At 41.5% G+C, this 243,793-nt stretch overlaps 1 protein-coding gene, 1 long non-coding RNA gene and 1 pseudogene across 3 annotated transcripts; 2 read left to right on the top strand and 1 right to left on the bottom strand.

Annotated features, from left to right (window-relative positions):
• Nucleotides 1-3,427: 3,427 nt before the first annotated feature.
• Nucleotides 3,428-198,388, top strand: COLEC12 (collectin subfamily member 12). Of its 2 annotated transcripts, XM_058692556.1 has the most exons (10): nt 3,429-3,645; nt 21,924-21,974; nt 148,703-148,825; nt 155,673-155,771; nt 156,985-158,031; nt 170,927-171,415; nt 172,640-172,776; nt 174,032-174,141; nt 182,268-182,413; nt 196,926-198,388. In XM_058692556.1, exons 1-10 carry the CDS (start codon nt 3,639-3,641, stop codon nt 196,943-196,945), a joined length of 2,229 nt encoding a protein of 742 aa, XP_058548539.1. In that variant the 5' UTR covers nt 3,429-3,638; the 3' UTR covers nt 196,946-198,388. The 2 variants fall into 2 exon arrangements, with proteins under 2 accessions (XP_058548540.1, XP_058548539.1); XM_058692557.1 differs by lacking the exon at nt 155,673-155,771 and having other exon boundaries at nt 3,428-3,645.
• Nucleotides 70,451-73,136, top strand: LOC131490314 (RNA-binding protein PNO1-like; annotated as a pseudogene).
• Nucleotides 115,468-151,655, bottom strand: LOC131490315 (uncharacterized). The gene is made up of 3 exons (XR_009251036.1): nt 151,502-151,655; nt 128,057-128,781; nt 115,468-116,424 (listed from the first exon to the last, which is right to left on the bottom strand). It is a non-coding gene; the product is annotated as an uncharacterized LOC131490315 (long non-coding RNA).
• Nucleotides 198,389-243,793: the final 45,405 nt, after the last annotated feature.

The following is a 243,793-nucleotide window of genomic DNA, read 5'->3' as shown; positions in this document are numbered from 1 at the left end:
GGCTAGAGTGGAGAAGAAACAGTGGGTGTGGGGAGGCCACCTGCAAGGTCCTTGCAAAATTCCAGTTGGGCTCGAATGGTCTTTACATGGGAGATGGAAAGAGGTGGAGAAGTGTGAGATACGCGCTTTCATTAGTAAAAAGGAGATACCTAGCACAAGGTTGTGGGGAGGATTAACTGAGATAATGACTTCCCCAAGTTTATAAGTGTAGTGCGAATGCAGAACACAGGTGCTGCTGCTGGTGGTGAGGAGGCCTCCGTGTGACCTAGAGGCCCTGTAGCCCATTTCCACTGAGGAGTTCAAAGCATCTTCCCCAGTATGATTCCGTCCTTGCCAACTACCCTCTTCTTCTTTACCTTTCCCTTTTCTTCCTGAGCCCCAGCTGGGTCCTCAACTTCTCTCACAGATCTTGATCAGAGAAATCTTGGTCAGCTGATGATCTGCATGTGTCCACACCTTCAGCCCTTGAACCCTCCAGAGTGGGACTCAGAGGGGGTGGCAGGCAGAGGACCTGTGGGATGTACCTGGGGGGCTCCTGTGCTGAAAGAGTCAATCTTCCAGGGACCCTCCTTAAAACTGTCCTCTAAAAAATTGCCAGGGCATCTGGGTGACTCAGTCAGTTAAGCCTCTGACTCTTGATTTTGGCTCAGGTCATGATCTCACAGTTCATGAGTCTGAGCCCCATGTCAGGATCTGTGCTGACACCCCAGAGCCTGCTTGTGATTTTCTCTCTCTCTGCCCCTCCTCTGCTTGCATGTATGTGCTCTCTCTCAAAAATAAATAAACATTAAAAAAGAAGAAGAAGAAGAAGAATTGCCAAGCCTGCTTCTTCATCAGCAGGTCTGTGAGTCTGGCTCATTATAACTAACATCATAGGTTTGGGGTTTTATGGGATTTTCTTCAATCTCATTTTTTTTTTTTTTTTTTTGGTTAGAATTTTTTTGTGGTAAAGTACACATGAAATTTACCATCCTAACCACTTTTAAGTGTGCAGTTCAGTGGCATTAGGTATGTTATCACCCAACCATTACCACCATCCATCTCCTGAACTCTTCACCCTGCAAACCTGAAACTCTGTAACAATTAAACACCGTGTCCCCATTCTTTCCTCCCCTCAGCCCCTGGCAGCCACCATTCTACTTCCTGTCTTTTATGAATTTGACTATTCTGGGTGACTCATATAAGTGGAATCATACAGTATTTGTCCTTTTGTGACTGGCTTTTTTTCACTTAGCATAATGCCCTCATGTTCATCCGTGCTGTAGCAGGTGTCAGAATTTCCTTCCTTTTTAGGGCTGAGTAATATTCCATTGTTAATATATACCACATTTTATTTATCCATTCATCTATTGATGGCACTTTGATTGCTTCTACCTTTTGGCGATTATGAATAAGGCTGCTGTGAACATGGGTGTACAAATATCTATTCGAGTCCCTGTTTCCAATTCTTTGGGGGCATATATCCAGAAGTAGTACTGTTAGATAATATGATAATTCTGTTTCATTGTTTTGAACAAGCACCATGTTGTTTTCCACAGTGGTTGCATCATTTTACATTCTTACCAGCAATGCATAAGGTTCTAATTTCTTCACATCCTTGCCAACACTTGCTGTTTGCTGCTTTTTTAAAAGCATTTTTATTTTTTATAATAGTCATCCTAATGGATATGAAATGGTATCTCATTGTGGTGTTGATTTGCATTTCCCTAATGATTAAAGATGTTAAACATCTTTCCATATGTTTATTAGCCATTTGTAAATGTTTGGAGAATGTCAGTTTGAGTCCTTTGCCCACTTTTGAACTGGGTTGTTTTTGTTGCTGTTGAGTTGTAGGCATTGTTTATATATTCTGGATATTAGTCCCTTACAAAATATATGATTTACAAATATTTTCTCTCATTCCATGGGTGGCCTTTTCACACTGTGTCCTTTGATGCACAAGTTTTGAATTTTAATGAAATCCGATTTATCTATGTTTTCTTTTACTGTTTTTGGTGTCATAGCTATAATTTATGTTTTTAAAATAATTTTTTAACTGAAATATTGGAGCCAAAATCCTCTCCATTTTTCAGCTGGGGAAATTATTACACAAAGAAACTGATGGATTTCCTCTATTCCAACATTGGTTAGTAAGTTCTGGGCTGAGAATCCATAATCTGGGTTTCCTTTGGCCACCCTCACTTGCCCAGCAAGACAAGGCAGGTAACATTGGTGAGACCTGGAGCAAGTCCCCAGGGACCCTAATGTTTAATCAACTCCTGAAGTGAAATAAAAAGTGTTGTTGTTTTCTACCTTTTTCTTTGCTAGTCATGTACAAGTTTCCCCACTGGTGTTGACAAAAGAAGGACTCTGGAATGGAGAGTCTAAAATATTTTAGAATGTATTCATTTCTGGGCACTACCTTTTCTAGAGCAGAATTCCCTGTTTAGAATGAATCAGTGGGTTGTTTACACCGCGTTACCAAATCCTCAGGAGAGGAAATCTGAAAAGCTGTAACCACCGCCCAGGCAGAATTGTATTCCTTTTGCTGTGTTACTGAGTGCATGGTGATTTTTCATTCCATCCTTGTTGAAGAAGTCTCTCTGCACCTCCCTCCCCACAGATCCACTCACCACTGAAACTTTTAAAGCAATAAAGCAACGAATGGGTCTGCTTAGGAGGTTCTAAAAGGGGGTGGGGGGTGGAACCCCCATTGGGACAACATGATGGGCCACAATGGAGGGAACTTACTAATAAGCCACTCAGTAGCCCAGCATCCCTCAACCTTATCAATTCAGGGGAGGTGGGTAGAAGGGTGACTTTTCTAAACCAAGGGGAGCGTAGAGGATTTTTTGGTCTGTGTCTTTGTGTTCTTGAAGGTCCAAAGTTGTAATCCTGCTCGGAGTTCTGTAGGGAGAGCATCTAATTGTGACTTCGGATTTAGCGACAGCTCTCCCGGGGTGACAGCGCGGTCGCCTGTGCCCGTTCTTCCTTCGGGTGTCCACAAGCGCACCTGGAAACTTGGAACCCCGAAGACGTTCTCATCTCGGTTTGATCTAATCCTGGATGCCCCAGAGACTTTTGGGGAAGGGACATGCTTACTCCGCCACCCCGGTGACACTACTGCTCCCCAACTCTCTCACCCCACTCTCTAGGTACTTTGGGGGTCTAGAAACAAGCCCAGCAGCGGCACTTTTCGCGCACACCAAGGGTGAGCATTTTACCGACTGGAAGACGCCTTCTTCCGACATCGTTCTGCCGCTGGTGTGACGAGAAAAGGGAGACCCGGGGCGAGACACCGCGCGGGGGACAGGCCGGGTGAGAAAGCGACTGGGCAGGGGCGAGCACGGGCCGAAGGGCGGGGCGGGCGCGGGAGGGCGCGAGGGGGCGTGGGCGCGGCGGCCCGCGCGCCCCGGCGGGCCAGGGGGAGGGGCGCTGGCGGGAGCGGCGCCTCCCGCCCGGGGTGAGCGGCGCGCGCGGCAGCCCCGCGGCACAGAGCGCCGAGCGGGGAACGCGGGCGGGTGGCGGCGAGGAAGGGTTGGAGCGCAGACGGCCGACGCGCGGCGCGGCTGCCATGGACGCGCAGTGACCCGCTGTTTAGTGCGAACTTCCTCGGCTGCGCGGAGCTCCCTGGCTGGCGGTGCGTCTCCTCGGTCACCATGAAAGGTAGGGCGGCGGCGGGCTGCGCTGGGCTCCCGGCCCGCAGGGCGGGCTTCGGGACGCGCGGGAGGGGGCGGAGGTGCAAGCTGCGCGAACTTTCTCCGGGCGGAGGGCCGGAGGAGATGCGGCGCGGGGATCGTGCGTTCACGCGTGGGGCGCTCCTCCACCCCGCAGTTCCGCACGGCAGGAGACCCAGAGGTTCGGGTTTGGGGGCGTACAAGTATTCCTCTCCCCATCGTGTCTCTCTGCGAAGTAGTTTGAAGCCCTAAGTCGTTGTTTACAGATTCCAGTTCCCAACTTTTTAATTGAAAAAACATGCCGAGGAGAGTGGAGGCATCCTCATTCCTCCCAGTCCGTTTTCCGCTCTGAGGCGCTCCACACTGTGTTTGGGAGTCCTCTCCGCTCGGCTGGTGCAGTTTCCCCATCCGAGAAGTCGACGTGCTGCCAGCCGGGTGTTTCCTTCGGGACTCGGGGATGTTCTCGGTGCGCCCTCCCCACATCTGGCAATGATTAGGTGCCCGCGGAGTTCAGCTGGCTCGGAAAATGCGTTTGGCATCTTTCTCCATCAGACCCACCGATTGGAAAATAACTGCTCTCGGTTCCGCGTCCCTTCCATGTGCCCGCCTGTGCAGTTGGTGTGCCCACGTGTGCTCAGAGGTGACACAAATCATTCCGTTGATCGTCTCCTGGGCGGTGTCCTCTGCAGGCCGGTTTAGGGGAGTGTCAGATGTTACCGTACCTTTAAGCGGAATCACAAGGATGAGGGCTTTGCAGGGCAACTTTCTATTAGAAACAGTGAGATCCGTCAACAGAATTCTGATTTATATGTGGGATAAATAATTGCAACGGGCATCAAAAGGGAATCATTTCGGGATGGCCTGGCGTGGTGTTTACACAAGACTGGAGTTTCTAGTTTTGTGCTAGGATAACACGGGCCGGGCTTGAGTGAGGGGGCTGGGTGCGAAATGCCATGTGACCGCCGTGACCGAATTTCCAGCCACCAGAGACCACGCGATGCGATCGCTTTGACTTGCCAGGGCTGTGGTCCGAGGGAGGTGTCTGGGAAGCCCCACACGCTTGGAAAGTAACTTTTGCCTCTAGCGTTCTCTGGAAGGAAGTTCTCGCTAAAGTATCCGGAGCGATACCGTTCTACCAATTATCTGTCCTTCCAAGGTGTTAGTTTCCTAGTCAGGAGACTCGAGGAAGGGCAGGGACTGAACTCCAGGTGAAAAGTCACCCTCCCCAGAAGAGAAACGAAAGATATGATACAATTTTCTGGCTAGGGAATTTCAAAACGCAGTGGTGTGTGTTTCTTGTTTTTCCACTCAGTTTGTCTTCTCTCATTTACATTTTAGGAAACACACTTTCCTTGGCCAGCACTGATTAAAGGATCCTCCCAGAAAGGAAAGAGTTCACATGGCTAAATGTTACTCTGGTGCTCAGTTACCTTCATTTGAGCCAGAAGTTAATCTTATTGCTGGTCCCTGAGGCCAGTAGTTTTTGAACTCTTGGGAAGATCAGCTCCCATCTGGGCTCCTGAACCCTGAAAATTTTATGCTTTTCGACTGGGTAAATGACCATTACTGCAATTTGGGTATTTTTAAGTGTTAATTCAAATCTGCCAGGGAAGACACACCTGAAAGTCCTAAATGTACATTTGTGAAGTTTACGCTGCATTCTGGACCAGCTTGCAGACCCCCCTGGAGAAGTCTCATTGCCTACCCTCTGTGATCCAGGCACTGTCTGAAGGCCCCACTTACCTTGTGTCCCAGTGGGGGAGGGGGTATAAGGTACTGGTGAATCCCAGGGTAGACTACTTGCTTTGAAGGCTTCTTTTCAAAGGAAATATTCTGTAAGAGATTTGCTTACCAACTATTGCCATATAACTTACATTCATTTGTCTGGTTACTGAGATGGGGAAAGGAGAGGATGGTAATAATTTTTTAGTATGTACTAAGTGCCAACCCCTGTGCTACACCCTCTACAAGCCCTCTATCAATTAATCCTCAATGGTATGAGGTAGGTATTTTAACTCCTATTTTACAGATGTGGAAACTGAGTCTAGAACTTATAAGAACTGGAGTCCAGGAGTGTGGTAAGCACTAAAGACAAGCTCTGCCAGTTTCCCTGTGTTCCTTGGAAAGGCCTAGGACACCAGGTATGATAACTTCTGGTATAGACTAGAAGAGGGGTAAGTCTCAGACAACTAAGTAGCCGAGTAACCCACAGTAGGTGCAGCAGTCAGGAAGGGGGTGGATCCAGGAAATTGGACACAAGGCTTCTGAAGCCAAGCAGAGAGTGTATTTCTAGCCAAGGAGGAAGGCTGCCTTTACCGAGTGGAATTATTTTGACAATTTGCCATAGGTAACCAATCCAAAGTTTTCCTTGGGTTTGTGATTATGTCTCGTAGTTATTAACTCATTATGCTGAAGAAAGCCAATGTTTCATTAGACTTTAACTTCCCTAAATGATACAGGTCAATGACAAACCTTGCAAATGCTTAAAGTATTAACTTAAAACATTCTTTAGATAAATAGAAAATTAGTAGACTCCTTAGAAGTTACAGAACTTTTTTTTTGCTAAAGCAAAAATTTAGCTCCTGTACGAGTCCAATGCTTTTATAAGGTACCTATTTGACTTTCTAATTCTGATGTTTCAACCTGGGACAGGGTCTATGTGATAAACCTGGCTTTTGGAGTGTAATTCCACATCTGCCATGAGCCACAGCGCCACCTATCTGTTGCATTCGGCAAGTACTTTCTCTGTTTATTTCCTCGATCTCTGGAATCACAAGTACCAAAATAATGACATCATTATATCTTTTCCAGAAGAAAATTACTTGCCTTGTGCTGCAATACTCGAAGTCTTTCAAACTTATTAAAACATGAAGTTGTTTTAATTTATTTCCAGTTTCATTTTCATTTAGCTGTGCTACACCATAAATCTCATGGTTTTGGATAAATAGTCACATTCTTTTTGAAGGAATTTGACTCCTCCAGAGTTAGGTGTGTCATTATTAAATCACGTTTCTAGTTCTGAAAGTTGGGAATATTGGTAATTTTTAATGCAGCAGCACTTGTTGCCTAAGAGATGGCCCAAAACAGCCACTAGCAACTGGGACCACAGTGGTCCAAACCACTGTTCTGATTTAACACAGGAAGGAGGTTGGTGCCATCAAATCATAGTATTCAGCCGCTTATTTTTGTGCGCCTGTATATAAACATTTCTGAAATACTGTTGGCAAGAATACTTAAAAAATGCACTGGTAAGCAATATATGTCTATTGCCAGTTGTTTTTCTGGACTCATGGACTCCTTGCTTTACCACTGTCTCTCTAAGATTTCTTGTCCTTAACTGGGATAAGTAAACAAGCATGTAAGGGCCAGCTGCATTGAAAGCATCATGTTTTCTGAGGGGAAATGGAAACAAAATGAGGCCTTTTCCCCTTCACTGATTTGGAATTGGGGCTGACCTTCCTCTGGAAGGCAAATTTACAATCTAATTATACTTTTGACTTTTCATTAGTTTGGGGATGCTTAACATTCTTAATCTGAGGTTTAATTATTGCTAAGTATAGATCTTTTCTGTGGTTTCCCAAGATTGCTCCTATGTCCCCTCCCCCCTGCTTTTTACCATGAAGTTCATCTACTGATAAGGGTGTGACTGGGACAAGCTGGCAGATGATAGCTTGCAAGCTACAGCATAACCAGGTGTCTAATTTTCTGAATTAACACTTATTAAAATAGTATTTTAAAACAGTTGATGCAGCTGCTGCCAAAGTAAGTTTTCAGATGGGAAAATAGACATTTAAGTTTTGTGATAGAAAAAAAATATATTTTGCCTCAGGTAAACGCGGAATGTGAGTAATCTCTCAGGTGGCAAATCTGACACGTGTCTCCCCATGGTGGGAAGAAGGGGTGGGGTCCTGGGAAAGGAGGCCCAGAGTGGTGGTAGAGCACAGCCTTCTTGCTGGCCGTGTGTACCCATGGTGCTTTGGAGCTTCAGCTGGTGAGTCTGAGTGAAGAGAATCAGGCAGTCAGGGGGAGTGGGGGCTGGACAGCATTCTAGGTCTGGAAGGTAATCATCTGTGAAGAATCTAACCCCACCATGGGGTCAGCTCTACCAGGATGTTTCTGCCCTTTCTATCTTCTGCCATTCTGAAGGCACCAGCTCACTCCCACTCAGCTTCCAGAGTTCCTGTCAATGGCCTGGAGGAAGGAAACAGGGTCATATGTTGGAAGATAAATGGCAGGGACGAGGTTGATCTGTACCAAGGTTTATGCTTGCTAACAACTTCTTAGGTGTGGCTGATGGCCGCTTAATATGCCCACTTATTATTTTTCTCTCTAATAATAGCTGACACTTATTGAGCACCTGCCCAGCCGAGTGTCCTTATTTTCTCCATTTTGCAGATAGGAAAAGTTTGGCTCAAAGAGATAGGGTTACTTATCTAAGGGTACCTAGCTGGTCAGTGGGAAAACTGGTATTCAAACTCCGACAGTCTGACTCCAGAATGCACATGACACCTCTTGCTTAGACTCCTTCCTAGCCAAACTCTAATATTCCACTCAATCAACCCATCTTTGTTAAGTACCTACTGTGTGTCACATTCCACTAGATACTAAGTGAGCCACATAAAGTCCTACCATCTGGACTCAGACCTATAATAACCTGGCATCAAAGGTCTGAAGAAATTGATGTGCTCTACAGCCAGCCACTAGAAGAGCCTCGTTAGACAGAAGCTCTTATAAAAGATATATCATATTCCAGAGTCATTGCCATGTGTACAGTTTATCTTCTGGGAGGTTTTGCTTATGACTGATTGAATGAATGTGAGTGGCTCACTGAATCCAGCAACTCTGAAAACAGCCTCTGCACCACAGTTTTGCTGACAGATTTGCCATGAAACAATGGAACATTGTCAGAAGTGTCATATTCAGGAACAGACTGTAACCATCAGTAGATGATCAGTTATAAGAAAAATACATAAAAATAAAATAGTAGTAGTGGTAGTAAATAAACATTATGAGCAACGGATAGGGAAATAGGGACATTCTTCATAGAAAGTATTTCATTCTTTACTGCTGACACCGCTGTTTCTAACCATAGCAACAAAGCTTGAGGGAGGTAACTTTTCAATCAGTGATTTGATTTCTGTTTAAGTGAGTGCTATTTGAAGAGCCCAAACCAATACAGTGCCTTGAAAAGATCCTGCTGATTGCTTAAGGGTCCTTTGTAATTATATGGCAGTGAAAACCAGCGTAAACAGAAATAAGTGATATCAAATTAAGATGCCAAAGAGCTAATCCCTGAATTTATCATGAATATTCAGTTAATACTCTTTAGAATATAAAGGAAGTGTGTTTTTCAGCATGGGAGAAGTTTTAAAAATTAAGTAAATTTATTGGACTTTGATATATTAAATATGACTCTTTTACATTTCCTTGAATGAATGGTTTGGGACTATAACTCAGTATCACATGAGGTCATATTCACTAGACTGAGATTGGATATTTGACATTCTGCCTGACTTGTGCTTGGCTTTTGTGGAAGCAGTTGCACTTCTTTGGGCCTAAGTCACTTCCTTGTGACCTAGAAATGTTAAGAAACCGATATTTATGTTACAACATATTATTCACAGGCAAAATAGTTCAACTTTATACTTGATAACGCATACTTTAAAATATAACCATTTCATAAAATGTAATTATACATAGTGACCCCAGGAGTTGAGCCTGATAATTTTAGTGTGGTGGCAAGGGGTGTGGACTCTGAAACCAGAGGGACCTGGTAACCACATGAAAATTACCTAACCTCCCCTGGTTAGGAACACAGTCCCTGGTTTCCTTCTCTGTCAAGTGGGGGATAGTAATGGCATCTACCCAATGCCATTTTTATTTGTTCGTTGTGTGGAGGATTAAATAGGTTGGTATGGATTGTTTAGAATAGTGTCTAGCACTTAATGAAAACTCAAGACATTTTAGTTATTGTTATACTGTGTAATTGTTAACCTGCTGCCTCCTCCAGGCAGTAATAGAATTGCCAGTTATGAACCATTTAAGTTAATCAAGTGAAACAATGTATACCATGAAGAAAAAATTTCAGTTTTGAGAGAAAAGTAATTTTCAAATTACAGATGTGTTAAAGCTGACCTCAGAGACTGGAGGGAGCTGTGCTCTCTATAGGAACAGTGCTCACATTGGTCTATCTTTAGCTGTTGTCTCTAGTGTTATCGTCATCATTGTATTATATAAAAACCAGCCATACTGAAAATGCAGGGACCGTGTTTATAGTGAGTTTGTAAACTATAGTAAAATCATACAATTTTCTCATTTGTGGTAGTGGTAGAAAATTGATTAAATATTTGTAAATACATTTAATTTGCCTAAGAGCATGCAATTTCCATGCCTACTAATAATGCCTACTAATAATGACATACTGTTTTTAAAGATATGTATCTCAAATCCAGTGTCCAGATTTATCCAGTAAAAATATGACATCAAAGAATCAAAACATAAAACAAATTCGTCTCTAAGGAAGCATTAGGACAGAGGCACATATATATATATATATATGTATGTATATATATATACATATATATATATATATATATATATATATACTGTATGAGATCATGTCTATTTCACTGGTAGTGTTGATTTCCTACTGATTTGTCATATTTGTATTTTATTATTTATGATTGGGCCACCAAATCTTAACTAGCTTTCGCTTACTCTTTATTTAATATATTATTTAAATATGTTCAAATATTCTTTATATCAAATATATTCAAATATTCATTTAGTATATGATTGAGATCTATTCAAATATTTAGTACATTATATAGTATATTATTTACATTATTTAGTATATTATACAGCTCCTGTCCCCAAAGAGCTTGCAGTCTGGTGGGCAGAGCAAGGCTTATGCACAAACAATTGGCATCTAAGGAAAAGGTGAAATGGGGCCTATGTGAAGTTCAGATAAATGTTGTTGGAGGACAGGAGGAGAGGGCAACCTGGCTGAAAACAGGGATAATTTCATTTGGAGGGATGATGCAAGCTGATTCATTACCTTGAATTATATTTCGTATTTCAGATTGTATTATTCTAATTGTAATTGAAGAGGGAAATGGTACATCCAGGCACCGCAAAACCTTGAAGTGAGGCATTTCACTGTAGGAGGTGAGAGAAGATCACAGTTTTCTCAAACTTTGTCTCCTGAGCTCAATGTTGGTCCATTATTTGTAATTAATTATAGTATATCACTTTGGCATAATTGTCTGGATAACCTAAACAGAAAGTTAAGTGATTTCAAAACAAAACAGATGTATCAGTTGTTTATTTATTATTTGGGAGGGGGCTAGTTAACAAAGACCACTTATTTTTTGCATGCCTCCAGAGAATTGGACAGCATTAGTTTTCCTTGACAACTGACCCATGTATTTGAGGCCGTTTCAGAGCCCTTAGAAAATTTGAGGCAGTGATTCGTCTGCTCTGGACTTTCTTATTATTAACCTGACAATGTGATTGGATGAGGAGGTCCATCATAAAACAAAGAGAGGCATGTCCTCTGCCCTATAATTAGCCATGAATGGTAGATGTGGGGATCAAGGTTTTGAGTGTCATATTTGTTTCTTACTTTTTAAGTTGTTAAAGTTGGCTCCCAGGGGAAATCTGGTTTAGACTACACTCCCAATTTAGGGGTAAAAGTAACAAAAAAAAAATCACCTCAATTTTGTTGGAATATAAAGGAATGAAAAAGGTATGGTATCTCTCTTTACCCTAAAAGCAAGTATTTGCTGTTTTTATAAGAATCAGAACCATAAGTTGTACCACAAATTAGGGTCATTTTATGTCTGTAATATTGACTTAAAAAAAAAAACAAACTTATACTATTGAACCAAAAAGTGATCCTTTTGTTATAAAACATAAAATTGGGAAAGCAGCTGAATAATTGAAATAAATCTTCTGTAATATTTGGAGTAATCTACAAGTATTTAAATTGCTACAAATTCCTTTATCCATTTGGAGTATGGTAGTGAGGAGGCCTGGAAGGCAGATCTAATTACCCCATCAAAATTATGCTGAACCTCAGTATTATATTGCACTGCACTGAGCTCATTCACTTGCAGAATACATAACAACTATGGCCCAGAAATGCCAATGGGCAAACCAAACTATACAAGGGCCATGTTAGGTTTTATATTTATAAAGCTATGAAGCCAGGGCAGATAGTACTAGTACGGCTCTTAAGGTTAAATCAAGGTTAAAGAATGTCTGCCTTTGGGGCGCCTGGGTGGCTCAGTTGGTTAACCATCTGACTTCGGCTCAGGTCATTGATCTCACGGCTAGTGAGTTCAAGCCCTGAGTCAGGCTCTGTGCTGACAGCTCAGAGCCTGGAGCCTGCTTCAGATTCTGTGTCTCCCTCTCTCTGCCCCTCCCCTGCTCACACTCTGTCTCTCTCAAAAATAAAAAGAATGTCTGACTTCAGTTTTTACAGCCCAAATTTGTTAAGGTAAATCTTCTTCAATGTCAGATAGATACTTCAGTGCCAGTTAGCTAGGGTCCAAATTGAACCCACCCCACATAATACTCTTGCTAATCAAACTTCCCTGCTGTTGACCTCCCCCAAATGCTCACTTCAGACTGGAGCTTTGAGTCTTTTGAAACTTGAGCACTAAAGTAGTCCCTACCTGGGGCACCTGGGTGGCTCAGTTGGCTTAGCATCTGACTCTTGATTTTGGCTCAGGTTGAGCCCCAACATCAAGCCCCATGTTGGGCTTCTCACTGAGCCTGCTTGAGATCCTCTCCCTTTCTATTTCTCTTTCTCTCTCTCCCTTCCTCTACCCATCCCCCCTGCTCAGGTGTGTTCTCTCTCTCTCTCTCCCTCTCTCTCAAACATAAAAAATAAAAAAATAAGTGGTCCCTATCCAAACCTAAAGCTATCTTGTATTTCATGAACATTCAAGTTTTGTGATATTTATTTTTGTCCTTAAAGCAGAGTACCGCTGTTACCACCTCTGTCCTCTTACTTAGAAAGACCCCTCATGTTTATTAAGCATTAAGTATGTGTTGGGTGTTTCCCACATATCAATTCCTGTTTGCCTCCCAACAATAAGTGAGATAGGAATTATTGGTCCCATCTTATGGGAGAATGAGAGGCAGCCTTGAGTTTATGTTGCCAGACGAGGTGGAGCCAGTGTTCAAACCCAGGTCTTCTAATTCCAGAGACCAAGCTTTGGCTGGCTCAGCCTGGCTTTAGGAGCAAAGTCCCCCAGAACAGCACAGTGGTGTCCAAAGAGATGCCCAAAATATTTAGTAACCCAGGTGACATTCTGTGGAGGCCACAGTTCTGCAGTGCCATGAAGGTGCCTCCACGCAGTAGTGGCCAGTGGAGGGCCACTGTAGACTCAGGGGTCCAGATGACACTGGGTATTTGGCTCCAGGGATGCAGGGGCATTTTTTCCTCTCCTCACCACCCAGACCTGCTATGATAGGTAGTGGTGGTGGGAACCCACAGGAACAACTTGCAGGAATGCTCACGGCAGGCAGCGTATGTTCACCAGCTGGTTTGGAAGCATGGAAACATTCTAACAGCTGGTAGGACTGTGCTGTTCTGTTCTAACAGTGATGGCTGTACAAGAGCTGGGACTGCATCGAGGTAGAAACAGCATAGAGTAGCCGATGGATACGCACATGCGGACAGCATCACTGAGCCTAGCCTCTGTCCACGGTCCTTCAGCCTGGCTCCTAAGGAAGTCTGAACTTGCTCTGTTCAGTTTGGCATTTGTCAGAACATACTTTGTGCCAGGGATTTAAGGCTCTAAGTCCAAACTTCTTATTCTGTTGCTTCAGGTTGAACTCTTCACACTGGCTCTTTGGAACAGGGTGGACTTTGGACCTTTTTCTGGTCATCAGCACTTTCATTTTTGTCTACCTTTTATCTTGCACCCACATTCCTTTGTTTTGTTGGCTTTATTTTTTTTTTTAAATCAAAGTTAGAGATGTATAGAGTTTGAAGAGTCAAAAAACATTTATTATGAATGAGATTTATTATGAAAAACAGCAGTTTCCTGCCGGCCCACCTTCATATCATCATTTTCCAGTCCCCAGAGGGAATCTCTTGAGAACATTTTTAACATTTTCTTTTGGCATTTACTTTTCTTGCGGTTATCCTCTGATGCCTAACAAACCATCCCCAAACCCTGTAGCGTAAAACAACAGCTGTGTATTTGTTCAGGATTCTGTAGTTCGGCTCGGCTTCTGCTTCCTGGGGTGTTGACCATGCTGGTCAGCCGCACCCCCAGGGCCGGGCATCAGCAGGGTGGCTGGAATGGCTTCTTCCCCTTCGTCATCTCTTGCTCTCCCACAGATCTTCTCTCCCAGGGGGGCCTCCAGTCCAGCACGGTCGTGGGACATTTCACATGGCAGCTAGTTGCCAAAGGGTGAAAACAGAAGCTGAAAGGCATCTGGGGCCCAGTTCCTGAGGTCACCCACTGCCACTTCTGGCAAATTCCATCAGCCAAAGCAAGTCACAGGGCTCTCCCAGATTCAAGAGAGTGGAAATGGGCTTGCACGTGGAGGGATGGAAAGAATTGTTGGTAGTCCTTTATGCGGATGATCTGTCACAACCCCTTGTCTTTAAGTGAAATGCTTGTGGTCTTCTCCTCCTCCTTATTATTATTAGTACTACAGCAGTACTAGTTAGCAATTAGTACTCATTGCTAATTGGGATTTTGGCATATATATTGACTCCCCTTTATAGCAGATAAGGTTTAGTTCTTTCACCCTTCATTTCCACCTAACAACCCTCATGGATGCCGTCTGTTGCCCTCCATCATCCCAAAATAGTTACATCACAATCTTGATCAAATCAGCATTCAGTGTTCATATTACTGTACTTATATAAATGCTATTCACAGCTGACTCATATTTCCTTCATGCATAACTTCTCTCCTCTGGAGTTAACAATTCTCTTGTTTTATTTGCTTAGCTTCCTGTGTGTGTGTGTGTGTGTGTGTGTGTGTGTGTGTATGTGTATATCAGCATTCATCCCCAGAGTCTCTTCCACTTTTCTGAATCTCTACACATGTGTTCACCTATAGTAGATATTCTCTCATTTCCATATTTTTGAAGAAATCTCCCCTGGAGCTTTCTGACCTACTCAGGGTTAGGGTTAGATTAGGGTATATGCATGTGTGCGTGCACACGGATACACACACACACGTGTTTTTCTAGCTTTGTTATTTTAGTGGAATGCATTCTCTGATGTCTCGAAGAAAGTGTTCATGAGAAGTACATTTTTGGGGACTGTGTAGGTCTGAAGACATCTTTGTATTACCTACTCATTCACTGGAGAGATTTCTGTGTAGGAAATAATTTAGCCTTAGAATTTTTGAGGGCACTGATCTATTTTCTTTTAGTTTTGCTATTAAGAAGTGTGAGTGTGAGGTTTTCCTTTCCTTTCCTTTCCTTTCCTTTCCTTTCCTTTCCTTTCCTTTCCTTTCCTTTCCTTTCCTTTCCTCCCCCTCCTCCTCCCCTTCCCCTTCCCCTTCCCCTTCCCCTTCCCCTTCCCCTTCCCCTTCCTTTGTAAGCTTTTAAGTTTTCCTGTCTGGAAGTTTTTAGGATTTTCTTTTTGTCCTCAGTGTTCCGAAATTTTACAGTGATGTGCTTTGGAGTGGATCTCTTTTCTTTGTGCTGAGAGGAAACTGGCCCTTTTACTCTGGAGACTCATCCTTCACTGCTGAAAAATTTTGTTTAGTTCTTCCTCTGATAATTATCTACCCCTGTTCTTTTACCTAAAACACTTGCTATTTGAATTTAAATATTGGATCCACTGAATTGATTTTTTTTTTTTTTTTGGCTTTGCTCTTTTCTATTTATTTGTTTCCCTTCCTTCCCAACCTCTGGAATATTTCAGCTGTATTTTCCAACTCTTCTATTAAATTTTTGCTTTTGTGTGTGTTGTGTGACTTCTCTGAAAAATAAACTTAGGTCTTCTGCTGTAGTCAGGGAGGGACAGTCACTTCCCTTGGAAGGGGACTTGGGAAGTCCAGCTGCTCCCCATCCCCCCCCCCCTACTGCCCCACGTACCACACAAACCATTTAAAGTGTTCAAGTCAGTGGGTTTTTTTGGATTTTTTTTTTGTTTTATGTATTCACAGGTTTTGCAACCATCATTATAATCAATTTTAGAACACTTTTGTCACCCAAGAAAGAAACCCCATACCCATTAGCTGTCATTCCCCATTTTCCCCTAAAACTTCTAGCCATAGGCAACCTTTAATCTGCTTTCCAACTCTGAATTTGTTTAACGTAGACATTTCATTTCATATACATGGAGTTGTACAACATGCAGTCTTTCGTGACTGGTTTCTGTCACTTAGCATGATGTGTTCAGGGTCCGTTCATATTGTAACACATGCCAGCGCATCATTCCTTTTTAGGGCTGAATAATACTCTATTGTGTGGCTCTATCCTAATTTCTCCGTTCATCATTTTGTGCACATTCAGGGTGTTTCCACTTTTTCCTGTTATGACTAATACTGCTACAAACATTTGCGTACAAGTTTTTGTGTGGACATGTGTTGTCATTTCTCTTGGATGTACGCCTAGAAGTGAAATGGCCTAACCCTTAGAAGAAGTGCCAGACCATTTTCCAAAGTGGCTATACCATTTTACGTGTCCACTGGTAGCATATGAGAGTTCTGATTTCTGCACATCCTTGCCAACATTTGCCATTTGTCTTTTTGGTTATAGGCAACTGCTTCTTAAATATATGTTCATCCAGTCCTCCTATTTTAGCCTTACATTGGTTCTCCCTCAAGAGTGACCTGTGTCCCAAATTCCTCAGCCTTTTCAGCATTCTGTGGTATAAAGGACTGCACCTTAGCTTTTCTGCTGCTAGCACAGGGTTCAGTTTCTTGGGACTGTGGTGTCCCCATGGTGTGGAACTCGAGCCCCCTCCCCCCACTGCTGCCAGATTCTGGGTCTTAGTCTTGGTCTGACTCCTCACAAGCGGTGAGACCTGGGGTCAAGTTATGTAACTCCTCTGAGCCTTAGTTTTCTCATCTGTAAAACAGATGAACATAATGAGTAGGAAGTATCTGACATATGGAAGATATTAACTATTCTCTTATCTTCCCCAAATGTGGTGAATATTTAAAAAGAGGAAGATTTAATCTCTTTTCTTTAGGAATTCATCAACTGGTAGTAGAGATAGACACATATATAACTCTAATCTGCTGAGTTTCAACAACTATTCAGTACCTATAAGGTGCCATAAATGTGCTGGTTGCTGAGGGTACATACAATGCAACAAGTTTCCTGTTTTCAAATGGCTTTCTATCTGGTGGCGTGAAAACCAGCAACTGAAACGTGGGATAGACGGAGGAAAGTGCTGTCGCACTGACCTAAAGGGAGTGTAGGGAAAGGAGAGGTATATTCTAACTGTAGGGTGTCACACACTTGGTCCTTAAGTTGATTGGAACATCTTCACTTGAACCCATGGTACCCTGAAATAGCAAGACTCAAAGCTGTCAATCATCAACAGAATTCTCTTCAGTGTTCTCTATCATGAAACCTCTGGTGAGTGTGGCTCTGTGCCAGATATCAAGGAAAGTAAAGAAAACAAATAAAAATCACTTTTTGAAACAGGCAAACTGAAGACCGGGTAGCCCATAGGTATTAAAACAAAAATGCGGAAATACAGCTGTGGAAGCCTAAAAGCATGTGCCTATAGATATCAGTCTCACATTGTTTTAAACTTGTTTTGTTATTTTGTTATGTTAAGGTTATGTCCTCTCTGCAGACAAACTGCTGTTACAAGCAGGGATCAGGTTAGGGCCACTCCAGAACTTAGAGGCCTTTCATCTTAGCCAAATCCTTGCTTGCATAGGGGTGCAACAGATGTGTGGCTTAGGTGGTGTCAGAGACAGATTCTGTGACAGAGACAGAAAGTGGCAAGTTGCTGAGGTGACTGGATATTCTCTAGGGAGAATATCCTTATTTAAGAACACCACTTTTGGGGGCCCTTGGTACTGTAAAGATAGTCTACGATGTACTTCCCTTGGGTCTACAGAGCGTGAGGAAAAGTTTTGAGAATAGAATGCAACGTTGCACATCATGTCAGGCTTATTTATCTTCCTCAAACCTGTCTGTCTGCCACTGTGGGCTGAATTGTAGTCTTTTCCCCTCTAAAATCTTCAGGAATTGCTTTCTCTTTCTGTCTCTCAAAATAAATTAAAAAAAAAAAAAAAGAGGGGTGCCTGGGTGGCTCAGTGGATTAAGCATCTGACTCTTGATTTTGGCTCAGGTCATGGTCTCAAGGTTCGTGGGATAGAGCTCCTGTCAGGCTCTGTGCTGACAGCATGGAGCCTGCTTGGGATTCTTTCTCTCTCTCTCTCTCTCTCTCTCTCTCTCTCTCTCTCTCTCTCTCTCTCTCTCTCTCTCCCCCTCCCTCCCTCCCTCCCCGCCCCTCCTTCCCCCCCACTCTGCCCCTCCCCAGCTCATGCTCTCTCTCTCTTTTTCTCAAAATAAATAAACTTAAAAAATAAAGCATTTAGGCATTAAGAACACTTGACCTTGTCCTCTCTCTTGGGGCTCGTGTAGCCTGATGTGGGTTGCCCACGCAGCCACAGAGCCATCAGCCCTGGCCTTTTTCTCTTTTTCCCTTTTTCCATCCCCTAAATGCCTGGCTCTACCACTAGCTTAAATGGGCTGTTTGTTGGCTGCACAGCTGGGGAAACATGGCAGAGGGCTCTGGGGGCCAGCCAACTATGCAAATGAACAACAGATAAGTGTTACCTGACTGACTTCACCTGGCTTTTAAGGATACAAGAAGAGGATTCTAAGATCAATTGTTGAAAACCCGAGTAAAACAAAGTTAAGTTGTTTTTCCTCTTTCATAAGGGTTCAAAAACCCTTGTGAATCGCCAAGAAAGGAACATACTATACAGTGTTTCCAAAATTCTCTTTTTTCCTCCAAAGAAAAAACGTTGAGAAGACTCATTTAAGATGCCTCTCTATGAGACCTTCTCTGATCATCCACATGAGATGTGATCTATGGTACTTGACGTGTACCCCTTAGGGCTCATGATTTTCTGTCTAGTTGTAGAGTTGGACGAGATAGTTGTTTGTATTCTTTTAGTAGCCGCTGTAAGAAGTCCTGATCCTTTTGGAATGAGGCTTAAGACAAGAAGCAGGAGATCCTCCTTGAGCCCTATTAGGGGTCACCTGGAAGGCCTTTGTTTTCTCGAACTCCTAATAGGTTTGAGTATGTTAATTTGGAGACAGAGCTGAACTGTTTTAGTAACAAAAATATGAGACATTTGAAGTTCCCAGGGAAATTTCAGGAAGGAGACAAGAGTTAGTCAGACTAAATGCTGCATGGGAAAAAGATCAGAGAGGAAAAAGAAAACAAACAAACAAACTAATGGTAGGCTTGCTGAAAAGAAGCTTTGGGAGGAGAACAGAAATGTCTTAACGGGAAATTGTAAGCTGTTTGCTATCAGAGGTACAGCATAAACCGTTCTTTTGTTTCCACTGTGTGATCCTCAGTGATGCCTCCTTGCTTCACAAAGTCTGAGGAGTCTGTGAGTAGACTCCTCAGACGTGGCCTGGTGGAGGAGGGGCTGGAACTGGCAGGGGAAGCTGACATCTAGGTGACACCATTACCTGTCTTCATGCCTCATCAACCCCATTAGGCTATAAGCATATGTTTATTGAGTGAATAAATAAGTAAGTAAATGAATGAATGGATTTATTTATCTGCAGAAGCAGTAGATAAGGGTTTCTTTTTAACTGAGACTAGACCAAGCCTTTCAGCCGTTAATATGATAGGATTACTTAGTAAAGCTGGCCCAGAGGAGCTTAATAGGTATTTGTGAAACTAACCAGTCACCGAGTGACTGAGAAAGGTGCTGTTCTCTTGGTTGTAAGCATGTTCTTCCATGTAGAAAGAAATAAAGCTTTAATCTTTTTTTAAAACAAATTTTAATGTTTTTTTTTTTTTTAATTTTTTTTTCAACGTTTTTTATTTATTTTTGGGACAGAGAGAGACAGAGCATGAACGGGGGAGGGGCAGAGAGAGAGGGAGACACAGAATCGGAAACAGGCTCCAGGCTCCGAGCCATCGGCCCAGAGCCTGACGTGGGGCTCGAACTCACGGACCGCGAGATCGTGACCTGGCTGAAGTCGGACACTTAACCGACTGCGCCACCCAGGCGCCCCTTAATGTTTATTTTTGAGAGAGAGAAGGGGAGAGATTGTGAGCGGGGGAGGGGCAGAGAGAGAGGGAGACATAGAATCCAAAGCAGGCTCCAGGCTCCAAGCTGTCAGCACAGAGCCCAATGCAGGGCTCGAACCTGTGAACCATGAGATCTTGACCTGAGCCAAAGTTGGATGCTTAACCAACTGAGCCACGCAGGCACCCCTAAAGCTTCAATCTTTGACATAAGAAGACTGCTTTAATTATGAAGACCTGGCCTTCTGCATTCCAAGCAAGATTTCTTCCCTGTTCTCTGAATAAGGAAACAATGGTAAAATACAGATACACACTTCTCCATTCTCTGCTGGAAGTAATTACTCTCTCACTGGTGTTTTCATAGCACTTCACAACAAACTAGTGCTCTGAGGCCACCACATTGTATTACAGATACCATGCCTCTTGGGTTTTTCTATAACAGTTCAAGGTTCAAATACATCCAGGTCCTGCATTCCATTTGGGGCCTGAAAAAAATGATCTCAGAGGCTTTGTTTTCCCCCTCCTTGACTCTCTTTCTTGAAAACTTGTCAGCTTCTTCAGGGAAGGGACTATGTTTACTCATTTCTGAAGCCCCACTGCCTGGCAATCTCTGGTCCACAGTAAGTGCCAAATAAATGCTTTTGAACTGAACTGCATAATGGAGATTACTGAATGCTGGTGCAATAATGGTGACCAGCTCAAGAATAATTGGTTAGGGCTCCCTGGAAAGGCCTCATCTTGACACTTTACTTGTTGTCAGAAGTATCCTTTAAGTGCACAAGAAACTAGACCCACACCTGGCAGAACTGTAACGTAGGTTCTTTGTCAGTGTGATAAGGAATCACGTCACATCTGTCTTGGGGGTCTGGATTTAGATCTTTTGGTAGAAAGCTTGGCTGACCTATCTCTTTTGTTCCAGAGGGGCCCTACATTTAGGAATTCCCATAGCAAGTCTGTCTTTTGAAATGTATTTACTGGGAAACCATCTGTTGGTCCTGGTTATCCAATGGAAAGGGAGTGGGAAGGGTTTGTTTGTCACTGCAGGAGCCATGCTGGGCTCCTGAGATGTCACATTTAGTGAAACACAGGACCCCAGAGCCTGGCATCTGAGAGGAAGGGCTTAAGAATCAGTTATGTGATGATAACATAACCCTTTGGACAGCTGGTTATTCAGTCATCATTCAACAAAATTCATTTAGCCCCTGCTTTGTGGCATGCACCATTCTAGGCATAGGGGATTCGTTCGTGAAACAAAACAGAAAAAGTTTCTGCTCACAGGATGCAAGATGACACACACACACACACACACACATAAATGAGGAGGATATCAGAGAGTAATATTAAAGTAGGGTGGTGTGACAGGGAGTGTCTGGGTTGTGGTCTGGAAAGGCATCTCAAAGGTGTCACTCTTCAGCTGAGACCTGGATTAGAAGGAGTCTCATCAAGAGCAGAAGAAAGAGCATTCCAGCCAGAGGGAACAGCCAGTGCAGGAACCCCATAGCTTTTCTTAGAAAGTGTGGCATGTTTTCTGGGAGCAGAAGGACACATGTTGTGGGCAAAGGGGAGGGTGGAGCAGGTGGGGGAGGGTGGAGAGGTGGGGGAGGGTGGAGAGGTGGGGGAGGGTGGAGAGGTGGGGGAGGGTGGAGCTGGTGGGGGAGGGTGGAGCAGATAGCTTTTCTTAGAAAGTGTGGAATGTTTTCCGGGAGCAGAAGGACACGTGTTGTGGGCAAAGGGGAGGGTGGAGCAGGTAGGGGAGGGTGGAGCAGGTGGGGGAGGGTGGAGAAGATGGGGGAGGGTGGAGCTGGTGGGGGAGGTTGGAGAAGATGGGGGAGGGTGGAGCTGGTGGGGGAGGGTGGAGAGGTGGGGGAGGGTGGAGCTGGTGAGGGAGGGTGGAGAGGTGGGGGAAGGTGGAGCTGGTGGGGGAGGGTGGAGAGGTGGGGGAGGGTGGAGCTGGTGGGGTCCTAGCAGCTGCATTCCAGGTTGGCCCTGTGCATCTGGGCCTCGCCAGGGTTAACAGTGTGCCTTTGCTTTTCCTGCAGACGACTTTGCAGAGGAGGAGGAGGTGCAGTCCTTCGGTTACAAGCGGTTTGGTGAGTGCTGACCAAGCTCTTCTTCTCTGTGCTTGATACGAGATACGGTGATAGTGCCATTGCTGGACCTTTAACACACATGGATGTGTGTGGTTCCGAGGCCCAGGTTTGACTGGAAGTTGAGTTTCCCTGTAACAGGTGGACGATTTCTCCTAACATGGAGGGTAATGGTAATGGAGCAGAAGCCGTGCCCAGGCACGGGAAGTGATGGGATGCTCACAGGGTTCGCTGAATATAAACCAACCAGTCGGCTTAATAGGCAAAACTTGATGAGAAAGGTAAATCTGTGACAGGACAGGAGCAAAAATACACATGATTTCTCTATGTTGATATTGAGAAAACATCTCTGCCTCTTTTCCTCAGGGCTCCTTTTTCATAACGTAGTGTATAGTGAGAAGGCGGCTTTCTCCAGGCACCCAGCCAGACACAGGTGCCCTGTGGTGGCTGGATAGCAGCCCCCAGGGGTATCCACATCCTGATACCTGGAACTTGAATGTTACCTTGTCTGGCAAAAGTTGCTTTGCAGATGTGATTAAGTTAAAGATCTTGAGATGGGGAGATTATCCCAGGTTATCTAGGTGGGCTCTAAATGCAATCATTGTCCTTATGAGAAGGAGGGAGAGGGATATTTGACGACTGACAGGAGAAGGTGGTGTGCTCTGAAGGTGGAGGAAGGGGCCACGAGCCAAGGAATACAGGTGGTCACTAGGAGCTGAAAAAGGCAAGGAAATGGATTTTCTGGTCAGAGCCTCTGGAGGGAGCAGGGCTCTGCCAACATCTTGATTCCAGCCAACTGGAGTGGATTTCACACTTCTGGCCTCTCAAACTGTGAGAGAGGAGATTTGTGTTGTTTTAAGCCACCACGTTTGTGGAAATCTATTACAGCAGCCGTAGGGAACCAAAACACGCTCCTCTGCCTCCCAGACTGCCGCACACAGTGCTCGTCTCTCTTTGACCATGCTTCTCGTGCTCTGCAATTTGGTTTTGAACTGGCAGTGAACATTTAAAGTTCTGAAGACTGTTCAGAGGAGCTGGGGTTTTTCTGTCCAGGGTGTTTCTGTGCCTTGGCAAGAGGAAATGAAGAAGGATAGAGGAGAAAATAATGAGTGTGTGTGCATGTGTGTGTGCATGTGTGTGTGTGTGTTGGTGGGGCAGGGAGAATGGGAGAGAGAGAATGTGAAAGAGAATGAATCTACTTCCTGTTGACTAAAAAAAAAAAAAAAAAAAAAGTCTCCTGGCTGGATTTTGACTAAAGTTAACGGTCCCCAGCTGCTCTGGCTCCCTCATTGCTTTACATTTTTCCTTCTGGATATACACTTCTACATTTCTTTCTGTGAAAAAGTAGGGCTTTACGATGGGAATGCACTGGCATCAAGCCGATGGCCACTCCATTCGTACACTGGCAGGGATGCTCAGTACTTTCTCCCCTCCTCTACGCTGCTGTTCTTTGCACATTCCATGTTTCGGGATTGGTGCCCTGCGTTGTTCTGCACTGCCATGGTGGGTTCACTGAAGGTGGTAACAGGAGCAAAGATGAACCCAGGAATTATAAAGGAAAGAAAAACAAAACAAAAATGGAAAGGTAGAAATAAAGAGGAATATCAAACTTGTAAAAATAAGGCAAAATCAATGTTGACCTGCCTGTTTTGGAAATCAGTAGATTTCAGATCTTTCTTTGGACATTAGTAGAAATAAGAGCCATGAGAAAATGTTTGCTTTAGAAAGAGTGACCTTGAGAGAAATTTTTAAAAAATTTCATGACTATATAACTAGCTATGTAACTAGCTAGATGGATGGGGATTTGGTGAAAAACACGCAAAAATGATAAGTTGCTGAAATATTTAATTTGTGGTGGTTAAATTATGTGTGGAAATCATAGACTGATGACTCAGAGGAGGCATGGTAAAAACTTACCAATATTGGTGATTGTGAGCAGAGAGGCGTGGCAAGAGTGTTAGCAAGTGGTCAGAGTGGGGTAACATATAGGGTCTGTTGTGATTTATGCAAATCACAACTTGAATTTAGACCACACATGAACCAGGGATTTGTTATTCACAGGGCAAAGGGGCCACTCACTGTTCTAACAATTGTTATTTGGTGGCTTGTTTCCAAAGTTATTTGTATACAGTTATTCAGAAACATTTGCTACATGAAATAGTAGCAGTTTACATAATATTTTGCTTTTTTAAATTCAGTACAAAATTATAATAAAGTGCAAAATGGGTGATCTTTTCTGGTAATCTAGCGTGGCATGATATTAGGACAACCAGCCCTTGTCTATTTGGGGATTCATTATTGCATTTTGGTTTTAAGCAGGTCTTCTGTTTTTCTTCAGTCACTCTTTTTTTTTTCTAACGTTTTATTTATTTTTGAAAGAGAGAGAGAGAGAGAGAGAGAGAGAGAGAGAACGAGTGGGGGAGGGGCAGGCAGAGTCTGGGGACAGAAGATCTGATGCAGGCTCTACGCTGTGAGTAGTGAGCCTGATGCGGGGCTCAAACTCATGAATCAGGAGATGATGACCTCAGCCGAAGTCAGATGCTCAACCAACTGAGCCACCCAGGCGCCCCACTTTAGCCTCTTTTTATGTCACACTTGTTAGCCCCTTTCCCAAAGTTCTGGACAGGTGTCTGGGGAAGAGGCAGAGTTAAATCTCATAGGTTTGCCATGCATTTGCTTCTCTAACAGAGGCTTCAATGAGGGGAAACTTCGAAAGGTTAATGAAGTAAGCATATACAAGTTTTAATCAGGTTCTCAGGGTCAGCATTTCTTGGACTCAGTATGCAGAGCTAATTAATTTGGGATATAACTATAGTTACAGTTTGGCAGAGTTCACTCTCTGAAACATGAGGCACCTGTATGTTAAATTTTTACTTTCTAGAGATAGAGTATGATCTGTACTATAATGATATCTTTCTACATATTTCTCAGTTACTGTTTTCTTCAAAATATCACGTGGCACTAGTATCCTTTATTGTAGTTAGCAGAAAAGGAAGGAGAATTACTTCATATTATAAGGGATAAATATAAATTTATAAATTTTGGAACTTGTGATAAATTGATCCAAGAATGTCTCCTGAAACCTTCTGATTAGTCATATGATCAACATGAATGCATCCCAGGTTTTGTTTTCTTAAATTTTTCTTCATGAAAATGATGTGGAGTAGAAGGAATGAAGAATGTCTTTTCTTCATTGAATGAAGGGCTAAGTGTATCAGAATTCCATAGGAGAAGGGGAGAAGTGTGGGAAGAGGGGTGAATTCCAGAACATGTGTAGAAATGATCATAGCAAATCCAGCTCACATTTGTGTATCACATTTATCTTTCTAAAGGACTTACATATTTTTCCTTCACAACAAATCCATGAGGACAGCAGGCCAGGTGTCATCTTTCCTGTTTGATGGCTGCTTTCCATCTTTCCTGAGACATTGCGGGGGCAGTGGTTAGGTGTATGGGCACTGGAACCAGGTGTGTGAGTTTACTCACCAGCTGTGTGACCTCGGGTTCGTTAGTGTCCAAAATTGTGAAGTCTGTTTCCTCACTTATGAAGTTTGGATCATAATAGGCCAACTGCATGAAGTTGTGGAATTACATATGATGCTGGGTCAGCACAGTGCCTTGCACACTGTGAGCATCCCGTAAATGTTGACCCTTATTCTAATATTAGGTTCCTTCTTGGACCTTCTGGCCCTGTGGCTTAAACATAGTGCCTAGGATTTAGTAGACCTCTGGAACCTTCTGATTTCTAGCAACCTCATGAATTCTTGTTCTATCATATCTCTTGCTTTACTGCTAAAAACTAGGAAAGGTGAGAAGATCTGGGGACAGCAGTCCTGTTCCCCAGCACCCTGGTGGGTGGTGTGTGCATCTCATGGTGAACATCATACTGGATGTCGTGGGCCCTCCCTCTAGAGCCTGCTTTGCTCCTTTGTGTGCTGGGGCAGAAGGGAGCCTAGACCAACTTTGTTTCCTTGGCTGCTTTGGGTTCTCTTGAGTTATCTTTGGGATATGATCTGGTATAATAATAGGATGTCCAAAGCTGGAATGGTAGAGGAGCGAGAGATACGTGGTTCCGTCCGTGAAAATCATGGGTAGATTTAAGGGTTGCAAGTGACCAACTGGGAGTGGCTGGAAACATTCGTTGTTTGTATTTGACAAAGCTGTGACAAAATTGCTTCCTCGGGGCTCAGTTATGAGGAGCATTAATAGCTATGAAGAGAAGAAGATCTGAAAAATTGCAAACTGTGAAAGAGTAACAGAAAGTTAAAGAAGCATTCTCTGTGGAGTAGAATTCTAGTCGTTTGTAAAAACTAAGTGAGGAAGTTCTGAGAGAACTATTTAAGGGATACAGTCCCAGAAAGGGTATCAGATGCCTTTTCCTAAGTATGTTCCGGGAAGTGTGCCCTTGAATAGTTTTGTTCGCCTACAACTTCACAGGCCCCCCTGTATTTAAAGTTTCAAACATGCTGGGCTTTTTCTTTTTCCTTTCTTTTCTTGAATGATAATTTCAGTTTAGCAAGAATATTTTAGCAATTTAACCTTCAGGCACGTGGAAACAGCCTGAGAAATCTATGTAGAATAGAGCCCGGTCCTGCTCCAGAATGCCACCCACCCCCCACCGCTTACCTACACCATCCTCCAAAGACATAAAATTCAAATCAGTGACTTCAGTTAAATCACTGAGCTGTTTCTTGCCAAGAGTTTTAGAGGAACTGAATGTCTAAAGGTGTGGAAGACCACACAGGCTCCTGAAAAATAGTGACGTATATTTGCTTAGTCAGACAGCCAGAAAGAAGAGTTCTTTCTGAGATACATGGTGCATTTCTGCTTTCAATGCAGAGGATTGAAAAAGTTTACCAAGAGGACGCTGAACTGTGTTTGGGAAGCTGCTCAAGATAAACCCTTGGATGCCTCAACTTCTGGTTATTTGGGTTTGGGGTCCAGGCTGTCTGTCTCTTCTCTCCCATGACTGTGCTAGAAGCCTGTCTTCCGTGGTTGGGTTTGGTGAAGGCACTGCTTTGAAGTCATCCACCTCCAACAACAAAGCAGGGATCCCCACATCCCTTTCACCAAGGCCTGCAGGACTGACACCGGCAGAGCTCACCGGGGTCCCTGAGAAGAATGCCAGGAATGTCCATCATTTCCTGTCAGGAATGACTCAATAAGCTCAGCATGGGGCTGGCCTTTCAGCTGCACCTTTTCCAAGCATCTCTGAATGGAAATGATATAGGATCAATTGCAAAGGACTGACCCTGGGCAGAGACCAGGTTAGGGCAGGAAACAGGAATCTGATTTCTTGGAAATATTCAAGCCATTTGCATCACTTTGTGGGAGGGTTTTATTTATGTGGCTTTGTGAATCCTAATGAAGTTGATATTTCTGATTTTTTAAGAATTTGGTGTCACATGGCTTGTGGAGAAGTAGACACAAAAGAGATTCTCAGAGTCACCTTGAAGGAGATTCGTAGAATATCTCACCCTACTCTCTGCTTCCAGTCAGGCAGGCGGGGTTCCTGAGACCTAAGAACGGGAGTTCCGTGGCTGTCACTTTCTTTTAAATAACTTAAGCAGGTTTCCTAACTTTTATCATTAGAGATGATATACACACCATCTCTTGCACCAGTATTTGTCCAGGTTTCACTTCTGCTCCTATCAAGGTCCTCCCTGCCTAGTCCTTCTAGATCATCAGTAAAAAATTTGTTCCACATGGTGTTCCCATGTGATTATGATTTTGTTTAAACCATTTTCATGTGAAAGAAACCATTAAGCATCATTTCTCATTTCTCGGCTATCTATTATGTGTTAGGCAATTTCTCACTCATTAGTTCATTTAATTCTCTCAGAAATCCTTTGAAGTGGGAATTACCTGCAGTTTGCAGGTGAGGAGGACTGAAGCCCCTAGAGCTGAGTGGCATGGCCAACATTTGTATTCAACCTGACTTCAGTCCCCACAATCTCTCCACTCCATCCATGGCTAAGAAACACACAGATACATCCATTCTCAGAGCATCTCAAGATTTAAAAAAAAAAAAAAATGCTTATTTATTTTTGAGAGAGAGAGCATGTGGAGAAGGGGTGGAGAAAAGAGAATTTTTTTTTTAATTTTTTTAATGCTTATTTATTTTTGAGAGACAGAGCACAAGCAGGGGAGGGACAGAGAGAGAAGGAGACACAGATCTGAAGCAGGCTCCAGGCTCTGAGCTGTCAGCACAGAGCCCGATGTGGGGCTTGAACTCACCAACCACAAGATCATGACCTGAACTGAAGTCAATCACTCAACCAACTGAGCCACCCAGACTCCCCAAGAGGGAGAGAATTCTAAGCAGGCCCCACATTGTCAGCGTAGAGCCTGAGGTGGGGCTCTATCCCATGCTCTGTGAGATCATGACCTGAGCCAAAATCAAGAGGTGGATGCTCAGTCACCTGAGCAACCCACATGCCCTGCATCTCATGATTTTGATGGGAAAACAAACGATCACATATATATGTGGATTAAATCAACAGCTGTTTATACATGGTCTCATGTTTCATAATTCATAATATGTATCGATTGAATACTTGAGCCCTGAAGTTTTCAACCGTTTTAAGTAGAATTCCTCCCTGCCCTTTCCTGGTTTGCATTTGCTTACGAATCCTGGTAAGAGTGTGGGGAGGGAGAATAATTTGTTTGTCCTACAATTGGGTTGAAGCTGAATGTGGTTTGTTTTTATTTTTGGAAAAACTAAGGGGAAAAAAAAATCTCCTCAGCCATTTTTCTGCTCAGACAGCATGAAGGCATTAGGTTGTTTCCAGTGCTTGGTCGTTAGGGGTAGGGTGGGAAAGAGTGATTCCTTTTGGTAGCAACTCCAAGTAACTTAAAACAGATGAACTCTGAAATTTTCCTTGAAAGACTTGAGCTGTTCATTTGGAGGCCCCCCAGGGAAGGGAATGATGTCTGAGAGTCGTTGGTTTTGAGGGAAGACACAGTCCTCAGCAAAGTGGTGAGCTGGAGGGCTCCTCTCCTCCCTCACAGTCCCTGCTGGTGCCTTTGCTCTGCAGGATGCCAGCTCATCTTTAGATTCCGATAGTCTGGTTCACATGCTGGCTTTGCCCCTTGCCACCAAATCACCCACTCTTGAAGTACCACTTTGCTCATCTGGGAAATGGGAATAACAAGAAAACCTTCCTTGCAGGATGTGTGAGTTATAACACTTACAAGTAATACAGAAGAGGGGCCAAGTATATAGTCGGTCTGCACTGACCTGTGGCTGCCGGTAAGTTGCTGACAACTCTCAACCCTCTTGCTCCCTTCCCCTCCATTTTCCAGGCACCAGCCTCCTGTGTTTGCGTTACCTCGGCTCTCCCTTTGTGAAGCCTGGTAGGCCTCATGCCCTCTGACCCTTCCCGCCTTCTGTCCTCCCTCCATCAAAACCTCACTGCCATCACTCCTATGTACTCTTCCCTGTACCAGGGTCATACTTTGTTCAGGGAATATCGAAGGAGTCTATTGTCTTGCAGGCCTTTTTAAAAATAATTAAAGACCTAGTGGCCACTAGCAAAGAGGATATTTTAAAGGGAAGAAACACATGCTGGGGGCTAAGAGCAGCTTTCTTGGAGAGGTGACATAGCATCCTCATGGCTGAGAGAGCGTACCCTGGGTTGAATTTCCGGCTTTGCCACTTAGTGGCGAGACAGCCTTGGGTAAGTCAACCTCTCAGTGCCTCATTGTCCTCATCAAAAAATGGGGGTAATTCGAGTATCTACCTATAGGGAGGTGAGAACTGAATGAGTTAAAATACTTAGAACAGTATCTTGCATGTAAAGAGAACTGCATACAAGTCTGTGTTATGAAAAGTGACAGAAATGGTCACATGGTGGCTGCTGCAGCGGGTCCAGGTTGGTGAAAGAATCTGTGTTTCAGTGTCTTTTTGGAAGCAAGGAAACTATCCCAGAAAGCCTTCAGTAGACCCTCTGTCACAGGTCATTGGCCAACATTGAGCCTCAGTCTTTTCCTAAATCAGTATGGACGAAGGGAGTAGGGCTGGCTCTGGTTGGCTTGGGCTAATCATTTAGGTGTAGAATGTATAGTGAGGAATTAAGGACTTTGACCGCTCTTATTATGTAGAACTTAATAGCCATGGTATTTAACATAATATTATATATAGTATTGTCATTTATAATTTAATGTTAATTTAGACTGAGTAATTATTAATTATTAAATAACAATGTGATTTATTTATAATCTGATCCATTATTACCTATGCTTTGTTCCACTTACAAAATTGTCAGGTTTTATATAGCACATTGAAAAATTCAGTTTATTTACAAAATAATTGCAAGTTTACTTTTCAGTGCCTTATAATTTTGTTATAAATGGAGCTACAAAGGTGTTGAACTCTCAAGAATACAACTCTCATGTTGTATTCTTAGTGAACACAACTCTTGCCACAGGAAACATTGTGAAACTGGTCTCCTGAGTCATAACTATAAACACTTCGTGCTTCTTCCGATGTTTTTCATTTTTTAGCCTTTTTATAAATTTTTGAAAACTGACATTTGGCCCTGATTGAAACAAGCTTCTCTTTTCATATGCTACGATAGTTTTTTTTTTTTTTGATTGGTGTAAATATTTCCATACACAGATCAATTTTTTTCATACACTGAGAAGATGAAGAACTGTAGACTTGTCAGGAAAACAGGAGAATGGAACTAGCAGTCTGCAAAAGTTCTGGCAGAAACTTAGAATACATTCTTATTCTAAATGCCTAAAGATGCCTCTGTTCTCTAATATTTGAGATAGACTTTTTATTACATTCTTGTTCTGTGAAGCAGGAAAATGCGTAAAATTACTGTTGACGTTTTAGATGATAGAGTTTTCAATCCAAGCTCAGGCATTCAAAGCAGTGTAAGGGAGAGATAAGCATATTCTTCCCCTTTGGGTTTTATTTTGTTTGTACTTGGAAGAGGAAGTCTTCATGGTAGCTCATATTCAGTACTTTACTGGGGCCTTTTGATGAAGAATATGAAGATATAGTGATTGCTCTACCTCACATTTTACATAGAAATCTTACTGTTGAATTGCTTTTGAGATAATTGAGGAGAGATCGAAATACTTATCATTCATATGAGCTCTCACTGACTACCCATCATGTGCTGTGAATTGTGGTACAAAGATAAAGAAAACAAGGTCCCTTTCCTGACTATTATCATTGGCATTTATAATTCATTTTTTTCAATTTCTCAGAAAATAAGAGGTATAATAATCCTTATGAAAACAAAAAAACAATGCTTTAAAAAATCTCCATACTAGTGATAGCCTACTTGAGAATCCTCATCAAAGGGTTCCCCAAAGACTCAAAGTATAGGGAGTTTATAGAGAGCTGCCATTTTGTGATGGAAGTGTTATGAACCAGGGTGTCAGAGATTTGTGAATAAATTCTGCAAGTGGGAATGGAAACAGAGTTGGGGAACAGCTGGGGGTTGTGGGAGGAGATATCCCTTGGCCCAGAGAAAAGGCGAGTGAAGCATTAATAGGAGTTTGGGGAAGAGATTCAGGCAAGGAAGATGGGCCTTACACAGTGCTTTTTTCTTAGGAAATAGATGCAGTTTTTGAGATTTGCTGAGAAATTGAAGCAAGCAAGACTCATGGGAAAATGTCATTCTTAGTCAAGGCAATATGAAAATGATGTGACATTTATTAACTATCCATAATGTGTTGGGCATCATGCACAGTAAAGAAGGGAGATGTAAGCTTTGCCTTTGGGAATTTCCGATTTAATGAAAAGCAGACAGTTTTCCAACACTGGTACATTTGCATAAAAGAAAAATATCAGCCAGCCCTACAAATTGTTTCCCCACCCGCCAGCAGAATTTCAAAAGGCACAATAGAGGGCACCACATGCCAGATGGAATGTGAGCCGTCTCTCTCTGTCTCCAGTGTTGCTGTCAGTTCGCTATTGGCAAAACTTCAGTGGTTTCCGGGTAAGGTTGGGACTCTCCTTTGTACCCGCCCCTTCCCGTCTGTGCAAGTGAAGAGGGCATATGCAGAGTCTCTTTCCTTTGCTCCACAGAAAAGATTCAGGATGAAGTGTAAGAATCTGTTTGATATAAGTCCGTGAAAGAAGGTTGGAAGGTAATTTCCGTCTCCATATGGTGTACACACCAGCGACCACAGCTGTTTCTAAACTGCTGCCTTGTGAATCCACTCTGCTTTTTAACAGCAGCTATATTCGTTTAAAACACAGTTCAGAAAGTGTGCATAAAATAATTTGGTTTGGAAGCCTTCACTATTTGTTGCACTTTTGGTAGACCAAAATGTGCCTCCTCTAAACAGTAAAGCCTGTGAATGAGGAGGTCAGGGAGACCAAGTGACCTTAAACTTGTAAATTTATACCACCAAGCCTTCATTTGCTCTTTATGGAAAGAGAGATAACAAAACCACCTACGTCACAGGGCATTATGAGGATTATTTGATGTAAGTGAAACGCCTGGCACTTACAAGGTATTCCACAAATGCTCATTACTAATCAAGACAGAAAGACAAAGATAGAAAACTAGATTTTGTGAAAATAACTGAGTTCAGTACTTCATTTGAGCTCTGTCTCTCCCATGCTGTCTCTCCCTCCTTCTCTCTGTCTACACACGCACACCCCCCTACATGTGCATGCATGACTGGATATTTGAAGAATGGAGTTCAGAAGTAGTCTTTTTTTTTTTTTTTTTGCATATGTATTAACTAACTAGCTATGTGAATTTACAAGATGATCTAAACTCTCTGGGTCTCAAATAAGCCAGTCTGCAAAATGAAGGGAGTAGAGTAGGTGATTTTGAAACCTTCTTTAGGGCATGCACTGTTATGGGTGTGATCTGTAATGTCATCCAGAGCTCTATTCCACCCCTACGTTTTATTTTATTTTACTTTATTTTTTTTTTTTCAAGTTTACTTATTTTTGAGAAAGAGTGAAAGAACACAAGCAGGGGAGGAACAGAGAGGGAAAGAGAGAGAATCCCAAGTAGGCTCCACACTGTCAGTGCAGAGCCCAATGTGGGGCTCGAACTCAGGAACTGTGAGATCGTGACCTGAGCCAAAATCAAGAGTTGGATGCTTACCTGACTGACCCACCTAGGTGACCCTGATTTTACATACATAGTACTGGTTTTTACTTTTACTTACTTCAACACTTCAGAGTAAATATTTTGGTACCTTCCCTTTAGATATATTTTTCCAGTTCTCTGAAACAAAAGTTAGTTGGTAACAATTGACAGATGGAAAGCTCTCATCTCATTAGTTTTGCTCAAAATATTAGTGATCTCATGACTATTGGTTTTCCATTTGGTTCCCTTCATGTAACTTTAGAGGTACTGAAGTATTTTCTAGGCTTACGTGTTTTGAACTCACTTTATTCTAGATTTCTACACTCAATCATGGAAGATTCTGGTCCATCCCAGCTTCATAAAATCAGTGGGTAATTATTCAAATATACATGTCTACAAATTTAATAAAAAGCATAACGTTTCCATTAATAATCCCAAGAAAACTTGCAGTTTCTCTCAGTTCAGTGATCTGTTTATATTTGTCATATTATGAAATTTTTCTTTGTGCTTCTCATGTTAATGAAAGCCACATTGAATGAAAACATAAATCTTCTAGTTATCAACAAAGGAAAAAGAAATCACTTGAACCATGCTCTGTATTGAGATGGCTTGCTGGGAGCAGTGACGTTCTTACCTTCTCAGGCTAATGACCAAGTATTAGAATCCATCCACCAAAGAAAAAAAAAAGGTGCCAGGTGGTCTTCTCTGCTTTGGAGCTTTTTTCCTTCCTCTGAGATTGTGGTTATGTAAAGTGGGAACACTTATATTTTAAAAGCTCAGCTAGTCCTTCTCCCAGCTAGGATATTATTAAATTGATTCCTTCCCTCTCTGCCTCTTTGTATATAGTTAACCTCACTTTCAAAATTGTGAATAAGTCAGCATTTAGAATGAAGGGAAGAAGAAAAGAGTATTAACTTTTTTGTCCTATTTTAATTGCAAATACCTACAAAAGGTGGATTCTGATAAGTTCAGAGTCTTTTTTTTTTTTTTTTTTTCTCCCTGGCTGAGCACATGGGGGGGGGGTGGTTTTGGTATGTATACCTAGGCTGAACACGATGGGAGGGGATGGTATGTATACCCTGGATGAACATGTGGTGGGGGCGGGGGTAAGTATACCCACGGTTGGAGAGAGTGGAAGAATTTGGGGTTCCAGGGTGCTCAGGGAAGCACCAGGAAGGGAAGGACCCATGCGTGGGAAGATCTGGAGGGAGCAGAGTGTGCAGCAGGTTTCGACATTGGGGTATGAAGTGATCTTATTTAGTCCTCAAGGGCAGGGCTTATAGGCAGAAGGGAATGAACAAACCCTTGCATCCTTACAATTACTTTTTTTGTTTTTAAATATTTTTTCGTAGCCATGGTGTAAGTTTAATGGGGGCAGAGTGTCTTGTTCATTACTGTACCTGGGACGGTTCCTCAGCTCAATAAATATTTGAGAAAGGAAGAGTGATATGTTTTGTGTGCTTATGATGTGCATCGTACTTAGGGTATTTTCTTAAATCTTACTGAAGCCCATGATCTGGTAGGCCTCTCCCCAAAGGTGCCTGTGTATGGACAAAGAATATTTTCTAAAGTTGAATTCAGGGAAGGCAGAGGCTCAGACCCCACGTCAAATAGTCAGTTATAGCACAGACTCAGATCCAGGAAAAGTAAAAGATAGCAGTGGCTAGGTCTGAGAAGGGAGGAGACAAACTCGAGCCAACCTTGGGGAGGAGGAGGTCAGAGAGTGACTAGGGTCAAAGGCAGAAGACTGAGGAAAGCAAGGACCTGCTGAAGCACCTGGAAATCTCTAAGGTAGGACCAGGTGTCTCTTTGCTTCTTCAGAAAGATACTGGGACAGTCCTTTTGCTTCATTTGAATTTACTCTATTTCCGTTAAACTTAAGATTATAGACCTCTTGTGAAGTACAAATACACTAGGAAGTTTTAGAAAGAATGGTGGTTCTTAATGGTCACCTGCACTTCAGGCTGCACTGTTTAATCAGATTACTTTCTCCATAAAATCTCGCTGAGGTCCTCAAATCTGTTGTTAATAAAAGGTTCGTGTTTCCGAGATATGGGAGGTTCAAGGAGCTTTGGAATGAAGGCACCTAGGATTGGGGAAGACGAGTGTTGAGATGTAGAGCAGGAATTCAGAGAGGTGAGTGTGAAACACAAACTTTCCATAATGATCTTCTTTAGGTCTGTTCCTATCTCCCTTCTTTCCAGAAAGCAAGTGAGAAGAGGCCATCTTTAAGGAGGCTTGAGGGAGAGTACAGTCTGCAGTCTGAGACTTTTATTTTATTTTATTTTATTTTATTTTATTTTATTTTATTTTATTTTATTTTATTTTCAGTATATGAAGTTTATTGTCAAATTGGTTTCCATACAACACCCAGTGCTCATCCCAAAAAGTGCCCTCCTCAATACCCATCACCCACCCTCCCCTCCCTCCCACCCCCCATCAACCCTCAGTTTGTTCTCAGTTTTTAAGAGTCTCTTATGCTTTGGCTTTCTCCCACTCTAATTCTCTGTATGGCTTATTTCACTTAGCATAACACTCTCCAGTTCCATCCATGTTGCTACAAAGGGCCATATTTCATTCTTTCTCATTGCCATGTAGTATTCCATTGTGTATATAAACCAGAACTTCTTTATCCATTCATCAGTTGATGGACATTTAGGCTCTTTCCATAATTTGGCTATTGTTGAGAGTGCTGCTATAAACATTGGGGTACAAGTGCCCCTATGCATCAGTACTCCTGTATCCCTAGGGTAAATTCCTAACAGTGCTATTGCTGGGGGGAAGCTACCTTTAGATAGAGGTCCCCAGAGCAACAGTGGTGAGCCAAAGGGCACGCCGGCTTCCCTGGGCCCTGGGGCTGAGCCCATCTCTGCATGCTGGGAAGAAGGACTCCTCAACCACGTTCTGTGAAAAGAGTTAATTTTCACTAGGAAAAGGAAGTTTGCATGATTCCTGGGCCCTCCATGAGAGCTCCTGGAATAAAATCCTAGAGTATCTGTTATCTACCTATTATATCCTACCCCTGTGCTAGAGTGTGGGATTGTATTGCTGAGACATGGCATCAGTATTTACGGTCGTTGTGGCCTAACAGAGGAGGGGAAAAAAATCAACATAATCATACTATAGTTTGAAAGATGTTTGAAAGGAAATAGAGGATAGATAGAGGACCCAGATTCTAAGGTTACTAATTCTGTAGGGAGGAGAGCAATGTGTGATCAGAGAAAGGAATAGGAAAGGATGATTGTTTAAGGGAAGGGGCATTAAAATGAGGGAGTCCCTAGGCAGTCAGTGGGAGGGTCTCGAGGCAGAGACAGACTGAAGATACAGCAAGGGAATCAAGGAGCATTAAGTACCAGTCTTCTGTAATCCAGTATCCGGTGATAGTTGTTAATGCTGTGTGGCTTAGGCTCCCAATATGTGCTCGATGCCCTGGAAGATTCAGAATAGTAAATCTTGGTCCCTGCGGTCAGCATGTTACAAGCAAGTTAAGGAGACAAAAGTTACTGACAGGTAACAGTAGCAAACAATGCCAGTGAGTTCCAACAGTAGCTCTCTGTGGGGAAGGTGCGTCCAAAGGAAATCAAGAAAGGAAGAGGAAAACCATCGTAGTAGTCTGGAGCTCTGGGTGAGGAGAGCAGGAGTTAGCTTAGGGAGCATGTGGGGATGGGAGAAAAGGCCCCCAGAGAGGGAAACTGTTTTCCTGACTGGAGCTGGGGTTGTAGGGAGGGTGTGGTGGGGGGTGTGTAAGGAGCCAGGCTAGCGAGCTGAAAACCAGGACGAAAGAATTTAGACTTGATTCAGTTAAAATAGCCCGTCTCTGAAAGTGTTTTAACAGAGCAGTCTGTATAGCAAAAGGGGTATTAAGGGATATTGAGGGTGACTGATGTGATGTTGCCTCACAATGTTACACAGAAAGAGGAGAAAGGGGCAGTGAGGGGACAGGAGATGGAGCTGTAGCTATCACCAGCGAACAGGCTGATAACATACTTGTGACAGTAGGAATGAAGTGAAAGAGACACTGTAATCTGTGACTCCAGGATGTCTGCTGACTCTTCCTGTGGTCGCTGATAGCATCTGGCACTGAGGTTCAGAGGTCAGCACGCGAGGCCGCAGCTCGGCACAGACCCTGCTCCCACCACAGAGGAATCCAGGCACTTACGTTGCTTAGGACCCAGGCCGCCACCTTTCATTTCATTGAGACAATTAGGCAACTAATTATTTTTCTTTGTGGTTTGTTACTTTCTTGATTTGAATAGATCTTTTTGGTTTGGTTGGTTATCGGGAAGTGGCTGAAATGCAACCATGGATAGTCAGGTACAAATAATAAGCGCTTTTTACGAAGCAGCTGTTACTTCACCAATGTGCCAGTGTGGTCTTGGAAACGTTTTTGGTTTCGGGGAAATAAAAACAACGGCAAACCAAGCCTAGAACAAAACATTGTAAAAGAAGTATCAAACTATAAGGGAGGACAGTAGTCTGTGGGTAAGTAAATCGCTTTCTGGAAGCCCTGATGCTGAAGGCTGGGGCTAGGGTCCTAAAGTCTGAAGCTGATTTTGGAAGCCCATCTTGAAGAGGTAGTGAGTGGTGAGTGAGTGCTGAGCTGCCCAGGAGGATGGCGGGATTGCAGGAGGAAGCGGGACGTCACGGTATGAGCCTGTACTTCTGCAGACCTGTCACCCTGTCGTCAAACCCCCTCTCGCCAACCCTCCTATGGAAAGATTGGCTTTTTCCTTATTACCAGGGAGGTCTTCAGTCTGAGATTCTACACTTTGTTTCTCTTTATAGGCTCTGGCTAGGGAGAAATTAACCTGGAGCTTCTCTGCTTTGCCTTCTTTAAATAGAAGAGACATACTTCAGCATTTCACCCATTGTTTGTATTGGTAGAATGCCTCCGTATCCATATATCTGCGGTCACATGGGCAATCTCATATGAGCACTTGATAAAATGTGGTGTTCAGGGGCCTCATACATTAGGTGGAGTCGTCTTTTGTTACTTTTTTTTTTTTTTAATAACAGCGTTATTGAGACATAACTCACATATGATTCAACTCACCAATTTAAAGTGTACAATTAGATAGTTTTAGTGTATTCAGAATTATGCAGTAATCACCACAATCAATTTTAGAACATTTTCATCACCTCAGAAAGAAACCTTGTACCTATTAGCAGTCATTCCCCTCTTCTCCTCAACTCTTCCTACCCCTCTGTAACCCAAGCTACTTTTTGACTCTATGGATTTTCCTGTCCTTTTTGACTCTATGGATGTTTCATATAAATGGCACCATTTATATGAATGAGCCTGGATGGCTCAGTCAGTTAAGACTCCAACTTTGGCTTAGGTCACAATCTCAAGGTTCATGAGATCAAGCCCCCCTTTGGGCTCTGTGCTGACAGTGTGGAGCCTGCTTGGGATGTTCTCTCTCCCTTTTGCTCTGCCCCTCTACCACCCACGCTCACTTGCTCTCTCGGTCTCTCTCTCAAAAATAAAGAAACATTAAAGAAAAGTATAAAAAAATAAATGGAACCATACAATGGTCTTTTCTCTCTGGCTTATTTCACTTAGCATCATGTCTTCATGGTTCTCATGTGTTGTACCACGTGTCGGTATTTCTTTCCTCTTTATTGCCGAATAATATTCTTGTGTATATGCCACATTTATTCACTGATCATTTGATGGGCATTTGGCTTCTTTCCACGTTTTGGCTGTTATGAATAATGCTGTGGACATGGATGTGTAAGTTTTTGGTGTGGATGTATGTTTTCACTGCTCTTGGGGAAGTGTTTAACTTTGGGAGGAACAGCCAGCCTGTATTCCAAAGTGGCTGCACCACTCCTTCATTGTGTCCTTTACCCCCAAAGGGGAAAAAAACCCATCTTCAATTACTTTGCTATAGTACAGTGGTGATTTGTATTAACTAAAGAGGATAGAGCTGAAATGATCTGAGAGTGGTTTTAGGTATGGTGTCATTTATTTACATCTCCATATCTATACATTACAGTATACTTCAGTTTGCCACCATGTGAAAAAGAAAACCCGGTTAATATTTCTGTTCTCCTTTCCCTAAGTTGGTGAGGTGTGGGGCAGGGCTACATCTGAGCTTGCCAGTGTGGTAGCCAGGGGCTGCGTGTGGCTACCGAGCCCTCGAAAATGTGTCTAGTTCAAACTGAGATATGCTGTGAGTCTAAAATCCACCAGATCCGGAAGACTTAATATGACAAAAAGAATGTAAAATATAACGATTTTTATATTGATTACACATTGAAAGGATAATATTTGGGATCTGTTGGGTTAAATAAGATATACTGTTAAAAATAATTTCACCTGTGTCTTTGTACCTTTTTTATGTGGCTATTAGAAAATATTAGAGGGGCGCCTGGGTGGCGCAGTCGGTTAAGCGTCCGACTTCAGCCAGGTCACGATCTCACGGTCCGTGAGTTCGAGCCCCGCGTCAGGCTCTGGGCTGATGGCTCGGAGCCTGGAGCCTGTTTCCGATTCTGTGTCTCCCTCTCTCTCTGCCCCTCCCCCGTTCATGCTCTGTCTCTCTCTGTCCCAAAAATAAATAAAAAGCGTTGAAAAAAAAAAATTTAAAAAAAAAAAAAAAAGAAAATATTAGATTACATGTGTGGCTTATATTTCTATTCAGCAGTGCTATTATATACTATTTTCTAGGCTTTGTTTTTTGAATACTGGAAAAGAAAAAAATTTAACTCTCTTTTGGGTAGATTCAGATGGTTATTGGCAAGTTTTTTTTTTTTTTTAATCACTAAAGAAAGAGCAGAAATCCATTTGCCCTTGACTGAGAACAGTGAGTCAGCCTTCAACAGAAGGGTGCTGACTGACCGACTGACCAGCCTTCCTTCAAAATTAATTCATCACCTAACCAACAAAATAAGACAAAGCCTTCACAGAAAAAAGAAACGTGACCATAAAGACATTAAAACAAACTCCTGTGATAATCGAATATAACTCCTTCACTGACTCTCCCAGTAACATGCTGGCCTAGGACAGTGTCCCCTCTCTTTGTGTAGCTCAGGAGAGTGACTGGTGGACATTGCAGGCCAAGAAAGAAAAAAAGACAATATACATGTGGCAAGTTGTTGGGGAAATGTTGGGCGAGGCTGATCTTTCAACTAATATGTGTGGATACCACTTAATCGTAGAGTTGGCCCTGTGTTTCTCACCTGCCTTTTTTCGTTCAAGGTCAGTTTTCAGATTACCAGGAGAGCTATGTTGAAGGCGTAACATACTTGGCAGCCATCTTCTGTAAAGCACACGTTATGTACTGGTGTTTTTAATCTCAACTATTTGGACATAAGATTACCACTGGTGGTTTCATGATTCAGAAAAGAGAACAGACCTTTTTTTTGGCACCATCCCCAGGTAACATAATTTAGCTTGACTCCAGACCTTAAGACAGATAAATTCCTGAATTCTACTCCAGTGGGAAGAAAACTCCTTCCCCTTTGGCTGAGACTTTCGCTGATGTGTAAAATGAAACTTGGGGTGGTGTTGGGGGAATGGATTCAAAAGGTGAGACAAAGTCCATAAAACCTTAGGGCAAAGAGTAAATGAAGAATCCTGATCTCTCCCATGGCCCATCCCAAGTGACCATGGAAGAAGAAGGAGAAAAATAGGTGGGAGCCAGTCAGGATTTTGTTCTTGGATGACAGCAGAGGGATTCCACGTGTCTTTAAATGATGTCTCTTGTCAAAAACATTCTTAACTGTTTTACTGATGTTGTTTCTTTGAGCTCACTGCCAAATCAAAATAACTAAGTCTATTTTCTTCTTTCTCTTGATGAGTTCGTAAGTGAAGGATTTGGCAGGTTACTCAATCATCACTCATCACTTGTCCATTTTAAAGGAAGAACTTTAGGGAAGTCCCCCTGGGAAGTACTGAGAGGTCATTATGGTTTACTGAAAAACGGGGTAATTAAGAGAGAGAATGATCCAATAAACTAATTTCTGTGTTGAACACATGTGTTTTAAAATTAGATTTTCTGGTTGATTTTAGGGCCAACTTTACGAGCAATGATCCCCCTTTAAGAAGCTCCTCAGTATCCTTTTTCCCTCCTGTACTGTCCTACCTCCATAACTAAGAGGCATGGGAGAGTCAGGAAATTGTATCCTGGCCCTGGCTCTACTTCCATGAAACTTCTGGAAGGAAGATGGAGAAAAGAATAAGCAAAGGTATTCTAGTACATAGGCAATACTTGCTGCCCTAGGTGTGCAGAGGTAGCTGGTTTGGGGTCTCTTGACGTAGACTTGGCATTAGCAGAGTTTTAAGGTAGACAGAACTATCTCAGATGCTCCTCTTATCTACGCTCAGGTTTTACATACCTCGCTCTGGTCAGTCTCTTCCAGGCATCCTGCTCCTTCACTCTTTCAGGAACCTGAAGTGTGAGAAAAGCTGTCTGATTTAGGATTTAGCTTCTAAATACATTCTATACATATGTACCGGGCACTGTGCATGCTTACTTTTCCAGGTGGTCATTCACTCAAAAGGAGACCTTGATGTAAGAGCCCTGTGTAACTCCAAACAAGAACATGCAACAAATGACCTTCCAGACTTAGAGCTGATTGGCAGGGCAAAGTCTGTTTCATTGGTACCCTTCACATCTTAATACAAGATGAATTTCTCTGCCCACACCTAAGTCCCTAAGTCCCAAAGTCCCAAGTCCCTAATCCATCTAAGCTCCTCATTAGAATCTGGGTGATCCAACTCTATCCACCTGTTATTTAGATAGCAAGTAAGAACCAGGTGTGGTGGTAGAGCACAGAGGAAATTGGAGAAATAGCTCCACTTGGGAAAGAGAAGTCTTGGGGAGTGATCATCTGGGGAGAGAATCTGTGGTCATAAATTCTTCAGACAAGAACATAGATGGGAGAAGTCCAAAATAAGGAGGGGCTTATTTTAACAGGTGGAACTGTCCAACAGTGATCCAGGCCGCCCCATAAGTCTCTACTTCCATCCAGAACTGCTTCCCATTCACAGAAGTGAAGGCTTGCCTTCTGCAGAGAGGGCCAGCCCAGATAGCTCCAGCAGGCTTCCCCTCTCCCCGGCCCCACCACCCTCCCATCTTCTCAATTGTTTGGATAAGTCCGCAAACTCAGGTGGAGAAAGGAGAATTGCTCTAAATTGCCAGAAATGTGTGTCTGTTCAAACACGAAACTCAATTCAGTAGCAGTTAAAAAGATCATTGCTTTTTCAACATGAGAAAAATATGTCCTCAGCGGGATGTTTCAAGGGTATGTTAGGAAATGACTGATAGAATTTTTGGTCCTGACAGGGTCCTCTGAGAGCATTCTTAAAAATTACTCGTTTTATAGATAAGGAAATTTAGAAGAGTAAAATAACTGCAAATGGGACCAAAAACAAAAAAATCACAAGCAAGCTGAACATTCTTCTCTTTTTTCAACTCAGACTTGAGGTTTATCTCACATCCATAGTCCTCCTCTTGTCTGAACTCTTTCCTGGCAGGGTCCAGCAGGTCCCTTTGCCCCAAAGAAAATGCGGTACCTCTGGCAAACCACATCTTTATTCAGCCTTAGACATATTTATCTAACTCAGTCGGAAGAACTTAAAAAGATACATTTCCAATTCTGCAAATTTACTGTAACTTTTGAAAAACGACCTGTATCCTGCCTAAGATATGCCATCCCCTTAGTCATAAGCTCTAAATAGTCAAGGATCCCGTTTTTGTTGGCAGTGATGTTGAAAATGCTGAATGGAAAAGGCTTGTTTTCATTCTCCTCCACTTGGTATGGAGCAGTGAGAATAACAACAAGGGGGAAGCAGCTGAGAAACCCCACTACCATGGGGACGGCAGGATCTTCATGGAAGAGTCTAGTTGACTTCATTTACACCTCATTTCGTGTAAACACTGGGCTTTGTAGGCATCTATTTCCAGCCAGCTCAGCAAATCCACCGAAGGATTTTGCGGATTTTATCAGTTGCCCCACCTCAGTTTCAGAGATGAGGAGTTCGAATCAACAGAATTTTGGTCCCCTCTCTGAATATGTAAGCCTTGCTTGACTACTGTACTCAACTCCATCAGCTTGAGCATGTGACATGGACATTCTTCAAGGCAGAGTTAAAAACATCTGCAGGCTTGAAATCAGCCGAGTTCCCCAGGGAGGGTGTTAAATCCAGAGTGTGCTGATCTGTTTCCTGTCTCTGTTATGATTTCTTCACTGTAACTGAATATCCTTTGGCGCTCCAGTGACTGGGTACTCTGGTGCAGCTGTGTCAGCAGGCCAAGGACTGTTGGCTTAGGGGGCTCCATTTGCGTTTACACAGCTAGCTTCCATAATTCCAGTCAGGCCTATTAATTTACAGGGTAAGCCACTCCTTGTCTGCACATCAGCATGCCTCCCTGTGCAGTCCGTGCTGTTAAACATAATCTAATTAAGGCTCATTAAGGGAGAGCAGTCACCTAGCTGTACTGATCCCTGCCAAGAGAAAACTCCCAGGGACATGAGCAAACTACCTTCCCAACAAAATGCCCATGGAAACACTGCCAAAGAGCAGTGAAACATTTAAGAACTTGAAGGTGTTCCCAGGCTCATCTTCAGAGAAGGAGCTAGGGCTAACCACTTGACCAGAAGGAGGGGGCTGAAATCTCAGAGTTGTGTATTGTGTGGCCATATCTGCATAGCTCTTACCTACCCCCTGTATTTTATGTTTACTTTCTGCTTGGAAAGCTGATCTTGCCTTCCCAACAGACTTTCATCCTCACGTGGGATCTCTCCAGAATCAAAAAGGTGAGCAGCTCAGGGGTTACCACTGCCCACATCCCACAGTTCAGTCAGAATCTGCTCTTTGTTGGAAGGGAAACTGTGCCTTTTGGAAATCTTGAAGATTACATAGTTTATTCTCAAAACACTGCATCAGCCATCAGTGGGTTTCCAGTAAGCTGTGAGAGCATTTAACCCAAAGTGGGCTTGTGACCTTCTTGAGCTGAGGTGTGGGAAGGCTCCAGTGATGTGGAGAACAGATCATTGGTAACTTAGAAGTCGTCCTGCTGTTTCCGGCACTGAAGAGAGAATCCAGCCAATATAGAGTATTTCTCCAGAGGAGATTTTTGGGAAGCTTTTCTTTCTTTGTGCAAAGTGTTTCATCTGTGTGGGCCTGGCTTATGAGCACAAGTTGCTCACAGCACACTGTTGGTCCAAACTCCCCAGCAAGGGTCTGTGTTTTGTATGAAGGTTATAGAACTGAGCACTGTGTGAGAGAGAAAGAAATGTTATCTTTCATTAAGGTTTAAACACAATATAACATCAACATCGTAGTTCTGCACTGAGAATTTGAATGGAGCATGGCTACAGTGTGCCTGTTGGATTTTAATGCTACCATGCCCCACCTCTGTGAGACAGAGTAAATGTGGAAGTCAGATGGTTTCTCTCAATTCCGTAGCTAAGTTCAATTCAGAAAAGTAGTAAAATTCTTTATATAATGTAATGCAAGGCCCTCTTAAAGCAGTCAGCCTTCAGCCACGTGCTTTATAATTCCACCTGAGGGCTAACATATGGCCTGATTTCACACCCTGCCTGGGTATGCCTGATGCACTTAAGTATTGTGTCATTTAAAATAGGTTGCGCTTTCTTTTTAAAGATAACATTATAGCATCATGATGCCTTTCATTTCTGTTTATCTTCCAGTGTAGCTTTCCATTTAGGTACCACACAATCATGGAATGGAAAACTGATTTTTCATATTGTTTCTGTCTGGCTCACATGCACCATCTGAATGATGGTGTGTGGTCTGTGATTGTAAAAGGTGGCCCTGCTTGTGGGGGTAGTGGAGATTCTTGGACATCAGTAAGAGCAGGAACATTAGAGATCATCAGGTAATGATTCCAACCAACATGTATCCTTCGTCTCTTTGAAAATAAAACTAAAAATCCTGATTATAGGAAACCCTTTCTGGCCAATCTCAATGGCTCCACATTTATTTATTGAGATACTGTTGACTGTCTGTTATATGCCAGCCTCTGTTCTAGGCTCTGAGAATACAGTGGAGAACACATAGAAAGCACCTATCCTCAGACAGGTTGGTTGGGGGATAGGTAATAATCTAATGAGAAAATAATTCAAATAGTGACAAGGTGCTATGGAGAAATACCAAGACAGAGGACTAGGGAGATGAATGGTTGTTTTGGACAGGATGATTAAGAAAAACCTCTTGGAAGAGGTAACATTGGAACAAGGGCACACATGAAATGATGATGGATACTGTGATATTGGGGAAGCATTATAGGCTGAGGGTATAGTATGTAAAAAGACCCTGAGGTAGAAACAGCCTCCAGTGTTCTAGGAACAGTACTAAGCCAGATATTGCTAGAATAAAATGAAAGGGAAGCAGAGGATATGAGGTCAAGAAGTGGGAAGTGTTAAGACCTGGCATCCATGGAGAGGATTTTGGAGTCTTGGAAAGCCTTAGTAGGGTTCGAGTAGAAAAGTAATGTGGTCTGACTTGCATCTCGTAGTATAAGCCACTCTGACTTCTCTATGGAAAATTGATTATAAGGTATGAGGGATAAGGAGGCAAGTGTGGGAGCAGGGATAGCTAAGGAAGTGTGTTGGTAGACCAGATGGAAGATAATGGTGTGTTTGACCAGAATACCAAAAATAATGGTATATTTTAGAGACTGAGCTGACTGGGCTTGCTGATGTGGGTATAAGGGAAAGGGTGGGGTCAGGAATGTTCAGGTATTTGGTCTGTGCTCTTCATGTGTGTCGGGAAGAGCAGGGGAGTCGGGGCCTGATAACTTTCTTTTTCCTCTTTTCCTTCTATTTTCCCCTTTCTTTCCTTTCTTGATTAATTTCCAAATTCTGGAGCTCCCCAACCTGGCCGGGAGTTGATCCTGTGCTTACATCTCCTAGCACATTCCTGACCTTGTCGATCTCCAGAACACGCTCAGTAACGCTGATCATTGGACAGTGATTCAGAATTCTTCCTTGCTAAATTCACCACCATATTTAAGTAGGGGAAGTTGGACTGTTTAGGGAAGGTGGGGGAGTAAACCATCAAATCCTAGAGACCTCTCTTTATTGTTGAGGAGCTCACTGTGTACTAGAAGATGGACTTGACAGTGTGCCATAAAAAAAAAAAACCAAAAAAAAAACCAAAAAAAAAAACCAACAACACTAGTTTCCTGCTGCTTTTTAGGGTGATATGTTTTGTATATGTATTCCACATGCTTTCACTTTGTGGAATATTGGCTTCAAATTCCCATGGATTAGGATTTCTGACGGTGGGTGCCTGAGTGGCATTGTTTGGTGGGACAAAGGCCATGCCCTTACCCCTCTAAAGCAGCCCTGTGCTCCTGTTAGAAGTGTCTGGTCTTGGGGCGCCTGGATGGCTCAGTCAGTTAATCGTCCAACTTCAGCCCAGGTCATGATCTCGCAGTCCGTGAGTTCAAGCCCCACGTCAGGCTCTGTGCTGACAGCTCAGAGCCTGGAGCTTGCCTCGGATTCTGTGTCTCCCTCTCTCTCTCTGCCCCTCCCCTGCTCATGCTCTGTCTCTCTCTGTCTCAAAAATAAATAAAAACATTAAAAAAAAGTGTCTGGTCCCAAGGCCCTTAGGTACTTGTGTGGCAGGAGAAACAGATGTGAAGTTCAGTGGAAGAGAAATAAATACACAGCAAAAAACATATCGGCAGAACACAGTAATTTAAAAAATAAGCAAGCCTACAAGTGCTGGAGATCCAATCTTGGGATCCTGGCTTGCACTGGGAAAATTTTTGGTTTTGTCAGGGGTAATATCAGCTGGTCTTCTGTACTCCCACAGAATCCTGCCAGAGCCCAACACCTGGAAACGCGGGATTTCTTCCAAGATTCTTAAGAAATGTCCTTTGATGATGATGAGGAGGAGGAGGAGGACGCTACTGCCAAAGAGGAGATTTCTAGAAGCAGCAGTCAGAACCCTTAAAGGAATAAAAACTAATAGTGATGTTGATAATCACCATTCCATGAGTGTTTACATGTACCAGGCACTGTGTGACACTTTTACATGCCTTATCTGAGCTGATCCTTACTATAGTCCTATACAAGAGACACTAAAGAGAGGGATCCCATTTTATTGCTGAGGAAGCTGAGGCTTCAAGAGGCTGTATAAATCATCTAATGTTATATGCTAGTAGGTGGGAGAAATTTGAAACCAAGTCTGTCTGTTTTCAGAACCTAAGCTCTAATCTAAAACATATATATTGAAGACAGAAGTGCACAAAGTTGGTCTTCTTTTTCTAACACAATCTGTATGAGTGATGATTGATGCCAATATCTGTTCTGTTAACACTAGCCCATGCATTGTGGGGACATTCAAAAATATGCGACATTGTTTTTTTTTTTTTTTTTTCAAGCAGCTTAGGTGTCAGAGAAGACATAATAAAAAAAATAGAGACAAGTGTAAGGCAGTAGGTAACAAACTGCCTAATCAGAGCTATGGACAGATATTACAGATGCTCAAGGGAGAGCAAATGCTGTGACAAAGGTCAAGGTGATATCTTTCCTCTATGATGTAACTATCTTTTCAACTAATGGTGTATAAAACACCATCTTGACTGATACTTAGGATGTACCCTCTATCAAAAGGTTAGTAAAATCCCACTTTCAGAAATACTATCATAACTTTTGTTTCAATAGGAGAATTTATCTGTGAATCCCAAGGAAGACCTCAAATGGGATAGTTTTAGTGTTGTGTATATAATGCAGTTTCTTGAATGAGTTCACTGGTCATCATTTGCTAAGTGAGTGTCTTCTATGTGAGAAGTTCTGTGTGAGGCCAGTGGGATTCCAAGATGAAGGAGCTCAGAAGATAGGAGGGCAAATGTGAGAAGTGCAAGACTAGAGCATGGGGAATGAGCCCATGAGCCCAGATGATAAGCACATAAACTCTTAACTTAAAGGCTTTAGCTGGAGAGATTGAGAGATGCTGATGAAGTCAGTAAATACTTAGGCAGATAAAAAGTTCTTTTGCACAGCGAAGGACACAATCAGAAAAACAAAAAGACAAACTATTGAATGGGAGAAGATATTTGTGAATGATATATCTGATAAGTGGTTAATAGACAAAATATATAAAGAACTTATACAGCTCAACACCCAAAAAACAATAATCCAATTTAAATATGGGCAGAAGACATGAACAGACATTTCTCCAAAGAAGACATACGGATGGCCAATAGACACATGAAAAGATGCTCAGCATCACTCATCATCAGAGGAACTCAAATCAAAACCACAATAAGAGATTACCTCACACCTGTCAGAATGGCTAAAATAAAAAACACAAGAAACAACAGGTGTTGGTGAAGATGTGGATAAAAAGGAGCACTTGTCACAATTAGTGGGAATGCAAACCCATGCAGCCAGTGTGGAAAACAGTATGGAGGTTTCTCAAAAAGTTAAAAATAGAACTACCTTATGATCTAGCAATCATATTACTGGGAATTTACCCAAAGAATACAAAAACACGAATTAAGATGGATACATGCACCCCAGTGTTTATAGCAGAATTATTTACAATAGCCAAGATATGGAAGCAGCCCAAGTGTCTATCAGTAGCTGAATAGATAGAGAAGAAGTGGTGTGTGACACACACATATATACACACACACGTACAATGGAATATTATTTGGTCACAAAAAAAGAATGAAATCTTGCCATTTGCAATGACATGGATGGAGCTAGAGAGTATAATGCTAAGTGAGATAAGTAAGAGAAAGACAAATACTATATGATTTCTCTCATATGTGGAATTTAAAAAGCAAAACAAATTAGCAAAGAAAAAAGAAAAAGACTCTTCATAACTGTAGAGAACAAACTGATGGTTACCAGAGGGGAGGTGGGGGGTGGGGAATGGGTGAAATAGATCATGGGGATTAAGAGTACACTTCTTGTGATGAGCACTGAGTATAGAATTGTTGACTCACTATGTTGTACACCTGAAACTAGTATAACAGTGTATGTTAATTATACTGGAAATAAATAGGGGGAAAAAGAGCAGTCTCATCCAAAAAAACTGTTTTTATATTGAAATGATAATATTTTGGACACGTTGGGTTAAATAAAATATTATTGAAATATGGGGACCCTGGGTGGCTTAGTCAGTTAAGCAGTTGACTTTTGATTTCTGCTCAGGTCATGATCTCACAGTTACGAGATGGAGCCCTGCGTTGGGCTGTGTGCCAGGAGTAGAGTCTGCTTATGATTCTGTCTCTCCCTCTCCTTCTGCCCCTCCCCCACTCATGTGTGTGCCCCCCCTCAAAAAATAAATTCATGCATACATATATACATTCATACATGCATACATAATTAGGTGGTAAAATAAGCAGGATTGAGCATGGAGTTCAGGGGAAAGCAAGGCATCGGGAAGAACTCCAACACTTCTGAATGGATCAGTGGTGGTGGTGTTACTGTCTCACGAATGGAGTATAGGAAGAGCAACATGTTGTTTGGAAGGAGGATAAATTATGTTTTGCATAATGCTGAATTTGCGGTATTTATGGGTTGAGTTATGTTCCCCCAAAAGATGTTGAACTCCGAACTCCGAGTACCTGTGGATATGCCCTTATTTGGAAATGGGGTATTTACAGATAATCAGGCTAAGCTGTCATTAGGGTGGACCCTAATCCAACATGATGGGGGTCCTTATAAAAAGAGAGGAGATTTGGACACAGGACATGCACACAGGGAGAACGTCATGTGAAGATGAAGGCAGAGATCAGGATGATGAGCAGAAACCAAGGAATGCCAATGATGGTCAGAAAACCATTGGAAACTAGAACGGGTATGGAGGACACTCTCCATCACAGCTCTCAGAAGGAATCAGCTTTGCAGACACTGATTTTGGACTTGCAGCCTCCAGGACTTGGAGAGAATACAGTTCTGTTGCTTAAGCCGCCCAGTTTTTGGTACTTTGTTACAGCATCAGCCTTAGGAAACGAATACACATTTGGTGCTGTGGTAACAAATCCCTAAAAATGTGTAAGTGGCTTTGGGGTTGGGTAATGGGTAGAGGCTGGAGGAGTTTTGTAGTGCTTGCTAGAGAAAGCTCAGATTGCCTTAAAGAGATTTTGGTACAAATGTGGATGTTATAGGTGGTTCTGGTGAGGACTCAGAAAGAACAGGAGGGCTCTCTACAAGAGAGCTGTAGAGAGAGCTTCTATATTCTTGGAGAATACATAAATCATCATGACAAGATTGTTGCTAGAAGTATGAATGCTTAAGGTGCTTCTTGTGAGTTCTCAGATGGAAATAAGGAATGTGTTATTTGAAACTGGAGGAAAGGCAATCCTTGTAATGAAGTAGGAGAGAATTTGATTGCGTTCTGTCGGATGGAAAGTGGAACTTATAAGTGATAAACATGGATATTTAGCTGTGGAGATTTCTAAGAAAAGTGTTGAAAGCATGGTGTAGTATCTCCTTGCTGCTTTTGGGAAACTGTGGGAGAACAGAGATTATTTGAAGAAGGAATTGTTAAGCATAAAAGAAACAGGACCTGAAGATTGGAAAATTCTTGGCTCAGTCGGTTAAACGTCCGACTTTAGCTCAGGTCACGATCTTGCGGTCCGTGAGTTCGAGCCCCGCGTCGGGCTCTATGCTGACAGCTCAGAGCCTGGAGCCTGCTTCCGATTCTGTGTCTCCCTCTCTCTCTGCCCCTCCCCCGTTCATGCTCTGTCTCTCTCTGTCTCAAAAATAAATAAACGTTAAAAAAAAAATTAAAAAAACCAAACAAACAAGAAAGTCTACCATACAGAGAGCATCAAGGGTGTCAACCATCTCAGCAGAAATACTTCCAGTGTGGACTAAAGGGGCCAGAGATGGGATAAAATGAGGGAAGGATGTTATCAGACTTCTAGGAGTCTATAGGGAGGAGATGGGTCGATGGAGCTGTTTGGCCAAGAATATGTATTATCCTTCAGGAAAAGGGAAGAATGAGCCTGAAAGCAGTTCATAGGTCACCAGGGCTGCTGTCATCACCATGGTCCTCTAGGACACAGGCCTGGGGTCAGGGCCTCCTCCTTGATTCCAGAGGGCTGGGTCTGGGGCCACCATGCTGGTGGGCCTAGAGGGCAGAACATGAAGCCAAAGAGGATTATTCCCAAGCCTTAAAATCTAATGGAATTTTCCCTGCTACTTTTCTTTCTTGCTTGGGACAACATAGACCCTTTTTTCTCCTTCCAGTTACTCCCTTTTGGAATAGGAATGTGTATCCCTGTATCCTATGCCTGTTCCACAGTTGTATTTTGGAAGGAGATAACCAGTTGTCCAGTTTCACAGCTGGAGAATAATTTTGCTACAGGATGATTCTTACCCCAAGTCTTACCCATTACTGATTTGCATGATGTAGATGATGAGATTTGGGACTTTGAGTTGATGGTGGAATGATTAAGACTTGGGGAGATATAAGTGATGAGGTCAGTGTGTTTTCCACGTGGGAAGGACATGAATTTGGGGCAGCAAGAGAATAGACAAGTTATGGGTTGAATTATGTCCCCCAAAAGATGCTGAAGTCCTAACTCCCCAGTACCTGTGGATATGAGCTTGTTTGGAAACAGGGTCTTTGCAGATTAAGTTAAGATGAAGTCATTAGGATGGGCCCTAATCCAGTATGACTGATGTCCTTATAAAGAGGGGCAGTCTGGACACAGAGGACATCCACTCAGAGAGAACACTGTGTAAAGATGAAGGCAGACATCAGGGTGATGTATCAGAAGCCAAGGAACACCAGCAGTTTCCAGCAAACCACCAGAAGCTAGGAGAGGCAGGGAGGAGATTCTCCATCACAGCCCTCAGAAGGCATCAACCCTGCTGATCCCTGGACTTTGGACTTCTAGCCTCCAGAACTATGAGAAAACAAGTCTCTGCTGTTTATGTCCTGTGTTGTGGTACTTTGTTACAGTAGTTGTAGAAAATTAATACAGTACTCCATCAGTTTCTTGTGGTTGCCAAAATAAATTATCATGATCTTTGTTGATTAAAACAGCAGAAATTTCTTCTCTTATAGTTTGGGAGGCCAGAAGTCCAAAATCAGTTTTCACTGGGCCAAAATCAAGATGTCAGCAGGTGGGTTCCTTCTACAGGCTCTAGGAGGGAATCTGCTCCTTGCCTCTTCCAGCTTCTGGTGGCTGCTGATATTCCTTGGCTTTTGGCCCCATCCTTTCTATCTGCCTTAGCAGTCACTTTGCCTTCTTCTCTGTGCATTTGTTGAATTTCTCTCCGCCTCTCCCTTGTAAGAACATTTGTGATTTTATTCAGAGCCCACCCAGGTAATCCAGGACAATCTCATCTCAGAATCCTTACTGTCTCCAAAGACTGTTTTTCTAAATAAGGTAACATTTACAGGTTCTAGGAATTGGAGTTGATGATCTTTGGGGGCTGTTACCTGCTTACCACAGATCCTCTAGTACCAAGGTGGAGAGGTCCAGCGGTTAGTCAGATATGAGTCTGAAGTCCACAGGAGAGTAAATGACCACAACATATATGACAGTGAAAACCATCAGAAGTGGATATGACCACCTACAGGGAACCTGATGGGGCCAAGGACAGAACTCTGGAGAATGTCCATGTTAAAGAGGTGGATGGAAAAAGATGGATGATCCAGTAAAAATTTAGAGGTGGGAAGAGAATCAGGAAGGTATGGTGTCCCCGGAAGCTAAGTAAGGAATTAAAAAAAAAAAAAAAGGTCGTTCATGTACAACACGAGTGAACCTTGAGGACATGATGCTAAATGAAATAAGCTAGTCACAAGAGGACAAGTACTGCATGATGTCACTTAGAGTTACGTAGAGTAGTCAAAAATCATAGGGACAAATAGTTGAATGGTGGTTGCCAAGGGCTGGAGACAGGGCAGTGGGAAGTTGTTGTTTTATGGGTACAGAGTTTCAGTTTTGCAAGATGAAAGGAGTTCTGGAAATTGGTTGAACAACATCATGTCCTTAACACTACTGAACTGTATACCTAAAAATGGTTAAGATGGTAAATTCTATGTGTATTTTGCCACAGTGAATAAAGAGAAAGTTCTTGTATTTTATTAATACTTTGTTCGATGTCAACATTCTCCCTTTAAGTAGATGTTTCCTAATGCAAGTGAAGGCGATCTGTGCCTAATTGTTTCACTAAATATTTTACTAATAAATGATTTACCTAGCATACATATTTGACATGATAATAAAAGATAAAATGAAATTATATAAGTGAAAATTGTTTAAAATCATAAGAAATATCTCAATGAAAGTTTTTTAGTCATATTTTTATTACTGATAACAATATTATTTTTGAAATGTTATGTAATTTCTGGGGACACAATTGTTTTTAAAAAGAAGAATGTTTCCTGGCTATGTCTAAACCAGAGTTAGTATCGAGTTTCTAGGAACTGCTTTGCAATAGAGAGGGGAAGCCAGGTCTGAGCAGGAGAGCACAAGGTGTTTGGATGATGTGTCCCAGACATTCTGTTCTCATTTAAAGATCTGTGTGTATACTACAGGTATCCCAGGACTAGCTCAGCTCCCATTTTTCTCACAAGAATGTAGGTTGGAGCCTCAGGTGTCTACATTTATTTGAGTCCGCTGCAAGGCACATGCCAACACAGAATTAATTGGTGGAAATGTCTTGTGAAGGATAATGGAGTGAAGAAGCCAGAATAACCAGAGAGAGCCTTCAGACTGTACGGGTCTGACACCTTTGAAAAGAGAGGAGGAAGGAAGGAGGACTGGGTAGGAGAAGCCTCAGACTACAGTGCAGCCAGGGACGGGATCAGTTGGCCTGATGGGGAGCCCCAGAGCAGAGGCTGCCTGTTCAGAAGCATCCCATGTTGAGAACTGACCTAGATCTAGTGTTCCTGCTATGCCCAGTCATTGACTGGGAGCAGACCCAGGACAGTGTGGCCTCAGCAGGAACATTGTTGGAGATCCCAAAAGTATAGTAGCTGGCAGTCACAGCAAGTACTGTCTTGACGGCAGATCTGAGAGGCACACCTCCATGCGTGCATAGTGGTTTTTACCACATTCTAGAAAAGCATCTCAATATGGGAGCCCCTGTGTGAGTTTGCTGAGGAAGCTTCATTATGGTAGCTCATAAGGCAGCTAGTTAACAGCATTTCAGAGACTCCATGGCATTGCAGGTGGCCTTCAAGACAAGCTCTGATATTTGTATATTTCGACTGTAAACAACAGTGAGAAGAACATCCTTTTCTTCAACTCCGCCTCAGAGAAAATCTCTCACACTGGAGTTATTTTTTTAAGTGACAGGTTTTTTCTTATTAGTTTAGAAATGTGTATTTTAGAATGTAGAGGTCTGCTGTAACACTCCATCCCCAAAAGATAATCATTGTTTTTAAAAAGGTGTATGTTCTATTTTTTAAAAAAAACGTTAACGCAGTTGACCCTTGAAAAACCTGGGTTTAAACTGCATGGGTCCACTTACATGTGGATTTTTTATAGTACAGCAGTATAAATGTATTTTCTTTTCCTTGTGATTTTCTTAATAACATCTTCTTTTCTCTACCTTCCTTTATTGTGAGAATCCAGTATATAGTGCAGGTAACATACAAAATAGGTGTTAATTGACTGTTTATGTCATCGGTAAGGCTTCTGGTCACCAGGAGGCTATTAGGGGGCACCTGGATGGCTCACTTGGCTAAGTGTCCAACTCTTGATTTTGGCTCAGGTTATGATCCCAGGGTTGTGAGTTGGAGCCCCACATTGGACTCTGCACAGAGCTTGGAGCCTGCTTAGGATTTTCTTTCTCTCTCTCTCTCTCTCTCCCTCCCTCCCTCCCTCCCTCCCTCGTCTCTCCTTCTCTCCTTCTCTCCCTCTCTCCCTCTCTCCCTATCTCCCTCCCCTCCTCTAAACATTAAAATTTTTTTTTTCCTCTCCCTCTGCCCTTCCCCCCCCATTGAAAAAAGAGTAGGGTATCAGTAGTTAAGTTTTTGTGGAGTCAGAAATTATATATGGACTTTTTTTTTTTTTTTACTGTTGTGGGGTCAGTGTCTCTAAGTGCATTGTTCAAGTGTCAACTGTATATAGACTTCAGTATGATTTCAATGAAACACATGAATTCAAGTAAGGGCACCTGGGTGGCTCAGTTGGTTAAGTGTCTGACTTTGGCTCAGGTCATGATCTCGCGGTTCATGGGTTCGAGCCCCCACGGTGGGCTCTGTGCTGACAGCTCAGAACCTGGAGTCTGCTTCAGATTCTGTGTCTCCCTCCTTGTCTGCCGTTCCCTTGCTCATTCTCTGTCTCTGTCTCTCAGCAATAAATAAATGCTAAAAACAAACAAAAAAAGACATGAATTCAAGTAAACAATATTTATTCCCCTCCCCCCCCCACAGGTGTCATTTCTGTAGGAGCAGAAAAATGACCTTGTTTTGTGTACCTGGCCATTAATTCTTTTTTATTGTTTGTGAACATACTGAGTGTACATCAGTCCTTCAATGAAAATTACTTTTTAAAAGAAACCGTAGTATTTATTCCTTTGTATGCTACAACAGAAGGCACTGCTTTATTGGCATTAAATTTATGTATAATACAGTAGTTTTTTAAATGTTTTAAACTCATCAGAAAGGGTTTTGGTACTTGTGTAATGGAAACAGCATCAGTTAAAAAGATTTTTCCCCACAAATTTCTATTAGTCATTTTTGTTTAGTTAATTCTTCTAATTTATGCATATTTTTGGCCACTGACAACCATAATGGCCTGACACACATCTCATTTTATTCAAAGTCCCTCAGTAGTTAAAAACCATCTCCCTTTTGGATTCCATAGGAATTTGGACAATAACTGTGAAGTTTTTGGTACAGGAGTAGGGCTTGGGCTGCCCATATATTATGAAAAATAGAGAAGAGAAACATTACTTTTCAAGTAAATTTGGTTTTCCATAGAAGAGTCTGCGCTTAAGCATTCATTCACCACAGACCCATTGAGGGCTTTAGGAAGTCAGTCTGTTTACACTGTATCTTAAGTCAAGGGTCCTATTTTTATATAAGGTTTGCCAAACCGAGTTATACTACAGTAATGTTCTGCCAAGACAAAGATTACAGGATCAGGTCCTTTGTGAGAAATTGTTTGCCAAACAGTCAGTCATGTTTTATCTAGACAACCCCAGCCTCCCAGATTCATTTTGGAAACTCGATTGTGTTTATCCCACGATGATGACAGAGTGGTTAAAATAAAGATTACTACACAAAGTAATATTTTCAGGAGACACAAAAGGTATCGATGCAGACAGGCTTTAGAGAAAGACAGACTTTGTGGCCACAACTTGGGTATTTGAAAGCAGCAGAATTACTGTTTTTCATTTGCAGTTGGTGCTGCATTCCACATTGAGCTTTTTAGATACATATTTTCATACATACTGTTCCCCAAAGTCAGATTTCCATGCCCCTACACCCTCAAATTACCATTTACCTTGACTGTTGACAATTTTTGGAAAGAGTTCTAAAATATTTGATAATTATAAAAATGAAGGGTGGAGTTTTTCTCCCCATAAGATTATTTTATTGATGTATTCTGCTAGAGGAAAACAAAGTGATCAGTACATTTATACTTAATAAAATCAGGGATGACAGGATCTGCTTTTGCAGTTTTACTTGTATATTTACTACACATTAGTGAAAGATCCAAGCATTAGAAACGGCTTCTTCATAATGTTGTCAAGTATATGTGAAGGGGTGAATTCCACAAAAGGAGAAGCTGGGTTGTACCCTCCAACTTTCGACAGTGCCCATAAAGAGCAGTACACGAGTTTCTCAGCACACCGAGGTTACACTCTGCTGTTTTTCCTGGAGTGCTTCTATGGTGGATCTGTTTCACTTGGTCTGGTGAAGTCATCAAATTCTATTGAAGAAGACAGACTGGGTGGCCGCCATTCAGCATGCTAGGAAGAACTATGGTGAATTTCGAGAAGTGGTAGGCTACTCTGCTTTGCCTCAACCCCCATGAGAAATGGAGAACATTCATGCTGCCCAGGGCAGGTTGAGTGGAGATCTGATTGCCTTCTGATGAAGTCAGATCCTGCTCAGAGGAGCAAGGTATGTCTCCATATAGGAAGGTACCACTGACTGATCCAAGTATTTCTTAGATGGTACAACCATGGCTGACCCCAAATTACGAATAGAAAAAGTATTTACTAAAATATAACCATTTTTGTTGGTTAACAAAGGCCATAAGCCAAGGAGAAAGCCTGAATGCATGTGTTATCTATAGTGTGAAAAGTCTTTCATAAAGAGGGATTCAGCATGTTTTAATCTGACTTAATGGGCATGTAATTCTCAGCAGGAAGTCACTGTGTCCAATCACATGAGCTAGAAGAGCCCATCAATAGTCAGTATCTTGAACATGGGAAGATAAACCAATACTTATGATCAAGAATAACTATGAAGGTGGTCCTGAGCACTCAAAGCATACTGTCAAAGATAATCGCATACTTTTTTTGGAAGCCTATTAATGTGCATATGCACTCAAAGATCTTATATTCTAAAGAAAAATGGCTAAAATAATTCACAATGATTAGGGAGAAGTCAAATGGAAAATGCGAATTAAATTAAGGCTTTTGATTGCTTTTATGGTTGCTTAATACAAATAAATGGCTGACAGAATGTTGCAATATACATTAATATCAACCAAAATTGCTCTAATAAGACGATAATTTGCCAGTAACATAGTAAAAATTTTATGCAAATAGTTCTGAAATGTTGAAAGGTTTGGCAATTATTTTAGAAAAGGGGCAGAATATTCCTTTTTTTCTTTTTGCATTTCACGTTTGAATTTGTTTACAAAACTTGTTTACATCAACAAGAAGGTAAGTGTCTGGTAGTTTCTCAAAAGATTGGACATGGAGTTTTTATATGGCTCAGCCATTCAGCCCCTAGATATGAAATGAAAACATGTCCACCTAAAATTTGCACACAAATGCGTATAGTAGCGTTATTCATAATAGCCAAAAAGGAGAAACAACCCAAGTGTTATTAACTGATGAATAGATAAATAAAATGTAGTATAATCCATAGAATGGAATATTATTCAGTTATAAAAAGGAAGTACTGGTACATGCTTCAGCATAGATGAACCTTGATCATATGATGTTAACAAAAGAAATCATACACAAAATGATTCTTTTCATGTGAAGTGTCAGAACAGGAAAATCTATAGCAACAGAAAGTAGAGTGGTTGCTAGGGATGGGGTGGGGTGGGGCAGGAGCTGGAGGATGCTAATGGGTATTTGGTTTCTTTCTGGGGTGATGAAAATGTTCTCAAATTGCTTATTGTGATGGTTGCACAGCTATACTAAAAACCCTTGAATTGAACACTTGAAATGAGTGAATTATATGGTATGTGACTATATCTCAACAAAGCTCTTCTATTAAAAAAAAAAAGTTAAATGTCAGTCCATCCTTATTAGAACTTTCACAGATATGAATAATTGGCATTGAAATGAGTAAGAGCTGACATACAACATAGGCAACATCTACCACTTAAAAGGAGCAAGGCTGAGAAATGTAGCTTTAATTTAGGAGAGACTGATAAGGTTTTTCCCCAGGTGCTCTGAAATCCACACTAGCTGGAATATGCTGATGCGTACTTTGTGCCACATTGAAAGAACAAGTGCATGTTGCTGTATGATCTGGCACTTTTTCCCTGGCATTCTGTTCTCCATATGAAAATTGTTGTCCCGGTCAGGTTTGATTACTTTATTATATGTTCCCCTCAGAGTGCAAACATCACGTGGGAAAAACATTTCCAACTGGAAGAAACAAACTGTGAATGTCGTAAGAAGAGGGCAACAAGTCAGAGTTGACTTCTGTTTTAAAGTCATATGTAAAAAAAAAAAAAAAAAAAAAAAGTATCTTAATGAGTAAAAGTAGCTTAAATGGACAAAATAAAAACAAAACATAACAAATCAAGGAGTAAGTATTGCCTAGATCCAGAAAATGTTGTACATGTTCCCTTCTGTCAGATCTTGCAGACAGCTTGGAGAATTGCATTTATTGTGAGTATGAGACCTGGTGAGATGCTTTCAGGATATTGTTCCTGACAATGCTAAATTTCTTGCTTTAAGGCAATATGGAAATATCATATGTATATCTCATTTATATAGAGATACATAATTTTTAAAATAAAAGTTATTTCCAGGGGTGCCTGGTTGGCTTAGTCAGTTAAGCGTCCGACTTCAGCTCAGGTCATGATCTCATGGTTTGTGAGTTCGAGCCCCACATCAGGCTCTGTGCAGACAGCTCAGAGCCTAGAGCCTGCTTCAGATTCTGTGTCTCCCTCTCCCTCTGCCCTCCCCTGCTTGCGTCCTGCCTCTCTCTCTCAAAAGTAAATAAACATTAAAAAAATTTTTTAAGTTGTTTTCACATGGGAGAAAAATAGTTTTGTTTTTCATACCTGTACTTGTATTTTAACTTTATCTTTCCCTGTTCTATCCGATCTCCTGCTTCCCTTCTACCAAACAAAACAAAACAACACGAAGAAGCAAAACGTATATATATTGCTTCAGAAAGAGTTGAGAGTGTCAGGACTATAAGCCACTTCTGGGAATATCATGTCTCAAAAATAAATTAATTTCATATCAAGACTACTTCTGATGTTTTATGTTTGCACTGCAGTGTAAATATGGGCTCAGGGTTCTATCTGCATGGCTTTGTTATTATATTTTTTATATTTTCTATCTCTTTGCTGAAGTTCTCACTGATTTCTTTCACTCTCCTCTCCAGCCTGGTGAGCATCTTTTTTTATTATTATTAGTTTTTATATTAGAAAGAGAGAGAGAGCACATGAGTGGGGCAACAAGGGCAGAGGGAGGGAGAGAGAATCCTAAGCAGGCTCCACATTCAGCATAGAGCCTGATGCTGGGCTGAGCCACCTAAGTGCCTCAGCCTGCTAAGCATCTTTACAATCATTACTTTAAACTTTTTGTCAGGTGTATTGCTTATCTCTGTTTCATTTAGTCCTTTTTCTGAGGTTTTGTCTTACTCTTTATTTTGGAGTATATTCCTCTGTCTCCCTCTTTTACCTGACCTTCTGTGTTTGTTTCTATGATTTAGGCTGAACAGCTACTTCTAAACTTGAAGGAATGGTCTTGTGGATGGTTGTCCCTTATGTAGACCATGTGTACTTGGTGAATTTGGCTGGCTGGTTGGGGCTATGGCTGGTGTGGGCTGGGGGTCCTGGGGTACACTGTGCTGAGGCTGCCCTGGTGGGATGGCTGGAGGTGAAGTGGGTGTGGGCCAGGGCAGTCCTGAGGCTCTTTGCACAGAGGGTGTTCTGGCAGGACCGTTGAAGCTGAAGTGGGAGCATGGCTTTATTAGCTGTGCACATGGCATGTTGTTTCAATTATGTCAGCATTTTCACCCACTGTAGCCTTTGCACTGGACCAGCTCTTAGCTATGGAGTCTAGACTTTATACCAGTGATCTACAAAGTGCAGTATGAACATGGTTGATTTTTATTTGACAAAAGAAAAGGACATTTAAACTATAATACTATTTAATATGGACAAACATAGTTGGTGTGTATATATACGTATATATATGTGTGTGTGTGTGTATACCTATATACACGCCTATATACACACACACACACACATATAAAATAAATGTACTGAAGGACATTTTCTCATTACTTTGTTTCTGATAAGGATGTTTGAACAAAAGTTTGGAGCATGTTCCTTTCTTTGCTTTCTCTTTCCCATCATAATCTAACCCTTATTCTTATGCTCCAGCCTCCATGATTCATTTCCAGTGGTTCCCCTTCCCCTCACCCTGCACCATTAAGCACCATTAAGGGCACACAGGCACATATTGGGAACCAAGAGTACCTCAGGGTTCGCCAACAGATGCACATTCCCATGAAAACCTGAGGACAGCCACACTTCCAGAGCCAACTGTTCTTAACCACCATTTCAATAGAAGGCCCAAGAGGATATTTAAATAAAAGGAATGGTTTTATTTTACTAACTGAAAGACATGAAAGTGAGATACAAGCTAACTGAGTTTCTTCCAGGTTTGACCCGTGGTTTCTTTCAGCCATGAAAAATTAATGCATCCATTTTTCCAGATTTGGAGATTTTGACCAATAATTTAACTCCAATCTGAAGATACTTAAAAGTCAGTTCAGTACTCAAGTACATACGTTGTTTTAGGTGCTGTGGGAAATATTAGAGAAGTACTTGTTCTTGGAGAGTTCATGCGTTAGTTGGAAAGAGATATGCATGTACAGAATACATATTTTTCATACAATATATATATATATATATATTCCATGTTAACACACATATAGAAAATTAGTGAACACTATGGATTGTATATGAGACAGCCTCGGGTGATCAGTAAAAAGAGGTAACTCTCCAGCCAGCAAGTGACTGGACCAAATGAACTCTTGACAGTGACTTCTAGATTTCCAAGAGATGGCTCTAGGATTATGAAAAGAGATGGAAGTAAAGGTCCTGGGAGTTTGGAAAAAGCAGAAGTCATTCTGGGCCAGAGTACTTGAAGAAAGTTTCACAAGCAAGGTGATACTTGAACTCACTTTGGAGAGGCAGGATATGCAAAGAACAAAGGGCAGGAACATAGAAAACCTAGGAAGTAAGCCTTTCTTACTTCTGGGGCTGTACATTGGCATGGGATTTTTACTCAGTCCTAGCAGGCTCAGCTATTTGCCCAAGGTCATGGCAATCAAGTGCCAGAGGCAAGCTTCTGCCTCTGCTCCAATCCAGTATGTCGGTAACCTGCCATGAGTGAGAGTAGGAGGTCATTGCAGATCAGCTTAGAAAGTTTGGATGCTGTCACGTAGTGGAAGGCATACTACAAACCTCTGTTTTAGGAGCATTTGTATATGCTAGTGTATAAAATGGGTTAAAAGAAAGGAAAGATTGGAATCAGGAACACTTGTGATGTAATCTGTTGCTGTTACCTAATTTGAGGTAAACAACGTGAGGTCACGGTAAGATTTTTAAAGTAGAAGTATCCACAAAGAGGTGGATCCATCCACTGAGCTCAGGAGAGAAGTCATGGCTGCAGACAAATATTCAAATGCCCTCTGTGTAGATGTCACAATCGAAGACTTGAATTTTATAATCCATCTCTATAGGAAATATTGTGGTGATGGAAAATCAGAGAGCCACAGTATGAATATGAAGGAAGGGAAATGCCAGCCTACATTTCACACTTGGTAACCTCTTCTTCATTCTTTGCATCATTGTCTGACTGACTCCTTAGACATCCCCAGCATTGAGGAGAACAGCACTGGCTCACAGGCTCAGAATCCCTGTGTGTAACACTTCCCATTTCCTAATGATGGTCATCAGAAGCAATATTTTGTTATTAGATTCCAGAACTTCATTTTAAGAGAAAGAAATGGTAAAGGAAATCAGAATGATAATGCTGAGAGAGACTTTACATTCTTTTATTATGGCATTCACTGTATCACATGGTAGTTTTGATATGCTTGTCTGTTTTTTTTTAATGTTTTTTTTAATGTTTATTTATTTTTGAGAGAGAGCACAAGCAAGGGAGGGGCAGAGACAGACAGACAGACAGAATCCAAAGCAGGCTCCAGGCTGTGAGCTGTCAGCACAGAGCCAGATGTGGGGCTCGAACTTACGAACTGAGAGAGCATGACCTTAGCCGAAGTCGGGTGCTTAAGAAATGTTGGGAGAATCCAGTGCATTAACATATTGAAAATGCTTTTATGTAAAACTCTATTTAAATGTAAGGTATTAGCAGTATTTCCTAATTATTATTACTGCATGTGCTATTCTCCAAATAGATGGCATGTGAATTATATCTCGATACACATTGTTAGGTAGGTAGAGAGAGAGAGAGAGAGAGAAAGTTGGAAAAATGAAAAAACTTCATACTTCTGGAAACCATGAGGTTCAGAAAATTTGAATTGTTGGGGCTGTGAGGGTATTCTTTGTGTTCTAGGTTTTCTCTCCCTTGGCCAGCCTAATTACCTCTTTCCATTTGCTTGTTCATTCATTCATTCATTCATTCATTCATTTATGCAACAAATACTATTAAGCTCATCTTCAGATGAGCTACTGTTTTGGTTGGTATAGGCATACGGACAGTGCCTATGAAGGAAACAAAAAAAAAAATCTCTTTTTTAAGTTCATGGTTTTGAGGAAAAGGCAGACATGGAAACAAATAATTATAAAACAGTAAAGAATGTGCCATTGTGGAGGTATTTACAAAGAATGAGGAGATGCCCTTGATTTCTCAGAGCAAGGGCACTGTCAGAGGAAGGTAGAGAAGTTTGAGTTAATTCTGGAAAAAGTTTCCCAGATAGCTGAGGCATGTTAATAGGAACAGCCAGTTCCTATCCAAAATTATAAGTCCTGCTTCCTTTATTTATTATTCTTTCCTGCCAGCTGCTTCTTTAACTTCCCATAATTATGGCCTTGCCCCCAGACTTCTAGTCTGTTCTTTCTTCTGTTCTTTCTGTGACTATTCAGAGAGATTCAGTGAAAGTTTGTAGATGTGGGGTGCTTGGGATTTTGTGGAATGAGAGTTTTTGATCTTGCATTGTATCTCTCCTTTTTTTATAAAGTGCAGCTAAACTTGATGTGTAAATTTTTAAAGTATTGCAAATAAAATGACATATGTTCACTTAAGATTTTAATGTGTTTAAAAATAATAGTTGGCAGAAATACTGAGTATATTAAAATTTAGAATGAATTTTAGCTCCATGATATAGTACAATTTTATATTTGAGGCTAAGCTATCAACTTGGAAGAAAGGAGTTAGGAAAAGTAAGTTATTAATTTATTTGTCAGCCCGGGTTGTAAGAGAGTAAGGTTTATGCTGGCATTCTGAGTACAACATCTGAAATCACTCATGTCTACTTTTCTAGATCCAACAGTATCTCTATGGCCAAATTAATTTCTTTTTTACATTCATTTAAGAATATGGCTTTTACTTTGCAATCTAGCACATATGTCATCTTACCCCTTTTATCATTTTTTAAAAGTTAAACTCTAAATATATCCCAGAGTTCAAAGCTGAATTATACTCAACTATATACATGTACCATGTGTACGTAGACTATAAATTTCTAAAAATTATATTTCTTCAGAAATATGTGTGCTTTGGGATGACAGGTCAAAGCTTTAAATTCTACTTTCCTTAGTCTATTTTATTAGTTGCTAGAGAAATATTGGAGACTTGTTTTAAAACCCATTTTTGTAGCTCAAATAGTCCATTAAGTGAATTAATAGATGCAAAAGAGCTTAGGAGAAAGTGCCTGGCATCTGGTAAGGGCTCAGTAAATGCAAGCTCTTGTCATTCCTATTATTTCTCCAAAGACTTTTCTTTTCAGTCACATGCTGTGACATGAAGTATCACCATCTGGGTTGACTCAAACCACTTACCCAAATCAGAATAAAACTTTTAGCCCTGGAGTCATTTCCTGTCCTTTCTAATTGTACTTAGGAATATACTAAAGAAAGATAACTCAACCAGCTATCAACTGAGCAAATGATGCAAGTGCCTCATTCCATGTGTGTGCACATACACCACCAATGCAATGAAAACCAACTCGAGAGTATGAGAGAAAAGAGACTACGGAAATAGACTTTTAAAAAAATTCGGTTTAAGTGGAGAGTCATGGGACAGGTCAAAATGGGCAGGGGAAAGAATTTGAGAGAAATAAAAATGTGGTGCAGGTGGCCACCCTGAAGCTAATTTAACTTGGGTCATCTATGATCTCTTCCAGCTGTGAACATGTGCATGTGGCCCAGTGGCCCAGATGTTCTTCCTCGGTCTTTATGTTGCATAGCCCATAAAATTAAAACAGGATTGGAATTTAATTCTAGGGCTTTCAGAGTCCAATCATCAATATTTAATGGAGCTGTTCTCTGAAAATATAGAGTCCTGGTTAGAGAGTCCCTGGTTTGGGCCAAGACAGCCTACTGTAATTTTTGTAATTTCTCCTCAGTGACTGCTGACTCCCTTCCTCCACTGCCCCCCACCCCCTCTATCTTCAATTTTATTCTACTCAGGGAATGCTTTTCACCTCAGAAGCTGCTGGATCATATAAATATGTGGTTATTTCTAGTCATGAGTTAGAAATCTCTGAAAGACATAAGTAGTGTGCTACTTTCTATAGCAAAATCAATTAATTGAAGATATTTAATGAGCTTGTGGTATATATTTCAACACTGGCGACTCTGTCGGCCATGTGAGGAATACAAACAAAACATAAAACATGGAACCTGGCCTCAGGAAACATGTAGTCTGGTTGTGAAGGAAAGATGAACACATGTAAGATCATCAAAGAACAATATAAAACTCTTCTATGGCTCTTTAGAGGAAATCTACATGCTTCCTTGTGATGGCTACCTCTGGTTGTGACTTTTGATTCAGGTGACTCACAGATAAACTGGAAGTAAGGCCTGAAAATCCCAGTTGAACACAGAAGAGATCTATGAGATGTGTGTACCAAACTACATTTACACTGTAGAGTCCCACGTCTAAATTCCTGAAAGCCACCCTTTGTTTTTTCCTTTGTTACCTGTAAAATAAACAGATCTCTAGCTGAGAAAGACCCCTTTGTCTAGTTAGTCCTGTGGCAGAGCAGGGCCTATTTGAGCAGTATTTTAATCACTAAGTAGTGTTTTTTCATGCAGTCTAGTAACTTGACCAAGAAGCAACAAAGAGTTGATGGCTAGCTAGCTGGAGCTTATTTCGTAGCAATAGTCTGGCTGACATACTATGCATATTAGTCACGGATTCTGACTTAAATTCTCTCCAGAGACGACACAGACACATGGAAGACCAGAGGGGAAAGGTGAACAGTTATTAAGAATATCTGACTGCCAGAAACACAATCAGAGTCTTTTGTGGACAGTTGCTGTGAACAGAAGATGAAGAGTCTAGATTTCAGTCCAGATTTCTGTTGTGTGTTATCAGAAACAAGAGTGCAAAGTTCCAGGAAATTCTTTAGCCTAACCCATCAAAATAATAGTCATTATATTTGGACACTTGTTGTGTTTTGAGAACAAATAAGTGTCTTCAACTTATGTGTAGAAAGCTATTCAGTATAATGCAATATTCACATTTTAGATATCCAGAAGGATTCTTATCGAGCAGGCAAAATTCTGAATGCTTTGTCTACCTCAGAGCATTCAGGAAAAAGCTATGTATAAAAAGAGACTTCAGATATATGTCAGCCATATATTTCTATGAATTTAACTTCTCATCCTTTCTCTTTTATAAGTTAAGCCTAATTACATTTAGTGAATATTAATAGTGTTCATTATGTGCAAGAGAGTGTGCTGGGTGCTAAAATCTTTAACAAATTCAGAATCCAGCCAGGGAAGTGTAAGTGAAGAGAATTACAGTATCAGGAATAAGTACTAAATAACACCAGAAAGCTGCTAGTCAACCTAGGTTGAGCATTGGCCTGGAGCAGGGGCCATGTAGGACACTTCTGTGAATGGCAAGTGTTTTGGCTCAACTGGGGGATGTAGGGATGGCCAGGATGGGAGATGAAGCAGAAAAAGACAGTTTAGACCAGAACAGTGGGGTGCAATGGAGATGATGTTTGCACTAAAACCCATCCAAAGACTTCTGTAAGGAAAAGGTAGCCATTGTGTGATTGCAGAAGAGAAAGTAAGCTTCAAATATGAATTTTGGGAAGATAATTTTGATGGCTGTGTGAGTAGGGAAGTGATAAGAGAGGAGGTATCTCAGATAGGGGTTTGAGTTTGACAACCATTGCATCCCACTTGGCATGAGATGGTGGCAGCCTGAGCTTATCAGGACAGTGAGAAAGAGTGGCCGGGAGAGGCCTTGTGGAGGAAGAATAAGCTAGATGTGGCTGCTCAGACAATATAGAAACATAGGTGATAGAAACCTAGTGCAAGTTTGGTTGTGAAAGCAAGTCACCCCCAATTATGGAGATTTGTCATGGAAATACCATGTACCACATTTATCTCTCTGGGTCATTATCAACCATTATCAGTTTATGTATTTTTAAAACATCTTCAGTTTTAAGCACTGTGTATCTTCCCTTATTTCTTCCATTTTCAGATGATGCTTTGAACCACTTTTCAGTGGTTGGCATGTTCTTTCACAGTTTTCCATCATCAGTGGAAAGCATGTATTCTAATAATTCCTGTTCCTTTTTCCCAATCAGTAAGAATGGCTTAATGATATATGGATAATAGTTCAGTAGTGTTATATTATTAGTAGTAACAAGATGGCATCCTATGATTGTGTAATGACTCCCTCTTGGGATATGGGTTTGATTTTCATGGACAATCTTGCAGGGTACTTAACCTTCCTTCTTTTTAAAACAATTTTTTTAATGTTTATTTATTTTTGAGAGGGAGAGAGAGAGACAGCACAAGCGGGTGAGGAGCAGAGAGAGAGGGAGACGTAGAATCTGAAGCAGGTTCCAGGCTGTGTGCTGTCAGCACAGAGCCCAATGCGGGGCTCGAACCCACAAACTGTGAGATCATGACCTGAGCTGAAGTTGGACGCTCAACCGACTGAATCACCCAGGCACCCCTAAACTTCCTTCTTTCTTCTCTTTTTTCCCATGATTATATTCAGAAGATTACCACCTGCCACAGCAGATCTCTTCTCCAGCCTTTTAAGAAACAGAGCAGACCTAGATTTAGGAGGTGATGATCAGGACCAGCCTCTAAAACCTTGTGTTGTCTTCCACAAGTGGTGACTCCTAGAGCTGATCGGCTTCTGGGCTAAGCAATAACTTGACTTCAGCGCCTCCTCGGGATGCCAGAATCTTGTAAGAAGCCAGCTGTTCAGTTGCCATAGGAGTCTCAGAGAAGAAACTGGCAGCCACACGCCAGTAATCTTCTGACTATATTAAGTTTCTTGGGCCCATACCAGTCCTACCTTAAGTGAAGCCCCAAGCATCCTTGATTGTGTAGGAAACCAAGGGCCAGCCTTTCTAAAGTGCTGAATTTTCAAATGCAAGGAAGTAGGTGCTTTTCCTGAGGGAGTAGCAAAATGGACAGCAAATGTGTGGTCATTTAAATGGTATGACTTGGTCCTTTTTTCCCTTATAGGGGGGAAAAAGCAAGTTCATACTTAAATTCTTTTTATTTTCAGCCTCCTGTTGATGTGATTCCACATGTTAAGATTTGTTTAAAGGACTATCAAAGGTAAGCCTTCAATCTAGGAATGACATAGTGAAGTTTTGCAGAACTGAACGTTAAATTTGAGCACGATCCGAGTACAGTCAGTTCTGCTATCATGCAGCATATTGCCTTCCTAAAAACCACTGCACTATGCAAAATCATGTGATAAAAACCACAGGCTAATGGGAAACGTAGGGTAAGGGGCACAGGACACAACACTCAAAGACTTCACCAGTGACATATGTTTTTTAAAAAAGATAAGATTCTGTAAAAAGATTAGCACAGTTTTATACACATTAAAGAAACACGTTAAGAAGCATGTAAATACTATGGTAAATGTGGCACTTTATGTTGAAAAGTTTGTTTGAGGAGGTAGGTACTGAAAGGGTTGTTGCTTGTGAGTTTTGTGAAAGGGTGGAAGGAAGGTTATCTGATATCAGATAGAAAGTTCTAACACCAGATGTGGATGGGAATGGCTCACAACACACAGTGAACCGAGGTAGCTGGGTGGTGTTTAAAATGTGTGTGTGGGGGGGGGGGCGGGGGGAGGCACGCACACACACTGCGCATTTTGTGTATTCCCACATGGCTCAATTCAGCTGGATGACGTTTTCTGCATTCACTTAGTGTTTGTCACAGAAGAAATTTTGCATTAGCAACAAAGTGAAATTCATGTTATGCTCAAATTGTTTTCTCATATATCAAATGGTTCGGAAAGAATTTGTATCCTCACACTGGCAATACAGCAGAACTCCCCCTTAGCTTCTATATAAGGAGTCTGAGACCCAGCCAAGCTAAATGAGGTTTCCTAGTCAGATTAGCAGTAGCTGAGCTGAGTGTGAATTCTTGGACACCCAGGCTCCTTTTGTAGTAGGAATGTCTATGTCATCTGTTGCTTCTTTTACTGTTATATCCTTTATTTTTATTGTTAGTGATAACATTATTTTAGTACTTGTTTTAATGTAGGTGTAAGCACTTAACATAGTATGTGGAACTGAATAAATACTTGTCAGTAAGTGAATTAATAAATGAATGAGGTTAGTGAATGGTCATAATCAAGCCCAGGTTCATTGTGGAAACAATTCCAGACCTGCATGTAGAGGAACAAATAGAAAAGATATGTAGAGTTCAGGATGGCAGTACTCTCCTTATATACTCTTCAAGGTTTCTTGGGTTTGTTTGGATTTTTGTAAAATAATTAAGGTATAGGCTTGTGACAACAGACAAGCTATTTAACCTCCCTAGATAATACCAGAGCTACCTCATTGGGTTTCTCTCACAGTTAGATAAAATCATGTATATAAACTCTTAGCATAATGCCTGGTACATGGCAATGGTTCATTAAGTGTTAGCATGTATCATCATCATCACTACTACTACTGTTGCTGCTGTTTTTCTAGCATAACCCTCTGTATGTTGGAAGGAACCAAGAACCAATGAATGTGAGAGAAGGTGCTCTGGTACTTTTCCTGAGCTGTGGCCCAGTTTTTCCAATTACTTACTGGATACCCCAACCCAGAGATACAATAGCACTTCAAACTCAACACATCCAAAGTCAAACTCATTAGCTTGCTCCCAGTAGACTCCTCCTCATGAGTTCCCACTTTCCTCAATTTACCCAAGCTAGACACCTCAGTGGTCCTTTATTCTCTCCTTCCTCCTCCACATTCCATGGGTCACTCATTAAGTGTGACCTCAATTAAGTGTGACACTCAATTAAGATTTTATTGAACACCAAGTGTGTACGAGGCACTCTCCAAAGTGCCTCAAGAAATAAGCGTGAATAAGGCATGATTCTTGTCCTGAAGAATCTTCAGTATAAGACAAGATGCAGAGAACGAAGCGCTGAATGCAAATCCCACATAGTAAGCCAGTCAAGGTAAAATGTATTGACCAGCTGTAAGAGGCCACATGATGTGATCATGGTTCCTATATGTTGCCACTCAAATACAAAGTGGACAACCGTTTACATGGAAAGATGATGAAGGGTACCATTAGGGGATCATTCTGTATTTTAAAAATTTTGGTCCTTTTGGTTAGCAAAACACTTGTCAGGAAAACTAGTGTTTGTTTGGTTTGGTTTGGTTGGGTTGTTTTTTTTTTTTTTTTTTGAGAGAGAGGAAGACAGAGGGAGAGAGGACACAGGAGCAGGGGAGGAGGAGGGGCAGAGGAGAGAGAGAATCCCAAGCAGGCTCCATGCTCAGCACAGAGCCCATCTTGGGGCTTCTCTACCTCACAACCCTGAGATCATGACCTGAGCCAAAAGTAAGAGTCAGACCCTTAACCAACTGAGCCACCCAGGCACCCCTGGGAAAACTAGTTTTATTACTTGTTCTCCATTTTGGGTCCTAAAAATATTCTTTCACATGATGATGACTTTACAGTAAAAGTTTTCCCTTTTTAAGAATATTCAGTTCTTTTTTTAATGTTTATTATTATTATTAGTTTATTATTATTTTGAGAAAGAGAACACAAGGAGGGGAGGGGCAGAGAGAGAGAGACAGAGAATCTGAAGCAGGCTCCAGGCTCCGAGCTGTCAGCACAGAGCCCGATGCAAGGCTTGAACTCATGAACCATGAGATCATGACCTGAGCTGAAGTCGAATGTTTAACCAAATAAGCCACCCAGGTGCCCCTAGAATATTCAGATCTTCAGGTGGACTTGTGTCTGTACGGTAATTGTTTTTTGTGGTGATACGAAGGTAGGTTGAAAATAATTTAAAGTCGACTATTTAAAAATTTTTTTAAGTTAAAGAAGTTTTAAATTTAAAGAATTTAAATTTCTACTTTTTATATACTCAGTTGGATTAATAAATTGAGCTTAGCCCATTTATTCTCATATTCTTAGCAGTTTTGTTGTACAAATAAAACCTTAGAGATTTTTAATTCACTGTAAGCTTCAAATGTAACATGTAAGTGAAAGGGAACATTATCTTTCAAATGCACTATAAATAATTTATTCACTAGTAAGTAATTAGGCACTTAGGAAAGAGCTGTGGAAAAATAAAAGTTTTTAAAATAGGGGTAATTAATAAGCAAAGTTATCTAGGTACAGAGTCTGTAGTTCTCCTAAGGATTTATTTATTGATAACTTCCATGTGCCAGGTCCTGTTCCGGGAGCTGGGGATGCAGCAGTGAGCAAACCACAACCCAGCCCTGAGACAGTTTACATTCTACTGAGAGAGACAGGAAATAAACTAATAAACAATAAACCTGTGATGCCAGGCAGTGATAAGAGCTATGAATTAAAATAGGGGCAATAAGGGCAGCGCACACACATTCAAGCCAGAAGCACAGGTTGGGATTGGAAAAATTCTTCCAAGGATGGAGGCACAGAGCGCCAGGGCTGAGGACAGCTTCACCCAGGTCACCCGCCAGGATGGCCCAGGGGCCCAGGGAAACAGCAGCTGCATGGACAAGGCACGCAGAGGCCTGGCCGCAGGGAGGCCCGGTTTCCCACCGTGGATTCCTAGGTGGGAAAGAAGACACAAGGAAAATTCCAGTCCCAGCTAACAGATACATGCCATTAAAAGAGAACGGATGCAGAGATTTACTCCTATTGTAGAACATTTGCGACTTCAGATACGCTTTACCTTGAAATTCAGGAATGTGGAATCAGGACTTGTAAAGAAACCAAGGACGTTAGTATTTTGACAAAAGCAGCTGATTTTGTGAAAGCCTTTCTCTTGGGTTTCAGGTGGAGGACATACTTGCCCTCATTAGGTTGGGTAACCTTTTCCTAGAGTCTTTTGAAATTACAGATGTGATGACCCTAAAGGGAGACCACCTGTGTGGGGCAATAGGAAGAATCACTGGCAAAGGAGGAACCACCCAAATTCACCACAGAGAGTGTGGCATGGACAAGGATAATTTTGGCTGATGTGAAGGTTCACATCCTTGGCTCTTTACAAAATATCAAGATGGCAAGAACTGCCATTTGCAACCTCATACTGGGGAATCCTCTATCAGAGGTTTATGGCAATACTCAAGCCATGGTTAGCGGAGCAGCAGATCCATTCTGATTTCAAATCACTGACATTTTATCTTGTCTTTGGACTCTAGAGAAAAAGACTTTGCCCTCCACTCATGGTCACAAGAAACCGTGTGAAGGTTTTTTCCATTTCTTTAAGTCTCCATCACTTGTTTCATTCTCAGCCAGAAGCATAAATAGAAAGGAAAGGTTTGATTATTCACACCCAGCAGCTTTGAGGGTAATTTCCATATCTAAATTTAGTACCGTTATTATACTTATACATTATTTATAATTTATCACTTCATTTTAAAGAAAAGATATGCATAGTTAATAATTCTCTTATTGGAGGAAAACTTATTGTTTAAACAGTCCTTTATGAATTCATAAATTTATTTATAAATGTATAACTTTTATAAATTGATAAACATTTCTTGTCTATGGAGTATAATTAAAAGAATCATCTCACTAAAGAAAATAAGGGCAATAAGGATTAGCGAGTAAAGAGTGCTAGATGCAATAGATAAGGTGATGGGAAATCACTCATAGATTGTAGGGCTTCCTCCCTATTTGGTTGTTCACTAAGATTTCATTATTCACGTTGGCCTAAATCAGACATTCGAATTGACATCTACCATCACACAGTCCTACCTTCCGTTTCACTCTGGTGCATAGTCTCTGCTAGCTTGTGTTGGTAATGAATTGCATAAGAAAATAGCTTGCGTTGTTTATCAAATCTGCCATGTATAGAGGTTGTCTCATGTGGCACACATTATTCTAACAATAGTGTAAATACTTTGAAATCTGCATCCTTACTAGTGGGGAGACAAAATGCTTTCATTAAGAAAACACATACATGAAGCAGATGGCTAACTAACAGCATCTTGATGTGAGCAAATTTTAGTCTCAAATTCTATGGCTTCATAATCTCAGAGGGATTTTCCTTCTTACTGTTAAGGAAAACTTACTCCCCACTGCATTTTAAAGAATTAAAAGTCACATTTGTATGTTAAGAATATTCACTTTGGCCTATTAAAAAAATTATGATTGCCCCCCAAAAGGGGGCTTTTATGACCTTTTACATTTTTAAAGTAAAGCCTTCCATCTGGCTAAAAAATATCTAAAAAAATAATTCTTTTACTGTGTTTGTCTTTCCTAGTAAATGTTACATTCATTCCTTAGAAAATTTGCTCTAGGGCAAGTTCATTTTGGCCTGATGTAATTTAATCCAAAGGGAGAAAAACATTAAGTTAATGAAATCTTAATGGAAAGCCATTATATATAGTGTGGTGTCTTAATTATTATTCTCCCAAATTATATTGGCTTATAATTTTTAATTTAGGTCTAAAAAAAAAGATACGGTGTTTAGTTACCTAATTAAATGCAATGCTGATTCATTAGGGGAATAATACATTATTTAATTCCTTTTAAATGAGCTCCCACAGACATGTGTCTGTATGTATCAATTGGATATAATTTCTAATCAATCACTTTTTTAGCCATGATAATAGATTGCTGAGCAATCCGTGGCATCTGTTCTGACCACCTGGAGTTATTCAGTGGGTAACTTGAAGTAACCAATTATTTTTAATTATTTTTAACAAAAAGATCAGATTTCTGTATTCTCTGAAAATGGGAACTACCACAGAATCATATGAAAATCAACCTTCTTTGCCATCATTTAACTTGATCTGAAGAGATATAAAAAGTGTGAGTTTTTATTGCTTAGGTTATTTATTTTATTTTATTTTTGAAACTCAAGACAAGATTTCTAACAATTTTTTAAGGTTTCCTAGTATAAGTTTGCAAACCATACATCCAGTAAAGGACTAATATCCAAAATACACAAGGGACTCATCCAACTCAATAGCAAAACACCCAAATAACCCAATTAAAAATATTTTCTTTCATTCCATAGTTTCCTTTTTATTTTGTTGATGATTTCCTTTGCCTTGTAGAAGCTTTTTAGTTTGAAGTAGTCCTACGTATTCATTTTTGTTTTTCTGCCTTTGCTTTCAGTGTCAAATCCAGGAAATCATTGCTAAGACCAATGTCAAGGAGCTTATACCCTGTGTTTTCTTCTAGGGGTTTTATGGCTTCAGGTCTTCTGTTCAAGTCTTTAATCTAATTTGAGTTGACTTTGTATATGGTCTAAGATAGGGGTTCAGTTTCATTCTTTTGCATGTGACTGTCAGTTTTCCCAAGGCCATTTATTGAAGAGGCTATTCTTCTCCCATTGTATATTCTTGGCTCCTTTGTCATAAATTAATTGATCATATCATTGTGGGCCTATTTCTAGGCCCTCTAATCTATTCCACTGATCAGTGTGGGTGTTTTTATGCCAATACCATACATTTTGATCACCATGACTTCATGACATAGTTTGAAATCAGGGAGCCTGATGCCTCCAGCTTTGTTCTTTCTGATGATTGCTTTGACAAGCGGGCTTTTGTGGTTCCATACACATTTTAGTATTGTTTGCTTTGTTTCTGTGAAAATGCCATTGGAACTTTGATGGGAATTTGCAGGGACTCTGTAGATTGCTTTGGGTAGTATGGATATTTTAACAATATTCTTTCAATCCATGAACACAAAATATCTTTCCATTTATTTGTGTCATCTTCAGTTTTCCATAAATGTCTTACAGTTTTCAGTGTACAGGTCTTTCACCTCCTTGGTTAGATTTATTCCCAGGTTGTTTTATTCTTTTTGATGCAATTTTAAATGGGACTTTTTTCTTAATTTTTTTTCTGATAGTTCATTGTTAATATATAGAAATGCAACTGATTTTTGTATATTGATTTTGTATATTGATTTTGTATCCTGCAACTACTAAATTTGTTGACTAGCCAAACCATTTTTTGGTGTGGTCTTTAGGATTTTCCTTTTTAAAAAAATTTTTTTAAATGTTTATTTATTTTTGAGAGAGAGAGAGAGCACAAGCAGGGAAGGGGCAGAGAAAGAGAGGGAGACACAGAATCTGAAGCAGGCTCCAAGCTCTGAGCTGTCAGCACAGAGCCTGACGCAGGGCTCAAACTCGTAAACATGATGAGATCACGACCTGAGCTGAAGTCGGATGCTTAACTGACTGAGTCATCCAGGCACCCCAAGGGTTTTCTATGTATGGTATCATTTCATCTGCAAATAGAGACAATTTTACTTCTCTCTTTATAATTTGGATGACTTTTAAAAAGTTTTCTTTTAGCGTCATCTGTTTCCTCCCACCATTGTCTCACCTTAAAATGAACATAAACTCTGTGGGAGGAAAGACTTTCTCCATTTTAATCTAGCACACAGAACATGGCATAACCCATGGCAAACATTCAGTCAGCATTTGTTGGGAAAATGTCATTACTTTTTATTCTTTTAAGTTTTTAATTTGTTTTGAGAGAGAGAGAATATGTGCATGAGTGGGAAAGGGGTAGAGAGAGAAGAAGAGAGAAGCCCAAGCAGGCTCTGCACTGTCATTGCACGGAGACCCATGCAGGGCTCAAACTCATGAACCGTGAGATTATGACTTGAGCTGAAACCAAGAGTCGGATGCTTAACCAACTGAGCCACCCAGGTGACCCAGAAAAATGTCATTAAGTAGGCCCTCTATGAGGGCAGATAACAGTTCATGTAGAATTGTGCACTTTTAAAAGACAATAGTTTAACACCAAAGACAACTTTGAAAGGAGAAAATAATACCTCCCAAAGACAGCCAGAGAGGAGAGTGGAATCCAGGGAGCATGTTCCACATGAACGTGGTACAGTGGGCTTGGCATCTCCTTCATTTGGGATAATACCAAGCATGTGGTAGATGTCTAATAAATGTTCGTTGTATTAATTATTTAACTCGCTATGGGCTTATCTTCAGTTATATTCAGTGAACATTTGAGGATTAGTCAAATGGGCAGACACAAAGATGAATAAGAAAAGATCTTTTTCCTCTAGAGATTAGTAATTACATAGATAAGCCTCAGTCTTGTTAGTCCCAGCCATAGAGTTTCACTTTTCTTCCAAGAGGGCTGCATCCCTGAGTTACCCCCAGAGATCCACTGAAGAGGCTTCCAAAGGGCTCAGCCTTGTGGGGATCACCCAGGACAGTTCTGCCCATGGGGACAAGATACAGAACGCTTCCACCTATGTGTACTGGATGACCTGCAATTCTTGCTTCTTTACCAGTTTTTAAATGAGGATTTTCCCCTCCCTTGAGGCCCAGATTTAAGTACTGAAAGGGCAGGGACCCACGTACGTTACTCCATGCACGTTGTCTTTGTTAGCATTGTGGGCATAACTGAATTTGTCCTTCTCCTTGACCGTCTTGTCCATCTGCTCTTCATTACTTTAGACTAACCAGAAAAATTGTGTCTTGTCTAGGGTGACACTGCTTTTCAGTAGCTGAGCCAGGGCAGGAATGCACCTCTTCTTTTTTTTTTTTTAAATTTTTTTTCATGTTTATTTATTTATTTTTTTTTCTAGATACATGTAATATGGTAATACACACACAAAGACACACACACATATAAAAACCAGTATATCACTATCTGTGAATACAAATTAATTTAATGTTTATTTTTGAGAGAGACAGAGACAGAATGTGAGTGGGTTGGGACAGAGAGAGAGGGAGACACAGAATCTGAAACAGGCTCCAGGCTCTGAGCTGTCAGCACAGAGCCCAACGTGGGGCTCGAACTCACGAGCTGCGAGATCATGAGCTGAAGTTGGACGCTCAACCGACTGAGCCACCCAGGCGCCCCACGAATGTACCTCTTCTAACTATGGGGCCAGTGCTGTATCCAGGACACTACCTTCCCTCAACTCATGCTGCGTGAGAGACAGGTGACATCGAGTACACATTTCGTGTGGGAAAGTACTTTGGAAATTGTCTATCAGTAGGATGGTGATCAACAACCAGAATGAGAATGACTTTAACTTCATGGTGCATGAACTGCAGACCACCATGCACAATTGCTCCAGAGGAACTCACATGCCCACCCTTGTTGAGGACCCTTGCTGCCCTAATTATTTAGTTCCAGATACTGTAGACCCCAAGGAAAAATCAATAGCAGTGGCCTCAGAGAGAAGTGATTCCCTCTTTTACTGACTCTGGGACCTTGAGCAAGTTATCTAATCTTTCTAAACCTCTATCTTCTCATCTAGAAAATGGAGATTATGAGTGCCTGCCTTCTGATGGCTGTGAGAATTCAGTGTATGTAAAGCCCTTAGTAAGGGCTTCTAGTAAGTGCTTAAGAAGTGTTAGCCATTGTTAAAGGGTGATTATTTTAAAAGGGTAAATGATGACTCTCAGATATCAAATGAACACGTGTCAAGGATTTATTTAATTCGCTCATTAATGAGATAATCAGTAGGTTGTTACAATCAGGTACCTGGAAGGCTGCACCACACAATGCCTAGTTTTCTGCTGATAACACCCATTAATCATTCTGATCCATTTCAGAATTTTTCACAATTATTTTCTGCATTTTTTTTTTCTTATTGCTAGTTCCTTATTTGCATGCTAGGAATGTTTTGAGGACCAATAAGTTAATAGATATGAAAATTTGTCATATAAGCTGTGATATATTTTGCAAATAGTAGAGTACAAAAGAGACAGGTGAGGCCAACCTGCATTTCAGGCCAACCTCTGATACTTCCTGTGATACTGTGATCTTGAGCAAGTCACAGAACACCTCTTTGCCTATCTTTCCTTAGCTGTAAGTTAGTGTATTTAAGATTCACTGCACAAGGCTATGGTGAGAATTAGATGAAGTTACGTGTGGGAAAGTACTTTGGAAAATAAAAAAAAAATGCTATAGAAGGGATGTGATGTTGTTGCTCTCAGCTTAGATTTGGTCCATTTTTCTTTAAGAAGAGACTTTAGAATAAGAGATGGAGTGGTGAGTTCTTAAACTCACCAGGTCATTATTACTGCAAGTTGTAAATCACATGGAGGTCTTTAACTCAGTAACAATGATTTATGGCACTACTGTTGATCCAAAAGCACCTCTCCAATATTCACCCACATGTCCTGATGGCTCCAGAGAGAAGTTCATGGTGCCAGCAGTGGTAATGTCGATGCCCATGGGGCCATGTGTCTTTAATTAAACCTGTAAGAACGGCATTTTACTCTCCTCAACCTCTTCCCCCAGTGCTGTCATCCCAGAATCTCCCCTGGTTATCCTGTAAAAAGAGATTCATTTAACCAGCCTGTGGAGACTCTCAGGAATTTGCAGGAATTGGGAAGGAAAAGTCTTTGGCCCAGCACACTCCTTTCCTGGCCCAGTTCTGGGTTTTGTAATTGAGAAGGGATAAGGAGGGTTTGGAGTGAGTCCAGGACCCGACACTGAAAGCACTGAGAGGAGTTGAGCGAGCTCTGATGGGAGGGGCCAGGACTGCTTCACCTGGAAAGGAGCAGGCCACAGCGGGACTCTATGGGCAGATGCTTCCACAGAGGCAGTCTTTCCACCATGCCTGGTGCAGAAGAGAGTGACTTTACCTCAAGGGTTATAGTTATGGAGACTGAAGAACTGTCTGCCTAAGCTAGTGAATGCTGTGGACACATTTATGAAGGTTCTACCAAGTTCTTCTCTGGAGATTTTGAAGAACAAGATTGGGACTCTCTTAATCTGAAATATTACAGAACATGTCTCCCCCGCTGCCCCGCTGAGGCAGAGGCTTGATTCAGATATGAAGAAGGGAAAAGCTGAGACAAGGGAACCACACCTGATTGTCCTACCTTGTCTATTGTGACTAACAGAGCCAGGTGAAGGTGGGAGAGAGATTGAGTAACTGAGCTGACTTCCCTGTTTACCTTCCCTTCCCTGTGCCCTGTGAGGGGCAGCATTTGTGACAGCGTTTATCACACTTACTTCCTCTCCTTAGACTGAGCTCTTCAAAGGCAGAGCCTTGGTCTTCACCCCTGTGTCTCCAGCCCCTAGCATAATACCTGACACGTAGTAGGGTTCAGCAAATATTTGTTGAATGAGTGCACAGATATGAATAACTCCTTTGACAGGCTGAGGTCAAGTCAACAGAAACCTCAATGCTGGAGACACTGACAGAAACCCCATTTAAATGCCAGTTGACCAGCCCAACCTGTGAGTGCTATTGAACTGTTCACCATAAAATAGTAAGGGAAGCCTGAGTTCAAACTTCAGCATTCGTAGTGAGACTATTTTCAGCTTTCTCAGAGACAGCGTCTGTAAATAATCAGGCAGAAGCCTTTTATAAAACAACACAGAAAAACCTCAAAGACTATTCTAAGGCTGCAACATTTAAACAAGATTTTAACCCATGGGGACGCCAAGATCAACACGGAGCTTCCTGAACATAAAAGCCTGGAATGTCATAGCAGTGTGGGGGCAAAAGCTATGATCGCATTTCCCCTTTTCTAAATTATATACTGCTTAGTGTTAATGTGAGCGGAGGGCTGGGACAGAGACGGCCCTGTGGGTTACGTAAGTAAATCTCCTTGCACCCTCCATCTCAGCTGTAATGCAGCATCCATGGTGACAGTGGTTGGAGGGAGTCACCAGGCTGGCTGGACTGACAGAAGGCAAAAGGTCACTTGTAGGTCATGCCATGATTTAAGTACTTGATGTAATTTATAACTGGGCTTTTGCCCTATGTAGAAAAATGATCAGGGACATTTGTTGTGTAATTTCTTCTCTCACTAGAAGATGTTGTTCTTAAAACTGAGTTTAGTGGCAGCTATGAAAGACCATCTGTAGCACATTCCAAAATCACTTTCTTTTCCTTCCCAATTGGCAAGAGGGACAAGAAACCAAATGAACCCTTTAGCTCTCTCAACCTGCATGATTCTCGCCTGAGGAAGAGAGACAGGTCTCTAGGTCACATCTTTCCCTGTCCCTGTATTAGGGACCACATCAGCCAACCTCAATTATAAACAAGTGAAAACAGAGTGCTCCTAAACCAATCTTACTATCAACCTTACTATGTGTGTGGCCAGTATGATATAAAAATCTGCCCATTTCTCAAGTTACCTGCAATGTTACTTCTTAAGGCTCTTCCAGGGAGACCTGCACTAATAATGAGTCGTCATGTCTTGTTACCTGGGCAAGCTAATATTTGAACAACTATCATAACACCTGACAGTTGATACAACTAACTTTAATTCCTTACTTTAATTCCTTAAATCATTTTAATTCTTTAAATCCAAAAGGATTTTTGAGGTTATTTTCTTAAAAAATAAGAACGTTATTTGGAAAAATAGTACACATATTCATTTTAATTCGTGTGTTCTGGACTTGAGGATAAGGCTACATCTTCATTTTTGTACTCCTAGTTGGTGTAGTGTTTGGAAGATGGTCTAAGCCCAATAAATATTTTTTGAATCACTGAGTGAGAGGAATATTTACAGAGCAGAAGCCTCTGTGCTGGTTGGCTGTGAGTCCAGTGGTGTCTTCTTTCTGCAAACTCTGAAAATGTGTATAAACAAAAAGATCAGAGTGAGAATTTAAAAAGAACATTTATTATAATTTTCAATAATATGTACTTTTTAAGCTCATGAATACCGTATCTGAAATTGTGCATGGACACACATACACCCCCAACACTTCCCATAGGTACATGCTTAGACCGTCACGCATAGACTGTGTGTGAGTGCATGTATATATATATATCAATGTTTTTTTTAAAAGATATGGAAAATATAGTTAACAGTAGTTATCTCTAAAAAAGGAGTAAATTTGGGAAAGATAAAGAGTACTTTCACAATTTAGCTTATATGTTTCTCATTTTTGAATTCTTCCTATGAGTATGCATTTGTATATCTCAGTTCTTAACACATGGTCTGGCACTTAGCAAACGTTAAATCAATGTTAAACACACACATAAAGTGAATCAGTGAATGGAGTGACATGTAAATTATACTCAAAACATTTGACTTTGAGAGAGTTAGGAGTAGAATGGTGTTAAGGAAATTGAACTGAAGACTTAGGAAAGAGAGGGCATCGTCTGGGTCTATCAATGAAAGAAGCCATCAGAAATATAGGAATAGTTTTGGGTTGCTATTGATAAATATATTTTCCAATTAAAAAAAACCAAAATGGCCCCAAATTTACTGCCCACTATTAGCAAATAACATAGTATTATGTAGAGTAACATGGTATTACACATAATTGTAGGTGTTCCTCTGGTCTTATCTATTGCCTGAACAAAGGCCAATGGCCTGGCAAGAAGGCCACTAACTTTGGTGATCTGCTAACCTGATAGGGCTGGACAGGCATAGCTTTCTGAAAGGCCTTTGTACTCACAGTCCTCTTCAGGTAATGCTGGTTTGCCGCATCAAATAAAGAACTAATGAAACCATCTGGAGAAGGAGACAGCAATCCAGTGGTTCAAGCACCAGTCATTTGGCCCGTCCATGAGCTTGATGTCCAGAAACTGACATGATGCGTGAGAACGTTTAACCCCAATCCAGCTGGTACGACCCCAATGCAAGAAACCCTTTCTTGGCCCCTCATCTAGGAAATGAGTTGGCAGTATTTAAAAATGCTTGAATGGCAGCTTGGAATCTATTTGAAGAAGCTGGTAGAAAGATCCCAATGGCAGGAATGTCCAGATAAGATTACCACCAGTAGTCGGTTGCTGAAATCACTTAAGTATTTTGATCAGGTGGAAAAAGTGCCACTTAGCTTCAGTCTGGGTGGCAGAGAGTCCTTTTAAATGTAGCTGCAGCACAGACGTTCTGTGCATTACTCATGCTGTGAAGTACATGATTTAAGCCACTGACTTCCTAAATTAAAGACACAAAAAGGCAGACATGTAATTCTTTTAATTACACCTCCAAATTTCTCCTACATTCCTTTGAGTTTGTCTCCTGTTTGTCCGTGTTTGCCTGTTTGATCAACCTACCAGCAGAAGATGAGCAGCGGTGAAGGTAGAGGATCTGTAAGAGGATAAAAGACTTTACTTAATTTGTTTTCACTATAGGAAAATGAAGGCAGTGTTTTTGGAAGTTGAGAAGATAAGAAATCTGATTTCTGCTGATAGTAGAGCATTTCAAGGCAGAACTGAGACATAATGTTTGTATGTTTTTTTGCTATCTGCTGTCCACTAACATGGGTTATTAATAAAACATATTTGACTTCTATCACCAGGCAAGAAAGTTCAATTTTATCTTGTATTTCTAGTAAAGTACAGCCTTCTAACCTTAACATGTATTTTTCGTAACTCAGCAATAGAGACAGGCTGCACTTTCAGAAGGTTTGTAGTCATGAACAACTTAAAGCTGTGTGTACTTTTTAAAACTATGCAACCATTTAGATATTTATTTGTAGGAACTAATTGAAGTAGGTACTTAGCCATGTAAGTTTGTTTTCTGCTAGATGACATGAGAAACTGAATTTTGGAATTAAGCAGCTAAGTTTCTCTCCTCTTTCTCACCTGTTCCCCTTTGTAAGGAAGGGGACGTGATGACTTCTTTTACTGTCACAGTTTCTGGGTTGGTTTTCTGATTATAATGGGAGACGTGCTAACCCATCTGTACTCCCAGACTAGGCCTCACTGACATCAGTGCACCAGTCTGAAGGTTGTTAGGTCTCTGTGCCAAGAAAAGCCCCTCTGTAATCCCACGGTCATTAAACTAGTGTAACCTCACCCACCCCAGATTTCCCCCCCAGGTACACTTGACCTCAGCTAAGTCTTTAACATGTAACCCTTTGAGTGATGTTCTAAGAATGTCCATGTTGGATATGGCCTGGTAAGAGAAGGCTACAATCTTTATTGGGGTTTCTGAGGGAAAGGAAGGGCAGAGCAGGATAAATAGGATTGGCTAGTTTGAATAATTTCTGAGGGATTTTGGCAATGGGGATGGTCTCTAGTTGCCTGGTACCTGGCCCTGGGATGATTAAGGCAGAGGAATATTGTATCCAGGGTGAATGGAACAGAATGAGGAAGTCTGGCTCTGGATTGGTTAGTTTGCATATCAAAGGCATGCTCCCAGCTGGGCCCTTTGCTATCTCCAAGAATTGGCTATCCCCAGGGGAGGGGACAGTCTCTTTTCAGCTAGAAAGGGTTTTTTTAAGGTGTCAAAACATCATAATGTACAGAGAATAAAAAAAATACATACAATACAAATGAGTTTAACATATCTGTCTGAATCTTTCTTAGTTACCTTTTGTGGGTTTGCATGAGTATTTGCCAAATTATGTTATAAAGTGATTTGCCTTTAGTGGTCTACATGATTTCAAATGAATGGTACGGTATTTATACAGCCCTAAGTTACTGTCCAATACCAACTTTAACCTCGACTGTGGCAGGCAATCCAGAGCCCTCTTCCCCTCACCCAGAAACTTTTTGAGGGCTCTTATTAGCCTTTTAGACTTTTTTTTTTTCTTTTTCTTTTTTTTTTTCAGATTTCTGCAGAAGAGATTTTAGCCTACATAGATTTTGTTGCTTTACAAAACTTAATGAGGCTTTTCCCCTTTTCACCGTACTTGGAAATACTGAGGACTCATTCCAGTTACCCATAATTTCTCAGACATCCACTGGCAGCTAGCCATAGGAAAATGTTTTCCTGTTCTAGGACTGAGGCAACTGTAGGGCTGAAGTTTCATTTTGGTGACACACACACTCATAAATAACCATCAGATATTTTATCATTTCATGTTTGGATGATTTTCCAGTTATCTATTTTATCTTTTGCTGTGAAACAAACCACTCCAAAACCTAGTGGCATAAAGCAGTTTATTACTCTTATATCTCTGGTCTGTGGGTTCAGGATTCTGTGCAGCTCGCCTCTGCAGCACCACCCTGGGGTTTCAGCTGGGATCATAGGAATGGCTGGAACTGGAAAACATGGGGGCAGCAGGGCAGGTCTCTCTCCTCATATGGTCTCCAAGTGACTAAGTGCAAGCTTTCTCACAGAACAGCAGCCTCAGGGTAGCCTTCTGACATGGTTGCTCTGGGCTCCAAAAACAATTCTTCAGGAATCAGAAAGGGGAAGCTGCTGGTCTCTTAAGGCTGAGCCTGGAAATTGGCAGGCTACAGCATTCTTTCTGCCATATTGGTTAGGTTGGTTAAGTTTTCACAGAGACACCCACACCCCACCCTGCAGATTCCAGGGCAGAGGACAGACTTCACCTCTCAGTTGGAAGATTAGCAAAGAATCTGTGGTTATCTCTACCGCATGGCATTTAGCATATCGACAAAAAGAAGATTATTTTTATCTCACTCTGTACCTACCTTAGAAAAGTAGATATTCAGCTGTAACTCATTTCAGAGTTCTCTCTCTATGAAGATTGTTGACTGATGGAAAAATTTTGACTTCAAACTAAAATTATGACTTGGTAATCATCTAAACTATATACAGTGTATAGTAGGATATCCAAATGTATATCCTTGCACTTACTGGATATTTTCCAAAGAATTTTAAGATGTATTAAATGATTCTTACATCTGTGCTTGAGTATTACTGTCTTCATTTTGTTCATGAGGAAGTGGAGGCTCTGAGTGGTTAAGTGTCCCACATTACGTGGCTACTCATGGTGGCAGAGACAGGACCAGAATTAGGTTAGCTGTATACTTTTCACTGATGGCATCTTTGTATTCCTTAATATAGATAAAAGGAAGTCAACGACCATGATAAGAACTTTTAATAAATTTCATCATTTTGGGTGTTTATTTCCTGAAATGAAGAAAAGATCTTTGGTTTCAGGTACATGCTTAGTGTTTGACAGCTCTTAGAGACTTTGTCCCACATGCTGATCTCATGAGAGGTATTGTTAAAGCACCATTTTTCAGATGAGAAAACAGAAGTACAGAGAGGTTAAGTAAACTGCTTGTGGATTGGTCACATGGCTGACTGGTAGAGCTAGTGCCCATGCCCAGAACTTGAAACTCTGAATCTTGTCATGTCTACCTCTTGAATCCCCACTCCCCCACACCCATACACCCTGTTTCTTGGCCCTGGAAGTCTTAGGACAGCATACAAATGGCTCAGTTGTATAGACCGGGACCAGCCTTCTCAGGGACAAAAATGGAGGCCTCAGAGGACTGAAAGAGCAGTGAGAGAAAGGCACAAAGAACAGGGCAGCACTGGCATTATTAGAGGAAATGGGGAACACTCTAATTGCAGGCAGTTTCAACTTTGACTGTTTCCAGGAAAAGCTAATACTGTTATGATTTCTCCTGATGCATGTGAAATCAGTTGCTATAGCAATGACCAGTGTTTGTTGGAACTTGCTGACAGCAGCAGGCCTTAGGAGTAAAATCTCTCTGTTAATCATGCTTCTGATGCTGATAGTAATGAACTTGGATCCACCATCTCAGCTGCTCTACCATGTCCATTTCCCACCATGATCTCCTGGCCAGAAGGAAGGGCAAGACAAGTCTCTGCTCATGTCACTAGATAGACATGTTGACAATGGCCTTGGGAACATGGTTCAGCTGTGGCCATGTTCTAGGGAAGGGGAGCCAGGCTGATGATAGGGAAAATGAGGAGTTTGGAGCCCAAGTCTGAACCGATCTTGGTAAATGTTTGGGTAGATCCAATATCGTCCATACATCTGTAGATGTCACAAAGAGACTAGGAAATAAATTATTTTGTTATTTGTTCAAGCTGAAACAACATTAGCAAACATTTCCATTTTTCCATTGAGACGTAAGCAGATGTTGGCAGTAAGCTACAGGACACATTTCCCGGTTCCACATTCCTTCCCCACTGCCACAGCGGCCCTCTTTCACTCCTCAAGCTTCTACTTGCGTTGGGATCTCTGCAGTAGCTACTCCCTCTCCCCAGTGATCTTGTATGACTAGCTCCTTGTTATTCAGAGCTCCGCTTAATAACCACTTCCTGACTTAGTTTTAAATTATTGTTATTGATTTAGGGGTTTTTTAGGTATAATTGACATACGACATTATATTCATTACAGGTATACAACTTAATCATTTGATATCTGTATACATTGGGAAATGATCACCACAAATGAACTAGTTTACATCCATCACCTTATGTAGTGACATTTTTTTTTTCTTGTGATGAGAACTTTTCAGGTTTACTGTCTTAGCAACTTCCAAATATGCAATACAGTATTGTTAACTATAGTCATTGTGCTATACATTACATCCCCATAATGTATTTATTTTATAACTAGAATTTTGTACTCCCTGCCTCTGGAAATCACTGGTCTATTCTCTGATTCTATGAGCTTGATTTTTTGTTTGTTTGTTTTTTAGATTCCTTATAAGTAAGATCATATGGTATTTGACTTTCTTTCACTTATTATACTTAGCATAATGCCCTCAAGGTCCATCCAAGTCGTTGCAAATGGCAAGATTTCATTCTTTTTTCTGATTGAATAATAATATGTATGTATGTGTGTGTGTACACCAACACACACACACACACACACACACACACACACACACACACACAGAAGTAGAATTGCTGGATCATATGGTACTTCTATTTTTAATTTTTTGAGGAACCTCTATACTGTTTTCCATAGTGGCTGCACCAATTTATATTCCTACCACCAGTGCACAAGAGTCCTTTTTCTCTACATCTTTACCAACACTTGTTATTTCTTGTCTTTTTGAATATAGCCATTTTAACAGATGTGGGGTGTTTTATCTCATTGCAATTTTGATTTGTATTTCCTTGAGGATATCTGGTGGCCATCTTTATATCTTCTTTGGAAAAATATCTATTTAGATCCTCTGCCTATTCTTTAATCAGATTTTTTTGAGTTTTTGTTAATTTCTTTGTTTTGCTATGAGTTAAATGAGTTCTTTATATATTTTGGATATTAACCCCTTACCAGATATATGATTTGCAAATATTTTCTCCCATTTTATAGGTTGCCTTTTATTTTGTTGATGGTTTCCTTCACTGTGTAAAGGCTTTTAATTTGGTGTAGTCCTACTTGCTTATTTCTGCTTTTTTTTTTTAAACATTTATTTATTTTTGAGACAGATAGAGACAGATCATAAGCAGGGGAGGAATGGAGAGAGAGGGAGACACAGAATCCGAAGCAGGCTCCAGGCTCCGAGCTGTCAGCACAGAGCCCCACGTGGGGCTTGAACTCATGAACTGTGAGATCATGACCTGAGCCGAAATCGAGTTGGATGCTTAACCGACCGAGCCACCCAGGCGCCCCAGCTTATTTTTGCTTTTGTTGTCGGATTAAAAAAACACAACCTATGTCAAGGAGCTTATGGTTTCAGATCTTACATTCAAGTTTTTAGATCATTCTGAGTTAATTTTTGTGTATTGTGTAAGATACTTTCTAGTTCCATTCCTTTGCATATGGCTGTTCAGTTTGTCCAGTCATCCATCCATCCATCCATCCATCCATCCAATTATTTATTGAAGAGATTGCCCTTCCTCATTGTATATTCTTAGTTTCTTTGTCATAATTGACCATATATGTGCAGGTTTATTTCTGGTCACTCTGCTCTGGTCTTTTGATGTGTGTCAGTTTTATGTCAATACCATACTGTTTTGATTACTGTGGCTTCAAAATATAGTTTGAAATCAGGGAGCATGATGCTTCTAGGTTTCTTCTTCTTTTTAAATTTGCTTTGGATATTCGCATCTTTTGTGGTTCCACACAAATTTTAGTATTGTTTATTTCTGTGAAAAATGCCATTGGAACTTCAATGGGGATTGCATTGACTCTGTAGATTGCTTTGGGTAGTATGGGTTATTTTATTTTATTTTATTTTATTTTATTTTATTTTATTTTATATGGACATTATAACAACATTAACTCATTGAATCCATGAACACAGAGTATTTTTCTATTTATTTCCATTAATTTCTTTCATTAATGTCTTAAAGTTTTCAGTGTACAACTCTTTCACCTACTTGGTTAAATTTATTCTTAAGTATTTTGTTCTTTTTGATGCCATTGTAAATGGGATTGTTTTCTTAATCTTTTTCTGATAGTTTGTGATTACTGTATAGAAATGGAACAGATTTTTGTATCGTGCAATCTTACTGAATTCATCCATTAGTTCTAACACTTTTTTGGTGGAGTTTAGTGTTTTATATATATAATATCACATCATCTGCAAATGATGACAATTTTCTTCTTCCTTTCCAATTTGGATGTTTCCTATTTCCTCTTCTTGCCTAATTGCCCTGGCTTGGATTTCCAATATTATGTTGAATAAAAATACATCCTTATCTTATTCCTGATCTTAGAGGAAAAGCTTTCAGCATTTTACCATTGAGTATAATGTTAGCTGTAGGCTTGTCATATGTGGCCTTTATTATGTTGATATACTTTCCCTCTGTACATACTGTTGAGAGTTTTTTATTGTTGAATTTTCTCAAATGCTTTTCTGCATCTATTGAGATGATCATATGATTTTTATCCTTCATTTTATTATGTGATGTATCATAATGATTGATTTTTGTGGATGTTGAATCATTGTACATCCCTGGAATAAATCTTACTTGATTATGGTGTATGATCCTTTTGATACATTATTGAATTCAGTTTGCTAATATTTTATTGGAGATTTTTACATTTATGTTCATTAAGGATATTGATGTGTGATTTTTTTTTTTTTTTTTTTTTTTTTTTTTTGGTGCCATACATGTCTGGTTTTGGTATCAGGGTAATGCTGGCCTTATAAAATGAGTTTGAAAGAACTCTCTCTTCTTCTATTTTTTGGAAGAGTTTAAGAAAGATTGGTATTCTTTGGATGTTTGGTAGAATCACTAGTGAAGCCATCTGGTCCTGGACTTTTGTTTGTTGGGAGGTTTTTGATTACTGATTCAGTTCCTTACTAGTAACCAATCTTTTCAGATTTTCTGTTTCTTCATGATTCTGTCTTGGCAAGTTATATGTTTCTAGGAATTTATTCATTTCTTCTGGGTTGTCAGGTAGTAGTCTCTTATAGTCCTCTGTTATTACCGTGGTAGCAGTTGTAATGTCTTCTTCATTTCTGATTTATTTATTTGAGTTTTCTCTCTTTTTTCTTGGTGAGCCTAGCGAAAGGCTTGTCAATTTTATCTTTTCAGTGAACCAACTGTTAGTTTCATTGATCTTTTCTATTATCTTTTTAGTATCTATTTTATTCATTTTGGCTCTGATATTTATTTCTTTTCTTCTACCAACTTGTACTTTGTTTTTCTTTATTTCTTTGAGGTATAAAGTTAGGTTGTTTGAGATTTTTGCTTTTTTTTTTTTTTTTGAGATAGTATTCATTACTATGAATGTTTCTCTTAGAACTGCTTTTGCTGTATCTCATAAATTTTGGTTTGTTGTATTTCCATTTTTATTTGTCTCAAGGAATTTTTAAATTCCTTCTTCAACCCATCAGTAGCATGTTGTTTAATCTTCACATAGTTGTGAATTTTCCAGTTTTCTTGTAATTAATTTCTACTTCTACACCATTGTGGTCAGTAAAGATGCTTGGTATTATTTCAGTTCTTCTTAAATTTATTAACACTTGACCTAAGATATGATCTATCCTGAACATAGTGAGTGTTCCATGTGCCCTTGAGAAGAGTGTGTGTTCTATTGCTTTTGGAGAGAATGTTCTGTATATATAGGTTAGGTCCATCTGGTCTAACATGTTGTTAAGGCCGATGTTTCCTTGTTGACTTTTCTGCCTAGATGATCTGTTAGCCTCCTGATTTCTGAAGGACCCAATGTAAAGTAGCCACTTTGATTCTCAGTGTAATACTATTTGAAATGTTCATGTTATTTTATTTATTTTGCGTCTCTTCCCAACCCCCATACTCTGTCTCAGAGGCAGGTTCATGGAGAAGGGACCTTGTCTGTTGGTCACCAGTAGAACCCGGAGAACAATGCCTGGCCCAGGTCTCAACAAATATATGTAAAATTAATGAACTCTTCCTAGTTACTGCAGTTCTTTAAACCAGATATACTTTCTCACACATCAATACCTTTGCACATGCTGGACCCTCTACCTGGAGTGCCCTTTTCCTCCCTTCTTCTTTTTCTATAACCCCCCAATCTGTTTACCAAACTTTATCTTGTGCTGTCCAGAATGTGGGCAAGATGAATGTTCTAACTTCAATTTTATTATTGCTATTACTATTATTATTATTATTATTATTATTATTTACATACTTTAGGTGAAGAAATCTGTCACTCTGATTGTTAGAGCAAAAGATCTATCCTCTGATTAAGGACTTCAGTCTTCACTAGAGCTGGTACTTTCCCATGACACATTCAAGAGAAGCATGTGAACAGTGCCTGCACAGCAGGTCATGGAAGAGTCCCAAAGCCTCATTGTGTGGATGGAAATTTGAAGTTATCTCCCTGCTCTTAACAGGAGATATTCCCTACTAGAGAGGAGGCACAGAAGCCACTTTCAATGGCTTGTGAAGTTCTTGTAGGATATAATAACAAGATATTTAAATAAAATGGTTGGGAGAGCAGTTAGAGATGTATAACTCCTAGATATTGTGACAGTGTCTCTCAGTACATCCCTTTTCAACCTCTGACTTTATTCATCTTTCTTTTCTTTTTTTCCTCTACATCAGATAATCTCATGAAACTCAGTTCTGCTTAATGTTGGAATCATGTACAATAACCAGCATATGATAAGTACTTCACTAGATATTCCTGGCTGCTCTTTGTTAGCTTTTGCTTTTTCCTTAAACAGTTCTCAAACTGAATTTTTTGTGGGTCAGTACAGGTAACATGTTCATTTTGAAATTTGATCTGTTGGACCTTCTTGTTTCTTTAACAGCAAAAAAAAAAAAAAAAAAAAAAAAAGGAACTGGAGAATCTAGAAAGAGTTTTAAAAGTCATCTCTCCATCCTAAAAATATTTCACCCACATCTCCTAGCATGATGATAACTCAGTTGAGGGCAGTGAAAATCAGTAGCCTGACCAGGAACTAGTGCTGTTGATTGTCATTTCTTATTTATTTTTCTTCAGTCCAACTTATTTTAAGCCTAACGTATTCAACACCAGAGTATTGAGTAGTTGAAGAAAGACAGATGTGAATTACAACATAATTAGGTTCATATGTCAGGATGATAGGCAACTGAATAAACCTCCATGTTATTGCACATTTATCCAGAAAAGCTGTGCTAATTATTCTATTTTTCTGGGCCTCCATTTCTTATCTTCAGATTAACAGATCAAACTAGTTGATAATTAAAAGGTCTTCTACCTCTAAGGGTCAGCGTTTGCACGAGTGTTTATTTTTTGCTTGTTTTGTTTTGCTTTTGCTTACTTTCCTTACTAGTTTGCAAGTCACCTCTGAAGCATTAAATTTTAACTTAAATTTTGTTTTGAAATCATTGTAAATTCTTATGCAGTTGTAGGAAATAATATAGAGTAAGCTTGTGTATCCTTTACCCAGTTTCCCCCAGTGGTAACATCTTGCAGAACTATAGGACACTATCACAACCAGGATTTTGGCAATGGTAGAGTCAAGATACAGAAAATGTCCTTTGTCACAAGGTTCCCACACATTTCCCTTATATAGATAGCTTTACTAACTTCCTTCCCTTCCACCTTCTCGTAATCCCTGGCAATCACTAATCAGTAGTCCATTTCTATAATTCTGTCATTTCAAGAAATGTATAAATAGGATTGTACTATATGTAACCTTTCATGGTTGACTTCCCCCCACACACACACACTGAGCATTCTGTGTAGCCTCATTAAGATTGTTGTGTGTATCAGTACTTCCTTCCTTTTTTATTGTTGAGTAATATTCCATGGGATAGTCATTCATTCAGTGAAGGACATCTGATTTGTTTCCAGTTTGTGGCTGTTATGAATAAATCTGCTATAAACATTCATTTACAGATTTTTTTTGTGAACACAAGTCTTACTTTTTTTCTGGGATAAATGCCAAAGGAATGCAATTCCTGGATCATATAGTATTTGCATATTTAGTTGTTTAAGAAACTCCCAACTTTTTTTCAGAGTGACTGCACTATTTTACATTCCATTCACATTCTAGAGTGATCTAGTTTTTCCACACCCTCACTAGCATTTGGTGGTGTCACTATTTTTTATTTTAGCTATTTTGATAGATGTGTAGTGGTATATATTATTGTGGTTTTAGTTTACATTACCCTCATGGCTAGTGATGGTGGATATCTAATGGCTGATGATGTTGGATATCTTGTAATTTACATTACTCTAATGGCTGCTGATGTTGGTTTTAATTTACATCATTCTAATGGCAGATGATGTTGGATGTGCTTATTTGCCATCTGTCTGTCTTTTTGGCAAAATGTCTCTTCATGTTCCTTTGATGTCTCTTCATGTTTGCCTATGTTCCAATTGAAAAATTTTTGGGTTTTTTATTTTGTTCTTGAGTTTCTGAAAATGCCTTATACATTCTATATTAGTTCTTTGTTTGAATATATGGTTTGCAAATATTTTCTCCCTCTCTCTAGCTTGTCTTTTCAGCTTCTTAGATAACAGGACTTTTTTCCAAAGGCAAAGTTTTTAATTTTGGTGAAATTCAACTTACCAGTTTTTTTTAAAAAGTATTTTGCTTTTCGTGTAAAGTCTAAGAACTCTTTACCTAAATAAAGAGCCTAAAAATGTTCTTCTATTACTTTTTCTTTATAAGTCTTTTGTTTTATGTTTAAGTCTGTGATGCATTCAAGTTAAATTTTATATCAGGTGTGAGAATTGCTTGTCAATGTCCAATTGCTTCAGCATAGTTTGTTGGAAATGCTAAATTTCCTCTATTGAATGGCTTTTGTGCCTTTGTCAAAAATCAGGTGGGCATGTTTGGGGTCTGTTTCTGGGTTCTCTGTTCTGAATCACGTATGCAGTACAATCTTGATTACTGTAGTTATATAAAGTTTTGAAATAGGGTAAATTGATTCCTCTGATTTGATGATTCCTTTTCAGAATTGTTTTAGCTATTTTAATTCCTCCACTCCTTTTTGGGAGTTTTTAAATTATGAATTCATGGGGTGCCTAGGTGGCTCAGTTGGTTGAGTGGGCGACTTTGGCTCAGGTCATGATCTCACGGTTTGTGAGTTCAAGCCCTGTGTTGGGCTCTGTGCTGACAGTGCAGAGCCTGCTTTGGATTCTCTGTTTCCCTCTCTCTCTGTCCCTCCTCTGCTTGCACTCACTCTCTCTCTCAAAAGTGAACAAACATTTAAAAAATAAATAAATTAGGGGCTCCTGGGTGGCTCAGTCAGTTAAGTGTCCGACTTCAGCTCAGGTCATGACCTCAGCATTCGCGAGTTCGAGCCCGCGCCCCACATCAGTCTCAGTGCTGACAGCTTAAATCCTGGAGCCTGCTTCCAATTCTGTGTGTGTCTCTTTCTCTGCTCCTCCCCAGCTTGCACTCTGTGTCTCAGAAATAAGTAAACATAAAAATTTAAATAAATAAATAAACAAACAAATAAATAAATTATAAATTCATTTTCCTCAATACATATAGGAATACATATATTATTTCATATTAAGTGGGTTGTGGTAGTTTGGGTTTCTTTGAGGAATTTGTTCATTTCATAGAAGTTGTCAAATTTATTCATGTAGAATTGTTCTTAATATTTCTTTATTATCCTTTTGATGTCTGCTGGGTCTGTAGTGATATCCCATTTTTTTCCTGATACTGTTGGTAGTTTACATATATATTTTTTGTCGATCCTACTGAAGTGAATTTTTTGTCACTTTTATTATCTTGGCAAAGAACCAGCTCTTCAGTTTACTATTTTCTCTACTGTTTTTGCATTTTAATATTCATTGGTTTCTGCTCTTATCTTGATTATTTCCTTCCTTCCGCTTGCTTTGGGTTTATTTTGTTTCTTTGTAGGTCCTTGAGCGGGGAGCTTAGATTATTGATTTCAGACTTTTCTTCTTCTTTTTTAGTTTATTTGTCTATTTTGAGAGAGAGAGAGAGAGAGAGAGAGCGCATGAACTAGAAGAGGTAGAGAGAGAGGGAGAGAGAGAATCTCAAGCAGGCTCTGTGCTCTCAGCATGGAGCCTGACGCAGGGCTCAATCCCACAAACTGAGAGACCATGACCTAAGCTGATACCAAGAGTTAGATGCTCAACCAACTAAACCACTCAGATGACCTCCTCCTTTCTAATGTATATATTTAGTGCTGTATATTTTCCTCTCAGCACTGATTTAGTTGTGTCCCACAAATGTTGATATGTTGTATTTTCATTTTCATCAGTTCAATGTATTTATTTCACTGAAATTTCCTTTTGACACATGGATTACTTAGCAGATTGTTATTTAGTGTCAGTGTTTGGAAATTTTACTGTTATCTTTCTGTTACTGATTTCTAGTTTGATTCCATTGTGATCAGAGAACACACTTTGTATGATTTCAACTCTTTTAAATTGATGATGTTTGTATTATAACTCAGGATTTGGTCTATCTTGGTATACATGCTGTGGGCACTTGTAAAGAATGTATATCCTGCAGTTGTTGGGCAGAGTGTTCTAGAAATTATAATTAGATCCTGTTGGTTGTTGATGGTGATGAGTTCTTCTATGTCCTGCTGATTTGCTGTTGAAAATCATTTTCGAGGCGCCTGGGTAGCTTGGTGGGTTAAGTGTCTGACTTCAGCTCAGGTCATGATGTCATGGTCCGTGGGTTCGAGCCCTGCATTGGGCTCTGTGTTGACAGCTCAGATCCTGGAGCCTGCTTCGGATTCTGTGTGTCTCTCTCTCTGCCCCACCCCCACTCACTCTCTGTCTCTCAAAAAATAAATAAATAAACATTAAAAAAAAACTTAAAAAAAAGGAAAATCAATTTCAACCAATTGTTGAAAGAATGGTGTTAAATTTCTCAACCATAATTCTTAAGTTGTTTATTTCTCCTTTCAATTTTATCAGTTTTTGCTTCACATATGCTGCAGTTCTGGTGTTTGGTGCATATACACTTAGGATTTCCAAGTCTTGTTGGAGTGACCCTGTTATCATTATGTAGTATCCCTCTCTGTCTCTGGTCATTTTATTTTCTCTGAAGTCTACGTTATCGGATATTAATATAACCACTCCTGCTTTCCTTTGATAATATTTGTCTGATGTATCTTCTTCCATCCTCTTACTTGAATATACCTTCCTATATTGCTGTATTTGAAATGAGTTTCTTGTAGATAACATATTCTTAAGTAACACTTTTAAATATGCTCTGCCATTCACTATCTTTTAATTGGTTTATTTAGATTGTTTGCACTTAATGGATTTATTGATATGTTAGGGCTTACGTCAACTTTTATTTTTTTGTCATTATTCTCTGTTTTCTTTTGTTTTTTCTTTTTTTTTTTTTTTTTGCTTTTCAGTGGGTTATCTGAACATTTTTTAGAATTCCATTTTGACTTATTCATAGTGTTTTTGGGTGTATCTTTTTGTATAGCTTTCTTTTGGTGGTTGCTCTAAATACTATATTGTGTATCTACATAGTTTATCACAGCCTACTGCTATTTTCTTTTTACCAATTCAAATGAAGTGTAGAAACCTTACCTCCCTTTACCTTTCTCCATTTATAATATACTTGTCTTAAATAGTTCATCTACATACATTTGGAACCAAATCAAACAGTCCTGTTAATTTTGCTTCACCATCAAACATAATTTAGAAAACTCCAAAGGAAGATAAAAGTCTATTGCATTTATCTTTTTTTTGTTTGTTTACTGTCTCTTCCTTCTTGATGTTCCACAGTTTCTTTTCTGTTAGAGAACTTTCTTTAGCTGTTCTTTCAGAGTGGGTCTTTTAGCTACAGCTTTTCTTGGTTTTCCTTCTTCTGAGAGTGTCTTCATTTCTCCATTCCTTCCTAAAGTATGTTTTTTCAAGGTATAGGGTTCTGTATTCACAGTTGTTTTCTCTCGGCACTTGAAAAATCTTGTTCCCCCTTCCATATTCTCAGATGAGAAGACTACTGTTGTGTGAATTGCTTTTCCCCTGTAGGTAAAGTGTTGTTTCTCTCTTGCTGCTTTCAAAATATTTTCTTGTCTTTTGTTTTCAGAAGTTTAATGATGATGTGTGTTGGCATAGATTTCTTTGGCTTTATCCTGGTTGGGGTTCACTCAGCTTCTGAACTTGTAGGTTCTGTCTCTTGCCAAATTTGAGAAGTTTTCTCAGCCATTATTTCTTCAAGTACTTTTCTAGCTCCTCCTTCTTTCTCTTTTCCTTCAAGACTCTGCTGACATGAATGTTAGATTTTTCTAACAGGTTCCTGAGGTTCTCTTCATTTTCTTTTTAATCTATTTTCTCTCTATTCAGATGGGTAGCTTTTATTCTTCTGTCTTCCAGTTCACTGTTTCTTTCCTCTGTTCCATCCATTCTGCTGTGGAGCCCTTCCAATGAGCTTTTTATTGTAGTTATTACATTTTTGTTTGTTTGAAGTTTCAATTTCATTTTTCTTTAGGTCATCTGGTTTTACACTTAAACTTTCTTTTTCTTTCTAACTTTTTAACTTGTTTCATTTGAAATGTATTCATAATTGCAATACAAGAAGCAATTTATAGAAGCAGTTTATAATGGCTGCTATAAAATCTTTGTCAGGTAATCCTAAAATCTCTTGTCATCTCATTACTGGCAGCTGTTGATTGTTATTTTTTACTGAGTTTGAGATTTTTCTGCTTATTGGTATGACAAGTGATTTCAATTGAAACTCAGTTATTTTCATATTATTTTATGAGACTCTGGATTTTACTGAAACCCTGTTTTAAACTGGCTTTCTTGGGCCTTCAGCAGGAGAAAGCGTGAGCATTGCCTCATTACTGTTTAGGTGGAGGCAGACGTGCAGGTCCCCTACTCAGCCTGTGTTGACACTTGAGGGGTGTCATTCTTGCTCACTATTATCACTGCTCATTATTAAGCATTATTGCTGGACAGGGGTGGAGGTTCTCCTTTGACACCACAGGCAGGGTGGCCTCATTATCACTAGGCTATAATGAAAGTCCTGACACCACCACCACCCCACTGCGGGTATTTGGGCACCTTATTACAGCCTCACAAGGGTAGAAGTCTAGGCTCCCCACCTGGGAGGTTGGGTCACATTTTTTGTGTGTGCAAGGTTTAGCTGGAGCACAGTGTTTTGTTTTGTTTTGTTTTAATTTTTTTTTAATGTTTATTTATTTTTGAGACAGAGAGAGACACAGCATGAGCAGGGAAGGGGCAGAGAGAGAGAGGGAGACACAGAATGTGAAGCAGGCTCCAGGCTCTGAGCTGTCGGTACAGAGCCCGACGCAGGGCTCGAACTCACGAACCGTGAGATCATGACCTGAGCCGAAGTTGGACGCTTAACCGACTCAGCCACCCAGGCGCCGCTGGAGCACAGTGTTTATTACTTTAAAAGTTTACTACCTTGCAAGGCTGCCCCTTTCCAAAGCAGGCTTTTGTTGGGGGTATTTAACATACAAAGAAATAAGAACAACTCACCACTGTGTTGTTCCATGTGTCCTGAGGTCTCTAACTAGTCTGCCTTCTCCTTCCTCTCACAGTGTCACATTTGTTTAATATCTGACGTCCAGGGTTTCATTTTTACTTAGTAGGAAAAACGAGAGTAAGTGCATCCACTTCATCTCCCTGGAAGCTGGAAGTCCTGGAGCTTTAGTTTTAGTCAGCTTGGTTTTCAAGCTCAATATTGTACGAACACGCAGTACCACTTAACAAACCAGAAGGACACCAAACCACCTGCAGGAAACATTTGTTTCTTGGGTTTATGCAAGAGGAAAAGTGTCTACCACGTGCTTGGTACTTTATGCATAATTTCACTTAATCCTCAAAAATAATGCTACAGGGAGGGTATTATTAACCCTATTTTGCAGAGGTGAGAACTGAAGTTTAGAGAAATTAAGTAACTTGTTCCAGATCTCACAATTTAGTAATTTGCTGACATTTTTCTTCCACCACATGCCTCACTCAGCTTGTTAACTCAGCCAGGACAGAGATGATCTTTCCTGCTTCTTTTGCGTATGCATACCTAATAAATCCCATGCAACTCCACATCAGTTTTCAGTTAGGTGAACCGTATTCTTATAGGTGTGGTTTTTGTGTATAAATATAAATACACCTGCATAGTTAGAGAGGAGTCCTATACTAACAGTAGGAAACTAATAAATACCTATTGGATCAAATCAGTGAGAGAACCCACCATGTTAGTGTGTTCCAGTATTGCTATGTAAGTTGTGCCTGCAATGTAATAGACTGATTTCATAAGTAAATACATATGTAAAAAATCATAAGTAAAAGAAGTCATTGCCACTTTTCATAGGAATGCTCACATTTTGGGGAAAGGAGACATTTCTTTAAGAACTTAAAAACATTTGTCTGCTAGCAGAATATCCAAGTGATATTCTTTGGGTTTTGAAGAATTATTGCTCCATTTAAGGTTAATAAGCTGATAATAATTGTCGAACACGATCATTTCTGAGTTAGGCATTGCAAGCCTTATTTTAGTGTGAATTAATTGTGGCAAAATTATTTTTGAGGGGCTTTGGACACATTACTGATTTTAGACCTATTTCCTGTCTCTGAAATTTGACTTAAAGAAATCATCCTCATCTCTTTATTCCCTTTTATTTCCCCCCATTTTTTTCCCTCAATATTTGGCAATACTTGAATTCCTTGGAGAGTTTCAACTTTGAGACAGCTATGAATAATTCAAGTTTAATCCTGCATTCATACCTTTTCAAGTTCAAAATCTGACATCTTTTTTTTTTTTCTGTTTATGAACCACAGGAGTGTTTGGTACAAGATAGTGATTGAAAAGAAAGACTGCTAAAAGAGATGTGGTATGTGATGTATTATTTATGTGTTGAAAACATAGATGGGATTACATGTATGATAGTAACGTTTTCGGTTCTCAAGTTTTAATAATACTTGATCCCTGCTGAGTTTAGAGGAAGAGAATGGCCTTTGCTGGTATACTGTCAGGGTCGGGCATTGTGCTGACCTTCTAAGAGTGTCAACTCAGCCATCATTATCCCTAGTTTACCAGTTAGGAAATGGGGGTTGCGGGGGATTTGTGAGAGGCTAAATAACTCTGTGGTAGAGCTGGGATTGAACCTAAGTCTTTCAGACCCTGAAACTGATACACTTTCCAGGATACATTCCCCACGCCAAGCTGGAAAATCCTCTTATGCTGAAAACCAAAGAAATTGACTTAACCTCTTGCGTTCTGAAGAAGACCTACTAAAAATTCATCTCCTAGGCTAGTGCCAGCAACTGGATTCCATCTGTTCATCATTTCTCCAACCATTTATTGTATTCCTTTTAGCCCAGAGCTTTGCAGTTATGACCACATATCAGATCATTGGGCAGGTGTTTTTGTTTTTTGGGGTTTTTTAATTATGTCAGGCTCCATCTCACAGAGGTTCTGATTTTTGGCCCGAGATGGGGCCCAGACAGCTATTTCTAAAGTCCCCAGGTGACTCTGATATGCAGCCAGGATCGACACCTTGCAGTCTCCTTGCTTCCTGTAATCTGTAAGGTCACTTTCTGTGATGGTCAAATCTCATGTGTCTATTTGATTGGGCTGTGAGGTGCCCAGACATTTGGTCAAATATTTATTCTAGGTGTGTTTGTAAGGGTGTTTCGGAATGAGATTAACATTTGAATCAGTGGACTGAATAAAGCAGATTGCCCTCCCTGATATGAGTGGCCATCTACAATTAGTCAAAGACCTGAATAGAAGAAAAAGGCTGACCCTCTTGGGAATAACTGGGTCCTTCTGTCTGACTGCCTTGAGCTGGAACCTTGGTCTCTTCCTGCCTTTGACTGAACTGAAACACTGGTGTTTCTTGGGTCTCAACTGGCTTTCAGTCTAACATCATCAGCTCTCCTGGGTTATAGCTTGCCAAAGGCCAGTCTTGGGACTTCTCAGCCTCTATAATTACACAAGCCAATTCCTTATAATAAATCTCTCTATACACATATGCATATCATATTTTAACTAAGACTTCTTGACACCTTTTCCGTCTCTGAGATTTTTCATACTTTATGTCCTTCTAGATATCATAAGGAAAGCTTTTTTGAAAAGGGGTTGGATGGACATTTCTTTAACATTCTTTAACGTTCCACCTCAATATTGATGCTGGGGATGCAGTTCAGCCACAGGAAACTCACATTCCTGCCCCTGTGCTTCCCTCAACCAGCTTCATCTGATTCTTGGCCTCTACACTTATGTTCTTCCAGCAGAAGCAGCTGTGAAATCAAGGAACACAATACCTTGCTATCAAAACACAGCCTAGATAAAGTGGCCTCAACACAGGAAGAGCAGCCTGGGGGTTAAAGGCACCTTATGGTACCTATTGTGTTTTTTTTTTTTTTTTTTGTCATTTGTTTGTTTATTAAATGTAATTTATTGTCAAATTGGTTTCCATGCAACACCCAGTGCTCATCCCAACAGGTGTCCTCCTCAATGCCCATCACCCACTTTCCCCTCTCCCCCAACCCCCATCAACCCTCAGTTATGGTACCCGTTGTTAACGCACACTAGTTGTCCCTTCTGGTGGTCTGGATCAGTCTGCTCAGAGTGTTGGCCAGATGCTCAAAGCTGAACTTGGCATCTAGAGTCCAACACTGAGTGGGGAGGTGACTACCCAGAGATACAAGAGCAAAATGAACCAAAGAGGGGTACAGGCCAATCCTAGAGAGCACTGAGGGCCAGGCTAGTGTCCCATGCCAGTCCAAGGGGCAAGCAGGGAGCCAGAGAGGGAAGGAAAGTCGAAGGTCAGAGCCCAGTAGATGTAGCCAGAGGAGAATAGGATGGGGTGGGGTGAGAGGCAGATGGGAAGGTAAACCAGATGTTCCCATCATTGCATATCTGATTCATTCATATTGACTGCCAGCCATATGGCCATGAATAAATCAGTTTGGTTGAAAGTCCTGTGTTGGAATGGCTATTTTTTTTAAGTTTTTATTTATTTTGGAAGAGAGAGAGAGAGAGAGTGAGTGAGTGCAGAGTAGAGGAGGGGCAGAGAGAGAGGGAGAGAGAGAATCCCAAGCTCACTCCTTCAGCGCGGAGCCTGATGTGGAGCTTGATCTCATGAACCATGAGATCATGACCTGAGCGAAAACCAAGAGTCAGACGCTTAACCAACTGATGCTCAGGCACTCCTGAGTGGCTACTTTTTCATTCAATTTTTACAACCCGTCCTTAGTTCCACTTTATATTAAGATGTGGCTCCATCTGTCTTTTGAATATTTCATTTTATTCAGTAACACAAGTTCATGACTTGGTAAAAAAAAAAAAAAAAAGCCTTGGTTTATAACACCATAAGCCAGTGCCTCATAAATTTCTATCACACTGATCATATCTTTAAATATATGAAAGGCACTTTGGGATTCCTTATTGTTAGAGTAAATTTTAATTTATTTTAGTATCTTGTAAATCTCTAGCAGAGGAGTGATATTCTTGTTTTATCATTTGCTTCTCTCCTCCCCCCTTTTTCCAAACTTTGAAAAACAATTGCTAATAAACAGAGCCATAGGAATTATTCTGGTTCAAGGGGATAAACGGATTTTGAGAGATCAGAAGTCACAGAAGTTTATCTAGGGTTGCATTCATGACTATATCCTACCAGCACATCAGGGCTGCCATGTATGAAGATAAAAGCATCAGAGTTTCCATTTCGTGCTTAATTTTCAGATGGTTTTGCTATTCTCATTTACCTAAAGTAAATTTAAAAACCCAACTAGGAATACATTTGGGGAAAAAAAGGAAGATGCCCTGGGTTGGATCTTGGAGTCCTTCCAATTCTATAGCAGCAAAAGAAAACCCCTTCCAACCCCTCCCCCCCCCCCCTTTTTTAGAACCATAGGTATGTGAGAACAAAATGTAACCATCCCTTTTTCATGTTTGCTTGACTTCAGGGGAATGAGAAGGCTGCCCAGGGACCTGGCAAAATTGGGACCATAGAGAGTATGGACATTTTAGATTTGAAAAGATAACTTGTCTTTTAGTTTTGTCCAAGCGGGATACTTTTGTCAGCTCCCCACTTTGGTTAGCTAATGGAAATACAACTTTTTAATCTTTTTGTCTCCGTTTATCTTTTGGATTGAAATTTCCAGCAGAAATTAGGTTGATAGGTTTTCATTCCAAGCTGTTTTTTCAGAAATTTGGATAGTAAAGAGTCACTGAAGGCAAAAGAAAATACTCTTTGCTTCATATTCTGTTGTTTTATGCATTTTTATAAGTGTTATTAGCACACGCAGTGCTGTATTGGAAGGTTTGGCAAATGGGTGCTGTTAGTCTGGATTTTCCCACTCTGGGCATCAGAATCTTGTCTTTTGTAGGCACCTGTGTCTACCCAGGTCATATGTTTATTTACAACAACCTCTGAAAGGTTGTTTTTTTTTTTTAAACTCAGGGTCTGTACGAAGACAACAAAGGAATTTCTTGGGAGTGATTAAAAACACACCCTCTGATAAGTAAGGACCTTATACAACTTGCGTAGATACCACAAACCATAAAGAAGAGAATGAGTTTTGCTATCAGTTGCTGGTTCCATATCCCTGAGGATTTGGTCACCCTTAGTGGGGCTCTGCTCCCGTCTGAGTCGTTTCTATCATGATCTTGTCTCACTTGGTCTGGTTTGCACTTCTTACCTCAAGGTCTTTCATAAGCTGGTTACACATAGCTGTTAGTCTTTGTTTCTTAAAGTTTAGCTCTTAAGAAGCAAGTATTTAAAAGTCCTTCAAGGATTAGCATTCTTCTGAATGCTAAGGCTACAGATGGGGAGTTGAAAAGTCCTTTTGAAGGGCAGAGTAACTTAACCCTTAAAGAAGTGAACATGGACTGCTCATCGTCAGAAGCACCAACACTATATAACACTATAGACTCTCCCCCAAATTGGCAACTCAGGCCATAGCTGTTTAATCACTTTGTGCCCAGTACACGTTTCCTGCTTTTGTGCACACCTAATCCACCAAGTTCTCCCACGCACACACCCGAAAGCAAGGAACAAACGTTCACTGCTGCCCATGATGGGGGATGGGGGTGGCAGTGGAATTGTGTCAGCCATGGAAATAGCCCTCATTCAACTACTGCTAAGACGGCAACTACTTTATTATGTGAAAGTAGAAGTTCTGGATCTTTTAGATTACAGGAGACGAGACATGGGCATCTTCTGTACCTCACTTCTGGTTCATCTTTGTGTCATCTGGCCAGGCTGTCATAAGTTCCCTCTTTCATACAGTTACATTGCAGCTTTGCTCCACCACAGTCTGCTAGGACATGATTCTGACTAGAATGGAATTACAGAATCACGCAACAAACCTGAAGGTGTCCTGAAGGTTGTTGAATATCCAACTCTCATTGTACAGGTGAGGAAACCATGAAGTGTGGTAAAGCAGCAGTTGGACTCAGAATGTATTAACTGCGCTTTCCAGTGTATAGTTCTTTCTGCTGGTGTAACATAGAGGAGGACTTTGTCAGAGCTAAGTGTTGAGTCTTTCAAGAAGCCACCCATCCCTTTCAGGCCACCTCGGGTCCTCTGAGTTCCAGACCATCATGTAACACAGCTAGTTTTCAGCCTTCCTGTCCCTGGACCCTGAAGAAAGAAGGTTTGAAGCCTGCTGTGAAGTCTTATGCAATATGATGTGGCCAGTGCCATGCCTCCAGGAATTATACAGAAGCAAGTATTTGAGTGTATTCCTTTGAGGTACTTTGTGGAGTATCTGTAAAGGATAAGATGGCCCAGCTTCATAAACAAGAACATTGAGATGCCTAGAGGATGCACAGTGGAGCTAAGCCAAGTGCTAGCATTGGCCCCACCCACGACACCTGGAGACTTTTGATCTGAGATCACAAAACACTGAGGACAAGTCCTTGGTGACAATTAGAAAGTATCTTTTCTGTCGATAATAATTGTACTTTCATGAGCAGCTAAGGCGCCAAGGACCATTTGGCTTTTTGAAAACCTGGTCTGTTTCCCTTGGAATAGGGGTTGAATCCCTGTAAGGAAGCCAAAGGTAACTGCATTGCTTTGAGTGGCGGAGTTACTGGAGATTTTACAGAGGAGTTATTTAAAAGGCCAGCTGGTGTGAGCTGGTTACAGATCTGAAGAACTATAATGCAAATACAAATATTTTATTTCACTCATGAATAACTAATTTTAGATACCTAAATACTAAGAAGGTTGAAGCAAGCCTGAGTGCAGATAGTATTGAAAAAAAGCACATGTTTGTGGCTCCTAGGTAAGAATTGTTGTTTCATGATTAGAAGACATTCATGTGCAAGATAGTCTACATTCCATTAGCCCCTGCCTCCAGAGGCTCTAATGAGATTGATGTTCCCATGTAGATAAATTCCAAGGAAATAAAATTCCATTAACTAATCTAGTCTTGGTTTCACTAGGAATAAAGAATTCATCTTAACAAAATAAGAAAGGAAAGTTTATTTTTCAGGAAGCTGAAACCATATGTTCCCAGATGCTGCCTTGCTACAAAACTTGGGGAAAGAAGGTTGAGGCTATTTCTTTGCGGGGGGGGGGGGGGGGGGAACATTCAAATTGTTATTTCTTAAAACAGAACAACAAGCCCTCAAAAATAGTAAATGTTACCAGAACAATAATAAATAATGGCACAAATGCCCATCTTAAGAAACATGGTCAGTCACGTCTTCCATTGCGCAACAGACAGCCATGTGCTCAGGCATTTCTGTGATGATTGAAGACACATTCCGACAGTTATAAACATCCATCACAGATTCAAGTATGCAGCTCAGGATTCCAGAACCACAGTCTGCCAGTTGTTGACCATTAGTGACATACCAAATATTACTGAGATCTCTGCAAGATATCTGGGTTTGCACGAAACAGCTGAAATACTACTCAGAATAAGAAAGTACCTGGGGTGAAATAACCCTTCAGGAAGCCTAATAAAAGAAGAAAGGAAATGTGCCATTTAAAGCTAAAATTGCTTTCCTGAAGCATGGTCAAATCATACATGAAACACAATGGCCTTTCCATGCCAGAGGAGTAATAGCTCATTTCCCCTGCACGCCCTGGACTCTCTTTTCCCTTAAGTTTTATTACATGCTTAACTATACATTATTGGTTATTCCAAGTGCACGAACTTATGACAGATCAGAAGGATCTATTCATTCTAGAAACTGTTGAACACTCAGTTGGTGTGATTTAAACTGAAAGTTGCTCCACTCTTAGAGCACACCAGTGCTTCATTATCCAGTACCCAGAGATTATCCAGATTAGACTTTATGTGTGCCCTTTCTAGCTTCTAGATATCCACTTGCCACTGTCTTTTTGCAGTTTTACTCCTCCCAAGCACTACCTCAGTCTGCACTGAGGACGCAAATGGAGATGAAAAGGGTTAACCACTTAAACAAAGAGAGAGCTGAAAGTCTAGCTGAAACTGTGTCTTGGGACTTTCTATAGACTCTGAATAAATATAGCCTCTCCAGTCATTGCCCCCCCCCATGTCCACCCTTTAACAAGGGTTGTCTGAGGACTGAGCCAAGAACCGGGGTCTGTTATAGGTTGGGCTAGTCCCAAGCAAACTGTGAAACAGATGAAAATTAATTTCCCAAGTGCTCTACCATGGTTCCCACCACACATCTGCCCCAGTGCTTCCTTCCAGGTACTCACTGTCAGTCTGAATTTCAAAACCCTGCTTAACTGGCAACAGCCAAGTCTAGTTCTGCCCCCACAGTGTCTACATGTTAACCAGGATTAAAACTCAAGCAAACAGCCTGCCAGAGAGACTTAGAGAAAGCTCCAAAAGAAGGTAGAGGCCATGTGTGTTCTATTCATGTGTATATCCCCAGGGCTTGACCCTTAGGAGGAATTCAATAAATATTTGCTAAATGGACAAATAAATTAGTAAATGACATGACATGGATAGCAGAGCATGGCCTGCCATTGGGGAGAGTTTGACAGAAAGGACTCCCAACTAGTAGGAACAGCTATAGGGGCACAGAGCTGCCCACCTGGGACTGAGAAGTACCTTTACTTCCTCCCTTCCTTCCTTCCTTCTTCCTTCCTTCCTTCCTTCCTTCCTTCCTTCCTTCCTTCCTTCCTCCTTCCTTCCTTCCTTCCTTCCTTCCTTCCTTCCTTCCTTCCTTCCTTCCTTCCTTTCTTTCTTCCTTCCTTTCTTTCTTTCTTTCCTTCTTTATGTTTATTTTTAAGAGAGAGAGAGAGAGAGAGTGAGAGCATGAGTGGGGGAGTGGCAGAGAGAGAGGGAGGCACAGAATCTGAAGGAGTCTCCAGGCTCTGAGCTGTCCACACAGAGCCAGACGCAGGGCCCCAACTCACGGACCACGAGATCATGACCTGAGCTGAAGTCAGATGCTTAACTGCCTGAGCCACCCGGGTCCCCCGAGAAGTATCTTTTCAACTAAGTTGCTCTCCTGGCTCATTTCCCTGTCACACACCCCAGGTCTCTAGTGCTGGTGGTCCCCACCCCAGTCATCTGAAATTCAGTCCTGAGACAGGGTGGAAAATGTCCTCAACCTCAGACTCCATTGTGCATTTTCTGGGATGGCATTTTGGGTTTGTTTTTGTGTGTTGTCTTTTGTTGGTTTATTTGGTTGGTTTTGCTTTTTTATAAATAGTGCCTCGAACTGCTGATAAAGTAGCCTGGTATACATGGGTGGCCCTCAACTGCTTGGCATTATTTGGACCTGCTTTGTTTACTTACATTGATCTTAACAAGATCAGAAGAATTTGGATATGTTTGGGTTAGGATTTAGGTCTGGATACTACATATAGGCCAGCTTTTAATTCCTTCTTTTCTTCTTGTATTAAGTCCATGGGCACTTAGAATCACCTAGTGCAAAAAGAGGCAGCACGTAGAACTTGAGGTCAAAGCTGTCAGCTTACATGTTCCCCCCATTCCAGAAAAGACTAGAGATTCTGGATGTCTCAATCCACAGCCTCAGTTGGCTTCAGTGCTGGTTTTCTTCTTGTTCTTTATAATAACTGACTTCTTTGAACTTCATTACAGATGCCAGTGAATCAGAGAGTTCATTGGAGAAGCTAACTTAGAGTTAACTTATGGTTAACTAACTCCTCTAACTCTTGCACAGTTTGAATCTGCTTTTCCCATCGATAGAATTTTCCTGTGACTGACCCTGCTAAGTTGCTAAGTCAGCTTCCCCACCCTTCCCCCAGACTCCCTCTCTTGTATCAGGCCCACTAAATGCACAGAGATGCTTCTGCCGTCAGAGAGAGAGGCCTGTGCACGGAGGGGAGACCTGGCTCAGAAGGGCATTGGAGAAAAGTCTTCACTGGCAACATTGGAGAAATGCGCTGATCTTGTGCTTTTACCGTAGAAGTGGGTGGAAAGGGGAATTTGTGGCTAGTTCCTTTCATCTTGTTGGTGGTTGCTTTTCTTGGATAAAGTAGCAACATTCCTCAAAAACTAGAAATCACGACCCTTCGGATTGAAAATGTATATAGCAGCTCTAATTTTTCAAACCTAGAATGGGGTGACAAAATCAATTTACGGAAGGTGTTAAGACCGTAGGTGTTATTATTGCGGAAGGTAAGGCAATGTGGGCTAATGGAAGGAGGAACAGCATGCCTTTTGCTGCTATCTTGTAGCTCCCATGCTTTTTTTGAAGTGCCCATGGAGGAAAGATGAGTGAAGACAGACCCTGTTTTTTTGTTTTGTTTTGTTTTGTTTTGTTTTGTTTTGTTTTGTTTGTTTTAAGCCTAGAAAGTTAGGTCGTATACTTTACCTGCTTCCCTTTGGAGGCATTTAAGACTTTTGGACATACATGGTATCTGTAACTTCCTTTCTCTTGCTAGGAAGTGCTCTGAACCAGAAATGATGTAGATGTGGAGTCAGCTGTGAAATTCTCATGTTTCTGGTGGCTATAAAACCCACTGCATTTTTTCCTGGCTGGGTGACATGGTATTAACCCTAAGTGAAAGAGTGGGCCAATCTTTAGACTTTTGTCTCCAAGTCCTCAAAGGCAGAGAGTACTCCATGCTTGGTTACTGGTACCTAGTTGAATGGATTTGACAGTTGTATTGTCTAGTTTTAACCTCCATTAAATGAACATATGACTTTAAAAGACCCCTGTAGGGGCATCTGGGTGGCTCAGTCAGTTAAGTGTCTGACTTCGACTCAGGTCATGATATCACAGTTCGTGGGTTTGGGGCCCACATCAGGCTCTATGCTGACAGGTTATGTGGAGCCTGCTTTGGATTCTGTGTCTCCCTCTCTCTCTGCTCCTCCCCTGCCCACATGCTTGCACATGGTCTCGCTCTCGCTCTCTCTCAAAAATAAACATTAAAAAAATAAATAAAAATAAAAGACTCCTATAAAGGAACCATGGATTAAAGATAGCATTCTATCAGCACATCCCTGAGAGAACCAAATAGACAAAAATTGAACACAGGAAACACTTCTCCTATGCCTCCCAAAAATGGTTTGCCAATCACATTATAAGGTGACAGTGTTACAGGGTAGACACAGTGACAGTCTCTTGTGATTTGCCAAGCATTAGCCAGAAAACCATCAAAATTATTAAAATGTCACTGGGGGATATGGATGAAAATTTACATGTGTAATTGTTACGATAGCTTTCACTCTAAGTGTATTTTGAACTATTAAGTAATTATGTGATAGCCTGCATCGATAATTTATCAGTTAACAAAGAATAAATAAAGTAATGAAGTTGGGGGTTCTGTGTTCGAATGCTTGGAACCCATTGAACTAGGAAATAGCACCTACTAAAGTTGGTGGTCAGAGTTTCGTGGTCTGTTCAAAGATAAGAGTGGCCACAGAGGACAGGCCTGCCTGCAAAATCTGAGGGGTGATAGAGGCCACTGACAAGAAGTGGGAAGGCATATACAAACTAGGAGGACAGGAAATCTCCCTGTCATTCCAGAGGTATGCAGAACTAAGGACACAGCTTAAGAAAGTGGACACAAACTCACCAAAGCAACAAGTTCTGTCTGGCAGCTGGTTCTTGGGCAAACTGAGGATTATCAGCTCATCTGGCCAGATGGAGGCCCATCGGGTATGGCTAACTCATGCCAGCCTTGTCATCCAGCCCTCTATGGGACTCAGCATTCAGCAAACACAAAAGTATATGGTAGGGTTTTGTGTTTTTTTTTTTTTTTAATGCTTATTTTTGAGAGACAGAGCGTGTGAGCAGGGGAGGGGCAGAGAGAGAGAAAATCCCAAGCAAACTCCATACTGTTAGCACAGAGCCCGATTCAGGGCTGAAACCCATGAACCGTGAGATCATGACCTGAGCCAAAGGTGGTCGCTTAACTGAGCCATCCAGATGCCCCATGGTAGGTTTTGATTAGAACCTTTGACCTCTTGCATTTAATCATCCTAGTGTGGCTTTTCCAGTTAAAGCAAATAAACTTTAGAGTTTCTGTCACTTTTTAAGGTCTCTGGAAAGAAAAGGCTTAGGAAAAGCTCTTGCCAGGGCTGCTGCATTCACTTGTGCAGGTTTGGCTCTGCAGAAGGGTTTCCAGAAGGGCTGATCTGCCTGGAGGGGCACCTTTTCCTAAGTCATGCAAAGACACTTATGTTGTCCTGCCATGGCTTTGCAGTCAATTTTGGCAGAATAGAGCCAAAAATCAGAAAAAAAGATCCAACAGGCAAAACACTAAGTCTAACGAATTTTCATCCTTCATCCCAGAGTGTGGCTTTATGTAGGCCCAGGTAACGTAGGTTCACATTGCCATCATCTTCAGTGTTGTTAGAGAAGCCACTTGAAATCAGATTAGGTGGTGCACAGAAGCCCAGTGTGAGAATTGTATTGCAGTCACCAGGAGCCACCCCAAAGACAGGGATAAAAAAAAAAAAAAAAGAGCACGTAGATTTCGTTTTGTGACCAAGACTTTTTGAGTTGCTGCACAAATGCCATTAGTTTCCAACAATTAACAAGCTGTGTGTTTCTCATTCTCATTAACTGCCGCCACTCTTTCCCAGACACACTTGCTTTAAGGTCTTCACCCACTGTGTGACTAAGAAGGGGAGTTAGTTGTGACCCAGACTAGAAGTGAAAGAGAGCTCACTGTAGGATGGGAAGGTGTTCTCTCCACATACAAAGCTGGGAGCCATGTAATCAAACCAGGCAGCACTGAGAGCCCAGCCCGCCTCCCTGGCAGCTCTTTTCATCACAGTGTGCTCTGGGTTACAGAAGACCTGTAAAACTGCATAGTAATGGCTGATTCCTCAGCAGGAATAAACATGTGCTTTGAGTTTTCCAAATGAGTCAGACGCACGCTGTGAGATAAACACTGATAGCAAGCAGATGTGACGTGTGCTTTTCAAGAGGGACAGAGAGGGATCATGTGTTGGCATCTCCCACACTTTCTGAGATGATGGACTGACACTTAATGGGGTCTGGTCCCTTAACAAGAAACATTGGGTGATTTTCCCCCCTCATTCTTTCTTTCTGTAAGAGGAATCTACGTTTTAAGCCTTAAATGTAAACGTGTCCTGGCTCCAATTTGTCGGCTGACTCTAATCGCCTCGGAACTTATATAAACTCTAGGTGAGTAATTTCCCCAAGTACAGTGCCCCCTTGGAATGTGTGTGCTGTGAACTCAGATTAAACTTTTAACCTCACATTTTTCTGGGAAGGATTATGATCCATGTTTTTATTGTTTAAAAAGGGCAATCAGAAACTCAAAAAAGTCTAGTGCCCTTCCCGTGGTTGAGTCGGTACATCCTAACATGAGGCTTTGCCTTGTGCTGTGCGTGCCCAGGGATTGTGGACACATGTGGCCCCCTAAAATTGGGATATTGTGCCAGAATTGAAACCAGAAGGCACCAGCACTCTTGTGTTCCTTATGGCACTTCCAACTGAATTGTGAACTGTTTGTAGAGCCCTGTGCCCTCCCAACTCAACTGCAGAAACCCTGAGTGTCTTTTTGCTGATGCACGCCATGTCCCAGTTGCCAAGTGACATACATAACACATTCGTCAGCAGAGTAGGATATCTGAGACCAAGATTTCTGCTGCATTCTTGCACACCCTGCTTTCATTCACCTCCTCTCCTTCTTCCAACACTTGGGTCAGCAGATGCTAGGCTCTCCCCAAGTGTTTACAGAATTAGTCCCAGATGCCAAGCTCGAAGACAGAACATTTCTTTGCAACCTTGTCCCTGTCCCTGTACATATTAATCACGTGTTCAGATGTTTAACTGAGTCTGTTAGCCCTTTAATAGAGGGCTTTTTTTTTCTTTTAACTGAGTTGGCATTAATGTAGAAACAAGTGGGTTGGTTTATTCTCCCAGGAGTTTCTGGTTATTTGTACTTAATTTTTGTCTGAGGACTACCAGGAGGCAGCTGGCATGAGATCCTGGGAGCAACAATGGTCTGAGTATCAACCATTGGTTCTGCTGCCAGTTCATTGTGTAGCATTGGACAACTCAGTGTATCTGACAGGGGCTCGGCTTGCCCACTTGTAAAATGGAGGTGTTGGACTCCGTGGTCTTCCTGTTGAAACTGTAGTAGTCCTATTAGTTTTATTGTGAGGTTTCCAGGAAGGCAAACACCAAGCAAAAGGCAAAAATGGGAAAGCTCCAAGGCAGAAAGTTACTGCTTACTATATTAAAATTGCTCTGCAGTGCCCTTTGAATGTGTTTTGGTGCAAGACTCTTCTGTAAACAGTGTGATGCTATTTTCATGTTCTGTTTCATCATCCAGTGGATATTTTGGATTCTTGAACAAATGAGAAGTTATGCTGGCACTCAAAGGACAGGGGAGGCTGTGGTAGCATCATTTCCATCCCAGTGTTTGGAAAATTGATTGAATCATTGGTTGCTGGTGTTAGCTTTCCTCAACATTCATATGCATGTGTGCACCCTTGAGGCCCCCAGTATACCAGACTGCTTCCTACCTGCTCCCTTTACCTGGGCCCCTCTTCTCTGTCCCGTGGAATCAAAAAGCAGAATCAGGTGTAGCTTTTTTTTATATTTTGGGTTTGATGTTGTGGTGTTAGCATCACCAATACCAAACAGCTGGAATTTGACCAGGTAGCAAATGCCATAGGCAAGAGTCGTGGGGGGGAAAAAGCATCCCTGTATTCCTGTCTCCAGAAGAAATTTGGAGGATTGGGGTTTGCTCTGAGGAAAGACTGATGTAGCCAGTTATCTCAAACTCTGGAAGATACCAGCATGTGTACCTGTGCCTCCAGCAGCCACCACTGTGAAGCCCATGTGAATACTGAAATGCAGCTTGTTATCAAACTTCGTTACGAGTCTCCCAGGGGTCCCAGTTCTGGTTCTGGAGTATTCATTGACTTGTTACTTTTACAAACATTTGTTGAGCAGTTATTATTTATTTATATATATATATATAGAGAGAGAGAGATAGATAGATATAGATATATATAGCTGTGGTGAGGTGCTGGAGATACAAAGATAAATGCAAATTGCCTTCAAGGAGCTTATGATCTAGCAAAGGACCCAGGTGTATACCTAGTGTACTGGAGATAATATAAATGCTATCCTGGTGGCATGGATGAAAAGCCATACAGGAACAAAGACAGAAACTATGAGTTCTGCCAGGATCTCACTTGACTAAGAAACAGGCAAAGGGTCTTCCAGGCAGAGGAATCTCCATAGACAGATGGAGAACAACACAGAAGGGCACAGCATAGTCGAGGCATGATGCAGGTCAGTGTGACTGGGTCACAGAGTCATGGTAGAAAATGGCAAAAGACAAGGCTGGAAAGGCAGATGTGATCTGGCAGAGCCTTTCGGGGCCCACAAGTTAAATGCACATTTGTTCTTCAAAAATTTAGGAGAGTTTACAGAAATACACATAATAAACACATTAAGAAGAAATTAAACAGTAGAAAGTATGAGGGATGAGGATGGAAAAGACCATGAAAGTTAGTTGTTCATATACAGTTTATGTACAGTTAGTTGTTAGAGGTAGCACAAAAATTTGACTCTGCGCTTCCTAAAACCACAGCAAAAAGGGAAATAGGCACTTTCCTGTGCCCATATCAAGAAAGCCAGAGAAACAGGTTTGTGCTGGAACTAAGACCCAAGGGACATTTCTCCACTGATTCTCATCAAATGCTCAATGTGGAGATACAGTGGAAATATCTTCAACAACATTCTTACACTAGCAGTTTTTATAGAACTGTTTCTTATAATGTCCCTCACTGCAAGCCAATGGCATACTGCCAAAGTGTAATTCAGTAAAAGCAGCTCTACACCGGGCCAGAGCGGTTCAGCCTAAGCCTGCTGCTTTTTTGATCGTTTGGCTTGGTGTGCGGATACAATTTTGGGTATATAAAGGGATAGAAGTTCTTCGTATCTTTTAGGCAATCATCCATGAATATTATTTCTTACAACAGGACTCTTAAAAAGTATTGGACAGCAGACAGTGAACTTAAGCTTCTATTCATTGTCAACTCAAGAACAAAAGTTTGAACCTTGGGTTATGTAACACAGAAATCCTTTCCAAAGATGTTTAATCATAGAAGGAAAGTAACTGTCATCCTGGACTAATAGTGTAATCCATGGCTCAGCTCCAGCTGACCTGGAATTAGGACTGGGTTGCTAAAGTGAGTTCCCTGACCTGACAGCACGTGTCTTGCTGTGAACTCTAGGTTGAAGGTAGATGTATAAAGAGCCCTTACATTATACAAGTCAAGCTGTGAGCTGAGCATCTTTTGACATTAGCCCTTTTCCTTAGCAGCTGAAGCAATTGTGTGAAGCATAAACATAGATCCAACAGGCTGGTGTGTGTGTGGCATTCACCAAATAGCATGTAAACTAAAAGAGTGTAAATTTTACCACATATAAAACACACTTTCCATATATTTATGCAACATTGTACAATTTATAAAATAGATTTCCATCATTCTGACCCAGCATCTAATTTGAATTGCATAAAACTTTGAGCAGGACTGGTATGATTATCCCATAATACAGATGAGAAAACTAAAGGCTTGACCAAGTTGACATGGACATGGGGGAGGAGAGCAAGGGTCATAACCTGGGTCTTTTATTTTTTTCTTTCTTCCAAGGTATCTGACTTATCCAAAAGAATAGTGAGTTGTAGGTTATGATAACTGTGCTCAGCAGCCACCAGGCTATATACTGCCAATTGGAAAAAATTCCATGCACTGTGGGGATGGAAGTCTCCCTGCAGTTTAACCCAGAAAAAAATATCCACTCCTTAGGCAGAAATGCTAAAGCCATGCACTTCCTATTTCCTGTGCTCCCTGGATGGTCCCAGGTACTCATGGACCAGAGACCATCCAACGATTTGTTCTTTCGGTCTTCTATTTACTAAACATACAAAGTTTATTGCCACACATGAGTGTGTGGATGTGCATGTTCTCAGTATAATGTAAGATTAGTTCCAAAAACATTGTATAAACTTTAAGTAATCTTATCTGTTGATATTAAATGACGAGATCTTCCCAAAGGTACTTACTCACTATAGATGTAAGGATGAACTTGAACTCTGTATATTGTAATAATTGGTTTTCTGAGTACTCTACTTAAGTAAAAATAAACTCTTGCTGCCTCCTACCTACTTTTTCATTGAACATCCAAAGAGCTAACTTGTATCTAGTTACTTTGGTGTGCAGCAGGGAATTTGTGGTTGTAGGCTGTTTTCTCTTGGTTCCCCCCAAAAATACAAATAGGAAATAAAATTCAGACATCGATGGCACAGTGCACTAATTATAAACTACTGTCCCAAAAGGCAGAATCTCCTCCCAATCAACAAGAGTTCTTACAACAAGAGAGCCACAGGCACTCAAAAAGGTGATCTCAAGATAGCACTAAATATCTCCAGTTTATTGCCCAAGAGGAGATGGCAGATCTTAATATGGCATACTGCCTGTTAACTTATAACATGTTGTGTATTTGCTGAAAAATGGAGACACTTTTGCTGCAGTTACTTGCCAAAGATACCTCAAAGTAACCCCTCCCCAAATCAATCAGGGTAAAACATTCCAGAACGTCTTTCCCTATTCTCTTCTCTGTTTGGGCACACACATTACCACACACCCCTTTCCAGTTGGCATCCAGTTGGTACATACTCTTCAAATGAGAGAATGTATCATCTCCTAAGTCTTTTTCAATGTTCAAAACATTGGGAGTCTACAAGATGAAAGTAGGTACATACCCAAAGAGCTTTCTTCTCTCCAACCTCCCAAGTTGTTAGAGATGGAGTTCATGTTAAGTCAGTGGAAACAAGACTCTGTGACATCCAAACCTGAGACTGGTTTGGAAAAAGCCATTAAATGGCTCTGCAGTAAAACTGGAAATTCACACGAGAAAGAAAGGAAGGAAGGAAGAGAGAAAGAGTAGAACCAGTTCCCCATCAACACACAGCTTCCCTCAGCCACCTGCATGGTTACTTCCTAACAGATCCCAGTTTGCTGCTGTGGGGATGATGTCTGACCCACCAGTGTAGCAGGCAAGGACTGTCCTTGTGTCTTTGTGACCTGCTGCTGTACTGTGGCCAGGGCATTAGGAAAACAGGGCCTTCTTAAGTCTTTAGGATTATAATTCATGCACTAAAGGAGCCTTTGCCTTTGTTATCTTTTTAACCTTTAAGTACAGTAAAGGGTGATTTGCTAAATGATCTTTTGTGCCTTGAAATAGTTAATGGAACATTTCTGAAAATATCTGGGTCCTGGAAAGTAGTTTCTGCTTTGAAAGATTCTAATTCAACTTACTCATCTTGCCTCTTTTTCAAAAATAGCTCACAGGACAACAGGCGTAGGCCTGTTCCGTAACAAACCACCATTTGTGCAGCAGGACTGGCTTCCCTTCCCAGATTTTGAGAGCATCTGAGGCCTGCTCTTGGGAAATGCAGATGTGATTTGGAGCACTCTAGCCCCTTGCTGGGCAAAGCACTTACGGGTCCTGGGATAGGCCTCGGGTTGACATGGCATCCTGTGAAATTAGAGTCTGACATTGTGTTTGCTGTTTGTTTTTATTTATTTGTGCGTTTTTTTAAGGTTTACTTACTTTAGAGAGGGGCAAGGGCAGAGGATCTGAAGCAGGCTGTGCACTGACAGCAGAGAGCCCCACATGGGGCTTGCACCCACGAACTGTGAGATCATGACCTGAGCCGAAGTTAGGCACTTAACTGACTGAGCCACCCAGGTGCCCCTTTGTGCTTTTAGTGTTAAGGAAAAATTCCATCAGGATCTTATTGTTGGCCTTTCAGTTAGAATGAAAGCCAGTCATCAGAAAGCTGTAGATGAGGTCTGTGGATACCATGGCAGAAAATGGATTTGCATCTGTGGCCTGATCTGTGAGTGTGATTTTGACCACAGATGAGATTTCCACATCCATTGGCCGGGGTCAGGGCTGAACAATTTTTCAGAGGTGCTGTGCCAGGTTTTCAGCTCTGTTCTTCAGGCTTGAGTCTGTGGGTGGCATTTTGAGTGAGCTTGATTCTCTCGGGGAGTAGGTGGAGCAGAGGGGATGATTATTCTGAAGTAGTGGGAGAAGACCAGTGATGACCTTATTTTTGACCTTGTGGTTGGATTAAAGAATCCCCAAAGGGGCTTGCTGTTACAGTACCTTGGAGAGTTTCCACTTAAGTATATATGGCACTATGTCATTTTTAAAAATTGCTGCATAGTATTGTACAGCATGGCTGTGTGTGTGTGAAATGGATATAGGTATCTTTTCAAACATCCTTTCCTCATTCTGCCTGAAACAGCTTCCTTTTCAAAGTTACACTGGTTGGAAGTCTATCAATTATAAATTCAATATTGTCAATAAGCTCATCCTTTCAATTGTTAATACCCTTGGGAGAGTTGTGGCTAGTTGTTCTATTTTCACAATAAATTGTGAATCATACAGACAAGTTGTTTCTTTCTAACACCTGGCTTACATACTCACCAGGAGAGGAAATGTTTGTTATAGAAGGAAGAGGTCATCAGAATCCAGGGGCATTGGAGAGGGCAGCAAGTGAGGAAATGCCACTAGCTGATAGGCACAGTGAGTTCACCGGGAGCTGGGGGACAGGTAGATGGCATTTGGGAGAAAGAAGAGCAATGCAGAGATGGGGACAGGAGGACTCCAAAGTGATGGGGACAGGAGGACTCCAAACTTCTCCCTATGTTGAAAGTGTAAAGCAGACCCTGGCTTGGGACGAAAGGTGTGTGATCTCCCAAGTGTTCCTTGGCCTGAAGGAAAGGGAGCAGTAATGGTGAGTGAGAATTTTCTAAGCACAGTCAGTTATTACAATTACTGATGTGCCTGCTCCTCTTCAAGTGTCCCTGGGACTCTGATTTTGTGACAAAAGCTGGCTTCAGGGTCACATTAATTAGTTGGTAGCCCATCATTGCCAGGAATACCTCCCATTGTTTCTCCAGTGTTATCTCTATTTAGTCCATCCCTGTGACATACTGGCTCTTGGACATTGGCTGGCCACAAGTAGTTAATCAGTTCAGTAAGTTAAAGTTGAGGTTTACCACCTTCACTGGATGTATGCTTGGCATCTGGGGAGACCCACATACATATGTTTGAGTGAATCTCTTCATAAAAAGGCGGGTGGGGGCGCCTGGGTGACTCAGTCGGTTAAGCATCTGACTTTGGTTCAGGTCATGACCTCTTGGTTCATGAGTTTGAGTATTGCATTGGGTGAGCTCAAGCCCCACTTCAGGTGAGCATGAGCCCCACTTTGGGTGATCCCCGCTTCTCTCTCTCTCCCTCCCCCTTTCCCTCCCTCCCTCCCCCTCTGCCTCTAGTGGGATTCTTTCTCTCTGCGTGTGTCTCTCTTTCCCTCCCTCTCTCTCTGTGTGGGATTCTCTCTAGTGGGATTCTCTCTCTCTGTGTGTCTCTCCCTCCCTCTCTTGCTCTGCACCCCCACACATGCACTCTCTCTCTCAAAAAAAAAAAAAAAAAGGTAGGTGGCTAGTGCTAGCTCCTACTTGGAAGGCATGTGAGTGTGTGCAGTATTGATGGCGCCATGCTAATTAAGACTAATGGCCAAAAGAGCCATTGCTGATGACCCAATTAGGCAGATTTAGTTAGAGATTATACAGATAACTCTGGTTAAGACATCAATCTAGTTCAATTTTACAAGGCTTCCATTTAAAATGAGGTGGTATTTGACTATAATAAAATAGTGTAATAAGTAGTTTACTGTGTCTTGCCATTGTGGAAGCTGAGTGCTACTAACAGCCTTAAAAATTACCATTTTAGCTTGATTTGTTTCATGTCCCAATTATGTAGATGGCTTATTACCAAGTTCTTTTTGCTCATTACCCTCCTGTTGTCCAGCTGAGATTGTTTTACAGTTCCCTAGCCCCTTGACAAGAAGCTAGACATGAAGAAGGTGAAGCTCACATCTATCTGCCTAGCAGCAAATCTAGTAAAAGATTTTGTGGGGAAGATACTGAAACTATTGGCTGAAAACAGACCTATGTGTTCCCGCATGGATTACATTTTCCTTTGATTCCCTTAGATCCCCAATGTTGGAAAGAGCTAACAATTGGCTGAACTGAATATTTCTTGGTAGGATAAAAAGTAAACTCAGCAGGATTCTGCTTTATATGGCATTAATTTTGTTACATGTAAGGAAAAACAGTGATAAATCCAACAGGATTTTGAAGATTTTCAAATTACACATGATTTGTACAGTGATTACACTCATCAAAACAGTTTTTGCCTAATTCTGTAAATACTGTCAACAAAGTTTCTGAATTTTCTTAGAGTACATTATTTTTAAGAGCTATAAAAATAGTCATTTATAGTTGTATCTGAATCAATGGTGCTGAGATTGATAGTTCTCAAATATTGCATAAGAAAATATCACCGAGGGATTGCCCTATGGCTTAGAAGCCTTCAAACATTTATGTTTTTTTTTTTTTTTTTAATTTTTTTTTTCAACGTTTTTTATTTTAGTTTTTGGGACAGAGAGAGACAGAGCATGAACGGGGGAGGGGCAGAGAGAGAGGGAGACGCAGAATCGGAAACAGGCTCCAGGCTCCGAGCCATCAGCCCAGAGCCCGACGCGGGGCTCGAACTCACGGACCGCGAGATCGTGACCTGGCTGAAGTCGGACGCTTAACCGACTGCGCCACCCAGGCGCCCCATGTTTTTGTTTTTTAATGTTTACTTTTGAGAGAGAGACAGAGCATGGGCAGGGAGGGACAGAGAGAGAGAGGGAGACACAGAATCCAAAGCAGGCTCCAGGCTCCGAGCCATCAGCACAGAGCCCAATGCAGGGCTGTGAGATCATGACCTGAGCTGAAGTCAGCGCTCAACTGACTGAGCCACCCAGGTGCCCCACTTCAAACATTTCTTAAATGGGGAGAAGGAAATCACAATATTATACCAGTAGAAATTTTATCATGAGGCTTAAACTGGATGCAGAAGTTTTTCTGCCTCTTGCCTTTAAGCACGAGTTTGGTGGGGAGGAGAAAGGGGGGGAGTGAGAGGATTGAGAAAAGGAAAAAGGCTAGTAGAAGAGTATTCCAGCTTCTGCTAGTTTATTGCTTTCTCTAACGCTCCTAGTTACTGCCATATGATAAATGCCTCAGTGCACCCTTCAGTTTCTTGCCCTGATGCAAGAAAACACCAGCTAAAGAAGGACATATGTTACCCCCCTTGGAAAAAGAAATAACAAATAATTAAGACCACAGCTCAGAGGGACCCACATTTATTGGCAATAAAAGGCAGCTGTGCTGACAACTCTACCAATTAATCTGCCAAAAGCGAGCTTGTCACTGTGTTAGAAAACAGCACTGGAAACATCCAGGGATCTATATAAAGCTTGGACAGCAGTCTTAAAGAACATGGGCAGCAGTGTGGCACCCCACCCTTCAGCAGATGAAGTAGAGTTCTCCATTCTTGCCCAACAAAACTCCTCACCACGTGGAGAGCCCCTGAAGCCTCAGTGAGGAGTGCAGCTGGCCCCTTTCAGAGGTTCTGTGCCCCTGGAAGGTACCAATAGGCACAATAACTTTTTGGAAGTTACATTTTTTGTGGACCTTGAGCTCTTTCAGGTGTTTCACTAAATCTTCACAATTATGCTACTAGGCAAGTATTAGCATCGTAGTGGCCACAGGTGAGGAAACTGAGGCACAGAGCTTCCAAATTCAGGTCTCCCTGGCTTCTATATTCATTATTTTCCCATAACAACATATGTTTCCAGATGAAGCAGCAAGAAATGTGTGTTCTGGGCCTGGCTTCCATGAATTTATGGTGTGACTTTGGGCAAGTCGTTTAACTTCTCTGGGCCTCGGCTCTGTAGCTAAGAAATGAAAGGTTATTCTTGTAAAACTAAACATACTCTTACCATACAATCCAGCGATCATACTCTTTGGCATTTACTCAAAGGAGATGAAAACTTATGTCTACACAAAAACCTGTGCACAGATGTTTATAGCAGCTTTATTCATAATTGCCAAAACTTGTAAGCCACCAAGATGTCCTTCAGTAGATGAATGGATAAACCATAATGCATCCAGATTATGGAATATAATTTAGCATTAGAAATAAAGAAGCTATCAGGCCATGAAAATGCATGGAGGAGACATAAATGCATATTACTAAGTGAAGGAAGCCAGTCTGAAAAGGCTACATACTGTATAATTCCAACTGTGTGACATTCTGAAAAAGGCAAAACTATGGAGACAGTAAAAATGTCAGTGATTGTCAGGCGTAATGGGGAGGGAGGGATGAATACATGGAGCACAGAATTTTTTAGGGCAATGAATCTACTGTGTGTGATGCTGTAATGGTGAATACACGTTATTATACATTTATCTAAACCCGCAAGATGTGCAACATCAGGAATGAACTCTAATGTGAACTGTGGACTTTGGGTGATCATGATGTGTCCATGTAGGTGTGTCACCTATAACAAATGTGCCACTCTGATGGGGGATGTGGATAATGGGGGAGACTGTGCAAGTGGGTAGGCAGGAAGTACATGGGAAATCTCTGTACCTTCCCCTCAATTTTGCTGCAAACCTAAAACTGCCTTAAAAATAGTCTTTTTTTTTTAATTTTTAAATGGGAGGATAGAAATTCTAAGGTCTCTTACCAAAGTGCTTCTCCAGCTTTAATGAGCCAAAGGAATCACTTAAGGATCTTGTTAAAATGTGGATTCTGATTCAGTAGGTCTGGGGGGACGCCTGACGTTCTGCTTCTGAGAAGCTTCCATCCAGGTGATGCTATTGCTGCTGGTGCACAGATAGCACTTTGAGTGTGGAGGTCTTTTATTTTTTAATTTTTTTTAACTTTTATTCATTTTTGAGAGAGAGAGACAGAGCATGAGCAGGGAAGGGGCAGAGAGAGGGAGACAGACACAGAATCCGAAGCAGGCTCCAGGCTCTGAGCTGTCAGCACAGAGCCTGACGCGGGGCTTGAACTCATGAACTGTGAGATCATGACCTGAGCCGAAGTCGGATGCTCAACCGACTGAGCCACCCAGGCGCCCCGAGTGTGGAGGTCTTAATAGCATTATCCTCCTGAGACTCGAAGATGGCAGCAGGCATGTCTTAGTCTTCCCATCATTGCTGTATGCTCACGTTTGGTTAGATGCCTTGCATGTAATAACGTTAGACATGTTGGATATAGTTAGTACAGAAAAGTGGCTCAAAGGGACATAGATGGATGGGAGTTTGTAACTTTAGCTGCTCAGTGATTCTGTAGTCCTCTAAAGGTTCCATTCCTCCAGAACCAAACCAAGACTGTCCTTATTCCCATCCCCACCCACAGCAGGTTTCCTATTAATCCTTTCTCCCAGGTGGGCATACCCACCCTAACTCTATCCTCAGTTCACTCTGACTGACTTGATCCAAAATGAGATGACCTTAAAGTACATCTTAATCGTAGATGACATTAGGAAACACCTACGCTTCCAGAGATTTTGTTTTGCATGTTAAATCACATCCTCCCCCACATGCATTGTTACATATAAAGTTTCTTCCTCCAGTCCAACACCGCTCTTTGCTCTGGTAATCAATACCTGCACTTTATTAGCTATCTATGGTAGTACCATGCATTTTTCCTTGTTCAGTGGAAGTGACTACTCTTAGGAATGGTTGCAGAAACCAGAAGTCAGCTTTTCATTATCTCTATGGAGAAACATATTCATAATCTCAGGACAACAGTATGGCATGAATTCAAAATTTCTTTTCTTTTTTAAAAAAATCCCATTATAAACTACTTGTTTAGAGTTAGGTTTAATTAGAGTACTTTACAAATAAGGGCTTACTGTGTTGAACCTATAAAGAAGTAGATGCTATTTTTTTAACCTGATCTTTTCTTATAATGCCCAGAAGGATAACACTATGTATTTTTGTATGACTATCAAGGGACAGAGGCAGCTCCAAACATTTGACCTAGATAAACAGATTACCATTCACTTCATCTGAAAATATAGGGATAATTAACTTGGACAGCCATATAAACAGCAGGGAGCTCCTCCAGAGTGTCTGCCTTCTCAAATCAGATAGCTCCTGGAGAGCTGCTGCAGAGAGGGCATTCAGCGTAGCTGCCTTTCACTGCTGTATTTTGAATTGTTCTAATGAACTGTATGGTATTGTGGAAAGAGCTCTGGGGCATTTTAGTCTTCTTGGGTTTGTTCCTACATCCCAGCCCACTCATGTTTACCCATTAGGTAAGGGTTATTAATGGATTTGTTTTCCTGAGTTAAACGAAATTTTTTTCTTCATCATGTAAAGTTGATAACTTAGTCCATTACTAGCATCAAGCCCCGGAAATCACAGAGCTGCACCAGACCTGAAAAGCTGTCCAGTCTGATCCCCCATCTGATGCCTGAGTTCCCATTATAGAATCTCTGGCCTCTGGGGCTTCACACCAGTCTGCGCTCATTCACATCCAGCTGTGGGTTGTGAGTTCCCTCAGGGCCTCTTCATCTTTGAAGAGTTCTCCTTCTAAGAAAGTTCTTCCTGAGGTTGAACTGAAATCATTTCCCTCTAGTTTCCATCCTTTGATAGTCATGCAGGGAGAACAAAACAATTTTTTTCCTACACTTGACAGGGATCCAGGTATTTTATTTTTATTTATTTTTTTTTCATTAAAAATTTTTTTTAATTTTTCCTGAAGTTTGAAATATACATTTATAACTGACCCATCTCTGTTTTCACATAACAAAAAAAGTTTTCACTTTTTATTTTATTTTATTTTAAATTTATATCCAAATTAGCATATAGTGCAACAATGATTTCAGAAGTAGATTCCTTAGTGCCCCTTCCCCATTTAGCCCATCCCCCCTCCCTCACCCCTTCCAGTAACCCTCTGTTTGTTCTCCATATTTATGAGTCTCTTATGTTTTGTTCCCCTCCCTGTTTTTATATTATTTTTGTTTCCCTTCCCTTATGTTCATCTGTTTTGTCTCTTAAAGTCCTCTATGAGTGAAGTCATATGATATTTGTCTTTCTCTGACTAATTTCACTTAGCAAAATACCCTCCAGTTCTATCCACATAGTTGCAAATGGCAAGATTTCATTCTTTTTGATTGCTGAGTAATACTCCATTATATATATATATATACACACATACATACATACACCACATCTTCTTTATCCATTCATCCATTGATGGACGTTTGGGGTCTTTCCATACTTTGGCTATTGTCGATAGTGCTGCTATAAACATTGGGGTGCATGTGTCCCTTCGAAACAGCACACCTGTATCCCTTGGAGTAATACCTAGTAGTGCAATTGCTGGGTCGTAGGGTAGTTCTATTTTTAGTTTTTTGAAGAGCCTCCATACCGTTTTCCAGAGTGGCTGCACCAGCTTGCATTCCCACAAGCAGTGCGAAAGAGATCCTCTTTCTCCACATCCTCGCCAACATCTGTTGTTGCCTGAGTTGTTAATGTTAGCCATTCTGACAGGTGTGAGGTGGTATCTCAGTTTGTATTTCCCTGATGAGGAGTGATGTGGAGCATTTTTTCATGTGTCGGTTGGCCATCTAGATGTCTTCTTTGGAGAAGACATATTCATGTCTTTTGCTCATTTCTTCACTGGATTATGTTTTTTGGGTGTTGAGTTTGATAAGTTCTTTATAGATTTTGGATCCTAACCCTTTATCTGATATGTCGTTTTGCAAATATCTTCTCCCATTCTGTCGGTTGCCTTTTAGTTTTGCTGATTGTTTCCTTTGCTGTGCAGAAGCTTTTTTATTTTGATGAGGTCCCAGTAGTTCATATTTGCTTTTGTTTACCTTGCCTCCTGAGACGTGTTGAGTAAGAAGCTGCTGCGGCTAAGATCAAAGAGGTTTTTGCCTGCTTTCTCCTCGAGGATTTTGATGGCTTCCTGTCTTACATTTAGGTCTTTCATCCATTTTGAGTTTATTTTTGTGTATGGTGTAAGAAGGTGGTCCAGGTTCGTTCTTCTGCATGTCGCTGCCCAGTTTTCCGAGCATTACTTGCTGAAGAGACTGTCTTTATTCCATGGATATTCTTTCCTGCTTTGTCAAAGATTAGTTAACCGTACGTTTGTGGGTCCATTTCTGGGTTCTCTATTCTGTTCCATTGATCTGAGTGTCTGTTCTTGTGCCAGTACCATACTGTCTTGATGATTACAGCTTTGTAGTATAGCTTGAAGTCCAGAATTATGATGCCTCCTGCTTTGGTTTTCTTTTTCAAGATTGCTTTGGCTATTTGGGATCTTTTCTGGTTCCCTACAAATTTTAGGATTATTTGTTCTAGTTCTGTGAATAATGCTGGTGTTATTTTGATAGGGATTGCACTGAATATGTAGATTGCTTTGGGTAGTATCGACTCCACATATGTTAAGTATCGATTATACACCCCCTGAGTATATTCTCCTCATCTCCATGTCCCTTGCCAGTTGTCCTTCTGTCACTATCCTGGTCATTCTCATTTGAACAGGCTCCCAACTCTCTCCAATCTTCTTCAAGTTTGTGGACCAGAACTGGTACCATCCTCTGGGTTCAAGTGGGACCAGCATTCTAGAGCAGTGGTTCTTGACCTTGACTGTGCATTGGAATCACCTGGACTTTACTGACCTGGGTTCAAGATTTGTACAGACTTCTGGGGTATATCATGCAACTGAGGCTGAGAACCACTACTGTAGAGTCTTTACTGATCAAAGGCATTCCTGGGTGCATGGGCTGAGTGTGGAGAAGGGATGGGGAGGGTGGTTAGGGTGGAGGAGAAGCTATAACCTGTTGTTGAATTGGTAGGTTTCTCCTTAAGATGGAACTAAGGTTACTTGGTTTTTAGGTTTTAATCTTGAATTATGTTGCATTAATACAAAATCAATATAATCATAACTTAAGTTTCACGGCTGAGCTAGGTAAGCTCATGTTTTCATGTTCCACATTTTATCATGTTTCTGGCAGGTATTTTGTTTTGCTATGGGATGTTATGACAAGGCATTTTGGGAGTTGGGATATGGGGACATACAGTCTCCCTCCTGAGGTATCACTCCCCTCTGTACCTCTATCACACTACATATTACACATTAGCTACACCAGATCCCTAACTTATATTGAATTTGCTACTCACCTAAACTTCTAGTCTTTTTTCCCTCATGCTACTACTAAGCCATTACCCCATCTTATATTTAGGCAGATGCTTTTTTTTATTAATTAAAAAATTCACCTTTAATACTGATAAAGGCTAGGTAGGAAGATGTGGCTTAGGTGTACCACAGCAATGAGCTTCCCAATCCTGGACTCTAGAATTAGCTGGACTTTCCCACAGGGAATACTAGAAAACCACAGACTTCTTATGTGGGGACTGTCTTGTAAAACGTACTGCGTGGAGGCACAGACCATAAAGTGTGTTCTCTGTCTTCAGGCAGACACCCCCAAAAGGGAATTACATTTTACAAGGAAAGAAGAGGTAACTATGATGCATTGGCCCAATATGTACCACATTTTCCATATTCATTGTAAATGCATGATTTCACTTAATCTGTACAATAATTTTGTGATGTGCATGTAATTATGCCCACATTACAGAGAAGAAAGCTAGTGCTCAGAGGGGCAGAGTGCTAATAAGTGGAGTGTCAGGAGGGAAATGTGTGTCATGCCCTTTCCACCCCACCATACTGCTAAGGTAAGGGAGGCACTTCATCTGTATTGAATTTCATTGTATTGGGTTCACTCCAGAATTCCAGGCTGTCAGTCTTTCTGGGTCCTATTTCTGCATGGCGTACATTTGCTAGGTTACAAAAACCTGCTCCACTGTGATGAAATGCAGAACACTTAGGAGATACTCTACCTTCCTTGGAGCACCTTGCTGTATAAAGTAGTAAGTCAGACTACACACTTGTGAAACTAATTGATCCTATATTCTTGACTCTGCATGAAAAGTAGAAGAGGGGATTTTTTTTTTTCATCAGTGTGTCTGAATGATTTATACAGCTAGTTCCTAACTTGGAACAGGCAAAGTAATTTGTAAGGCAGATGTTTGATCATTTAAAGATACATTTCTCTCTAGAAGTAATGTTTTACCTTCTGATCATCTGCAATGCCTGTTTAACCCACTGTGTACCTGGTATGTATAGTGAAAATACTATTCCAACTCCACCATGAATATATTATGGATTATTATAGCAGTGTATTCCTAATTCCTAGTAAAGCTCCTGTCTCCCCTGTGGTGGCAGTAGCAGTTTTTAGATCTCCAGAAGATCACAGACCTGGTATGCTTGTTTAACGTGCCCAAATAATGAGTTCTTGACATTTGTAAATCCAGCAGTTTCTTTCCTGATGAGAGGTGAGCACATCTACAAACTACCAACTACACCCAGTTTCAGAAGTGCAGAATATTCCAGATTTAGATACCCCTTTCTTCTCCTGTCAGTTTCATGCCAGACTTCTTGAAAATTGAGGTTTTGGAGCAGAATTATATCTCTGTTCAATGAATTATTTCAAAAATTCCTTTGTACATAAATACCCACTTCTGTACTTTTCTACACTTTTCTGCACATGCTTTGGAATGCAAGGGGTCCCTTCCTGCACTTACCTGACTTTCTCGGAGTCTGGCTCCACTGCCTTTGACATTTACAAAAGTCTCAAGTGCTTACCTCAGCATCTTTGACATTCTGTGGTTCTTGGGAAAAGGCTAGTTAAAATGGATGGAAATAATAAATGACTCTCTATATAGAGCCACTAGCCAGGGGCCATTTGCCCAGGAGGCTGGAAGCGGGGGACCAGGAGTGAGACTCTGCACAAGACCCTGTACCCCCTCTGTCTGCTCTCACTCACTTTGATTTACAACCTCCCTACCCCCCACGTGCAAACATTTATACTCTGAGTTGAAGGCTAAGGACTGTGGATAGGAAATACTTCTAAGCATTTGAGGCCATTCATTTCCAGGTTTCAAACTTGATTTCTGATAGACCACTCACTCTGTTCATCACATCACATCTGTCCCAACCTTGGGGCCCTGGTCAAAAACTTCTAACCAGTGTCCTAACTAGAACCCACAATCCTAGAGATGCCGGAGGTGATGACAGTGTGTGTGTGTGTGTGTGTGTGTGTGTGTGTAATTAAATATGTATACATGTAGAATTCAAACAAATGATATCTGAATATTCTGAATATGTTTGGGGCACTGCCTGTGTGCCCACTGGTTGCAAAAAGATGGAAAGATACAGCTCTAGTCTCTATTACGGTAAAAGATAATTAGTAGAATGGAAACACATTCAAGTTCTGTGGGCATCCAGGAGAGGGAACGCCTTAGAAGTCAGGATTCACAGAGGAGCTGGAGTTTTAGATGGGTTATAGCGGATGAGTAAAATTTGGGCAGGAAGGCAAGCAAGCAGGAGAAAGTGTTCAAAGCAGAGGGAAAATCATGAGACAGTGTAATGTGTTCTGGAAGGTGCAAGTCCTCTGAAGTCTGAGCTGAGAATGCGGGAAGAAGACAAGAAGTGTTAGGCAGAGGTCTCTTCGTGATGGCCTTTGGTGCCATGCGGTGGAGTTTACATTTTACGCTGTAGGCAGTGGGAAGCTACTGAAAAATTTCAGGCAGGGGAAGAGAGACATGGCCAGACGTGTTGGGCATCAAAGCTGAGGCATGTATGTTAAAAATAATTCAAATCAGAGGGAAGTAGAATTCTGTCTTCATCACTGGAAAAAAAAATAATAAAATAAAGCTCTTACCTCAGCTTTGGGTAGAAGTCTTTGCTTTTTCCTCCGGAAATACAGCTCCGTCTTCTCCTTTGTGGTTTCTGGGCTAGTGCTTTCTTAATCTGGTCTTGCAAGCAAAGCTACCAGATGGCTCCTGTCCCTTCTGCCGTCCTGGGCATGCCCGCCTGTCAGGGTTGATGGATGGACTCCTCCCTTGTATTTCTGACCTTTGCATTGCCACCTTTCCAACTGTGTGACTCCAGACTCTCTCGATCTAACCGTCATGCATGGAGATTCATGAGCCCCCTTGGGAGCAGACCACTTGTCTTAAATCACTTGTCAGAGGCACTGAGAGGCTGCTACTTAGTGGAACATTAAAAACAGTTTTAGTATTTTGAACCTTGACCTGTATCCAGTGTGATCACTCTGAAATTGAGTCTCTCTCTCCTGCTCTTTATTCCTTTTATTTCTTCCTTTTATCCTCCAATTTTCCTTTTTTGCTTTAACAGAATTTTTAGGCTGCATGGACCTGGGCTGGGAGTAAGTGACCTGTTCTAACTTTTTCTCCTAGTGAAGATCTAGTTTGTGATAAAAGAGTGAACAGTCCATCCAGCTCTGGCCTACCAGAAGGAATCCTGGGCTGGTGGGGGCATGTTGTTGGAAACCATCCTTCACATTTCTACCTTGCCCCACTCCATCCTCAGTCACAAGCACTCGGGGTTCTTTCTGGTGGTCCAGATGTAAGGTTCTTGAGGGCACTGTTGGAAAGAAAGAAATAGAGCTGCTAAGAATCAAAGAGACTGCCATGGAGAACTGGCTCTAGGGAAAGAAGGAAAAGAAAGGTGAGAATGGAGAAGGTAGCGATCTACTAGGAGTGAGAAGGAGAAGGGAAAATAGATTGGGAAGAAAAACACTGTGTCAGAAGAGTCCTGAAAGGACAAAACAGGGGCACCTGAGTCATCTGACTCTTAATTTTGGCTCAGGTCCTGATCATTATAGTTTGTGAGTTCGAGCCTCACATTGGGCTCTGTGCTGATAGTATGGGGCCTGCTTGGGATCTCTCTCCCTCCCTCCCTCTCTCTCTGCACCCCCCCTACTCTGTCTCTCAAAATAAATAAATAAATAAATAAATAAATAAATAAATAAATAAATAAGACAAAACAAACTGTGGTTCTGTATCTCCTTTAGCACTTACAGTCTTTCCCTGCTGAGTAGTGACAGACTGCTGCATGGAAGGAGCCTAGTTATCTACAACTATGACAGTAATTGCAAAGACTTCGATTGTAAGTTTCTGGAGGCTGGGCACTGGGTGCTGTTTGCTTCTTTCTTTCTCCCTCCCTAGCCATGCCCTTCGGGACTTGATGTGGGTCTGCCTGCTGAAGGACCTGTGGCAATCACATCTGAGTTTTTTCATTCACAAAGCAATACACTTGGGGTTTTTACGCAATTTGACAGGAATGGAAGAATTTTCTCCAAGCCCTGGCACCTGTCCTCACAGCTCCTTTCCCAAAACAGTGGAGCAACTTAAAATAGCCATTCATCGTCTACTTTTATAACAGTTCTTGTTTTTAATTCACAACTGGGGCACGCAGTCCATCTTCTGATATACCATTGAGCTCTGTGTGGCCAGGTGACCATGGAGCAGGGCGCCCTCCAGGCAAAGTTTCAGGCAGTGAGAGCTGCGTGTCAACAGTGGAAAGTGTGTTGGCTGCTCTGGGATATTCCACCCACAAGTAATTGCCGTGGTATTTTTAAAACATCTCTGTCAGGATATAGGTAGGGCTGATGCTCAGCAGGGGAGCACCATGGTATATTCCGTCTGATTGATCAGTGCCCATGCCAAAGCATTTATTAAATATTTGGACAATCACCCCTAGATATGGGGTTGGGGCTGACGTGCACAATCACATATTTTCCTTTTGGTTGAACTGGTATTTGGGATATGGGATGTTTTAATGTCTGAATTAAACCTCAGTCCTCTCAGTGGGGAAGGATGTAGCCCCCCCCCAACCCCACTTTTTGCCAGGCTAGAGCCCAAGAGTAGGGCTTAAAGGTGCCCAACGAGGGGTGCTCCTTGAATCTTCTTTCCGCGTGCTGCTCATTGGCTTCCCTATCTTTCTTTGAAAGGCAAATGCTCCAAGTTCAGGCTCTGAATAGACAGAGGATTAAAGGCTTTTGAAGTCAAAAATAGGTCTTCAAAGCTGCCAGCAGTGGCCAAGGATTCCCTCCACTGTAGCATGGGTCCAAAAACCCAGCCCAGCACACATCTCCCAAATGCTTTAGGAAGCTCATTTCCTTTGTGCAACAAGACCTGTGTTGTCTGTGAGCCTCAGACTTGGATGCTGGGGAGCAAGCATTGCTGGAGGAGGGAGGGAGGTGACTTCTGTGCTGACTGATCCAGTACTGGAATAGTACAGTCCAGCCAGGGGATCCAAGTTTGCTGGGGGTCCATTTCTAGTTCATATAGGTTCTTTATGAGTGTGGGCCACCAGCCCTGCTGATGGGCATCAGATCCCTTGGGCTCACTTGTGCTGAGTGCATCATGTGCTGGTTGTTCTCCCGCCATCTGGAAATCATTAGCATTGAAATGGTTTCAGCCGCTGTGTACTTGGTGTGTCACAGGAGGCGCAGCCCAGCACAGCCCCAGTTCTAGGAACCAGGAGCCTTTTGCTTCCTGTAGGATTTCCAGTTTAAAACCCAGTGAAGCCCTAGCCTCCAGGCCATCATCAGGTCCCCTTCTATCTCTTCCCTTTTCTCTCCTTTTGGAGCCCAAGAGTAACGACATTTGCAGGGAGATTCTGACATCTATCCTTCTGTCATTTCTTGCCTACCTTGTAGGTTTGAAGGGGTGGGGTGTGCAGGTAAGTCACTCTTTAAAAAGCCCCCAGGAGAGGATTTGCATTTTACATCCTCTGCTATGTGCGTTTTGCAAAGTGGAATGTCTCAAACGAACCCTCAGAGGAAATTGGGACTCAAGCCTCTAGCCACCTAAAAATCATCATAAAAACTATATTATAATAATAGTTGCTGGCGGTGCCTGGTAACATGCTAGGAGTGACATCTGCCTTCCTTACTCCTCACATAGCCCTGTGGACGAGGACCCTGAGTCTCAGAATGCTGCACAGCTAATAAAAGAAACAGTGGATTCTGACCATGATCTTTGTGAATCCAAAGCCTACGCTCTTTCTGCTCTACAAGCTCATGACCTGGTTAGGCCTGGGCAGGGTGGAAGCCCCAGGAGGACAGAGGAGCAAAGGAGGAACAAACATCTGCAATTCACACTAGATAGTCCAGTCATGGGTTTCTCTAAGGAAGCAAAATGATCTTTTGAAAGGAAACTCACGCAGTCCATCAGCTTCTTGCCAACATTAGGACGGTACAACCTGCCAAAAACAGCCAAACCTTGTTTTGGGTATGAAAGCAGCTGTTATAATAAACTCCTCTACTCTACCTCTTTTTCCTGTTATGGTAGAATGACTGTTTAAAGTAAATGTCTCCAATACATGGATTTTCTGGGGTCATGAAAACATTTTTTAATTGGCAGGCTCTTCTACATTTTTCGGTGAAGTTAGGAAGTAAACAGAATGCCACACGCCAGTTCAGATTCACGCGATACAAAGGTCTCTGGATTCGAGAAACTTTATTCCCTGCCCCCCACTCCCTTGGGCTGGAGCCTTCTCAGGCTTTGTGGGCTTGTTCCAGAATGAATGGATTGCTGCCTCTCTTCTGTGCTGGGAATTACAAAGCAGAGTGAGGGGAATGAGCGCATAGAACTTAGAGTCAGATCTGGGTTTGAATCCTGGTTCTGCCAATTGCTAATATGTCACCTAAAGTGAGTTACTCTGAGCTTCAGTCTTCTAATATGTAAAATGGCATAGTAGTAATTACTCATTAGGTTGTCATGAAGTTTAAAACAAAATTCAAAATGGGGCGCCTGGGTGGCTCAGTCAGTTGAGCGTCCAACTTTGACTGGGTCATGATCTCGTGGTTCGCGTGTTCGAGCCTGGAGCCTGCTTCGGATTCTGTGTCTCCCTTTCTCCCCCCCTCCCCTGCTCACACTCTCTCAAAAATAAACATTTTTTAAAAATAATAAAATAAAACAAAATTCAAATAATAGCCAACATTTACATAATTATTGTTATATGCTCTGTGCTGTTAGGTTTGACATGACCCATTTAATCTTCTCAACAACCCCGTGGGGTAGGCACCAGACTAGCCATATTCTAGCCCTTGGGGATATACTAGTGAGTTGCAAGTGACTGACAAAAATCTCTGCCTGCATGAAACCTACATTCTTTTTGAGGAAAGACAAAAGATAAGTAAAATAAGTAGCATGTTAAATGGTGCTTAGTGCTATGGAGAAAGATAAAACAGGAATGGGGAATGGTGAGGGATGGGTAGTGTTGTTATTTCTCAAAAGAATGATCAGGGAAAGCCTCTCTGACAAGATGATATTTGAGTACAGACTTTAAGGGAGAGACGGAGCCATGAGGATATCCCAGAGAGAGAGAGTCTGGGTAGAGGAAAAGACAAATGCAAAGGCCCTGTAGAAACATGTCTAGTGTATCCAAGGTGCAGCAAGGAGACCAGTGTGGCTGGAGTAGAAAGAGCAGATGAGGTCAGAGAGGTCAGGGTTGGGGCACGGACTGTGTAGGGCTTTGCGGGCCTTAGCTCTTTGTCTCTGTGAGATGAGAAGCTACCAGAAGAACTTGAGCAGAGGAGGGGCATGCTGAAGATGAAGCCAGATGTGTAGAAAGGACACTTCTGATTCATTCACTACAGCTGCTGCCCCTGCTGTTGGTTCCCACAAGGACAGTTGCCAACTTTTTGAGACTGTTTAAGTAGGAAATTTCTTAACAGGACATCTGGGCCTCCACTGTCAACATTGTACTTGTTGATTTTGACAGCAGATGAGCTTTCCCCAACTTCCCCTCTATCTGGGTCCAGCCTCCCTTCTGGATGATTCTGTCCTTTGCTGCCTCTCTGCACTGGATTGTCTCGATGATACTGCTAATGTGGTCTATACTTGTGATTCATAATGTGTTGCTGCATTTGCATTAGTTATTGGGACCGGGGACTCACAGATAAATACTGCTTTGGCTGGGCAACCAAGAGAACCAGTGGAGACCAAGGATGTGGAAAGACATGTTTGTCAGTGGACTTGCCCCCTGCAGTGTGGCAGACAGAGAACTCACTAGCACCTATAAATTCCTTTGGGAAAAGATTATGATATCCTTATATTCCTGTGAGGGGCCAGGCATCACAAACTCTGAGCCTTAGGTATGGCGAGCTTCTGGAGCCCAGAGATCTCCTGAAATAATGTCCAGTGTACATTCAGGTACATTTTTCTGGGGAGAGGTCATAACTTTCATGTTGCTTGTTCCTTGAATGTGGCAACATTTCAAAAAGGGGCTTAAAGGGATCTTTTAGTTTCCTAATATTAAGAATCTATAAAATTTCTATTTAACAAATATTACTTGTAGGATTTCTAAGATGGAAAGATAAATCATGGTCTCTAGGAAGGCATGGAATGTATTTTTGAGGACATCAAGGTGTGTTATCACACAAGGTCTGTTTTGCCTCCATGCTCAGTGACTAAACTGCTAGGAATTCACCCGCTGTATTAGATCACTTATTCTCATATGCTCCTCATTGCCTTTGAGACACCTCCAACTTTAGCAATGCTTTACAGACATGCACATGAGCCAAATGGTTTAAAACAACAACCTAGGCCTTAGGTATTTGGAAGCACCCGCATCCCCTTGGGTCCTTAGTGGAACAGAGCTCACACACAACATGAGGTCCAAGCTGCAAAGGGGAAAAGAGAGGAAAATTTAATAGGGAAGCATAGTGACTTCGCAGCAGTGCAGTGATAGAAATAGACGTTCCTAAAGTTGTGCTGGCACATCCTAACGTGTTCCTGTACTGGAGGCAGGCTATGCACCTGGCATATCTATTGGTTGCCGCTCATCTGCAGATGTACCCGAAGCACACCAGGCGGAATTTGGTGGGTTGCTGCTTCCCCTGGGCACATTAGTCCATGGGGCCCAGTGCAGAGAAGCCCTCAAGGGGTTCTTAGCTGGGACTTAGAGAAGTCAACAAAAGGATTTGTTGAGAATGACTGATCCCACGCCCTGGAATGCAAACCCTGCACAGTTTATGGTACATAATTATATACAATAAACTATAAAGGACATACAGTGGGTTTTGATATCAGGTTCCAGCTCCTCCTCACTAAAGGAACTGGTAAAAACCCTTCATCATTGTGGCTAAGGAAATAGTTCTGGTCCTGTCTGAATCTGCTTCCATAGGTCCACCCTGCTCTTCCCCCACTGTTTAGTCTCACTGACTAAAGAGATGTCTGCTTCTCACGTCAGGGTCAGGAACATCCATAAGCCTTCCTATTTTTTTCTGTGGAGGGGAAAAACTAGGACCATCAGAAACATGGTCAAATATGATTAAGCTTGTATTTGATAACTGGAGAAGATCCATGATACACATTATGAAACAGAAGCCTGTTTATTTTGTTCTTCAATTGCATAGAAATTTCACATTTTTTATTGAGATGAGAATTTTAAAAAGGAAAACTATGAAAACATTTGCTACCAGTTCAGTCTGTGTTTCTGTCCACCAACACGAGCAACATTTCAGTTTTGTCCTGGCCACAGGGAGCCCTAGTCTCTGTTCCTCTCTAACTTGAAAATACTGTCAGAAGATAAAGTGAGGCATGTTAAGAATTTTAAGAGTTTAAGCAAACATCTGTTCAAATTGGGGCAGCAAACCAAAAGTGGTTAGGAGCCAAGGGAAAGAGTTAAAGAGAAGGTGCGGAAGCAAGGAAAGGAAAATATTTGATTGACTAATGCTTAGGCCTAGTTGGCTGTTTGTGATTGGCTATTCTTGGGTTGGGATTTTGTAACCTTAAGGCATTTACAGACTTAGGCTTTGGTTGGCTTATGTAGGCTGCCAGGGCATGAGAGCCACCTCAGTCTAATGGCCTCCTGATTTAATTAATTTAACAATACCAGTCTCTCGAAAAGATTCATTATCTTTTGCTACAAAGCTGTAATCTCTGTTTCCTGGAAAGATGGGAGGAGGTTTAACCTCTTTGGCCGGAACCTTTTTTCTGCTGGAAGATCAGACCAAAAACTGGATCCCCTATTTGGGAGGTATCAGTACGCTTCCTGTGTCACGTTACATGTCCACTTGTCAGAAAGTGCTTTGCCAAAAGTGCTGTCCAGTGTCAGTAAATAACACTTACAGGTATATCCTACAAGACGATAGAGCTGGGAAATTATTTTGCTCCCACTTCTGCACCATCTTAAGGGTTGGACTAGTTTGCTCCCAGCTGTGGCTCAGAGACTTCAGAACTGTAGTACTTGACTTACTAGAAATGAGATAGTGCAGTAAAAATAGAGTCACTTTGGTCTCTTCAGTTGATTACCTGTTTCATGAGGGTGGGTAGAGGAAAAATAATTGAGGTTGAGGAAGAACTCTGAAATAGGTCTACTAAAAAAGAATGCTTTCATTGTCTAGACATAGCACCCCAAGTAGGGAGCACCCGACATGTGTGCTGAGCCACGGTGTTTGGGTCCCAGTGGGGGCCACACAAGAGCACCTGTCCATGATGTCCGTGGTGGGAGGGGTGGTGAGGGTTGAGTGGAAGCCAAAATCTCACCCTACTCTGAGGACCAGGTGTGCAGCTATAAAACCTTAGTATTGGCCATTTGGGAACTTAAGAATCACTGCATTTTAACAGCAGGAGCTCCATTGGTACTCATTTCTTTACCTAACAGACTTACTTGATTATGCCCTAGATGTCCAAGTAATTTTCTATGACTTGTGCAGATACTTGTATCATGCTCTAGTTTGTTTTCTCTTTACTTTCTAGAACCCACTCTTCATTACTAACAGAAATAATCTATATCATCTCTATGTTCCAGTGCATGGAGCACAGACATTCCACCTCAGGATTTCCCCGCTTGTTGGGACACAAATGACTCAGTGATATCAACCTTCCTTATAGTGTCTTTCAAGGCCTTTTGTTGCTTATTTTCATTTCTCTGTTGCTACAGCTCTCCCCTTTTTTCTGTTATTTCTAGATACTCACAAATCTTTGCTCTTCTTCTAAAAAACTTTTTTTTGGTTATTTCTGTCTCCTACTCTGAGATCCTTTCCTTCCTACCCTAAGCCTGTACAGCTGAAGCCCTTGAGAGGAGTGCTCCCTGAGCCCCTGACTCTCCCAGCCCTGCTTGAACAAACATTTCCATTAGGTGATTTGTGCCCACTTGTTTTGTGTGCCTGGGAAGTAAGCAAGAGTAGATGGAAACCGACAGATCTTCCCACCCAGCTCAAAGCCAAGAAGATTTACTTCTACACGCTAGTCCCATAGATACAATTGAGTAAATCTACAATCACATAGTCATTGGGGGCTCTGTATACCCTAGTAAATTAGTGCTTCTAATTTTATAAGGACTGTCATAACCACAGTTGTAAGTGGGATTTTTCCTTTTACTGTAGTATATGTTCCTGTGCTTTACTAGGTGTTGTTTATTAGGTGTTGTTTCCCCTAAGTGCTATATAAAGTGACAGATTGTTTCAAGGCAACCAGTAGACTGTATTTACAGGTGGTTGGTTGTCTTTACTAGCTTTACTGCTACAACACAACTGCTTTCTGGCAGGAGGGAACATCACATACTAGTGGAGTTATTAAGTCCAGACTTTATTCTATTCCTCATTTAGGAATGGATATTCTGTGAATCACTGAATCCTTGTTCAGTTCCTCTTCAGGGCCATCCGTGACGTGAAAGTAATGAAATAGCACTGTCTTTTGATTGTAGGATCACACTGCCGGACTGTTAGCAATAGGATGAGAGCTTTTCCAACACTTCCAAGACTTCATGGGGAAGTCTTGCCGCTCCAGGAAGGAAGATCCCTGCTTAGGCCCTGGTTTGTTGTTGTTTTTAAGTTTGTTTGTTTGTTTGTTTGTTTGTTTAGAGACAGGGGCAGGGGGGCAGTGGGCAAAGAATCCCCAAGCAGGCTCCACACTGTCAGCACAGAGCCCAGTGTGAAACTCAGACCCACAAACTGTGAGATCAGTACCTGAACCAAAAATCAAGAGTCGGGCATTTAACCAACTGAGCCACCCAGGTGCCCCAGGCCCTGTTCCAGAAGGGGTGTGTGTCCTTGGTCTGCTGAGCCAAGCCAGGCCTGTCCCTCGCATCCCACTGTGCAGTGACCACTCAAGACAAGTACTTCTTTACTGGAAGGGACCAGAGGATATTTTAAAGAATAATAAGCAATAAACTCACACTATATTCCAAACTGTATCTAGCTTACTAGGAATTAATGTAAATAAATATGTGCTACAAATTAGAAATGAAATACATGAATGACTCACTAGTGGGTGATTCTGATACAAATTTCAAATTCCACATTCACTGGCATAGTGGAGAAAACCCTGACTTAGGTGAGGGTTAGACAGCATTGTTAAGAACTTGTCCTAAACCTCTTCTTTCCATCTGTTTAACCAGTTTACTGATGTAATTAAAAGCTGTTTGGCCATTTGGGCAATAAAATACATTTTGTGGAGCATGGAGTAGAATTAAGTGATTTGACCCTAAGAAGTTCATATTGGTGAAATTGTGTGTATACTGTCTGCATCTCTGATCTCCATTGAATAATGAACCAGAGCTAAGGTTGCCCTGGCCAAATTTTGCAATTTTCTGCTACAAGAGGTCAAGTTCAAAAGGTATTCTGCCTCCACTATTTGCAGCTCAGCTGGTGTATTTCTGATGTTTTCCTGTTTCTGTCTGTCTCTGGGTCTGATGGATGCTGTCACAGATATTTGTGCATCTCATGAATGTATAGAGATCTTATGCTCCTTTGGACTCTTGGACATTTTTAATTTTTAAAATTTATTATTATTATTATTATTATTATTATTATTATTATTATTATTTGGCCTAGCAGATGGTGTTTTAATTCCTTCAGAATTTTAGGAGGCAAAGAGAATGTCTTCCAGCCTGAGGCTTGTCATTTGATGTGCCCTTCACAACTCTCTGTCCTTAGACTGATTCATCTATGCTCCACCTCTTAACTTTGATGCACTAACTTCATGTAGGTGACAGACTAGGCCAGCCCTTCTGTACATCATCTCCGAAGCGAGAGGAAAATTCACTTTCAGGCTGGTTGGTCAGAATTAAGTCAAACTTGTATCCATGGTAGGAAGTTAACAGACATGTGGGAATTGAATCCTAAACATTGTCAGTTTCACTAGGAATTGAAGATTATTGTACCCCATAGAGATTATGAATTTGAAATGTATTAAGTATCCCTGGAAATTTTGAATTCAAAACATCTCATGTGCACAAATATCACTAATAAGAATACCCATCTGATCTCTATAACCTGCAGGGGGGAGAGAAGAAACAAAGGTCCAGTGTTATCTTCACTCTGTCCAACGATCCCAAACTTCTCAAGTGATTACTCCAGATGGACAGAGCAGTTTGATTTGTTTAAATGTGAAAGGTCAGTTGAACCAGGCTGAGTAGTGTGCTGGCAGATGTTTAACAACCAGCTTTCCAGGGGACAAAAGCCCTGATTTGTAGCATTTGCTGATTTTTTTGGTGTAAATACTCCCAGTGTGACCAGTTCCAAGCTGCCAATGTAAAGTCACTGAATGTAGAGTTGTGAAGAGATACAAATACTTGGTTCTCACCAGTCAGTGTCAGCTGGCTCAGGCACACACCTGAGGAATCTATGGGAAATTGTGAATTTGGATTTTGACTTAGAGATCCATTTTTAAAACATTTCTACTGTCAAGAAAATCACTTTGTGTGCGTGTGCATATGTATACAAGTGTGTGCACTTATCCATTTTTTTTTATGTAGTTATTTCAGTTTTAGATAATTTCCTAAATTTAACTCTGCAAACTCTTTACAAAGTCATGGAAAATTTAATAAGCATACATCTTCCCATTTATTTTATGTTCAATTATAATTCATTGCATGCCTTCTGACTCTCTTGTGTAGTGGGTTTCCATTTTTATATTCTTTTGACCTCTACAACCATAGCTGCCTGCCCCGTGGAAACATTTCTTCCTCTCTCTGTCCTTTGTCCGCCCTTAATAACAAGTAAGAATAACAAGCTGGTGAATGGATGCTCTTCACCAAATCTGGGGACCTCATTCTTCTCACCGCTGGGCCATAGTCTGTAAAATAGATTCCCCCCCCCCCCCATTTCCCTCATTATTTATTTGCCAACTCTTCCTCATTTGGGTCATTTCAAGTTGATTGACTCCTTTCTCATCAAGGTTCAGAACTGGGGCTACATTCAATGCAGAGTAGATAATTACTTTAAAACACCAACAGTAAAATTTGTTGCTCTGTCTTGGCTCACTTTTCCCTTAATTTCAGTGTCCTCAACTACAGTGTTCACTTGAAGAAAGTAAAAAACACATATTCATAAAGGAATGAGGAATGTCTGTCAGGCTGATTGATATTTTCATTTACATCAAGGCCCCTTTTTTCCCATCAAAACACTAGTTCTGTTGGTTTGAAAAAATCAAGTAGGTATGTGAGAGAGAGTGGATTAGTCTCTTTTTTATGCCAGCACCTGCTCCACAGCATAATTTCCACATGTCCCAACACTGTTTCAGTGATAAACAGCAAATACACTATCATTAGCTGAGACTCACTCCCCCTTGGCTCAGCAGGGTTCCCATCATCATGATATTAGCTCCTCTGCTGCCCCCCAAATAACACTTTTTAAAGCAAAAGCACTCTGGGGCACCTGGGTGGCTCAGTTAAGGGTCCACCTCTTGATTTCAGCTCAGGTCATGATCTCACAGTTCCTGGGTTCAAGCCCCATGTCGGGCTCTGCACTCACATTGCGGAGCCTGCTTGGGATTCTGTCTCCCTCTCTCTCTCTGTTCCTCCCCCACTTGTGTGAGAACACTCTCTGTCTTAAAAATAAATAAACTTTTAAATAAATAAATCTTAAAAAAAAATCAAGCAACAACACTCAAGGCAGATGCTGGATTGCGGGTTCGCTTTTCTCATCTTTGCCCTACTGGATTTAGTTTTGTGAGTACTGAGGGACAAAAAACATAGAAATGCTGCTGCATGCCCCACATTAGATCTTGGGATTCATTTCAGGCTGGGCTGGGGTCTAAAGAATGCCTTGAGTTTCTTTGGTCAGTAAACCCCACTGCACTCCCCACCTCCCGTGGTGAAAAAGAAAACTCTTCCTTTCAGGCTGTGGGCTCCTGATTGTTCCAGGCAGTGTTGTTATGAATGTCTGCATTTTGACTGTCAGGCCTCTGAGCTGAATGCCTCTCCCAGGATGGCTGCATACATCCTGGCCCGCAAGTGAGATCAGCATGTCACTCATCAGGTAGAAGGCAAGATGGGAGAAAAGGTGGTGAAATCCCAGCACCTGAGAGCTGAGGGAAGTGGCCACTTCCGGTTTGTGTGAGACACCTTCACTGAGGGAGTGACAGAGACTGCTTTTCTCACTTTGTTAAACGGCTTGATGTGTAGGGTTCTAGAGAGAAATAACTGGTTTGTTTAGAGATATCCAAAAGCAATCATGCAGAGAAATAAAATTCCCACACCTACAAGAGGTGGTAGCCATACATATGAGTATAGATTCAAAAACTCAAATGAGTATAGATTTATACACTGTAAACCACACAGGTACTAAAGGGGTTCAGGCCCAGCTGGGCATGGGGTGGGGCTAATTTTACGAAAGGATTCACAAATGTGTGAGTAAAGTTTCAAAAGAAGTCGTTTGATGGAGAGGAAACGTTTTGCAGGGAGAAGGAGGACAGATCTCAAGACCTGGAGAAGGAATGAGCACGTGTTTGGGGAGTGCAGTGTGAGCTCCACACAGGTACCCTGGTGCTCTTTCCCATATTCCCCCAAGCTTTTGCTTCAGTGTTACTCTCTGAAGCCTTCTCTGACCACGCTATTTAAATTGCCATCCATCTCCTCTCCCACAAGCCCTTTGCCCATTCCTGGCTTGATTTTTCTCCGTAGTGTTTATCACCTTCCGACACCTTACTGTATCTTCCTACTGGTGTGTAAGTTCCATAAGAGCCAAGATTTGTTGTCTGTTTTGTTGACCATTATACCCAGTGCCTGGTACATAGTTGGTGCTCCATATTTATTTCTTGAATAAATGAATAAATGGGATGTAACAAGAAAGAAGCATAAGGAGGTGGGCAGGGTTTGGGGGTCTAGATTAGAATTTTGGCAGAGAATCGGGAAACCTGAATCCTAAAGACAGGGCTGGCCCGTGGAATGGGGCAAACAGTAGAGTTCACTGGGCTGTAGTTTCCTCACTGTAAGATGGATGTTGGCCTAGATGACAACTGATTCTCCTCCTGGCCCTGAGGTTCTTCAGACCTGTGTGGTTAGAGGAGGCTAGCTGGTGTGTGTCTTGGAATCTACTTTGAGCCACCTGGAACTTACTATGGCAGTGGAGAACACCATGGGTTTCTGAAGCATTGGGTCAAGCTGGTATTTGTGAAAAGGTTTTCCCAATATACTCAAGCAGATTTTTTGTTTGAGGGGGTGGTTAAGAGGCTACAGATAAATTATTTTTTTTATCACCATTTAATTAATCCTTCTTGCACCTCCTTCTTTCCACTAACTTATCTCACCCAACTTCTGCAGGTGTGAACCTCCTGTTAAATGGTCCATTGGAGACTGGCTTTTGTGGCCACTGTGTCATGTACTAGAAGTTCAGAAGAAAACTCCTTAGGAGCAACCAACTTGCTTTGGTTCCAAGCTTAAACTGTGCGAGCCCCCTGCACGTCTCATAGTTTGCCTTGAAATTATAAAGCTGCCTTCTCTTCCCGGCCCACCCCATTCCAAAAATTCCATCACCGTTGGTGGATGATTCCCCTGAAAGGCCAATAGACCTTACCAGCCAACCTTCAAGACAGTCCTGACCTCTCACAGAGATAATGAGCATTTATTTAGGGTGGAATTAACTTGCTTTTCAGTATGTCACCACAGAAGAGTCAGAGAGAAATTACAGTCAGTAGAAGACCCAGGCCTGTAATAGTTAACTTACTGGAGACTGAATTTTACTGCTCATTTCTGAGAAAGGCTTATCTATCAACGTTTGAAAAGATGTTTCTACACCGCTTTATTTTGACAGAGTGCTTCTAGGAGTCTAACCTGTCAGTTTTCTACAGTTTATCTTGTTAGGCATCCTTAATCTCACTTTGTTTTGCTTTCCACTTCTGGAAGTCAGTGAGCTTGGAGAAGCAGCATATGATAACTATGGGTTCAGCTCGCAGCTCAGCTGCTCACTGGCTTGGATAGTCAACCTCTTTGATGCCCACTTTCCCAAACTCTGTAACATTAGGGTCAGAATTCCTACCTTGCAGAATTGTGAAAGGGATCGTAAGTAACCAGGAGAGGGTGCCTGGCACATATCAGGGCCTCAGGAAGAGCAGCCGTCCTCAGCAGTGCCTCTTTGCCTTAGCAGCAACGGCAGACTCTCACCCACTAAACAAATGTTCAGTGGCCTTCCTCCAGATACCTGTGCAGTGTATGTGTCTGGCTCAGTTATACAACAGACTCTGATGGCCTGAGCTGGAGCTGCATTTTCATAAGTCCTTTTCATGAAAAGATTCAGTGCCTAATCACAGAAGGACATTGTTTGGTAGTGCCAGATAATGAAGTTGTCAGGGCTGCTGAAATGTATCAACAGGATTGTTGACAGCTCACTCTGTGTCCATAGGATAAAATGAACAGGACTGGAGCCAAGAGGAGGGGGGCCAGCGAGGAGGGACAAATGCAGGAGATGTGATGGTTGAGCTCCCTGATGAGCCCGGATTCCGTTCCTCAGAATCGAAAGCATTTGTGTACGGTTCATATAATAAAGGATTTCTTATTTTAAAAGCCACAAAGAGAAAATAATGGTGTTCTGTCGAGACAGTATATATTCTGGCAGACACTATATACTCTGAGTGGCTCATTACATCTGGCTTTTTCCTACAGCAGTTCTTTTTTAGTAGGCAGGGCACTAATGATAAATTTTAAACAAATAACACATACTCTTTTTTAAAACATTAAACCCAAACCAGAACTGACTGCCATATATATATAAATATATATATATAAACATATATATATTAAAACAATTATATATATAAACATATATATATATTAAAACAATTATATATATAAACATATATATATATATATATATATTGTTTTAATGAAAAAAACTATACCCTTGTTAAATGTGCAGAATATTAATATAAGCTCAGGAGTACTGAAGATTTCAAACTCCTAAAACTCTCCTCTAAATAATTTTCCTGGTTTGAATATACTTTTATGAATGCAGAAATGCTGTAAGGCTTCATTTATTTTGTGCGGAAAGTTATTTCATTCCCAAGTCTTGTCCTGCTTCCGTTTTCATGATTCTCCACACGGTTTAGGAAACTTGGCATAATAAGGTGTCCAGGGCTGGGATTTATATTTGGGGAACTAAATTACTCATTAATAAAAAAAAAATTTTTGCTAACTAAATCCATATTCCACCATTTAGTAAATGGCCTTTATAATAAGCAAAAAAACTAATTATTTGTGGTGTAAAGTGTTTCATGTATTTAACTTTTGTTCTAATGATATTGCATAATATCCAAATAACTAACCAGGATGTTAACTCTTACTGTTTTGTTGTTTTTGAGGGCATTTTAATTGTAGGAGTTTATTTGAATCATCAGTTTTACTGTTAGAGCCAAATCATTCTCATGGGCTTATGGGAATATATGCCACCAGGCGGTAGATTAATAACTATAAAAAAACCACATGAAAAGGTCACTGCAAATCTGGGATCAAAACCTGTGGTTTTCTGGATTTTGCAACCCACCAGCTTTTTGAAGCTCCTCTCTGGTAATATGATTTTTATGACAACACCACAGAGCTTTTATAGACACTTGTGATAATTAGGACAGACCAGGAGTACTCCACACTTGCCCACAGTGCCAGGCTTCTTCACCTGACAAGGAAGGACATTGATCAGCACAAGTCTGTTTCAAAAGACAAGCCATCCTTGTGATGTCAGAAAAGTATGATAGTAAATGAAGGAGGCCCTTTTGTTCTCCAAACAGATTGGGAAAACAGACTGGATTGGAGCCTGGACCGCAGCACTTGGGAGGGCTCTTTATGGAGAACCACAGCAGAAAGGAATTCTCTGCTGGAGAATTCTGGCCCTTTGCACTGTCATTCCTGCAGTGTTGCAGTTATTCTCTCCAACCAGCTAACCGCCAGCCCCCTGATCAGCAGCCCCACCCGCACCCCATCCTTCTTACTTTAAACATGTGTTATTGGAAACAGGGCAACACAAGGAACTTTGAGTTTGGGCCCTGGGGATCATATTGTCAGTCTATTCTGAACTTCCGTGCGATACCCAAGGACTTAACTGGGAGTGATTCTGACTTCACTGGGCCCCCAAACTTACTTTTGCATAAGAAAGACTAGGACCCTGGAAAACACATTTAAAACATGAGCCAAGAATCAAGTTCAGTGGGAGCTAGTTTAAGAGGGATAACCAACAGAAAAGCATGGATCCTTCAGGCACGTTCTGTCTGTGGCCTGCTGAATCACAAATGTGCTATTTGGGCCAGGTTTTTTGATCCGCTGAGTGTCCTGGTGGTACAGGGGCAAAACTGCTTCACTTCCTGAACTAGAATGCCTTATCTCCAGCGCTCTGCAGACTGATTCCCTTGCCCTTCCTTCCACCCCCAGCCCCTCCAACAGGAACAAAGTCCCCAGTCTCTGGAAAGTAATGCTGAGAAAACAAACAGTACAAAGGCTGGTAACAGGGGGATATCTCTCTCGAATGTTTTTTGTGACCATCTAGGTTCAAGGAGGAGGGGTCCCCCAGCTACGTGAGCCAGCAGGATCTCTTTGTAGTAGGCATCTGTATGTTTGGCCAGGTGTCCTCCCAGCAGAGGGCAGAGAGGGAAAGATAAAACAGAATTCTTATTAAAAATAAGTCTCTGGGGAGAGAAAAAACAAGACACAGAAAGTGTGTCAAGTGGAAAGGGAGGCCAGGCGGTGCCATCTGATATTGATTAAATGCTTGATTAGGCCAGCAGGGAGAAAGGCACATCACGAGGAAATGACCCTACTCTTCAGAATATGAACCAGTGACAGCGGTCTGGGAGCAGGTCTGCATGAATACCACATGCACAAGATGTCCGGTGGTAAACACAGTCCTAGCACACATGGCCAGAATGGGAGGGAAAGACCCTTTCCCTGAGAGTGAGGACGCGTGGCTCCTGATTTGCTTTACCTCGCTGGCCTCACTTTCCCCATCAATAACACAATGACACTTGACCAGATGACCCCTAAGCAACTTCCTCGCCCTAGATTCTGTTATCTATCCTAACCTCTCTGGTGACCAACTCTTCTGAGGCTCTGCTAATGGAATGCAAGAAATAGCCCTGGAGAGACATAAAGAGCTCACCCACAACAGTCCTAAAATCCAAAAGGAATGAACCCCCTCCCCCATCAGTCATAAAAATGTCATCCAGTCTTTCCAAGGGAGGTTGGTCCAGCATTGCTGTGTCTATCATCTTTCTGTGTTTACAGTTGCCACCAAAGCAAGTTTATGGTTTCTGAACATGAGATGTGGCATATTTGTGGGTCTATTTACACTTCCCCCCTCTCCCAATTCCAAAAATATTTTCATTCTGACTGATGTAAGGGCTCTTTGTTTTGTTTTAAGCTGCCAAATTGTAGAGAATCTAAGAGCTGATGGGTGTGTGTGTGTGTGTGTGTGTGTGTGTGTGTTCGTTCATCCTTTATTCAAGGATGAGCTAGTGAAGTGTTTTTGTTTTTTTCTCTTTGGCATTGTCATGAGGACAACAGCATCTGAGTACAGGGTGAGGCCGGATTCCAGTGGGAATGGAAGTAGAAGCTCCCACTGAGATGAAGGGCCAGTGAAATCGAGATGAAGGGATGACTAGAGAGAGTCACCATGGCAAAGTGAGATCATGGCATTTGAAGTTGGGCAGACCCAGGTTTGAATCCTGGCTGTGATGTCTATGGGATGTCATTTCAGCTCTCACTGCCATGCCTCCTTGAAGGGTGATTACAAATAAAGGTGCTGTGTGGAAAGTACCTAGCTCAGAACCTGGTACAGTGTAGGCAGTAAATGAACAGCAAGAAACTATAGATGAGATAATAGTGATAAAAATATCCCCAGGGAGGATTCACAGAGCCTGGCAACTGAGTGAATTAAAGAATAAGTACAAAAGAAGACTTGAGTGTGTCTTTGAGTGAGGGACTCAGATAGTGGTACTATTTAGGTTGGATGGAAGTACGGACATTGGTGGAAGTTAGAGATCTGGTTTGGTGAAGATCTGGTTTGGTGAAGATAGTTTTGGACAGGAGAGGTGGTGCGGAGACATACAGGTGGCAATTAAAGAAGGAGGATGAAAAGGAAACAGAGTGAAAGAAATAGGAAAACTGATAACAAAGAAGTTGATTTTCTCTAGGTCTGTTTGACCATTGAGTCTGACTTTACAGCTTCACCTTCAAGGGATTGGCTACCCAAAGGTTGATCCGGCATCATCATCTTCTCAGTAAACCTTAGCTCCTCATAATGTGTGTCTCCAACTAAGCATCTTCTAGACCTTGTTAGAAATGCAGAATCCTAGCTCCTACTTCAGACCTGCTAAATCAGAATCTGCATTTGACAGTGTGTTTTGTAAGCACTTTATAGTTTGAGAAGCACCGTTGTAAAGCAGGTGGCCAGACTAGCAGTGTCAGCATCCCCTGGGAACTTGTTAGAAATCCAAATTCTCAGGCACCTTCTCAGGCCTCCCGAATTAGAAAGGCTGTATTTTGACGACTCCGATGTACCCTAGAGCTTGAGAATCACCACTCTAAGTCATGGAACAGATGGATTGAACCCCCTCCTCTTGGGGCTGTAGCACAGAACACCAGAGGGATTGGTTAAACCCTGAAAGTTAAAATGGAGTCATTGTTCTATGCTGTTTCTCTCATCATTTTGCATTAAACACAGCTGAAGAACTCTTTTCACTGAAGAAGGGCACTATGCGTAAAATTGCAAACCAGAAGGGGGGAGCTTTGGCTGCAGCTTAATCCTCACGACTTACCCATCAAAAGTTATTGAGCACAATTATAGGAGATCAGTACTTTATGTGCTGTTGCTCCTGTGGGACACTATTAGTAAGACACACATAGGAAAACAAGGAATCTCCCGATATTTCTTACAATGTGATTTTCACATTTAAATGTCCACCGTTTTTGTCTTCTGTGATTCTAATCAATTTAATGGAAAGTTCCCTTTTTATAGGTTAGTTTCTGGAGTCACTTGCAGAAGTGATGGTGGTTTACCACTGAGACTAGAATGCTTTTCAAAAAGTTGAACTGTAAGCAGTAAAAATTTACCTCCTTTCATCAAAAACGTCTGGTTTTTCTAGTTTTCTAGTCGTTATTCAAGTCACTGTGATAACGTAAATAAGGGTATCTGTTTTCTGTATACATATAATGTACAACAATAGTTATATATTGAGCATTTTAATCATGAAGTTACCTATATTTTCTGCTGCAGGTTATAGTGCATTATAGCCAGTGGCATAGTAAACCAGTTCGGTGTCGGGAGGGTGGGGGGGATGAATGCCTGTCACAGTTTATGGTGGTTGCTAACTTCCATGGTGTAAACACTCCCTCCAGGGCCGACTTCAAGCTACCAACAGTTTAACAACCAGCTACCCAGATTCCCACACACTTAACAGCTGACTCTTGTAAAGCCAGTAGGAACTAGCTCGAGTATACCACAGAACAAACATTAAGGGACAGGCCACAGTTTTTTTGATTGGTGTGTTTGAATTGTGATAGGTCCAATAATAGCTGAAACAAGTAGATTTGGGTGTTTAAAATCTTCTGTCATGTAGAGATTTTTATTGAAATTATAATTATTTTTTGTCATGTAGAGATTTTTATTATAATTATGGAATTTGATCTGAAATTATTCTGAGACAAAGTTATATGCAAATGCCCAATCATCATTAAATACAACAACATTAAATTACAACATAATGGCATTATTCAAAGTCTTTGTGTTGCTAAAGTGGTATGTTTAATTTTAAAATACCATTCATTCTGGGGTGCCTGGGTGGCTCAGTCAGTTAAGCATCCAACTCTTGGTTTCGGCTCAGGTCATGAACTTTTACGATCATGCGGGTTATGAGTTCAAGCCCCATGTTGGGCTCTGCACTGCCAGTGCAGAGTGTGCTTGGGATTCTCTCTCTCTGCCCCTCCCCTGCGTGCGCGCGTTCTCTCTCTCTCTCTGTCTCTCTCTGTCTCTCTCTCTCTCTCTCAAAATAAATAAACTTAAAAAAAATACCACTCATCCTGTAGTAAGGCATGTGGAAAAATTACTTTTTTTTTTTTAAAGTAGGCTCCATACCCAGCATGGAGCCCAACCCAGGGCTTGAACTCAACTCAAGATCCTGAGATCAAGACCTAAGCTGAGATCACGAGTTGGATGCTTAACCAACTGAGCCAACCAGGCACCCTAGAAAAATTATTCCTGATCATAGTGTTTGAAGCAACATGCAGAAAGATAGTTTTCAAAATGAGATCTCTGGTTACTATTACTAAAATTTGACTTCTCTTACAGGTATCCAGGAAGGAACGCAGTGTACCAAATGTAAAAATAACTGGGCACTGAAGTTTTCTATCATATTATTATACATTTTGTGTGCCTTGCTAACAATCACAGTAGCCATTTTGGGATACAAAGGTAAGTACTCTTTCCTTTTTCCTTCCAAATGGCAGGTTTCTCTTTGTGACTTTAAACATGAAAAAAAAAAAAAAAAAGATACCCCTATTTGCAAGTATGAAGTATTTCATTAATTCAGCTCAAATGCACAAGTAAGCAACATGATAAACTTTGTGTCTTGATCCTTTTGTAGCTGTGGGATCAGAGTCCTTTTGACTCATTTTAACAATAAGAAAGGTCCTCTATGACTTATAAAAATTTTTCTCACTGTTGCATTTTCCTACCTGTTTCTAGTTCCACCCTCTTTTTTCATCTTCTCTCTAAGAGGTGCTATGGAAACCCTGAGTCAGCACACAGGAAAATTGTACCGACACAGGGTAAGCCAAACACAGTCTCCAGAGATACGACTTACTTTACTCAGGGACTGGGCAGCCAGTTCCCTTTTTTCCTCTTCAGCACATTTACTGTGACCACTGTTGTTTATATAGCTCCATAAAAATATTGCCCTGCAGAAGTTAAACACAGAGGGAGCACTGCCACCTCAACAATACTTTATAGGATGTTAGGTATTCTTTCAATGTGTCTGGTTTCAGGTCAGTGGAGAATTATTGCCTCAGACTTGCAAACAAAGCGGGTTCACCACCATCACCACCACACCCATTCTAGATACTGCAGGTAAAAGGTGTCATGATTCAGAATCACAAGCTACATAAACCTTTTTACAGAAAACTGCCATAGAAGCCTTTCCATCAAAGATATGTGAGACAGGCATGTCATCTGGTTTTAGCAAGAGGCAGATGTGGGGTCTGCTAATCTTCAAAACCTTCACTCAGCAGTCATCTCGGCTGCCTTCCCTCAGAACTGACAGATTAACAGTGGAGAATTCCCACGGGTTCTTGGTTCATAGATTTACTCCCCTTGGGGAGAGAAAGATTCAAAGTGAATTCCCCCCAACCTGTAACTTCTGTCTCCTCTCTCCCAGTGTCTAGAAGCTTCCTGAGGAAACCCAATGTGTTGAAATGAGAATGGGCTTTGGAGCCAGATGGTCAAGTTCATTCTTGATTCTGCTGTTTGTAATACAATTAATGTTTATTAAGTGCTTGTTGATATTCTAGGCATCATGCTAAGTCCTCTGCATGGTTGTGTAACCTGGGTATGAAGCATAACTTCTTTGAGTTTACTGTTTCTTAAAATGGCAATTAATAATGCCATTTTTCTTTTTCTTTTTTTTTTTTTTTAATTTTTTTTTCAACGCTTTTTTATTTATTTTTGGGACAGAGAGAGACAGAGCATGAACGGGGGAGGGGCAGAGAGAGAGGGAGACACAGAATCGGAAACAGGCTCCAGGCTCCGAGCCATCAGCCCAGAGCCCGACGCGGGGCTCGAACTCACGGACCGCGAGGTCGTGACCTGGCTGAAGTCGGACGCTTAACCGACTGCGCCACCCAGGCGCCCCAATAATGCCATTTTTCAAGGTGATTGAGATGAGCAAAGATGATGTCATTGAACCACCTGTCCATCTAGTCCTACTAGATAGTGGCCATATTTCTGTGTTTCCTCTTCATAACTGCATTTATACAGCTATAGCCATTAGAATGCCCAAAATGTTAAAAATACTCAATATAGGTGAGGCTTGGAAGTCTCATCTCTGAGGTCACACGCGGAGAAAATTATGTGTGTCCTATAGTGTGTTGACTGATGAATTTGAGCAGTGGAAATTTGGAAAATTACCATGTAATTTTATCCATTTGTGATTAGCTAATCCAACTTAGTATTAACAAAGTAAGTGTTAAGAAAGGTTATTAAACTGTGGTAAGGCAGGACAAGGAGTAGGCAGGGATCCTAGTGAGGAAAAGGAGGGTCTTTTATGTCCCAGGTAATTCAGACTGGCTCTCCTCCTTTACCAAGTTATTTAGGTCACTGCTCACTTCTCCTGGACTGTTTCCAACAAACTCAGATAAAGGAGAAACTTGGCAAATGGCCATTTAATAAGTACCTTTAGGGCTTAGTACTATGTGATATCATGAAAGCAAACATTTACTACTGAAAGAGAGATGACAAAGGTTTGAAGAGCATACCACCATATGGGATTTTGTAATTCTTACCACTGCAAAGAAGTAAGATCTGGATCTTGATGCCTTTACAATGATACAGAAAGATCCAAATTTAGAGGAGGGTTTTTTTTTCTTTGTTTTTAAAGTACAGATATTTCCTCCATTTTTATGACATTTGAAAGCCCTTCTCAGCTCTGGCATGTTTTGCGTGTGCTGGTCCATTTGCCTGGAACACCTTTTCTCTGCTCTCTACCTAAAATGACACCTTCTTTCCCTTCATGTTTCACTCAGACATACATCCTGCAAGAACCCCCTGAAGGCTGAGTTAGGTGCCCCCGTCATACTGTATCATTATGACAAGTGGGCTTGTCTGTCTTACCACCCAAACTATAAGTTCCATGAAGACAAGAGACTCCTATCTTTAGTTTGTTATATCTCCCATCTAGCGTCTAGCCTCATGGTACTTATTAGGCACCAAGTGAAGTTACTGAATAAATTAATGAGAGAATGGATGGATGGATGGATGGATGGATGGATGGATGGATTGTAGATCAGGGCTGACTTCTGTAAAGACAATCAGGTGGTGCCCAGGGACTCTAAAACCATTCTGCACTTAAGGCATTGCTACCACTCAGATCCCTACCTGTAAGCCTAAAATCCTGAAGATCAGCATGGCCTTCTCCGTGGGTGTCATCTGTCCAGGATGAAGTGGAGAGAGGTTGAGGGAACCAAGTACAAGTGGACACAAGATGATAGTCTTGCCCCTTTTTCCTCCTTCAGGGGCCCCCATCTCTCAGGCATCTACTTAGAAATATAAGATAATACAACATGCAGTTTTGGTTTCCAAACACAGTCTTCATAGACTAAAGTGTGGATATTTTCCAGGTGTGTTTTCTCTTGTACAGTGATTCTTCTTTCTTGCTAATAAGATTCTAGTAACCGCACATTGTAAGAAGCAGAAAGATAAGACCTAGTTCTCCCCTCCCATGTCTCCCTTTGAAGTCTAGAGAAACTCTGTCCATTGCAAAAAAGAAAGGAAGAAAAAGAAATATTCAGACAAAGAAGATGTTTCTCTGAAGGAGAAGTTAGAAAGGAAAGAAAATAGAAACTGCTTTATGTATCAGAGTTAGCAAAGGCAACTCCATACTGTTTTTCTCAAAATTGTGTTTTCACTTCTCCTTTTATGTCACTCAGACAGCTACAAGATGGGATATAACTTAGTTCCTTCTAGAGAATTTGCTGCACAAGTCAGGGAACTGCTGAGTCACCCACACAGGTCTGTACAGTGGCTGTGACCACAATACTCATGAGCTACTTTATAGAAAGCGTGTTCCTGGACAGTTTCAGCTTGGGTCATTCTCTGCTTGGGTTTTTTATCCTCAGTCATGGAGCTTCCGTGGCAGAAGCCATCTTTTAATTTCAATGAGTTGTGTTTCCTCCACAACATTCCCTGAACAGGGAAACTGTACTCAGTTGTCCTTCCCAGCAGTCATCCATCTTAAGGTAATTAGGATAAAGAAGAAAGACAGAAATCTGAATATTTCTCAAGAAGAATCTCCTATAACTCAACATTCCTAGTCACAGAAGGTCTACCCTGCTGCTAAGCTCTCCTAACCTAGCAGTTATGTCCATCAAATCACACTGAGTTGGTTACGTTAGAAGCCAGGGTAACACCATACAACCATATCTCCTATGTGTTTGTAATGAAACCTGAAATAGTTTTCAAGGTAGAAATGTCTTTATTGCATTCCAGGGGAGTGCAGCTGGTATTCCCAGAAGTCCCAGGTACCAATGCAGGGGTATCTCCCCTCACCCAATCCCCCATTCAGCCTGGGACAGACACTCATGAGCACCAAGCAGGAGCTCTGTGCCTTGCTGCTGTTCCTTTCCTCAGGGACTGGACCATGAGCTATGCCTCTTGTGGGAGGAAACCATATTTAGGAAAAAGAAATAGTAAATAGGAAGCATTGTGGAGTTATAGAGAAAGGATGAGGTTTGGAATTAGATCTCCTGGGCTGCCAGCCCCCTAGTCATTTACAAGCTGTGTAATTTTGGGCAAGCTGCTGAACATCTCTGAGCCTCAATTTCTTCATCTGTAAAATAGCAGTTTTAAGGATTAACTGCAGTGATGGCACAGTGCACCTCTCAAAGAGTAGGCCCTCAATAAAGAGAGGCTGTTATTGGTGTTATCATTGGTGTGGTGTGGAATCCGATCATCTGGGAAGTCTGAGCATAGTTGGGGTGGTCATCTTGGAGTGGACCCTGAAGGATGGGTGGCATTAAGAGAGAAGGAGGTTGATCGTCCAGGCCAAGGGATGGTACCAAAATGCTTTTGTAGAAAAGGGATTATTGTCAGATTATCCAAGGGAATTAGGCTTTGGGTACTTGAAGAGGGCTGACCCTTTAGGTATAATATCTGAAGCAGCAATATTCTAAAGAAAAATTCTCTGTTAAACAGTTTCTGGTAAAGCGGAGCCCATGAAAAAAACAGACTGCTAGGAACTCTTCTGTTTCATGTTCATTTTCCTCACAGGAGAGGGATCTACAGACAGAGGTCTGCATCGATAGACTGAGTTTCTAGTCTAAGAGAGGATGGCTCTGCCACTGTTTTCCTGGTTAACAACTTGTGCTGATAAGAGTAAAACTTGACGAAAATGCTGTGTGCTATTACAGCAAGTGTTGGTTCTGGATGTCCATCAGCTGGGTATTTTTATGTAATACCAAGCTGCCAGCTTTGCAGCCCTGAAGTTTGCAGCTTTATACCCAGATCCTATTTTTAAACACAGACGCACACACCCCAGTGCATGTAAGCAGTTCATTAGCATTTGTGGCCGGGGCAAATAGCTTCCTTGCTGAGCGGAAGAGAAACCTAACAGGTTTGTTATTTGTTTGTAACAAATGTATTCATTGCCTTTGCGCAAACCTGAATTATCTGTCCATGAAAGTTCTGTGTTTTTTTAAACTAAAATGGAAGAAAAATTAGAGAGGGTAGAAAAATGACTGCCTGTCAGCATATTTAGAGGTTTTTTCGGCTTCCGGGGGAAAAAAGGGCAGGACTTAAAATCCTGTGTGTGGTTTGAGGACAGACTGAGGCATGTGTTTTGATTTGAGGATCAAAACTGAATCTTAACTCATAAACCTTTTATACTTTATTTTTTAAAAGTTTAATTTTGCTTAAATGCAGATGAAACATTTTGTTCAGTTTCAGGGATTTATGAATGTGCATGCCTATCTAACAATCCTAAGGTACAGATTACTGTAACGGTACCTCTCTTGTCTATATAGTCACTTACCAAAGAAACAGTCACCATTCAACTGGATGTTGTACTCCTTGCCAGTGTTGAGGCTTCCCTGGGGCGTCTGGTTTGTATGTTTGTTTGCATGACCTCTATCTAGCTTAGCCAGTTTTTCACAGGCCTCAGTAGCCAGCAGGCAGACTGTCATTTATTTAAATAAATAGCATTATAAACAAATATGTGTTGAATGCCCACTAAGTGCCACACACTAAGAGGTACGGATAAAACTGCATACACATTTTCCTGCCTTAAAGGATCTAATAGTAAACAAGCCATGATAACACATTGAAGGAAGTCCTGCAGTAGGGAAAGGACTACTTGCCAAAAGAATTCTGCAAGATGCCCGGCAGCAAAGATTTCCCACAGGAAGTAATGAGCTGAGTCTTGAAGAGCAAGTAGGGCTTAGGGTGGTGAAGAGTCCAGGGAAGAACATTCTAGGTAGAAAGAACACATGGAAGGGCTTGGGTGAGAAAGTATTTGGTACAGTGACAGCATGGCAAGGTTCTCCAGGGAAGGTGCTAGGCACCACAGGGCTGGGTCAGTTTAGGTCATACAGACACATGGGAGCATACTTCTGCTTCCTGATAGGAGCCAGGGGAATCTTCTCACACGGTCTTGCATGGGTGGGACACTTGATAAATAAAAACAAACTGGCTCCATTACCTCACAATTAACATACAAAACATATTCATGCTTTAAAAAAATAAAGTCCGTATTTTCAGAAAGCCGTTGATACCAAGAAAGACTGCATCTCAAGCTGCTGGAGGCTGGATCTCACAGGAGTCACTTCTGGAGAAATACACTCTTAATAGATATTTTAGAAAGAAACCATATTCACAACCACAGAGAATGACTGCCTTCTGAGAACAAAGAGAACAGAAGCTTTTACTTAACATTGTATCACTAACTCTTTCCCTATCGGGTACAATCAAGAAAATGCTAAGAAAAAAAAAAAAGGAAAAGTCTTCGTAGATCATTGTTTGGAAACCTACTTAGGCATCTCCTTGGGAACTGATAAACTACAGATTCACTTGTCACTAAGGAGAACCAAATTTTTCAGGCCTCCTGAAAGAGAACGGCAAACACTTTCCCTTTCACGAAGACTGTTTATAGAATTAAGCTAGGTGTTCTTTGCTACCACCTTCCAGGAATAGTAGGGAGTCTGATGAATGATGAGATTTTGTACATGATCTACGGATGGAAGTTCCTGTAGAAAATAATACAGATCAAAAGCTTATATAATACATAAAAATTAAAAATTAGTTTCAAACAAGGTCTGGAACATCTGAGGCAATACAGAATCATAAGAACATACAGTTCTCAACCAAATAAAGTATTACTGGGTTTTGTGACAAGTTATTTTTCTACGAGAATGGCTTATTCCTCATATTTGATTTCATTTATACTCTTTTTGTGTCAATCTGTTTCCTGTATTCTGTAATGAAATGGTCTTTTGTTGAAACTGAAAAATAAATGATGAGCAGGTGTGTGTACTAATCTTTAGTTTCCAAATCTTAGTTGTAGAAAAAATGGACAATGTTACAGGTGGCATGGAGACATCTCGCCAAACCTATGATGACAAGCTCACAGCAGTGGAAAGCGACCTGAAAAAATTAGGTAATCTGCAACAAGAATGACCCATTAAACTAAATCCTCTAATTCTACATTAAAAGACCATAGCTCTTTAGAATGACATTGCTATAAACTCACATCCACCCAGAAGGACATTAATTTTTGTGTTGTGCGTTGAGTTTTTCCTCACAATTTAATTTAAAGGCGTCTACGTTTTAAAGTTAAAGAGCAATCTTAGAGTTGGATTCTCCCCACCCCCAAAAACTACTCCATATGCCAGTTAAAACCTGAAAGACCAGGCACGCCTGGGTGGCTCAGTCAGCTAAGCATCCAACATCAGCTCAGGTCATGATCTCACAGTTCATGAGTTCAGGGCCCACGTCAGGCTCTGTGCTGACAGCTAAGAGCCTGGAGTCTGCTTTGGATTTTGTTTCCCTCTCTCTCTGCTCCTCCCCTGCTTGTGCTCACTTGCGCACGCTCTCTCTCTCTCTCTCTCTCTCTCTCTCTCAAAAATAAATAAGCATTTGAAAATCTGAAGACTGGGGCGCCGGGGTGGCTCAGTCGGTTAAGTGTCCTACTTCAGCTCAGGTCATGACCTCACAGCTCGTGAGTTCAAGCCCCGCATCGGGCTCTGTGCCGACAGCTCAGAGCCTGGAGCCTGCTTCGGATTCTGTGTCCCTCTCTCGCTCTGCCCCTCCCCTGCTCATTCTCTGTCTGTCTCTCCCTCTCTCTCAAAAATAAATAAACATTAAAAAAAAATGCTTATAAAATTCTGAAGACCAATCCTGATCAAAAAGTACCACAAATACACTTTAATAAAAACTCTTTTATAAAATTTCCAGTCAATCCCTATTTGAAATATTCTAAACTGCATTGAAGAATTATGAAAATTAATTTCTTTTAAATGAAAGATTCCAGTTCTATCCTTGAATTTTTGTTTCCATTTTTTTTGGAAGGAATTAATGGTAAATTTAATAAACAGTTTATTGCCTTCTTGACACCCTGCCCAGTGCTCTAGAATCTGGTAGAATTCCCCTCCTTCTTTGAGAAAAGCACTTAACAAAGTTAGTACCCTTTCCACTTTTCCAGGACCCAGTTTTAATAGACACGTGGGTTTTACTAACGTAGACCATTCTGGATATATCACAGATTTTATATCTGAAATACGCAGTGCATACCAATTAAGTCTCTTTGGGATCTTTGACCTCACGTGAACATTTCTTCATATCACTAAGTAACAAAACATGTCTTATTCCAGGGGACCAAACTGGGAAGAAAGCTATAAGCACCAACTCAGAACTCTCTACCTTCAGATCAGACATACTGGATCTTCGTCAGCAGCTTCGTGAGATTACAGAGAAAACCAGCAAGAACAAAGACACGCTGGAGAAGTTACAGGCAAGTGGGGATGCGCTGGTGGACAGGCAGAGTCACCTGAAGGAAACTTTGGAGAATAACTCTTTCCTCATCACCACTGTAAACAAAACCCTCCAAGCGTATAATGGCTATGTCACCAATCTACAGCAAGACACCAGCGTGCTGCAGGGCAATCTGCAGAGCCAAATGTACTCTCATAACGTGGTTATTATGAACCTCAACAACCTGAACCTGACCCAGGTGCAGCAGAGGAACCTCATCACTAATCTGCAGCGGTCTGTGGATGACACGAGCCAGGCCATCCAGCGAATCAAGAACGACTTCCAAAATCTGCAGCAGGTTTTCCTTCAAGCCAAGAAGGACACTGATTGGCTGAAGGAGAAAGTACAGAGTTTACAGACGCTGGCTGCCAATAACTCTGCCTTGGCCAAAGCTAACAACGACACCCTGGAGGATATGAACAGCCAGCTCAGTTCATTCACAGGTCAGATGGACAACATCACCACAGCCTCACAAGCCAATGAGCAGAACCTGAAAGACCTGCAGGACGTACACAAGGATGCTGAGAACAGAACAGCCATCAAGTTCAGCCAGTTGGAGGAACGCTTCCAGCTCTTTGAGACGGATATTGTGAACATCATTAGCAACATCAGTTACACTGCCCACTACCTGCGGACGCTGACCAGCAATCTGAATGAAGTCAGGACGACTTGCACAGATACGCTGACCAAACACACAGATGACCTGACCTCCTTGAATAACACACTGGCCAACATCCGTTTGGATTCTGTTTCTCTCAGGATGCAACAAGACATGATGAGGTCAAGGTTAGATACTGAAGTAGCCAACTTATCAGTAATTATGGAAGAAATGAAGCTGGTTGACTCCAAGCATGGTCAGCTCATCAAGAATTTTACAATACTACAAGGTAAGTGAAAATTCCGAATTTATTTGTGTTAGTTATTGATTGCTATATAACAAACGACCCTAAAAGCTGGCAACTTAAAACAATAAACACTTGCTATCTCACCATTTCTGTAGGTTAGGAATTCAGGAGTGGCTTAGCTGGGTGATTCTCACTCAATATCTTTCATAAGGTTATGTCAAAATATTGGCAAGGGCTGCAGTCATCTCAAAACCTTAACTGGGGCTGAGAATCTGCTTTCAAGATGACTCACGTACATGGTTTTTGGCAGGAGGCCTCAGTTCCTCACAACGTGAAGTTGCTTGAGTATTCTCACAATATGGCAGCTGGCTGCCTCCAGAGCAGGTGATCCAAGAGAAAGCACAAAGAGAAGTCACATGCCTTTTATGACCTAGCCTCAGAAGTCACATACCATCACTTCCACCATAATCTGATAAATCACTAAGTCCAACCTGGGGAGATTAAGCTCCACATCTTGAAAAGAGTTTCAACTATGAACTTGTGGTCAGTGGTCAAAGACAGTCCATTAAACATTTGTTGAATTTGGACTTTGTCAGTGCCTAGCTCTTTCAAGTCTTTATAAATTGGGCTCCTTTGAAAGCAAGATTAATTTTTTTAGGTCACAGAGATTCCTAATTTTTTTAAGTTTATTTATTTTTAGAGAGAGAGAGAGTGTGTTTGTGTGTGCGTGCGCACAAACATGACAGGGGAGGGGCAGAGAATCCCAAGCGGGCCCTGTGCTATCATTGCACAGCTTGATGCGGGACTGTATCTCATGAACTATGAGATCATGACCTGACCCAAAATCAAGAGTCAAATGCTTAAATAACTGAGCCACCCAGGCACCTCAGAGATTCCTATTCCTAAGTGTCATGAGCAGATGGATGGATGGCCATCCCAGTAACCATAAGGCCACAGAGGAGAGAAAGAATGTGACTTGCATATAAAATCTGAGTTTTACTTTCATCCAGGTCATCCATGTAAGTTGAAAATATTTGGCTCAAATTAAGTCTCCTTCTGAGATTTGCAGCAACCATATAATAATAGTATTTTTTAGTCATAAACTATCTTCACAGGTTTTAAGTTGAAAGTACTATGTGAAAGATGCTGTGCTGAGCCCTCTGAGGTATGCAGAGAAGCCCAGGTGGTCTCTGCCCTCAGGTAGCTCAAATGAATAGAAGGTCAGGGGCGCCTGGGCGGCTGGTCGGTTAAGTATCCAACTTTGGCTCAAGTCACAGTCTCACGGTTCGAGACTTCAAGCCCCGCATCAGGCTTTCTGCTGACAGTGTGGAGTCCATTTCTGATCCTCTGTCTCACTCTGTCTCTGCCCCTCCCTCACTCGTGCTCGCTCTCTCAAAAATAAGTAAACCTTAAAAAAAAAAAAAAAAAAAATCAAGAGATTTAGAGTATCAGGAGACTACCTGTTAACTAAGCAAAATAATCCTGATTTTCAAAAAGAGGATATAGGTGGATTCTACACACTGTGTAGAATGGGAATTTGTCTTCAAGCCTGAGAAGAGGATAATTTGTGAACCTTCAGGAAAGCAGCAGTCATCATAAGGAGTTCATTAAGAAAGCAGGTGATGGGGCGCCTGGGTGGCTCGGTCGGTTGAGCGTCCGACTTCGGCTCAGGTCATGATCTCACAGTCTGTGAGTTCGAGCCCCACGTCGGGCTCTGTGCTGACAGCTCAGAGCCTGGAGCCTGTTTCAGATTCTCTGTCTCCCTCTCTCTCTGCCCCTCCCCTCTTCACGCTCTGTCTCTCTCTCTGTCTCAAAAATAAAAATAAATGTTAAAAAAAATTAAAAAAAAAAAAAAAGAAAGCAGGTGAACCTAAACTTATTTCTGCGTATTAACAGAGTTATTCGGTTGTTTAAACTAGGAGAATAAAAAATAGCATATCTGGATTTTACCAAGGCATTTGTCACTAATGTTGTTAAGAACAAGATGGTAAAAATAGCTACTGGATTATAGCACAGTTATATGGGTTTATGGGTTATGTTGGTTTTCTGTGCTATGTAACAAATTACAAACTCAGCAGCTTAAGACAACACCTGTTTCTTTCTTTTTTTTAGTTTATTTTTTATTTTGAGAGAGAGCAAGTAGGGCAGGGGCAGAGGGAGAGATAGAATCTGAAGCGGGCTCCATGCTGTCAGCAAAGAACCTGACAAGGGTTTGAACTCACAACTATGAGATCGTGAACTGAGCTGAAATCAAGAGTTGGATGCTTAACTGACTGAGCCACCCAGGTGACACCCATTTCTTATCTCACAATATCTGTGGGTTAGGAGTCTGGGCAAGGCTTGGGTCCTCTGCTTAGGGTCTCTCACCAGGGTGCAGTGTTACTGAGGGGCTGAGGTTTCATCAGAGGCTTGACTGGGGAAAGATCCATTTCCATGCTCCCTCAGGTGCTTGACAGAATTCATGTCCTTGCAAATGTGAGATTGAGGTTCCTGAGGGATTTCAGGGAAGTAAGGGGTACTGGCCTGGAGACCACCTACAGCTGGAACCTACAGTTCCTTGCCATGTGACCATCTGACAACACTGCAGCTTCTTCAGAGCTGGCAAGGGAGTCTCTAGCTCCAGTCTGCTGAGACTGTGTTATGTAACGTCATCTCATCTAATGTAAGTCAAGGGGGTGACATGCCATCATCTTTGCCATGTTCTGTCGGTTAGAAGCAAGTCACAGGTTCTACACTCAAGGGGAAGGGATTACATGAGGGTATGAGTCATTGGAGATGACCCTAGGGTGTGTCTACCACAGAATGGGTCCAAAGAATGGTAGTTAATGAGCCCCTGTGAGGCTGGCAGCAAGTCTGGATGGCAGATGGCAGGGGCCCATTCAACAGCTTTGTCCGTGACTAGCATGAGGATATGGATGACCTGGTAACCCAATACTTGTATGACATGAAACTATATATACTAGCCCATGGATGACAGAATCATAATCCAAAATGACCTGGAGAGGCTAGAATAATAAAAAGATACCAACAAATGAAAGAGATAGGGAATACATGTAAAATCCTGCTGGTAGGTGGAAAAAAACAAATAGAACAATGTTGATGGGAGAGCATGGCTTAAAGAAGTATGCATGAAAAGCATGGTGGTTTTAGTTGATTGTAAGCAAGTCACTGTGTCTGCCAGTGAATCTAATGTGATCTTTGACTGTATCAATAGAAATATGTCCAAAATGAAGGAGGTGATATCTTACTCCATTCAGTGTGGCAAGACTACCCCTGGAGGATAATGTGTACTTTGGAGGGGTCCCTTTCAAGAGGGACATTCACAGAGCAGCATGTTCAGAAAAATTTTCCCAGGATTATGCAGTCTAGATGTGCTCAAGGAAAGATTGAAGGACCTGGGAACTTTAACCTGTAGGAGAGACTGCTTAGTGGGAGACAAGGCTGCTATCTATAGCTATTTAAAGACTGTCACATGGAAGAGATTTTAAATGACATCTGAGGAGGGTGAAACAAAGACTAATGAGTATTCATTAATAGAAAACATTTTGGTTTTATATGATGTTGCTTATAAAAATTGGCATTGCCTGTAAATATAATGGCTTCCCTGAGAAATATGGATGTCCCAACTGGGGGATGGACAGTTGCAGGGACACTGTGGGTGTAAGTCATACTCTGAATAAGGGACAGGTTTTCAAATGATAGAAAAGGTATTAGGGGACTAGTTTTTCCCTGTTTTTTCTCAAATTCAGAATGAGGCCATATCTCAATAGATAATGCAACCACATGAAATAAGAGCTTGCTAAATTTCTCTGGGCATTGTAAAACCTTAGAAAATCCTATTATAGTTTTCTGGCCATTTTCCAGCTGTAAGTTTCATGGTTTTATTATTCCATTAGTCCAATTGCTAGCTTGTCTTCTACAAGTAAACTTTTGACATATTTAGTGTGTATAGACAGTGTGACTTGTCAGCTAGGGAAGTGTGTGAAAAGCTTATAGTTGAACATTCAGACCCTGGCTTTAAATTAATGTTTCCATTATTGTGATTATTTTTATTGGCTAATGTTGAATGTGAGTATACTGAGTGCTTTGCACAAACTCTGTAGGATAGGAACTTATAAGATCATAACCAGTTTACAGATGAGGAAACTAAGGTTTAGAGAGGTGTTTAAGGAAACTGCTCAAATTTACAGATGGTAAATAGCTAAATAGTATCAAGTCCAGGCTTCCTGGTGCCAGAGCCCATGCTGCCAACCCCGTCAGTAATCGCTGAAAGTGAGTGACCCTCCTCTACGGTCCCCAGCTGCCCCTGAAGTAGTCTGTGAGGGCAGGGAGCTGGGATTTCGTTCAAAGTACGACAGGGAGGTTAGTTTTAAGCAAGGTAGTGACATGGTCTGATTTATATTTTTAAAAGGTCATTCTGGGTGCAGGGTCAGGGGGTGAGGTGGGAGAAGAATAGATTACAGGGGAGCAAGCAGGGTGATGGGGGTCCAGTGAGGAGCTATGGGCCAGATATGAGTGACGTGGATATAAGAGAAATGGGTCTCATCATTGAGGAGGAGTCTTGTAGGCAGACTCAAGGGCAGCCTTACCCTTCCGTGGTCAACAGGGCCCTGCTGTAGAAGCCCTGACTGGCTTCCTCTGGCTGAACTCTGCCGAGGGGGAGGAGTCTACAGGTTCAAGGGGCTGCGAGTATTCAGAGCTCACATCAACCTGTTCTTGACCCCATTTGATGCCCAAGACCCTAGAATTTCCTACGCAAAGTGTCCGAAGCCCAGAGGAGCAGCCGTGAGGCATGGTGTGTTGTAGGGGTGGTGGTGGAGGGATGTGGACAGAAACTGAACACAGGGTCAGGGGCCAGTGTATGTGGCTAGATGAGGCTGATGGGTGGATTGGCTGTGAGGGTGAGGGAAAGAGAGGAGCAGGATGTCTCCTTAGTTTTTAGCTGAAGCAAGTAGGTAGATGGACAGACTGGGGAGGTTCAGGTTCAGAGGCCTGTTTAGACATATTAAGTGGAACATATCTGTTAGAATGAGGTTTCTGACTCCGTGCTTCTGAAACACCTGAGATCCTGGTTTCTGAATGATTTTTTCCTTTTCACATATGCCTTTCCTATATTACTTTTATCCTTGGTCTTTTTATTACCTGCACTTTCTGTGAGGTAAATGAAACTTCTCAGGCCAAACAAACTGCCCCCATTCTATTCCATCTGTTCAACTTCCTCCAGAACGGGAATGCTCACGAGGTGTTCCCACGGAAGAAGAGACTGGGGACAGAGCTCCATTTCCCCTTGCACTTCTCCAGTGCCTTTCCTCTGTCCCTCCCAGCAAATCTTGTTCCTGAGGATGAGGGAAAGATGAGATAAAGTAGGATGGAGCAGGATTGGATTAACTTTGGGTTATGTTGGGCTTGCCTCTGCAAGATTCAGAATACCCTGATGCTTCCTGGGAAATCCTTTGGACTCTCACTTAATGAGCCCTCACGCATATGGTGCATGCCGTTCAGTCACAGGAGACATTGGCCTCATTGCGAAGTAGAAGCTGAAGCTGCCTGCTTGCACTGAAGCTAGGTGATAACTGGAAATAGATTTTAAACCCCATGTTGAATCCCAGCAACAATTATCCCTTTATCCATAAACCAAAAATACTTTATTAGAAAAGCCTTGTTTTTGTTACAAATAATGTAAATATCTTTATGCTCATTGTGTATGTGGAGGACTTCACTCGTCATAACGTCACAGTGCACTCTCGGGTAGGAAGCAAAGAATGCAAGGTGCACCTTCCTAGCACAATCAGAGTGCTCCCTTCCTTTGTTCTTGTGAGAGAGGCAACAGATTTAGTGGGTAAGAACAAGAGCTCTGGAAATAGACCTGAACACAAATACCAAGTTCCTCATCCTCTCCCTGCCTCAGTTTCCTATTCTGCATCTACCTTTAGAGTTATGAGAACTTCATGAGATAATGTCAATAAAGCTCTTTGTACAGTGCCTAGCAGGCAGTTGGCTAATATTCATACTCAAATGTGAGTAAGTTCAGTGCCTACCCAGGATTTCTGCTGCAGCCCCAGCTGCTACGTCACAGTGCCAAACAACAGCTTCGTGTGCTCAAGGAATAAAATTGTACAGATGGGGTCAGTGTTGATTTGGTTCCAAAAGTACTTACTGCTGGCAGCCCAGTGCCTAGCCTTGGAGAGGACTCAGAGTCAGGTGCTGCTGACAGCTAGCTTTCACTCACTTTCCAGTCCATTGTCTGCAGTGTGCCAGTCATACTGCTAAGCACTTGGTTAATTTGTCTGTTTTCCTTGTTCCATCTCTTTAAGGTAGGAATTACCAGCATTCCGCATTTGCAGGGCTGGGAACCATGGCACAGAGCCTGAGTAACTTATCCAAGGTCAAGGAGCTAGTAATGTCAGAGAGTACTAACCCTGGATCTAATTCCCAAACGGATGCTTCCACATGAGCCCCTGCTGCTATGCAACGATGTAAGAGAAAAGATGGCATGTTTGGGAAGTTGAAATGTGGAAGTGTTTGTTTTCAGGAGAACAGTCGGTTGAGGTGTAAGAGATTGACATTTGAGCTGGACCTTGACAGATACGTAGGAAGGCTGAATGGATCAGGCAGGAGGCCTCAATTTCTCTCATTGCCAACTGCCATTCTTGTCATGCTTCCTCAAAGAAGACTGCTTGTCTGAGGACCTTTGAGAGCAGGCATTTGAGGGCATAGAAACAGAACTGTGGCCAGTTGGTGAGAAATGGTGGTTTAAATATACCCTGTGGACAAGGGTATATTTGTGGAGAGGGAGCTTCCGTGGCTTTCCAGAAGCCTGTCTTAAACATGAGGTTAAGAATCAAATTATTTTTCAAAATTATTGCCAAATAATATCTTTTAAATTTCCTCAAACAAGTACTTTTAAAGCACGTCAGTGAGAACAAACTGAGGGTTGATGGGGGGAGGGGGAAAATGGGTGATGGGCATTGAGGAGGGCACCTATTGGGATGAGCACTGGGTGTTGTATGGAAACCAACTGGAAAATAAATTTCATATTTAAAAAAAATGAGAAGAAAAAATGTCTCAGATTATACGACTAGTTTTCTCTATCTTCTAACCTTACCACTAGAGGTTCTAAAATGAAGTCTCCAAAATCTTGCAGGGCAGTAAGAATTGAAGTGGTTTCTCTACTTTCTGCTTTATTGGAAAACAAATTGGAAACTTCTCTCAGGGGTAGGACACAGGGCTGGTCCTCCTCAGGGCCTGCAGTTTGGTTTCCAAACCAGAAACAGCAAAGTGATGTAAATTTACTCTGTCCTCTTTAAACTGTTTTGGGGCGCCTGGGTGGCTCAGTTGGTTGAGCGGCCGACTTCGGCTCAGGTCATGATCTCGCGGTCTGTGAGTTCAATCCCCGCGTCGGGCTCTATGCTGACAGCTCAGAGCCTGGAACCTGTTTCAGAGTCTGTGTCTCCCTCTCTCTGACCCTCCCCCATTCATGCTCTGTCTCTCTCTGTCTCAAAAATGAATAAACATTAAAAAAAAAAAATTTAAACTGTTTAGAGGATTCAGGTGTTCAAGGCTCCCAATTCTGGAGGGTGGGGAACAGGGAGGATGTTTTGCTGGCAGTAAAACACAGGCTGCTCAAAGATCTGGTCTAGGTCATATTCAGGCATTTCTGGAGCTTGCAATGGCTTTACCAGCAACCTGGGTATTCTGGCATTTCAGAATCTTGAGCCAGGGAGCCACTCACTTGGTCTTGAAAGCAAATCTCAAATTTGCTTCTGAAGGGGGACATCACATCTGCCTCCACATGTAGCATTTACCACATTCTCGACTCTGAACACAAGTTGTTACTGCCCAAGCTCATAAATAATCCTGGGTTATTTATCTCACTGTTGCGGTTTTAAGGCACTAGGGGTGACTTGTCTTTTATTTCATCTTCTTTTCATTTCAGCAGCTGCCCAATTAAAGATTCAAGTAAGACCTAAAAGCTTGGGATCGTCCAGATATTAATATTTGATGCTAGTATCCCAGGTCCTAGAAGAAGATATACCCCTGGCATTAATAATCTATTTTTTACGGGTAGCCAGTATGGCTATTTTACAGGTAGCCAGTGGTTTTAGCTTTTTTTCCTCAGTAATTTTTAAAAAGAAACAAGTTGTAAATTTCTAGTTCTTAGTGAGCAAAGTACGGTCTTACTGAATACTTAAGTATATGAATGAATCCTCTTACATATGGGACACATAGAGTACATTTTTACTTAGCCCAGCATTGGAAGGTAGAGTGCCAGCTTCCTGCTCTAGTGTCATGATGGTTTTCTCCCAAGGCTGGGGCAGCCATGTATGAAGAAATTGATAACCCTGTGCTTGTCAGGAGTTTATCCACAGTCATTGATATTCAACCTTGTCTTATTAAGAGAGATGTAGCAATTCCTGTAAAAAATTCAGTTTTCATTCTAATCCAGCTGGGAAATGCATCACAAATAAGATTTTCAAGGTGCCTGGGTGGCTCAGTTAGTTAAGCATCCAACTCTTGATCTTGGCTCAGGTCATGTTCTCACAGTTTCATGAGGTCAAGCTCCACATCAGGCTCTGCGCTGACAGCATGGAGCCTGCTTGGGACTCTCTCTCCCTCTCTCTCTGCCCCTCCCCCACTCTCTCTCTCAAATAAATTAAAAATAAAATTAAAAAATTTGGAGGTGCCTGGGTGCTTCAGGTGGTTGAGCATCCGACTTTAGCTCAGGTCATGATCTCAAGGTTCATGGGTTCAAGCCCCATGTCAGACTCTTTGCTGACAGCTCGGAGCCTGGAGCCTGTTTCAGATTCTGTGGCTTCCTCTCTCTCTCTGCCCCTCCCCCATTCATGCTCTGTCTCTCTCAAAAATAAATATTTTTTAAAAAGAGATTTTCGACCTTTATATCAGAGGCAAAACCTTGCATATTGACATCTTTTCCCTTCCTTCCCAAGATCTGGAAGTTAGCACCTGCTGATATTTTGCACTGACTATGGGATCCATGTTTGATGCCATTCTTAAAATAAGCCACAACTTTTGTGTGGAGTGAGTGGGGACATTTGAGAAGCACTTCAGTTCAGAGGGAAATAGCTAAACACATAATAAACCCACCCAACCTCAGAGAGAAATAAGATTAATGAAAAGCTGTCATCCTAGGTAAGGAAGGTCTCGGATTCATACCCGGAGAGGAGTAGAGAGTTGTGTGTCTTCAGAGTTCTGTTAGAAACAAGAGGAAGGTGGGGCGCCTGGGTGGCGCAGTCGGTTAAGCGTCCAACTTCAGCCAGGTCACGATCTCGCGGTCCGTGAGTTCTAGCCCCGCGTCAGGCTCTGGGCTGATGGCTCGGAGCCTGGAGCCTGTTTCCGATTCTGTGTCTCCCTCTCTCTCTCTGCCCCTCCCCCGTTCATGCTCTGTCTCTCTCTGTCCCAAAAATAAATAAAAAACGTTGAAAAGAAAAATTAAAAAAAAAAAAAAAAAAAAAAAGAAACAAGAGGAAGGTGTTCTGGAAGAAATATAACTCCCTGTCATGTCAGGAAGACAAGTCCCAGAACAGTCACTATTCCATGGGCATGGGTAAACCCATTTCCCATAACCTGCAAGTATAGTACCAAACCCAGTTGTGAGTGATTGAGAAACACTGATTGTTGGCAAAACCCATAAGGAGAATAAGGAATAAAGAATAAAGAGTCTAAAGCACTTGAATTTCCCCCCCCCCCAAAAAAAACCTCTTCATTATTTGGATTTCTAAAGTCTAAACATAGACCATAAAAAGAAACAGGTGAGAAGAAAAGCTACTTTTATTTTTGCTATTATTCTAACTAAATTAGAATTTTGTTGTTGTTGTCTTGGCCTATTTGTCAGTATTGTTCCGCTAGAACCTTCCATAATACTACATCCATGATGGAGGAATGAATGCCCACACCACCATCCCCACTATTAATCTCTAGGGCACTATTTCTCAACCACACAAAGGAACTAAGATACTTTTCTACAGAAGATCGATTTGACAATGAAAATCCACTTTCTCTATCTTTACTAATACATTCCAAGAGCCTCCTCAGCTTAAAAAGAAAAAAAAAACAAACCTCAGATTGCAGATGAAGAGACTACTGGATCAATTCTTAAATGTGTGTAGAGTCAAGAAAGATCTCCCCAGGACCATTCCGTAGCAGCAGCCAGGAGCATCCTGATACATAGACTGAGTGGAGCTTTACTTCTTAGAAAGGTAAGGGGCACCAAGCAAATCGCTGCTCCCCCCCAAAATCTCTCCCTTCTGGTCTCTCCTGGGGCCCAAACTGTTGGCATCAGCATGCTAGGCATTTAGATCTGTGATGCACATTGGTTTGATAAACACTGTCTGAATAAGGACTATACACCAGACACTGCTAGCTGCTAGATGGAGAAGTGTTCTCAAAGAACAAACAAGTACTAAAAGATTAGAGAAAGAGGAAAAACTTCCACCAGGGAGGATTACGTGGTAGGTGGATGACAGTTCTCCAGATGGATATGAGCAGAGGCAATTTTAAGAGAAGAGATATGCAGAAGTGCAGAGGAGGATGGACTAAAGACATGTTAGACCAGGTCATGAAAACCCTGATTTAATACCACATGACCGGGTAGTGGGGACAAAATATTTTAGGGCAAGTGGAGATCAGAGCTGTGGGACAAATGTGGGCAAGATACAGAGTGGAATGAATGGAGAGGAATCAAAGGTAGGAAGAGCAGTTACTATAGAGGATACTATAAAAATCTGCTGAAAAGAGAACCCCCCACACTGGGTCATGATGAAGGACAGAGGGAAGAGGTGGTTGTGATGATGTAGGATGAGGGATGATGGAAGAAGGGCATAAACAATAAAGAGGTGATAAGGTCAGTTTTAGATATGTCAGGTTGGAGGTGCTGGCAGGACATCCCAGAGATAATGGACGGTCCAACTATGAGATGGAAATAAGGGCCAGGAGAGCTAGTGATGGAGAGCAGCCAATAGGAGCTGGTGGGCAAAAGTCAGTGAGTTGGGTTCGGAGAGAAAATTCTTCATTACAAAGTCTTCTCAAGCAGATGAGAAAGACCCCTAGAAAGGGTTCTCAAAAAAAACACACTGAAGCTAGTCCTAACCATTAGCATGAACTCTCTTAGAGCTTGGTAGTAGGTCTGCCAGTCAATCCAGGGCAACATCATGAGTACCTTAAATGAGGGAAGCTGAGTCCAGAGCCAAGGTTCTTGCTACGGGAGAACAGAGATGGGTGGGCTAGTTAGGGCCATGGATAATATGAGGGTACAGTGGACATCCATCAAGACCTAGAGAGGGGAGTGGGGCAGAGAGACGCCCCCTCCCCATTGAGGCGGGAAGGCCTGCTTCAGTGTTCTGTCCTGATGAGCTGGTGGGGGAGGAGTGGGGTAAGGGGATCAAGAAAAACATAGGGTGGGAGGCCTATCTACTCTCCCTCTCCCCAGCACTTCTGCCCATCCAGCCTGAAAGGCTTTCCACTTCTATGGAAAGAGCGAGTGTGGATCTCTTTTACTTATTCACATAAAGAACAATGAGATCTCAGACACTCAAAAGTTCCGGGGAGTAGAATATTTGAGAATAGTGTCCTCCTAGATACAGTCATTGCAACGAGAAGACAGGAATTACCATTCCAGCTCCACCACTAGACTGTAACTGTTCATGTCTCATTCTCCTGGATAGATCTGTCTTAAGGAGCTAGCATGGAATAAGAGCTTGGTGTCTCTGGCCCTACACGTCCTCAAATGTGCTCTGGGAATATAATCTCATAGATACAGTTCAGATGACATAACGTATGTGAAACTAGCTCAAAAACTGTCAAGTCACCATATAAATCCTGGTTGTGGTATGTTTGTGTGCAGTTCCCTGTCACCTCTAAGAATTTACAGAAAACAAAACAGTCCCAGGTTGTGTGAGCATCTCTAGGATGACAAGGGATGAGCAGGTATTTGCCTTCTTCCTTTGGGGGAAAAATGTTGTTGTTGTTTTTCCTCTCCCTTGCCCAATTAGATGGTTGCCTATTTTTTTCCGTAGCCCACAGCCCTATTTGCATTATTAGACTAACAAACTGGGGAAAATGACACTTAGCCCAGCTCGTAGAACACTTTCCCCCAGAGACCCTCTGAGCTGTTCCACAGGTGAGCAAGGCTCAGCCTCAAGGGCAGCAGCATCCCTGCAGCACTGGCAGAGGGGCCAGGAGGGAGTGAGTGAGGTGTCAGAGGAGAGGCTGCCACTTGGTGAGGATGAATTAGCAGAATGGTGCTTCTCAACATTGGATGGGATATTTCATTCAACTCTATGAAAAGAAGAGGAAATAGTAGGAGAGAATCCCCATCCCAACTTGCACTGCTTTTCTCCTGGTGATGGAACAGTCCCAGACGACTAAGGGAGCCCAGGTGAATGGTGTGAGTCACTGCTGTGGTTGTTGGCATGAAGCTGTCCCTCCCCCTAAAACATCAGTGGATACCGGAGGGTTGTGTGCCGTTAAGATATATTCTAAATGCAGGGCGCTTGGGTGGCTCAGTCGGTCGGGCATCCGACTTTAGCTCAGGTCATGATCTCATGGTTCATGGGTTTGAGCCCCGCGTCGGGCTCTGGGCTGACAGCATGGAGCTTGCTTGGGATTCTCTCTCTCTCCCTGTCTCTCTGCCCCTCCCCTGTGCACTTGCTTGCTCTCTCTCAAAAACAGGAGAAAAAAAAAAACATTAAAAAAAATATATTCTAAATGCTTGGAGCAGAAAGGGTGAGCTTAGTTAAGAAACCTTTTTGTTTGAAAAAAATACCATCGACAACAGTATAGTGAAACAAGAAGCAGTCCTTTAATGAATATATTTTATATGTCTAGATTTTTTTTAATTAGATATTTTATAAGATAAATTCTTCACTATCACTCACAATGGATTTTTGTTCATGCCATGTACATTTTTTTTATGTTTTAGGTCCTCCTGGCCCCAGGGGTCCAAAAGGCGACAGAGGACAGCAGGGACCCCCTGGTCCCACTGGCAACAAAGGACAAAAAGGAGAGAAGGGAGAGCCTGGTCCACCTGGCCCCGCTGGTGAGAGGGGCCCAATTGGGCCAGTTGGCCCCCCTGGAGAGCGTGGCGGCAAAGGCTCCAAAGGCTTGCAGGGCCCCAAAGGCTCCCGTGGATCCCCTGGGAAGCCTGGCCCTCAGGGCCCCAGTGGAGACCCAGGCCCCGCAGGCCCACCAGGCAAGGATGGACTCCCTGGCCCTCAGGGCCCTCCTGGCTTCCAGGGATTGCAGGGCACCGTGGGAGAGCCGGGGGTGCCTGGACCTCGGGGGCTGCCAGGCTTGCCTGGGGTGCCAGGCATGCCAGGCCCAAAGGGCCCCCCTGGCCCCCCAGGCCCATCAGGGGCAGCGATGCCCCTGGCCCTACAGAATGAGCCAACCTCTGCACCTGAGGCCAATGGTAAGTCTGAGCCCTCCCTCACAACCAGGGTCAAGGGCACTGTGTGGGGTTGTGCCCAGCCCCCAGCATGCAGCCCATATGCCACCCACACCCCACTTGTCTTGGCATTGAAGGCACCACGTGGGCAGGCATGGACCCCGTTGCTCTCACAGGCCTCTGCACCAGGCAGTGTCACTCAGGCACATGTGTTTCTCTCTAAACACCATCAGGTTCTCTAGCACTTGTTTGTGTAGCTAAGTCAAGCCCTCGGACAAATGCGTCCCCAGACATTTCCTTTGTGACAGTCTGAGGCTGGCTACCTCCCACCCATTTTGTTCTCATTTTATGCCCTTCAATCTGGGGGACAGACATCCCTCAGTAACTACGTAGATGGAATTTTGTTACTAAAACCAGATTTCATTGTTTCGAGAAGGTGTTATGGTGCTTCTAGTTTTTTTATAATTCTTAAATTTGCTTACTAAATTTTGATAACCTGGCAAAACCTTCAGTGTTTGGTTATCAACCAAGCCTGTTTTTCTCTCCTTTGAATCACACCCAGTTCCACCTGATTTCCTTAAGCACGACTCTGGTCATCCTTGTAGCTCCACAAGCCCAGCTTTGGTTCTGGGTGCTCCCATCTAGTTACTGATTAGTTCCATGTGACTCCAGACTGATGTGGAACATCTGCATCTGCATTGCCTTTTGTTGTTGTTTCTGTCACTGTAAATACTAATCCAGACACAGAGGAACTAAGACCCAGCAAAAATAATTTTCCAGGCTACGTAGTTTTGACTACTGTGTGCTCTGTGGCCTGCCCTCCTGGACCAGTCTTAGCTCCCAAGGTGTCTGTCAAGGGCAGTCACAGGCTTACACACAGACGCTGGAACTGCTCACTCCTGGTCTGTGAGGGAAGTGAGGCCAAAGCCGTGGCCTCTGACATATAACTGAAGAAAGGCATAGCGCTTCGTGTGTGTGTTTGTGTTTTCATTAATATTTTTTAAATTTTTTTTTAATGTTCATTCATTTTTTGAGAGACAGAGACAGAGCATGAGCCAGGGAGGGGCAGAGGGGGAGGGAGACACAGAATCCAAAGCAGGCTCCAGGCTCTGAGCTGTCAGCACAGAGCCCAAAGCGGGGCTTGAACTCACGACCTGCAAGGTCATGACCCAAGCTGAAGTCGGCCACTTAACTGACTGAGCCACCCAGGCGCCCCTAATTAATAATCTTAAACATTTGCATTCCTAGGCTGCCCACCTCACTGGAAGAACTTCACAGACAAATGCTACTATTTTTCGGTTGAGAAAGACATTTTCGAGGATGCAAAACTTTTCTGTGAAGACAAGTCTTCACATCTTGTTTTCATAAATACAAGAGAGGAACAGGTATGTTTGCAGCATACTTGGAGAAAAGTATAATTTAAGGATAGTTTACATCTGGAAATTGCATGCTTACTGGGGATTTGAAGATATCAAGAATCTATAGTCACATAAACACAGAAGGCCGCATTCTGGAGATTTGGGCTTTATCCAGTGACAAGAAGCATTCATGGCACAGGAATTCTGTCCTCTTGCTTCTTACCTGGAAGATACTGCGTTATTAAGCCGGAGATCTGTGGCTCCCCCCAAACCCCGCCTCTGGTGGCTGTCAAAAGAACCGTAATGTGGAAAAGAAGCCTGCAGGCTGGCATCAAACACCTGTGGAGAGAGAAACAAAGGGGCATGAACACTGTAGGGGCGGGTGCAAGGGACCAGATCTGTGGCTTCAGCAGGGTCAGGAAGAGCAGAGAAGACCACAGGGTAGAGCCCATACATAACGATGTTGACTACTCCCTAGGCCCCTACTGTGTGCCAGGCACGGTACAAGGCATTTCTCCTTTACACCTCACAACAACCTTAGAACCTAGGGGTATTATTATCCCCTTTTTACAGATAAGAAAACTGAGGCCCCACAAGGTTCAATGGCTTTATTTATGGGATTAAAAAGTAATGCAGAGCTGAGACTGAAACTGAGGTCCCTCTAGCAACCATGCCAATGGGCTTTGGTGCCACACTGTTCCAGTGGCCTCCTTCCTTTTCCCTAAGTATCTCCAGCAGACACAACCCTGAAAACAGATGTTTCCTGCAATAACTGACCAGGAATGAGCATCCAGTCAGGTGCCTGGGCTTTAGACTGTGTAGACTTGGGTCTAATCTCAGCCCAGCCACTTACTATCTTGGTTACATAGGTTGCTGTGAAGGCTTAAAGACATGTGGCATGTGACACACTGGACGTGGGACGTGGCCAAAGGAAGAGCTCAATAATGCCACAGTTGTTAGTAGTATTAGAACATGGGAGCGACGGCTGATGGAGAGGGATGGAGCCTGGTGGGATTCATTGAGTTGTCTGGGTGATTTACAAGAGGAAAAGCGTCCCATAAACGTTACTTACAAACTTATAAGAGGAGAAAGTGTCAAAGCCCCAAAACACTGCAAAACAAAACAGGTGCAGTAAAAAAGAGAGCAGAAGCATGTATGTGCTCTAACAAACATCCTCTTTTAAATGTCCTTTTTTCCCCCAAATGCTGCAGGGGACAGGGGAATTCCCCCAGGTATGTGTGACCCCAAAATAATAACACATTGTCACTGTTTTGTTTTTCAGCAATGGATAAAAAAGCAGATAGTAGGAAGAGACAGCCACTGGATCGGCCTCACAGATTCGGAGCACGAAAATGAATGGAAGTGGCTGGATGGGACGTCTCCGGAGTACAAGTGAGTGCTCAGAGCCTTCCAGATCCTTGGGAAGACTTGGGCTGCTCTTGTTTTTCACCTTTTGCCTGACCCCCTGCAGTTTCTTCTTTAACCACCGATGCCCTAGATGCCCCTCACACTGAGGCTTCTGGTACAAGTGTTGTGTATTTCCACGTGTGCTTGAGAATCACTGTGCTATAACATAAGGTTCCTTTTTCTTTTCATGGAGTGAATTTTTTTCATTTATATGGGGAAAAAAAAATCAGAGACTCATAAAAGCTCACAGTATGGTACTTGGACTGAGGTGTTCTCCTTAAATGGTGCTCTGAAGGATAAGGAAGCCCAGACTACTTCAGGCACGATCAGAACTTGCCCCAGCCCTGTTCCTGACAAGAGCTGGGAGTTCCCTTGAGGATAACACCATCACTGCCCCTGACCCCAGCGGGGCTTCTGGCCAGAGTATGATTATGAACTACAAGTTTATGACAGGTGCACCGTGAATGAAGGTGTGTGTTGTAAGTCCAGTGTGACCTGAGTTCTGTAAAGGCAACGACAAAGAATGGAAGCCCTTTATAAAACCTGCTCAGACTCCCAGGCTCATGGGGACTTCTGTGCCCCTAATTCAATCCCAGGCTGTCAGCTCCTTCCCTAATCCTGCCCAAGGGTCGTATCGTGGCTGAATTGTACCAATCTGAATTTCACTTCTTCCAACTCCTGTCTTGCCTCTAATGGATATGAAAATAGGCAACAAGCTGCACCACATGGAGCAGAATTTATGCAAACTCACCTCCAAATAACCAACCTTCCTGTGCTGGAGAAGAGAAGGCAGACCTGCAGAGGCTCAAGCAGGCATGGTTTGGAGACAGCAGTGACCACGGCACCCAGGAAGGAGACAGTGAGGTGTTTCAGGACTAAGATGTTGTCGGAGGTATTGAGGCCGAGCCTGTAGCTGTCAAGGAGGAGAAGCAGGGGCCAGAGGCGGTGGAGAAGCCAGTGAGAGTTTTTAAAATGTTTCTGTGTGCCTGTGCACAGGTAGACAGACAGGCAGCTTAGCTTTGTACTTTTAAATCTTCCATGGGACCAGGATTAGAGGATATAGGTAGAAACCTGAGTAAGGCCATTTCTTTACAAAACAGTGACCAAACATCAAGATGGAACATGAGAAGGTTTTAGGTCTGCTCCGAAGGCGAGCCTCACAGTGCCCACAGGGCAATTGGCTTTCTGCCTGCTGGCCTGACAGATATCCTGTCGGCTCCCTCTGCACCTGTCCTTGGGGGAGAGGAAGCTATACCACACCCTGGCGCTCAGGGAATTGGCTGACAGCCCACCCTGAGCACCCAGCGTGGCAGAGATGTACTCAGGAGACGCGAAACAGTTGGGAGGGTTGGCGGTGGAGATGGAAGGCATCTCCCTTTAGAGGATAAAGCATAAATCTTGTCTTTAACAGACAGGAGTGCCAGGATCTTTTGGTTTTTTTTAAGGGTGGGCAAAGTTAGGGGCGCCTGGGTGGCTCAGTCAGTTAAGCATCTGACCTCAGCTCAGGTCATGATCTTGGGGTTCGTGAGTTTGAGCCCCACATTGAGCTCTGTGCTGACAGCTTGGAGCCTGGAGCCTGGAGCCTGCTTCAGATTCTGTGTCTCCCTCTCTCTCTGTCCCTCCCCTGCTCACACTCTCTCTCTCTCAAAAATAAATAAACATTACAAAGGGTGGGGCAAGCTTTAAAAAAATCAGCCTTCTCCACTTTCCTCACAGCTATAAGTGCATAAAAGGTCTGGGTTAGACTCACTGAGAAATTCAATCTTAAGCCTTCCTCCAAGAAAAAAACTAGATTGGCCCATATGGGATGGATTGAGCTGAAGCATTATTGTCTGCGCCAACTCTCCCAAAGGAGAACTTTTCTCCTCTTCCCTGGGCTCCAGCAGGAATTTGGTGACGGGGAGGAGAGCACCAGTGTCAGTACCTGGGACCTGAGAGGGATTAGATGATCAGACACCTTGCTGGGAACTCCTCCCCAGCCACAGCCACCCTGGAGCCTCCTGAGAGCCTTGGCTTCTGACCCTAACCACAGCACACACTGCACTTCTCGTTTTCCACCCAGAGGAACACATATGTAGTATGTGAAAAGTCCCCAGGATCAAGTTTTAAAAGCAAGAATAAATTAGGCAGACATATTATGAGGCCTCAATAATGGAAGGCTAATTTAATTTGACATAGAATAATAAACACTGCTCAAACTAGAAAAAGAGCCAATGCAGTGAGGTCTGGGTTCCAGGGTTTGACGTGGCATTCGTAGCTGCCAGTTACTCCACCATGTGAAATCTCATGTCTTCACCTGGCAGTGAGTATTACAGAAGGACCTATGTTGGCATTGTGAAAATTAAATGAGATTATGTATATAAAGCGTTTAGTTCAGTACTTGGTTCATGGGAAGTGCTCAAGAAATGTCACCTACTAGTATCAGTATTATCACTATTATTGTCGTAATTCCAACTATCTTCATACCAGTCAGTAATTGCAGAATAACACTACCTATCATTTATGTATTTTACCGTATCCTTACTCAGATGCCACACATAGTTATCTCACTCAGATCCCACACCAGGGTTGTGAAGGCACAACCTTGTGCCTTGCCCAGGCTGCAGAAGAATCAATCATGTCTCCTAGATGTCCTCTTACCATTTTCCTCCAACAAACACAGCTTCACACCCACCCACACCCTCACTCTCACAGCCCTTTTGAAATTGTTTCAGGTGTTTGTGGTACTGTTGAAGTGGAAATAGACAAGAGATAAAAGGTTCTCCCTGCCTGTTGCCTACCCACCCCCCCCCACCTCCATTTTTATGCTGAGACCTAGTTGACAAAGACTGCTGGAAAAAAAAACAGACAAAAAGCAAGGGTAATAACATGGAATGGATGCTAGATGCCAAAGGGTTGGGTCATACACACACCTGCATTAAGATTTATTTCTAATAAAATATACGACCTGCCTCAATCTGTGGTGGCTCAGGATGCTGCCCAGGACAGTTTCCCAGATGCTTTGGGTCCACACTCATATATAATTCCAAGGGAAAGAATGGAGGGCTGAAATACGTTGCCAACATTTTATTTGCCACTTAAGGACATGTTTTTTAAAAATTGCATATCAACAAATCTTGGTATTAAAAAACCAAGTCTATAGTCCTTTCCAAGAAGACACTTGGCCATCTCTCTCTCTCTCTCTCTCTCTCTCTCTCTCTCTCACACACACACACACACACACACACACACACACACACACACACACACAGTTGTCCTTTTCATTTCACCACAGAACTGTGAAAACTTCTTTCCTGGCCAGCATCAAACCCTGACTGGAGATTGGAATCCAGGGGCCCATAGTCCTATGTCAACATTCAGTGAATTATCCTGGTGAGTCCACTGTGAGCCAGCCTCTGTGCTGGCCTAGAGGATCTTTTCCAGAGTACAGAGGCAACAGTGAGTGAGACATGCTGCTGCTCATGTAAAAAAAGTCTGATTTCCAGGACCATGTCCCAATCAAGAAAATAGACACACCAACCCTAAATGTGGACACAGCAAAGAGTGGGGCTTCAAAGGAGATTTCAACATTCTCCTTATAGTAATTGATAGAGCAAATAAGTAGAAAAATCAGTAGGGATACGATGGACACTGTTAACTAACTTGACTTAATTGATGTTTATGGACTGTTTCACCCAAGAGCTGTAAATGCACTCTTCTCAAGCACATTCGGTACATTCACCAAGATAAACTATATGCTGGGCCATCACACAAGTCTCAATAAATTTAAAAAGAACTGAAATTGTACAGAGTATATTCTCTGACCAAAATTAAATTAGAAATCACAACAAAAAAGATATCTGCAATATTGTCAAATATTTGTAAATTAAAGAACACACATCTTGGGGCGCCTGGGTGGCACAGTCGGTTAAGTGTCCGACTTCAGCCAGGTCATGATCTCGCGGTCTGTGAGTTCGAGCCCCGCGTCAGGCTCTGGGCTGATGGCTCGGAGCCTGGAGCCTGTTTCCGATTCTGTGTCTCCCTCTCTCTCTGCCCCTCCCCCGTTCATGCTCTCTCTCTGTCCCAAAAATAAATAAAAAACGTTGAAAAAAAAATTAAAAAAAAAAAAAAAAGAACACACATCTTAATAACCCATGGATCAAAGAAGAAATCAGAGAGGAAACTTGCAAATGTTTCAAAGAAAATGAAAATATAACATATCAAAATTTATACAGTTAAAACAGTGTTTAGACTCCTCTAAAGTACTTATGTTTTTTTAAAAAGTTTTTTATTTTTTTTAATGTTTATTTTTTAGAGAGAAGGAGCATGTGCGTGAGCTGTGTTGGAGCAGAGAGAGGGAGACAGGATCCAAAGCGGGGTCTGCTCTGAAAGCAGACAGCCTGATGTGGGGCTCAAACTCACCAACCGTGAGATCATGACCTGAGCTGAGCCAGGTCGTAATCAACTGAGCCACCCAGCAGCCCTTGAAAAAAGTTTTTAATTTGAAAATCCATGATCTAAGCTTCCACTTTATGTGGGTAGAAGAAAAGCAAGTCAATCCCAAAATAAGTAGAAGGAAGGAAACAATAATGACTGGAAAGCAGTGAAACAGAACACAGACACATGAAAGAAAGGATCAGTGAGCCTAGGAACACATCAAAGCTGATCTTTCTACTCTGGATGTAATACATGCAAGTACGTTGTTTGGCAGAGATCATCACTGTTTACAGAGGCTGCCTGGTACGAGTGCAGGAATCAGACACAAGTGGCATGTAGGCTCTGCCCACTGACTTGGCCCAGAGCACAACTGAAAGGGAGCCTTGTAAGGCCTTTTCCAGCCCACTCTGCTTGCTGTTGCTTACCTTACTTAGATTACCAAAGATGTGAGTATCTTCCTGAGGGTTTCCCAAAACACACTTGAAGTTCCTCTATTCCTCTTGTACACTTCTTAGTCCCCTGAGCAGAACCTCATTTGGTGGGAATATGCTGTTATGTGTAACACTCTCATCTCTGCATTGCAAAGATAAAACCTGGGTTGCCTCTGTCCATGTAGACTGTTCCGTTATAATATTACGTATTGTGTTTTTAGACTGTAGAGCCATAGAATGGTGGAGACCAGAAGGGAACCTTCAGAGTCATCTAATTCACTAAAAACTCACTCTGGTTGACGCTTCATGTTTCTGTCAGAGTGGCATTGGCTCAGGCCACCAGAGAGAAACCTATATAGACCCTGGTATCGGGAGAACATTCTACAGCAAAGTAATACTTCTCACTACTAAGATTTTCCTGTTTTGAGGCCAGGCTCTTACCAGCAGAAGTTTCTTGGCCATGAGGCCTCAGTCAGTCTTGTGGTTGATGAGAAAGTACTAAGTCGTGAGGTTGGAAGGGGCTATTCCCAAGATTGAGACTTTGTGCTCTGCCACCATTAGGAAAAACCAAAACCCTGGGTGAGGGAGTTCACACCCACTAGCTGATGTGCTTGTGTGTTTCCAGCTGACAAGAGCAGTGAGTCCAAGTGCTTCCAAGGTCCCTGGAGTACTTAGAGAATGCTGTCCAGGTACAAATGTGTATTGGGATATGTGTTATAATATGGGATTCAGGGATTTGGGGCCCATGCTTCAGCCATCTTCTTTCCAGAATCTACCTGTAAAGGAAGTTAAGGCGCGGTGTAACCTGAAATTCTTCTCTAAACTATATACACTCTCTTTATCTGACATGTTCTATTCTGTTTAATAACAAGTATGCAGGCTCGGGGGTTTTGCTACAAATCACTCCATGTGATTTTGGCTTTTCCAAAGATATGTTTTGAGACTGGGTGCAAGACAAATTGCCCCCTGGAGCCTGGCTTCAGGTTACCCCACCGCCCATCCACACTAGTATCACCTAAGTCACACACTCATACCCACAGAACTGCATCCTACTTCTAGTCCCAAAGGAAAAACTTGAGTACCATATGCAGAGAATTCCAATGACTTAAAAAATAATGGAGAATGGTGATAAAGGTTATCTCTTTTTTGTATTTTTTTTAAGTTTGTTTATTTTGAGAGAGAGTGTGAGCGAGCACACAAGCGGGGGAGGGGCAGAGAGGAGAGAGGGCATCCCAATCAGGCACCATCGGCACAGAGCCTGATGTGGGGCTTGAACTCAGGAACCAAACCATGAGATCATGACCTGAGCCAAGATCAAGAGTCAGCGGCTCAACCAACTGCGCCACCCAGGCACCCTGATAAAGGCTGTCTCTTATCTTTAACTTATCTTTTGGTCTAGTCTATAAATCCCTTTTATCTATTTAACTTGAAGTAAATGCAAGGGAAAAATACTAAGCAGGTCTTCTTTCAGAACTCCTATTTATACAACTTCCCAATTAACTGAGATAAAGAATATCAAATGTCCCATCATTATACATTCAGGAATTACCTCAAATTCTATAAACAAAATTGGAATAAAACCCCTTCGTGTTACTGACAGAAATTAACCAAATGTACACCAACAGGATCAAACTGCTCAGGCATTGTTGACATTGCTGAAGGGTCCTACAGGGTGGATGGAAATATACAAAAAAAGCAGACGTGAAAGTAAACTATTTTTCCTTCTAACTTCATCTGTCTTTGGCCCAATCACCGCGGCAGTCTGAGATTTTTAATTCACTTGTTTGTTGCCTATTACATAAGTTCTCTGAGGGAGGGAATTCTCCCTAACCCTAACCCAACCCTAACCCACATGCTGTGCTGCCATCATGTAGCATCATCCCTGGCACATAGTAGGTACTGTCTGGATATCTGTTGAGTGAATGTGTGAATGAATATTTCTAACACTCCCTCCTAAGTATCATCCCATTTTTATTCTTTTTAGTTGGTGGTTTTGTCTAAATTATCTGTTTATCACTAGATTTATTTAAGTGAGGTCACTTTACATTTTTAAAAAATCCATATATATATGTGTATATATATGGATCCATATATATGCCTGTGTACATATATATATTTTACATATATTTATATTATATATTATATACATTTACATATATATGAATTATATGGTGTGGGGAGTCAATTCTGCCTTGTTTCCCCACCTTTTAATTGTAAATTTCACCTGTCATTTCCCACTGCCCTCTAGTCTTACTGATCCTATTGTGAAAAGATGTAGAGCAATATGGGCTCTATCCTCAGATTACCCTAGGACACCCTATGGCTGATGGGGTAGTGAGTCATCATTTATGGGAAGAGCCTTCTGCTGCACATGTTTTTTTAGACCCTCCACGCAAGGCAAGCTTGTCTTCTCAGGCAGTAACCACAAATTTCTGTGCAAGAACCTGCTTCTTAGAGAAAATTGAGCTTTCAAGTTTTGAGTCCTGGAAGCACAACTAATTTATTGCACAGAAAGACAATCAAGAACAGTGAACTCTGACAAAGTGGTATTTTAAGCTGTGGCATCCAAGTTAACAAGCCCCCAGTGAACTCCTGAAGAAAATAGGTTTTTGAGAATTTCCCTCCCCAAAAAGGCAGTGAAATGTCTGAGTCATTTTCAGTAAGATTCAATTACTATTTCTTTCTAAAGCAGTCAACTATCTGCAGCTTAGCCAGACAACCCATAACCAAGGGTTTGTAATTGTAAGTTCTCGTAAATGTGTATATTGGCGGTCCCTCACTTTCTCTGTGTGATGCTTTGACTTGTCAGAGGCAAGGAATCAAGATGCACAAGGATCCCTCTGGGCTCCCATAAGAGTGAGAGAGACTGTGTATGTGTGTGTCATGTCCTCAGCGTGCATATATATTCACACACAGACATATTCACACACGCCCAGAAGTCAGCATTCCAGTACACACTGGAAAGTTACTCATCTAGCTTTGTTGCAGAAGGATTTACTCCCTCAGCATTGTGATGAAGCAGCTCAATGAGTTGATTTCATTCAAAGATAACAAGCCCACAGGGAGATGCTGCATCACACACCACTCTGCAAAACAGCTGCTTTTTATTCTAAGAGCAGGCACAGCTTTTTAAACAGTGTATTTTTATTCCAGGACAAATGACATGGCTTCAGTTACATTTTTTATATTTATATGCTTCTCTTGGGTAAAAAAAAAACTTCTGCATGACTTGCAAATAACACTCCATTTCTGTTTTGTTAAAAGAAATTGGAAAGCTGGACAGCCAGATAACTGGGGTCATGGCCATGGGCCAGGAGAAGACTGTGCTGGGCTGATTTATGCTGGGCAGTGGAATGACTTCCAGTGTGAAGACATCAATAACTTCATTTGCGAAAAAGACAGAGAGACAGGTAAGCAGGGGAGGGGACTGAAGAGCGAGCTGCACAGCTTATATTCTGTCAAAGGGTAAGATGTGAGGAGTAGAAGGGCTCTGAATGCGGACTCTGCAGTCAGGTTCTACAGCCTGTGGTTCTGCCTCTTACCGGTGGGGCAGCTTGTTAACCTTAGGGAAATAATAATAGTATCCTCTTCGTGGGGTTTTCATGAGAGTTTAAACAAGTTAATAAATGTGCCTAACTTCTAGGAAATAAATATCAGATTAACTGTTCTAGGTCACTATCTCGTAATATTGTCAGTTAATAAATATGGTACCAGTGTTATCATCGTTTTTATAGAGTTTCATATGTGGACAATTTAGGTGACTAAGCATTCAATTCCATGCGTATTTACTGAGCATCTACTATGAGCCAGATGCTATGCCTGATAATGGAGGGAGATCGGCTTAGAAGCTTTTCCGGGGTATAGACTAAGAGCCTTTTGTGTATACGTTTTTTTGTTTTTTTTTTTTTTTATTACAAAAGATACCTATCTAAAGTTTCATTTAATACATGACCCTTTTCAGAATGGGTGTCTTAGTTTTCTTCATCAGACATAGATTTAAACATTTATGGTGGGGGAAGGAGGGAAGGAGGAGTGAAATCCTCATGAGTATGGATTTCTTTTGGGGGTGATGATATGTTCTAAAATTAGATATTTCTAAATTCTACACATCTTTGAATATACTAAAAGCCACTGAATTGTATACTTTAGATGGGTGAAATTTATACGTGAATTATATCTCATAAAGCCTTTATAAAAACGGTGATGGTAAACAAAAACCTCAAATACATTTGCTCAAACCATTATTGACAGTAACCAGGACACAAGTTATCCATACATCCATTCAACATTTATTGAATACCAGGCACTAGTCTCCAGTGCCACAGGTCTTGAAACTCACAAAGAACTCCCAGCCTGGTCAGTTACAGGGGACAACTACAAATATCTAAACAAGAAATGGCCCCTTCCAATTCATGATGGCATGTCCCACAAACACACCAAGTCTACAGCTACATATGGAATAACTGCCTCCGAAAAAAACTTAAAGCCTGGCCGAGCAACTGCTACACATGAGGCAAACAAGAACAAAAACCACATCGAAGTGGGTAGGAGAGGCGGGGACACAATCTTGCCATAAATCCCACCCTCCTGCACAGTGACATCTCGGTCAGAGGGGAGCTCAAAACCCAGAGCTTCTTCCCGAGGAGAACCCCACATCCGGTACCCCAAGTTTTAAGACTTGCACCTGAGAGACAAGCCCCCAAAACCTCAAGCTTTGAAAACCAAAGGGGCTTGCATCCATGAGACCCACAAGGCTATAGCAAACTGAGAACTGGGGTCTTAAAGGGCCTGCACACTTGGACTCACCCACCCCACGGCCCAACTCACAGGCAGTCAACTGCACCCAGAATTTACATGAAAGAAGCTCATTTGCTTATATTAAAGCATAGGCCTGGGGGCAGGCATCTAACTTAACATATGTATCTAGGAGCCTGCTGGAATACTGTCTGAGACCTGACAGGCACCATCCTTACTCTCTCTCTCGGCCTTGCTCCACGGCACCAGTATCTCCTAGATAAATGTCTGGTGCCTTGGTTTTTGCCCATGGGACTGCCCTTGATCACCCAGCTCTGGAGGCCGGGGAGACTTGGGTTCCTGGGTTCTATGGGACTGTAGCAATCAGACCATTCTTGACAGACTACTGCCCCAGGACACTGCACAGACAGCAGGCTGCAAGACACCCTCAGTCATTCCGTGAAAGAAGCCTATTTGCTTGTCCAGGAGCCTAAGGGACAGGCCTCTGGTTTGGCACACATCTAGGAGCCTATACATATGTTCTTCAGGAACAGAGGCTGGTGGATTCAGTCTTTGCCCTCTCCCTCAGAGTCACTCAGATTCATCGGTGTCTCCCAAAGAGGAGCTTAGACCCTTGTCTGGTGCCCTAATTTTTGCAGCTGCCACCAGGGGACAGTTCTACATGATTTGGTATCAGTGGACATGGGTCCCACAGGACTATACCGACAGAGAAAGAGTTGTTAAACAGCGACCACCCCCAGGGCACAGCAACAGGTAACAGTCCCAGAAGCTCAGTCTATCTGTGAAAGATGCCTGTTAGCTTATCATCATGGCTGCAGCTGGAGGCACAGGCTTATAATTAAGCATGCATCTAAGGACTGATTGTAAGCATTTCCAGAGACCTCTCCTTAGAGGGCAGTCACTATCTCCATGCTCTCTGCTGTGCTCCAGAGCACCAGAATCTCCTGGTGGGCTAGGTACCCCGGACAGCTCTTACACATGTGTGGTGGGCTAGGGAACCTATCAGGTTTGGCACACATCTGAGGTGCTCCTAGGGAACAGAGGCTGGGGGATACTTTGTACTCTCCCTGTGCCTCATGAAAGCCCACTGGTATCTCCCAGAAAGGAGCTTGTATACTCATGTAGAGCCTTGATTTTTGCAACTGCCACTGAGGGTACACCTCCAGATCACCTGGCTCTGGTGGCCAGCAGATCTTATACTCATGGTCCCACAGGACTGTATATATTTGCATATTTTAAACACTATTGCCTGAATGTCTGACTTCCAATGTGTGTCTGCCTACACAAGGTAGAAAGCTTATGAAAGAAATTAAAGAAGACAAAAAGAAACGGAAAAACATTCCATGCTCATGGATTGGAAGAACAACTATTGTTAAAAGTCGATACTACTCAAAACAATCCACGCATTCAAAGCAATCCCTATCAAAATAACACCAGCATTTTTCACAGAGCTAGAAACAACAATCCTAAAATTTGTACGGAACCAGAAAAAATAATGTTGAAAAAGAAAAAGCTGGAGGGATCACAATTCCATACTTCAAGCTGTATTACAAAGCTATAATCACCAAGACAGTATGGTACTGGCACAAAAACAGACACATAGATCAACAGGACAGAGTAAAACCCAGAAATGAACCCACAAACATATGGCCAACTAATCTTTGACAAAGCAGGAAAGAATATCCAATGGAATCAAGACAGTCTTTTCAGCAAATGGTGTTGGGAAAACTGGACAGTGACATGTAGAAGAATGAACCTGGACCACTTTCTTACACCATACACAAAAATAAACTCAAAATTGGTGAAAGACTTAAATGTAAGACAGGAAGCCAACAAAATCCTAGAGGAGAAAACAGGCAACAACCTCTGACCTTGGGTGCAGCAACTTCTTACGAGACATGTTTCTGGAGGCAAGGGAAACAAAAGGAAAAATGAACTATTGGGACCTCATCAAGATAAAAAGTTTCTGCACAGTAAAGGAAACAATCAGCAAAACGAAGAGGCAACCGATGGAATGGAGAAGATATTTGCAAATGACATATCAGATAAAGGGTTAGTATCCAAAATCTATAAAGAACTTATCAAACTCAACACCCAAAAACACATAATCCAGTGAAGAAATGGGAAAAAGACATGAATAGACACTTCTCCAAAGAAGACATCCAGATGGCTAACAGATACATGAAAAGATGCTCCACATCACTCATTCTTAGGGAAATACGAATCAAAACCACAATGAGACACACCTCACACCTGTCAGAATAGCTAAAATTAACAATTCAGGAAACAACAGATGTTGGCAAGGATGCAGAGAAAAGGAAATTTTCTTTTTCTTTTTGCACTGCTGGTGGGAATACAAACTGTTGCAGTCACTCTGGAAAACAGTATGAATGTTCCCCCAAAAATTAAAAACATAACTACCCTATGACCCAGCCATTGCACTACTAGATATTTATCCAAAGGATACAAAAACGCTGATCGAAGGGGCACATGCACCCCAAGGTTTATAGTAGCACTATCACCAGTAGCCAAAGTATGGAAAGAACCCAATGTCCATCAACTGATGAATGGATAAAGATGTGCTACATATATATACATATACATACACACACACACACACACACACACACACACACACACACACAATGTAACATTACTCGGTGATCAAAAAAAGTGAAATCTTACCATTTGCAACAATGTAGATGGAACTAGAGTGTATTGTGCTAAGCGAAATAAGTCAGAGAAAGCAAATATCATATGATTTCACTCATATGTGGAATTTAAGAAAGCAGATGAATATAGGGGAAGGGAGGCAAAAACAAGATAAAAACAGAGGGAGACAAACTGTGAGAGACTCTTTAATACAGAGAACAAACAGGGTTGCTGGAGAGGAGTTCGGTGGGGGGATGAGCTAAACGGGTGATGGACATTAAGGAGGGCACTTGTTGTGATGAGCACTGTGTGCTCATGATGAATCACTAAATTCTGTTCCTGAAATCATGATTACACTATATGTGAACTAACTTGGATTTAAATTAAAAAAAAAAATTTTAATTAAAAAAAAAAAAAAGACTGGGAGAGGTGGTTGTTTCCTCTAATACATAGAAACCAACAGAGAGAGTCAAGCAAAATGAAGAAACAGAGGAAAATATTCCTAACAAAAGAACAAGATAAAACTTCAGGGGAAAGAAAACCTTCATAAAATGGAGATAAGTAATACACCTGGTAAAGTGCTCATAGTAATGGTCATAAAGATGCTAACTGGAACACCAGGGAAGATGGCAGAGTAGGAGGATCCTGAGTTCACCTTGTTGCAAGGACACACCAAGATAGCAGCTACCACCATGTGACTTAACTCTGAAAACAACCTGAAAAGTGGCAAAACAGACTTTTCATAACTAATCATAGGAGGCCACATCATAAAAGGTAGGAAGGACAGAGATGTAGTTGGAAACCAAACCCCGACTATGACTAACTGAAAATGGGAGGGACATCACATCAGTGGGGCTAAAACCCCAGGAAGCTGGAGGGCAATAGGAAACTGAATCCCCACCTTTAAAGAGCCAGAAAAGGAAACCATCAGTAAAACTAAAAGCCTAGTAAATGAGAGAAAATATTTGCAAATAATATATCTAAGGGGTTAATATACAAAAACTATAAAGAACTTATACAACTCAGCACCAAAAAAAATTTTTTTTTGACTAAGAAATGGATAGAGGACCTGAATAGACATTTTGCCAAAGAAGACATGCACATGGCCAGCAGACACATGAAAAGATGTTCAACATCACTGATCATCAGGGAAATGCAAATCAAAACCATCAGGAGATGTCACGTCACCCCAGTCAGAATAGCCAGGCTAGTATCAAAAAGACAAGAAATAGGGGCACCTGGGTGGCTCAGTTGGTTAAGCATCCACTGTCAGCACAGAGCCCACTTCAGATCCTCAAACCCCCTCTCTCTCTCTGCCCCTCCCTGCTCTCATTCTCTCTCAAAAATAAACATTAAAAAGATAAGAAATAACAAGTGTTGGTGAGAATGTGGAGAGAAGGGAACACTTGTGCACAGTGTTGGGAATGTAAATTGGTACAACCACTGTGGAAAGCAGTGTGGAGATTCCTCAAGAAATGATAAATAGAATTACCATATGATCCAGCAATTCCACTATATTTACCCAAAGAAAAAGAAAGCACTGACTTGAAAAAATATATGCACTCTCTATATGTTTACTGCAGCATTGTTTATAATAGATAAAATATGGAAGCAACTCAGTGTCCATTGATAGATGAACAGATAAAGATGTGTGTGTGTGCATGCATATATATATAGAGAGAGAGAGAGAGACACACACACATGCACACAGAGGAATACTACTCAGCCATAAAAAATGAATGAAATCTTGCTGTTTGCAACAACATGGATGGACTTAGAGGGCATTACGTTAAGTGAAATAATTCAGAGAAAGAACAATACCATATGATTTCATTTATATGGAATCTAAAAGACGAAGCAAATGAACAAAGAAAAACACTCTTAATTACAGAAAACAAATTGGTGGTTTGGAGGGATGGGCAAAATAGATAAAGAAGATTAAGAGGTACAAACTTACAATTATAATGTAAATAAGTCACCAAAATGAAAAGTACAGCATAGGGAATATAGCCAGTAACATTGTCAGAACATCATATGGTGACAGATGATTATACTTATCATAGAGAACATTAAATAATGTATAGAATTGCCAAATCAATATATTGTATACCTGAAACTAATATAACCTTGTATGTCAATTATACCTCAGTGATAATTATTTAAAAAGATGCTCACTGAACTTGGGAGAATGGATGAACACGATGAGAACTTCCAGATAGAAAATACCAAACAGAAGTCACAGAGCTGATGAATATAACAACAGAACTGAAAAAATATCTTAGAGGGGTTGAACAGCAGAATAGATGAAGCAGAAGAAAGGATCAGTGAATTCACAGGACAGTGGAACTCACCAAAGTAGAGTAACAAAAAAAGAGAATGGAAAAAAGTGAAGATACCTTAAGGGATTAATAGGACAACCTCAAGTATACTAACATCACATTTTAAGGGTTGTGGAAGGAGGAAAGGGGGTGGGCAGAAAACTTCCCTAACCTATGGAAGGAGATAGACATTCAGATTCAGGATGCCTTGAGAGTTCCAAAGAAGATGAACCCGAAGAGACCAACACCAAGACACCTTACAATTGAAATGTCAAAAGTTAAAGACAAGGAGACAATTTTAAAAGAAACAAGAGAAAAACTTGTTATGTACAAGGGAACCCCCATAGGACTATCAGATTTTTCAGCAGAAGCTTTGCAAGACAGAAGGGAGTGGCATTATATATTCAAAGAATATTTTTTTAAATGCTCCAAGAACAGAACTTCCAACCAAGAATACGCTACCTGGCAAAGTTATTCAGAATTGAAGGAGAGATAGAGTTTCTCAGATAATCAAAAGCTAACAGAGTTCATCACCACTAAACCAGCCTTACAAGAAATGTCAAAGGGACTTCTTTAAGCTGAAAAAGGGGTGCTAATTAGGAACAAGAGAACACACAAAAGTATAAACCTTAATGGTAAAGGTAAATAGTAAAGGTGGTGGATTAGTCATTAGACAAAAGTAATAAAAATAACTATACAATAATTAAGGATACACAAGATAAAAATATATGAAATGTGACCTCAAAAAAATAAAATGTGGGAAGTGGGAATAAAACTGTAGCGCTTTAGAAAGCAAACTTGTTACCAAGTTAAAATAGACTGCTATAAGTAGTTGTATGTAAGCCTCATGGTAACCACAAAACAAAAACCTATAGTTGATGGATAAAGAATCTGAGCACACCAGTAGGGGAGGTCATAAAATCACGAAGAGAAGAAAGGACTAGAAAGGAACTATAAAACAACTAAAAAGCTGGGGCGCCTGGGTGGCTCAGTCAGTTAAACATCCGACTTCGGCTCAGGTCATGATCTCGTGGTCCGTGAGTTCGAGCCCCACGTTGGGCTCTGGGCTGACAGCTCAGAGCCTGGAGCCTGTTTCGGATTCTGTGTCTCCCTCTCTCTCTGACCCTCCCCCGTTCATGCTCTGTCTCTCTCTATCTCAAAAATAAATAAACATTAAAAAAATTAAAAAAAAAAACAACTAAAAAGCAACTTTTTATTTTTTATTTTATTTTCAATATATGAAGTTTATTGTCAAATTGGTTTCCATACAACACCCAGTGCTCATCCCAAAAGGTGCCCTCCTCAATACCTATCACCCACCCTCCCCTCCCTCCCACCCCCCATCTACCCTCAGTTTGTTCTCAGTTTTTAAGAGTCTCTTATGCTTTGGCTCTCTCCCACTCTAACTTTTTTTTTTTTTTCCTTCCCCTCCCCCATGGGTTTCTGTTAAGTTTCTCAGGATCCACATAAGAGTGAAACCATATGGTATCTGTCTATCTCTCTATGGCTTATTTCACTTAGCATCACACTCTCCAGTTCCATCCACGTTGCTACAAAGGGCCATATTTTACTCTTTTTCATTGCCACGTAGTACTCCATTGTGTATATAAACCACAATTTCTTTATCCATTCATCAGTTGATGGACATTTAGGCCTTTCCATAATTTGGCTATTGTTGAAAGTGCTGCTGTAAACATTGGGGTACAAGTGACCCTATGCATCAGTACTCCTGTATTCCTTGGGTAAATTCCTAGCAGTGCTATTGCTGGGTCATAGGGTAGGTCTATTTTTAATTTTTTGAGGAACCTCCACTCTGTTTTGCAGAGTGGCTGCACCAGTTTGCATTCCCACCAACAGTGCAAGAGGGTTCCCGTTTCTCCACATCCTCGCCAGCATCTATAGTCTCCTGATTTGTTCATTTTGGCCACTCTGACTAGCGTGAGGTGATATCTGAGTGTGGTTTTGATTTGTATTTCCCTGATGAGGAGCAACGTTAGGCATCTTTTCATGTGCCTGTTGGCCATCTGGATGTCTTCTTTAGAGAAGTGTCTATTCATGTTTTCTGCCCATTTCTTCACTGGGTTATTTGTTTTTCGGGTGTGGAGTTTGGTGAGCTCTTTATAGATTTTGGATACTAGCCCTTTGTCCGATATGTCATTTACAAATATCTTTTCCCATTCCGTTGGTTGCCTTTTAGTTTTGTTGGTTGTTTCCTTTGCTGTGCAGAAGCTTTTTATCTTCATAAGGTCCCAGTAGTTCATTTTTGCTTTTAATTTCCTTTAAAAAGCAACTTTTTAAATGGCAGTAAGTACACACCTATCAACAATTGCTTTAAATGGATTAAATTCTCCAATCAAAAGACACAAAGTGGCTGAATGGATAAGAAAACAAGACCCATGTATATGCTGCCAAAAAGAGACTCACTTTAGACATAAAGATACACACAGACTGAAAGTGAAGGGATGGAAAACGATACACCATGAAAACAAGCCAAAAGAAAGATGGGGTTGCTGTATTTATATCAGACCAAACAGACTTTAAACAGAGACTGTACAAGAGACAAAGAAGGGCATTAGATAATAACAAAGGGGTCAATCCAACAAATGGATATAACATTTGTAAATATTTACGGACCCAGTATAGAAGCCCCTAAATATATGAAACACAGATTAACAAACCTAAAGGGAGAAATAGGCAGCAATACAATAATAGCAGGGGACTTTAATACCCCACTTACATAAATAGATGGATCAGCCAGACAATAAAATCAATGAGGAATCATCAGCCTTAAGATCAGAAGGACTTAACCAACATATACAGAACACTCCATCCTAAAGCAACAGAATACATGTTTTTCTCAACTGAACATGCAGCATTCTTCAGAATAGATCACATATTAGGCCACAAAACAGTAAATTTCAATAAATTTAAGGAGATTGCAATCCTACCAGACATCTTTTGTGACCATAAAGGTATGAAACTAGAAATCAGTTGTAAGAAGAAAACTGGGATATTCACCAATATGTGAAGATTAAACAACATGCTACTAAACTACCAATTACTCAAAGAAGAAATCAAAAGAAAGATCAAAAAATTCTTTGAGACAAATGAAAATGGAAATCGAACATACCAAAAGTTATAGGATGCAACAAAAGGAGTTCTAAGGGAAAAGTTCATAGCAATAAATGCCCACCTCCATAAACAAGAAAAAGTCAGATAACATAGTTTACACCTCAAGGAACTAGAAAATGAAGTCCAAAGTTAGTAGAAGGTAGGAAATAAAAAGCAAAACAGAAAGGAATAAAATACAGACTAAGAAGACAATATAAAAGCTCAGTGAAAATGAGAGTTCATTAAAAGATAAAATCAACAAAACTTTATCTAGTTTCAAGAAAAAAAGAGAGTGGACTCACTTAAGGAAAATCAGAAATTAGAGATATTACAACTGATACCACAGAAATACAAGGATCATAAGAGACTATTATGAACAATTACTGACAACAAATTTGACAACCTAGAAAAAAATGGATAAATTCTTAGAAACATAAACCTACCAAGACTGAATAACAAAGAAAACAGAATATGTGAACTGACAGATTAATAGTAAGATTGAATTAATAGTAAGGAGTATGGTATTGGCATAAGAACAGACACATAGATCAATGTAACAGAAAAGACAGCCCACAGATAAACCTGCACATATATCATTAATTGACAAAAAAGCCAACAATATACAACAGCAAAAGGACAGTCTCTTTAATAGTGTTAAACAGACTGGTCAGCCATGTGCAAAAGAATGAAATGTACACAATACACAAAAGTTAACTCAAAATGGATTAACAATTTAAGACCCGAAACCATAAAACCCCTAGAAGAAAACATAGTAATCTCCTTGGCATCAGTCTTGGTAATGACTTTTTTGAATCTAACACCAAAAGCAAAGGCAACAGAGGCAAAAATAAACAAGTGGGACTACAGCAAACTAAATAGCTTCTGCACAGCAAAGAAAACCATCAAAAAAATGAAAAGGCAGCCCAAGCGTCCATTGGTAGATGAATGGATAAAAAAGATGTGGTGTATATTTACGATTCAGCCATAAAAAAAAGAATGAAGCCTTGCCATTTGCAGTAACATGCATGGAGCAAGAAAATGTAATGCTTAGTGAAGTGAAGACAAATACCATATGATTATACTCATGTGGAATTTAAGAAACAAAACAAATGAACAAAGGGAAAAGAGAGAGACAAACCAAGGAACAGACTCTTTAATTATAGAGAACAAACTGATGGTTACCACAAGGGAGATGGGTTGGGGGATGGGTAAATAGAAGATGGGGATTACAGAGTATATTTATCATGATGAGCCCTGGGCAATGTATAGCATTATTGAATCACTATATTGTACACCTGAAACTAATATAACATTGTATGTTAACTATATGGGGATAAAAATAAATTTTTTAAAAAGATTTGAATAAAAACCATGAGGATAAAAAAAAGGCCACCTGTGGAATGGTAGAAGATATTTTCAAATCATATATCTGACAAGTTGTCAATACCCAATATACATAAGGGAATTCAAACAACTCATTAGCAAAAAGCCAAATAACCCAATTTAAATAAGGACCTGAATAAGATATTTTTCCAAAGAAGATCTACAAATGGCCAACAGGTACATGAAAAGGTGCTCAACATCACAATCATCAGGGAAATGCAAATCAAAACCACAATGAGATATCACTTCACACCTGTTAGAATGGCTGTGCTCAGAAAGAAATACGTGCTGGCAAGGATGTGGAAAACAGGAAATCCATGTACACTGTTGGTAGGAATATACCAGCCGCTATGGGAAACAGCATAGAGGTTCCTAAAAAATTAAAAATACAATTACCATATTATCCAATAATTCCACTTCTGGCCACTTATCTGAAAAAAATGAAAACACTACCTCAGAAATACATATGCACCTCTATGTTTATTGCAGCATTATTTACAACAGCAGCCCAAGTGTCCATTGATTAATGAATGGATAAATGTGCAGTATATATATAAATACAAAGGAATGTTATTCAGCCATTAAAAACACTGAAATATTGCCATTTGCAATGATATGGCTGGAGCTAGAGGATATAATGCTCAGTGAAATAAGTCAGAGAAGAATACCATATGATTGAACTCATATGTGAAATTTAAGAAACAAATGAACAAAGGGAAAGAGAGAGAGAGAGAAAGCAAGAAACAGATTCTGAACTATAGAGAACTGGTGGTTACCAGAGGGGAAGTTGGTGGTGGGAGGGTGAAATAGGTGATGGGGATTAAAGAGTGGACTTCTCATGATGGGCCCTGGGTGATGTACAGAATTGTTGAATCACTATACTATACACCTGCAACTAATGTAATACTATATGTTAACTGGAATTAAAATAAAAACTTAGGGGCACCTGAGTAGCTCGGTTGGTTAAGCATTGGACTCCTGATTTCGGCACAGGTCATGATCTCACGATACAGGAGTTTGAGCCCCATATTGGGCTCTGCACTGATAGTGCAAAGACTGCTTGGGATTCTCTCTTTCCCTCTTTCTCCCCCCCCCCCCCCCCCGGCTTGTGCTCACTCTCTCTCTCTCTCTCAAAATAAATAAACAAACATAAAAATAAAAATAAAGCCATCATAAAAAATTTTTTTCCCACCAAAAACCATAATATACCTAGGAATAAACCTAACCAAAGTGGTGAAAATCTATACATTGAAAACTATAGAAAGCTCATGAAAGAAATTGAAGAAGACAAAAAAATGCAAAAATTGTCCATGCTCATGGACTGGAAGAACAAATATTGTTAAATGTCGATACTACCCAAAGCAATGTACATATTCAATGCAATCCCTATCAAAATAACACTAGCATTCTTCACAGAGCTTAAAAAAAAAAAACAAAAAACTAAAATTTTTATGGAACCAGAAAAGACCCCAAATAGCCAAAGCAATCTTGAAAAACAAAAACCAAAGCAGGAGGCATCACAATACCAGACTTCAAGCTGTATTACAAAGCTGTAATCACCAAGACAGTATGGTACTGGCACAAAAACAGACACTCAGATCAATGGAACAGAATAGAGAACCCAGAAATGGACCCACAAACATATGGCCAACTAATCTTTGACAAAGCAGGAAAGACTATCCAATGGAATAAAGACAGTCTCTTCAGCAAATGGTGTTGGGAAAACTGGGCAGTGACATGCAGAAGAATGAACCTGGACCACTTTCTTACACGATACACAAAAATAAGCTCAAAATGGATGAAAGACCTAAATGTAAGACAAGAAGCCATCAAAATCCTCGAGGAGAAAGCAGGCAAAACCTCTTTGATCTTGGCGACAGCAACTTCTTACTCAACATGTCTCCGGAGGCAAGGGAAACAAAAGCAAAAATGAACTATTGGGACTTCATCAAGATAAAAAGCTTCTGCACAGCAAAACTGTTTAATTAGCAAAAAGATAAAACCACTAACAGAATGGGAGAAGATATTTGCAAACGACATATCAGATACAGGGTTAGGATCCAAAATCTATAAAGAACTTATCAAACTCAACACCCAAAAAAACAAATAATCTAGTGAAGAAATGAGCAAAAGACATGAATATGTCTTCTCCAAAGAAGACATCCAGATGGCCAACCGACACATGAAAAAATGCTCCACATCACTCCTCATCAGGGAAATACAAACTGAGATACCACCTCACACCTGTCAGAATGGCTAACATTAACAACTCAGGCAACAACAGATGTTGGCGAGGATGTGGAGAAAGAGCATCTCTTTTGCACTGCTGGTGGGAATGCAAGCTGGTGCAGCCAACTCTGAAAAATGGTATGGGGGTTCCTCAGCAAATGAAAAATAGAACTACCCTGGGCCGCCTGAGTGGCTCAGTCGGTAACTGTCCGACTTCAGCTCTGGTCATGATCTCACAGTTCGTGAGTTTGAGCCCTGCATCAAGCTCTGGGCTGACAGCTCAGAGCCTGGAGTCTGCTTTAGATTCTGTGTTTCCTTCTCTCTCTGCTCCTCCCCTACTCACACACTCTCTCTCTCTCTCTCTCAAAAATAAACATTAAAAAAATTTTTTTAGATTAAAAAACAATAGAACTATCCTATGACACAGCTATTGCACTACTAGGTATTTATCCAAAGGATACAGGTATGCTGTTTCAAAGGGACACATGCACCCCAATGTTTATAGCGGCACTATCAACAATAGCCCAAGTATGGAAAGAACCCAAATATCCATCAACAGATGAATGGATAAAGAAGATGTGGTATGTATGCATGTATGTGTGTATATATATATATATATATATATATATACACATATACATATATATGTGTGTGTGTGTATATATATATGTATATATATATATTACAAAATGGAGTATTAGCAGTCAAAAAGAATGAAATCTTGCCATTTGCAACAACATGAATGGAACTAGAGTATATTATGCAAAGTGAAATTAGAGAAAGATACTTATGACTTCACTCATACATGGAATTTAAGATACAAAACAGATGAACATAAGGGAAGAGAAGCAAAAATAATATAAAAACAGGGAGGGGCACAAAACGCAAGAGACTCTTAAATACAGAGAACAAACTGAGGGTTGCTGGAGGGGTTGTGGGCGGGGGGATGTGCTAAATGGGCAAGGGGCCTTAAGGAGAACACTCGTTGGGATGAATCACTGGATTCCACTCCTGAAATCATTATGGCACTATATGCTAACTAATTTGGATATAAATGAAAAGGTAATTTTTTTTTTCCTGTGTGTGATGACAAATGTTAACTAGACTTATTATGGTGATCATTTCACAATGTATACAAATATCAAATCATATTACACACCCGAAACTAATATTGTATGTCAGTTATATTCAATTAAAAAAAAAAAGAATTACAGTAGAGGGTGAGAAGTGACCCAGGTTTGTCATTTGTTTGCCTTGTTTGGCCACTTGAGATTTAAGTTGAGCCCAGAATGGACTCCTTAAAGGAGACATTTACCTTTTAGTTAATCTGGATATGAACTTATAGGCATTTCTTGAAAAACATAATTGATGTATTTTGGAATCTTTCCTATAAAAATATGTGCTCCTTTTTTTGAATTGTACATTGTTTATTCTTTAAGAAAAACTAACGCCCATTGTTTTTCCTCTTTTGTAGTACCACCATCTGCATTATAATGGACTGTGATGTAATAACAAGAGCAGATTTTCAGATGGTTCTCAAGGGCAAAGGATACTTCTTTCTGATTGCATCATCTTCTCACCAGATTGAAAAAAAAGCACTGAAAACAAATTACTGAAAAAATTGACAGCTAGTTATCTTTACCATCTTCCTTTACTCAAGGATTTCAGAACTAAAATGTTCCCCCCAGTATGATGTATAGATTTTCAGTATGCAAATGGACTGAATCACATAGATTTTTTTCAGCCAGTAACTGCACAGTTATGCAAATCACATCTTCCAAAGTATGGATTGCTCCAATCAGAAAAAAGGCTATCATTGGTTGTTGAGCTTTAGGGAGAACTATACTGTGTAAATGTACCGTACATTTCTAAAATCCCAAATGTAAGAAAAATATGCAGACACACAGATATATAGGCCAACTCTTAGTAATGATATGAAATATACTTAAAGAGCTTTTAAAACTTTGTATTTTTGTACAAAATATTTGCCTTTTTACAATTTTTTCCTTTTCTTCCTTTTTTTTTTTTTTTTTTTTTTTTTTTTGGTCATCTTACCAATATAATACATGGAGCCAAAGAAAACAATAATGGTACTAATAAAAAAAAACTCTTAGGGTTTCTTGTCAGACTTAATTCTACCCATTGGCAAACAATTTTTTTCAGTTGTGGTTTTAAAAAAAAATATGTGTGTATATATATATTTTTTTAATGTATCATTTCCTCAGAGGAGTCAATCACTTGAAATGTCTAAAAATATCCTTGCAGATTTTGCCAGGGTAGGTCAAGCCTGAGCATATACATGGCTCAGTCAAGTGGGCTGTGTTTTGAGCCCATCACCAGCCAACATTCTTACTATGTGCCTGGCCAGGCCCAGAGAAAGTGGTCAACTCAGGATGTGCTTCTACTTCATTTTGGTGGAGTTAGGGGTGGTGGAGAGGTATCTGTTGGGAAAGAATCTGGCTATCTAGAAAGCCCTATTTTATGGCTGAGTTATGAATGTGCTTCATATCAGACCAATAGCAGAGCCACTAGTGACTGTCAGCAAAGTATGGCATCTCATCAACCAAGGCAGAGATGCAAGCAAGATGGGGACAGCTATATGCTACCTGGAAAGTTTGTGTTTTCTTAAGGCAGGTTCCAAAAAACATAACTCCACGGTACACGTATGATGAAATGCAAGAGTAAACTTTTGGCCACTACATTGAACTGTTGCAAAGAACCTTTCCTCTGAGCCCATCTACCTTCTACAACTTGACTTGCCATCAAAAAGTCTAACATGAAATGTGCTGAAAATAGGCATTAGATATAATTGATGCTCAAAGGTAAGATTTCCAACCAACAGATTCCCTCTCCTCCCCTTCCAAGGAGCTCCCCAGGCAGTGCTGCTACCTATCCCAAATAAAATGGTAAAAGAATAAAGACAGAGTTTGACTTTCACACCTGCAGCCGTGTGGACTATGTTGTCTTAACCCCTGGTCACCATTCATGCCATCTCTGTAGCTGAAAACGACCATCTCCTCGCACCTTTATGCCCTGCTGTCCTGTTCACGTGGCCTGGTCAGGTTGGCAGCACTCACCGTCATCTGGGCCCTGTGACACAAGGCAAGCACTGGACTCCAGTATTTTCTCAGGTCAAGGCCTTCCACAGATTAAACCCAATCCCTTAAGACCTTTTATAGATTAAACCCAATCTGCTTTTTCATCCTCTTCCTGTTTTTTAAGTGTCAATTCATATTCATGCCCAGAAGCAACTTAAATGTGTGATGCCATCATCAGAAGGGAACAGTGCTAGCTCTCTCAGTTGAGATGGTTCTCTCCAGCCCTAATCATAACTTGCAGTGCTGTCATTTGTCAGGTACTGTGGGAAGTACTTCAGTCAGACCATCTCACGTCATCGTCCTAACAGCCCCATCGAGCAGGCCTTGCTACCCTCCCCATTGACAGAAAAGGGGAGGGTCTCAAGGAGGTGACACCACTTCCTAGGTCCCACCATCACTAAGGAGATAGGATTCTGACTTGAGCTCTGAAAATTTTGTTTTTGAGGAACAGGGGTCCTTCTTAATAACACACTGAATAAAATCAGATGAATATCACACATTATAAGATACCTTATGTACTTCTCTGTACATTTAGCTCTTTATACAACAGGTTTCTGTTCACCTACTCACAACTGATGCTCTTTTGGGAGGAGAATTTTAATGAGATATGATAAAGTCTGTTCAGGCACGTAACCTGATACACACTAGGAGAAGAAGGAGAATGATTTTCTTTCTTTTTTTAAGTGTATTTATTTTCAGAGAAAATGCACATGCAGCAGGGAAGAGCAGAGACAGCAGGAGAGAGAATCCCAAGCAGATTCCACACTGTCAGCACAGAGCTTGATGCGGGGCTCTAACTCAAGAACCAAGAGATCATGACCTGATCTGAAATCAAGAGTTGGACACTTAACCAACTGAGCCACCCAGGCACCCCACATTTTTCTTTCTAATGGTTCTTAAAAGAATGAATGCACAACCAGGAGGGGAAAAAACCCTTTCTTTTCTATTATCTTCTATTATAAATCTCCTCTCACCCTTCCAATTTGTAGGAGTTAAAATGTAAGCTAAAGTAGACTACAAATGGTAATAGCCACTCCCATTTTAAAAACCAGATATTTAAGGAAGTAGAGAGCTATATAAATCAGGTAACAATGCCAAGCATGTGTTTTTTGCCTCAGATGACAAAGCTGGTCTCTTCTTGAAAAAGTAAGCATATTAACTCATGACTCAGAGAAGTCACACAAGAATAATTGTTTAAATATTTAGCATTTTCACATACATTATCTCCTCTAATCTTCATGCAAAACTGAGGAGACAGGATGATTGGAAGACTTGTCCCTAGCCCACACTGCTGTCATAGTTGCCTTCAAAAATGCAAATCTGATCAGGTTCCTCATTCTTAATTTAAAATCCAACTCTATCCTACCCCATATCCCTAGCCTAAAATCTTCAAAAGGATCCCAGGTTCCCAAACACATGTCCAGCCTTCCCTCCAGCTGCAACCCTACCCTCCCTCATCCATGCACCAAAACAGCCTTCCAAGCCACCTGTACTTTCTCCCATGCGCTTTCTCACCCCCCATACTCTACCTGGATTCCTTCCCTGTATTTTATACCTGGAGAGTACCTTCTTTAAGATTCAGCCCAAGCATCACTTCTTGTCTGAATCCTTTCCCAAAAAATGTAGAGCAGATCCCTCTTTCCAGGCCAAATACTGTGCACAAGTGATCTGGATGAAACAGAAGAAAACTCCTTCAATGTGTTAAGATGATCTACAGATTAGATGAGAGACCTAAAAATTACTGAATTGAGAAGAGAGAAAGGTGAATGTGGCCAGTCAGTTATAAAATCTTAAAAGAACTGAAGAGTAGAAGAAGCCAAACAAGAGAAATGAAGGGATTCATGTTGCTAAAAGTTGGTTATTATACATCCAGTATATTGGATGTATGCTTATTATATTTGTCTCAGTCCATCAACGTGAATGGAAGATAGAGTGGAAAGAATCAGATGATAAAACAGATTCGTTCTATTACCGAAGTATGGCCCTGAGTCAGGGAAAAACTTTAGAAACCTTTTCTAAATGGTAGTGTGATGGAGTGTATCTTTTCTTACCATTATACTCAACAATTTTACAAGTACAGATAGACTTTTCAGTCTTTTTGAGGTGTTTCTCTGTACAACAGTTCCATTTTCCTGGGAAGAATCCCTTAATGGCATGGTGTCATATTTATTTTATAAGTCACATAGCAGATGTTGAAAAGATTTTGCTTCACCTGTTCATCCTTTTTCCTCTCCTCCAAGATATCCTTGTTCAAATAAGTATATAGCATGCCCAGTTGAGCAAAAGTCCAGAAAAAAGCAGGCTTAAGAAAACTAACATTAATTCCCCAGAGACAGGACTCCTGGTTTTCACATTTTTCAGTGAATGGTCTATGAATAAACTATCTCAGTCCACCCCAGCCTGCCATAGTCGGGATTGTGTCCCAGCCTCCAAACTCCGTCCAAGGACATTAGCCCTCAGTTTGCAAAGCAGGGTCACCTGTGCAACTTGAGCAGGAGGAAGCTGCCAGTGTAGAGACTTCTGCTAACAACTCATTCAGACAGGTCATAAAATGGGCATAACCAAGGGTCTCAATTTAGTCTTCTTGGCCAGGTATGGAGAATTGCCCTTTGACCAGTCTCCTAACCTTTGGCACCAGAGTTTTGTGTATTCTTTACATGTCACTAATTGCCAAGACCCACCAAATCATGGCTGGAAGCTGCAGGGAGTTACAAGCTTCTTAAAATTAATTCCTGTTGGGGCGCGTGGGTGGCGCAGTCGGTTGAGCGTCCGACTTCAGCCAGGTCACTATCTCGCGGTCCGTGAGTTCGAGCCCCGCGTCGGGCTCTGGGCTGATGGCCCGGAGCCTGGAGCCTGCTTCCGATTCTGTGTCTCCCTCTCTCTCTGCTCCTCCCCCGTTCATGCTCTGTCTCTCTCTCTGTCTCAAAAATAAATAAACGTTGAAAAAATTTAAAAAAAAAAAAAAAAAAATTAATTCCTGTGCCATGAAGCAGGAGCCAGGCCAGGCCTGACATAAACAAGCACAAAGTGCTGGCTCTATAGTAGCACCTACTATAGGTTAGGAACTTGACATATACTGTTTCCAACCCTTATGCAAGAAAACTAAAGATTGGACTGATTAAATAATCTTCCAAGAACTGGGATTTGAACTCATGGCTGCCTAGCTTCCACCCCTCCATACTGTCTTCTATACTCCCAACCAGGACCTTCCTGAGAGCCTAGGCTTTTCCCATTGTATTTTATTCTTTGCCACAAGAAATCTCAAACCACCAAGATTACCTCTCTCTAACAGGACCAGAGAGAGAATGTAGGAATCCTGATTTGCACAGTTTAGATAAAAGTACTAGACCATTGCCTTCAACGTCAATTAGCAAAGAGGCCCCCAATGCCATGGATGTCCAAAGAGGCTAGTTTGAAGAACCCACTCTAGATTCTAGAGTAGCTGGACCTCTCCCAGTTTTCTGATATAATTAGTGCCAAATGAAGAGAGATGGGCTTTGGAGCCAAATGGGCCCAAGTTGGAATCCTGCTCTCTACTTCCTGGTTATGACACATACTCAAGTGGCAAAGAGCTCTCTCCCCTCATTTCTCTCTTTGCCTGCCATGCCCTCCACTCACATATAGAACCAGCATTGTCCAGAACTGGTTCAGACCTGTCACTACCTGTCCCAATATCATTAGGGAAACTGCATTGGCAACTAGCTCACTGATAATGCATCCTTTCAAAATACTAGATAGGGATAACATGGTGAAAAACTAAAATTATGAGATCTCTTCTCCCTTATACCAGTAAGACTGAAAAAAACAAAAACAAAAACGAAACTTGTACCTCTTTCTGTGTTATCCCTTCCATTGGGTATCAGACGAATAAAGGTTTTTGTGAATTTGTATTAATTACAGATTTGGCTGATGAAATAAAGACCCAAAATAGCAGCAGCCTTAAAAAGTTGGAGGCTTCTTTCCCTTGCACCTGACTATAGGTACATAAGCAGCCCGGGGAGCCACCCTCCTGCAGTCTTCTTGCTCTGCCACCCTGAAGCAAGCGTGATCTAAGAGGGCTCAGCAATACATCCACATTCCAGGAAGCAGGCTTGGGGGAGAGGGTGGGAAAAGAAGTTAATTAATCCCTTTAAGGGCAGAAACAGTATATACCACTTCTACTCACATCTCTTCACCCAGAACTTAGTCAAATAGCCTTACTTACTTGCAAGGAATGCTAGGAAAAACTGTCTTCAGCTGTGAAATACAGTCACGTGTCAAGCTGAAAATTCTATTATGATAAAAGGAAGGGAGGATGGATATGGTGGGGGTGGGAGTACAAATAGAAGTTGTACCACCCAAAGCTGTTCACACTGATCCCCTCCTGCACAATCTATTTTCCACCTCATCCTCTTAAGGGAAATTTTGATAGGCTGAATTACTGGTTCCAATTCTTCACAGGCAACCTGGCAATTTCCCCATCTCTCTGAGAGGAGGGGACCTTCTTGCTCCTTGACTTGGGCTCAGCCACATGACTTGCTTTGGCCAATATTGGCAGATGTGACATGACCAACGGCTTGAGAAGTGTTAAAGTAACTGTCTGCCCTCTTGTACATCTGTCATCACCTTGAAGAGGGCCTCCCTGGCTTCCAATTGGTTTGGACAATGAGACGCACTGGGAGAAGAGAAAGAGCTAAGTGGGGTATTTATTTCCCTCGTCTCTTCCTTGAAGGTCACCAGGAATAGGTGGGACCTCTCTACCAAAGGCCACACCTCCTGTTAGGTGGTCCAGTTCTGTCCCTGGGTCCAGGAGTAGCAACTTCCTCTTACCCCTAGTAATGGCTTGCTGATACACTAGCTCCAAGATTCCACACTTTTATTGTTTTCCTTAAACCTGCTGCAGCTTTCTCAATCACCCCATCATTACACTCTCCTCAATACCCAGCCTGACTATGCCACCTTTTCCTTATTGGACCCTGACTGACACCCTTTCTGCCTCCAGCCCATCTCCCCCTCCAGGGCCTTTACTCATCCTATCTCTGTCCTTTACCTTGCCAAGAAGTGTGTCCCCCAACTCTCCTGGTTCAAACATGACTCCCTTTCAAGACATACCCATCTTCAAAACACTTCCTCCAAAGTCTCCAGCCCCAGTGAACTCTCCCTTCCCTTAATCCCCCACAAGATCCACCACCCAAACCACATCATCAATACTTTGCTTTATACCAAAGCATAGCAGTCTGTAAACTGTGCTCTGGGGAGCCAAGGGATCTTGTGAAGTTGTCACAGTAGTTGGGAGGTGGGTATTTACAGAGCAAATGGAACTCCAGATCACTTTTCAGATGGCTATGTATTTATCTCATATATGAGGTTTCTTTTGAGGTTCACTGTTTTTTTTAGTGTTTACTTATTTATTTTTGAGAAAGTGTGTGCACGTGAGTGGGGGAGGGGCAGAAAGAGAGAGAGGGAGACAGAGAATCCCAAGCAGGCTCCACTCTGTCAGCCCAGAACCTGATGTGGGGCTCAAACCCATGAACCATGAGATCATGACCTGAGCTGAAATCAAGGGTTGGATGCTCAACTGACTGAACCACCCAGGTGCCTCGAGATTCACTGTTTAAAAAAAAGTTTGAAAACTTTGATGCAGTACACTAGCCTTTAACTTTTTATTCAATTGAATTATATCTCCCCAAAAGGAACAAAATCAATTCAAATATCTCCAAAATCAAGGAATTTGTGTTCCCCCTTGGCTATAGGGGCAGATGGATGATGGAGAAATGGATGATGTACTGATAGAAGGTTGGAAGCATAGATGGATGCATGGATGGACAGATGCATAGATAAACAGCATGGATTGGGGCACCTGGGTGGCTCAGTCGGTTAAGCGGCCGACTTCGGCTCAGGTCACGATCTCGCGGTCCGTGAGTTTGAGCCCCGCATCGAGCTCTGTGCCGACAGCTCAGAGCCTGGAGCCTGTTTCAGATTCTGTGTCTCCCTCTCTCTCTGCTCCTCCCCTGTTCATGCTCGGTCTCTCTCTGTCTCAAAAATAAATAAACGTTAAAAAAAAAAATTAAAAAAAAGAAAAAAAAAAAAAAGATAAACAGCATGGATGAATGAGTGGATACATGGATGGATGAATGAGTGGATACATGGATGGATGAATGGATGCACGAATGCATGCATAGACAGATGATAGATAGATAGATAGATAGATAGATAGATAGATAAAGAAGGCTCTGGCCCCCAACATAAGCAGTTTCTTCACAGGCTTTACCCATTGCTCATAATCTATAGGAACATGTCTTTTTGCTCCTACGCAAGTCCCCCTGGAAGTATCTCTCCTGCAACTTCAAACGCCAAGAGGTCACAACTAAAGAGGAGCTTAAGGGATATGTGCAATGGGCAAGGCTGGCTGAACTCAGCTGCACTAAGCAGCTCCAGATTGCACTGACAGAGACCTGGGGGGAAAGTGATGCTAGAAGAATGGCATAGAAGCCTGAGGCTATGGGAACTCCTGCTCACACATATTAAAAGCAAGGACCCCCACAGGAGTACTGATGCATAGGGGCACTTGTACCCCAATGTTTATAGCAGCACTCTCAACAATAGCCAAATTATGGAAAGAGCCTAAATGTCCATCAACTGATGAATGGATAAAGAAATTGTGGTTTACATACACAATGGAGTACTACATGGCAATGAGAAAGAACGAAATATGGTCCTTTGTAGCAACGTGGATGGAACTGGAGAGTGTGATGCTAAGTGAAATAAGCCATAGAAAGAAAGACAGATACCATATGGTTTCACTCTTATGTGGATCCTGAGAAACTTAACAGAAACCCATGGGGGAGGGGAAGGAAAAAAAAAAAAAAGAGGTTAGAGTGGGAGAGAGCCAAAGCATAAGAGACTGTTAAAAACTGAGAACAAACTGAGGGTTGATGGGGGGTGGGAGGGAGGGGAGGGTGGGTGATAGGTATTGAGGAGGGCACCTTTTGGGATGAGCACTGGGTGTTGTATGGAAACCAATTTGACAATAAATCTCATATATTAAAAAAAAATAAAATAAAAAAATAAAAGCAAGTGCCCCCAGTAGACTGGCAAATCTACTCTATCATGATGCTCTTAAGTAGTAAAATGAATAAAGAAATCATTTTTCTTTTGCTTAATCAGCATATACAATGGTCATATGTGTTGTACCACTCATACTACCTTGTTTTTTTATGGTGACAATTACTTGTTTCTAAATAACTATTTGCTATGACTCCATTAGGACACCACCATGTGAAAAGAAACTGCTTCTTTTTTTTTTCTCCAAAGGTATAGTCTGAGGCCCATTTTACATAATAGTCTGGATTTCAGGTTCTATAAGATGCCACCTAATAGACACTCTGCAAAGCGATAATCATTTTATACTGTAACTTCACTTATTTCAACCTTATACCTACAGCTTCACAGGATGAAATGTACCAAAAGTCCTGAATCAACAGTCACAAGGAATAGTGACCAGCATCTTCATACAGATCCTGACATTTCTCAAAAAGGAGAAAAAAAAAAAACACACCTAGAATTAGATGATGGATGGATAGATAGGAAGATACATACATACATACATACGTACATACATACATAGAATGGAAGGGAGAGAGAAAGAGAGAGAGATTGGGGGTTGGCTAGAAAAAAGTGGTTAGTTTTTAACCCAGAGTCCATTTGAAAGAGTTCTTTCAGTGGAAAAAGCACAGCCCTCCAGTCCATTGCAGTCCGTCACCTGCTTCCATGCCTGAGTTTTAAATTATAATAGATAGGGGTGCCTGGGTGGCTTGGTCGGTTAAGCCTCTGACTTCGGCTCAGGTCATGATCTCACGGTCCGTGAGTTCGAGCCCCGCATCGGGCTCTGTGCTGACAGCTCAGAGCCTGGAGCCTGTTTCAGATTCTGTGTCTCCCTCTCTCTCTGCTCCTCCCCTGTTCATGCTCTGTCTCTGTCTCAAAAATAAATAAACGTTAAAAAAAAATTAAAAAAAAATAAATTATAATAGATAAGGAAAAGCTGGCTCTACTGCATATACCTTGCTGAAGGCATGAAAAAATCATGTGCCCCAAATCATTTTTGCTTACTTTTCAATACTCTATAGCTATAATATTTGGCAGTTATTTACAGACCTCCCCACCCCTCAGAAATTACCTTTCCCCGTTTTCATAACAGGCAACAAGACTACATGCATTGCATTCTCCAGTTTGCAGTAAGAATTGGTGCCTTGGTCAACTGGCCCTGGCATTTGGGATTGCTACATCCCTCCTCCTGCAAGGACAATTTACCTCCCTCTGTAATTCAGCTCACTTAGTTGTACTGTGGAACAACAGGCACATAGGGAGACCAAAGCAGGAGAAGCCAGGAACCCAGTGTGTTATCCAAATACAGGTAGAAAATGAACCTCCCCGGGAGCGGATGCACCAGGGGCAGACTGGTCCCAACAACCTAAAACCCTCGTGGGAAGGTGCCTGGCACCAATGAAAAGCAGGCAAGGTTGATCGTCTGCTGTCACCTCTACTGTGTAAACCTTTAAATGGACTCCAGAGTTTCATCCTTTCTGGTCCAGCCCCTTTGCTATTTCTGAGAAATAATCTTATACTTAGTACTAGAGATTATATAAGAAAGAAAATACCACTTCTCATAGGAAAATAAATCAATTCCCCAAGATTAGAAGGATAATGTCTCAGACCACACAGCCTAATGTGTCCCCAAACTTCACATTCCCCTCAGGCCCACACTAATCCCTACAGTCATCATAGCGGGGAGGGGAGTGTTGCCCCTTCACACCCAAAAATGGACCAAATCTCTTCCTTTCAAATTCCCAAGGTTGGAAGATCTGCAGAAGGCTTTGCAATAAAAGCTAGCACACAATAAGAAGCAAATAGTCACAAAGAACAACCAATTGTTAGACTACCAGAGTTCACAGTCCACAGAAGATTCCAGGGCAAAGAGGTCTCACCTAGACTCCTTCTGTCTTAGCTCCAGCTTGCCTCCAGGCGTCACCTTTAAAACCTTCCATCCAAGAGCACCTTGTAGGCATCCAGCCCCCTGAAGTGCTTTTCTCCTACTTGCACAGACCCATCCATCCACTAGTCTCAGACTGTTAACACAAAGGCAGACCTCAGCCTTCAGGCAAGATTTCAGCCTTTCTCTATAGCCATCTGCACCAGAATAAACAACCTCCCAATAAACCACTCAAACCATTAGTACAAGAAACAGAAGAAGGAGTAGGGAGGGAAAGGCAAACCTTGGTAAAAAGTCTAGGAAGGATGGCACAAAAACAGACATGCAGATCAATGGAACAGAATAGAGAACCCAGAAATGGACCCACAAATGTATGGCCAACTAATCTTTGACAAAGCAGGGAAGAATATCCAATGGAATAAAAACAGTCTCTTCAGCAAGTGGTGCTGGGAAAACTGGACAGCAACATGCAGAAGAATGAACCTGGACCACTTTCTTACACCATACACAAAAATAGACTCAAAATGAATGAAAGACCTAAATGTAAGACAGGAAGCCATCAAAATCCTTGAGGAGAAAGCAGGCAAAACCTCTTTGATCTTGGCGACAGCAACTTCTTACTCAACATGTCTCCAGAGGCAAGGGAAACAAAAGCAAAAATGAACTATTGGGACCTCATCAAGATAAAAAGCTTCTGCACAACAAAGGAAATAATCAGCAAAACAAAGAGGCAACCGACATTATGGGAGGAGATATTTGCAAATGACATATCAGATAAAGGGTTAGGATCCAAAATCTATAAAGAACTTATCAAACTCAACACCCAAAAAAACAAATAATCCAGTGAAGAAATGGGCAAAAGACATGAATAGATACTTCTCCAAAGAAGACATCCAGATGGCCAACCGACACATGAAAAAATGCTCCACATCACTCACCATCAGGGAAATACAAATCAAAACCACAATGAGATACCACCTCACATCTGTCAGAATGGCTAACATTAACTCAGGCAACAACAGATGTTGGCGAGGATGTGGAGAAAAAGGATCTCTTTTGCACTGCTGGTGGGAATGCAAACTGGTGCAGCCACTCTAGAAAACAGTATGGAGGTTCCTCAACAAATTAAAAATAGAACTACCTTATGACCCAGCAATTGCACTACTAGAGATTTATCCAAGGGATACAGGTGTGCTGTTTCGAAGGGGCACATGCACCCCAGTGTTTATAGCAGCACTATCAACATTAGCCAAAATATGGAAAGAGCCCAAATGTCCATCGATGGATGAATGAATAAAGAAGATGTGGTATATATATACGATGGGAGTATTACTCGGCAATCAAAAAGAATGCAATCCTGCCATTTGCAACTACGTGGGTGGAACTAGAGGGTATTATGCTAAGCGAAATTAGTCAGATAAAAATAAATATCATATGACATCACTTATATGAGGACTTTAAGACATAAAACAGATTAACATAAGGGAAGGGAAGCAAAAATAATATAAAAACAGGGAGGGGGACAAAACAGAAGAGACTCTTAAATATGGAGAACAAACAGAGGGTTACTGGAGGGGTTGTGGGAGGGGGATGGGCTAAATGGGTAAGAGGCATTAAGGAATCTACTCCTGAAATCATTGTTGCACTATATGCTAACTAATTTGAATGTAAATTAAAAAAAATAAAATTAGAAAAAAAAAAAAGTCTGGGAAGGGAGCACTTCACCCAAAGAATCATGTCTCCAAAGGTGGACTCAGTTATTGTGTAGAGGAATCTGGGAATAGGAAATAAAAACAGTGGGTGGGGGTAGAGGGTAGCAGCTGACATTTATACATGGACCTTGATTTTTTTTTCTTTATCTCTATAGGTATTACTTCTATGAGGCAGTTATAGACTTACAGAAAAATGGATCAGAACATACAGCAAGTACATATCCCCCCTTGCTCCCTGTTCTCACCATGCATTTTGTATTGGTGTGGCACCTTTGTTACAGATGATGAACCAATATGGATGCATTATTGTTAACTAAGTAGTTTACATTAAGTTTCATTTTTTGTGTTTTATAGTTGTCAAAATCCATAGAAAGTACAATGACAGGTGTGAGAAATGTGCCCACTGACCCAGTTAAAGGAGGGATGCAGAGACTCGGAGCACAGTGAAGAGAGGCTTTTAATCAACTTTCTTGCAAAAGCGGGTGTCTAATGGACAGGCACACTCAGGGCAGCTACAGCAGGCAATTTATCTCCTAGAGTGCAAGTCCCTCCCCTGATTCCTCATTGGCTGAGTACTACAGAGGTTACAGCCTTATTCGGAAGTTGCCTATGCCCATGGAAGAAAAAAGGTCTGATTAGAACAAATGCTCATTCCTGATGTGACGCAGAGACTTCAGTTCTTTGGCGCATGCTCATTGCAAAGCCCCTGAAAAATAAGCCTGCGAAATGAAGTGTCTACGGTTTGGGACTCCACTGAGGGGGTGTGTATATATTTCCAATAGGCTGTAAACCTATTGTTAACTAGACAGCACAGCTTTTATTTGGTATTTATGAAAACGAATCATCTCACTTACTTCTCACAACAGGTATCCATCATCACTGGATCATACAGAAGTTCCACTGCCCTAAAAATCCCCTGTGCTTTCCCTATAAGTGAACCATGTTTGATGAACAAAATATCAGAATAGGGTATCTGACAAAGCGTTTTGCTAAAATCTGTGAAGTGAATGTGCATTGGAAAAAAAAAAAAGCTTAAAAAGATCCCCCATTTCTCCTCCCCAAATATCACATTTGGTCATTTCAATTCCCTTTTTACTGGGGAGACTGACATCACACAAACCCTAAACTCTCAAGGAAAGTTCAGGCCTGCGTGGTAGCTCGAGAGCCCCTCCCTACACTTAAAGCCGGCCCTTGGAGGGTCCAGCTAGCATATCACTGTCTCAGGGGCGCTGGGCAGGGAAGAGAAGCCCCTGGGGGCAGAGAAGCAAAAGAAGCCACCAACTTTTTATTTCTCCCCCAAGATCAGACAACTCTGCAAAAGATCACCATGAAACAAGGAAGCAAAGATTTTTCACATTTTGTATCATCACATGGTGGTTTTCTTTAAGGATCTGCCCTTTACCACGGGAAGGCTGCATACCAAGCTGGTATAAATAGAACAGATTAGAAGGAGTGGTTGAGAGCTGAGGGGAGAGAAGAGCGCCCTCTTTTTTTTTTTGCCTTTGAGCTAGGATTCTGGGGCCCTGCTGTAATACTTTCCAAAGCTTTCAGATTAATCACATATCCTACATATTAACCACCAGACAAGTTCTCAAATCAGACATGTTCATATCACATCTTTGCAAAAGGAGGATGAGCGAACACTTGAAACACACTAGTGTGTTTATGAATGTGCACACACACTCATACACGAAACCCAGCTGAGGATTCCCATGCCTACCTACAGTGGCATCTGAACTCACCTGCACACCATCACCCCTCAGCATCTGGTCTTCACTCTCTATGATACTTCCTGCATTGACTGTTAGAAATTTCTCCTGCGTGTTTTAGCCTCCAGTTCCTCCCTGTGCTAGTCTGCTAGGGCAGCCATAACAAAGTACCACTGGGTGGCTTAAACAGCAGAAATGAATTTTCTCACAATTCTGGAGGCTGGATGTCTAAGATGGAGGTACTGACAGGTTTCACCTGAGGCCTCTCTCCTTGGCTTGGAGATGGTTGTGAGCTCCCATGATCTTCCCTCTGTGTGCCTGGGTCCTCTTCTTAGAACGGCACTTGTCATAGTAGGGTCCACCTTAATGACCTCATTTTACCTTAATCACTTCTTTAAGGACCCTATCTCCCATATAACCACCTTCTGAAATATTAGGGGGTTAGAAGTTCAACATAGGAATTCTGGGGGACACAATACAGCCCTGTAACACTCTCCATGCCTCCTTCACTCTTAGTAAATGGCTGTTTCTGCCTCTTTATTAAAATGTTGAGGCCAAAGTACACTCTTCTAGCTTCCTCATGCCCGTTTTTTTAAATTCCCTTTATAGATTTCACCCATCCCCCTGCCCACTACTTCTCTGGCAACCACAAGTTTGTTCTCTGTTAAAACAGTTAAAAGTCAGTGGGGTTTTTTGTCACTTTTTTGGTCTCATTTCTTAAATTCCACATGTGAGTGAAGCCATACTGTCTTTCTCCGACTTATTTCATTTCGGATTATACCCTCTATGTCTATCCATGTTGTTGCAAATGGCAAGATCTCATTCTTTTTCGTGGCTGAGTAATATTCCATTGTATGTGTGTGCACATGTATGCATATATATCATCTTCTTTATCCATCTGTCTATCAATGGCCACTTGAGTTGCTTCCATAATTTGGCTATTGCAAATAATGCTACAATAAGCATAGAGGTGCATATATCTTTTTGAATTAGTGTTTTCATTTTCTTTGGGTAAATACCCAGTAGTGGAATTACTGGATCATGTGGTAATTCTGTGCTTAATTTTTTGAGGAAGCTCCATACTGTTTTCCACAGTGGCTGTACCAATTTACATTCCAATCAACAGTGTATGAAGGTTACTTTTTCTCCACATTCTTACCAACACATTTGTATTTCTGGTGTCTTTGATTCTAGCCATTCTGACTGGTATAAGGTGATGTCTTATGGTTTTGATTTGCATTTCCCTGATGATTAGTGATGTTGAGTATCTTTTCATTCATCTGTTGGCCATCTGTCGGTCTTCTTTAGAAAAATGTCTATTCAGGTTCTCTGCCCATTTTTAACCGGATTATTTGCAGGATGTTTTTTTTTTGGTGTTGAGTTGTATAAATTCTTAACATATTTTAGATATTAACCCCTTATCAGATATATCATTTGCAAATATTAATTTCTCCCATTCAGTTGGTTGACTTTTCATTTTGTTGCTTGTTTCCTTTGCTGTGCAAACAATTTTTACTTTGATGTAGTCCCAATAGTTTATATTTGCTTTTGTTTCCCTTGCCTGAGGGGACATATCTAGAAAAATATTTCTAGAAACAATGTCAAAGAAATTATTGCCTATGTTTCTTTTAGAAATTTTATGGTTTAAGGTGTCATGTTTATGTCTTTAATTCCCTCCTGCCCATTTTAATATCTCTCTCTGCCTTCACCTTTTCATTCCCTTTGTTGAGGAGGAAGTCCCTCTCACCTGGGCCACAGCCCTCCTGTCTCCCTGTGCCCCTTGACTTCATCCACACCTATTTCCAGAACCAACTCACCACACCACTGGGAGGCACATCACATTGCCTACCCCAAGAATACATCACTCAAGAAACCCTTCTCTTGTATCTTCAGCCTACACGTCCCTTCCTCTCTTCTCTATCTCCTATCCCCCCCTCCCACACACACACCTAATTTTTTTTAATGAAATGAAAAATATCAAAAGTGACTTTCTTCCTCTTTCTTAAACTGCTTCCCTTTTTCCCTCACTTCCTGTTAAAGACATTGCTTAGAATGACTTAGACCTGCACACTCCACTTCCCTTCCATATTCTCACTCCTTTACCCCTTGCAGACCTGGCTCCCACTCCCACTGCCTTCTGGAAAAAAATGCTCTCCAAGGTCACTAGTGACTGCCTCAGTTTGGCGGGGGGGGGGGGGGGGGAAATAAAGTTAGAAAATACAGGTTAGGACTTTAGAGCCCAGAATCTGGCCCATGTGAGTGTTCCTGGTTGTTATTACTCATGCACCAACCTGCCCCAGTGTGCTTCCCTCCTGTCACACTAACCTCATTTTTGTGCCTCCACCTGTGGAGATACTCCCAGCGACAGGGCCACCTCTAATTGTACAAAGAACCCAACTGTCCAGGCCTGAGCTCCTCAGGATTCAATGTATGTGCCAAATGGCCCTTCACCTATGGGCCCACTGATGGATGAGATAGTTGTTAGGCCAAGAGGCAGAGGTACATAGCTACAGAGATATTTAATGTTTATTTATTTTTGAGAGAGAGTGAGACAAATTGCAAGCAGGGGAAGGGGAGAGAGAGAGGGAGACACAGAATCTGAAGCAGGCTCCAGGCTCTGAGCTGTCAGCACAGAACCCAACACAGGGCTTGAACCCATGAACCATGAAATCATGACCTGAGCCGAGGTTGGGCACTTAACGGATGGACAGAGCCACCCAGGCTCCCCAATTTTTAAATATTTTTTAAAGTTTATTTACTTATTTTGAAAGAGAGAGAGAGCACAGGTGGGGGAGGAACAGAGGGAAGAGAGAGAATCCCAAGCAGGCTCCATGCTATCAATGTGGAGCCTAACACAGGGCTTGATCCCACAAACTGTGAGATCATGACCTGAGCCAATACCAAGAGTTGGGTGCTTAACTGACTGAGGCACCCAGGCTCCCCTTGTCACCTCTTTCTTGTGAAGTTTGTTCTGCCCCCTCTCCTCTTCCCTTCCAAGACCTATTTTTTATCCTTTTTCTGAATATTAATTCCCATCTTTCCAGGAAAGCACTTTTGGTTTATTTCCATAATCAAGGTAGCTGGGAACTTTATACAATACTCAAGTCTCAGGCAGTCCTGGGAAAAAAGGCAGAGAAACAAACTGGGATCTGCTTTATATCAGGTGGCCTCAGGTCCACAGAGGAGCAAAAGCCCACAGTTTCTATATCCATGGCCAGCTTCCCTGGGTCGAATACTTTTTAGCCACACATCTATCCACCCAATGAACTCAGGCTCTCCTTACAAATTCTGCCTCAGATGCTATGTCCTCCATGAAGACCCCAACCAGAAATAATTTGTTTAACTCTCTCATGCCTCTTTCTTCCTCTCTTAAGGCACTGACTTTCTGCCAGTTACCTGAATATTTGTCTACCTTCCTACCCCATAGGTGACAGACACCTCTTGAGGCAGGAGCTGGGACTTCATTTCACCTTTCTACAGCCACCTGCCACAGTGCCTTGTACATAGGAGGCACTGGATACACCAGAGTCAAACTGAATTAAGATAGGAACATGGGAGGAGGGGAAGTGGGGAGTTACTAATCAATAGGCATAATGTTTCACTTAAGCCAGATAAGTAAGTTCTGGAGATCTGCTGGCCGACATCAAGCCAAAAGTCAACAATACTATGCTATGCACTTAAAAAAGGTTAAGAAGTGGTGATAGGTATTAAGTATACCATTATGGTAACCATTTTACAATATTAAATCATTATGTTGTCCACCTAAAATTAACACAATGCTATATGTCAATTATATCTCAATAAAAAAATGTTTAGTTGGTAGATCTCCTGTTAAGAGTTCTTCCCCACAATAAGATTGAAAAAGAAACGGTTTAAAAAAAAAAAAATGAAATGAACAGGATCCTAATTGAGCTCTATTTAATCTGAACTTCAGTTTTCCATAATGTTTGTTTCTAGAAGAAATGAAACAAGCAGCCAAGGGTTTGTCCTCACAGCAGAGGCCAGCCTTCCCCCACAGGCTGCCTCTTCCCGCCAGGCACACGCCATCCCCTCTCCCCCAGCCTGTCTCCACTCCTAATCTAGCACAAGACCACAAAGCCCATTGAAACTGCACAAGTGAAGCAAGGCACCTCGTTTGAGGTCCTGGAGGGGACAGATCTCTGTGAGGCCATTTGCCTTGGAAACTTGGCTATCACAAGGCACTTAGAAGGCAGGTTCAGAGAAGAAAAAAGAGAGAGAGAATTAAAATCTGTCCTCTAAGATTCAGGTAGCAGCCAACCCTCCTGAGGTAAGATGACAAAGACTCCACACGCTTAGCACACAGACAGTTGGGGGGGTGCGCAAACTGACATCATTTACTTAGAAGAGTTTGCAAAAAGTTTTTAAATACAGAGAACAAACTGAGGGTTGCTGGTCAGGAGGTAGGGGAGGAGATGGGCTAAATCGGTGATGGACATTAAGGAGGACACTTGTTGGGATGAGCACTCGGTGTTATATGTAAGAGATGAATCACTAAATTCTACTCCTGAAACCCACTACACTATATGTTAACTAATTTGATTTAAATTTAAAAAAAGAAGAAAAAAAGAAAGGAAAGACAATGCCAGCTCCAGGAAAAAAAAAAAATTCCATTGTGGATGGCAATTGTTAGCCTATCTTTGGAGGGGCAGCCCTTTGGCCTCTTCTCTTTTGTGGAAAATTTGGGGGCACCCTCATGTCCTCACTCAAACCCTTTTATCTACTCCCTTCAACACCTTTTTCTATGTTCTTCAAATCAGCACCTTCCTCTACCCACGTATCTTGTGTAATGGTCAAGTACCCTACATCCTTGCTGACATTCTAGTCTTTAGAACCTCCCCCTCCTGGACACCCAGAATAAAACATTTTAAGGACGCACACTCCTTGGGAGCTCCTCACAGTCAGCAATACCTCAGTGGAGCACCTGGCCTCAGGACCAAGACTTCTGAGTCTGCAGTCTTGTGTTGGGGAACAGAGTCTGGCATAGAGCAAACCTCTCAGTGGTTATCTGAACATCTATCTCATTTGAAAAATCTCAGTCTTCATTCTTACCTCTCTGGGCCTCTCTGCAGCATTTGGACCTGCTGAAACTGAAAACTCCTTCCTTTAATAACTCCCCCCCCCCACCCCCCCACTTTGGGTTCATTTTGGAATCAGGCAGGGCTGGCTGCTGACCTGGATTGGACCTCCACATCTTCCACTCTCTCTGGTGTGCCCTGGGCGAGTGGTCTAGCCTCTGGGGGCCTCCGTTTCCTCATGGGTGAGAATGCATGGATGATATTTTGAGATGCTACCCTAGGTTGCTCCTCCTCCTCCCTCCTTGTGCCCTTCCCTTGGCTTCCTCATTTAGACAAAGAAACAGAATCCTAAACTTATCTGTATTCAGTCGGTTCTTAAGCTTTTCATAATGTTTGTTTCCAGGAAAAAACAAACAAAATGAAAGCAGTTCTCTATGCATACTATTCTTAGGGGGAAGGCAAATGTGCTAAACTCAAAGAAATAATTGTTAACCTGTGAGTTCTGAATTAGACTCGTTAGAGCCTAGTGCAGAGATAGTATCTTGAAAATAAAGCTTTTTTGCTGCAGCAGGCAGGGGGTTTGAGAGTGAAAAATGTTTGTGACAGAAAATGTTGAACTAAGGAACTAGGATCCTTGAGGATTCTGCGTATTGTATACTATGAACTAAAGAACAGAAAAAATGTAGGGTGACATTAAAACATTTCTCTCTACTTGAAAAGACCAAAGATGGATTCAGTGACTGTGGGATAAAGAGTAAGTAGGGCAGGGGCGCCTGGGTGGCTTAGTCGGTTAAACGACTGACTTCGAAGAAAGAAAAAAAAAAAAAAAAAAAAAAATTAAACGACTGACTTCGGCTCAGATCATGATCTCATGGTTCATGAGTTTGAGCCCCATGTCAGGCTCTGTGCCAACAGCTCAGAGCTCACAGCTCAGAGCCTGGAGCCTGCTTCGGATTCTCTCTCTCTCTCTCTCTCTCTCTCTCTTTCTCTCTCTCTCTCTGCCCCTCCCTGCTCACACTCTGTCTCTCTCTCAAAAATAAAAAAAATAGGGGCGCCTGGGTGGCTCAGTCGGTTAAGCGGCCGACTTCGGCTCGGGTCATGATCTCGCGGTCTGTGAGTTCGAGCCCTGCGTCGGGCTCTGTGCCGAGGGCTCAGAGCCTGGAGCCTGTTTCAGATTCTGTGTCTCCCTCTCTCTGACCCTCCCCCGTTCATGCTCTGTCTCTGTCTCAAAAATAAATAAACGTTAAAAAATTTTAAAAATAAATAAATAAAAAATTAAAAAACATTAAAAAACATTAAAAAAAATTTCAAGAGTAAATAGGGCTATAGTCAATGTTTGGATCCCTAAGAAGCACCCTGGGGCACCTGGGTGGCTCAGTCAGTTAAACTCCCGACTTTGGTTCAGGTCATGATCTCACAGCTCAGGGGTTTGAGCCCCATGTCACTGTCAGTACACAGCCTGCTTCGGATTGTCTGTCTCCATCTCTCTGCACCTCAACTCCCCTCTCTCTCAAAAATAAATAAATAAACATAAAAAAAAAAAAATAGAAGTGCCCTGAACAATGGTCCCCTCCATGGACCCAAAACCTTGGACAGAAGGGGAGAGAGAAATCCCAGATAACCTTGAAGCATCTCCAGAGCCAAAGAAACCATTGTCTGGCTTCCCAGGAAGTAACTCGGAAGAATTCAGGTCTTGAGGAAAAGCCTCACATCCAAAATGGCCCCAGAGGGGTAGCCTGACAATGACTAAGGATATTTCCAGGTCAGATGAACTTCAGGGCAGCCTCATAGAACCATAAGCAAAAGTTTCCTGTGAGTTGCTGCACAAAAAGGAAAGTGACTGAGCACAAGCCACAGTCAAAAAGGAGCCAGGGTTTGGGGCAAGAAGAGGGAGGAGTGTGTGATCCTCACAGACATGATAAGAAACCATGAGGACCACATGGACTAGAAAAGACACACTTCTTAGGAGAATACAGGAGACAGAGGCTGGTAACCACCTCTCCCCACCAGGATGTTATATAAACCAACACCCCACAAACATAGCTCACCCCACCCCCAGACAAGGGGTGAAGGAGTGGAGGGGGGGAACCTGCACTAATTGAGTAAAAACTACACTAAACTGTAAAAACGAATTAACTACATTTAAATCTAGAAGTGACTGTGTTACCTTGAGTTGACAACATGAAATTTCCTGCTCTCTGGAAACTGAGATGTCATGACTTCAGAAGAAATGTTTATACATGGAAAACTGAATGAACTAACTATAAAATTTAAACTTGTCAAATGTGAAATAAGTGTGCCAATACCTACCCTCACAGAATTATTGCAAGCTTTAAGTGAGTTCAAGGACAAAAAGCTCCTAGCACAGTGTCTGGTTCATATGATACAGGCAAAGATCTTGGTCTTTTTCCTTCCTGCGGTACTCTTCTAGTCTCTGGTGCAGCTAAAGAAATAACAGGGTTTCAGTCATCCCAGACACTTAATAATATGGCCCAGCGAGTGGGTGAGCAGTTTTATGGATAGACAAGTGTGGCAGTTCCTCCCGTAGCAGGTCAAGCTCCACCCACAGAGAAGATGGGACCCCAGGTAGAAAGCAGGGAAGCAGTTGTGTTTTCTAAATAGTTAGGCTGACAAGTTAGGCTCAACCCACCTAGAGACTTTGTAGTCTGTGAGTTAAGACTTTCAGGAAATGCTTGGATGTCCTCCTCAGCACTATATTTGGAAGAGACTTCAGAAGGAAAGAGGCAGAGAGTGGTTTGTGTCTTTCCACACTTACTCTAGACAAGGGAGTCAGCATACTACAGCATACTACAGTGGGCCAAATACAGATCATTGTCTGTTTTTATAAATAAAATTTTATTGGAACACAGCTATGCTTATTGGTTTATTTGCTGTCTATGGCTGCTTTTGAACTGCACAGGGAGAGTTGAGTAGTTGCAACAGAAACCGTTTAGCCTGCAAAGTTGAAAATAGTTACTATCTGTTCCTTTACAGAAAAAGTTTGTCAACGCCTATGCTAGACAGTAATAACTTATCCTTTTATAGAGCTTAGAAAGTATTTCACACATATAATTTCATTTATTTTAAACAAACATCTCAGTGGATTAGGATATTTTCTCCATCAAAGTATCACCGTGTTGCCGTGATCTACAACATAGTATCATTGTGTTGCTGTATGTTTCCTACCTTACAAAAATGAGGAAGCTGAGGCTTAAGGTGTTAATGGACTTGGTGCTGAGTAACAGAGTGGTCCTCAGACCCAGTGCAGTTTCCATCCCATTCTATCACCATGCTCCTTACACTAATAATGTCCTTAATATGACCTGATGAAAGTCTTAAGGGCACACAGAATCATCTTAAGGAGCTTTAAGAGCAAAGTAGTACTTTCAACAGACTCTCTTGTATATAAACACATAGCACCACTCATCAGAAATGCTCCCCTTGGCTCACCCTTAGAAGTGCTCACCCATCCCAAGGCCACATCAAGGTCCATGCCTATGGAAATGAGGTGGGTGGCCAGTCTTGAGGTCCTACAGCATGTTCCCCAAGCCACAGAAGGAATATTTACATCATCCCAGAGGCATTTTATAAAAACAGCATGTCAGCATATGATTGCCAAGAGGGTAAAAACAATTCTCATGCAAATAATGAAGTGGGCACACGTTAATGAGGGAACTGGCAAGACAGAAAAACTCATTCAAAGGCATACACAAGAAGTGAATATATATATAGTCAGTGAAAAAAAAAAGGGTTGCTAGCAGAAATATAGCAGTTTTATTCATAATGCTAAAAACCGGAAGCAACCAAGATGTCCTTCAATAAGTGAACGGATAAACAAACTGGTACATTGTACAATGGAATATTAGTCAGTGACAAAAAGAGATGAGCTATCAAGCCACAAAAACAAAAACAAACAAACAAAAAAAACCATGAAGAGGGGCGCCTGGGTGGCGCAGTCGGTTAAGCGTCCGACTTCAGCCAGGTCACGATCTCGCGGTCCGTGAGTTCGAGCCCCGCGTCAGGCTCTGGGCTGATGGCTCGGAGCCTGGAGCCTGTTTCCGATTCTGTGTCTCCCTCTCTCTCTGCCCCTCCCCCGTTCATGCTCTGTCTCTCTCTGTCCCAAAAATAAAAAATTAAAAACGTTGAAAAAAAAAAAATTAAAAAAAAAAAAAAACCATGAAGAAAACTTAAATGCTCATTGCTAAGTAAGAGGCTACATACTGTATGATTCCAATTATTTGGCATTCTGGAGAAGGCAGAACTATGGAAATAGTAAAAGATCAGCAGTTGCCAGGAGGGAGGGGAGAGAGAAGAGAGAGATGGATAGGCAGAGCACAAAGGATTTTTTTAGGACAGTAAAACTGTATGATGCTTGACATTATACATTTATTAAAGCCCATAGAACTTTCCAGCATCCTAATGTGTGGGGGAAAGATTTTAAATCATTTAGAGCTTGAGGGATCCCAGGATGGAATGCTAACTGTGATATGAGAATCTGGCCGTATCACAAATGTATGAAACGACCTTACTGGAGAGGGAGGGGGTGGGTGCTGAGCTCAGTAACTCTGGAGATGAGTGGAGTCTACAGACTAAAGGCAGAAGGAGCTGGGCGTAAGCACTGTCCCCCAGCAGATAAAGTGGTTTCCCAGGGGGGCATAGATTAACAGTTATTACAGTGCTTTACATGAATCCTGGAATTGAACAATTAAGTGAATGGATGGTGGGTGGTAAAAATCAGCCTTCTTACTCCTGAAGTGAAAATTACAGGGAAGCCAGGGAAGGAGGCTAGAATGATGCATGTAGTTGGAGTTGCAGACATCAGTAAGAACTCATGTGTAGCTTACGATAGCTACAGACAGCTACATATAGAAATAGCCACAGACATGTGTGTACACACAGATTAATATACATACACAGATTTCCCTCCTGCAGCTGACAGGGCCCAGGAGGAACAACACCCCATCAGCAACAAGTATACCCAGTGCCCAGTAGCCAGGAGTACATATAAATATGATATAAGTACATGATTCAGTAAGTTAATAAGTGGGGGAGAAGAAACAAATATCCCATGAAGAAGAATTCCAAGCAATTTATGTAGATCTTCCACCCTCAAGGAGGTAGAGCAAAACTCTCCAATCTGTAGGAATGAACTGCATACAGTGGCTTCCTTCCAGAGAGAGGACAGAGTGGAATAGGGGAAGAAAAGAGTACATGCACAGTAGAGAAACGTGACAAACACTACCTCTGCCAGGTGCTCCGGGCCAACCTGAGTAGTCATATACCATATTGATATATGTTATATCATTGATATCACATATATATATATATATATATATATATATATATATATATATAGTATATACCTGTGATATGATGTAATGAAAATGGCACTTTATCTCCATGGTCTTTTTCCCAAAAGCCCATAAAAACAGTCTAATCATGAGAAAACACTGGACACATTCCCACAGAGGAACATCCTATAAAATATCTGAGCAGTACTCCTCAAAACTATTAAGGTCATCAAAAACAATCAAAAACGTAGAAACTGCCATAGCCAAGAAGAGCCCATGGAGACCTGACCACTACATGTAATGCGGTATCCTGGTGGGATCCTAGGACAGAAAAGGATATCAGGTCAAAACTAAGGGAATCTGAGTCAAGTATGGAGTCTAATAATAATGTATTGATACTGGTTCACTATGTAAAACACATGTACCACATTAATATAAGATGTTAAAAATAAGGAAAAGTGCAAAAGAGATCCTCTTTCTCCGCATCCTCGCCAATATCTGTTGTTGCCTGAGTTGTTAATGTTAGCCATTCTGACAGGTGTGAGGTGGTATCTCATTGTGGTTTTGATTTGTATTTCCCTGATGGTGAGTGATGTGGAGCATTTTTTCATGTTTCGGTTGGCCATCTGGATGTCTTCCTTGGAGAAGTGTCTATTCATGTCTTTCGCCCATTTCTTCACTGGATTATTTGCAGCCACTCTGGAAAACAGTATGGAGGTTCCTCAAAAAACTAAAAATAGAACTACCCTACCACCCAGCAATTGCACTACTAGGCATTTATCCACAGGACACAGGTGTGCTGTTTCGAAGGGACACATGCACCCTCATGTTTATAGCAGCACTATCAACAACAGCCAAAGTATGGAAAGAGCCCAAATGTCCCTTGATGGATGAATGGATAAAGAAGATGTGGTATCTATATACAATGGAGTATTACTCAGCAACCAAAAAATGAAATCTTGCCATTTACATCTATGTGGGTGGAACTGGAGGGTACTATGCTAAGTGAAATTAGTCAGAGAAAGACAAAAATCATATGACTTCATTCATATGAGGACTTTAAGAGACAAAACAGATGAATATAAAGAAAGGGAAACAAAAATAATATAAAAACAGGGAGGGGGACAAAACGGAAGAGACTCAAATATGGAGAACAAACTGAGGGTGGCTGGAGGGGTTGTGGGAGGGGGAGATGTGTTAAATTGGTAAGGGGCATTAAGGAATCTACTCCTGAAATCATTGTTGCACTATATGCTAACTAACTTGGATGTAAATTTTAAAAAATTAAAAATGAAATTAAAAAAAATAAGGAAAAGTGGGTGCAGGGCATAAGGAAACCAACCCTCTGTACTCTCTTCTCAATTTTCCTGTAAATCTAAAACTGTTCTAAAAATCATTGGGAGCTTATCAATTATCTTCATTAACATCTAGCTTTACAGGTCTGACCCATACTTGACATATTGTCCCAGTGTCATTCTCCTAGAGGTCTTGATGGCCCTTAGATGGGTTTGTTGGTCAATTTGACAGATGACATTTACATGTATATATACATTCATCCTTCTACTTTATTTCCGAGTTTTGGCTAATTTTCTCTTAACAAAAGTAACACAGACTGTTTTCTTCACAGAAATCACCACTACAAGCTAGATCCATGGTTCTAACTGGTAGGTCACATATAGGACTGTGGCATCTCACAAACCCATTGCTAACACACAGCCAAATATTTCACAAGGTATAAATTTTATTTGGGGCACAACTAGAGTACTTCCCGTTACAGAGCTATCCAAAAGATAAAACACAGAGGTGAGAAGGTTGTGAAAAGCAATGACCAGCAGTGTGAAACTTACAGTAAGGCAATAAAATGTAGATTTTTACCAATCCAGTACTAAAAGCAAATTTTACAATAACTTAAACATGTGAACAAAAGGCCAGGGCAGTGAAAAGGTCACCTCAAACAACAACATAGGCCTGAAAAACTGCCAGGTGAATGAAGTAATAATTGTGGATGCTTTGTAGACACCACAAGAAAGCATTATACCTAGCAGTGATCACATGGGAATTTATTGCTTGTTTACTGCTGAGCATTTCAATCTCTTCAAGTATGCCACCAAAATTCTCAAATAGGAGAATGGTCTAGAAACATTAAGAGTTGAGAGTCATGAACCAGATTCCAAAATGTCAAAGCGTAGAGAGAGCAAAAAAGTGGGGAAGAGGGTGAAAACCTGATAGATTTCTGACCTTATTCAAAGTCTTCCACAATTAGGCAAAACACTTCCAGGTCCACCCAGGCTTATGATTACATTTCAGAAGATGGCTCATATGTTGGAGAATTCATCTCCCACCAACCGATCCCAGGAGAGAGAAATGAAGGGGTGGAGGGAAAGCAATTTTTCATCCAGCTAAGCCTCAGACCACTGTCAACACTGTAATTATACTACGCTTGCTGTTTATTTTGGTAATTTATCAGGGTAAGGTACGTGGGGTAATTGAAAAACTAAATTCATTCAGTCACTTACAAAAACATTCAACTAGTTTATGTGTGGAGCAATAAAGTGGGAAAGTGACACAGCATCCAAATTGTAGCCATGTGTGACTTGGCTTTTTCACTTGGGGGAAAGAAAATGGTTAAGCCTGAAGGATTGTATTTCTCTCTGTCGCTCCGACTCTGAAGGAATAATGAGTTCCTGCTGGTGACACAGTGGCTTGGGGAGGCAAGCAGAGAGGTGGTTTGGTGCATTTCCAAAGCTGTGTGTGAGCCTTCACCATGAGACCCTGGTTCTGCGGGAGGGGCAGTTAGCGAACCTTGCTGAAACTGGCTGGGAGTGCCACGTGCCACAATAGACTTTGCCCCAAGATCCCTAAGCACATCTCAAACGTGAATTAACTTGAGGACCTTTACCATAGAGCACAAGGCAGTTGCACAATCATACATTCACCAAAGACGTTCATATGGTCAACCACACGGGGCCTCCCTGCTTTGTTCCAGATCCTGTGCCAGGTGCTAGGGATCTTTCTTCTTGAGTTCCCTGGGAAGTAGATCGTGGGACAAAGACTCTATTTCCCTCCTCTACCACCCATTCTAATTTCAGTCACCCTTGGCCAGTGCTCCAGACAGCCAAGGCTGCCTGCCCAATGGGCTGATCCAGGACCTCAGCCTTGAGTCTTGAACTGCCTTGCCGTCATCAAACCATAGCTCTTGAAGTTGCCCGTTTACTGTTATCCCTGGCATAGAAGCACCAAGAGACACCCAAGCAAGTTCTCTGGGTTCTAGTCTACTCCTCCATGCTTTTATTATGTAGAAGCAACCCATTCCTCGCAGTAATTGGGGTCAATTTTGCCCACCAATGCAGTGATTCTTTTCTTTGTCAGTTCTTCCACGGACATGAGGCGACTTAAATGACCTAGCAGTAGCGACAGCCTCAAGTCCAATTACTGCCTGGTGTTTCCCTTGTGGGAATCAGGACCTTTAATATGGCAGAGCCTGAAGTTGCAAGCTTGAGAAGCAGTGTTTATGAGAGGCTCCACACATACTCCTTCCCCTTGGTTCCTGTATCTGTGAATTCTAGGTATTGGGAACATAGCACTATAGCCACTGATTTAGTGCATATACTACACACTGAAGAACAGCAGCACCCTAACCCTATAAGTTATTGCCCCGAGGCTAGCACCCAAGCTGAGCCTTCAATACTCTTTCCACTGTCCCATTAGCCTAGCTACTCCTGGTTACTCAAATATCTGATAAGACCAGTAGATCTCATGGTCATGTACCCATTGCAACAGTGTTGTGCAGGATGCCATGTCAATAGATCAGGATGTCAACAGCACCCTTGGATGGTGGTGCTAACAGAGACACGGGGGCAATGTAGGTATCAACTCTGGTAAGGACAAGTTGAAATTGAAATCACTCTGCCCCCAGGTGGGTGGTCTGGTGTCCTCAAGGCTCATCACTAGTTGTCCACAGCCACAAAATAAGACCTCTTATCGACCTCATTGTTGACAGCTTGCTCTGCAGTGGAAGTTCTCTGGTGGGCATTAATGTAGGATATAAGAAACACACACTTTGGGCCCACAACCTCATCCCTCTCCCCCAGATTATCCTATCACAGACCTTCCAATCTGGTTCCTTCATGGCCCTGACCAAACAGCCAAGCCATTCACCCTTGTCCTCCAGTTCATAATAATTTGTATCTCAAGCCACTTCTCCCTCTTTATAAAGTGAGCCTCCAAGTATGTGGTTTGTATCTCTGCCCACTGGAACAATTGCTGTCACCACTTTCTGTTAAGGCCACCATGAGAGGACTTCTCACACGGCAGCAGTCCCTTCCCCAGTGAGCAGTGAGATACTGTGATCCTTCTCTTCCACTGTGTCTGTAAATGGATGGTAGGTGTCTGGTTAACTTTCCTGCTGTGGTAGGTTCCGGGCAGAGACGTGATATGAGTGAGGCTCGTTGACACTTAAGTCGGTACTTTTCCTTGGCGACCCACCCTGCCAACCCAGAGAGCAGCACTGGGCTGGGGAACAGACGGCTTCTCCCCTAAGTGTTTTGCCCAGTGGGTGGTCACTACTCCTCTAGCAACCAGCCAGAACATGATACCCTCTACAGAGCAGGTCAGAAAAATAACCGTGTGCCAAATCCCACTCTGTCCAGTTTTGGGGGGCACACTTGAGGCAGCAGCTGTTATTACCCATTTGAATGCCATTACTACAGAAGAATGAAAAACCACAGTTTGGTTTGGGCCAATCCTGGTCCTCAAATTGTGTTCTAGCCAGCTGAGAGGCTGGCATTCCTGAGAGAATAGAAAAGTTAAGAAATCTGTAAGAGGTCTGCGTTGTGTTGATTTTTCCAGGGATTTTGAAGTTGCTGGATGCTTCGAAGTATTGAGTGACTAATTTCCCTTCCTTTTTTTCTAAAACCTCACATGGTAAACATTTATTTCCTGAAAACCTGCCAAAAGAGTAATTTTTTTCAGAGTTGGAATATTATCTTAAAATGTAAAATGAAGTCCTGATAGCAAATATGATCAATGCAGGCTCTTGAATCTACATAGAGCAACTTAAGTATTGCCTTCTTTTGGTTTCAGGCTTTGGGAGTTTAAAAGAGAGAGAGAGAGAGAGAGAGAGAGAATTCCAAATGTTTCTGAAGTGCTTATTTTTCTCTAAGATTCAGGCTTACTTCTTGGACGAGAACGGTCAAACCAGGACAGTTGGCAACTACAGGTAAAAATGTGCCTACAGTTTGTTTTTAGTTGTGTTATTACACCTTTCAAGCCAAGGATGCAGACTGGCAGTGCCATGGAGAAGGGAGAGAACTGGACACCATCTACCCCTCCCCTCTGGGGAGGCCTCCAGACAGAGCCTGGAGCAGGGCCCCACTGGAATTGACCCAAAACAGGCCTCCCTGTGCTGCCCCAAATGAGGGCAGCTCGCTCAGAACCAATCTTCACTGGCTCCCACTCTGTACTGGCCAGACTAGCTGTATATCCAGATTTGCTTTAGCAAATCTGGGTGTTTGTTTGTGTCCTGAGAAGTATCTCTGTCAAATCCATAATTTAGGTTGGAGGATGGTGATAAAATACTATGGGAACCACTACCTGTTTTTGCCATTTAGTGAAGGTATAGATAGGCCTTTCATTGCAAATAGTGCTGATTGAAAATAAGGTACTTTGCCACCAGAGGTAGATATACAGCTAACTTGGAATTTTAAAATATTTTCAAAAAATAACAATACAACTTACTTAAATTAAACAATTTAAGTGCCCTGTGAGTTATGAAATTCCTTTGATTAGTAAGTCACATTATTTATGGACTGTTGGAAGACCAACCTTTCACTGTAAAAATTGCCAATTGATAATTTGGGAAAAGAACCAGAGGGTCAGGAAGAGCGCTTTATTACACTAATGCAGAAAGACACACAAAGCCTGACCCAGATATAAAAAGGGGCCAACACTTCTAGCAGATGCCATTCATGGTTGAGCTGAGGAGGCTGCTGCCTGGGAGAAAGACGAACAAACAAAATGATGGAAAAGAGGTGGGGCCAGGAGCGGGCGGGGGGGGGGGGGGGGGGGGGGGGGGGCGGCACTGCCCAGGGTGAGACACAATGGGGAGACCAGGAGGGTCAGGTTTCAGTAAAGAAAACAAGATGTGAAAAGATTTCCATTTTTCTACCTTCTTCCCCTCCCTCTCCCTTCTGAAAATCTGAATCCAACTACACAACATATGTGATGGCAGAAATCTACACTTTCCATGTGTTCCACCATGGTTATAGTTATGAAAAGAGTGTAGCACTAGCTGCTATAACAAACAGCCCCTCAAAAAAGGATACAATAGCTTAACGAACACAGCAGTTTATTTCTTACGCATAATTCAACGTAAGAGAGAGAGATCCCTAGTTGTTTGGCAGCTCTCTTCCATATGGCGACTCAGGAACCCAGGCTCCATCTGTTTTGCAGCTGTGTCATCTCCACAGTCTTGTCATTTTCTGCATCGAGACACTAAAGGGAACAAGTATGAAGAGGCACCCCTGCCTCTTAAAAACCCTGGCTCAAAAGTGACATGCAAAATGTCTACTCACAACCCATTGGCTGGAACTTAGTTGCATTCTATGCCTACCCACAAGGGTACAAGAGAGGTCTAGGTGCACACCCAAGAAAAAGAAGAATTGATTTTTTGGCTAATGGCTAGTCATCTGCCTGGAAGCAAGATAAATGCCTTATTCATTTTTGCAGGAATGCAATGCAACGCTGGGCATTGTAGGGTTAGTGGCAATGAAACATCAGTGAGACAAAGAATGTTTTAGTGATACTGAAATCCTTGTAATAATAATAATAAACATTTGTTGAAAGCTTTATTGTGTGCACCTAAGTCACTTACGCATAGGATCTTATTTAATCCTCAAAGTTTTGTGTACTTTTTACAGATGAGGAAACTGAGACACAGAGAGATTAAGCAACCTTCTAAAAGTCACATAGCCAGTAAGTGGCAAAGCCAGATTCTGAATCCAGATTCCTCATTCTTATCCACTATATTTTGCCTCCCAGAGTATAACTTTTAATCACAACTTTCATTCCGGTACACAGAAACCAGCTTTTTAGAATTTTATAACCCTAGGGAGCCTGGGTGGCTCAGTCTGTTGAGTGTCTAACGTCGGCTCAGGTCGCAATCTCACAGTTGGTGGGTTTGAGCCCCATGGTCAGGCTCTGTGCTGATGGCTCAGAGCCTGGAGCCTGCTTTGGATTCTGTGTCTCCCTCTCTCTCTGCCCCTCCCCCACTCATGCTCTCTCTCAAAAATAAACATTTAAAAATTAAAAAAAAAAGAACTTTATTACCTAAAGTTTAGCGTGACATAATGTCATGTACCTCAAAGTGCATTCTTAGATGGGGTCCCATTGAATTCACTATTGAATTCACAAATTTAAAATTTGAGTTTCTGTTGTAATGATAACCTTTTTAAAAAAATGTCATGGGGGGTGGGTATCAATCTCAGTGTATAAAATTATGTACGGACCCAGCTATAACTCCCCCTCCCAGCTCACCCAGTGCTGAGTCAGCTGACTTTTTAAAAAGTTTTTATTTTAATTCCACTTAGTTAATATACAGTGTTATATTAGTTTCAGGTGTACAATATAGTGATTCAATACTTCCATACAACACTGGTGCTCATCATGACAAGTGTACTCCTTCACCTATTTAACCCATCCCCCACACCCTCTCCCCTGGTAACCATCAGCTCTCTATAGTTAAGAGTCTGTTTCTTGCTTTGTCTCTCTCTTATTTTTTTTCCCTTTGCTTGTATTGTTTCTTAAATTCCACATGAGTGAAATCTCATGGTATTTGTCTTTCTGTGACTTATTTCGCTTAGCATTATACTCTCTAGCTCCATCCATGTCATTGAAGATGGCAAGATTTCATTCTTTTTAATGTCTAAGTAATATTCCATTATGTATATATGCCACACCTTTATCCATTCATCAATCAGTGGGCACTTCAGCTGCTTCCATATAGGTAATGCTGCCATAAATATGGGGGTGCATGTATCCCTTCGAATTAGTGTTCTTACATTCTCAGCTGCCTTTTAAAGTTCCAGGCTCCAAGACCCACTGGAATTCAGCCCCTCTGGTTTTCAAAGCCAGATGTTATGGGGATTCGTTTTCCCTGTATGGGCTTCCTGGCGCTTTCCCCTCTCTGCAACTGCAGCTTCCTCCCTCCTGCAGACAGCTCCTGACCACCATGATTGCCCTTGCTAACCTCTCCCATGCAGCTTCTTCTCTATGTTTAGTTCTGGAGTTTTTTCTGCCAGTATTCAAATTGCTCTCTGGCTTATTGATTCAGATGTGAATGATATCTAGGTGTAATCACGGGACGGGGTGGGCTCAGGATTCTCCTACTCCACCGTCTTACACTCCCTCCTACTTAATTCTCTGTAATTAGTTTCTCACTTAAGTCCACCATTCCACTAGGAAGCCAGACAATCTCAAGTCTCCTTGCTCCCCTCACCTCACATATCCAGGGTTTTATCACAACCCCACAACCTTTCACAGAACCCAAACACCAAAGTATGGGGGACTGTGTGGGAGGCAGGACATCTGTCCAAACAGCCACTGAGGTGTGCCCCTCCAATCTCAGGCCAGTGCCTCCAACTGACCAAACTGAAGAAGCCAAAAGACAAGAGGGTCCAGTTATGCAATTCATAAGGGTCAGCCTCCAACGCACAGATGAGGATGGAGGGAAATGGAGAGTGGATCTGGAGGTATGAAGACAAGCATCACATGGAGGAAGGGTATACTCAAAAATGGCTTTCATCTGGAGGCTTAAGGAACAAAAACCAAGAAAGCTTGTAGACAACCTCTGTTTCTCTGAGCCACTAGATCTCTCCAGTGAGGTCACAGGCATAGACTCCAAGTACCTGCCTGAGTGGCTGAAGGAAGAAGAAAGAAAAGGGCTGGAGAAAAACAACACAGAGAGAAATCAATAAGTAAAATCACTCAAAATATTATCTCAGTAATATAAGCACACTTGGAATCATCTGGATGACCATCTAACAATCTATTACTACCATGAGATTTCAGGCCCTGCATTTATATTTAATAAGGTATAAGCCCCATGTCATGCAACTCTTGTACACTGCTGGTGGGAATGCAAACTGGTGAGCCACTGTGGAAAACAGTATGAAGATTTCTCAAAAAATTAAAAATAGAACTACCCTATGATCCAGAAATTGCACTAGTATTTACCCCCCCCCCAAAAAATACAAAAACACTTATACAAAGGGATGCACCCCTATGTTTATTGCAGCATTATTTACAATAGCCAAACTATGGAGCAGCCCAAGCGTCTATCAATTTATGAATGGATAAAAAGGATGTGGTATGTATATGTGTGTACATATATAATAGAATATTATTCAGCCATAAAAAATAATGAAATCTTTCCATTTGCAACATGGAGAGAGCTAAAGAGTATAATGTTAAGTGAAATAAGTCAGAGAAAGACAAATAAATACCAGATAATCTCACTCATGTGTGCAATTTAAAAAACAAATGAGCAAAGGGGTCAAAAAGGAAAAGACACACAAAGCACAAAACAGACCCTTAACTATACAGAACTGATGGTTACCAGAGAGGAGGACGGTGGGAGGAAGGGGGAAACTAGAGGATAGGGATTAAAGGGAAAAAAAAGAGGTCTAATGAGCTTAAATCATTTCTGAAGCTCAAGATACGATTAAAATATAAAAATTTTTAAGCTTATTTATTTTGAGAGAGAGAAAGCACAAGCAGGGGAGGGGCAGAGAGAGAAGGAGAGAGAGAAAATCCCAAGCAGGCTCCAAGCCATCAGCATAGAGCCTGATGTGGAGCTCAAATTCACAAACCATGGGATCAAGACCTGAGCAGAAATCAAGAGCGGGACACTTAACCAACCAAGCCACCCAGGCACCCCTACTATAAATTTTTTTTTTAAGTTATGTTTTTATGGGCGCCTGGGTGGCTCAGTCGGTTGAGCGTCCGACTTCAGCTCAGGTCATGATCTCACAGTCTGTGAGTTTGAGCCCCACGTCGGGCTCTGTGCTGACAGCTCAGAGACTGGAGCCTGCTTCAGATTCTGTGTCTCCCTCTCTCTCTCTCTCTCTCTCTCTCTCTCTCTGCCCCTCCCCTGCTCATGCTCTGTCTCTCTCTCTGTCAAAAATAAACATTAAAAAAATTTCTTTTAATTTGTTTTTATTCCTCAAATTGGGGAAACTCTTCATTTTTTATTTTAAAAAAGTTTTTGTAATGTTTATTTTTGAGAGAGAGAGAGAGAGAGAGAGAGAGACAGAGACAGAGTGCAAGTGGGGGAGGGGCAGAGAAAGAGGGATATAGAATCTGAAGCAGGCTCCAGGCTCTGAGATGTCAGCATAGAGCCCAATGCAGGGCTCCAATTCATGAAGGGGGAAATCGTAACTTGAGCTGAAGTTGGACACTTAACCGACTGAGCCACCCAGGCGCCCCAAATTGGGGAAACTCTTAATGTTATTCAAATCTCAGCTCCCGACTTACTACCAGTCTGATATCTCTATCAGACTTTATTCCCTCCTCTATGAAATAGGGATAATACCAACACATCATAGGGGCTGTGTTGGGAATTAAATGAAAAAAATGCATATGAAAGAATTGTCTGGCACTTCCCTTTCCAATAGGAAACATTTTCAAAATAGGGAACATTTTCAAAATGATAAAAAGGAAATACTTGAAATGAGAAACTAATAAGGCCATTTCTTTTTTTTTTTTTTTTTTTTTTTTTTTAACGTTTATTTATTTTTGAGACAGAGAGACAGAGCATGAACGGGGGAGGGGCAGAGAGAGAGGAAGACACAGAATCGGAAGCAGGCTCCAGGGTCTGAGCCATCAGCTCAGAGCCCGACTCGGGGCTCCAACTCACGAATCGCGAGATCGTGACCTGAGCTGAAGTCGGACGCTTAACCGACTGCGCCACCCAAGCGCCCCAAGGCCATTTCTTTAAAGAATTCTTTCTTCTGGGGCACCTGGGTGGCTCAGTCAGTTGAGCATTCAACTTCAGATCAGGTCATGATCTTGCAGTTCATGAGTTCGAGCCCCACATCGGGCTCACTGTTGTCAGTCTGTCAGCGAGGAGCCTGCTTCGGATCCTCTGTCCCCCTGTCTCTGCCCCTCCCCTGCTTGTGCTTACCCAAAAATAAATAAATATAGAGAATTCCTTCTTCTCAAGAAAATGTAACCATAATTTGCCTGGAAATTTCCAGAGTCTCATCAACTAGGAAACTGTTCAACCTGCAAAGAAAATAGAAAAGAGGAAGAAGCCATAGCTAAGTAAGAAAGGCAACGCTCCAGGTGCCTGAGTGGCTCAGTCAGTTAAGCGTCTGACTTCAGCTCAGGTCACGATCTCATGGTTTGTGAGTTTGAGCCCTGTGTCGGACTCTGTGCTGACAGCTCAGAGCCCAGAGCCTGCTTCAGATTCTGGGTCTCCCTCTCTCTCTGCCCCTCCCCCACTCACACTCTGAGTCTCTCTCTCTAAAATAAATAAAACATTAAAAAAATAAAAATAAACATGTTTAAAAAAAAAAAAGGCAACACTCATGCCACAAATCTAAGTGAAAGTCTAGCTTCTAATTTTTTGAGAAAGAAATAAAAAGGAATGTTGGAGATACAACCCATCAATCCAAAGTTTCTGCTCCCACACAGCATGCTCAAACAGCAATGAGCTACCTCAAGAATTTAAGAAAGGAGTGTTGCTTCTCTGGATTCACCCATTCTGAATACGCAAATCCTCCCTGTAGTAGTTTGGGTGGGGGTTGTTGTTCCTTAATTTCAAGGTCCTTTTGGTCTTTCTATTTGCAAAGGCTCAAAGTTCATTTCAAGTCTAGTCTTCAAATACAGCTACTTCTTTGATTTGTTAACCCAGGTGATAGTTTTTTCTATTCTCTTAGCCTTGTATCCTTCTATTCCCTCTACCTTGTGAGCTCTGTGTTGAAACTTTAGTTACTGCTTCCCTCAGTACTCTCTCTCCTAGTAACCATATTCTGGGGTCAAAGGAGGTGGACTTATTTTGCTCCCTTTGGAAGGAAGAATCACTTCCTTGTTGGAGTTCAAGTTAAAAATGGAGTTCTGCACCATGTAAAGCAATGGTTCTTCCAGTAGAGCATCAGCAATTACATCCTCAATCCTCTGCTGATCTCCCTCACACACATTCTACGAAAAAGTACTCAGGACTGAAACGCAGAGCAGGTGCAACAAACACAGTCAAATGGATGGATCAGGCAGGGTCAACCACAGCAGGTGATAAAACTAAGTCTTAAACCCAAGAAGGATTTGACCAGTTAGAACAGAGGAGAAAGGCATTCCAGAAGAAGTAAAGAGATATACAAAAGTTATTAGACATGAAAGGAACTAAGGGTAGCTCAGTCTGACTGCAGAGTATGTGGTTATGGGGAGAGGCAAGATGAGAGGAGTGTAATACTGAATTATGGCTTTGGAGTCAAATACATTCAAGTTCAAATCCTAGCTGTATAAAAATTTGAGTTCTCGGAGTCTTGGTTTCCTCATTGGCATCCAACATTTCAAAAAGGAATAAGTGAGATCATGTATATATAGTATGAAAGACAATGATGACATACTTTATAAGTATTAGTATTCATATATATTTCTAAGTAATAGGTATGAATATTATACCCTTTGAATAAGCCTGACAGATTAGTCAGGGCCACATCATTAATAGTTTTGAATGTGGAGCTAATTCAACTAGGTCTTGAAAGCTATTTGGAGTCACTGATGGATTTTTAGCTGGGAATGGATTGATCAGGTTTCTGTTTCATTAGGGCAAACATTCAAGTGCAAGGCACTGTGCTAAGCACTGTAGAGAAGGTGTTTAAATAAAAATGCTATCTAGAGTCCCTATGATTCATTGCCATCACTGACAATTTAGTCTAGTGCTGACTTCAAAACAGGAAATTCATCGCTATTTTCCATTTACAAAGTGGGTGGAAGTAAACTGGAGTTGGGTGAAGACACATTGTAGTGGAAAATCTAACCAGAACCAAATGGCAAGAGACCTCCTCTAGCCCTGGGGGCAAAGTGCTTCATTTTCCTCTAAGAGAAAGAAAAACACCATCAAAGTGAAGATGAGCCTTCTTCAATTCTGCAGCAGGGAACTAAGACGCTCAGAACTAACAAAACTTGAGCATTCTAATACAAAATACTATATATATCATTTTCTGTAATAACCTACTTAAAATTTGCATTGACTAAGGCAGTTGAAGGTCAGTACCAGAATCCACTTCAGATAGGAATACATCTAAATACAAAAAATTCACTTTTGTTTTTGGTCTCAATTTTTCCACTGTACCACTTTGAGGGAAATATTTCCATGCAAATGCTGACCTCTTGTGGTAAGAACCAGTTACTTCAAAGAAAGCATCCAATGGAATTTAAGATCAGTCTTACTATGGATAGAAAGAGGCAAAGTTAAATAATATTTTAAGGGAGAAAAAAAAAACACCTTCGTCTGCAAAATGCTTTATCCTTGGAAATCCACAGAACTTTCTCTTCTCCACAGGATTTCTCATTTTGCTTATTACATTTCTATTGAAAAGTATAAAACATGATCACTCCAAACCAGTGATCTATTCCCACTGAAACAAGTACATCTAGTTCCTTCATTTTTCACTGCTTTATACACTCATCAAATGAATATTTAAAAACGTATTCACCAATTCATTGATTGACACTGGTGTTTCTAAATCTGCAGCATTACCAATGGTACTGAAACAAACCTATACAGGTCTCTTTGTATACATGTGTAAGAAATCCTCTTATCTTTATACCTAGAGTTAGTAGGTTAAAGCATATTACGTCCTCAATAATACTAGAGTGCCAAACTCTTCCAAAATATTTGGACCAGATTACATTCCCATCATTTGAATACATGAGCCCCACCTCCTCAGCAACATTCATCAGGTTTTTTTAACTCATGCCAATTGGACAGATGAGAAAACAGTATCTCAGCATTGTTTTATGCCTTTCCCTGATTCCTTGTGAGGTTAGCAGCTTTTCATGTTTCCTCTTCTGTATGAATTTCCTGTTTACATCTTTTGCCATTTTTAACTTGGTCATTTGCTATTTTTTTCATTGATTTTAAGGTTTTCAATATATTCTAGATATTAATCACTGGTCATATGCGTTGTAAATATCTTCTACCACTCAAGTTCTATCTTTCCATTTTTATTATGGTGTCTTTTGATGAGCTGAAATTATTTTTTTTAAGTTTATTTATTTTGATAGAGAGAGACAGAAAGAGCACAAGCAGGGGAGGGGCAGAAAGAGAGAGAGGGAGAAAGAATCCCAAGCAGGCTCCAGGTTCAGTGCAGAGCCCGACGCAAGGCTCGATATCACACCTGTGAGATCATGACCTGAGCCTATATCAAGAGTCAGACACTTAAACAACTGAGCCATGCAGGCACCCCCAAAATTCATTTTAAAGTAGCCAAAATTAGGGGTGCCTGGGTGGCTCAGTCAGTTGAGCGTTCAACTCTTGATTTCAGTTCAGGTCATAATCTTGTGGCTCATGAGTTTGAGTCCCAGGTCCTGCTTGGGATACTCTCTCCCTCTCTCTCTGCCCCTCTCTCACTCAAAATAAATAAATAAACTTAAAAAAAATTTTTTAATAAAGTAGCTAAAATTATTGATCTTTTCCCCTATGGCTTATTTTTTTGTATTTTGAAAAATCCCTCCCTACTCCAAGGAAATTAGGATATTTTCTAAATAATTTTGCAGTTCATGTCTTTAATCCACCTGGATTTTTTTTTTTTTGGTATAATACAATGGATCCATTTTTATTTTTTTACATGTGGATAACCAATTTTCACAGAATGACTTATCATACAACCTCCTATTTCCCTACTAACTGTCACAGTGTCTTATAATGTGATACGATGAAACAGTAAAAAGCTTCTACATATATGTGGGTCTGTTTAGAGGCTCCTCATACTCTTTTCTTAGTCTATTTATCATTCTCTAAATCATTATTATGGCACCTAATTTTTATGATTTTAATAATTTTTTATTTTTTCCAGTGTTACTGAGGAATAATTGACAAAAGTATGTATTCAAGGTGTACAACATGATTTTGTTTTTGTGTAGTTGACATACAATATTATATTAGTTTCAGGTGTCACCCATAGTGATTCAACATTTATATACATTATGAAATGATCACCACGATAAATCTAGTTGCCATCTGTCACCATACAAAGTTGTTATATATTATTAACTATATTCCCAATGCTGTACATTGCATTCCCATGTCTTTATAACTGGAAGTTTGTACCTTTTCATACTTTCCTGTATTTTGCCCATCCCCTCTATTCTCCTCCCCTTTGGCAACCACCAGATTCTTCTATGTATCTATGAGTCTGTTTATGTTTTGGTTTGCTCAATTGTTATTTTAGATTCCACATATAAGTGAAATCATACGGTATTTGTCTTTCTCTGTCTGACTTACTTAGCATAATAACCTCTAGGTCCATCCATGCTGTCATAAATGGCAAGATTTCATTCTTTATAATGGTCAAGTAATATTCCATTGTATGTCTGTATGTGTATGTACATACATATATATTCACACACAAAGTCTTTTATATTTATCATCTATTGATAAACATATATCTTGACTATTGTAAATAATGTTGCAATGAATTAAATTAAAGTTTATTTTCTTCAGATAAATACCTAGAAGTAGAATTGCTAGATCATATGGTAGTTCTATTTTTAGTTTTTTGAGGAACCTCTGTATTGTTTTCTATCAGGACTGTACCAGTTCGCATTTCTACCAACAGTGCCACGAGGGTTTCCTTCTCTCCACATCCTTGCCAATTTGTTATTTCTTTCTTTTCTTCCTTTTTTTTTTTTTATATATATAATGGCCATTCTGACAAGTGTAAGGTTATACCGCATTGTGGTTTTTATTTGCATTTCCCTGATGACTAGTAATATTAAGTATCTGTATGTCCTCTTCAAAGAAATGTCTATTTAGGTCTTCTGCTCAATTTTTAATTGGGTTGTTGTTTTTTGGATACATGATGTTTTGATATACATACACACTTTGAAATAATTACCACCATCAAGTTCATTATCATATCTACTACCTCTCATATAGTTACCTTTTTTGTGTGTGATGAGAACACTTAAGATCTACTCTCTTAGCAAATTTTAAGTACAGATCTTTCTCAATTTATGAGGTTACATCCTGATAAATCCATCATAACTTGAAATATCATTAAGTCAAAAATGCATTTAATACACCTAACTACTAAGCATCATAGCTTAGCCTCGCCTACCTTAAACGTGCTCAGAACACTTACATTAACCTACAGTTGGGCAAAATCATCTAACAGAAAACCTATTTTATAATAAAGTATTGGGGCTCCTGGGTGAATCAGCCGGTTAAGTGTTGACTTCAGCTCAGGTCATTACCTCATGGTTCAGTTCACGAGTTCGAGCCCCGCATTGGGTTCTCTGCTGTCAGCACAGAGCCTGCTTTGGATCTTCTGTGCCTCCCTCTCTGCCTCTCCCCCGTCTCAAAAATAAACATTAAAAAAAGAATTTATAAAAAAGTTTTGAATATCTCATGTAATTTATTGAATATTGTACTAAAAGTGAAATATGTAATGGTTGTAGAGGTACAGAATGGTTTTAAGTGTATGGCTTGTTTCCCCTCCAGATCACGTGGCTGACTAGCAGCGGTGGCTTGCTGCTACTGTCCAGCATCATGAGAGATTATCATAGGGCATAACACTAGCCTGGGAAAAGACTGAAACACAAAATGTAAAGTTCTATTGAATGCATATCACTTTTGCACTATCATAAAGTCAAAACATCTTAAGTCAAACCACTGTAAGTCAGGGGACCATCTGTATATAACACAATGTCATTAACTATAGTCACCATGCTATACATTCGACACCCAGGACTCATTCCTCTTACACTTGAAAGTTTATACCCTTTGACCAACATCTTTTCCTTTCCCCCATGCTCCAGCCGCTGGCAACCACCATGCTATGCTCTGCTTTTATGAGTCTGACTTTTTTAGATTCCACATATACAAGAGATAATATAGTATTTGTCTTTCTATGTCTGGCTTATTTCACTTAGCATAATATCCTCCCTTCAGGTTCACCCATGCTATCACAAATACCTGAATTTACTTCTTTTTTAAGGTTGAACTATATTTCATTAAATATGTATATGTGTATATATATCAATTTACTCTATCCATTCATTCACTGGCAGACGCTTAGGTTGTTTCCATATCGTGGCTACTGTGAACAGTGCAGTAATGAAAATTGGAATGCAGGTATCTCTTTGAGATACTGAGTTCATTTTCTTTAGATACATACCCAAATGTGGGATTGCTAGATCTTATGGTAGTTCTATTTTCCATTTTTTGAGGAACCTCCATACCATTTTCTGTAGTGGCTACACCATTTTGCATTCCCCCCAACAGTGTACAAAGGTTCCTATTTTTCTACCCCCTCACCAAGACTTGTTATCTTCTTTTTGATAACAGCCATTCTAACAAGTGTAAGGGAATAACCCATTTGATTTGCCCTTTCCTGACAAGTAATGATGTTAAACACCTTTCCATGTACCTATTGACCATATTTATGTCATCTCTGGGGAAATGTCTATTCAGGTTCTTTGTCCATTTGTGTGTGTGTGTGTGTGTGTGTGTGTGTGTGTGTGTGTGTGTGTGTGCACGCATGTGTTGTGTTAACATTTTATTTCTTTTTCAACATAATTTATTGCCAAGTTAGCTAACATACAGTGTATACAGTGTGCTCTTTGCTTCGGGAGTAGATTCCCATGATTCATCACTTACATACAGCTCCCAGTGCTCATCCTAACAAGTGCCCTCCTTAATGCCCATCACCCATTTTCCCCTCCTCACCATCCCCCCATCCCCATCAACCCTCAGTTTGTTCTCTGTGTTTAAGAGCCTCTTATGGTTAATTGGATTATTTGGTTCTTTGATGATGAATTGAGTTCCTTATATATCTTGGATATTAACACCTTATCAGATGTATGGCTTGCAAATATTTTCTTTTTTTTAATATGAAATTTATTGTCAAATTGGTTTCCATACAACACCCAGTGCTCATCCCAACAGGTGCCCTCCTCAATGCCCATTACCCACTTTCCCCTCCTTCCCACCCCCACCCCCCCATCAACCCTCAGTTTATTCTCAGTTTTTAAGAGTCTCTTATGGTTTGGCTACCTCCTTCTCTAACTTTTTTTTTCCCTTCCCCTCCCCCATGGTCTTCTGAGAGATAGCCTCTGAGAGATGGTCTTCTGAGATGGCCAACAGGCACATGAAAAGATGCTCATCAGGGAAATACAAATCAAAACCACACTGAGATATCACCTCACACCAGTCAGAGTGGCTAAAATGAACAAATCAGGAGACTATAGATGCTGGAGAGGATGTGGAGAAACGGGAACCCTCTTGCACTGTTGGTGGCAATGCAAACTGGTACAGCCACTCTGGGAAACAGCATGGAGGTTCCTCAAAAAATTAAAAATAGATCTACCCTATGACCCAGCAATAGCACTGCTAGGAATTTACTCAAGGGATACAGGAGTGCTGATGCATAGGGGCACTTGTACCCCAATGTTTATAGCAGCACTTTCAACAATAGCCAAATTATGGAAAGAGCCTAAATGTCCATCAACTGATGAATGGATATAGAAATTGTGGTTTATATATACAATGGAATACTACTTGGCAATGAGAAAGAATGAACTATGGCCTTTTGTAGGAATGTGGATGGAACTGGAGAGTGTTATGCTAAGTGAAGTAAGTCATACAGAGAAAGACAGATACCATATGTTTTCACTTTTATGTGGATACTGAGAAACTTGCAAATATTTTCTACTGTTCTGTAAGTTGTTTCTTGACTCTTTTGATTGCTTCATTTGCTGTGTAAAAGCTTTTTAGTTTGATGCACTCTTGTCTATTTTTGCTTTTGTTGCCTGTGGTTTGGAGTCATATCCAAAAATCACTGTCCACTGGGGCGCCTGGGTGGCGCAGTCGGTTAAGCCTCCGACTTCAGCCAGGTCACGATCTCGCGGTCCGTGAGTTCGAGCCCCACGTCAGGCTCTGGACTGATGGCTCGGAGCCTGGAGCCTGCTTCCGATTCTGTGTCTCCCTCTTTCTCTGACCCTCCCCCGTTTATGCTCTGTCTCTCTCTGTCCCAAAAATAAAAAAATAAAAAAATAAAAAAAATAAAAAAAATAAAAACGTTGAAAAAAAAAACCCAAAAATCACTGTCCACACCAATGTCAAGAAGCTTTTTCCTTATGCTTCCTTCTAACAGTTCTATAGTTTTAGGTATTACATTTAAGTCTTTAATCCATTTTGACTTAGTTTTTATATATGGTGTGAGATAAGGGTTCAATTTCATTCTTCTGCATATGGATATACAGTTTTCCCAACATCATTTATGGAAGAGACCATTCTTTCCCAATTGTGTACCTTGGGCATCCCTGTTAAAGATCAAGGGCACCTAGGTGGCTCAGTAGTTAAGCATCTGACTTTGGCTCAGGTCATGATCTCACAGCTCGTGAATTCTAGTCCTGTATCAGGCTCTGTGCTGACAGCTCAGAGCCTGGAGCCTGCTTCGGATTCTATGTCTCCCTCTCTCTCTGCCCCTCCCCAGCTTGTGCACTCACTCTCTCTTTCAAAAATAAACATTAAAAATTAAAAAAAAAAAAAAAAAAAGATCAGTTGACCATGTATGCCTAGTTTATTTTGGGGCTCTCCATTCTGTTCAATTGGCCTATTTGGGTTTTTTATGCCAATGCCAAATTGTTTTGATTGCTGAACTTTGTAATATATTTTAAAATCAATAAGTGTGAGGCCTTCAGTTTTGTTCTTGCTCAAGATTGCTTTGGCTACTTGAGGTCTTTTATGGTTCCATTTGAATTTTAGGATTTTTTTCTATTTCTGTGAAAAAAGACATTGGAATTTTGATTGATATTATATTGAATCTGCAGATCACTTTGGGTAATATGCATACTATATTAATTCTTCCAATCCATAAACATGGGCATCTTCATATGTGTCTTTTTAATTTTCTCTCACCAATGTTTTATAATTTCAATGTACAAGTCTTTCACCTCTGTAGTTGTTTATTCTGAAATATTATTCCTTTTTCTTTTATTGTAAATGGGATTATTTACTTAGTTTCTTTTTCAGATAGTTTAGTACTACTGTATAGAAATACAACTGATTTTTGTATATTGATTTTGTATCCTGCAACTTTACTAAAATCATTTATTAGTGCTAACAGTTTTTATGGTCGAGTCTTTTGAGTTTTCTGTATACAAAATTGTGTCATTTGCAACAGAGATAATTTTACTTCTTCCTCTCCAATTTGGGCATCTTTTATTTCTTTTCCTTTCCTATTTCTCTGGCTAGGACTTCCAGTACTACACTGCACAGGAATGCTGAGAGCAGGCATTGTTGGGAGTGGTCATCGAGAAGCTGTGACCACTGGTTGATCCGTGAGCTGGACCCAGTACTTGGAGGCTTCTCACCCCTCCCCTGTCCATGGAATGTGTATTCTGCTTGCCTTCTCCACTCTTAGAGGCTGCCAAGGACACAGCCTTATGATAGTGATGTGATGTTGAGATCATCTGGATGATTTGTATGACTGAACACAGTTAAGGCCTCTGTATACACTTTTAAGACTTGGCAGGCAGGTGCAGCGATCCACTCTTCTTGCAGTCACCAAAGACAAGCTTCACATGTTAGTTCCCTTGTTTATTAAACCTACTACCTACCAATCTCAACTGGCTGGCCTCTTTCTTTGGTCTCTCCTTGCCCTCCATGTATGAGGGCCAGCTTCAGATTATACCTGGGAAGCTCCCAAGGAGCTTATGAACCAACAATTGGTGAGCCAGCCAAGAAACCAAAAAAATGGGCCTTGGGAAAAAGGCATCATGGGGGAAATCCCAGGTTGGCCATTGACCACTCTGTGGGTTGGAGTAGCATGCATATCAGATGCTTGCAGACCACCATGTCGGTTCAGGGATACCCCAAAAATACTGGCTGCTTTAATGAGCTTGTTTGAGAAACTGCACATAGCACACTGCAGTGCAAAAGGGAAACACATGGCTTTCACAGTGGGCTGGCCTCTACTGTGGGCAGTTAAGCTGGCCACTACGCCCAGCTCGAGGCTGACGCTCAAGTTAGAAAGTCAGAACAGCTAAGGTTAGAGAAGGACATGTGAGTGTCCACTGGTCTGCTAGCTTTGGGGATGGCAGACAAAATGGGAGAGCAGGGTAATAAGTTGGAGACTTTATTTTACAAGTGTTTTGCAAAGCTAGGAGGGCACAATATGCTTTGGATAAAGCCTGATTAGGATGCTAAGAGGGAGAATCCCTGGGGAAGTGATGAGAAGAAAGAAGATGTGGTGATTGATGAGGAAATTGATGAATGCCCAAACCAACTGATCCCCAAAGGAAATTTTTAAATTGAAATTACCAAAAAACTCTTAGAGGAAAACTTACATTCTTTCTCTGCCCCTTGAGATTGTAAATTTTATCATATCTTTGAAATGTAAAACCCCAGGAAATAACCAAAACACTGCCCGCAAGGTTAAAAAGAAAAAAAAATTAATACTAAAAGCACACTAGTGCAAAATTAGAATTTGGTTTTGTCTCCACTGAAAGGACAAAGGTTTCTTAGATTATTGGTCTGCTCTTAATAAGAAATTGTAAAAGTCATTTTTACCCTTAATGTAATCTGCCAAGAAAAAAAAAATTCTGTTTTGCCTTTTATCAAGCCTTGAATTCTTAAGAAAATGGTGTCTTCTCTATTAAAGGAGCTAGGTTTTTTTATATAACTATGTGACTTTGTATTCATTAAATCTCATGGAAAGTGCTGTCAAATAAGTGATGCTAAAGTTTATTTGTATGAAATTCCTAAAAATCTGATATGTCCTGGGACAATGTTCTCAGTCATAATTTTAAAATGTCTGCCACAGCAATAACCAAAATCCCTTGTCAATTACATTAAAATGAATTCTCATCGGATCTTTAACCATAGTCATTTCTTAAGTCTTTGTGACTTACAGTTATTGTTTTACTCTGATGCTTTGACCTAAAAAAAAGTGTTCTTGTAAAAGTGCTTCATCTGTGAGGAGATTTCTGGAAAAGACTTTTATTTTAATAACTAAGATCAATTTGCATTCATGTAGGAGGGACACATAATAAACCTTTCTAGTGCTTCTGCCCCAAAGCTACTCACATGGCCCCACCATATCTCATGGGATGGTAGCTTGACACCTGTCCTCATTCTCCTTTAGCCCACATCAGTAAAATGGGCCATTACTTTGATGATATAATGTTAACATGTGAAGATTTGCCTCCACTGTGGGACACCCTACAGGCTTTGCTAGAGCATCTACAAGAGATAGGATGGGCAGTGAACCCCCAGAAAACTCAAGGCTCATAAGGTTTTGTG

The sequence above is a fragment of the Neofelis nebulosa genome, chromosome 11, assembly GCF_028018385.1.
Source record: "Neofelis nebulosa isolate mNeoNeb1 chromosome 11, mNeoNeb1.pri, whole genome shotgun sequence".
Taxonomy (NCBI): domain Eukaryota; kingdom Metazoa; phylum Chordata; class Mammalia; order Carnivora; family Felidae; genus Neofelis; species Neofelis nebulosa.
Note: the sequence above shows the minus strand (reverse complement) of the source record. Positions and strands in the feature narration are given on the sequence as shown.

Bases quoted from the DNA above. Each gene is read 5' to 3' on its own strand.
- COLEC12 (XM_058692556.1), top strand. The intron at 21,975-148,702 runs GTGAGTGCTGAC...CTTCTCTTACAG, and splicing joins CTTCGGTTACAAGCGGTTTG to GTATCCAGGAAGGAACGCAG. The intron at 171,416-172,639 runs GTAAGTCTGAGC...TTGCATTCCTAG, and splicing joins CTCTGCACCTGAGGCCAATG to GCTGCCCACCTCACTGGAAG.